The following is a 268,442-nucleotide window of genomic DNA, read 5'->3' as shown; positions in this document are numbered from 1 at the left end:
GGGTAATAAGAATTACCAAACGTGGAAAATTAAAATTGAAATGCTTCTGATCAGTGTCGACCTGTGGCATACGGCGAATGAGAAGAAACCGGAGCCAGAGACTGCGAGATGGTCGAAAGAAGATCAGAAGGCGAGGGCAATGATTATTCTTAACGTGGAAGATAATCAGTTACCGTTAGTGAAAGACGCCAAATCGGCGGTCGAAGTGTGGAAGAAACTGAAGAAGTACCACGAAAAGGCTACGGTTACGTCGCAAGTGTCGCTTCTGAAGAAGCTGTGTAGTTTTAACCTCGACCAAAACACATCAGGTGTTCTGCTTTATTCACTCTGCTTTGAAGTTGCTGGGATGGAGGAGAGAAAGTATCAAAGCCTCCCATGCAGTGTATCCGAGTTCCATTCTCATAGCGGACTTAATTTTCCTAATGTCTGAAAAGATTTTTCTAACAGCGTGTGGTAACAACACTCATTGTTAGGTTACCAAGTGATTTGCCTCGCTCAGTTGTCTCCCATTGGTGAGCGATGAAGATCTTTAAACATTGAATCAACGAACGCCAAATTTCAACGATCTAGAAAGCATCAGCGATTAGACCGCAGGAGAGCATCAAGTTGGCATGAATTTAGCCGATTTTTACTCATGATCTGATTTTTTTCAATGCCTGAGTTTGACAGATAAAACTTCGGAAGAAAGTTCGGTCCGGAAGTCTCGGCTCCGAATTCTAAGTTTGTGCTACGCCGACGATATTTTTGGTAAAAACGTGCCGCTGCGCGTAGCATTCTGAATGGGACATAAGTCAGTAAACATATTATTTTGGTGTTTGAGACTTTTTAAGACATGTGTTGAGCTTAGCAATGTCTGTTATTGAAAAGGCACTATACTGTCTGCAACCGATGCACTATCGTTTGTAACCTTGTGTATAGGACTTTAGGACCCAATTGACCTGCATTAGGACCCAATTGACCGGCGCTGGTTTTGTTAATTTTTAGGTTAGGTTCTTACACCACCACATTGAAGATGATTGCCCTGCTGTTGGCTCTCTGTGTAATGGATTAATGAAAAAGCAAAATCTGCCGCTATGAAACGAGTAGATAGCACCACCGTAGATCAGTTCCTTCAAAACCTCTCGCATGTTAACCTACATATACAGTGGCGGCTTTGTTTTGATGCGGTGAGTGCAAAATGAGTTACCTAAAACAAGGATGTTAACGATCATTCAGTAATTTGCATTCGATCATTAAGTAGTTTGTCAATAACACATTCCAGAAGCTGAATTTCAAAATATGTTGTATGGTGGACTTCTAGTGCGAAGGTTTTTCTAAAACTCTGATTAATGATTTGTTGTTTGAATTCCACTAGTAACGGAGTTATAGCTATAGTTTCAGTAACTTAGACTAAATGATAACAAAATTTTTATCAAATTTAGGTCCTAAAATAATCTATTACAACCAGGGGGAGAAGGCGGAGCATCGAATCCCTACCCCGACATGTTCTGGTTCTAAAATGTAAACAACAGTGTTAATTCTCTACCACCTTTTTGCTATGGGTCCGTTCACAAATTACATAACGCTTTAGGGGGTGGGAGGGTACCTGCCAGAGCGTTACGGCCCATACAAATTTCAGAACCCTTTCATACAAAAAACGTTACGAGGGGGTGGGTGGGGGTTGAAAATGGTAAAATTTTGCGTTATGTAATTTGTGAATGAACCCTATGGCGAGGGAATTTTTATGCACACTTTTGTTTTCGATATTTTATCAAAATTAATCACTCAATCATGTAGCAATATAACGATGTGGTATGCTTGAGATACCTGCTTGATTAAAGGGACTCGAAAAAGAATTTATTTGCAGTAACTGTTGCGAGAACAGAGAAAACTTCTAATTTTGCGGAGCAAAAAAGAAGAAGAAGACTGAGTGTCGGAAACTTCAAATGACATGCACTGTGCGAAAAGTGTTGATATTCCTTGATATCAAGAATATTCGAAAATACGTTCCGAAATGCCTTGAAAGTACCATAAAGCTTATTAAATACCAACCGAAATACAAACAAAAATATTGTGTTGTTTAAACTAATTTAGTTAAATAAAATCTTTTATTATCTTTCTTTTTTTTAGTCTTTATTAAGGTGTTTTCTTAAACTATTATCTTTCTGCAATTACCAGAGGTTTGTATCATTATTTGAATAACGTTAATAGTGTGGACAGTGTGGTATATTTTTTCCTTATGATATTATTTTCAGTGCCATTCATTGAGTTCCACGAGAACCAGCACTCGACTTGAGCCTCTAAGGATCAAGAAAATAGTCCAGCTCTAGGAAAGCGACATTATTCCCAGCATGCAACGGTGCAATAGAACAGCGCATAACAGAGCATTATCAATACTCTGAGAATCAACGAAACAAAGCTTAAGATTATCAATATGATATATGCTCCGATACGAGCTATCTAGACGACTACCGAAAACTCGTCATGGACTCACTGGCATTGGTGGTACCTATAGGTACCTTTATAAAGTGTAGAAGTACGAGCAGATATGACCTGGACATCATTTTCGAATTTGAGCTCTAAGCGTGCAACAGTAACTATCAAACCTCTCAGGACTTGCGATGCTGAAAATCTTATGATAAGACGATAATTGTTGATTCCTTTCTTAATAATATGTTCGTCAAACTTAATAAATTGAATTTACTTCTTGAAATTACTTCACCGACTTATGGAATATGCTCTGCATTCAATAAACTTCATGTGATGGATCAATGGAATAGATAATGATGGTCAATACAATCCATTTCGTAGTCGAGCAAACATCGAGTTACAAGCATAGCCATGCTGGAAGTGGTTTGGATTGGAATTTTTCCTTTTTCGATTTATAAATGAAACATTGTGAATATGGCATAGTTGTGTCAGTTGTTGTTTTGCTCCCGTGGCGCGCGGACGTTTAACCAGTTTGCTTTCGGACAGTGGTATATACTGGTACTGTAGGTACCAAACAGCATTGTTTCTCGTTTTGTTCGATCGTTCTCGTTCGCACGGTTAGGCACCTTTGCTGCGTGCGGTTGGTGCGAAATGATCGTCAACACCGTTCAGTTTCGCTTCCCATCTACCGCTCCCCGACCAACATGGGTTGAGATCGCCGGGTTTGTTCGACAATTGGATACTGATGTATCTCAATTCGAAACTGTTTATAAAACAGCGATGGATCGTTCGCTGTTTGTGAAATTCGTTTCTTTGGATGCAATGCAGGAGTCGCTAAAGAAAAACACGGATCCGAGGAAATTCCAATATTCCAACGGGAATACGGTGGAGGTGCACATGACGGTTGCCGGGAGCAATGTTCAATACGTCCGAGTTTTTGACTTGCCACCGGAGTTGCCGGACGACGAATTAAAGCAATGTCTTTTGGAATACGGGAAAGTGGATCGGGTAGTCCGGGAAAAATTTCCGCCAAACCTTGGTCTGGATCATTTGTACACCGGCGTGAGAGGCGTGTACATAGATGTCAAAAAGGAAATTCCACCATCGCTGGAAGTTTCGAATTGGAATGGGAAGGTGTTTTACCAGAGTTTGCGGAACAAATGTTTCGTGTGTCGAGCGGAAGGCCATCGGAAGGACGCGTGTCCACAATGGAAAACAGTAAACCAGCAGAAGAAACAAACGGTCGGAAAGGAAGGTACGATTAGGCAAGACGAACAACGGAAATCATACTCCGGTGTTGTTATCGGATTCGAAGCAGCTACCGGCAGGACATCAACAGAAGCAAAGAAGAAAGTACTTGAAGTGCCCGAGGAAGAAGTAGTCGAATTGGATACCGGATCAACTGAGCGAATGGAAGTATTCGAAATTCCCAACTCTATGGTAGAACGGGAAAAGCTAGCGGAGACGATGAAGTTCAAAAATAAGACAGATATGATCTGGCGGGCAGCAGGGACTATGTCCAAGGGCTTGACGATCCCTCCCCAGGCCATCTGCGAGTTGTGGGGCTTGCCTAGGATGTGGTGGGGTTTGACAGTGGGCCCTGTTAAACCTCTATAAAAAGCTGCATGTATCCGCAAGTAGGCTCCACCAAAGCGACCGTGTGCCGCTCAAAGCGCACAAGCCCAAGTCCTGGTGTTAGGTGGGACGCTAAACAGCCCTGATACGACGGCCCTCCGACGAGACAGGAGGTTTGCGCAGGCCCAATAAGCCGCCTAGAAAACCAATCATTACGAACAATATAAGAGATAATGCGACTCGATATAATCGGCAAAGACCTAGGCGACGAATACAGGATCACGATTGGAAGCTTGGAACATGGAATTGCAAGTCGCTAGGTTTCGCAGGTTGCGACAGGATGATCTACGATGAATTACATCCCCGCAACTTCGACGTCGTGGCGCTGCAGGAGATTTGCTGGACAGGACAGAAAGTGTGGAAAAGCGGGCATCGAGCGGCTACCTTCTACCAAAGCTGTGGCACCACCAACGAGCTGGGAACCGGCTTCATAGTGCTGGGTAAGATGCGCCAACGCGTGATTGGGTGGCAGCCAATCAACGCAAGGATGTGCAAGCTGAGGATTAAAGGCCGTTTCTTCAACTATAGCATCATCCGACGACCCGACGACGAGAAAGAAGCGTTCTACGCACAGCTGGAGCAGACATACGATGGATGCCCACTAAGGGATGTCAAAATCCTCATCGGTGATATGAACGCTCAGGTAGGAAGCGAGGAAATGTATAGACCGGTCATCGGACCGGATAGTCTGCATACCGTATCGAATGACAACGGCCAACGATGCATAAACTTTGCAGCCTCCCGCGAAATGGTAGTCCGAAGTCCCCGCAAAAATATCCACAAGGCCACATGGAGATCACCTAACCAAGAAACGGAAAACCAAATCGACCACGTTCTAATCGACGGTAAATTCTTCTCCGACATCACGAACGTCCGCACTTACCGCAGTGCGAATATTGAATCCGATCACTACCTCGTTGCAGTATGCCTGCGCTCAAAACTCTCGACGGTGTACAACACGCGTCGAAGTCGGACGCCGCGGCTTAACATTGGGCGGCTACAAGACGGTAGACTAGCCCAAGAATACGCGCAGCAGCTGGAAGTGGCACTTCCAACGGAAGAGCAGCTAGGCGCAGCATCTCTTGAAGATGGCTGGAGAGATATTCGATCCGCCATTGGTAGCACCGCAACCGCTGCACTTGGCACGGTGCCCCGGATCAGAGAAACGACTGGTATGACGGCGAATGTGAGCAGTTAGTGGAAGAGAAGAATGCAGCATGGGCGAGATTGCTGCAACACCGCACGAGGGCGAACGAGGCACGATATAAACAGGCGCGGAACAGACAAAACTCGATTTTCCGGAGGAAAAAGCGCCAGCAGGAAGATCGAGACCGTGAAGAAACGGAGCAACTGTACCGCGCTAATAACACACGAAAGTTCTATGAGAAGTTAAACCGATCACGTAAGGGCCACGTGCCACAGCCCGATATGTGTAAGGACATAAACGGGAACCTTCTTACGAACGAGCGTGAGGTGATCCAAAGGTGGCGGCAGCACTACGAAGAACACCTGAATGGCGACGTGGCTGACGAAGATGGCGGTATGGTGATGGACCTGGGAGAACGCGCGCAGGACATAATTCTACCGGCTCCGGATCTCCAGGAAATCCAGGAGGAGATTGGCCGGCTCAAGAACAACAAAGCCCCTGGGGTTGACCAACTACCAGGAGAGCTATTTAAACACGGTGGTGAGGCACTGGCTAGAGCGCTGCACTGGGTAATTACCAAGATTTGGGAGGAGGAAGTTTTGCCGCAGGAGTGGATGGAAGGTGTCGTGTGTCCCATCTACAAAAGGGCGATAAGCTGGATTGTAGCAACTACCGCGCAATCACATTGCTGAACGCCGCCTACAAGGTACTCTCCCAAATTTTATGCCGTCGACTAGCACCAACTGCAAGGGAGTTCGTGGGGCAGTACCAGGCGGGTTTTATGGGCGAACGCTCCACCACGGACCAGGTGTTTGCCATTCGCCAAGTACTGCAGAAATGCCGCGAATACAACGTGCCCACACATCATCTATTCATCGACTTCAAAGCCGCATATGATACAATCGATCGGGACCAGCTATGGCAGCTAATGCACGAACACGGTTTTCCGGATAAACTGACACGGTTGATCAAAGCGACGATGGATCGGGTGATGTCCGAGTCCCTTCGAAACCCGCAGAGGGTTACGGCAAGGTGATGGTCTTTCGTGTTTGCTATTCAACATCGCTTTGGAAGGTGTAATACGAAGAGCAGGGATTAACACGAGTGGTACAATTTTCAATAAGTCCGTCCAGCTATTTGGCTTCGCCGACGACATAGATATTATGGCACGTAACTTTGAGAAGATGGAGGAAGCCTCCATCAGACTGAAGAGGGAAGCCAAGCGGATCGGACTAGTCATCAACACGTCGAAGACGAAGTACATGATAGGAAGAGGTTCAAGAGAAGACAATGTGAGCCACCCACCGCGAGTTTGCATCGGTGGTGACGAAATCGAGGTGGTAGAAGAATTTGTGTACTTGGGCTCACTGGTGACTGCCGAAAATGACACCAGTAGAGAAATTCGGAGACGCATAGTGGCTGGAAATCGTACGTACTTTGGACTCCGCAAGACGCTCCGATCGAATAGAGTTCGCCGCCGTACCAAACTGACAATCTACAAAACGCTAATTAGACCGGTAGTTCTCTACGGACACGAGACCTGGACGATGCTCGTGGAGGACCAACGCGCACTTGGAGTTTTCGAAAGGAAAGTGCTGCGTACCATCTATGGTGGGGTGCAGATGGCGGACGGTACGTGGAGGAGGCGAATGAACCACGAATTGCATCAGCTGTTGGGAGAACCATCCATCGTTCACACCGCGAAAATCGGACGACTGCGATGGGCCGGGCACGTAGCCAGAATGTCGGACAGTAACCCGGTGAAAATGGTTCTCGACAACGATCCGACGGGCACAAGAAGGCGAGGTGCGCAGCGGGCAAGGTGGATCGATCAGGTGGAAGATGACTTGCGGACCCTCCGTAGACTGCGTGGTTGGCGACGTGTAGCCATGGACCGAGCCGAATGGAGAAGACTCTTATATACCGCACAGGCCACTTCGGCCTTAGTCTGAATAAATAATAATAATAATATGATCTGGTTTATTAAAAAGGGGATAATGGGTTACACCGATAACTACTTAAAATTAAAAGAGGAAGAGGAAAGAAGGCAACAAGCGCAGTCGACGAGTCAGCGGCGGGACCATTTATTGTCGGCGTAGCACCAACTTAGAATTCGGAAGTCCGGACTTCCGAACCGAACTTTCTTCCGAAGTTTTATCTGTCAAACTAATGGATGCGTTGTTTAGCGCATCTTTAGGGGAATCCAGCGCACTACTTCCGAAGTTGGGAAAGTTGCCTGTATCTGGAGAAAAATCCAACTTCGGTATAAAAAGCGGTATAAATTTATTCCGGATACACAATAGTTTCAGTAGGATCGATAGACCGATTCCCACCAAAGAAGAGCTCACGCAGGAATACTTCTGAAACTTCTTCAGAATGATTTGCACATGTTATTTTCAATGTATTCGGCTCCGTAGAGTTTTCATATAAAACAACTGAGCCTTATAAATAAACGAAATGGTAAAAAAAAAAAAAAATGGCATAGTTGTGAATGCATCTTCCAAAATTACACGTTTTTTGCTGCCATAATATTCGTTTATGGAAAGATAACAATGCGACATATTTTTTTCGAATATGCGATTTTTTAAACATTACAACAGCCGCACGGTGTATTTTTTTATCGTATTGGTAGCACAACTATGCCCGAGAAGGAAACAAGCATATCAGTAGTTATTAAACATATTTCCTCGGAATATATTTCAATATGGTTAACTAAACATGACTGTTTGCAACAGTCAACAGTGGGTTGGACCACGTCCTGTAGATGGGCAGCATCGAGCCCGAAACCGGTCGACAAAAAGGTAATTTTTTAAAAAAAATCCTTTTTTCGTTTGTAAGAACCATAAGTGTTGTGTCCAGTCTCGCGTCGCGTTTTATGTATGTGATATAGTTCTTACGTTAGCACAATCTCTAAAAAATGAGTAAATTTTTAGATTCTGGTATTTGTACCATGTTATATCATTACTTGGTATTACACCCCGCATAATTACAAACTGTACATGGATATTTTCCGGTGCGGTCGCCAACAGTATCCTTTACTGTTGACAACTGTAAATGAACAATCTCATATAAAGTTTTAACAGTTTGTGGTACGGTTATTTGACAAATAACAATATGTTGAATGGGTTGTTAAGTTATGTCACCATAAAAAATCGTCTGTTTTCGCGTGCAAAATTTTCGCTCAACAGTATGATAAAATGTTGACATATAATGCAGGAAATAAAGAACATTTTAGAGACAGCATGTTATATGTTGACATTTAGTGATGTTGTCGAGCAGTTATGGTTGAATCGATCGAAAAGTATACGATAACCGCAACGTAAACTGTGAAGCTATATCTTACATCGTAATAATGATTCTGACCATATAACATGTTGTTTTTTATTATGCGGGACAGTTCAGCTCGGCATATTTTGATTCTTTTGCCGAGATCCGCACAGCCGAGCGCTCGGTTTGTGACTTTCTGCTGATATCTCAGCTGAAAAATTAATTTGTTTACTGCGGCACTCAAGGGAGCCACTGTAAATATATGTTCATTCAGCCGATATTCCAGCAAACGAACTTAAACCGAGATTTGCACAGCCGAGATCGGTGGAAAAATTTAAGTGTGTATTTAAATCTCGATATAAATATTGCCTGATTTTCTCAAAATTGCACGCGGCGAACCCTTCATGAAAGGTACCGCCGCGCTTTCTGCACCCCGTTTACTTGATTCTTATGGGTGAATAGCATTGCGGTGTATCGTTTGGCGCGGCCGTACCTTTCGACAGTCATTCGCCGCGTGAAGTTTTTTGCAAGTACCCATTTGGGAACATTACAAACGCCGCGCAGTGTATCATATCCAGAAAATCTGACAATACTCGATTGAATAATAATTACTAACACTTCAAGTAGGTATGATACCTCATTAAGGAATTGAATATCTTTGAAGTGTTTTGTAGTTGATCTTTCTTGCTCGCTTTATTTCTTTCTTTCGATTTAGAGTAACGTGGAGTTTCATGTCAAGATACACTTTATCAAGGAATAAAGTAGCACAAAGTAGTCTAAATACCTCCTTGATAAACAATTCGTTTTATAAACGCGATTTTTTGTTTCCAATTCTTCCAACTTGTTTATTGCAGAGATTTGTGATATATTTGTCTGATAATGGAAAAGCACTAATAGCAATCTTCATATCACCAACAGTTGAGCCTAATACATACAAGTATAGCCGTAGTGGCCTTTCCTGATCATGATCCTAAAATAAAGAGGTATTGTACCCAAGTTTTAGAATTGTTACGTAGAGCATTCTGAATCTTTGCTCGTAGCATCTGGAAAATAAAACAATAAACCTTCAACTTCCTTGAAACTGATATTTTTCTTTTGTTATTTGACTTGTTCCTTTTTTTTCCTAAATACAAATTGGTACGATACTAGTTGTAATTTGGTAGTATCAATGTAGCAGCAGAAGGAACGTCGACCTTAGACCTTAGGGGACAAAACTACGTGATTATGATTGTGACGATAAATGTCCAGCCCGTCCTCTTCTCCGGATGAAATAATATTTCCGGTCTAAGGAAATACTCGACTCCGAAGTCCAGCCCTTACGGCTACTTGATGATTGCATTGATTCCACATCCGCTTGGTCGGTTCCGAATTGTACTTGGCTAATTTCTTGGCGATGTTCAGGCAGATGTAACTGTACCGTTCTTTGATCCCCTTGGTTGTCTCGAGGCTCTGTCCAGGGGAAATCCAACCTCACGCCCACGAAGTAAGTTCTGAATACAATAAAATGATGTTCCGACCAGCGATTGGAATGTACTTGATGCATGATCCTATGACGTAGCCCTCGGTCACATGAATCTCGTGCGTCGCACTGTCGTCCACAATTCCTCTACCGGACAAGATGCCCAACTGGCTGGCAGCACCAGAACCGCCGCGCTGCAATGTACAACCCCGTTACGTTGAACGTCTCGAATATAATCTTCGCGGTATTCTCTGTTCTCCGGTGTTCGGCGAGGGCTCTGCCAGCAGAAACATTTATCTTCTGGTCCGGCACGAAGGTATTTGAAAATGCACTGCTCCAGGAGTTCCATCGAATCCCAATCTTCGACCAATCCGTGGCGTACTCAACCGAATACCACATAGTTAAAGAATAATTTTGATGTTACTAAAAAAACAAAATTCACAGCCTGTCAACAAAGAGTCGTATGTGCTTTTTATTTTCATTTGACATTTTCTGTACATGCGACCAGCGATGCCAGATTGCTTCAACATCAATTCCGTAGATTCTATCAAAAGTTTTCGCTGGCCATATTTCAGCGCTCATCCACAATCCTAGACAACAAGACCACTAACCGTCAAAATTTATAGTTACTGGTCTTGTTATATCCTAGCTTTCATGAAAATCCAAAAAAGAAACAGATTCTAAGCACATTGCCCTATATAGTTTTTCACACTAGTCATAATGGCAGTTGCTGTACATATTTTTGAAAGTAACTGTTTCCAACACTGAGACTATCATTTTCGCATTTTATTTATTGAACTTTAATTGTTTCAACATGGAACCATAATTATTATTATGGACTAATTATTTTGCAGAACATTTCAAACTTGGCTGTTTAGTGCTATTTAATAGGTTTGAACATTCTTGAATATCGACTCTACATAGGAACAATCTCAAGAATTTTTTTCCAAGACGGAAATATTCCGATGACAATCATCCACTACGAAATAAGCAAGGATAGTGACCGAGCCCAACGCAATTCTTAAATTGGATTGCTTCGCAATGGGGTATAAGAGTGAGACTGTACAGATCAAAAACAAATTCTGGATCCTTTCTACTGATTGCACCTGTTGGAGAGAATCCAGTTGGGCTATGTAACTGGTATAGTTCATTTTTCTCAAATTTATGCAGATTTCTCTTCACTTTAGAAAAATGATTTCTATTTCTTTTGATTTTTTTTCAGCACTTCATTTGGATTTTTTTCCAGAAATATTAGGGCGAAACTCTAGGAATGTCCGAACGAATTACAAAAATGAATTTCCAAAAGAATGTCTAAAGGATCTTGTAAAGGAATTTTCGAAATTCTTGAATTTCTTCAATAATTGCTTTGGACATTCATCCAAGAATGCTTTCGGAATTTCCTCCAGGGATTTCATTGGAAAATCCTCAGGAAATAACATCAAAAATAAATCCAGATTTTTTTTAGGATATTCCTCCAGATATTCCTTTGACAGTCCAAAGAAGGACTTCTAATCAAGGATGTTATCGATCATTTAGTGAATCGCGTTCGATCATTTAGCAGTTTGTCAATAACTCACTCCAGAAGGTAAATTTCAAAATGTGTCGTATGTGTTCGTTGTTAGAATTCAACAAATAGCGGCGTTATAACGCTAGATGCAGTAACTTAAACTAAATGATTGGAATTTTGTTATCATTTAGTCTAAGTTACTGAAACTATAGCTATAGCTCCCTTAATAGTAGAATTCAAACAAAGAATCATTAGACAGAGTTTCTACAGCTTTGCACTAGAAGTCCCCCACGACACATTTTGAAATTCAGCTTCTGGAATGAGTTATTAACCTTTTGTCTGTGCTCTGGGGTCAATATGACCCCAGGCCACTTTGAGTGGCTGCCATTTTTTTTAGTTTTCAACCGATTCTCCTAATTTTTGTTAGTTTGGTAAAACTCGCCGAGATCTGTCTCCTAGGTGCAAATTCGGTGCAAAAATCTTGAAAATATGCGCTACAGTCGCCTTTTTTCAAAAAACTTACGTTGTCTGTGCTCTGGGGTCAAATTGACCCCAAATTGAAATTGCTATAACTATTTTAATGTTTGGCCAATTTTTGATTTTTGGGGCTGTTTCGAAAGATAATTTAATCATCTTTCAGGTCGTTACAAAAGATTGACCATAGGTGGGCGGGTACATCGCGGGGAGGGGTTTTCGTAAAAAAGGGTACAAAAACAGTGATTTTTCATGCTTATTTTATTATATCTGAAAACCCTACCCATTTTGAACTGCACCTTTTCAAAAAGGTTATGCAGGAAGGCGTGTGCTTTGACATGAGGCATTGATTAGTTTAGCGCTTGGTCACTAGGTGGCGGTATATTTGAATTCATTATTTTAGACTACTCAAGTAACTCCGATATATTGAATTTTCCTCGTTGTAAATATTCTTATCGCACAATTTTGTAATTTGTAAAGATGACGTCTGTAACCAAGTTCGTCTGGTGGGAATAGACTGTCATGTAACGAAATAAATAATAAGGAAATTTACAAATCGGCGGCGCTAGTGTACTTGCAATGTTCTTGCATATATGAAATATTGCTTTAGCTTGAGATCCCTCATACCTACACCCAAGTTGTATTCGGCAACATTGTTCAGGATATCTAGCACTACAAAGCGGTGCTCAATATAATGAGCACTTCTGCCCATTTTTAAATTTGTGCGATAAGAATATTTACACTGAGGAGAATTCTATATATCGGAATATCTTGAGTAGTCTAAAATAATGAATTCATATATACCACCACCTGGCGGCCGAGTTCTAAAATTATCAATGCATCATGCCAAAGCACATGCCTTCCTGCATAGCCTTTTAAAAAGGTGCAGTTCAAAATGGGTAGGATTTTCGGATATAAGTAAAATAATCATGAAAAATCACTGTTTTTATACTCTTGTTCACTAACACCCCTCCCCGCCATGTACCCGCCCACCAATAGTCAATCTTTGGTAACGACCTGAAAGATGATTAAATTATCTTTCGAAACAGCCCCAAAAATCCAGAATTGGCCAAACATTAAAAAAGTTATAGCAATTTCAATTTGGGGTCAATTTGACCCCAGAGCACAGACAACGTAAGTTTTTTTGAGCACAGACAGAAGGTTAAAAAACTGCTAAATGATCGAACGCGAATTTCTAAATGATCGATAACATCTTTGCTTCTAATAATTCTTTCGGAATTTCCCTTAGAACTTTCTTCAGAACTGCCTTCAGCATATTTCATTTTGGAAAATCTGGAAGAATGTTCAATGAAACTAGGAATCCGTTTTTTCATCTGTGTGTTCTATTTTTAGTTAGAATAAAATCAAGCCGATACAAATATTTAAAAAAAATGTCCCCTCTCGGATTATTTTTGCCTGACAATAATAAATTGAGGGAGCAACCATAAAATTTCCAGAATTTTTAAAGGGTATTCAAAACTTTCTTTTACCAAGGAGTTTTCAGATTTTTTTTTCAATTCAAAATTTATTATTATTATTACTATTATTCCTCCTTGACCTTTCGGAGACCATACTGGTCAGAATGCTAAAACGTTGTGTGCATTTGACCTCCACAAACGTAAAATCAGAGACTATCCCAAAGGCATGCAGGTGGCCATTACTGCTAACGAAAAACTGTATACAGTGTTCCCATTAAATGTTAATCACTGGTGATTTAACTCACAGACACTCCTATTGAAATTAAAAGTGCGCTTTAAAAAAAATCGTAGATTTCCGCAGAAATTTTCAAATTTCCGTAGTTTTTATCTACGGATCCGTAGATCCGTAGAAAGCATTCAATTCCGTAAATCTACGGAAATTTCCGTAGATCTGGCATCGCTGCATGCGACCTTTTGTTGACAGAAGGTCGAATACACGGAATAATGAATTTAGAAATTTTTTGTCGAAAAGGCTTTTTTTGACAATAGGTCGAATGATCAATTTTCGTTATTCAAGAGGATTCATCAGATACGTCGAATTGTTTTGTAATTATATTCCGTATATAGTAGAAAATCGAAAACTTGTTTTCAATAAAATGAAATATCTGCAGTTATCAGACGTCGCAACTCATTTCTGATTAGTGCGCATGGTAGTACATCCATGCGTGCATGATGCGCACTACTAATGAAATATTTCAAATTGTCGCGACTCGCCGCGCAGCGCGAGTGCTCAATCGCGCGGTCCGGTTTGGTGGCAGCCCGACAATATTTTAATGAAATAATAAAATATCAGATTCATTTTTTTTACACACTAATGAAAATCCACACATTTTTATTGGCAAAAATCTAAAGAAATTAACAAATAAATTGTATGTGTGCGTTAATAACCATCCGCCATAGGAGAATCCACATAAAGGTTATTAGTTAATAACGGTTTTGTGTGTTTCCACATATATGCTATGCAAATTCACTTAGACGTTATGTGGAAAATGCTATAGTCAAAATTTATGTGTGCCACACATAATGGATATGATTGGATTTTTGTCAGTGCACACAAGGGATCTCATTCTCTCTATCATATGATGTAATTAACTCAAAATGTCTGATTTTGTTACATACGACCTATTCAAAAAGCAATCTAGAATTTAAAATATATAGCGGCAAATATAACACTCGTTTAAAGTTACCTATTTTCTTTGATTTCAATAATCAACATTCACACCGAAAAAATCAACCAACATTATTTTCCGTGCATCATGTGATTTGACGTTTGCGGAACAGCTTTCCGACGGACCCTCGTTCGATTTTTTCTATCTTCTCGCAATAACCGAATATAAAAATGTTCGCATTAACGATTGCGCCCTAACAGTGGCTCTAAGCTTCGATGCAGAGTACACGAGCTTTGTTCGCCAGTGACAGGCGTATGAGGCCCTTGATTACAACTTAATTGGGCGGTCAATCATACTCATGTTCAAAATGTTACCCGGATAAAAGTGTACCATAGGCTCAACAGTGTAAACAATTGAATTATCATACGCTCTACGGTATACAATAGGATATATAGTTTCTTGATTGTTGTCCAAATTGTATTGTCGGCGTAGCACCAACTTAGAATTCGGAAGTCCGGACTTCCGAACCGAACTTTCTTCCGAAGTTTTATCTGTCAAACTAATGGATGCGTTGTTTAGCGCATCTTTAGGGGAATCCAGCGCACTACTTCCGAAGTTGGGAAAGTTGCCTGTATCTGGAGAAAAATCCAACTTCGGTATAAAAAGCGGTATAAATTTATTCCGGATACACAATATCAACATCGTGGATATGACGTTCTCTAATGTAACAATACTTCCAATTGTTTTTAGAACATTTAGTGCATACATTTTAATCATTGATAACTTCTGAAAATTTTGTTCAAATTGCATATAAGCAATATAATAATATTTATCCCATTGCCGCAAATATGCATTATTTTTCTTAAAATTTCATTGTTGAACGGAAAAGCCGTCATAATTAGGAAATCCAATATCGTATTGTTTTACTATAAAAATACAATTCAGTCTAATGTAATTTGAACGGTTTTCTTCGGATATTTCAACAATATATTTACGATGCACTCTATTGTTTGACTAAAAAAGTGTATGAAAAAAACTCAGATTTTGTATAGTTACGATAATTTGTTAAGTAAATTCTAATCCGAAAACTTCATTTACAATTTAATAAATGGTTCATAACATTACATTCTAATGTATTTTTATTATTTCATCTGCAATATAATCTTTGGTCAATTTATTGTGTTTTATAGTGATGTTACAATAAATTGTATTGTTTTTCCATAATATTTTTTATTCGGGTAGCTGCCTGACAGGTCTCCTTGCTCGATTGGCTGCTGTTTTTTGACGGTACGATTTACGGCATACATACTACATTTCTTCTATTATAGCCTTGAGATTTATGTTAATGTTAGGAAACATTTCTAGAGAAATTCTGAACGGTGGCTTATAACCGATGATTTGTGCCATGCCAATACATAATTTCAATGGAAAATGTCAGTGCGGGAATTTTGACTAATTAAATGTTTTGAATATCCTCATGTGCGCAGTGGTGCCATCTCAGCTTTTCACATCAATGAAACATTTCACATGACGTTTCTCTATGCAGTTTTGAAGCAAAAATTTATGCAAAAATGCACTTTGCGTTGTTGACATTGCAGGTGTTGTGCTGATGGTTGCCTTTTCGATTTCACGACGCCAAAACTGATTGGCAAATATTTTGTGGAATATTTTAACGTCTTTCAGTGCATATTGTGGTCCTTTTTATGCGTAATTATAGTGTATAAATGTGCAATTTATAATGTGAGCCTTCAGTGTAGTTTGCATTTCACTGCATCAAAAAGACTAGACAGCAGTGCATTGTCGCATTGCAAAAACTCCACCCCCTTCGACCAGGAATATGGAGCATAGCAAAAAATCCCAAGATTGGGTTCACAAATTCAGCATTACTGAAACGAGGAAACATAAAGGCTACACCATCTACAGGATTACTTCCATTGTGAGTATGAAGATTTAAGTCATTATGTTCATAATCATCCTATTTACCTTTTTGTTTAAGGTTTTTCCTCGTTATCTACCGGAAGCCCTATCCAATGTGACCCTTTGGAAGCGCTTTAGCGACATCAAAAAACTGTACAAAGATCTCGCCAGAAAGCATCGCGAACGGCACTTGATAGGTACCGTTCCTGTGCACTCAGAAAAGACCTATTTCAAGCGGTTCGATCTGCGAGTTATTGACGAACGTAAACGCTACATTTTGGAGTTGTTGGAATTCGCCGGAGCGGATCCGATCCTGTATCAATCGTATGCATTTGTTAAGTTTTTCGAACGTGGTATTTCGCCGGAGGGGTCGCCCCTGAAAGGCGGTAATATTGCGGCGATATGCGAAGATTTGGCCATACCGGTGCCCAAGGAGATTGAACTGATTGATCCGAGCAGAGGTGGTAACGATGGTAGTGGAGAGGAAAGTGAAGGAGGGCGGGAAGACGTCAATAGCAGTGCCGGAGAGTCGGTGTCAACCATGAATGGTTCAATGGGAAGCTCAATGTTTTCGCAGGAGGAATTTAGTAGGACGAATGGCAATTCTATTGACGGTGAGATAGACGAAATAGATGGATCGATGGATTACATCGTTGAAGCTGCGATGGTTTTCAGCAGAGCTGTACAGGCGGAAGCCAATGGGTACTACAAGGAGGCATTTGATAAGTACAAAGCAGGAATCGATAAATTACTGAGTGGAGCTAAAAGTAGGTTGAGCAATGACTTGTTTTACGTTTCCTTTAGTTGTTATTCATCAAGTTAAAAACAATAGAGCACAAGAAAATAAGGTTAAAGGTAAAATAACATTTTTTCATTACAGATGACAGCAATGTTACGAGAAAAAAGATTGCCAAAGAAAAAACCTGCAAATATGTTACTCGAGCAGAAGAGATCTACGAGAAGTATCTCCTGTATCAGGAGGATGACCAAGGACTTCAGTTGAGTCCGATTTCACTGGATGATCCCAGCTCACCGATTCAATTGTTGGAGAGACCCCTAAACTACCTTTCCCGTTACAAGGTAGTACGTGTCCTGGAAGGACGTGTTATGCAAGTTCAGGATGTCACTGACAAGAAGTTCTACATTATGAAAGGAATACGAAAACCCCCCGGCTTTTGCCATGCGATGTTTTTCCCGAATGACGTTCCGTACATGGTGCCTCTAGTTGCGTACTTCCAGTCTGAGTTCAGTGTCTTCCTATTACTTAAATTAATTTGTGGCGGGAAGCTGTGGGATTTCATCAATAGTTATAGAAAGAAGGACAATTTTGCATGGGGAAGTGAAGAATCTTTATCTGCTGTTGGAAACGAACCAAATGATGCTGAAACGGACATGAAATCTCAAGAACTTTCTAAAAAGCTCGACACGAATCATACTATGGCGTATGATTCCGGATTCGTTGAACTTGTTAACGATTATAATAGTAAGGGCACAAATGCTGTAGATAAGACTGAACAAAAGGTGTTAGATGAAGTGGAAGAAGCCCTAGAGGCTGACGAGGTAGACCATCCACTAGAACCGGAAGAACGGGAGAACACCCAAGAGTACATTCCATCATTCGATGTTCTTTCCAAAGACATGGACGTCGACGATTTGGTTAGTTGCAGCCAGCAGCTGTTGAGATCAGTGTCACAAACTTTGGAACAAACACAAAAGGACCCTGATCCAAAAAATATTGACACATTTATAGAAAAACCTGAAAAATCGCATTCGGAAGCCCCAAAGAGGCCTCAGATTGATGCTAGTCAATTAGAATTAAAAGCTCCAGACGACGGTATAGGGTTTGACCCTATCCCGGAAGGATGCATTAAACAGTGGATCAGCGAATTGGTCATAGCTGTGGACAATCTACACTTTAATGGAATCGTTTGCGGGTAGCTTTAAGTCAGATTAAATTTTCAAAATCAACGAAATCAAATTTTCTGTTCACAGAGATCTTTCCATGGACAACCTACTCCTGGGCTCCGAGGGTCAACTGTTGTTGACATACTTTTATCGGCGGGAAATGTTCCCGAACATCAGTGCCCTCACGACGGAATTGCGTCAGGAAACGGTTCAACGCCTGTACGTTGCCCCCGAACGTCCTCTCCAAGCCAAATCTGACTTTTGGTCCGTTGGGGTGTTACTGTTCGAGATGCTGACGCGCAAGAGTTTCCTATCCTGCCACCCGGCGGGCATACTGTGCTACCACGACATCCAATACCCGGAAGGAGCGGAAATTTCTGATGACGCCAGGGAGCTGCTTGAAGGGGTGAGTTTCATATCAATCGTCTGTAATGTGTTCTCTCTCTGTACAGGGCATCGTATTCGACAGCTGGGACGTCTTGCAACTTTTTTTTTTCCTTGTTGGATATTTTAATCGACTAAAATAAATACTTCCCCTTAATAAATAGAAGTTTTCCACAAAAAATTAGAAAATTGTCAATAAAGAAATCAGAGTATTATAAATACCTAAGTATAAAAAACAAAATTGCAATTATAAAAAAAGAATTTTCCATAAAAAAATCAAAATGTTCCACGGAAAAAATACAAAATTCCCATAAATAAATCGATTAGCAATTAGAAAATTAGCAATAAACAGTTACAAAATTTTCCACAAAATAAAAACTTTCCACGAAAAAAATTAATGAAGAGCAATAAAAAAATATGAAAATTTCCATAAAGAAATATAAAAAGCAATAGAACTGACCATTTTTCCATAGATGACCCCTTCTTTAAAACCGTTTAAAGTTTATGGAAAATTTTATCAATTTTATTGCCTTTTTGTAATTTTTAGGGAAATTTTCTATTTTTTGTTCCTTTTGATTATTTTTGGAAAATTTTGTAATTGTTTATTGCTAATATCGATTTATTTATGGGAATTTTGTATTTTTTCCGTGGAACATTTTTATTTCTTTATGGAAATTTCTGCTTTTATAATTGCAACTTTTGCTTTTAGAAGTGCTAATTTATTATTGTTTTGTGGAAAATGCTTAAGTGTTTATGGAAATTTAGCATTATTGTTGGAATTTTTATATTTATTTATTGCTCATACCCTGATTTCTTTATTGGCAATTTTCTAATTTTTTATATAATTTTTATGGCAATTTTATTTTGCTGCCATTCACTGCGACCATTTGTTAGATCTATTGTGATATATGCTCCATTTGGTATAGCTTTGTCAAGTTGACGCATTATTGCTATGTAGAGCAATCGCATCGCCTTGACTTACAGCGTTGTTCAAATTCGGTATTATGGTTCTGATGAACTTTACTACCGTATTGGGACTTGCTCTCCAAACTTCAGCCCCCCTGATGAAGAACTGTAATATGTACAATGGAGATATACTTTTTGCTACACCGAGTGAAAAAGCCAAGTTGCTTGCTGCCAGCTTTGCACAGTCCCACAACAACCAATTGGAGAACGACAGGAAAGGGAAACCATCGAAGCAGTTAAGAGATCCGTCGACGCTATTGACCAGCTTCCACTAGATGCCCAACCTTTCTGGTTAATCAAACCAAAAGAATTGCCGACTTCTGAAATCTTCTGAAACTTAAAAATCAAAAAAGTCCCTGGGCATAACTTGATAAGAATCTGTTTATTAAAACAGCTCCCAAAAAGGCTTAATTTTTCTTGCCAAAATCTTTTCTGCCTGCCTCAAACTATCATACTTTCCATGCAGTTGGAAACATGCGTTAGTGGTTCCTATACCTGTTGTAATTAGGAATTATTATTGGCAACACTGGAATACCGAAATGAGGAGAATAAAGTTGGAACCTGAAACGTTAAGTCATGTGTATTTAATTCCCAACATTTGGCGACGATTTTTGGGATTTTTTTCGATTAAATTCGCGATTTTCGACTTCCATTCGGTCGTCTGTGCTTGATTAGATTCGTGTTTAGGGTGAAAAGAACCCAGACAGCCGGAAACGTCGACTATAGACGAAACATAATATCGGCTGCAACTGGAGGCGAGTGACGTCACAGGTGAACAACGTCGAGAGCAAGGGTACCGCTATAAAAAAAATACTATACCACAGTAAAAAACAGACCGCATTTGTGAAAATCCGAAGAAATATTGAAGAAAAAGTGATTTCGCCTAAGTTGCGTAAATAAGAATTTGTTATGGAAGCCAGCAGATACGAAGGATACTTCTTCAATTGCTACGAGGTGGAAGAAATGGAAACGATCGCTAGAGCTCTTCTTGGAAGTTAATTCGGTGGCATTGGCGTCCCGCAAAAGAAGTATTTGCTTCATTATGCTGGACCAGCCGTGCAAGATATATTCTATGAGCTTGAAGGTCATGATGCCGCAGCACCAATGGGCTCCGATATCTATCGCGAGGCGATCAAATTACTGGATAACTATTTTGCACCTATGGCAAGTATTCCCTACGATCGTTTTGTATTCCGCAGCATTAGACAAAAAGAGGGTGAAACAGTTGATCAATTTGCCAGCCGCCTTCGAGAACAGGGAAGATTATGCGACTACGGCGATGCACTTGATATGAGAATTACGGAACAAATATTCGACCACTGCCGTTCCGAAGAACTACGTGAAGTCATACTGAAGAAAAAAGCTCATGACAGTGAACGATACCCTTGAGGAGGCACGGATGATAGAGACGGTGCATCGGAATAAGGAGTTAATGGCGAAGGAAAACATCGAAGCAAAGGGAGAAGCAATGAACCATGGTGTCGAGAACCTCACCGTCAATCGAATTAAAACAAACAATAAGTCAGTTTGCTTTCGATGTGGGCTAGCAGGCCATTTTGCAAACAATAAAGCATGCCCCGCGAAAATAAGTCGTGCGATAGATGCAATATCGTTGGCCATTTCAAAAAATGTGCAAAACTAAAAACTACGCTGCTACAAGAAATAAGAAGCATGACAAGATATTGATGGTGGCGGATACCAGAAGAGAGCCAGTACGAAGAAATAGCTCCGCTGATAACAGCGCCAATGAAAGCGACAGTGATGTTTGTCACATTTACGCTACGAACGAAGAGCAAGGATACGTCACCTGCACTACTGGTGGAGTAAAACTGAACTGGGTGATAGATTCCGGAGCGCACGTCAATGTCATCAGCAGGAATACCTGGGATAAGCTGAAGCGAAAGGGATGTCAGTATACTGCTGGTGAGAGCCCCCAGAAATCTCTTCGCGTATACGGTGGTGGTGAGCTAAAGGTACATAAAATCGTAAACACCGAGATCGCAACTGATTTCAGCAAAGTGAACCATAAGATATATGTGGTGGATCAGCCGGAAGGAGTGAATCTTCTGAGTAAACAGACGTCGATCGATCTGGGGATTCTAGAAACTGAGGTGAAATATCCAACGTATCGCGAAGAACGAAGCTGACGGTGGGGAAACTTAAGAATGTGCAAGTTGAAGTTAAAATCGATAAGAGCGTAGCCCTGTGCAGCAACCATGCAGACGTTTGCCTATACCACTGCAAAATCAGTTGAAGACAAGCTGCAGGAACTCTTGGATCACGATATTATCGAACCAGCCCCGCTGCGGATTACTTGGGCGTCACCACTGGTTGTAACACCGAAAATGGAGGAAAAACGTTAGAATATGCGTCGACATGCGACAAGCAAACAGGGCAATTATCCCGGACCGACACCCGTTGCCAACGTTTGAGGAGACTCATGCCGCATCTTGATGGTTGTCGGTTTTCAGCAAAATAGAATTGGTGCAAGCCTTTCATCAGATAGAGTTGTCACCAGAATCGAGAGAAATCACCACTTTTGTTACGCCGAACGCCTACTACCGCTATAAAAGATTGATGTTTGGCATGAATTGTGCCGCAGAACTATTTCAGCGGCAAATAGAACGGGTCCTACAAGGCCTACCCGGAACGAAAGTTTTCATCGATGACGTCTTAGTGTATGCCGCTACGAAGCAGGAACACAACGAACGAGTGGAAGCAGTTTTAAAACGGCTAGAGGAACATGGACTAACGGTAAACGAAGACAAGTGCGAAATCGGTAAAGAAACGGTGAATTTCATGGGACATACGCTATCGTCGCAAGGGATAAGGCCAACGAACGAAAAAGTATCAGCAGTGCAAGCTTTTCGACAACCACAGGATGCTAAAGAAATGCGAAGTTTCTTGGGATTGGTAAATTACCTGGGTAAGTTTGTACCAAACTTATCTACAATTTCAGCACCGCTTCGTGAAATGACAGTAAAAGGTACCAAATTCCATTGGTCGGAGAAGCGTAAATCAGCGTTTAAACAAGTGAAAGCAGCAATATCAAATCCTAAGTATCTTGGCTACTACAGCCCGAACAATCCGACAACTCTAGTCACGGATGCCAGTGACTGTGGTCTCGGTGCTGTACTGCTGCAAACGGTCAATAACATACCACGAGTCATCAGCTTCGCCAGTAAAACTCTTTCGCCATCTGAGAAAAATATCCTACCCTGGACAAGGAAGCCCTGGGAATCGTATGGGCTACAGAACGTTTTCAAATGTACCTACGAGGATTGCATTTTACGATATTGACGGATCATAAGCCATTGGTCAATATTTTTAGCGAAACATCTACTCCAAACCAACGACAAGAAAGATGGGTGCTACGAATGCAATCGTTTCGGTATTTGATACGTCACGTTCCTGGGGAACTAAATATCGCCGACCCTTTATCTAGATTGTCGGAGCTGCTAAATGAGAGATCGTTTGACGGAGAATCCGAGAAAGTTCTGAACGCAGTAGTGGAAGTCAATAGACCATCGGCAATAACGTTTGATGAAATCGGTCAGTATTCTCAAGAGGACCCGGAAACACAGCAGGTTAAAGGAGCTTTGCATAGTGACAATTGGAATGAAGCTACAAGAAAATATGTACCATTCAAGTCGGAGTTGTGCTTTGCTGGTGAAGTTCTATTGAGGAAGAACAAAATCGTGATCCCGAATCAACTTCGAAAAACCGTGCTAAAATCAGCACACAGGACATCCTGGACAAGAAAATGAAAAGAAGACTCAGAGTTGCTGTATGGTGGCCGGGTATAGACAGTGATGTGAAGAGATCGTGTAACGAGTGTTTTGATTGTCAGCTGGTGGCAACATTTGAAAAACCGGAGCCTCTACGAATGAGAGAACTTCCGCGTGCTCCATGGATTCATTTGGCTGGAGATTTTCTGGGACCACTCCCTAACGGTTACTATTTGTTTGTGCTGATTGACTTGTACAGTAGATACATGATAGTAGAACCAATGAAGCAAACAACTTCGAACGAGGTAATCCGTGTTTTGAAGGAGATATTTACCAGACTGGGTCTTCCACAAGTGATTACATTGGATAACGCCATGAACTTTCAAGTCAGCTGATGAAGGATTTTTGTGTTGATCGTGGGATTAAACTAACACACTACTCCTTATTGGCCAAGCGCGAATGGAAGCTGAGCGACAAAACCAGTCGCTTCTGAAGGTGTTACGGATCAGCAAGAATAAAGGAACTGACTGGAAAGATGCAATACATGAATATCTTTATATGTACTCCATTACGCCGCATTCAATAACCGGAGTCGCTCCGGCCGAGTTGATGTTCGGAAGACGGTTTCGAGATTTGATACCTCATCTGCAAGAAACAACGTTGGACGATAGTGAGTTACGCGATAGAGACTGGACTGCCAAGTATCAAGCCAAGGAAAACAGAGACAAAAGAGTGGGGGCGAAGGAATCATCAGTGGACATCGGAGATCGAGTTCTAATGAAGAACATGTTACCGCAGAATAAGTTGTCTTCAAAGTTCTTGGCGATGCCAGCTACAGTGATTGACAGGATTGGAAACAGCGTAACGCTCCAGACCGCCGAAGGCCAAATGTACAAACGTAATACATCACATGTCAAGCCATTAAATGCCAACACTTCTGCCGCTACTGATATAGCACCAAGTGTTATACCAGAAGCTACCGGCGCAACAAATCTAACGAGCGACGCGCGACCCCATCGCGAAACGAGATTCCCGAAGCGTTTCGATGACTATTTGCTATAGGATAAAATGCCCAATAGTGGACCCCCTAGTAGCAGAATTTGTCTCTTCCTGCCTTAAGGAGTAGAAATTTTCAACATATTAATTCTGCTTAATATCTAACAACAAGCTCTGTATCTCCTCTTCACGATACATGCATAAAACACTCGAATACACGACGTTATTCGTTGAAATTAACATTTTAAAGTCTAACTGAATTCGCCCTATAGTAGACCCCCTGGGGGTCCATAATAGGAAATTGCTTCCCTATAACCGACACTTCATTTGATTTTCATGTCCCGTTTCGGGACGTTCTTCTTCCCTATTATGGACCCCCCAAAATATTCCTATAGTGGACACTCTTGTGTTTATTTTCTAGAGAATTGTAAAAAATCATCTAATTTTACTTTCCATAGCATTTCCAATGCATGTAACCAAATCATAGGACTGTAAGGTAGGTTCTCCCGATGGAATTTCATAGCAAAATGTTTACATTGTGCTGTAATAATGCAAAAATGGCTGTAGGGTCCACTATTGGTTGGGGGTCCACTATTGGGCACTTTACCCTAGCCTAGTGGGCAGATGGAGTTTCATATTTGGTTGAAATAAATGACATATGTTGTGATTAGGAATTATTATTGGCAACACTGGAATACCAAATGAGGAGAATAAAGTTGTAACCTGAAACGTTAAGCCATGTGCATTTAATTCCCAAAAGGGAACAAGGATGCGACGAGGCCGGAGAACTATAGACCAATCTAGGGCTGACAATAGTTATTCTTGTCGTATGAAGAAAGCGAAAAAATTAGTCTTCGTCATAACATTGCACGACGCAACACAATAGAGGTAATAAACTATAGAGGACAATTGTCGCTGCGGTTACCTTTGTTATCGTCCCCAAACTTGTTGAGTACCTATCTGTCAAAACGTTCTGATTTTTCCATCGTTGACATTTAGTGCCATATCATAGACTAATACATAGACCGCAATGTCCGGTACAAATCATTTTAAATTCGGGCACCATGTCTTCTTCTTCATTTTGAGAAAAATACCCCTCGTGGGTGACGAATTACATTATTTATTTCACCAGCGAATTGCCGGACCCCTCCCGACCTTTTGACATTTTGCCTGTTTGTTTCGTTCTCACACTTCGGCCCAACTGTCAAATCCAAAAGCAACAACAAAACTTGATATTTCACAAGTGATTAGTCGCAGTATCCTTGTATTAAAATATCCTATTTGTGAATAATTGGCGATTAATAAAAACGATAGCTTTCGGGATAGCCTGGATGGTTCAAAACATTTCATAAGGTGAAATTAATTGTTTTGTGGTAAGTCTTCTATTTTATTAATAGTTAATTCATATTATAGATGGTGTATTTTATAGGCTGATCCCATCAACAATGACGTTAATAACCCCAAAGGTCAATCACGATGGCCGGGTGTTTATGTCGTCTCATCGGATAATAAAGTATTAGTGGAGGACGATCATTGCCATTGGGACATAATTGCCATTGGGTCCAACCGAAAATCTAGCAAACAACCGAAAAATATACTCAACCAAGGGCTGTTGAAACTAAACATCTTTTCGTACGAGATGCCCAACATCCCGGGATTCAAATATGAAAAGACCAGAATTGACGACGACGATGAGTGTTCTGGTGAAATTCAGGGGATACATTGTCGTTCTGCTACGATGGCAGCCGGAAAGTACGGTAGACAATCGGCAGTCCTAGTTTCGAAAAACGGTTAGTATTCGTGATTTATAAGATATTGTTGTTTCCACAAAAATATTACAAACAAAATGATACATTTCATCCTTTATTTACAGTGGTCTGTACAACAACCTCAGCAGCATAATTGAGATCATTCCGCATCTCAACAACAGTATTCCCAAGGAGCACCGGACACCTCATTCATGTACCAACCGACTCGTTTTGACGTTTTAGATACGAGGCTAACATGAAGCACTTGTCAAAAACGGTGTCCAACGCCGTTGTGTTAGGATGATGCTGCCCTCGATGCTGCCTTTTTCCTACAATGACCTGCAAAGTCAGAGTCGGTTCCATCTTCGAAATGATGAACTAATAGCAGCTGTCGTTGTCCACGATCTGGATGAAAAGACCACCAGCGAGTGAAACATTATGTTTATCAATTATGGTGGCGGTACTATTGATGAGTAAATCCTGTCAATGATAGCATCTTCAAAGTCTGCAGCCGATGACACCCATCTTGGCTGTAAGGACTCTGACTATCGATTGTCGTCACCGACACTGGTCAGCTTTGAAAATGAATTGTTGTTCGAGGGCACCAACGACAACCCGTGCCCGTTTCAAATAACTAAACGCCGATATGTTGCGTCTTAATGAGATCGTTGCCGAAATAAGCATATCTAAAAACTTTCACCACATACTCGGCATGCTTTAACTGGTCAGAACATCACCACCAAATCACGGTGTACTCTTTTGATATTTATGGAAACGATATTCGGAATGAAACGGCGACAAAGGTCACATTGGCATCGAGGACATCAAACGCATGATCAACAAACGAGAAATACTGCTCAGAAGAAGAGAAGCAAAAGAAAGCCATTTTTGCTAATAACGCTATGAAGACGTACTGCTTCAATATGAAGTACAATTTGACGAACTACCTGAACTATGCTCTATGTTGCTGCATTAACATGATGTGTTACTAATAAGTTATCTTGTATATTGGGTTTACCCAATGATTGCTGAAAGTCACCGTAATAAAGATAATAAAAAAAAATGAAATAATTATTCAATCAATATCAATCTATCAATCAAACAATCTCGATCAATCTCAGTCAGTCAATCAATCAGTAAATCTCAATCAATAAATCTCAATCATTCAATAAAGCTCAGTCAATTAATCAACTAATAAATCAATCAATCCTAATAAATCAATTTCAATTAATAAAATCAATTACATTCATTAATCTTTATCAAACAACCTCAATAAATCTCAATCATTCAATCAATGAATCAATCAATCAATATCAATAAATTATCAATCTGATAAACCAATCAGTCAATACTATTCAATCGATCTATCAATCAATCTCAATCCATAAATCAATCCATCTCAATCATTCAGTCAAGCTCAGTCAATCAATCAATCAATCCTAATCGATCTAAATCAGTAAAAAAATTCAATCAATCATTCTCAATCCATCAATCTCATTCAATAAAACCAATCATTCATTATTAAAAAAAAAACAATCTCGAGCATTCAATTAATCTTGATCAATCTCAATTAATCCATAAGTCAATCAATCTCACATAATCAATTAATCTCGATTAATCAATCTCAATCAAGCAATCAAACAATCCTCACCAATCAATTTATCTTTCTCAATTAATCTCAATCCATCAATCATTCAATCAAGCTCAGTTAATCAACTAAATAATCAATCAATCAATCTTAATAAATAAATTAAAAATCAATCCATCAATCTCAACCATTCAATCAATGAATCACCAATCAATCTCAATCAATCTCTCAATCAAACAATATCACTCAATCAATCAATCCTAATCAATCTCAATCGATCAAAAAATCAATCTTAATCGATCAGCCAATCAATCAATATTATAATCAATCTCAATAGATCAATCAATTAATCTTAATAATTCAATCAATCTCAATCAATGAATTAATCAATCTCAATCCAACATTATTACTCAATAAATCATAATCAATCTCAATCGATCAATTAATGAATCTCAATCAATGAGTAAAACCAATTTATCAATCTCAATCAATTAGTCAGTCTCAATGAATCGCCTGCTTTGAGCGTGCTTACAGCGGCACACCAGGAGTTAACTTTCTGAAATCAGTATGGTTCGATTTCTCAAAATTAAGCAGCTTAATCGAAAAAATATTTGGTGGGCGTAGTAGCGGACACCATCCTTCATAACCGGTACCAAATAGTTTTTCATGAAAAGTTCCTATCACAAAAAAAAAATCGTTGGTAGAAATAAAAGAAACGTTGGTAAATCAGTTAGTGATTTTCAGTAGAAAGTATAAGATTGTTAAAATAACAATTTGATAAATGTCACTTCGGTAAGAACTATGACAAGAGCCGACCTTTCAAAATAACATTTTACCTTTCAAAACAACGTTCTTTTAACTTTTCAAAATCACATTTTGTTCTTTAAATCAAAAATGTATTTTATTATAGAATTAACTGTGAAACTTTCGAAATAACAATTGTTTTGCACTTTAAATTCAAATAAAAACCAAATTATTATTACTTATATAATCTTATATTTCACGAAAGTTTTAAAAACTACTTTATCATTTCCTGTAATTTTATCACTCCATGCGCTCAAAAAGCTAGATAAAAATAATGAAACATTCTAAATTCTGAGAGTAAAATACTTTTCTTCACAATTGGCTAGCATGTTTTTGTTTCTAGTTCTAAGGAACCCATCGGAATATTACAGCTAATTATGTAACCTACAATGTTAGGTTTGCTTTCTCAAATTCTAGACGTACATATTAGTGTACTGTGAGTGAATGTGACCTTAACTTTCATCTGTATTACTATATCATTGTTAAAAGTAGAGACCCCCTGGAGACATATTTTGCGTTTTTTTTGCGCCTTTGCTAACACCGTAAAAGAACAGCGCTCCACTTATATTTAGTTTGGAAATGTTTCAGCTTCCCTAAACAAAAAGCCGGATAAATGTCTGCTTGACATGCATGACGAGCTAATCGAAGATCTGCTATCTTCAGTAGTATTCTGGCTAATATTGAGTGCAGGTTTGCAAGTTGTTTTGATGTGGTTCCAAATTTCGAATCAACGAGTAGTCTCCGCTCCGTACTATAGATTGACGAAAGATGCTTGCGAGTTGCAAGCCTAGAGAACCGGGCGACGAGATTCGTCCTAACCCGTTTCCCGCTTCCGGATGACGTCAATAACCATCATCCAGCGGTGACTATACCGTTGCAGCAAATATTAGTTGTAGATCTGGAAAATGATCAGAATGCTCAGGATGGTGCAGATGAAGCAAATCAGCACTGGCAGAATCACAATGAAACGAAGCGACTTCCACGATCCGTCGGCCAAATGTCAGAGATCCGCACCGTCGTGTTCCGGATCGAACTGGTTCACCGAGTTGGCATTTGACTCGAACAGACTGGTGCTAACCATGTCCGATTGGTGCTCCGAGCTAACTCAGGTAATTGCCTTCTGCATAGTCGATTTGGCTGCCGCGGCCGATTGTTTTGATTTCCCTCCGGAAAAGCAGAGACAACCCTTGTCGTCTGCCTAGTTTTTCTTCCCATTGTTGAGCTCGTTCATACATCGTTGGTAGTAGTCGTAGTCCTTCAGAATTCACACCGGTGGCTATCGGTGCTCTCGCAAATAATCCTGATTGTCCGGATGCAGACTCTTCAAACTTCGCGGCGAAAGCTTGCAGGTGCTGTTGTAGTTCACACAGAGATACGACATGCACAATTCCGCTAGCTGGTGAGCATCCAATGACCTCAAGCAGTGTTCAACTTCCCCACTGGATTCGTTCCGTGACATCCTCGTGAGATCCTCAATCACCTGCCGGCACTCTACCAGGTTTAGAAGCCGTTGCAAATAAAACCAATTTGATAGCTGCATGAAAAATTGTTATTATTAATATAAGTTTATTATGAATAAGTTTTTAAATTATTTACCGGATTTGCCTTGCAGCAAATATTAGTTGTAGATCTGGAAAATGATCAGAATGCTCAGGATGGTGCAGATGAAACTGGCAGAATCACAATGAAACGAAGCGACTTCCACGATCCGTAGGCCAAATGTCAGAGATCCGCACCGTCGTGTTCCGGATCGAACTGGTTCACCGAGTTGGCATTTGACTCGAACAGACTGGTGCTAACCATGTCCGATTGGTGCTCCGAGCTAACTAGGTAATTGCCGTCTGCATGGTCGATTTGGCTGCCGCGGCCGATTGTTTTGATTTCCCTCCGGAAAAGCAGAGACAACCCTTGTCGTCTGCCTAGTCTTTCTTCCCATTGTTGAGCTCGTTCATACATCGTTGGTAGTAGTCGTAGTCCTTCAGAATTCACACCGGTGGCTATCGGTGCTCTCGCAAATAATCCTGATTGTCCGGATGCAGACTCTTCAAACTTCGCGGCGAAAGCTTGCAGGTGCTGTTGTAGTTCACACAGAGATACGACATGCACAATTCCGCTAGCTGGTGAGCATCCAATGACCTCAAGCAGTGTTCAACTTTCCCACTGGTTTCGTTCCGTGACATCCTAAATCACCTGCCGGCACTCTACCAGGTTTAGAAGCCGTGGCAAATAAAACCAATTTGATAGCTGCATGCAAAATAGTTATTATTAATATAAGTTTATTATGAATAAGTTTTTAAATTATTTACCGGATTCGCCTTGCAGCAAATATTAGTTGTAGATCTGGAAAATGATCAGAATGCTCAGGATGGTGCAGATGAAACAAATCAGCACTGGCAGAATCACAATGAAACGAAGCGACTTCCACGATCCGTAGGCCAAATGTCAGAGATCCGCACCGTCGTGTTCCGGATCAAACTGGTTCACCAAGTTGGCATTTGACTCGAACAGACTGGTGCTAACCATGTCCGATTGGTGCTCCGAGCTAACTAGGTAATTGCCTTCTGCATGGTCGATTTGGCTGCCGCGGCCGATTGTTTTGATTTCCCTCCGGAAAAGCAGAGACAACCCTTGTCGTCTGCCGTGCAGTCTTTCTTCCCATTGTTGAGCTCGTTCATACATCGTTGGTAGTAGTCGTAGTCCTTCAGAATTCACACCGGTGGCTATCGGTGCTCTCGCAAATAATCCTGATTGTCCGGATGCAGACTCTTCAAACTTCGCGGCGAAAGCTTGCAGGTGCTGTTGTAGTTCACACAGAGATATGACATGCACCATTCCGCTAGCTGGTGAGCATCCTATGACCTATATTTCCATACACCAAAGGAACCAATTCAACACGATTCATTCGTTTCCACAAAAACATTTTCGAACGCGATTGAAAAATTCGATAACAAAACAAACATCGGAGAAAGAAAATAAATAAATATAAGCATAATTTTTCATAAGGACGTATGTAACAAAAGTAAACAAAACGAGGTTTTTAATACAACATGACAATCACACGCGACTTTATAAATATAATACGCATAGATTTTACTGATGTTAGATCTAAAAATTCTTTAATTTAATCTTTTTGCAAATCGACGTATGTAGAATTTTCGTTTTTTGAAGTCTCACTGTTACTTACGTCGCTTTAACATATGGGAACTAAGAGTGACCTATGTACCAAAAAAGCAAAACAAAACAAAACTGCAGTTGCGTCAATCGTGCACTATGGAAAACCGACCAATGTACAGCGACGTACACACTTAGAATATTATACCGAACTCGGTTATATTTTAACCGAGTTTTTATCTGCTGAACGCTCGGTTGGCTGCTCGGTTCAACAAAGATTAACCGATCGCTCGGTAATCATTTTGTCAAGATTGAAATGTCAAATTAACCGAATTAACTCGGTTCATACATCTTTCTTTAACTGAGTATCGGTTTCCAAATTTAACTGAAAGCTGTCAAAACAACCGAGCTTCAGTTCCGGTTCAGTAACAACGGAGCTCGGTTCTTTATGTTAGATTTATGCATCAGGAAAAAATGACTAAAATAAATCCATATTAGTATTATTATTTATATTTGATTTTATTTGCTATGCTCATTTTGTGAAGCGTACATTTAGCTATTCGGAAAACTAAATAGGCACGTACAAATCACGTAAAGACAAGGTAAATGCTGGAAAATGTGTCAGCGCAAATAAGTGGCAGACAAAATTTTCCAGCAATAATTTTCTGGAAGATAATACCTGTAAATGGAAATAATGATAATTACGTTACATATAACCAATTATCAAGATAACTTACATCTCACATATAACAATCGCTCCAGGATTTTCTTACAAAAAATGGTAAATCAGCATCCAGTGATTAAATAAAGAACAAACCCATGAAGCACACACACAGTAAGCGTTCTCTCAACTTTGATTGTATCTCTGTACGTCAAAATAAATATTTACCGACTGTTCAGTTCGTGTTACCGAACGTACTCATTTCTCGTACCGAACTTGTACATAAAAATGTATTACCGAAACGATCGGTTTATTTCTGTCATATTTATTCAGGTGAAACCGATCATACGTTTATAGTTTGAAAGCATTCGGTTAAGAACTTATTTTCAAACGAGTTGTTCGGTTCTTTACTAGGTTCTTTAGTGATAACCGATCGACTTCGGTAGAAACTGGAACCGAGTTCGGTCAAATTTTTTAAGTGTGTATGTACAACATACCGGTGTATGTATAATTTTATCGTTTTTCACAGGGAATTTAAATTAACTGAGCTATGACGTGAAGCACGCTTATTAAGTGCCATGTATTAAGGCATGCCAGCGGAAAAAAATATTGAAAAAATATTTAGTTTTTAAACAGCTTTAGAAAAAGTTTTGCCAACTTTCTGTAAAGGATTTCTCGAATCCTCATAATTGTTACATACGTCGATATGAAAAATTATGCGTGAATAAGCATAACTGACAACTGTTGTCAAACTGACGTGTTTCGAATTGAGGGGCTTCTCAACGGTCGGGTGATTTTAATAATTGTAATCGCTCACTCCCCAGGGGTACTGAGTGGTGCTCGGAAAACTGGCCAGCATTCCGTCTATGTATTCGTCAATGGCCATATCCTCGCCAGCAAAAGATGTTTCGCCAGTGACGACAGCGACAGTCTTCCTCTATGGTTTATTACCTCTATTCGCAACACATATTCGTTTTCTTCGCGCCGCATGCGTACCACGACGATAGTCGCGCAGCCAAAAGTTATGACGATTTTCTTCACATAATTGATGGCACGTCATTATAAACGGACTGGTTAAACACATAATGGCGACTCAAATAAACAAATAGTAAATATGAACTTTGATAACATAAATGTATCGATAACATTCATAACGCTTTCATACGTTGCTTCAAATTCATTATTACAAAGAATTAGTAAAAATCTTCGCATGGCAGCTGCTGCTTGAAGAATAACGGTATGAAGTCTTCGTTCTTCGATGTCGTCAGGACGATTTGGTTACACGACGAAAGCTAACGTCGTGCGCGTCATTGACGATGTGTAGAGTAGCAATGAAGACAATGCAACTCGTCGCTACTGTGGCATTTCGTGCTATGACGATGACGATTGTCAGCCCTGGACCAATCAGTCTGCTCCCAACGATCTGCCTAGTCACCTAGAAACAACTTGTATCATACCCCATGAACAGTTTGACTTTCGTAAAGGTCTTTCTACAGGTCATCAGATCGTCCGCTTGGTCAAGGAGGTAAGGCGAAATTTCGAGCTAGGAAATTCCTCAGGGTTAGTGCTTCTCGATGTCGAAAAAGCATACGACTCGGTTTGGCATGATGCTGTTCTCCACAAAATGGTGCAAGGAAGCCTTCCTAGCTACATTGTGAAAATTATTCGGGACTCTCTTGAAAATCGTACATTTCAAGTTATGGTGGATGGTTGTACGTCTGATCGTATGCCAGCCCCTTTCGGAGTTCGTCAGGGTTCTGTACTGAGCCCAACCCTGTACAACATCTTTTCCGCTGATCTCACCAAAATAGATGGTGTCCACTACTATTCTTTCGCTACGACACCGGATTCCTCACTTCACATCGCAATGATGAATTTGTCATAAGAAAACTCGAACAATCCCAAGAAAGTTTCGAAAAGTACCACAAAAGATGGAAAGTGAAAGTGAACCCACGAAAATCCCAGGCTATCTTCTTCATCCGCAAAGGAAGTCCAAGAAAGATGCCTCAAACACAAGTGAAATGTTATATATCATGGTCACCGAATCTAATGTAGGCGTTAGGTGTATTCCTATGCTGCAATAAGGCCTTCCAGAAGTCCCTACTAGAGGCCTCTAGTCCCTACCAAGATGAATACACAGCTAGGTGTTTCAATCTGTCCAATTAATGGGCGAGAAGAAGGCGGGGGTGAAAAGTTCATTTTCGGTGCAAAACATAAACAAACCGGCTGGCTCTCCCATACTAAAATCCAAGATGGCTGAATCGTGAATTTGGCAGATTGGAACACCTAGTGGTGTATTCATCTTGGTCCCTACCACTCTTCGAACAATCCCGAAACAACTGTTTCATAGTTTTTATGGGTGATTCAGACTTACCATTACCTTGAGCATGGTATGGCGCAAAGGTAACCTGACTGAACCCCCCTTGCAGTTGAAATTTTCTCCATTCTGCATTATTATTGAGGACCATTGTCCGTCGTAACCACTTCTGGTGTTCCATGTCTAGCGACGTGACCTTTGCCGATCTCAACACTCGATATCTTTTTGGCATTTAGGAGGAAACCATCTTCAATGAAATCAGAAAAAGTGTCAGCCATCATCATAAGTGCTGTCCAATGAGAGCTTGAAGTAGCTCGAAGTTTCTCCCAGTCCTGCTCATGCCCATTAGTTGACAAAAAAGAACGAGCAGGACGGAAATAACTTCAAGCTACTTCGAGCTGCTCATTGGACAGCACTATAATTTGATTTTTTGTTTTCCATCTTGCATAACCCCTCCAAGGTCAATGTTCACTCTTTGGCTACATACACACGTTATACATACTTCACAGTTTCTTATTTTATTTGTGATCTGCTCCGACATTCCTGGCCAATATAACGTGCCACCCTAAGCGTGTTATCAACATCCAAATGTGCTGTATGAAGTTTTTCGATTAATTGATTACGAAGGTTCTTCGGTACTGAAATGCGATCAGATTTGAAAATTACTCCCTGATCTTGCGCGTACGCCAAAGGGATTCGCCGTGAATTTTGCGTGCAGACAGAACAAGTTTTAAATCTTCATAGCTTAACATATTCACTTTAGCTCCCATGTCTACCGTGCTGTGCCGTTATTCCGTTCACCTAAGACAATGCACTATGTCTAAAAGCTCTAAAAAATAGCCGTTTAGTATTTTGAAGCTGCAATTTCGCTACATAGTGTCATTTTCTATATACAATTGAAAATAAAATATGTTGGGATGCATCCATAGACTTAGGCTCCACTAGTGAAAACAAAATTGACCAATTATGTGGTCCTAATTCCAATCATCTGAAATGGCATTGTTCCTAATTCTGTTCATTTGTGTTCCTAATTCCAATCACCCGAAAAACATTTGATTTCTTTTCCGATTTTGGCAACAACCTCGAAAATATTTTTTTTAATACTTTTTAGAGCTAAAACCTTTTTATTAATATGTAATAGGATAAACAATACCAAAAGTGAATGTCATTAAGGTTTATATGCGTATTATGGACTCTGTACGAATAGTGGACAATTTCACTGAAATAATGAACCACCACTCATATTACCGCTCATTGCCAAAAATTTCTATTGTAACTTATCTGCTCTTTTTATTCACGTTTTCCATGTCTCTATTCACACTACCCCAATCTAACCAGCCCACCGTAGAATGTCGTATTTTTTGGTATTCTCACTGATTTTGTCGTCGACAAGCTGACTCACACCGTTGTACATAGCTATTAAGCGAAGCTAGCTGTTGCAACCGTTTTTATCACAATGCAACCGATTTTATCATTTTCCGTCTTTCTGCTGTATTCCCGTATAGATAATATAATAAAATATATAATTTTTCCGACTGTTCGGCCACATTGAGAGTTGACGTAAAGTCAATGTCAACTTCTCTCCACGAACAGCCTAGATAGCCGTGTGGTGTCGGCAGCTGGTTATCTGGCTAAGAATAACATTACGGATTGCCTGTTCCAGTGGTAAAAGTCCACCATACAGGTGACCCCTAATTTTCGGTGTGATGCGGCTTTATGCTTAGGGTCTGTTCACAAATTACGTAACGCAAAAATTTGAGTTTTTGACCCCCTCCCTCCCCCTCGTAACAAAAAGTAACAATTTTGGTACCCCTCCCTCCCCTATATAACGCGTAACTGTGAAAATTTTAAAGGCAGGTTTTTTTTTCTTCTGAAGCGTGTGGGTTTTGGTATTTTTTAACACTGTGAGAATAGGAACGGCACATGATAAAAAAAAACCAAGGATATCAAGAATGCAGCTAGTAGAAATAAAAATAGAATTTGCGACCATGACCATTCAAATAGTTTAGCGGGACTGTTCTGTCGAGAAATACAATATTTGCTTGGTGTTTTTACGCATATCAGTCCCGCTATATGCATAATTTTGTTAATGACTAAAATGATAACGAAAGACATATCATTTTTAAATTAAACTGTTAACGTGATTGTGCTAACACAATTGCTTAGAATGAAAACTCTCTGGGTTGCCTCTATTATTTTTGGCTTGGTTTGGGAGATCTAATCATGAAATACAATACCAATAAAAGCGTCGTTCCCGAAGTCGTTCCATAAAATAATATAATCTGTAGAAATCGTAAATATTCATCGTGAGACAAAAATGCCCTGAAATTAAGCAACAATTATTCAAACAAAACTCGCTGTCTTTAAGAATTAAAAAAAAAATGCGTCAAGTAGCCTGCTCCGAGAGAAAAAGTATAAAACTACAAAGACTAACATGGGACAATTATGGGTAGTGTGGTAGCGAAGATGACAGGTTGATGCGTATTTGTCGTCTTGATCAAGACATGTCAGCAATTACTTCAATGAGTGATTAAAAAAACATTTAAAATATTTTTTTATATTCGCGTTATGCGTAACATTTGGTAGTACCCACCCCATCCCCCACCTTTTAGTGTAACAAAGAATAACGCAAGTTGGACATCCCCCACCCCCCAAAAGCGTTACGTAATTTGTGAACAGACCCTTACCGTGCCTACGAATGAATGGTTAGGGGGGTCTAATAAGAACCTAACCGCAAACGGAGCCTGTGAAGCACCAGGGCCCCCTTCACAGTATTTTAGCCCTCGCTGCGCTAACCGGAGCTATGGCGTAGTTGACTTTTTACTTCTCCGAGACAATCGGCTACTCTTATTCAACCTCATCGTGAGGTTAAATAAGAGTAGGGTTATGAATATGTGTTTTAATTAGTTTTCAACAAATTGTCACCTATGTATATGGATTCGCATTATGCGTTTTTTACAATGTGCTTTGTGTATGTTACCTATATGGATTCGCTTTATGCGTTTTTTCACAGTGTACTCTGTGTCTCGTCCTTGACGTTCGGCTTCGGCTACTCTTGTTCAATCTCAACGTGAGGTTAAATAAGAGTGGGGTTATGAATAAGTGTTTTACTTAGTTTTCAACAAATTGTCACCTATATGGATTCGCATTATGCGTTTTTCACAGTGCACTCTGTGTTTCGTCTTTGACATTCGGCTTTGGCTACTCTTGTTCAATCTCAACGTGAGTGTGGGGTTATAAATATGTGTTTTACTTAGTTTTTCAACAAACTTCCACCTATATGGATTCGCATTATGCATTTTTTTTTACAATGTACTTTGTGTTTGTCACCTATATGGATTCGCATTATGCGTTTTTTTTTACAATGTACTTTGTGTTTGTCACCTATATGGATTCGTATTATGCGTTTTTCAAAGTGTAATCTGTGTTTCGTCTTTGATGTTTGGCTTCAGCTACTCTTGTTTAATCTCAACGTGAGGTTAAATAAGAGTGGGGTTATGAATATGTGTTTTACTTAGTTTTCAACAAATTGTCACCTATATGGATTCGCATTATGCGTTTTGCCTTTCTCGTACAACTAAGTTGTACCGAAAGGCTATCATTTCACTCCGAAAACGAACTTTTTATATAAGCCTCTGAGACCCATAGTATTATATACCAATCGACTCAGCTCGACGAGCTGAGTACATGTCTGTCTGTCCGTGTGTATGTGTGTGTATGTGTGTGCGTATGTGTGTGCACAAAAGCTATAAAAAACATTAGACAACTTTTCGTATAGAAATATTTAACCGATTTTCTCGCAACAAGTTTCATTCGACAGGGGACAAAGCCTTGTTGATCACTATTGAATTTTATAACGATCGGTCATTGCGTTTAAAAGTTATGAAGAAAATGATACATCGGACCATACAAACCCCATATAAGGTTGGTGTCTTAACTAAATGCGAGAAAGGCACCACCAACGCTAGGTGGATTAATCTGGGTTTTTTTATAATGTACTTTGTGTATGTTACCTATATGGATTCGCATTATGCGTTTTTCACAGTGCACTCTGTGTTTCGTCTTTGACGTTCGTCCCTTGTTACGTCCTCTGTGTTTTTGTGACACCTCTCTTTAGTCCCTAGCTGAATGCGTGTGAGTCTACATAATTGGCTTTCCTATAAATGGTTCCATTCTCATTTCCGACTTCACTTCCTCTTCCTTTACCCTTCCTTCCTCACTTCCTTTTCTGTCAGGTAAATGATGAGAAAGGCCAGTGAAGGCGATGGCACAAATCTCCCAAATTGAGGGGACGTGCCTCCTGAGCCGACGTTCTGATACCTGATACCTGATTGTTGTTTCCAATTGACGCGAATTTGTCTAGCGATTAATATCAGAACTCTGCGCGGGGCTAGTTATGAAGTTCCTAAGATCTTTGAAATTGGACGTTCGATGATTCACCTTTTAATGATCTTCAACGCTCACCAATGGAAGCCTATTGAGTAGAGCGAATCACTTGGTAAGACAACAATGAGCGTCGTTACGATGCGCTGATAGAAGAAGCCATTCAAGCATTCTAAAAATGAAGGCATCTATGAGTCTGGAACTCTAGCACACTGAATTGGAGGCGTTGATACTTTCTCTCGACTATCTTATCACTTTGAAAGAAGAGCGAATAAAGCAGAAGGCATGATGTGGTAAGCAAAAATCGTAGCTTACATAGACACCTCACCACGGCTTGGCTTGTTAGACGGTGTTGCTCATTGTTTATCGCAGCAACGATCGCTCCTACTCGTTGTTTGGCATCCATCTGAGCGAGCCAGTTCACTCATTGGCTATAAAGAATGTGCACAGCAAAAAGTAGTCACCGAAAATTGCTCAACACAATTTTGTCAGTGCACACAAAGTTAATACCAACACGATAATATGAAGATAAATGTATGTGTTAAATGGTAAAAATGTCATTTCCAATATGCCTTTGTTTTTCTGAAAAATGGCGTCGAATCGATGACACGTGTGCGAACTCATTTTGCACAGAAGGTGGAAAATCCGGGTATACACTTTTGGCGACATTACAAAGTAGTTGAATATCGCTAAAACCGGGATAACTGTTTTATACCTCGATGCAAAGGGGAGGATTCGCAGAACATTTTAAGCAGAAAAAAATTGTCATAGTTCCAAATAAATTTCTCGTATGGGAAGCAATATGTGACTGCGGTCTCAGAAGCGACATTTCCGTCACAATCGGTATAATAAATTCACAAAATGACGTTGATGAATGTCTGAATAAACGACTCTTGCCGTTTATTCGGAAACATTAAGGTACAGCTCTGTTCTGGCCAGGTCTAGCATCTTGTGTCTACGGAAAACTGGCTCAAAACTGGTACGCTGCTGATAGCGTTAATATTGTCCCAAAGGAACCCAACCCCCCAAATTCGCCGGAGTTTCATCCGATCGCAAAGTACTGGGCCCTGGTTAAAAGGAATCTATGAGAAACAAATATTTTAACAAATGATGGGAAAAGCTTCAGACGTAACTGGCAAAAGGCTGCCAAATTAGTGGTGGATGTTACCGTGCAAAAGCTCATGAATGGTGTCAAGAGAAAAATACGGGCATTTGCATACAAATCATCAAATGCACTAAATTAATTAAGTATTACAATTATACTTTGATTCTCTATGAAATTAACATTATGTTGTTAATTTTTCTTTAAATTCCTTTCTGTCACACTATGATTCCGGTGACCACTTTTTGCTGTGCACATTCTTTAGATGCTACGATTTGAATAGATCACACTTCCAATGCCTGCTCTCGAGTGTTCTGTTTGTGATGGAGAAGTTTCAGAAGTGGAGTAATTCTAGCTGCTTCGATAGGCGAGTGATAAGTCACATGTGGTTTTATTATTATTTATTCAGCCTAAGGCCGGAGTGGCCTCTGCAGTACATAATAGTCATCTCCGTCCACTGCTGTACGTTACCAGTCACGCGGTTTACGGAGGGTCCGTAAATAGTCTTCCACCTGATCAATCCACCTTGATCGTTGTACACCTCGCCTTCTTGTGCCCGTCGGATCGTTGTAGAGAACCATTTTTACTCCATGTGCGCGTTGTTCCTCCACAAGCATTGTCCAGATCTCGAGTCCAAGGAGGACTACCGCCACCGGTTTAATGAGGGCGGTACAGCGCCGAACTCTATTCGATCGGAGTGTTTTTTGGCGTCCAAGGTACGTACGCTTTCCTGCCACGTTGAGTCTCCAAATTTGTCGGCTGATATCGTTTTCGGAGGTCAAGTGAGCCCAAGGACACCCGATTCTGTTTTTACACGGATTTTTTTTACACGGCCGTGTAAAAAAAATCCCATACAAAATTTTTGCAAAGTTGCTCTATTTTGCATGATTCGTCGAGAAAACATGAAACTTTTTTTACACGGATTTTCGAATTTTGAACTGACATATTCCTGGGTTGAGTGCTAGGAGACCGATTAGTGCAAAGGGATTTGGTTTTAGTGAGTCGCTTGAGTAATGTGCAGAATGCAGATTTCCGTTACCATTTTCTAAAGCAATGAAATGTCTTATGCCTTGCGATATTTTTTTCCCATAATGTCAGCGAAAATTGTGCACAGAACTTTATTCTTAATCACACCGACCACAAGAAAGTTTGCCTCCATCAAAATCCATTATATAAGAATTCGAAATTTGTAGCACATTTAGTCATCGTGTATCCGTTGGATCGCTATTTGATTTACATAGTGAATTATGATAAAAAAAGCTTTTTTGGTGGACTAAAATTTATATGAGATATCGGATTGAAGTCAGCACTTCAATGGACTACAATGTAAACGTTATTTTCATCACCACATTTTTTGTAAGGACGTGGACGACGCTATAGTTAATTTTAAATATTATTTATTATCAAATTTGTATTATGAAATTGGCTAATTAGGTACATCGTTTGATTACCATTCTTGGGTTTGTTTCCATTTTATTTGAACTACAATCTCTGAGTTATGAATAATATCGACTAAAATAAATACTCCCCCTAAACAATTAGAAAATTCCCATAAGAAAATAGAAAATTGCCAATAAAGAAATCAGGGTATGAGCAATAAATACACAGAAAAAACAAACGTTGTTTCATCAAATAGAATGCACTTTGTGTTTAAAAAGTGCATTTTTTTTCTTTAAAATAAAAGTAAAATATTTTACAGTGACAGTGATCTACTTGTTCTGAAAGTCATTCTCTCCGATCCAGATTGTAAATTTAAAAGTTCTTCTTTTCAATACAACAATTGTAGAACTGTCAAATCGGTGCACCAAACACTTACTTCTTTTGACATCGCAGGGACATTGGTATAATAAGTGACAAGAACCTTTTTTTTTATTAATATTTTTAGTAGCAACTATGCTGGAAATAATCTGAAGTATTAAGCATTTTGTTTCAATGAGCTTATGAAAAATTCGACAAAATAAGGCATTAATAAACATAAATAAACAAATATATATGAAAAAATCAGCAAACGGAAATGCTATTTTAAAATATTTCAGTTCGTTCAAATTACACATGTAAAGCATTTGCGTGACATATTTATTTTGAACTGTTATAACGATTTGCTTCGGCACGGCACGGCAAATGCTGGGTAAAGCGTACCATTGGTACTTCGCGTACCTGAAGGAATAAAATAGACCCCATCTCGCGGTCCTTAGCCTCTTACCCAGCAACTCCTATCCCTACCTCCCCGCGGTGCTGGCCGGGATACGAGCAACCTTAGGGAAGATCGGGTAACCAACCCCGGTGGGAACTATGGTCGTATGCTGACAGGAAGGGGGGAGTTTGCTCCTCTTCGAGGTGCAAATCTTATTGAGCGTCTGTTCTCCATGTCAGGATCGGCTCACAACAGCGTCTGTTCTCCATGTTAGGGGCGGCTGATCATCGTCCGAGTGCCAGCGAGGGACTCTAAGTGAAACTGTGCACCATGGTCCACCGGAAATAAGGAGGAATGGTCCTCCGGAAATTTGGGGGTTTGGTGTCAGGCCCTGCAAGCCAGCCTTTAAAAAATCATAAGCAACGAACAATCAACAAGAGAGTACGGACCGGAACCATCGGCGAAGACCACTGCGACGAAAAGGGACTAGCGATTGGAAACTCGGTTCGTGGAACTGCAAATCTCTCAACTTCATCGGGAGCACACGCATACTCGCCGATGTGCTCAAGGACCGTGGATTCGGCATCGTAGCGCTGCAGGAGGTTTGTTGGAAGGGATCAATGGTGCGAACGTTTAGAGGTAATCATACCATCTACCAGAGCTGCGGCAACACACACGAGCTGGGAACAGCTTTCATAGTGATGGGCGATATGCAAAGGCGCGTGATCGAGTGGTGGCCGATTAACGAGAGAATGTGCAGGTTGAGGATCAAAGGCCGGTTCTTCAACTTCAGCATAATCAACGTCCATAGCCCACACTCCGGAAGCACTGATGATGATAAAGACGCATTCTACGCGCAGCTGGAACGTGAGTACGACAGCTGCCCAAGCCACGACGTCAAAATCATCATAGGAGATTTGAACGCTCAGGTTGGCCAAGAGGAGGAGTTTAGACCGACTATTGGAAAGTTCAGCGCTCACCGGCTGACGAACGAAAACGGCCTACGACTAATTGATTTCGCCGCCTCCAAGAATATGGCCATTCGTAGCACCTACTTCCAACACAGCCTCCCGTATCGGTACACCTGGAGATCACCACTGCAGACAGAATCACAAATCGACCACGTTCTGATTGATGGACGGCACTTCTCCGACATTATCGACGTCAGGACATATCGTGGCGCTAACATCGACTCGGACCACTATCTGGTGATGGTTAAACTGCGCCCAAAACTATCCGTCATCAACAATGTTCGGTACCGACGACCGCCGCGGTACGACCTAGAGCGACTGAAGCAACCTGATGTCGCCACTGCATACGCGCAGCATCTCGAGGCAGCGTTGCCGGAAGAGGGTGAGCTCGATGGGGCCCCTCTTGAGGACTGCTGGAGTACAGTTAAAGCAGCCATTAACGACGCAGCGGAGAACAACGTCGGGTATATGGGTCGAAGTCGACGGAACGATTGGTTCGACGAAGAGTGCAGACAGATTCTGGAGGAGAAAGACGCAGCGCGGGCGGTCGCGCTGCAGCAAGGTACCCGGCAGAACGTGGAACATTATAGACGGAAGCGGGGACAGCAGACCCGCATTTTGCAGGGGAAAAACGCCCCTGGAAGAAGCGGAGTGTGAGGAGATGGAACAGCTGTGCCGTTCTCAAGATACACGCAAGTTCTATCAGAAGCTCAACGCATCCCGCAAAGGCTTCGTGCCGCGAGCCGAAATGTGCCGGGATAAGGATGGGAGCATCTTGACGGACGAACGTGTGGTGATTGAAAGGTGGAAGCAGCACTACGAGGAACATCTGAATGGCGCTGAGAGTACAGGCAGTGAAAGTCAAGGCAGCGGAGGAGATGACTACGTCAGTTCAGCGGACGATGGAAGCCAACCAGCCCCCACCTTGAGGGAAGTTAAGGATGCCATTCAACAGCTAAAGACCAGTAAAGCAGCTGGTAAGGATGGTATCGGAGCTGAGCTCATCAAGATGGGCCCGGAAAAGCTGGCCACTTGCCTGCACATACTGATAGTCAGAATCTGGGAAACCGAACAGCTACCGGAGGAGTGGAAGGAAGGGGTTATATGCCCCATCTACAAGAAAGGCGACAAACTGGAGTGTGAGAACTTTCGAGCGATCACCATCCTTAATGCCGCCTACAAAGTGATATCCCAGATCATCTTCCGTCGTCTGTCACCATTAGTGAACGAGTTCGTGGGAAGTTATCAAGCCGGCTTCGTTGACGGCCGCTCGACAACGGACCAGATCTTTACTGTACGGCAAATCCTTCAAAAATGCCGTGAATACCAGGTCCCAACGCACCATGTGTTCGTTGATTTCAAGGCGGCATACGACAGTATAGACCGCGTAGAGCTATGGAAAATTATGGACGAGAACAGCTTCCCTGGGAAGCTTACCAGACTGATCAAAGCAACGGTGGATGGTGTGCAAAACTGTGTGAAGATTTCGGGCGAACACTCCAGTTCGTTCGAATCGCGCCGGGGACTAAGACAAGGTGATGGACTTTCGTGCCTGTTGTTCAACATTGCGCTAGAAGGTGTCATGCGGAGAGCCGGGTGTAACAGCCGGGGTACGATTTTCAACAGATCCAGTCAATTTATTTGCTTCGCGGATGACATGGACATTGTCGGCCGAACATTTGCAAAGGTGGCAGAACTGTACACCCGCCTGAAACGTGAAGCAACAAAAGTTGGACTGGTGGTGAATGCGTCAAAGACAAAGTACATGCTTGTGGGTGGAACCGAGCGCGACAGGGTCCGCCTGGGAAGCAGTGTTACGATAGACGGGGATACCTTCGAGGTGGTCGAGGAATTCGTCTACCTCGGATCCTTGCTAACGGCTGACAACAACGTTAGTCGTGAAATACGAAGGCGCATCATCTGTGGAAGTCGGGCCTACTACGGGCTCCAGAAGAAACTGCGGTCGAAAAGATTCGCCACCGCACCAAATGTGTCATGTACAAGACGTTAATAAGACCGGTAGTCCTCTACGGACATGAAACATGGACAATGCTCGAGGAGGACTTGCAAGCACTCGGAGTATTCGAGAGACGGGTGCTTAGGACCATCTTTGGCGGTGTGCAAGAAGACGGTGTGTGGCGGCGAAGAATGAACCATGAGCTCGCCCAACTCTACGGCGAACCCAGTATCCAGAAGGTAGCTAAAGCCGGAAGGGTACGATGGGCAGGACATGTTGCAAGAATGCCGGACAGCAACCCTGCAAAGATGGTGTTCGCTTCCGATCCGGCAGGTACGAGACGGCGTGGAGCGCAGCGAGCGAGATGGGCAGACCAGGTGCAGAACGACTTGGCGAGCGTGGGGCGTATCCGAGGATGGAGAGATGCGGCCTCGAACCGTGCATTGTGGCGTCAAATTGTTGATTCAGTGTTATCTGTTTAGATGTTAACTAAATAAATGAATGAACGATTTGCTTCACTGGCAAAGTTAGGATTGGTCACGGCTTGACATCAATTCTACCTTGACCAACAAATCTAAAAGTTTTGGATTTAATTTTATCAATAATGGTTCATTAATTAAAATTATTAATTTTTCATTTAAATATTATTTATTTTTGATTTAGTTATTTTGGTTTTTGGTCTTTAGCACATTCCCATAGTTCGGACGGAACAGCATTTCTTTTTCTCGGCGGTTTTGTTATGATTTCGCATCCTTCGATTTGCTTCGATTGTGATAAAAGAAATCTCATCGCGATCGCGAGTGTTCAACCGTTGCTACCCGCGAAAAAAGTGGAAGCCGCTATATTGCAAATTGGTCACTAGGCCGATCGTTCCTGTGGACAAGTGTCCTTGAACCGTTTCTGGGAGCAGTACGTACAACAGGAACGAATAAATCGCTTGTTGGTCGGCGTAGATGGCATAAAAGATCAACCTTTTTCCTGTCCCAGATTGGCGCAGACGAGCTGCAAAGGACCGAGGGCCGCCATGACCAACCCGCAGGTGAAACGTTACGCATTTGAAGTGGGACTGGATACGTTCGATAAATATATGGTCTATGCGGAAAGTCCAGTGTCGATTAACAAACTCCGTAGGATGTTTTGGATGTGCCCAAATTGGCCTCTTGACGATGCGCTGGTCCTCTGGAGGAAGGGGTTTTCCGCTGTCAGTACAGCATACGAAACCTTCGGTGGATTTTAGTTTAATCGAAACAAGCGAAGATGGAAATAGAGTGATCATCCGACGTTCAAATGAAGCTCCGTAGGATGTTTTGGATGTGCTCATATTGCCCTCTTGACGATGCGCTTTAGGAACGAGCATCAGCAGCAAATGCTGTCTACTTCTAGTTGGTCTACTTCGTTCGTAGTTGTTTCCAGCATCCTTGAGCCAATTGTTTTGGCTAAATTGAACGAATGTCGCTGAATATAGGTAAGTCTTTTCATAAGAATGGATTTCAAGGAATTAAGCAGTAATGAATACTAGCTAATTCAATTAAAAGTTGTTCCATGAAAAATCCAGAAAAATTGATAGCTAGAATGAATTTCCTTTCTTTTTTATAGCTAACCGACAGGATGATTATTCTGCAATGCCAACAGATTGCTACGATGCACACCATCACCATGGCCACCGGCTGGATCCTGGGCTGAACTAGAAAAAAGGCCACCGTGCTGCTAGAGGTGCTGCTGCTTGCATCTTCGGTGTAGAAAAAATCCAAAAATAATGCAATAAAAAGTATAAGTTTATTATTGCGATTTGTTTATTTGCTTTTAAAATGGAGGGATAAAGGTGGATAAAGGGTACGAGCAAGGGTACGAGTCTTTTCTGAATGACAGTTCGACAATTTAGTTTTGAATGTTCAAACTTTTAATTTTAGAGCGACATGTCACTTTTGAACCATGGTTGTTGCAAAAGTTGACGTATACTTTTATTTTGAACCTACACGGACAGATAAATCAACCCAAACTTTGAGTTCAATATACGCACTATTGAGAATATCGCTGAAAAAATTTACCCAAATTTGGGTAGTTTTCCCTTTCTTTCCCATGATTGCTATCAAAACTAGAGCAAGATGCAAACACCTCACCGAGGTTGCTTAGCCCAATAACCCAAATTTGAGTAAATTCAATATTCTCTATTTTGGGTTTATCAAGGTTCGCTTTGGATAAATTAAACTCAGCTTTGGGTAAATTGTTTACATGGGATTGAAGGCAAACTACCTAGTGCCAGAAAAGTCATTTTACTCAAATTTGGGTTATTGGCCCAAACCACGGTTTTGAGTGCAAACAACCCACTTTTGGGTAGTTTCGGTTTTCAGTGTATGCAACTCTCTACGAAAAAGAACCAACGCAACTTTTTAAAATTACCAATGGTTTTTTTAATTTTATTAATGATTTTTCTTTCTGTGTAAATATAAAATCTCCACAAATAAAACAAAATTTCCATAAACAATTAAAAATTTTCCACAAAACAAAAATAAATAAGCACTTTCAAAAGCAAAAATTGCAATTATAAAAGAAGAATTTTCCATAAAAAAAATTAAATGTTCCACAAAAAAAAATACAAAATTTCCATAAATAAATCAATATTAGCAATAAACAATTACAAAATTTTCCACAAAATAATTTTTTTTTTTCCATAACAAAATAAAATTTTCACGAAATGATCAATAAAAGCAATAAAAAATAAGAAAACTTCCATAAAGAATTATAAAAAGCAATCAAACTGTGCTTTTTTTCCATACATGCCCCTTCTTTAAAAGCGTTTGAAGTTCATGTAAAATTTCATCGGCTTCATTGCTTTCTTGTATTTTTATGGAAATTTCCTTTTTTTATTGCTCTTTATCGATTATTTTGTGGGAAGTTTTAATTTTTTATGGAAAAAATATTTATTTTGTGTAAAATTTTGTTATTGTTCTAATATTGATTTATTTATGGAAATTTTGTATTTTTTTCGTGGAACATTTTCATTTCTTTATGGAAAATTCTTCTTTTATAATTGCTATTTTTGCTTTTAAAAGTGCTTATTTATTTTTGTTTTGTGGAAAGTTCTTAATAGTTTATGGAAATTTTGTTTTATTTGTGGAAATTTTATAATTATTTATTGCATACCCTGATTTTTTTATTGGCAATTTCCTAATTGTTTATGGAAAATTTCTAATTTTAAATTGAAATTTTATTTAGCTGCCATTATGATACACCTGCATCACTCAAATACACTTCACATACTTTGTAGTACATATTCTAAGTATTTAGCTTCAATCATTCAAACAAAAAAAAATTGAAATTTTGTATGAAATTTTTTCCCGTTTTTGGCAACATCCCCATTTTGGCAACATTAAAATCCGGTCGTGTTGCCAAAATCGGGAAGGGACTGTATTTCCTTAGTATAGCCAAGTTGACTGTTTTTTCGTTTGTTTCACTTACCATTCGAGATATATTCAACATGAACATTGGTGCTAGCTGCCCAGTTGCATTAGGTACCACAGAAAGGACAGATACAGAACCTTATCGGAGTTTTACACCTTATCCTCAACGTAGTTTTGACTAGAGCCTGGATACTAGGCCTTTAATTCTGACCTAAACCTTCCAAAACAATGTCTTTGTTTGTTTGGAATTGTTTCGTTCAATTTGAATATTCTTTAAACTTCCGGTTTTTAAAGTACCGGATAACCCTACTTCTACGAAGTATTCACGGATTTCAGTAAAACATAGTTGCAGCTCAGAGAAGGCAGTTTTTTTAAATAGAAATTCGCCAAGAATTTTCCGGATAAAGCTTTTAAACAAGAACGCCGCAATTATGGATTATGCTGTTTAAAACTGTCCGTATTCTCCGGAAACCCTTTCTTAACATTGTCCAGCATTCACTTTATATAGTCGGGCCGCCACCAAACCGGACCGCGCGATTGAGCGAGTCGCGACAATTTGAAATATTTCATTAGTAGTGCGCATCATGCACGCATGGATGTACTATCATGCGCACTAATCAGAAATGAGTTGCGACGTCTGATAACTGCAGATATTTCATTTTATTGAAAACAAATTTTCGATTTTCTACTATACACTAGAGTGGGGCGTCATGGTCATTTTTTAAAATCAATGGTTTTTCGAACTCATTCTGGGTCCTGAACAACTGTGCAGAATTAGGGACCGATTGGTTGCTTCCTCGCTTTCCGCATTGCGTTTGAAGTTTGTTTGGAAATTAGTATGGGAGAACGTATATTTATGCATTTCTTCTACTAGAGGTTTCAGTTTATCGTAAATCAAGGGGCACATTACGTTAAAGTATAACCCAAAGAATGCTGAAAAACTTTGCTGAAGAAGGCACGTTGCTGGAACGTCCACAAAAAAAGTTATAACGCTTCGAAGATTGAGTATTCACACCATATGCAAAAAATCATTTATTCTGCCAGCACTGCCGAACTACGTGGGGCAATAATTTAACTGAGTGTTATTTCAAAATTATTGATTTTATAGTACTTTGGAGCTAATGGGAGATATTCGGAATGCATTCACAAAGTAAAAATTCCGACTAGAAGGAAAATGGGTTTTGCCCTCTGACAATTACAGGTTGTCCGGTAGTGCTGGCAGAAACATTGATTTCTTGCATATGGTTAAAACAATCATTTTCGAAACGTAATAACATTTTTTGTAGACCTCCCAGCTGCGTACCTTCTTCAGCAAAGTCTTTCGGCATCTTCCAGGCTATATGCTAACGTATTGAGTCACGTGATTGATGATAAATTGAAGCCGCTAAGAGTAAAAATGTAAAAAAGTACGTTTTCCCATACTAATCTCCATGTAATTTTAAAACGCGATGCGGCATGCGAGGTCGCAACCAATCGAGCCCATATTTGGCACAGTTGATTGGGGTCCCAAAACGATTCAGAAAAACCTTGATCTCACTTGATCGGATGAAGTTTGCGTTTTCCCATACAACTGCGCCCCACTCTACTATACACAGAATAAATCATCATTAAATCATTAACTGAAAAAAACTGTATTTTCCCGGCACGAGTTGAAAAAGGTCTCGAGTAGAGTCGTTAACGGAATAACTTTTCAAAAGGACCTAAGTAACATTTTTTTCATGAATTAATTTGAATAGCGCAATCAACAGAACAACATGAAAGATTTTGATTGCAGTACTCAAATTAAATCATGAAAAAAATGTTACTTAGGTCCTTTTGAAAAGTTAAGCGAGAATTCCTTTCGGTCTGCCTGCTTGCGGGATAGAATTTCAAATGTTCACCATTCATATGGCTTCATGTACGATGTACCTTTTCTTGCTCATAGATTATATTCTCAAACACGGAATTTTCGGTATCCATCCTCTAAACCCAATGAACGGAATAAGGAACAAGGAGATTTGGATGTACCCTTATTCCGGTCAAGATATTTTTCACTTCTCAGCATTTTCTATCGGGAAAATACAGGCAACAATTTGGTAATACGCTATAATGTTACCTGTTTTGTCTTGTTATGCTGCTGTGTTTGAAATTCAGGGCAAATTTCCACTTAAAAATGCTTAAATATTATGAAAGACGTTCTTAGCAAGTGGGCTAATGAAAACAGTCAAAATGGCGCTCGTAGTGACGACAGGTGACGACCAACAAATTTTGTTTAAATTTTCACTAATAAGGCCGATACACATATTTAAAATCCATTTTGTCTCCCCCCCTCGGATTTTTTTTTTGCCAAAAAATGATATTTTGAGGGGGCAACAAAATAAAATTCGGATAATTTTGAGGATTTTCAAAACATTCTTTAACAAATCCGAGGAGTTTTTTGATTTTTTTCATTTTTATATTTATTTTTTATTATCCACCCCCTTGACCTTTCGGATACTAGTAGGACAAAAAGTCAATTAAATATTTGTAACGGCCTAATAGCTAAAAATGACGCTGGTTTTCATTTCATTTCATGCATACATAACCATAGAAAAGTACAAGGATATTTTTCTGTTGTTTTTAGACATAAACTCTTCATTATTTATCATTTTGTCTTGCGTGAACGGAATTAGGCGCTGATTGGAATAAGGGCACAGCACGGTACCCGTGTTTCCACCCGAAAATTTTGATCTCTGGTAAGGAACAGATGGGCCACCTCAACGTGTACAGCTTGAACAAGTTGAAGAAAGGTTTGGCATACGGAGTATACTTTAAAAAGTCTTTGATGGAAACATGTTTGTATTGTCCCAAAGGAAAACAGTTCCATCTATACCTTTTCCTAAGAAAAGTCGGCGAGTGAACAAAGTCCTGGAACTAGGTCACACCGACGCTTGTGGTCCCATGGAGTCATAATGAGGAAGTAGATATTACGTGTCATTTATTTATGACAAGACGCGGAGGGTATCGTCACTTTCTCGAGCAGAAGTCCGGAATCGAGTTGTTGAAAGCATTCAACCAGATCCATAGCCTCGCCGAAAGGCAGAAGGGATGCAACTTAAAACCATTCAAAGTGACAACTGTAAGTTATTTATCTGTAAAGGGCCGAATAGAAAGTAGGAAGGCCGTGGGAATTGATCAACCACAAGTAACAACGAAATACGTCAACCAGGATTACGATCCCGAGATTACGGCTCCAGTACAACGGCCACGTCTGGAGAATGGAATGCCTGTTGTTGAAACCGGTGATGAACAAATTGAGTCTAGAGCCGATGGCGAACCAATACGGAATATTTGATGCAAATTGATACCAGCGGTGTCAAAGATTCCCTGCAAGATTTAGACGAGACAGGTTACGTGAAAATCATAATGGGCTTTCCTCGCGACAACCTGCGACATTCTGCATATACCCCGTGATACGCGAGGTGTTGAGGCAGCCACTCGTAATCCCACGTAAGCATAAAGATACCTCACAGATTCATCCGAGCTTACCGCTCAGGTGGACCAACTCGGTCCTTATGCTACGTGGTAAGGCCTGAAAGTGACCATATATTTGTCCATGTGTTCCGATGATCCTAATAATTCCGATAATGACCGATCACATACTTTTTGATTCTGTTTCCAGCTTTTGCAACCCCTCCCGGAGAATCGGTTCGACTTTAAGGAGATAATTGCCAATGCATTCTTCCACACGATCGACTGGAGCGAGGTGAAACGACGGGGCCAGATCTGATCTGCTGCAATCATTTACGATGACGAACGTACTAACTGTAAGACAGGCGGAATCCAACCGACAGACTACTATGGAACAAAGTATAGTGCATTAGTGTTTAGCAAATAGTAACTTATGAGAGTTTCGAATGTTTTTGCGTTATCGGATGTAGAATAAAATGAATGTTTACAAACAAATGGCGGATTAAACTTACTTTTTATCTCACATTTTCCAATATATTTTCATCCTTCACATTGTAAATGTTACAATTAACAGCTTAGCTAGCCACCGGCTCCACGACTTCAGCAAGTTCCAGCGTTGGCTTGTTCTTGGGTTCGCTGCGTGGTGTGCTGTACATGATTTCGTCCTTGGGCTCCACCACAGACACATTGTCCGGCAGGGGCTTCTTCGGTCCGATCTTGCCATTTGGATCCCATGGCAACATGATCTTGACCTTGATTCCGAGCACTCCCTGACGCAGCAGAACGTGACGGGTGGCCGTATCGACGTACTCGTTGCACGGATCTCCGGAGTGGATCATCAGACCGTCGACGAACTTCATCGATTTGGCACGCTGACCACGCAGTTTGCCAGATACGACCACTTCGCAACCCTTGGCGCCCGATTCCATGATGAAACGGAGCACACCGTAGCAGGCACGACGGACGGCCAACCCTCCAATCAGCTTGTAACGGAGGGATTCAGCCTGGGCGATGGCGCACAGACCACGGGTGGCGACCTTCTCGGCGTACAGCTCGACCGTTCCCGGGGCGAATCCGAATCTGGAAACGAACAATAATTGAAACTATTTATTAACGTTATCATAAATTTAAAAATTCTGAGCTCACCTCTTCTGGACCACAGCGGTCAGCTCACGGATGCGACGTCCCTTCTCTCCCAGCACGTTCTGGGTGCGGGTGGCCATGATGATGATTTCGGTACGGGTCGGAGTTACGCGTACCTCCACGCCGGAGTAGCCATCTTCGGCCAGTTCACGAGTCAGGAACTCGTTCAGTTCAGCGCGGAACATGCCATTGGCAACGAACTGTTTAGAAGAGAACATTTATTTTAGTTCGTTATTTAGTCTTTATGTTTGTGTTGATCATGTACATGGACAAATCGCTGGTTGGATCCCCTCCCCCATGCCTTCACTGACTACCCACTTCTGCGCCCGATGACAAAATATTGTTCATCCAGACGAAAAACCCAACGTTGTTACAGTACTATCAAATCATAAAGCGCGAGCCAACTGAGAAAACTTGATTGAGTGATGTTCCCGCGATGGTTCGCATAGCAATATTACCTAACATATGATTACAGTTTATAAACCAACAAGATTCTCTTGTAAATTATTCGACTTCGGCCGTCGCGTTTACTCTGGCTTTGCCCTTATAGTGTCTTATATGAACTATTTGTACCAAAGTGGCTACCAAGTCCTTTGCTTGGCACCCTTAACTTTCATTCGCAGTATTCTGCTTTGGTTTTCAGGCCGATCACTTAAAGTCGAGTCAAGTACGAGTCACTGAAGACGACCTTACTGTTGAGGTCGAAATACGTATCTGTCAAGGAACAATCAAGTGATGGAATTAAATGGGAAGGTACAAACTCGTCTTATGACAAGTGAAGACATTCCACTAAACAGCTCAAAATAATTTTCTTTACATAAATCTATATTTTATAGTCGATTTGGCGTTTCAAGAAAAAGAAGCAGAATGTCGCGCATTCGAAAAAATAGTACGGGAAAGGATAGGAAGACAATTTTAAAACACTTCTTAAAAATTCTACAAGTAATTTTATTAAAAACAATTATCAGCGCAAGTTTAGAATTCTTTTGCACTGCGTGATAGACGTATAGTTTAGATGTAAAAATTTAAGTTTTGATGTTTTGTTTTATTCACAGTATTAAAAATTTCCATCCCCGTACTAAATTAACTTCTAACTAAATTACTTCTAGAATTTTTGAGAAGTCTTTTAAAATTTTCTTCTCATCGTTTGCTGTGCTAATTTTTCGAATGCGCAATGTTCAGCTTCTTCTTTTTTTGCAACGCAAATCGCCAATCCGATTCTAATTTAAGTAAAAATCAATTGCAGTGGTGTACTAAATAAACGCCATATCCTAATTCCTGTAGGAAATCCTTCTCTGAATCAAAACAAAATTATGCTACAACTTATGGTCCCTCCAGACCACTGTGTAGTTGGTTTAGCATCGAGTCCTGTTCAAGGTTAGGTTTTTCCTGTAAACACTGTTTAGCTTTTCGAAACATTAGCCCTGGAATTTAGGTAATTCTCAATTACGCCAGTGCTTATTCCACAAACACGGTTCACATTTCTAGTCTTGAATGCTCTCAACCCGTAGAACGATATCCACATCAAGCAGCTTTCTCAGCGACACCCGCCCACCCTTTCAAACATCCATCGTCTTCGTTTATTATAGCCACAGAATCTGTTCGTAATTATTCACAAAATTTCTCCAAATTCCCGAGCCGAATTACACTAAATTATTACTAGAATCACACCGGCGGGTCCCTACACTGTCCAGCACCAACCAAAACACCAAAAAGTTATCATTACCCGGCGTTTTTTCGACACAGAGTTGTACATTTTGTACAGACCACAACTTTAGCAAAACGTGGTAGAAGCAGAAAAGAAAGATGTCAGGCCGAACAAGAACCGATCGCGAACAAAAAGAGCAAAAAAACGAACAAGAAACTTTGCGATTCGTAAAAACGCAGCAACTGACAGCAGACAGCTGTCAAAGTGACCGCACACAACGCATGTCAACCTCAACTGCAGGAAAAACGGGACCCACCAACAAGTCCGACAAACTAATGTTGCAAAAGTTAACTAAATGTTCAAAAGACAAAATTGACAGAGACATTCACGTCAATAAATCTGCATGTCGTTGCCACCTGAACATTTAATAACTGTTACATTTTAATTGAACACGTACTTCCAACACTTATTTAAGTAAAACTTGTGTGCCCGGTGGATTTCACCTGAAAAGTCACGTTGAACTTAAGGGATGTTCACGGGAGAATCTATAGGAATTCGCAGAGCAGAAATAAAAACGCGTCCGTTTGTTGTGGTTTGTTTGATACGAATGAAAATACACGTTTATTTATATTTAGGCAACTACAAGTTAATTTGAATTCATCAGTTACACTGAACAACACTCCCCCTTAACTGAGAATTTAAGAAATCCCAAAAACTGGCATTAGTTGTCCAGCGACCGGCTTGGTCAGCGCATCTGCCTTCTGGTCACCCGACATAATGTACTTCACCTCTATGGTGCGGTTCTCCAACTGTTCTCTGACGAAATGATGACGCACATCAATGTGTTTACTTCTCGGTGAATAACCAATCTCCTTTTCTGCAAGACATATCGCACTACGGTTATCACAGTGGATAGTTATCGGTTCCTTTCTGCCAAGCAACGCTGAACGAAAACCGCGCCACCATAGTGCCTCCTGTGATGCTGCTGACAAAGCCATGTACTCGGCCTCCATAGTAGAGAGCGCAACAGTCGGCTGCTTTCGGCTACTCCACGAAACCGATCCATCCCCGAACTGAAATAGATATCCTGTGACCGAGCGTCTCGAATCTTGATCATTCCCCCAGTCCGCATCACTGAATCCTTCGAACGATGCATTGTCCTTCTTCCGAAACACCAATCCTTTTGATTTAGTACCTTGAAGATATCTTAGAATACGCTTGGCTGCTGTCCAGTGCGTTTCACCCGGATTACTGCAAAAACTGCTCACTGCGTTCACTGAGTATGCGATGTCCGGACGAGTACACTGAGCTAAGAACTGCAACCCCCCTACTAGCTCTCGGTAAGGTACATTTTGCATCCTTTCCTTCTCCTGTTCTGTTTTTGGACTCATTGCTTTCGTAAGCCGTAGGTTCACTTCGGCAGGCGTCGATGTTGGGTTGCAGTCCACCATATTGAACCTCTGAAGTAGCTCCTCAGTATACCGCTGTTGATCCAATCCGATAGCGCCACCCTTTCTAGTGATCCTCATTCCAAGAACTTGCCGAGCTTCACCCAAATCCTTCATACGGAACTTCGTTGAAAGTTCATATTTCACATTTTCGAGGTAATCCAGATCGTTTGAGAACAACAGCATGTCGTCCACGTAAACTGCAATTATGATGATTCGTTTACCGTCCGTTTTGAAATAAACACAAGGATCATAACTAGATCGCTTCATCCCGATCCGTTTCAGTTGCGTGTCCAATTTGACGTTCCATACACGACTGGCTTGCTTTAAGCCATACAGCGCCTTTCTCAGTCGACAAACTTTCTCCGGACCACTCTGTACAAACCCCTCAGGCTGTTCCATAAAAATTTCTTCGTCAGACAGGTCTCCTTGCAAAAAGGCGGTGACTGCATCCATCTGATGGATCTGCAAACCTAGCTGAGCTGCCATAGCCACCAGATACCGGATACTAGAATATCTTACTACAGGAGAATACGTCTCATTGTAATCTACTCCCTTCACTTGAGAAAAACCTTTTATTACAAGGCGAGCTTTGTGCCTGTCCAATGATCCGTCAGAGTTCATTTTCTTTTTCAGCACCCACTTGCATTTCAAAGCCTTGCGTCCCTGCGGTAGGGTGGTCAACTCCCAGGTGTTGTTCGACATCAGCGCCTCGAATTCAGATTCCATAGCACGCTTCCACAGCTGTCTCTCCTCGGACATCATCGCTTCATGAAAAGACTGTGACTCGCTAGCACAAACATCCACCGCTGTTCCCTGAGACACGGGTGATCTTTTAGGAATAATACTGTACGTTAAGTCATAATCGTGATACTTGCCTGAATTCTGCGCTCCTGTTCACTGCGCTTGATCTCGAGTGGATCTACAGATTGTGAAGGAGCGCGACGGTCTCTGCTGAAGTTGATTCTAGCGATTCGGTTGCGCTAACGTACAACGGTTCGTTACCATCGTCGTTGTCGGCCTCTGCAACATCGTCTGATTCACTGCTATCCCCATCGCTATCTTCGGAAATATCTGCAGCAACTGCTTCCTGTCTTTCAACCTCCTCTTCGTTTGGTCCGTCACTAGTCAGTATCGGATCTATCATTCTTTGGCTTTCTGGAAACACCTCCTTTAGATTTTGCTCGCAATAATGCTTTTCTTCGCTGAGGAAAACTACATCTCGAACAACTTTCACCAATTTCGTTCTCGGTAAGTACACTCGATATCCTTTTGACTGATAGGCCACGCCAACGAAGATTCCTGGTTCGGACTTGGCATCCCATTTTCGTCTACGTTGCTTAGGGATGTGGCACATTACCTTCGTGCCAAACACTTTCAGCCCCTGAAAGATCTGGTCGCTTCCCAGTGTAGTCCTCCTCTGGTGTCATCGGAACGACTTTTGTTGGTGAACGGTTTATCAAAACACTGCCATTGCTGTAGCCTCCGCCCAGAAACTCTTATCCAAAATTGCATCCGAAAGTAAACAACGTGCTTTTCTACGACGGTCCTGTTCATGCGCTCCGCCAGACCGTTCTGCTCAGGATTGTATGGAACTGTCGTTTCGTGACGAATACCGCTGCTGCGTAAGAACCGCTTCATCTCGTTGTTCACATATTCACTGCCATTATCAGTTCGAAGTGTTTTAATCCTCTTCCCGGTTTGATTCTCCATCAGCGCTTTGTACTCTTGGAAGCATTCAAGTACCTCCGTTTTCGACGTGAGAAAATACACGACCACCTTCCGACTGGCATCATCGATTAACGACAGAAAATACTTGCTTCCTCCTATCGATTCCTGCTCCATCGGGCCACACAGATCCGAGTGAACTAGCTCCAGTAACTCGGTCGCTCTTGTGCCCTCGTTGTTGAATGGCTTGCGAAAATGTTTGCCTTCCAAACATGTGACACAAGTGGGAATTGTTTCATTATCGAAATTGACACCATCTGCCAACCTTCGGAGCTTCTTCAAACTCTTCTCGTTTAAATGCCCCATTCTACGGTGCCACAGAGTGATGTCATCGTTTGATCTTGCAGCGTATGATGTTTGTTTGTTTGCCAAACACAGCTTGTACAAACCCCCTTTCTCCTGACCAACGGCTACCAGTTGTCCACTGTCAGCTCTCACCTCACAAGCAACATTTGTGAAATTTACGGTGTATCCTTTTCTACAAATTGCACTCACCGAAAGAAGGTTGATGGCAATCTCTGGAACGCACAGAACTTCGGACATCGTTAGATCGCAGGATTCTCCACCAATATCAGCTTCAAGCTCCACACTTCCGGTGGCAACGACGGACAATACAGCATCGTTGGCCACACTCACGCGCTGCGACACTTCTTCCATATCCCGGAAAACCGCCTTGCTACTGCACATGTGAGACGTAGCTCCAGAATCGAAGAACCACTCCGATTCTCTTAAGTTCACATTCTCAAAAATAGTCATCGCTGCATTCCTCTTACCTTGCTTTTCTCTCTTGTCTTTTGATTCGTTCGGACCTTTATGCTGACACTCTGAAGCAAAATGTCCAAATTGCTTACACCTGTAGCATTGGATTTTGGATTTGTAGGTCTTCTTCTTCGGGTCGGAAAACTTCTCTTGCTGTAAAAAGCTCCTGCATTGATGCTTCCCGACGGAACACCGCCTATTTTGACATCCTGGAGGATTTTCGCTTTGACTGCGTCTGCCGTGATACGGCTTCGAGACTCATAATCATTACGTTTCTGGCAATCTCATCAGTAGCAGACAGACTAACCACGTATCATCCACTGAAAAACCAACCTCCGTCAATTTGTGGCTTGTCGACATAAGCTCATTCACATATTCCTCCACCGATGTACATTCCATCAATCGAATACTGGTGAGTTTCCGCAACAATCCAATTCGACGAGTCATCCCGTCATCACGAAACGCATCTTGCAAATTCTTCCACGCTTGCTTCGCCGTTTTGGCACTTTGCACCAGGCTATAATTGACCGGTTCAATACTCAGACAGATCGTTGCTAGCGCTCGCAGCGAATGCGCATCCTCCGGATCTTGCCCCTGTCGTGTAACTGCGTCCCAAGTGCCTTCCCGAATCATCAACATCTTGGTGGCAAACGCCCACGTGGAGTAGTTTTCTCGGCCACGCAATCTATCCACTGCTGGCAGCGCAATGCTTCCTCCTGCTGCACGAACACGTCCACCCACCTGACTTCCAACTGTGCCTCCGCCAGCGCCAGTACCGTCGGCGTTATTTTGACTGGCCGGCATTTCGAAACTTTTCACTACGAAATCGCGATTACTTCGGTCAAAACTGCGCGATAAAACGTTTTGTTTTGTCTGCGGCCCATAACCTATAGGAATTCGCAGAGCAGAAATAAAAACGCGTCAGTTTGTTGTGGTTTGTTTGATACGAATGAAAATACACGTTTATTTATATTTAGGCAACTACAAGTTAATTTGAATTCATCAGTTACACTGAACAACAGAATCATCCAGGAAATCCATTAAGCACATCACGCAATAAGCTGTTTTTGTTTCCACCTGAATTTTCAGGTACATTTTACTTGCACACGAGGATCGAAGTGTGCGTGCTCGTGGATGGATGTGTTTTCGTTTCATCACGTCATTTTTTTATTATTTTGAAGGGTCAATGAAATAAATGGTGGGAGATTTGTGTCAGAATATCCATGTATAATTTTTATGTGCTTTTTGGAAATATGCATATTGCGAGATTGTGATCGGAAAGTTAGATCTGTGCTGAAGAAAGAAGACGCCTCCAGGAAGCTGTTCCAAAAAAATCAGCACTGCGTTACATTCAAAATGAAGAGAGTTCGGACGTTCGGATTTCGTTTGATAATGTCCGTCTACGGTTGAAGTCCGCTTTGACGCGTGCTTTTTTTTTATTATGGGTCCTTCCCAAGTAACCACCAAGCATTAATTATTGCATGTAATTAACTACAGATCAACACTTTAAATGCAAATTGCATTAGATCAGTTTTAACGATGTTAAGGCTGTGAAACATTCCACCGTTTAACTTTTAGGTAAAATTTGACATTCCGATGGTTATTTCGCCGTGGTTAAAAATAACCCTGCTCCGGAGCATGGTTAGATTTGACAGTTCGATAGTTAAACTTTGTCAAAACTGTCAAAACACAAATGGGTCGGCTTCAGAGTAAAACTTTAACCACGATGAGAAAATAACCATCGAAATGTCAAATTTTAACTAAAAGTTAAACGAATCGGTGGAATGGTTCACAGCCTAAGATGCGTTTATTCATTAACTGTCAAGCAACGATACACTATTGTCGATGCAGATAAAATCAAGAACATGTATGAACTTGTCTCAACTACGTCGCTCGACTGAAACGTCGCTGGTCGCTGGCGACCCTTTCCAGTAAGTGCTCCAGCGACACAGGCAAATTCAATGCGTCGCCACAGCACCAAACTGGAAAGCGCTCGCTGGTTGAGCGACGCGACGGTCCAGCGACGTTCCAGCGATGACCCGCATAGACAATAGTTCAGCATCAAGAATGCAGCGATGCATTACTTATGTTTTATTTCAACATGTCAAAGTAATGAAGCATTATTTCGATCATAAAAGGGCCTTTTTCCACTTTAAGTCAACTTTAATGGCTGTATTGTTTGCAAGCATATATTGCTCCATGGTTACTTGGGATAGGATGCCATTTGACCATTTTTTCAATTCCTGCCAATAAACAAAAGTTCTTGCGTTTTAATCGAAATTTAATGCCTTCAGTAGTCGACTAACTTACCGTCATTTTGCATTGGATCAGCGAGTTCGACAGCAGGAATAGGAAGCGACGAAAGCAGGAAGTTGTCCAACAGCAGCTGCTTTTTTTTTTACTGAGATAAGAAATCTAATTCTAGGTAAGAAATAACGTCATTGTCTGGAAACCTTAAATACTTAAAAGTCGGTAAAAACTAACGATAATTATCGCTAATTTTTACCTACATTTTTACTAAACATCCAGTACCTAATTCTAGGTAAAATAAAAACGTATTTTTAGGTAATGTTATCTAAGCGTGTGGGATTGGGAAAGAAAATGAAATTTCTTTGGACACGATACCAGCCTTTAATAGAAAATTTTATGTTCAGTTTGACAACCAAATCGATTCTATTCGCACCAGCCAGATAGATGATGATGACAAAAAGATATTTTAGTTAAGGTTGGTATCGTGTTCAAAAGAAATTTATTTTTCTATCTCAATCACATGTTAAGGTTGGTATCGTGTTCAAAAGAAATTTCTTTTTCTATCTCAATCACATGTTAAATTCCGTTTACTGAATCGGAAAAGTAAAGAATCGAAACAAAATTCTTTCAACAGTATCCACCTGACAAGAACAAAAATCAAAATTGAATTTGTAAGGTTCCCACGCAAAGTAATGGGAGCTGTCACTTTACTTTCGGAAAAATATTCTGCTCGATTATTCCGTAAGTACAAGTGACATTTTGCTCCATGCAGATCAGTTGTCAAAATTCCGCTTGGTAAAGGTTGGTATCGTGTTCAAAAGAAATTTCTTTTTCTATCTCAATCACATGTTAAATTCCGTTTACTGAATCGGAAAAGTAAAGAATCGAAACAAAATTCTTTCAACAGTATCCACCTGAGAAGAACAAAAAACAAAATTGGAATTTGTAAGGTTCCCACGCAAAGTAATGGGAGCTGTCACTTTACTTTCGGAAAAATATTCTGCTCGATTATTCCGTAAGTACAAGTGACATTTTGCTCCATGCAGATTAGTTGTCAAAATTCCGCTTGGTAATATTGAACAAAATTCCGTAACCTCTCTACTTTTTAAGTCGATACTGGCCTTAATATTGATCAAAATTCCGTAACCTCTCTACTTTTAAAGTCGATACTGGCCTTTAAATTCCGTTTACTGAATCGGAAAAGTAAAGAATCGAAACAAAATTCTTTCAGCAGTATCCACCTGACAAGAACAAAAATCAAAATTGGAATTTGTAAGGTTCCCACGCAAAGTAATGGGAGCTGTCACTTTACTTTCGGAAAAATATTCTGCTCGATTATTCCGTAAGTACAAGTGACATTTTGCTCCATGCAGTTCAGTTGTCAAAATTCCGCTTGGTAATAACCTGAGACGAGACCTGCAAAGACGGCTTCTTTTTCCTTGTTTTGACACTTGTTCTTCTTTTCATCACAGTTGATCATCGATTCTCAACTGTTTCCTTGAGTGTTTCACCTAAATCCCGGGTAGAATCTTCTGAGCGCAATAAAAGTGTTTGCAATTTACGGATTTATAATCTTATTTTTAAAGAGATTTTCCTATCGGGAATAAAACACGTATTCATAACTGTGCAATATTAGGCTGTCCGGCTATTCTAGAATACTTTTCAAAGTGAAAAAGTACTCGTAAAACAAAATCATTCGGAATACTTTTTGAGGGATACCAATACTTTCACACAAAAAGGTGCTGGTTGCATCTGACAATTCGTGACAGCGCTTGCTGGTTGCAGATGAAGTTACATTTTTTCCTCTTTGCAAGTCCTGTCCCAGGTAATAACGAACAAAATTCCGTAACCCTCTACTTTTCAAGTCGATACTGGCCTTTACAAGATAAAGATTGTCGCTGTCGTCGTTGTCCGGAACATCTTTTGCTGGCGATGATAGGGTGCTAAATGTCAATGAAGGAAAAATACATACGATTTGACAGTTATATACCACACATGTTTCGGACAGCAGAACAAAGGGAACCGAAGCGACAATCTTTATCTTGTAACCGAGCTGTAAGATGATCCCCAAAGATGTGTATCCTAATGAGTGTCTAGTATAGGAACGAAATGCGTTCATATTTTATTTATGCACTTGTTCTCGCACCGGTTGATTCTATCAAGGTTGTTGAAGTGCAATCATGCTTCGCACCGGTGGTGAATATGCGGTTGCTATTAGGCTTTCAGCGATCGTGTACGTACACGCACGTTTCACTCACACTTTTACTCGGTTTGTTTGCAACCACGAGCAGCTGTCGCGGCAAAATCAAATGGGATTGTTTGCAACCACGAACCTGCGTTCGTGTTGGTGAGGGGCCATCCACAAAGTACGTCACGCCTCTAGGGGGGAGGGGGGGTTCAGAGCAGCGTGACGATCCATACAAAAATTTTAGAGGTGTATTACAAAAAGTGTGACGAAGGGGGGAGGGGGGGTTGAAAATCGCCGATTTTTGCGTGACGTACTTTATGGATCTTCCCTGAGAAATGTCGGCGAGACCCTAATTGAGGCAAACACGGAAATAAATAAAATCAGGAAAAAATTATTATTTATTTTCAAATCTTTCAGAACGCGCTCGAACTTTTGTACTATAAATATGTGCGTAATGCATTTTGTGATTATCAGATTAGCTAGACACACATCTGCTAGGTATCGCTAGCTTAGATGTAATAATTTAGTGAGGTGGATATCTCGAGATCTATAATACTTAGAAAGATTTTGTCTTCTCCAAATTATTCGGGTAGCCATAACATTTATGATGGAGACTAGTTTAGTTTGGAATTCATATGCATTCATTTTCATTTCATTTATTTAGTTAACATCTAAACAGATAACACTGAATCAACAATTTGACGCCACAATGCACGGTTCGAGGCCGCATCTCTCCATCCTCGGATACGCCCCACGCTCGCCAAGTCGTTCTGCACCTGGTCTGCCCATCTCGCTCGCTGCGCTCCACGCCGTCTCGTACCTGCCGGATCGGAAGCGAACACCATCTTTGCAGGGTTGCTGTCCGGCATTCTTGCAACATGTCCTGCCCATCGTACCCTTCCGGCTTTAGCCACCTTCTGGATACTGGGTTCGCCGTAGAGTTGGGCGAGCTCATGGTTCATTCTTCGCCGCCACACACCGTCTTCTTGCACACCGCCAAAGATGGTCCTAAGCACCCGTCTCTCGAATACTCGAGTGCTTGCAAGTCCTCCTCGAGCATTGTCCATGTTTCATGTCCGTAGAGGACTACCGGTCTTATTAACGTCTTGTACATGATACATTTGGTGCGGTGGCGAATCTTTCGACCGCAGTTTCTTCTGGAGCCCGTAGTAGGCCCGACTTCCACAGATGATGCGCCTTCGTATTTCACGACTAACGTTGTTGTCAGCCAGGATCCGAGGTAGACGAATTCCTCGACCACCTCGAAGGTATCCCCGTCTATCGTAACACTGCTTCCCAGGCGGGCCCTGTCGCGCTCGGTTCCGCCCACAAGCATGTACTTTGTCTTTGACGCATTCACCACCAGTCCAACTTTTGTTGCTTCACGTTTCAGGCGGGTGTACAGTTCTGCCACCTTTGCAAATGTTCGGCCGACAATGTCCATGTCATCCGCGAAGCAAATAAATTGACTGGATCTGTTGAAAATCGTACCCCGGCTGTTACACCCGGCTCTCCGCATGACACCTTCTAGCGCAATGTTGAACAACAGGCACGAAAGTCCATCACCTTGTCTTAGTCCCCGGCGCGATTCGAACGAACTGGAGTGTTCGCCCGAAATCTTCACACAGTTTTGCACACCATCCACCGTTGCTTTGATCAGTCTGGTAAGCTTCCCAGGGAAGCTGTTCTCGTCCATAATTTTCCATAGCTCTACGCGGTCTATACTGTCGTATGCCGCCTTGAAATCAACGAACAGATGGTGCGTTGGGACCTGGTATTCACGGCATTTTGAAGGATTTGCCGTACAGTAAAGATCTGGTCCGTTGTCGAGCGGCCGTCAACGAAGCCGGCTTGATAACTTCCCACGAACTCGTTCACTAATGGTGACAGACGACGGAAGATGATCTGGGATATCACTTTGTAGGCGGCATTAAGGATGGTGATCGCTCGAAAGTTCTCACACTCCAGTTTGTCGCCTTTCTTGTAGATGGGCATATAACCCCTTCCTTCCACTCCTCCGGTAGCTGTTCGGTTTCCCAGATTCTGACTATCAGTTTGTGCAGGCAAGTGGCCAGCTTTTCCGGGCCCATCTTGATGAGCTCAGCTCCGATACCATCCTTACCAGCTGATTTATTGGTCTTTAGCTGTTGAATGGCATCCTTAACTTCCCTCAAGGTGGGGGCTGGTTGGCTTCCATCGTCCGCTGAACTGACGTAGTCATCTCCTCCGCTGCCTTGACTTTCACTGCCTGTACTCTCAGCGCCATTCAGATGTTCCTCGTAGTGCTGCTTCCACCTTTCGATCACCACGTTCGTCCGTCAAGATGCTCCCATCCTTATCCCGGCACATTTCGGCTCGCGGCACGAAGCCTTTGCGGGATGCGTTGAGCTTCTGATAGAACTTGCGTGTATCTTGAGAACGGCACAGCTGTTCCATCTCCTCGCACTCCGCTTCTTCCAGGCGGCGTTTCTTCTCCTGAAAAAGGCGGGTCTGCTGTCTCCGCTTCCGTCTATAACGTTCCACGTTCTGCCGGGTACCTTGCTGCAGCGCAACCGCCCGCGCTGCGTCCTTCTCCTCCAGAATCTGTCTGCACTCTTCGTCGAACCAATCGTTCCGTCGACTTCGACCCATATACCCGACGTTGTTCTCCGCTGCGTCGTTAATGGCTGCTTTAACTGTACTCCAGCAGTCCTCAAGAGGGGCCCCATCGAGCTCACCCTCTTCCGGCAACGCTGCCTCGAGATGCTGCGCGTATGCAGTGGCGACATCAGGTTGCTTCAGTCGCTCTAGGTCGTACCGCGGCGGTCGTCGGTACCGAACATTGTTGATGACGGATAGTTTTGGGCGCAGTTTAACCATCACCAGATAGTGGTCAGAGTCGATGTTAGCGCCACGATATGTCCTGACGTCGATAATGTCGGAGAAGTGCCGTCCATCAATCAGAACGTGGTCGATTTGTGATTCTGTCTGCAGTGGTGATCTCCAGGTGTACCGATACGGGAGGCTGTGTTGGAAGTAGGTGCTACGAATGGCCATATTCTTGGAGGCGGCGAAATCAATTAGTCGTAGGCCGTTTTCGTTCGTCAGCCGGTGAGCGCTGAACTTTCCAATAGTCGGTCTAAACTCCTCCTCTTGGCCAACCTGAGCGTTCAAATCTCCTATGATGATTTTGACGTCGTGTCTTGGGCAGCTGTCGTACTCACGTTCCAGCTGCGCGTAGAATGCGTCCTTATCATCATCAGTGCTTCCGGAGTGTGGGCTATGGACGTTGATTATGCTGAAGTTGAAGAACCGGCCTTTGATCCTCAACCTGCACATTCTTTCATTGATCGGCCACCACCCGATCACGCGCCTTTGCATATCGCCCATCACTATGAAAGCTGTTCCCAGCTCGTGTGTGTTGCCGCAGCTCTGGTAGATGGTATGATTACCTCTAAACGTTCGCACCATTGATCCCTTCCAACAAACCTCCTGCAGCGCTACGATGCCGAATCCACGGTCCTTGAGCACATCGGCGAGTATGCGTGTGCTCCCGATGAAGTTGAGAGATTTGCAGTTCCACGAACCGAGTTTCCAATCGCTAGTCCCTTTTCGTCGCAGTGGTCTTCGCCGATGGTTCCGGTCCGTACTCTCTTGTTGATTGTTCGTTGCTTATGATTTTTTAAAGGCTGGCTTGCAGGGCCTGACACCAAACCCCTAAATTTCCGGAGGACCATTCCTCCTTATTTCCGGTGGACCATGGTGCACAGTTTCACTTTAGAGTCCCTCGCTGGCACTCGGACGATGATCAGCCGCCCCTAACATGGAGAACAGACGCTGTTGTGAGCCGATCCTGACATGGAGAACAGACGCTCAATAAGATTTGCACCTCCGGAGAGGAGCAAACCCCCCCTTCCCTGTCAGCATACGACCATAGTTCCCACCGGGGTTGGTTACCCGATCTTCCCTAAGGTTGCTCGTATCCCGGCCAGCACCGCGGGGAGGTAGGGATAGGAGTTGCTGGGTAAGAGGCTAAGGACCGCGAGATGGGGTCTATTTTATTCCTTCAGGTTCATTCATATGCATAGCGGCGCTAGTGTTTGAGAAATAACCTGTTAGGTTAAATGTTTCTAAATCCGTTAGAGTTAGAAAGTGGCCATCTTCTACAAAGTTATCCGAATTGTCTGTTAGGTTGGTTATTATGTGAGATTTAAAAGGGTAGTCAAAACCAGAAGTTTAGTTTGAAACCGCAATACTCGTTAGCGCTCGAGTTAAGTCGAATCGAGTCAAGTACGAGACACTGAAGATGGCCTTACTGTAGAAGTCGAAATAAGTATCTGTCAAAGGTACAACCAAGTGGTGAAATTAAATGGAATTGTACAAACTCGTCTTATGGCAAGTAACTTTGTAGAATACGGCAATATTCTGAAAATTCCAGATTTTGAGATATTTAACCTATCAGTTTATTTTTTATACACTAGCGCCGCTTAGCGATTGTGTTTAAAACTAAACTTGCTTGCATCATGACGATTTTCACCACCCGAAGAACTTTGTGGAACACGGCAATATTCTAAAAATTTCAGTTTCCGAAATATCTAACCTAGCAGGTTATTTCTTATACACTAGCGCCACCAAGCGGTTATATCTTAACCTGCGTTGGTCATAATGGTCTTGACCACCCGAACAACTTTGTAGAAGGCGGCAATATTCTAAAAATTTCATATTTTGAGATACTTGACCTATCAGGTTATTTCCAATTCACTAGCGCCACCAAGTGGTTATATTTCAAATTAAACTTGTTTTCGTCATGATGGTTTTGACCATCCGAACAACTTTGTATAAGACGTCAATATTCTAAAAATTCCAGATTTCGAGATATCTAGCCTATCAGGTTATTTCATATGCACTAGCGCCACCAATCAGTTGAAATCCAAACTAAACTGACCTCCATCACAATGGTTTTGACGATGAATAACCGAACAATTTTTCAGAAGACGGCACATTTTTTATTTATGCGTTACTCTATATTTCCGTGTGATGGTTTGGCACGAGGTTTGGCAACGGTTGGAGCGGGTCGCCAAATTTTCCAACTCACTATACACCGAAGGTTGCGTTTACATTTCCCAAACCCGTTTACCAACGACCGGTGCGAGTTCGCGTCATGATAGAGGTTGCTATTTTGGCTTTATTTACGCACTGGTGGGGATCGTCTATAACTAAAATATCTTTTTGATGACATCATGACACTGCGCCAGGCAAAAATTAGGGTCTCGCTGACATTTCTCACCAACACGAACGCAGGTTCGTGGTTGCAAACAATCCCATTTGATTTTGCCGTGACAGCTGCTCGTGGTTGCAAACAAACCGAGTAAAAGTGTGAGTGAAACGTGCGTGTACGTACACGATCGCTGAAAGCCTATAATCATTATGGTCCAAAATCAAAACGTTCGGACTTTTTGCCAACCCCCCAGTAACTGCAAGAATCGGAAACGCAACTCCAAATGTCAAAGTGACACGCGTTCTGCGATGCTAGCGCCACTCAAGCACGGTGTCAACGGATCGAAGCGTAACCTCAAAGCCGAGTTCTTTTCTACGAGTGTGTTTCACTTATTTACACGTGTTTCCAAATGGCCCCAACTAAAGAAAAGGCCGCCGCGGTCCCAAAGGGCGAGAAAACAGTGAAAAAATCCGACGGAACCAAGGCCAAGAAGCCCCTGTCGGATGGTGTAACTCGTTTCATGAAGCGCAAGAAAAATGCGCATAAGAAATTGTTTTCTATAAAGAATGGGAAGGTGCGTTCTGAGAAGCCGAAGGTCGCCATTTCTGTTGTGAAGAAGATTGGTGGTGCCAAAAACGGAGGCGAGCGCACGGTGATCCTCAAGAAGAACAAGAGCTATCTGCCGACGAAGTCCATCGTTAAAAAGCGTACTGGTAAGCGGTGTTTCCGGAACCATAAGCGCAATTTGCGCAAGACTCTGAAGAAGGGTAAAATCCTGATCCTGCTGGCCGGTCGTCAGAAGGGAAAGCGCGTCGTCCTGCTGAAGGCTCTGAAGTCCGGACTGCTCCTGGTTACCGGACCGTTTGCTGTCAACAGCTGTCCTCTCCGTCGTATCTCCCAGAACTATGTCATCGCCACCAAAACCCGCGTCAATCTGAAGAGCTACAAGGTACCGAAGCACATCAACGATACCTACTTCCGCCGTCAGCCGAAAAAGAAGAACTCGCGGGCCGAGCGGGACATCTTCGCGGAGAAGGTGGAAAAATACGTTCCATCTGAGCAGCGCAAGACCGACCAGAAGAAAATCGACGAAGCCGTGCTGAAGGCAATCCAGAAGCACAAGGAATCGAAGATTGTTCTGCGCTACCTGAAGTCGATGTTTTCGTTGCGGACGAACCAGTTCCCGCATCGTATGCAGTTCTAAGGAAGGTGCGTATCACTGGGGTAGAATGAGGGGACACCGGTAGGATCCAGGGTATCTCGGTTCCCATCCCTAAGCAGGGGAGGATTGTTTTTAAGGTTTAATTATAAATATAATTTGTCAACAACAAGAGCACTGGATTGTTTACTGGTACGGAGAAATACATTTGAAGATCGATGTCTTTGAAAGTGAAACAAGTGAGGTCGAGATTTTTTGTTTTAGAAGAAAAGAAACTTCCTAAATGATGTGTGAAAATGCTCTGTAGTTTTTCTGTAATGCTTTTTTTTTGTTTTCTTTCAAAGTTTGAGTTGGAAGTGAATACAAATCAATTTAGTAAATTACTGGTGTATATTTGGGAGTCATAAATATGAAACGAGTTCATAGGGGTGTTATTTTTGGTACCTTAACTTTCTCCTTCAGCTGGAAGCACCTACATATCTTGTTCTTTTTGTATGCCGGTGATTGTAATTCCACAAATACAGTAATTGAAATTGTTCTTTTTTTTGCAGTGTTATACCAGGGCTGTTACAATAGTCGCGATTTTCACGTTTTTTTGCCATTTTCGCGGATTTGTATTTACACACTCTCGAAAATTCAAAATATTAATGTTTTATATGAAGGTATGAGGAGTAAGCAATACTTTGAGATCCTAACACATTATATCCTAATAATATTTTAGTTATCGTATGAATGTTGGTTGATATCCACGCGATATTTGATAGACCTTCTGTTGACCTGACAAATTGATCATATTGTAATTCTGGATTGCCGGGACGCCGAATTGTATTTAAAAGTTAGTTTTTGTTACTAATACTTTTGAAGTGGTTCCCATGTTGTTACTTATATCGTGGTATATTATTCGAATTTGGGGAAGGACACTTCGACTATTTAGCTCTGAAAGGGTGTTTGTGTGAGTGACCGGATTGAACGCATTGAAATTCGCACCTGGAACCGCTGGAATTGAACTTAAGCATGCAGGTTGTCGTACGTAATTATGCTGGTTGCCAGTGTTGGTAAAAACTCAAAATCTCAAAACTCATGGATGATTCAAATCAAGCGTGAGTTGAAACGCACCCAACTCAGCACCTAAAAACTCATGGATGAGTTGAATCATCGTCGGTTTTCTTTTGTTCTTCTTCGTTAAAAACAGTGAATGGACATTTGTCGCATAAAATATAAGACACTCTTTTATGTATAAGCAATACATTGCCCCAAATTGATTTCAAATGCGTTTTTAAACTAAAATGATTTTTTGGCAAATGAGTGAAATGATGCGTTTTAGCATGAAAAATTCAAGCGTGATGCATTCCTATAAAATCGCAAACGATTTCGTTCGCACGGAAGCGCTCGTTGATTGAGATTTATGAGTGATTTTATTAACACTGCTGGTTGCTATCAACTCTTTCCACTTGGTTGAGCGATAGAGAGACGCTCCATATTTCCGACTTCTGCATCATCCAGTGCTGCTTCATAGTGACTCCCAGTACTCCAGGCTGCTTATTCTAATTATTTGCCATCTAGTCGTTTGTACTGTCATAGCTCAATTGAACTTTTTCGTCAAAAATCGTATCTCATTTTATATACTCTCAGTCAATTCTTTGACTCGTTTGAGATTAACTTTTATAAAGAACCCATTTTTTTGAATTCAAAAACAAAAACTGAAAAAGTGCTGCACATGGAATTTACATTTAAAAATGTAAAAATGTTTAAAACCTGCTTGGATTCGCCTTATTTTGATTTAATTGTATGTCATTTGACTAATTTGTCCAAAACTTTTTTTAGAAGTAGGTAGTCTGGTAAATCTGGTAGCAATATGATCTTTTTCTTCACGAATGGAATTTGTTAAAATGCTGGCTAGCCTCGAGTATAGAGTACAGAATTGAGAAGTATTGGAACCAGAACCACGGATGTAAAGGGTTACCGCCGCCGGGGGTGACAATGGGTCAAATGGTGGTGAGAATGGGTCACTGTTCCACTGTCACTAAATAGAAAAGATTTAATATATCTGAGGACAAGAACCTGAATTATAAGAGACCTTTTTGAACGATTTTGTTATCTGACCTCCGCACTGTCGGTAAGAGCGCCGACCGCCCAGACCGATTGTCACCCCCGACGACGGTATTAGGAATAAAGCGATTGATTTGCACTCCGTATATATTGACTCCATTTGATATTACAAAACATTATCCGGGGACTTTAATATTATCCGATGAATAACTTATATAGTCGAAGTAAATAAGCAAATTATATCTTTTCGGAAAATTTAGTAAGTAATAATCAAAGAATGAAGATTGAATGAACATAAGAAATATCATATACACATCACAGAGCAGAATTTACTCTTGAACATTAGCGAAGCCAGAGGTGCCACCACTCGTTGCAAGCACGCTGTAGTTTACAAAGGCAGCGTTCCTGCGCCAAGGGGTTCCTATCAAATAACAATATCTAACCCCGCCAGTAGTAAAGGGTTGTTAAATCCGTTTATGATAGTTAAATTCGCAATTAAGAATAATTAGGGGAACGGTTCGGCACTTCGTCTCATAGCTCCTATTTTCATCCCATCAAAAACACAGCAATGAAAAGGTATTTGATTTGTTATTTATTTTGCGATTTTTTTTTATCGGCTGTGAACACGCATATTAGCAAAAAGAAACGGCAAGATTGGTGCTGTGAGATGTGAGATGGAAAATGGAACAGTTCCCTTATATTCAAAAGTTTTTTTAATTCGATATCATTTGACCACCCACTTTTTAATAACTTTAATACTAAAGTCTGTCATTTAGAATTTTTTTTCTCTTCTTTATTAAAGAGGCTTTCAGCTCTTGGCTGGTTCACCTCTGGATTTAGAAATTATAGTTAATTAAAATTTATGGATTTCTAATAAGAGACCATGGTTTTATTAGATTTTAAGCCACGCCGTGTCCAAAATCTCAAAAACTTAATTTAAATTTGTTATTAAATCATAGTTTCATATTTTTTAAATTTCCTAATTATTTTAATTACTTCATATTTTTTAAACAAATAGTCCCATCAAAGATTTATAAGCTTTGTGAGTGCAAATAACTCACCGTCTAGGAATCAATTATTTTATATCATTATTTGGCTGTTATACAGAAAACTTCAAGCTCATATTAGACAACAATAATGTTGTTGAAATTATCAACATAATTTTGTAACTCACTACGCGTTCCCGTGACGCCGGGTAGATACCTTCTCGTGGTGTGTAACTTAATATGTGGTACCAATTGTCATATTCTTAGCTTTTGGCTGATCCAACGAATACCATCCCCAATATCCAACTCCGTGGCTTTTATGAGAGTGTCACTGGTCTCTTGCTTGTTTTTGTCTTTTCTTAATTTCTGATAGCATTTTAGATTTAGTATTTAAAAAATAAAACACTAGTTTGCAATCTACGAATTATACCGTAACAAGGCTAATGCAACTTGTAGTTCTAAACCCGATTTAAAACTTTATACAAAAGTCACTATTTGGTCACTTTTTCTGCAATTGAAAGTCACTATTTGGATACTTTTTCGTCATCGTTGGTCACCAAAGTCACTATTTTGAATGGCATTCATCGCTACCCCTGTAGTTTGAATCGGAATGGTAATACTCCGGTTTCCGCGCAGGCTGCAAGGGCTGGAGTTGATGGGAGAAGCCCAGAGATGGTCCGGATGGTCGCGTTATAGGTCGGGGAGAGTTTTTGCACCATTTCGTCGAATGCCCTGCTCGTGATCTCCGATCCATACATTAGGCGGCTATTGAAAATAGCGTCCGCCACACGCCTCCGTATGTCTCGGTCACACCTAGTTCGTTTATTGGTGATTGCCCGTAGTAAATTAATCCGAGTCCTGCATGCCTCCCTAATCCTCTCGAAGTGAGGTCGGAATGTTAGGTACCGGTCGAGTGTCACTCCGGGAACTTTTAAGGTCTTCTTAGTAGGGATCGGGTTGCCTGCGATTTTGATGGGCTCACGCGGTGATGTATGCCTCAAGTCGCAGATGTGAAGCCTGGCACATTTACCTGCTGCAATGTCAAAACCTACATCTTGGGCCCAACTGGCGACTGCTGGCACTGCTGCTTGTAGTTTCCTCCTAATGCTCCTGGGGTGCTTACTGGTGACGATCAGGAGAATATCATACTAGAATAAACACCCCTTTTGGAAGCATCAAGAAGACGCCGCTCATCGCCACAAGGAACAACGTAACTGCAATCACCGATCTTTGCGGGACTCCGGTTTCTTCTTGTACCACTTTGGACTTGTGGTTTCCCACCAGTACCTGGTTCGTTCGTCCATCTAGGAAGTTCCGCAGAGAAGCCAGCATATTTCCAGTAATGCCCCATTTCTTGAGTTTCTCCACGCCCGATTGTAGGCTTTCGCCAGATCAAGGGATGCGAGTTCAACATGCTCGTCATTCTTCAAGCAGTCGTCCAAGCTCTGGCCAAGGGAAGCCAGGTACGTCCCAGTGCCAAGGCCAGGCCGGAAAGCATGCTGTCTGAAGTCCAGTCGTTTGTGTTGTACAAGGTGGTCCATTAGTCTGCGGCTCACCATCCTCTCCATCACCTTCGCCATACAACTGGTCAAAGCGATTGGACGGTAGTTGCCGACTTCGTTGACGGAACCGGTGCCTTTAGGGATGGAGATCACGTAACTGTGTTTCCAGCCTTCAGGAAGTGTTGCCTGCAGCCACTCTTTGTTCATCCCTTGCAGGAGTGCTGCTTTCCCGCTGGGAGGGAGCCTTTTAAGCATTGGGTAACCCAGCTCATCTGGTCCTGTTGATTTCCCTTTCGCGTTCTGTAGGGCGAATTCCAGCTCCTCCATGGAGAAGGGACGGTTGAAAACCTTCGTAGGGTCGTGAGGCACTACGAAATTCTTGATTGTCTGTTCTGGTGCAGGGTGCCGGCTCAAGAAACGAGCGGGATAGCGTCTGAAGGATGAGAAATCTTGAAAATGGTCAGCTAGCGCGTCGGCAATGATGGCTTGGTCCCTACGGGTAACGCCGTTTATTTTTAGGGCCATACCATTCATGCGCCTTTTGCCCTGTATGCAGTTTATTCTCCTCCAGAGCTCTGAAGACGAGAGGTTGGGATTCAGCTCGTCCAGAAATTCCGTCCAGCCACTGGCCTTAGCCTCCTCCGGCATGCGTTGCGAGCTGCTCGGTAGGATTCTAGAAATTGTGTCCTCTGGGTGATCTTCTGGCATTTTCCTTTTGGCCCTTTTGTTGGCTCTCAGCGCTTTCCTAAGAGCTTTTACCACTTGCCTGGTTTTTTCACTCCACCAGTACAGGGCTCGACGACCCGCATTGGGAGATGTCTTCGGGATTGTATCCGACGCAGCGTTTTGAATCCTTATGGAGAGGTTCTCGATCGAGATGGATGGCTGGCGGTCAAGTTCCTCCTCAAGTACTATCTGGAATTCCGGCCAGTTGGCTTCGGCGAAGCGCCAGCGCCTGGTAGTTTTTGGAGTGATGGTATTGGTCAGTTCTAATCGAATAGGGAGGTGATCGCTTCCCATGGGATCGTCTTCCACGGACCACAGAAATCGGCTTGTCACAGAGGCGGTGCAAAGCGAGACGTCAATAGCGGTGTCGACTTGGCCTCGAGAGAAAGTGGATGAACCGTCGTTCATGATCGTCAGGTCCCTCTCGCTGGCAATGCTGGTGATGGTGGTACCTCTAGCGTTGGGGCGTCGGCTACCCCAAGCTTTGTGGTGTCCGTTTACGTCACCAAGGACTAGCATTGGCTGGGGGATTTGATCCAACACTGTTTCAATCCGGTTTCGGAAGTTGTCCGACTTTCCTTTGGGTAAGTACCATGATCCTACCGAGAGCGGAAATGGCCATGAGATTCGGACAGCGATGACCGGAATGTCCGATTTAATGCTGATTGGCTGAGCTGGAGGCTCCGCGGCAATTCTAATGGCAGCGAACTGGAAAATGTTCGCTCCGGTGATGGTGTGCCATCGGTACTTGCGACCCATGGTGTTATTCATGGCGGATGGTGTGGCCCTATGTGTCTCTTGAAGGGCGAGTACCGCTGGCTGATATCTCTAGTACAAGCCTTGGAGTTGCCAGGCTTGATCACTGCTGTTGGTCCGTAGCGAGTTTTGTGTAGGACATCGTAGACGTTCGCGTCCGTTGCCTCTTCGTGTGAAAGAGGGGCAAAGGGAGGCGCTGAGGGCGCCGGTGTCAAAAGATTGCGACAGTTTCGGTATGGATTCCTCCTCACGTGCGGTCTGGGAATGTTGTGGATAGTCCCTTCGGAGCTCGGGGTAGGGGGATTTATGTCGGGATCCGAACAAGGCAGAGCTTCCCTCGTGACAGGTAACAGCGTGTCACCTGCAAAAGACGATGCCCGGACGGAGCTATTATGGGCAGTTAGCTTGCCGTTATTGATGTCAGACGTGACAAAGAATGGCGCTACGGTGTTGGGCGTGCGGAGATTCGATGATTGGTCTTGCGAAAACCCATGCTTGATCCTAGCGGCGTCCTTCGGGGGATTGAGCGTCCCGAGCTTCACCCAGTGCTGGGCCGATCTTGCAAATCCTGTTTCTTGAAGTTCATCGGGGGATAGGGAGTGAAACCCTTTATGCGTCCCGCTTCCAACATGCCCCCAGCGCCAAGGGGTGTTCCCCAGTTCCGGTGAGGCAATGACTTCCGCACTGAGGGGGCCAAGGCTACTGGGGGGGTTTGTTGGGATCTTCGGCTGTTTGCCATCTTCGTCCAGCAGGCGTCGAAGTCGACCCGGCCGATCCAGTTGGGCAAAGACGTCTGCTCGGCCGGCGCCTCGGCTACCTGCGGCACTTTCTTCGTCAGGGTTTGACATGGTGGTTGGACATCTGGGTGTAGATGTGGCTTGCTCAGTAATTTCCTGTACCATTGGCGTGGTGAACTTCTCTGGAGGGGTGAAGAGAAGAGTAAAATGGGTTCACTTGCTTGAACCACTTAGATTTTTAGGGCGACTGAGCAGCGATTGGTTCGAATCTAAACGGTGAGATCCATCGACTCCGCGGAGCTATTGGCCTTCGCCTTCGCAGTTTCTTCACTGTGGTTGAAAGTTCAGCAATCTGCCTAACCAACTCCTCGATTGTTCCGTGCTCCTTTACTTTGTCCATTCAGTCGCCGACGCTTTTGTGGTGAAGTGCCTTCTCCATTTCCGCAATCATTTTGTCCTTGGCCTTGGAATCGGCAAGGAGCTGTGCGACCTTGGCTTTCAGTTCTCCGATTTCGGTGTCCTTGCTGTTGGCGACTACATTGTCGTACGCATTTGGATTCCGGTTGGTGGCTCCGATTTGAATTTCGTGTTCCCGGCGGGCTTGTGGGTACGAGATGCCGAGATCCACACGGAGATGTTGGATAGCAACCTCCTTTTCGTATACCGGGCACTTACGGCTTGATACTGCGTGTTCATCGGTCTTGCATAATTTGCAGTAGGTTTGTGCAGGGCGGTCGAACTTGGTACCTGTGCGACAGTTGCGGGGGAAGAGGCCTGGTCGGTAGATGGGTTTTGTTCTGGGACCAATTCACGGTCCTCTTCGTGCACTTGACTGCATTTTCCGCACACTCTGGATGGATGTGTGCATCTCTTGCCAGTGTGACCGTACTCCCAGCTTGGGAAGCACAGCATCGTGGACGGATAATACTTGCGGGTTCTGCATCTTGTGTAACCAAAGTCGATATGTGGGGGGATAACTGTTCCAGCGATCGTAAGGATAATCGTAGCCGTGTTCTCGAAATTACCGCCAGGCATGCGACGTTGGATGCGCCGAACCTCCATAATGCCTTGAGGCGCCAGCTGCTTCTGGAGATAATCGTCCTTTAAGCCGACAGAATCGAAGTTTGTCACTACGCATTGCCTTTTATTTAGTTGGGGGTATCCAGAAACATGGATGGCTGTGCCTTGCTGCGAATTTTTAGGACGTAACTCATGCCACGATTCTCCTTGAAGGCTCCGTCGATGGGGGTTCCCAGGTATTTTTCGACGGAAAACCTTAACAAGAAGGGGTCTTTTTTCCATTGGTTGCCTCCATCCTGAGGTACTGTAGGGGGCCTGCGGTACCATCGGGGTCCATAAACGCCGGTAGGCATGGTCCAGTGAAATCTCCGTTGATCCAGTTGTTGCTACCACCGGGATCCCAGGGTCACCCGGGCGGATGTGTTGGCCGCTCGCCAGCGTCATGCTGGCAGAACGGGACGGATATCGTTCACAACAGTATTCGCACCTAATGCACGTATGTTTTTACGTCGGTATTTCAGTTGGTGTCCACAAAATTGTGTTCCACACTGTGCTCAGACACTTGCGGGACACACTGTAGCACGCCTTTATGCGTCAGTGTTGACTACTTGACGTTTTTTCGCATTTTCGAAAACTTTTCACCACTTTTTTTTATATAGTTTCCTTCTGGCACACCGCACCCACACTGCCAAGAGAGTGAACGAAAGAACATCACCCGGGCAGCCGGACAACTTTTGTTTCTCGAGGTACGTGGAGCACAGAATAAACTCGCGTTTTCGAATGTGTTTGCACCGAATTTCGTTAAACCCTCACTGTGGATCACTTCTGCGGTACTTTATGATCTAGCACAGAGCGGTTACGACCGCCGCGATCGCGAAAAATCGGAAAATTCGCCTAGATTTTCTCGAGCGCGCGCGCAATAAGAACCGAGTTAACGACCATCAAAACATGAACTGACGTGCGTTTTAGCGCTTCTGCTAATGGAGGCCATTTTTTGACATTTTTCGATTTTACCGATTTTGTTTTTCTTCATATTCCCGTTATCAACGCTAATTTATTGCATTATTATCTGCCCATGACAACAATAAATTCCCAACTTTTTGATGACATGTAAGTAAATATAATAATAACAGTAGAGAAAAGTTTAAATAATGTTTTAGTGTCAAAGTGGGCAGAATTCCGCGCAGAATAAGGCACGCCCACGGAATACTTAGCGTACAAGAACGGTAAAACGTTGTAACCGCGAGTAGACGTAGGACTAACTTTTGGATCTATAGAATTTTATTATAGGTATTGATATTGAAAACAACAACTCCCATGCTGTGTAGAATTATTAGCAATTTGTTTATTCGAGACTTCTGGAAATAGAACTAATAATTAAATACATAATTAGAATTGCTTTGTTTCTAACTATTAAGCTCTTATTTACTCAAGCAAATGTGGGGCATTTATAGATTTCTTATTGATGATAGTATTTTAAGTTTAAAAATTTTAATTATAAAATTTTCAGACTTGGGTAAAATGTGCTATTTTAGGGGAACTGTCCCGTTTTCCAAACATAGAAATACAGCACCAATTTCGTTGCTTCTTTTTGTTAGCATGTGCTTACTGCTGAAAAAATCACAACAATAAGAAACAAGTCAAGAAGCAGTAACCCTACTAAAATAGAGAAGGTACTGCTAATACGTCAACGAAAAATTATTTATTAAATTCCAAACTCCGAGTCTACGTGAAGTTTAATAATATAATTTCTCTGAAAATGAAAAACAAAAAATAAAATAATGTTTATTTAAATTTTCTTCTGGAATTTTTTTTTTGCTGGCTTTTTTAAAACATTAACATGTAATACAGCGAAATTTTCTAATCTAAATGGATAATAGATATTAACACTATTGCTGATTGTGCATCTTTAATTGCTAATGCCTTCTGCGACAAAATGAAAGTAATTATTTAATCATTTTTGTTTTATTTTCATCAGTGTAGTTGCATCAGAACTGTTATAGTATGTATAACCATGTTTTAATGTACGTGTCGTTTAGTACCACGCACAACTTAACATATGGTCAGTAATAAGCCATGACTCGTACCCATCCCGGGTTCATGTGGATTTGGAAATCAATCACTTTTCGTGGATGAGCAGACCAAATCACTCTAGTTTTATTCTTCTTCGTCCACCACCGCTGCCCTCGCTGCCTCAGCCATCATCGGCCTCTAGCCGTGAACTCCGAGCGATGCCAATGACGATTGTATCTGATTGTATCCATAGCAACCGACACCATTGCATCCGACCATCGTCAAGCACAGGATGACAAAAAATGCGCCCACTTCTTTCATGCATATACGCAGACCCACCGGTAGTAGGTTAACACAGCGAACGAACGAAACGAAAAATGTGCGAGCAAAAAGCACGTCAGTACGCGCTGCTGTCACCAATTGTAATTCGCGAAGTCGAAGCAAAATTCTTCACACAAACAATGACTGTATGGGTTTTTATAGTAGAGCAACAGAGAGGAGGAGATGGCGGCCATGTTTCACTCAAACTCTGACAGATAGCAATGGGATTTCCCATAGGAGGGAAGAGCAGAATTTGCTTCGACTTCGCGAATGACTCGCACACGGCAGGCACTGCTTCTTTTATACACAAAGAAAACCTTGCGGTGGACCCGAAGGCCCGTTACATACCGCATTCTGATGTCCGTGTTAGGAATGCACGGGATTGGTTACATATGAAATTTTTGCTGGCTTTGACAAGAATTGAAATTTTCAATAGCTTAATAATAATCTCAAGCTTCAATGAAATAGGCAAATTGCTGTGTCCAAGTCGATTGATATATAAATCTTCAAAATCCATCGAAAGATGAAGGCGCTAGCAACGTTCGAAATCTTTCCTTTCAGCGTAACGCTCTCGATTTCCAAAAATCTGAATGACACCGAGTATAGTAAAGAAATATGTAAGTCCTACGTAAAAAAATACTCAAACTGAGTGTTTATTATTGTGCTCAGAATTAGGAACATTGTGCGCCGAATATGGAACATTTCAAAACATGTGCGCAGAATTAAGAACCATATGGCAATTAACAAAGCGATACATAATATATATTCTTAATCAATTTAATCAAAATGACAGAACTGATAGTATGTGCTGATAGCCTGTTGTTAATTTTGCACCTCTCGTCGGTAGCACGATAGAGAGGTTTTATTATTCCCCAATCATTTTTTTTCTTTATTAAGGTTTTTTTAAATTCTAGATTAAAGATTAAGTTCAACACCGGTATGGAAAGGAGCTTGAGGAGCTCCCTTCGTGGTCCAACCAAGGGTTCCGCCACGATGCATGATTGTGTTGTTGAAAAAGGGAAGGGTGGGCCGCCGCCGGGCGTTTTCTTGATGCAGCCGCAGTAACCTTTCTTGTAGCCGACGCGATTGCATGTTTTGCGGCGATGGTCGAAAAATGGACAGTCACGGACGTTGTGAACTTGATCACATTGCCAGCATGTTGTAGATGGTAGTTGCTTACCTTTTGCTTTCGATGGACGTTGCTACTGATGCTCCTTTTTCTCCGAGATTTTTTTAACCTTCCAATACCTTTTCCGAACTAAATCTATCACATGTTGTGCATATGCATAATCGAGCTTCAGACATAGTAATTTCTCCGAGATCGAGTGGACCACGTGCTTCGAAACCAATGGTTTTCGATTAGCGTCGTGTCCGCCTTGAGGTTGACTAGTCGCTGGAACTCGTCGATGAGTGTCTGGAGAGTCACCGGTGCATTAGCTGTCTTGCCCTCCATGCGGGAAAGAAGACGTGCCCGAACGTCCGCGTAGCTTGATGCCTTAAGACACACGAATACCAAGAACTTGAAGTGATCGATATTCATGAATTTGAAACTCCTTGCATGCATGGTTCACTTTTCCCCCGTAACTGATGATGTTCTCGGCTTCGCTTTTTACCAGCTGCAAGAATTGAAAGCGTTTATTGAAAACGAATGTTGACGTGCCGAAAATTGTCTTCAGCGTGGACACCGTGTCAATGAACTGGAAGTCCTTCGGAAGCCTGGGCAGGATGTAGTTTCGCATAGCGGCGGCTGTGTGAAGCATGATCCAGCTTCCGCAGGAAAAGATGTACCTTGGCCGCGTCATCGAGATTCCGGGCGTCGTTGTCGAAAAGGTCGGAATAACGTGCAAACCACTTTTCAAACGTGATGCCATTGTCGGGGTCGAACACAAATTCAATCATGTTTGTGGAAAGGGACTCTAGGACTGTCTCCTGGTTGATCGGCGTCGGTGTGGCCCACCGTTAGAGCAAGTCAGCCATTTGCAAGATCGCTTGCTTGATCTCCTCTCCGTGTGCGTGAACTGAATATGTCGCCATTTTCGCACTGCGCCGAATTGGAATTTGTTGTGTAAGGAACAATCTTATTTACTTTCAAATGACAAAAAGGCACTCACTTTTGTTTGCCTTTCTAGAGAAAATACATCGTGATAAAAAAGTAAAATGAAAATTTCGGATAACTACTTAAATGAACTAAATACATCGAAATGTATTCGATAAAAATACTTCAAACAATTTATTTCATTAGTTTTATTACATTTTCCTTATGAGCATAATACAGAATGTGAACCCACAACACAATAACTTCTAACACAAATGCATGCACTTTGCTACTTTAATATTGAGTACTTATTCATAAAAAAACTGGTAGCTAACCACAGTTAGTTGTTACGTCTTACCATACGGAATTATACTTACACTTCATTAGCTTATTAATTATGTCTGACTTGTTGGGAGCATTGTCCATTTCTTCTGGAGAATTGCTATCAAATCGCCACCCGCAGCCACAACACGTGGCAAACACCCGTTAACTACATCCTACGATCGGCTGGCGGCGGAGGCATCACCATCCCCAGCACCTTGATGCCGATGAGTTTGCTGAAGTGTAGAACACTCTGCAGCAATTGCAACGCCACGGTCAGCAGCAGTCGGACCAGCTGGAAAAGGTTTCCCGGTGGGGCGAGCACCCGAGACGCCAAATCGGCTGGCCATGAAAGCCAATTCTACAACTTGGCTTCCGTGACGGCCCCCTGGAAGGTAAGGTACTCGAACGGCAGGAGATCGCAGTACGATCGGAGGGTGTCGTTCAGCGACCGGATACGGATTAGATCTGCCGTGAAGATGGTAGAACCGTTTCTGTTGGCAGAAAAAAGCGATTTTTGTTTAATTTGAGATTGTAGGACTAGTTTTCTGAAAACGGATTCAAAATGGCCAAATCATGAATTGTTTTATTGTCTGTGTAAATAATCAAACATTTCAGGTGGGTCGAATTTTAAATTAGGGGGAAAGACGGCTTCGGCAGGTTTTGTTATATTATTGGCAGGGGGGTTTTTGGCGACAAAATTTTATGAAATTTGGCCACAATATTCTTTGATATGCAAAGAATGTTCAGGCCAAATTTGAGCCTAGTCAGTCATAAAAACCCCCTGCCAATAATAGAACAAAACTTGCCAAAGCCGTCATTCCCCCTATAATAAAAAATACGAAAACCATTACAATCATTTAGAAATTATGTAAAATGTTTGAAAACTCTTCATGTATATGCATAACATGTGAAATCTTTCGAAGAATGTACCGTGATGTGCCCTAATTTCGCGCGCGCCCTAACTTCGCGCATTATAAAATCATTTATTTTTTTTCAATTTTTAGGTAGGGGTGATCGGGGCAATATGGGCCACCTAAGGAAATCGTTCCGAAAAGCGCTGAAAAGCTCAAAAAAACATCGTTCAAATGTAGTTGACTTATACTAGAGAATGTTACCTTTCATATAACGTCGATGAATGACGAAAAATGCGTTTGGAAATTGTTGGAATGCACTTTTGAAAATGTATTGATTTCAATGTGTGTTCCCGACTATAGGGCACTGCACGGAAACATCTCTTTCTTTTTCGTTCCTCATAAATTTTGACGTTTACTGGCCTTGTTGTTTTCTAATTTCTTTGCAGTGAGAAAGAGACAAAGCAGTCCGTGCAGTGCCCTATACGGGGCAATATGAGCCACCATTTGGGGCAGTATGGGCCACCCATCCAAAACGTTTATTTAGGCGAAAAAAGTATCGTAATATAGAAGAATATGATATTCCTACAACAGTTGTGAGTATTCCATACCAAATAAAATTAAAAAAACCGCACAACAGCGGACTGAACCGATTTGCCACTCTTCACCGTTTGAACAGCCACATTTCAATTGGCCAATGGTCATTTTTTCTGTTTCAATCGCAGTAATGCGCTGTTGTAATTTTTCCGTAATGAATCTTACATATATGATAATATTCTTGTATTTGACTATTGAAATTTAAACTTGTTCGTATTTTAATGCCTGATATCTTGCTCTGTGCAGGTATGCCCATATTGCCCCATAGAGACTGGTTTTGGGGAAAAAAAGTTTTATGATAAATTCAGATTTGTATCAATACAAACATGTGTGTACAATACTCAATTTTAATATATCTTTTAATTGTGGTGTATTTTTGACCTGTATTTTAATCAATTTTGTGTCAAAACCTTATTCGGGACTGATTTGCGATTTGGGCGTAACTTATTTTGTAAACAAACATTGTTTCACGGATTCCGGAGAATGCAAACGCTTTTATCCCAAACTAATTTTCTTATCTGGTAGAGGAAACCATAATCTGTCGGATCCATACCTTGATCTTCTCATGAAATGCTTACTTTAGCAGGAATTCACCTTTCAATGTTTATTTACAAAATAAGATACGCCCAAATCGCAAATCGGTCCCGATTTATAAACTTCAAATCTTATAATAATTTTGCCTATACAGTGTATTTTCATGTTTGAATTGAATTTTAATGCGGTTTTCACGTTGATGCATATGTGTAGCATCCTTTTAAAGATCATATAACTTTTACATGATAAAACTTGTCAATAAGCTCAAAATGAGGGTGACTCATATTGCCCCGTATGTTCATATTGCCCCTACTACCCCTACCAGTCAAAATTGAAAAATCTGGAGGATTACAAAATATCATTGTTGTTGAATGTTTTCACGAAAGAACTTGAAAAACAAACTTGGTTTAGTACACCAAATAAAATTATTTCAATTCGGTCCTCCCCGGGTCTACTACGAAAGGCCGAATCACGAATGGCCGAATCACAAAAGGCCGAAAGCAAAAAAAGGCCGAATCACAAAAGGCCGAAACCACAAAAGGCCGAATCACAAAAGGCCGAACAAAATCGGCAGACCAACAAAGTGGACCGGAGCGCGCGCGCTTTGTTGGTCTGCCGATTTTATTCAGACTTTTTTTTTATTCAAATACTTAATATAATTTAGAATACAGTCCCATCCCGATTTTGGCAACACCCGTTTTTGTCTACCCCCGATTTTGGCAACACCCGTTTTTGGCAACATTTTCTTCCCGATTTTGGCAACAATCTCGAAAATATTTTTTTATTACTTTTTAGAGCTAAAACCTTTTAATACATATGTAGTAGGATAAACAAAACCAAAAGTGAATACCATTAAGGTTTATATGAGTATTATGGGCTCTGTACGAATAGTGGGCATTTTCACTGAAATAATGAATCACCACTCGTATCACCGCTCATTGCAAACAATTTCTATTGAAACTTTTCTGCTCATTTTATCCACGTTTTCCATGTCCCTATTCACACTACCCTAATATAACCAGCCCACCCTAGAATGTCGTATTTTTTGCATTCTCACTGATTTTGTCATCGACAAGCTGACTCACACCGCTGTACATAGTACTACATCTATTAGGCGAAGCCCGCTGTTTACATCACATTGCAACCGATACTGCATGAGTGATCCAGGAGCAAGCAAACCACAGTAGGTTTAATTGCTAGTGATTAGCAAATTCGATTTTCTAAATGCGCTATATAGCCATCAAGCCGTTTTGCTCATTATGCGCCTCTTTTCTGATATCAGTCGAGAAACTGTCATTTTATCATTTTATACGTTGTTTTGCTGCATTTCCGTACAGATTATAAGCAACAATTTATTTTAAAGAGTCTTATTGTTTAAAATTCACGCAAATTTGTCTAGCTATGATTCCGGCATGTTTGGCAACAGTTCAACAGTAATGGTAAGAGTTTGGTAACATGTAAGGCGTAAGGCTCTCGAGCAGGCATTGGAAAAAAAATCAGATCAAGAAAAAAAAATCGGGGTAATCTAAGCCAACTTGATGCACTGCCGTGGGGCAAGTTATGAGCTTCCTAAAATCTTTGAAATTGGACGTTCGATTATTCACCGTTTATTGATCTTCAACGCTCACCAATGCAAGTCTATTAAGTGAAGCTTGGTAATACAACAATGAGCGTTGTTACGGTGCGCTATTAGAAGAAGTCATTCAAGAAAGCGGGGTACTAATGCAAAAATCGTTGCTTACATGGATACCTCACCATGGCTTGGCTTGTTAGACGGTGTTGCTCGTTGTTTATCACAGCAACAATTGCTCCTACTCGTTGTTTGGCATCCATTTGAGCAAGACAGTTCACTCATTGGCTATAAATGCCACGATTGCAATAGATCAATGCTCACTCACACTTCCAATGCCTGCTATCGAGTGTTCTGTTTGTGATGGCGAAGTATCAGAAGTGGAGTACCTCCTGTGAAGTTTCCATGAGATCGCTAATGTAATCCTAGCTGCTTCGATAGGTGAGTGATGCGTCACATGTTGTTTTATTATTATTTATTCAGCCTGAGGCCGGAGTGGCCTCTGCGGTACATAACAGTCATCTCTGTCCACTGCTGTACGTTACCAGTCAGGCAGTCTACGGAGGGTCCGTAAATCGTCTTCCACCTGATCGATCCACCTTGATCGGTGCACACCTCGCCCTATTGTGCCTGTCGGATCGTTGTAGAGAACCATTTTTACTCCAAGTGCGCGTTGGTCCTCCACAAGCATTGTCCGGATATCGTGTCCACGGAGGACTACCGTCACCGGTTTAATAGGGAGTCTGGTTGGAACGGCGGCGAACTCTATTCGTTCGGAGTGTTTTTTGGAGTCCAAAATACGTACGCTTTCCTGCCACGTTGGGTCTCCGAATTTGTCTGCTGGTAACGTTATCGGAGGTCAAGTGAGCCCAAGTACACGAATTCTTCAACAACCTTGATTTTGTCGCCATTGAAACAAGCTCGTGATGAATGGCCGTTGTCTTCTCTTTCGCTTACTTCGTCTTCAACGTGTTTATGACTAATCCGATCTGCTTTGCTTTCCTCTTCAATGTGCAGAATGCAGATTTTCGTTAGGGGTCGTACACATATTATGTAAGCACTTATGGGGGGAGGGGCGGTCTGTCGTTTTCTTACGCACTATATAATTAAAAATCATTTGTATGAAAAAAATCTTACATGGGGGGAGGGGGGCCAACAATCCCATAAAAATTGCTTACGTAATTAGTGTACGACCCCTTACCATTTTTTAAAACAATGACATGTCTTATGCCTTGCGTTCATTTTTTCCATAATGTCATAGAAAATTGTGCACAGAACTTTACTCTTAATCACACCGACCACAAGAAAATTTGCATACAATAGAAACGATTTTTTATCACCACAATTTTTTGTAAGGACGTGGCCGACGCTATTGCTAATTTCAAATATTATTTATTATTCAGTTTGTAATATGAAATTGGCTAATTAGTTATTAGTCGTTTGATTACCATTCTTACCATTCTTGAGTTTGTTTCAATTTTGTTTGAACTACAATCTCCGAGTCATGAATAATATCACAAAAATGTCAATTATGATGCACGTACATCACTTAAACACACTCCACATACTTTGTTGTACATTTTCTAAGTATTTAACTTCAATCATGCAAACAAAAAAAAAATGAAATTTTGTATGAAATTTTTTTCCCGTTTTTGGCAACATCCCCATTTTGGCAACATTAAAATCCGGTCGTGTTGCCAAAATCGAGAAGGGACTGTATTCGAATTATTTTGTGATTTCTCAGTGAAGTCTTGTGAAGTAAGTTTCTCTTAAATTGGGAGAAAATGATATGCATTGAGGAACACCGCGTTACCGCAAGCTATACAGCTTTTGGTCAAAAGCATAATAATTGAAAAAGGCTATTTCGTTTAGCTTCTGATGTCGCAATTAGATCATGAGTAGTGCGCATCATTAGCACAATGCACAACCAAGCATCATGAAGCGCAGAACTCCTACATTGATGCAAATCGGCTCTTGGATTACTCCGTTACTTTAAGGTGAAGGTGGGTTGAGTACCAAAACAAAGATTTGAAAGTATTGGTACAATAAAAACTGTCATATACTGTAGTAGTATTGGTGTCGTATTTATAAAATCAAATAATATTAGTAGGGTGGTTCGAAAAACGACCCAGCTCCACCACGCTCACTCGATTCCGTCCCATGCTCCGAGTGTCCTCCAAAAACCGATTTGAACAAAAACTGGTTGAACACTAGCCGGTTCAAGTTTGTATGAAAACTAGTATGAGAAACTAAACTTTTCATTACACTGGCTACAGCGCCTTCCCTCCAAACGCGTGCGAAAAGAGAATCAACATAGCTTAAAGCAACATTTCGGAGACTTCACTGAACGAAACCCGCACCGCAGGTAAGATCCATTGATTATGTATCGCAAAAAATACGCCTAATTATTGCGCATAAGCCCCAAAATTTTATTCCCACCTTTGGGTTTCCGCGCCGAGCACTCTGCGCCTGACTCGGCGACAAGGAGATAGTGGTCAAGTTGGTACTCCTGATTTTTTGACAACTGATCTCGATTGGTTGTGTGAGTGCATCGGTGTCAAAAAATAGAGCTTTTAGCTGAAAATTTAATTGTCAAATGCACATTTTGACAGCAATATAGATGTATGAGTGAATAAAATGTGCAAATGCTCTATCGCGGAAGCAGTCGCTGAAGACAAGTGTCAATGGTTTCAGTGACGAAACGAAAAGTTTCAATGCAAAAAGCAATATCATGCTAAAGATTCGCAACCTCAATTAAAATCAACTCCCAACCATTGAAGCCACCAGCCTATGGAATTAAAGCTCTTGAATATTTCATCCAGTCATATGGTCTCCCCCCTCGCCAGCGCCCAATGACAGAGTGCCACAATCAAAATAATGTAAAATTCAACCTCGCCATATACACTGTCATACAAACCTGAAATGACCTGTGCACGGTAAGCCTCTATTCAAACCAACCCAAACCATCGGATGACACCCAAATAATGAATCATAATCGACCGAGCGCGGCGGAGCAAAATCATTTTTTGAACCACCCTATGTATTAGTTTGCTGCTGCCGCTGCCGGTGTTTACATTCGCTCCGCGGTCAGTTTTTAATCGTTTTTTCGGGCAAAAATAGCAGTTTATATTAGGTTTTCGGTTCAAACGAGTGACTTATATCAAAAAGTGATGTTTTATTTGCATTCTATCAACATTTCGGGCTGCTTATGTGCGGAGAAGTGAGTAAAAACTTGATTTGTTATGCCCTTTGAGAAGAAGTGAAGTGCAGTGATAAGCCCACCGAATCGCGAACGGCTATTAAATTGGCACGAAACTGCTGATTTACGATAAAATTCGAGCCGAAATTCATAGGACTCTTTGAAGAAACATGTTCATTATCACGGGAAGTGAATAAATATGCTGTAAACAGGTTAGTAATTTAAATATTATACTTTTGTTCGATGCTGTTCGATGCATTCGAATGTTGGTGGGAGAGGAGTGCGGGAGGTGTGGGGTTGACCCGTGGAAGGTCCGGTGCCATATTGACTGCCATCGTGGTACTCCTCCAACTATGTCCTTAAAGTGATAATATTTATACGTGTGTTCATGCTTTCATTTCTGCAATGAAGATTGATCTATTATGCAATATATAAGGAATCAAATTGACTCTGTAAACACCTTCATGCAACTTCTTACAATTAAAAAATAGAGCTTCGATGTTGAACTGACGTTAAATACCTCAACTGAATAAGATTGATTAGATCGCTGCTAGTAGTTGCAAAACACGTGGACAAGTTTTTCTTAATGGGGCAGCATAATAAAAGTAAACGTAAATTTGTGAATATTCCAAGTTCTCTTAATTGAAAGATTGAAACTTTTGTAATGATTCGGCTTTTTGTGTTATTCGGCCTTTTGAGATTCGGCCTTTTGTGGTTCGGCCTTCTGGGTTTTCGGCCTTTTGTGGTATGCTAGAACATTTTCGGCCTTTTGTGATTCGGCCTTCTGTGGTTCGGTCTTTTGTGATTCGGCCTTTTGTACTGATCCCCATCGACCGCCATATTTGCTTGTGTTTAGCACAGAGACGAAGAACATGACCCAAGTAAACAAATGATTTTACTGTACAAAACTGGCTACTTTTTGGAAATATTTGTATCCATTATGTTCTGTTGGATATGTTTATTCGTCATTACTATTGAAAATTGTGAACCTGTATGTATTTTGTGTTTATTTAGACTTTCGCTTTGTGTGTTTATTGTTGTTGCGTAGTTTCATTTGCAACATTCTAATGAAACAAAAGCGATATAATGCACAGGACAGTTTTCACTGAATAGAACCCGAGGAGTTCATTACCATACGCTTTTTATCTAATTTTCAGGCGGATAACCACCGACATCGACTAATGTTGAGATGAAAAATCTTATAGATTAGTGCTTGCAATAGCTATCAAATCCGATGAGTAAAATGATGCTGAACTTAAATAAGTCGAGGATAAAACTACAGCAGCTTTTTCGATAATGTATATAATATTGAAGATGTCTTATATGAAACACATATTTGAACACGGTTAGAAAAAAGTACCTAATTTTAGGTACTTTTTTTCTCTTGCATCTCCCTCCCTCTTCCCTTTGTTGTCATAAACTGAAGAGTAAAACCACTCAACAAGGGCATTAAAGTGTGGGAACCCAACGTTGAGTAATCTCATGTTTACAAAAGTTGAGTGAAATTTACCTAACTTTTGGTTAGCTTCTATTTAAAATTAAGTTTATTTTACTTAATATTAAGTGAATTTTACTTAATTTCAAGAAAAAATTACTTAATTTTGGGTTCCCACGCTAAACCCCCGATTTGAGTGAAAAGTACCTAATATTAGGTACTTTTTTCTAACCGTGAAGATTGTCTAAGTAAGAGATAGCTGAATTAAAAACTTTCATACATGATGTCTCGAAAATTAATTTTTTTAACTCACATTGCTTAATAAAAATTGCTTATACAATGTCTTATTTCCTAAAATACGATTTATATTTCAGAAGAAAACGATATATTGGGAATTATGACTTGTGTCAACTAAAATTCATGAAGTAAAATCTAAGCAAAGTTCCAGAGAGTCGAAATATAGGGGCATACCATTTCGACTAAAGAATGGGTCACTAACGGCTGTCTGATACCGTTATCTGTATATTTTGAACAATGGATGCATGCTTCTATTGGTCAATTGATTATATTTCATCAAACCAATAACGATATTCCATTTCAAACATGAGCGAAGTTAGGAACACTTTTGCGCGAAATTAGGAACTATCCTATTTTCATGCGCGAAATAAGGAGCATACAACGGTCCCAAATTCATACCGCAATCTTTTTTAAATAGCAGCAAATTTGCAAGTAACATTTTTTTTTTGAGAACCTAGAATCATACTACGTGATTCAGTAGCAAATGTTCCCAAATGGCCACTACATGTTTTTCAATAAACGTTTTAACTTTGTCAGATCTTAAGTGCGCGAAATTAGGGTACTTCACGGTATTATAGAGGTAACAAGGTGCTTTCCCTACTAAGCTATCAAAGATATCCGTCGCCCTATTTAATGATAATAACAGAATTATAAAAGTTATCGACGATCGATCTAAATTCTAAATCAATACAAAATGGTCATCATTATTTGGTACAAAATAGCTAAATTTAATTTAATCAAATACTTACACTTTTGATTTGCTGATGGCACCCAGGCTGACTAGAGAATGAAGCGCTAGATTAATACTGTCCAACGATAAGCAGTACGGGTGAACGTTCCGCCCTTGCTGAAGAAGAAGCTGTTCCACAAACTCTTGCACTCGAGTCAGATAATCCTTTTCCTTGAAAGACTGAGTAGAGAACTGAAAAAAAGTTGGAATTTTTAAAATTTGATTCTCAGATTAGGGTGAAGTGAAATTCTATTCAACCAACCCTATTTATGAGCACGTTGGTAACTTGTAAATAGCAACATATAAAGGGTCCGACCAGGCTGAGATAAACATTTTCGTTCCCCTCATTACCAACACATCGAACGGTCGATTCATTCGCCGCATGCTCCAGAAGACCAAACTCAACAAGGTGCCTGAAGGCCTGTTCAAAATCCTGCATCTCTCGCCTTGAGTGGAAGACGAATTCCCCAGCGAATAGATTCCTCAGATCTCCCACGGCGCGCTGCAAGCTACTCACCCTCACCAAGCCACTACGGGACAGGTGTTTGACTACGAGCAGTACTAATGCCGGTTGGGCCAACCAATGAAGACACGGATTGCAGTACAACTGAAGCGTGAAAATTGGCACCGATAGTTTCATGACAACATCCGACAAATTGTGGCCTTTAAGTTTCCGTTTGTCGACCTGACTAAAATCGTGATGCGATTTGGCTATTGTCAGAACCTCATTACGAGTCAGCTGGAGAATGTTCCGATGTACCGCCAGAGCTTCCCTCACACTCGTTCGTATCAGGTGGTGATCCAGTTCTGGATTGCCGGTCTTCTGGATGGTCGTTATAGCGCCAAGATCTTTGAATATGTCAAGTAAGTTGCTCAGACCTTCAACAAGTTCCGGGAGAGTGATTGATTGTCCGAGATACTTCTTATAGTTGTAATAGATCGATATCAGGTGGAATGTGGTTAGGACGATTTTCTGCTGTTGGAGATGCACAACATCAAAAGCGAGATTCTGGATCATACCAAGTTCAGATTTGGTTAAGGTCTGTATGTGGCTTGGATTTATCGCATGTTGGAAACGATCCAGTTCTTGTCCAAAGTAATCTTTGACTGAAATCGGTTCTCCAAATTCAAAATAAATAGATCCATAGTTTTCCTTCAAAATACTCATGGCCTTCAGCAATCCTTTAGTCGATTCTTTAGGTTTTGGTATTCCGATCAGCTCATACACGAATAGTTGTTCTTCTAGTGGTCGGTCGTAGGATACACTGACCGGCACAACTAGGACGTCCGGTATTTCACCCATGAATAGTGGCTCCAGAGCCATTGAGAGAAGTCCAATCTTAGGAACCAGCGCCTTATTACTTCGACTTCGAGTTCCCTCGATGAAAAATTCGACCCCGTTGTCGAACACTCGTACCAGCTGTCGCATGTATTCCTTGAAAACGGCCCAGTAGACTTCGTCGTTTCCAAAGGTACGCCGCATGTAGAACGCTCCCGTACTGCGCAGTACGCTACCCATGAAGGCCATTGCATGAAAGTCCATCCCAGCAGCAATACCCGGGATGGCGATGTTGTAGCAGAACGATACGTATGACATCAGTATGAAATCACCATAGCTTCGATGAGAAGGCAGGTATAACACTGGTTGTTTTCCGTATTTTGATTTAAGCTAAAAACAATTTTAATTCTATTATAATATCTGTCTACAAGTAATGCAACATTTTTGATGTAACAAACATCTAAATCCATCTAAGAGAACACTCTTTCTCTGAATGTAAAAATGAAAATGAATGTGTTTGTTATACATCCATCAACTTACGTGTTCTAGTTTGGTCTCATTAACGTGCAACCCACTCAGTATCCGACCGAAAATGAAATTCAGAATCGTTCCCAGTGTACGAATAATCGGTAGACTTTCATCCAATCCGATCTCATCCAGAATCGCTTTAATACTGTTAACAACCTCTGTTCTCTTAGTCACATCCCCCTGAGATTCCTGTAACGAAACCATACATGTTACATATCACAAGCTAAGTAATGCTACTATGCACACCGTTACCTTCTCAATAATAGTTTGTATCCGTTCGCTGGCCATCACCAGCTTTTTCAGTTCGGCCGGCGTCACATGGCTGTCCTTTGGGTATGGAAAGGCCGGTCCGTAACTTTTGGTCATATCGGTCAAATCGCTCGTACCGGGTCCAAGAAGGTTCCTGAAGTTGTTCAAATAGTTCCCGTCAGAAGCGGGCTGGCTTTCCGGCTGAGATGGTGGAGCCATGCTGGTAACCGCTGGGCCCGTTTGTCTGTGACGATTAAATGTACTCAATATTAAATTCATGGCGATTCACATATTAGACATTTCTTTTTGATACCATCAAAATCACATTTGATAACAGAAATCAGTTTACAATTTAAGTAAATTTGATAATATACGTTACTCAACAGATTCAGCGCTTAGTAAATCATAATAATTGTAAGTTGTACAAAAGAATTTTAGTATTTATGTTGTTTATTTTTTTATTGTTTCAAAAGGGATGCTCACTTTGCCCCATATGAGATAAATTATACAAATTAGAGATGTGCGCCGTTCTGATATTAAGCAGCGCCGGTGTTCAGAATTTTGGTCGGCGGTGGCATGAATCGGCGTGGCGATTATTTTTATATACGTTTCTCAAGGATTTTGTGTGTGTGATAAAGTATATGTAGGTCAAACAAAAAGATTGTTAGATGTAAGATTCAAAGAACATATTGCAGAAGTAAGGCTAAGAGGGATGATAAGGGATTAAATTATAAGTTTAGGTCTTTTTTTTTTTACAACGGAGAATGCATTTACACACTAACCCAGTACCAGTAACCCAGTGTCGGACTCGACCATACCGGTAATACCGACTAAACTCCCTTGGGCTCCACCATCGTTTCCCCCAGGAACTACCTCCCAGTACTACTTCTGGGGGTGGCAGTACTAAACGTACTCGCTCATTTATACCTAAGCATTAAACGCAACAAGCGAGTAGAAGGGGCTGCAAAATGGTGGGTTGACATCAAGGAAAGAGCGCCCAACAGAGCTCTGGTCCCCACAAGTTCCTATCTCACGCTTCCACGGGTCGTCCGATGACAAAAGACCGCCAGCTAAGGGTTGTGTACTTAGCTGTTAGTGCAGCCTGGGCACTGTTGTCCTTCTGACATCAGCTATAGTGAGAAGGTACGCCTCGAGCGTCTGTTCACCAGGAGGTGCGGCTCAAAAAGCGTCTGCCTGGTACCCAGCGGCTGATTAACGAAATGCTGTATCGCGTCAGCTATACCTAAGGTGACAGCCCCATCATCGCGATAGGTAACGCAACCTCGGTAAGGTAGCTTACTGAAGCCTCTCAAATACCACGAAAAATGGAGATAGAAGAAAAAGAGAACGTTGTTTTTGGCAACCGACTCAGCAACGAAATAAGGACTATGATTGGAAATTCGGTACCTGGAATGTCAGGGCCCTAAATGAACCTGGACGAGTGCGCCTTCTGGCTCGCGAACTGCAAAAGTTTGGTTGGAGTGAACGTGGTCGCTATTCAAGAAGTCCGATGGCCCAGATGCGGAGAACGTGAATTCCGAGCCGTGGACCACACGACCAACACTGCCTTCAAGTACAACATCTATCAAAGCGGCGGCGAAAAAGCAGAGCATGGAGTTGGTTTCGTAGTGATGGGCAAGCAGATGAAGCGAGTGATGCGGTGGAAACCCATTAGCGAACGAATCTGTGGGTTGAGGATACGGGGCAAATTCTTCAATTACAGCCTAATCAACGTTTACGCACCGACAAACGATAAATCCGACGACGTGAAGGACACGTTTTATGAATGTCTTGGTAAAGCCTATGGAGAGTGCCCAAAGCATGACGTGAAAATTGTTATCGGAGATGCTAACACTCAGGTCGGTAGAGAGGACTTTTTCCGTCCCATAATCGGTAGGGAGAGCCTTCACTCCGCTACCAATGACAACGGCCTACGGCTAGTAAATTCCGCTGCTGCCAGAAGGATGACCATTAGTAGCACCTACTTTTCACGAAAGAACATCCGAAAGCACACCTGGAGGCACCCAAATGGTGAAACTTGCAACCAAATAGACCATGTTCTGGTGGATGGACGCCATTTCTCGGACGTTATCGATGTGCGGACATTCAGAGGTCCGAACATTGACTCTGATCACTTCCTCGTTGTCAGTAAAATTCGGTCACGGTTGTCAACTGTATCGAACGAAAGATCACAGCGAACGATGCGTTACAATATCCAGCGATTGTCGGCGGAAGGAGTATCGGCTGAGTACCGCCAGGAGCTCGACGAACGGATAAGTGCAATCAACGTTAGCGACAACATCAACGATCTATGGGAGTCGATCCATGGAACGGTGAGCACAACAGCACGAGAAGTTGTAGGCACTGCACAGAGGCGACCCAGGACGGGTTGGTTCGATGTGGAGTGTCAAAGAGTGACAGACGAGAAGAACGTTGCCAGAAGCCGGATATTGGTGTCAGGTACCCGATCGGATAGAGATCGGTACAAGGAAGCAAGAGCAGCCGAAAAACGAACCCACCACAGGAAGAAGAAAGAGTACGAAGAACAAGTTATTAGTGAGGCGCAGAAAAAAATTGAGCTGAACGATATGCGGAGGTTTTATGAGTCTGTCAATGGCGTGCGGAGAAAGACAGCGCCGTCTCCCGTCATGTGCAACGACCAACAAGGGAATTTGCTGACAGATAAAACCGAAGTGACTGCCAGACTTCGAGACTTTGTTGAATAGTGGAAGTGACGGTGCATCGGTGAACAGACTAAATATTAGCGATGATGGACAAGCTGTGGAGTCACCTACACTAGATGAGGTTAAAAAAGCTGTTAAAAAGCTGAAAAACAATAAGGCTGCGGGGAAGGACCAGCTCCCGGCTAAACTTCTCAAACACGACAGTGAGCAACTTTATGAAGTTTTGCACCATATTATGTTGAAAATATGGGTAGACGAGGAAATGCCTGCTAGCTGGTTGGACGGCCTCATTTACCCTCTCTTTAAGAAAGGGCACAGACTGGAGTGCGCCAATTACCGAGGAATAACCCTCCTTAATTTGGCGTACAAAATTATGTCTCGTATTCTGTTCAACAGATTGAGACCGCTTGAAGCGTCCTTCGTCGGCGAATACCAAGCAGATTTTCGGGAGAGGGCCGATCAACGACGGATCAAATGTTTACCCTGAGACAAATCCTTGATAAATTCCGGGAGTACAACTTGCAGACACATCATCTGTTTATTGATTTCAAGGCGGCGTACGATTCTGTGAAACGGAATGAATTATGGCAAATTATGCTTAAACATGGTTTTCCGGCGAAACTGATACGGCTGATTCGTATAACGTTGGACGGATCGAAATCAAGTGTAAGGGTTGCGGATGAAATATCGACGTCATTCGTTACCTTAGCTTAGATGGATTAAAGCAGGGTGATGCACTCTCGAATCTACTGTTCAATATAGCGCTCGAGGGAGCGACTAGGAGAGCTGATGTGCAAAGAAGCGGTACCATTATCACAAGATCGCATATGCTCCTGGGATTTGTGGACGATATCGATATTATCGGGATTGATCGCCGTGCCGTGGAAGAGGCTTTTGTGCCTTTTAAGAGGGAGACAGCGAGGGTTCATTAGAAGTGGAAGAGGCTTTTGTGCCTTTTAAGAGGGAGACAGCGAGGGTTCAACGTGGGTTCATTAGTGGTGGTGGTAGCGAAATGGTGAAAAATTTGAAGTGGTAGAAGAGTTTGTGTATCTTGGAACATTAGTGACGTGCGATAATGGTGTTATCCGCGAGGTGAAAAGGCGTATTGCAGCTGCAAATAGGGCTTATTACGGACTTCGTAACCAGCTTAAGTCCCGTAGTCTGCAAACAAAAACAAAACTCGCGCTGTATACTATTCTGATTCTTCCGGTGGCTTTTTTATACGATCATGAAACATGGACGTTAAAGGAGGCTGATCGGAGAGCTTTCGGAGTGTTTGAGCGTAAGGTGCTGCGGACAATACTCGGCGGTAAACAGGAGAACGGTATCTGGTATGCCGGAAGAACGTCAAGCGAAGATAATATTTAGTAGAGAACCCGGAAGAGGCCGCAGACTTCGTGGAAGGCCGCGTACACACGCTCAATGTTCAGGGCGACTGGAAGCGATTGGCCCAGGATCGAGTCCATTGGAGAAGGATACTCCATTCGTCGTAGGTTCATCGAAGAGCTGTAGCCCATCAAGTATCAAGTAAGTAAGTACGAGACACTGAAGACGACCTTACTGTTGAGGTCGAAATACGTATTTGTTAAGGTACAATCAAGTGGTGGAATTAAATGGGATGGTACAAACTCGTCTCATGACAAGTGAAAGACATTCCATTAAAAAGCATAAAATAATTTTCTTGGCAAAGCTGTCTAGGGTAACGGTACCAATAGTGAAGGTATTAGTAGATCCACAAAAGAAAATATTTTTCAAAAATTGATAATTATGGGAAATTTACTGCTTTTATATCTTAGTCAATAGATAAACTAATAAATTTGCTAACAACAATGAGATAGATGTCATTTAACATCAACAATTACCGAATATTGCTTGCACCACTATGGGTACACTGTTCCTTTAGTGGCGGTAAAAATTAATTTTGGTTCCTATAGTGGTGCTATCCATTGGTTTCTTATGAGACTCGCCACTATTGGTACAGTTGCACCACTATAGGTGCAAGGGAGTCAATTTTGTTAAGGAAAACCATTGTTTTCAATAGTTTTTCAAGCTAAATCTTAAGATAAGTTGCATTTAACATGATTTTTAAAGCACGACACATCAACTGAAACCATCGCAAACTGTATAAATATGATAAATCTCATTTAAACCCCACTACCTCCACTATTGGTGCAACCTCCACTAAGGGTACGGTTACCCTATGATCATTTACTATAGGGAAATATTTTTTCGATGTGGTTTGGATTTCCCTGGGATCCCAATTTCTCTTGCAACGCATAATTTAACGTAAACCACTCGCATATCATCAGTGCAGTCATATACTGATTTTTAGCGTTCTGAGATAGAAGCCATTGAAGTCGCATCTTCCATATAAAACATTTTAAAATGATTCCGGAGACGAGCCAGCCTAGGGCTGAAAGTGTCCTTAACAAAGACAAAAAAAAAACATTTTAAAATCTAATAAATTCAAACATTATCGGATGTTGTTGAAATTTTGCTGAGTTGTTCATCAATCGATATATTATCGTAAAACGATTTAGTAGGATTGATCAAACATCGGTTAGTTTTGTACAATCAGGGTCATGTAATTTCTCAACAGGAATGTTTTTTTTTTTTTTTTTTTTTTTTCGAGAGTTGACCAGTTGTAGTCTTAATAGACTGGTATCTCGGCTGGGCTCTCCATGTGATACACAATACTAGCAGACGACTCAAGCTATGTTGCTCACTAGGTCACTGCGGCCTGGGTTTGTATTGTGATCATACCGGATACATTATTCTTTCTATCTACAGTCTGTCAATTATAAACCGAACAAATAATGGAAGCTCAACATGTAGGGTTACTGCTCCTGGACTTCATCTCATAGCTCCGATATTGGTCCTACGAAAAACAAAGCAATGAAAAGGTGTTTGATTTGTTTATTATTTTTGTGATTTTTTTCAGCAGTGAGCATGCATGTTAGCAAAAAGAAGCGACGAAATTGGTGCCGTATTTTTTTGTTTCGCGATGAGATGAATATATGTACAGTGAGATTGAAAACGGAACAGTTCCCCTACATAGATGTTTTCTGAATAAGTAGTTAACATGTAAATTTAATTATTAAATACTTGGAGCCGACATTCAATACCTAATAGTAGTCTATGTTGACAACGCGTGGTACTGTTGCCATTTCCAAGTAACAATTTCGAATAAAGATGTAATGATATCATTCTGGTAGGGTAGTTTCAAAATAGATTAATTTAAGTACTATTGTAATAAATGGACACATTGAAGAGCTTCCCTTATTTTAACACGGTTGAGTATCGGATGTTTGTCAATACGTCGTCGAGTTAATTGTATCCTATCAGTCACAGTAATGTCATATGTTAAAGTTTCAGTAGTCTAATAGTGATCATTATACAAAATTTCTGTCCAGTTGTTCCGTAATTGCTTTTTTTGGTCAAGTTCTATTCCCTTTTCTAATATTCAAACCTTTATTATTTATTAAAATAGTGAGGTCTAAAATTCAGTTATTCAGATTCAGGGTATACAATATTCAATATAATAGTGGATGAACGCATCATATGGTCTATCCTCATTTCCGTAAGTGGTCAAGTTATTAGTCTTGTAGCAATAATAGTGGTACTAGTTATTCTTTATCTTGTGAGTGCAATGGTCTCAATTAACTATTCTAACTCTGTCTCTTGTCTTTCTGTCCACCGATGGTCATGTATTTATTTTCGTTTTTTATTATTTATTTGATATCATTAAATTTCAGTCATTTATTTTACTATCGGTCATTTATTTTATTATAAGGTAAAGGTCAGCGAATTTGTCTTAATACGAGAAACACTAAGTCATGTCCCCTATATATTCGCTAATTTTTCTTTTGCGTTGATCCATGCAGCTAGAGAGACTAAAATAAAAAGATTATCGAGAAGATATAATAGATACATTCACTATCTCCAATGCCAAATTAGTAAATCTACAAATTCTACTTTTCACTACTAAAATTCTACTACGGGTACAAAATGAATTATTGTTAGCTACTACTACAAGTATAAATAGATGTATGCTATTTGGATAAGCGTTTGTTTCAGGGTCTTGTTAGTATTAGAGTTATGTTAGTTAGACCCCTACTGAGCCCTGCCGGCACCTCCAAATTTACCAATATGCAGTTGTTGTTAGATCGTGCGACACTAACCATTAGTTAACTTGGAGGCATGGTACCTCAAGTGTTTGGTATAACTGTTGACCTTATTTAAGTAAGATGTGATAAAAATTTCTCTACGGAGCTTATTTTCAAACCATTACCTATAAAATAACGATATTCTTGTGAAAGAGATATAAAAAATGGAAAAATATCTTAATTTTTTTAATTTAGTGTTGAACTTAACCTTTGTTTGAAAAAAGCACTCTATTAAACAACAAAAATAAAAATAAAATAAAAATCTTTTTAAGACACTTGAAATATCAACGTCAAGCCCCTTATCCATGGACAGGGAATTTCTCAACAGGAATGTTATGCGGGTACTTTCAATATAGACCGCCGCACAGGTATTTTCTCACGGTTGGATACATACCTGCAGTAAATATTATACTCCTGGCACTGTACTGTTAGGCAAGATTTTATAAATTAAACATCCAAAATGAATTATTAGTTAAAATGACTAAATGATAATGTTCGCTCCCTTTAACTTGATTATGACATGATAGAATCAAAAAAAAAGACACGATGCCACGACTGATATCAGGAGTCTTATAAATGGATATATCCTTTCATCATTGAATTATTACACGCTTCGTGGTTAGCCTTCGTCACTTCCCAAGTCAAGTTAATGCGTTGTGCACTAACCGTCGATAGTAAACAGCACTGGAATTAGTATTAGTTTGGTTGACACCAGTCTCTAAGTTAAAGGTAGATCACTATTGACAAACCGGTTAGTTGTATAGAAGGAACATAATCTGAGGTAGCAACCTATTATAAAGACATGAGACGAGTTTTTTACCATACCTATACGCTTGTTCTTCAAACGTGTTGTTATTTACGTGAGACACAAGTCCAAAAATCCATAAGAAGTATATATTTTGCGCATATTTTGTTCAAGGGTTGCTGAGATGGTCTCTAACTTCAAGGTTATCCAATACGTTCATCAAAGTCTCATTAGGTAATGCTAGGGTAATGCAAAAAAGAAGCTTAGAACCTAAAGCATACTGCGCTCGTCGTTCTTGCTTCACCAATAGCGTTCTTGTATGCAGGCGATGCTAGAATGCATGTCGTGCGGTATGTCAAACGTGCCCCCTCTCCAGGTCATACATTTTATATAGCACAACAAATGTCGGATGATGCGCGGATCGATATTTGAATTTTATCCTTGTTCACGTTGAAGTTTTCTTCATTGAACATCACTGGTTTGTTTGATCAAATTTACACATATTTCGCGACACTGTCATCGAAAGTGAATAGATATGATTTTGGATAATTTAAGAATGCACATTAATTACCAATTGTTCACACAGCGTAGCCGGTCGATATGTAAATACATATGGGCAAATGCATGTGACGTCCTACGCCGGTCGGACAATGATAGACCTTATAGCAAACACACTAAACAATATTTATCAAGCCATTCACAGTATCCATTGAAATCCGAGGAAAAAACTCAAGTGGTTCCCGATGGATTAGGAACTCGATGTAGTCATTCATTGGAAACACACCTTATCGCGTGATGTATGCCCGTGGGGTAGATATGGGATACGGCTTCCCTCACAGCCACCAGTCGCTTTCTAAGCAATTCTTCACACACCACACCAATAGGGAAGATCACAGCCTTCCGCAGCTTATCACTTATAGGATGGCTACTATTTTTACACTGCCCGAATTTCACTTAATATCTGCGCTGTTATCCTACCTACAATTATCACTGGACAAATAGCAAGAGATTACTGTCTCGCACAAGCGGGGAAGAACGCGCTACTATCGATCATCGCGATTTAGATAGTCCGAGGTGACTGGTTTGGTTTCAGCTAAGGCTAGAATGCATTCGACGGTCGGCCTTGTGGCACACAACACACTGTTTCGGAAGTTTTCTCTCCCTCTCGTAAAAGGGGTCTTGTGCGTTAAATGATACATATCCAAAAGAGAGCCAGAATAGCAAATATGCGATGACGATTATTGGGGCAGAGGTTCTCAATTTGAAACACGGCGTGTTTGGTCGAACAATATTATCACCAAAAAACAGCATCGTTAAAATTTCAACTACGTGAAAATATGGCTTCTTATCTTTCATTTCCTGGGTATTTAAAAAAATCCCGAACAACTTTTTTTTCTTTTCCAAATGGAACCTGCATTCTAATCTAATACCAGCAACCAGTCACAACCAATCCCAAGTTGAGTCTTCCATTCATTTCAGGCCTGGTAGCGAGTCACTTTTTAGTGACTTGGTCACTATTTTGAGTCTAGTCACTAAAAAGTCACTATTTGCATTCAAAAGTCACTAAAGTCACTATTTTTCGAAAAATGGTCACTAAAGTCACTATTTTTGCTTGCCTATTGTAAAAAAGTTCAAAATAAAAATCATTTGTACCTACTTATTATCAACCAAATCAAATGTGAATCTGTTAGCAATATATAAAATTTTGGAAATATGCACCAAAGAGGCTATTTCCGATTTATTTCGACTATGATCTTTTTCTTCACGAATGGAATCTGTTAAAATGCGAAAGGTCGACCTCCAGTATAGAATACAGAATTGAGGAGTAATGGAACTAGAACAGACAGACAGAAAGTAGGTACATTTTGGTTGTTAAATCCGCCTTGGAGATAGGTCTAAAAAAAGAAATTATAGAGCAAGTTATGTCAGAATTAATTCTGGCATAAGCCCTAGTTTGGGCCAGGCTAGATGGTGTTTTGACCGCTTTTTGAAAATGAGTTGCGGATCATATGCAGCAAGTTGTGATAGAAATATTGCTTGATAAATGGCTTCTCCAAAAAGAAAAACAAAATGACATGACGCTGCTCATTTTTGCTAACGAGGTTAAGAATAGATACCCAAAAACTAGTGTGGAGGTGAATGAATTGGTCGGATTTTTAAAGTCTAAAATAAAATAGAAAATGAATTTAAACTAGAATTTCTGGATTTCTAATAAAAGACCATGGTTTTATTGGATTTTCAAAATTTTCCTCTGAATCGAGTCGAGTCGAGTTCAAAATCTCAAAAACTTCATTTAAATTTGTTATTAAGTCATAGCTTAAGAACAGGTAAAATTGTATTTTTAAAATTTCTTTATTAGGCGGGAATACATTTTAATATCTTCTACTGCCACCACCCCTCTCCAAATTTATTTATTTGAGGGGGGATTTCAAAATTTTACCGAAAAAATAATAAAATTTAGAACTTGTATAAAAAAATCTTTGAGAACACTGATGATTGCCTTTATTTTTTTAATTTCCCACCCCTTCACCACCCCATCGATAGGTCAGCGGGACAAATAGTTCACCGCCTGGGAATCAATTAGATCATTTTTTTCCTTCGAGTCCATATTAACACACACACTTTTTTTTATCAACATAATTTTGTGTAACAACTTGTATTTCACTACCCGTTTCTGTGACGCCAGGTAGATACCTTCTCGTGGTGTGTTACTTAATATCTGGGTGATGCGAATAGAATCAATTTGGTTGTAAAACTGTTTGTGTTTAAGTTCTTTTCAGATCCTATATTTAGAAGTATTGTTATTATCTGGGGAAAAATTAAAAATAAACTAAGTTTGAGTTTTGTATTCTTTGTAATAAATGGTCGAGGTTCAGCCAAACCAAAATGACTTGTGATATTTTGTTCGTACAAGGACAACGGAAATAGTTTCATATCAATTTAAGCAAACATTTGCAGTAGGATATCCTCAGTTATGGGGTTGAGGGATATTCGATGCGATTTGCGATCAATTTAATCTGCTAAACGAAAGTTTGAGCAGAAAAATCGGTAATTTTTCGATGGCGCTTGGTGTGATTTGGCTGAACCCCGACCAAATATTTTCACATTGCATTTCGAGTGGAAAATTAGTAGGAATGCAACTGAAAAGCACTCGCTACGAAATTTCACGAGATTCAGCGGCTGATTGGAGCAAGAATGTAAGGTAAAGTCATGTAGAGTCTCGCGCATTTGTGCGCCCTCGTGGAGCATGAAAAGAGAAATTCGAAGAGCGGGAAATGTTTAACAGTCATGTAACTGCAAAATAATTTTGCTTATGGGAGTGATTTCAAAATATCCCTCTACTCGCTTGAGAGCAGAAAAGCAGCTCTATCCGCAGCACCCAGCTTAATATGATGCCTAAATATGATAGCAGGTCACCCTGCTAGCTTCTGGCTGATCCGACTAACACTATCATCAATATTCAACTCTGTGGTACTTATGAGAGTGTCGCAGTCACTGGCCTTTTGCTTCCATCCTTTTCCTCCTTACGGTAAAGATGGGCGTGGCCAGCAGTAATATTCATGCTTTTGTTGTTTTCGTCTTTTCTTGATTTCTGATAGCATTCTAGATAAGGAATTCAGAAATAAAACACTAGTTTGAAATCTACGAATGTTAATGCAACTTGTAGCTCTATCCCCGGTTTAAAACTTCAAACAAAAGTCACTATTTGGTCACTTTTTCTGCAATTAAAAGTCACTATTTAGTCACTTTTTCGACATCATTGGTCACTAAAGTCACTATTTTAAACGGCATTCATCGCTACCAGCCCTGTCATTTTTTAACCATTCTTCATGAATCAAACGCAATAAATGAATATTATTTTATTTAAACCTAATTTTAAAGGCTCAGGTGTGGACAAGCATAACGCAGCTGAAATTATTAAATTCAACATTTCGCTGGCAAACATTACCGCTCGGCAATGGTTAAACTCGTATGCAATCTCTCCCTGATCTTTTGATTTGTTACACTTAAATGTAAATGTAAATTAGAAAAAAATCTTAGAGATTTATCCAGCTATATCCAGCAGAATTTCGAAAACCTAACGATTTTTTATTCTATCACATTACCAAGGATGATATTATCAAACCATTTTTACCTACCTGTGAGATGAGCATGCCAAGACCACGCTACAGGAGGCTGAGCTGTATCCCCGGTTCGGTCTAGGAAATTTTTAGGTTAGTTATTTTCTCGGGATTCCTATATGGGATGATTTTTTGGTTTTGATCAGACATCATGCTCGCGTACAAAAAAGTATGATATTGAGCAACGACTGCTACGCGCACATAAAATTTAGCGCACGCGAGTCTCACGAAGCTTGTGTACCTCACATTAACATTGGTGAGTCGGATTGAGACATCTCAATGCGATCAGCTCATGCGCGAGTCTCACGAGACGTACCGTACATTGAGACACGCTCACGCTCACTCAGTTATTTAATGCGCCCACTTCTGTCGACGCACTGAATCGGTGCTATGTGAGCTTTTGTAGTTCATGGAATAGTCTCATCTATGCATACACGAGAACTAAGAGATTCTGGTTTTGATAGTCAGGAACACATTTGTTTCATTAAGTTTTAACTAATATTAGTGGGGTCTAATCATTGGTAAAGCTTTCTGAAATTACGGTTCATGGCATTGTTCATCAAGATTCTTCCCTTCAGATAGATGAATGAAAGTGAAGCTCATCGATCACTGCAAAGTCTATTAGTTGTACCAAGAATTATGAAAATAAGTGTCGTTTAGAAGAATATGCATTTAGAGTATGATTTTCGTTTATTGGTTAACTATTCCAAACTGTGGGACAATTTTGTTTTCATAAGATTCATCCTTTTAGCATGATTTTCTAAAAATCCAAAACTTTTGAAACTCCTTCACAAAACAACCCTGATTCTGATCGTGCGGATTTTGTTTGCGTTTTCTGTTGGTGGTATTTGGCTTGACCCTGGGCTTCACCAAATAATTAAATCAAGCTCTATCTGGTACAAGGGCGAATGTCGCAAGGGAGAATTCTCTTCGTCGACTTTGCCTCATTTGAATAAAAGTGACAAGCAGAGGATTTCTTTGCAGTCTCTCATCTCAGAATGCAAGTTCGCATTGTTTTCTATCGTTCTGAGGTGATAAACCACTAAGAAATCAGCTGCTTGTCACTTTTATTTAAAAGAGGAGAAGTCGGCTAAGAGAATCCTCTCTTGTGACATTCGCCCTTATTCCAGATAGAGCTTGAAATGTTATTGGAAGTGATTGCCAATAGCAGTAATGCGACTATACAGGGTGTTCAATAAGTTCGAATACAAATGTTTGATCATTGTGTTTGTAAGCCCAATGTACATATTCTGTATAAGTATTGGTGTCAGCTTTAGCGGTATATATACGTTAACGGATGTGTGTGGTGTTGACATTCTGTCACTTGTTGTTTCACCTGTCATAAGACGAGTTTATACAATCCCATTGAATTCCACCACTTAATTGTATCTTGACAGATACGTATTTCGACCTCAACAGTAAGGCCGTCTTCAGTGTCTCGTACTTGACTCGACTAGTCGACTAGTACTCGACTAGTCGAGTCAAGTACGAGACACTGAAGACGGCCTTACTGTTGAGGTCGAAATACGTATCTGTCAAGATACAATTAAGTGGTGGAATTCAATGGGATTGTATAAACTCGTCTTATGACAGGTGAAAACATTCCACTAAAAAGCTCAAAATAATTTTCTTATCAACTTGTTGTTTGTTTATTACGCGCGGTGAAAATGGATTGGGGCATTGTAAACAGCATTTTTTGAAGGTCAAAATCATTGCGGTGTACTAAAACTGACATTTTGAGATTTATACACGAAAAATGTGATTTAAGCCTTATATGGGGACAATTTCATCGACTTTTTGGACAAAACTTTGTGACCTCCCAGCTTCCCGGATTTGAACCCTCTTAACTTTCTTGTTTGGTCCTTTATTATGTTAAAGCTGTACGAATACAAGGTCAGTAACTTGGACCAGTTCAAGACGTAATTCTCAAAATCTGGAACGAAATGCCCATGCAGACCGTGCGTGCCGCTTGCGATGGATTTCAGAAACGTTTGAAGCTCGTGAAGAAGTACAAAATAAAGGTCATTCCAGAAGAAATGTTACAAACAATACTTTCAATGACATGTAACCGGGAAAAGAAATAATTTAATTACAATTTTTTAATTACATTTTTTGAAAGTGTATTCGAACTTATTGAACACCCTGTAAAATGAAAACTGAACTAAATTTTGAATTGGTTATGAATTTCTGGTGAAGATAATCGTTTCTAATGAGAATTTTTTCAAACTTACGCATTGCTTTATCATAGAAAACTGACGTGTTAAAAATGGGGTGAAAACTAAGCTGCTGCTTGAAAGAGTCATCATTTGTAATGAAATGAATTTTCTTTTTGATTGAATCACTCGTCCTCATTACCTACGCAACGCAGCGATATGATTTCTTAAACAAAATACAGCATTTTTTTTAGATTTTGTACGCTTTTTATTTTAGTTCTATTTCCAACCACCTTCAGCATGGTGTTGCTTTGAAGACGCGTATATTACCGCATAGTCTGGCAACACTGCCGTTCGATTAATATGTTTACGGTCTCTCGTCATTCGTGATAACGTTTTTATTCCATTTGCCATTGACGTTAATTCGCGATTTTCCTTTGTCCCAACCCGTTTTGTGCCGTGCTTCGTGTAATGATAATTTTTCGCAACGTATTGACGAAATAAATTTGGATGATACCACGGAAGATCATGTGAACCGCTCTAGGTCGTGCGATGACACTTCCTTCTTCGAAGTCCTGGATGAAGTGAACACTCCCATCGCCAATATTCCGGATAAGTTTGTTGTTGGGACCAATAAGCGTGTGCAGATAATCGAGAAACCATCAACCAGTTCTGGATTCAGCAGAAATACAGCCCATACAACAGTTTCTACTCCAGCCGCTCCAACTGAAAAGAAAGGACCAATAAGTAAAGTACCACCTGCTGCTAGTAGCATAAATCGTTCCGTTCCCATTGACGCCACTAAGGAAAACGGTTTTCGCGGCGGTTCATGCAGTATTCCGCTAAAAGTGGCTAACAAAGATCAAGCCCCGAGTGATATCGAATCCTTCTACGTAACTCCGTTTGCTCCTGACCAGGAAGTTGAGGAAGTAAAAAAGTATGTCATTGAGATTTCCAACGTCGATGCTTCTCTAGTCACCGTTACAAAGCTTGTCCCTCGCGGCAAGAACATAGACGATCTCTCTTTCGTTTCGTTTAAAGTATCGGTCTGCAAATCGGTCACAAGTGTGATCGGTGATGCCTGGTATTGGCCCGATGGCATCAGTGTCCGACCTTTTGCACCTAATCAAAAAAACGGATCAGCCACTCGCCTGCCGAATCTACAATAAGAATTACAGCATCACCCATCCATCGTTGGAAACTGGGACGCACGACTGCCCAAAGTCTAATGGAAGCCTCGGACCCCCCCATCACAGTCGAGCCATTCCAGTCAACGACCAGCAGCCGTCCCGGTCCTGTGTTTGGGGTCGGTGAAGAGGTCTTCCAAAATCCTAACACGGGCAAGTACTTTTCTTATTCGAACTTTTCGTGTCCTGAAATATCTACGACTTCCAGCCAAACCATCCATAACCAAATAGTCGTCCAGCCACCGTTTCATTCCACCTCAATAAACCATCTTTGGAAACTGGGACGCACGACTGCCCGAAGCCTATTGGAAGCCTTGGACCCCCCATCACAGTCGAGCCGTTCCAGCCGACGACCAGCAGCCGTCCCAGTCCTGTGTTTGGGGTCGGTGAAGAGGACTTCCAAAATCCAAATTCGGGCAAGTACAATTCTTTCTCGAACACTTCGTGTTTTGAAATATCTACGACTTCCAGTCAACCGGACGAATCTAACCGTACTGTATGCATCGAGTCACCGGGACGCACACTTGCCGCAAGCTCTATGGAAGCCTCTAAGCCACCCATCGCAGTCGAGCCCTTTCCGTCAACGACCTGCAGCCGTCCTGGTCCTGCGTATGGTGTCGGTGAGGAGGTCTTCCAAAATCCTCGCGCAGGCAAGTACCCCAATGTTTCGCATTATTCCCGCATTGATTCGTCCGCCGCTTGCAGTTCCACACATCCGATCCAGAAGCCACATGAACGACTGCTGCTTTACTACCAAAATGTGGGCGGCTTTAATTCCATGGTCGAGGATTACCGCCTTGCAGCATCTGATCAGTGCTTCGATATCATAGGGGTCGTTCAAAAATGATGTCACAGGTTTTAGGGGGGGGAGGGGGTCTAAGATTTTGTGACAGTGCATGTACTAGGTATACAAAAAAGCGTGACAGAGGGGGGGGGAGGGGGTCTAGAAATCCCAAAAAGTAGTGGACGTCATATTTGAATCGTCCCAGTTCTCGTTGAGACTTGGCTGAATGATGACACGCTTTCCAGCCAGATATTTGGTCCTGCTTACGAGGTTTTTCGATGCGATCGAAATTCCAATAACAGTCGTAAAACAATAGGTGGCGGTGTACTGATTGCCGTGAATTCTAGTCTTAAAGCAAAAGCTGTCGAAAAATCATCGTGGGACTGCCTCGAGCAGGTTTGGATAACGATCGAACTTAGTGACCGTAAACTGTTTTTGTGTGCGCTATATATCCCACCTGACCGAGTCCGGGATACAGAATATGTTGAAGCTCACTGTAGTGCGCTTTGGAAGATTCTAGAAATAGCAACTGCGCTTGATGAAATCATAATTTTGGGGGATTTTAATCTACCGAGCATAACGTGGATAACTTCACCCAACGGCTATCTCTATCCAGACACAGATCATTCTTCTCTACACACCGGAGCGGTAAAGCTTCTCGATAGTTATAGTTCAGCAGCATTAGTTCAAGTTAGTTCCATCGCCAACGAGAATAATCGTCACCTTGATCTCTGCTTCATCAGTGATCATAGCACAGCTACATCTTCACTGATTGCACCTGCACCGCTAGTAAAATCAGTGGCACACCATCCGCCGCTGCTCGTCGTGATCAACCTCGGATTGACGCATGATTTCAATACCTCTTATGAATCCGTATCTTTCGATTTCCGCAAAGCCGACCATCATAACATCACTGAGCTACTGTCTTCCATCGATTGGCGTAACATCCTGGACCTAGAAGATGTGAATATCGGAGCGCAAACTTTTTGCAATGTCTTGGCGTACGTCATTGATCAACACGTTCCAAAGAAAGTTTGTCGTAAGATAGTTAGTCCTCCATGGTACTCCAGCTCGCTGCGACGGTTGAAAACTACTAAAAAAGCTGCTTTACGGCGCAACCATTATGTTAGGCTCAATTATGAGTACAAGCGAGCCAGTAAGGAGTGTTACTCTCGATATCAGCTTAATATTCAACGCAACCTCAAATCGCATCCTAAACGCTTCTGGCAATATGTCAACGAGCAACGCAAGGAATCTGGATTACCTTCCTCCATGACGCTCAATGACAACACTGCATCTACGACCCAGGACATTTGTTCGCTCTTTTCCGAGAAGTTTTCGAGCGTGTTCTCAAACGAGGTACTAACAGCCGTGGAAATTGAGAACGCTGCGATTACTGCTCCGACCGTCAACCAAACTCTTGGCGCCTTCGACATTGATGCAACGATGGTTATCAGTGCTTCTTCTCGGCTTAAATGTAGCTTCTCTCCGGGACCCGACGGTTTTCCCTCGGTTCTACTGAAAAGACATTTGGACGTTCTGGTGACCCCTGATACTTCTTCTCTTCCAAGCATCAATCAATAGTGGTATTTTTCCTGCTTGCTGGAAAACTGCAAACATGTTTCCGGTTCACAAGAAGGGCAACAAACGCGATATCAATAACTACCGCGGGATCACTTCGTTAAACGCTGTTTCCAAATTATTCGAGCTGGTTATTTTGGAGCCACTTGAGGCCCATTGCAAACCGTTTCTCAGTAACGACCAACATGGCTTCACGTCTGGGCGATCGACAGCTACTAATTTGCTCTGCCTGACTTCCTTTATAACAAATAGTATGGTACAACGTGCGCAAACCGATGTGATTTACACGGACCTGGCCGCTGCTTTCGATAAAGTGAATCACGACATTGCGATTGCAAAATGAACAAGTTCGGCATTAACGGTAGCTTCCTACATTGGTTCCGTTCATACCTCACAGACCGCAAGACCGCGGTTATCATTGGAGATAACCAGGCTCCCAGCTTTATTTCAACATCAGGGATACCTCAAGGTAGCCACTTGGGTCCATTCCTTTTCTATTGTACTTCAATGACGTGCATCTAGCTTTGAAGGCACCACGATTGTCATTCGCTGACGACCTCAAGATGTTTTGTCTAATTCGCTCAACAGAAGATTGTTGCTTTCTCCAACAGCAGCTTGAATTGTTCGCTGATTGGTGCAGACTCAACCGTATGATGGTACACCCGAAGAAATGTTCAGTAATTTCCTTTTCGCGGAAAAAAATCCGATTCACTTCAGCTACCGTTTGTTGAACGCAGATATCGTACGCGTGGACAATATTAAGGGTCTGGGAGTTATCTTGGATTCCCAACTCACATTTAAACAGCATGTATCGTATGTTGTAGCTAAAGCTGCTCGATCTCTCGGATGCATCTTCAGAATCGCCAAAACTTCAGCGACATCTACTGCCTGAAAGCGTTATACTGCTCTTTATCGCGCTCCATCTTAGAATACTGTTCTGAAGTCTGGAGCCCAAACTACAACAATGGCGTTGAGAGAATCGAGTCGGTACAACGCAGGTTTTGCGCTACGCACTACGCAAATTACCATGGAGAAACCCTGTTCATCTGCCGAGTTACCACGATCGTTGCCAACTAATACATCTGGAGCCCCTGTACGTGCGTAGGAATACGGCGAGGGCTTTGTTCATCGCCGACGCTCTTCAAAGTCGCTTAGACTGTCCAACGATTCTTGGGCATGTGAACATTAACGTTGCCCCTCGGTCTTTAAGAAATAACCTCATGCTCCGTTTACCTTTCCAACGCACCAACTACAGCATGCACGGTGCGATAACTGGATTGCAAAGGATCTTCAACAGAGTGGCTTCAGTGTTCGACTTTAGTGTTAGTCGCTCTAATCTTAGACGAAGGTTTTCCAATGTGTTTGCTCTTCGTACATAGTTCTACTTTTCGTTTATTTTGTAACTTGTTGAACCATTAAGAGCCTGTACGCTTTAGTATTAGTTTGAATAGCATTATATAAAATCATTTGGGCTGTAAGATGCCTGTTGATAAACACATTAAATAAATAAATAAATAAATAAATAAATAAATGGCTATGGAGGGCCCTTATATTACCATGGTAAATTATTTTTTAACATGATCAATCGTTTTGAATTATCCTGTGACACCAATTAAACTTAATAATTCACATAACAAATTTTCTTTTTTGGTTGGGAAACAATTGAGTGTATGCATAAGATTACAATTCAGTGCGTAACCTCCATCCACGCCTTTCTTAGCTGTTTTCGGAAGATAACATACATTTATGGAGTTCGGCTACGTTATGCTTCTTCAGTGTCTCGTATCAACAATTACCGATACTTTTGTTTACGTTTAAATGCTCTTGCGAACGAAAGTTGATGTGCGTGTTTACGCTAACAAAATAAATTTGGAAAATGATTCAAACGAATAGCGAATTTGGCGAATGTCTTAGACTGCCAAGAATAGGTATTTTCCCCTATTCATTTGAAAGTATCGTTCGTTCGTAAACAAGAATGACTAAAATAAAAACTTCCCCTTAAAAATTAGAAATATTCCATGAAAAATTTGACAATCGCCCATAGTAGCAATAAATAAACATAACATTTCCCTAAATAATGCAAAATTTCCCAAGAAACAATAATATATAAATTGCAAAATTTAGTATATATAAAAAAATCCGTAAATAAATTAATGTTAGTAATAAATAATTGCAAAATTTACCACAGAACAAATATTTTTTTAACAAGAAATTAAAAACTTTGCACAAAATAAATCAATAAAGCACAATAAAAAATAAGGATTTTTTTGAAAAATGTTAAAAAAGAATAAAACTGTACATTTATTCCATAGATGACCCCTTCTTTACAAGAGTGTATTATTCATGAAAAATTCTATCAATGCTTTTTAATATTTTTATATGGAAGTTTACTCAATTTTTATTGCTTTCTGTAATTTTTTTTTGTGAAATATTACTTGTCATAAGACGAGTTTGTACAATCCCATTGAATTCCACCACTTAATTGTATCTTGACAGATACGTATTTCGACCTCAACAGTAAGGCCGTCTTCAGTGTCTCGTACTTGACTCGACTGAAGACACTGAAGACGGCCCTACTGTTGAGGTCGAAATACGTATCTGTCAAGATACAATTAAGTGGTGGAATTCAATGGGATTGTACAAACTCGTCTTATGACAAGTGAACACATTCCACTAAAAAGCTCAAAATAATTTTCTTAGTGAAATATTATTTTGTAGAAAATTTTGTAATTGTTTATTGCTAATATTAATTTATTCATAGACGTTTTGTATTTTTTCCAATGGATTTTTTTTAAAATGTAAAATTATTTTTTAAATATTTGCAATTTTCACTTTTAAAAGTGCTAATATATTTTTGTTTGTCAGAGTTTTTTTTATTGTTTTTCGAAATTTTGCATTATTTTGGGAAATTTTATTTTTATTTATTGCTTCTACTTGCATTTCTTTATGGACAATTTCGTATTTTATATAGAAAGTTTCTAATTCTTTATTAAAATTTTATTTTGCTGCCAACAAAAATATGGTTGAATGTTCTAATAGATCTTGTAACGAAGGAATAAGAGACAATTCATTACTCGTTCTAATATTGTCGGAGTAGCACCAACTTAGAATTCGGAAGTCGGGACTTCCGAACCGAACTTCCTTCCGAAGTTTTATCTGTCAAACTAATTGATGCGTTGTTTAGCGCATCTTCAGGTGAATCCAGCGCACTACTTCCGAAGTTGGGAAAGTTGCCTGTATCTGGAGAAAAATCCAACTTCGGTATAAAAAGTGTTCTAACTTTGTTCCGGATAAACAATATTTGGGAACATCTGGACACAGACCACACTGAAATGTGGACATTGCGCAAACACGAATACGAAACCACAAGAGAAATATACGACGCTGCTCTCAGAGAAGTAAGCACCCTTTTTTAGTGTTCGAAAATACAGAACAGTATTATTAGGCCTGATGCCCACGTACCGCTTCTTTAACGCCACAAAGAGAATATCGAGCATAATGAAATGATGCACACGACCACGTGTGGATCGTAGTAGTTGCGTAGTCGACGCACTATCGTGTGATTCGGCCATTAGTCTAGCAACAAATGCGATTTAAGCAGTATGCACCACAATGAATTAACATTTGGATCTACGTTAGCTAAAAAATTCGCGGAATTGTTTTTTTCTCTCATAATTAAATGGTAATAAAATTCCGTTTATGATAAGCTAACATGTGACGTAATGAGAAAAAGCCGGTTGTATATTTGCATACTGGTTTGCGGTTACGTCAGAACGACTAATAGGCTGAGTTAGAAGTGTGCGCTGCCGCCATGCCGCCAACAGTTTTTTGCACGAAAACCGCCTCCGATATTTTTGCATCGGCGCGGTGCTGTTAAAAAAAACTGTCTCGTCGCTGATGATCTTTAATTCTTATACACTTTATCAAGACATTTTTATTTTTTACTATCGCGTTACTACAACTTTGTATATCACCAATTTTGCATCTGTGATACTCGTGTCAATTTGAAATTTATGGTGGAAATGCGAAATCGATATTAAAAGAATTTCTTGTGATAGTTTCTAAGGAAAATCCCGGAAAAATCTTGTAAATATTGAGTATTTTCTCATGTTAATTTAGTAAAATTTCTTATGGAAATGTCGAAGAATTTTTTTTCGTAAATAATTTCCAGTAAAAATTCTGTAACATTTTCCGTAGAATTGTTCGAAAAATGCCGAATAATCCCGGTGGAATCTCCAAAGAATTTTCGTGAAAAATCAGCAGAATTTCAGAATAATTTCCTCATTTCAGAAAATTTTCAGATGGATATTCAAAAGATAGTGTGAAAATTTAAATAAAAAATGAAATTCCGGTAATTTTTTCATGGGAATGTAGAAGAAAAACCATATTAAATGAGATATTTTTGTAAAAATTGAGATTTTTGTGAAAGTTTCGAAGATTTTCCCTTTGTTTTCTAAATTTCACTTGAAAGTTGGGAAGAATTTTACGTGGCAGTTTAGAAAAAAACGGAGAAATTCAGGAGAATTTTCCGGTAAAATTGGAAAGTTTTTTCTAGATCAGTTCATGAGACTTACCACGAAAATTCCATTTAAAAACACGTGGATGTTTGACAATTTTCGGACTGGCGCACACCTCTAGGTGAAGTCAATTTAACTATGACACATTATCTAAAAGAGCGGTGAATATATGCGCTGATATAGCAAAATGTCTAAATCAAATTGGGTCTGTTCTACGAGTAGAGTGAGGTGAAATGAGTTGTATTTTGACGACAATCGTCAATTCAGTTTAAACGGTAACATTCGATTATCCTTATGCCGTTTAAAAATGCAGTATGGCGTTCCATAAATACATCAGGTATGAATCACATACGATTTGAAAAATTTTCTAAAAAAAGGAATTAAGCTGGTATAAGCTGTGACCTCGGCCTACTTTCCGGGTGATGTTTCCTGAGGTGCCTCGCCTGTAGGAATATCAACACTAGAGGTGAATACTTACTGAATTCTACTCTCATCCAATAATATTGATATTTGCAATAGGGGAAATGAACCAACATTTTCTAATGCAATTAGACTAGAAGTCTTAGGTATGACACTGTGCAACGTTGCGATTTATGAAAGAATTGAAAATCGGCATGTCCCTGAAGAAACATCATTATCAGATCATAGACATATAGTGTTTGAATGGAGTTGGGGTAAACGATCATAAACTTCATTTAGAAACTCGTGTTCGATTTTCGGTCCGGTCTAGGATGTCGCTGTCACACTGTATATAGATTTCACCCGTATGCATATATGTCTGTCAATTATACATATGTGGAGTCCCTAGCACAATATCTGAAATGGTGAATCGAATGAACTCTGACATTCAGAGTATATTGCTTTGGTGCGACCAGAACGGCCTGATTCTTAACGGAGGAAAAACTCAAACGATTATTTTTCACATAAAACGTGCTGTTTTGGCGAATGTACCATCAAGTAGGAAGCTAATAAAATAGGCAGAGCTATGCGTTAACACGTCTTTATTTGAACGGAAGATTAGAGGTAGAAATAACAGAAATGAAAATTTTATTAAGCATGGTATATTGCGTTTCTAACAATCAAGTTGCTATTAGAAACATGTTGATCGGTTGCCAACTCAACACCTCCGCTCAACCAAATAGTCCCAGTTTGTTCCGCAGATGTTCGAACGGTCCTTTCGCTTTGCCCTTTGTGAAAAAATCAGCCACTTGCTCAGATGTTGGCTTGTTGAGTATTCTGAATAAACCATCATGAATTTAATCTCGTATAAAGTTGTATCGAATGTCGATATGCTTCATTCGTTTGTGATCCCTTGATTCTTTAGCTATCCGGATGCAAGCTTGATTGTCCCCGAACAGTGGTATTGGATGATTGAAACAGGTTTGAGCATTTCAACCCCCGAACAACTTGGCATTTAGCCTTAGTTTCGCGTACCCACTTGGAAATCGCAGATGGCGCTTCGAAAAATAAACAATGGGTCCATCCTACGCCACCGTCACACTTTTTCTCCATGGAAGTCATGTTTTTTTATTTCGTCATTTGTTGTCTCCAAATAACAGACAGGATCGTCATTTGAATAGGGCAGATTTTTAATTGCAAAGTAAATATAAGAAAATAAAATAAACAAATAATGTTTCTATTATTTGTTCGTGTAAAACTGATTGAAAAAACCCAGATTAAACCACCTAGCGGTGATGGCGCCTTTCTCGTGCATTTAAAAATAGTTTTTTGGCCATAACTCCCATAGTCCAATCTACCCTATTTTCAATAGGAAATAATGGGACAGGATTTTGCGCTGAATGCAACTTGATGCGAGCAAATCGGCTAAGGATAAGTGCCTAAAAATGAGTGAGAATTTTTCATGTAAAAAAATGTATTTTGACCAGAACTTTTAAGCCCATAAAAAAAACTCGCGTTTTAGGTTAAATATAACCTAACAATAAGCTGAATTAATAACTATCCTATGCTTGCTATGCATGCTTTGAGAAGTCATAAATATACACGATCTGAAGTTCATTTGATTAAATCATCAACTACCATGGCTCTGGGTCCCCCCCAATTCCTATTGGGTATTAGCTGCTCAAAGGCAGGGGTGTCGTAGCGACCAGGCTACTCTTTGTAGCCCAGTTTAGGCTAGAAACCTTGTTCTCATCACATCTGTTTCAACCATTTCAGTTTCCTTTTTAAACGATTTAGCTAACAAGGATATTTCTTTTATCAATGTTCAGGATTTTTTATAACAATAGTCGAAGTTTCTCTTTTTCAGAAGATTTAGCTAATATGGACATCATCTCCATATTCAGCCTCTTCCGTTTCGTTTCTTTTATCAATGTTCAGGCTCTTTTATAACAATAGTCGAAGTTTTTCTTTTTCAGAAGATTTAGCTAATATGGACATCATCTCCATATTCAGCCTCTTCCGTTTCGGTTCGTTCTAACCATATTCAGCCCCTTCTGTGCCCTTTTAGAAGATTTAGCTAACATGGGTGTTGATTTCACCAAAGTTCAGCCTCTTCCATTTGCAGAAGGTTTAGCTAATATGGCCATTAAACTTTTGCAGTCGGTTTCAGTCTCTCAGTATATCGTTGAGGTTATAAATGTCGTAGCAATGGAAGTTATGTGGTGTATTCACATCCTGTGGAAGAAGAATATTAAAATGCGCATCTTCTCTACCTGGGTTTATCAAATGCATTACAATGGGATTAAAAGAGATATCAAGAGTCAACGGTATTATTTTAAGAAAAACGGAAGCTCCAGTACTGTTCTCTTGCATAATGTAAATTATTCTTTGGAACGCCATGCTGAGGGCAAATAAAGTATCGAGATTACCATATTCTCTATCTGTGCAGCATATCTGAAGAAGCTCAACAACTGTGTTGGATTCTAATCCAATTTTGTATCTAATTTTCTCAAAAACAAATAAGTTCTCCATTATAGTTTGGAAGGCTATTGCTCTAAGATCATAACTAAAATCTTCATTTCCTACTAATGCGTATGAAATAGCATTGAATTGGCAATTTCCGTCTCCTGTTATTGGAATTTCTATGAACCTATCTAACAATTGGTTTGACAGATGTACATCTCGACTACTATTGTAACAGTTATCTGGAAAAGTTCTCAAATAGTTTGCAATGTAATCAATGTGACTTTTATGACGCATGATATTGTTATTTGTAGTTAAGATTTTTTCTGGATTAGCAAATGTATCATAGTTATCAAAAAAAATATGCTGTAGATTTTCAAAGAGATTTCTTCTTTCAGTGTTGTATGAATTATTGGGCTTATTGTATTCGTTAACCCACCAATCGCAAATGTATGTATCCTTCTCTAATTCAATGTCACTACATTGGATCGATGAACTAGTAATATTTCTAATATTATCCCTGATGGTACTGTTTGTAGATGCTAGCTCTAGATTAGAGATTGTCAAGGATTCTACGTCAGGAGCTGTGATAATTGTTTTTCTAACAGCATTGTCACCGTTCTGTTCATTAGGAATGCTACTTTCATGTTCATTGGAAATGATACAAAATATTGGTTTATGGTCAGAAAAGTAACACTCGTATACACCAGTATATATATTTTTGAAATTAGCAAAGAAAACGTCAAGTCTTGAACCTAAAATAGTCGTAGCTTCTTGTGGGGATTGAATTTGTTCCATTGAGAGATCGTGCATAAATGAATTCAATTCACATACTTGAACATTTAAAGTATCATTCAGATTGAAATTGAAATCACCCATTATAACTGTTGGACAAGTTTTATCGAAATGAAATTGTAAAATTGCATCTTTGAAATCACGAATGCTAGCTTTCGGAGATTTATATCCGCTAATAATTAAATTGTTGTTAACTCTGATTCCTACCAAATCTACATGAGACTGATACTTTCCCTTCTGATCTGCTTTATATTCAACGTACGATTTAGCAACATTTGTAATTAAATTATTTTTAGCAAAACAAATAATCCCTTTTGCAATATTCTTTTTAACATAGTCTGGATATTTTTCCGTATCAGAACGATAAATCAAAGTAAACCCTGGGAAGTAAACCATTTCATTTTCATACAAACAAGTTTCCGAGAAAATCAATATATCGCACCGAGAATACCATTGATCAGCATCAATGTGCTTTTTATTCGCGCGTAATGATCGAATATTTAAATAAGCTATCTTCAATCCTTCGTGATTAACTAAGTTGTCAAAAGCTAGAGGCAATGATCGTTCACTTTTCAATCTACGCATTTCATTCAAACAAGCATCAATGGTGTTATTACTCTTCATGTTTCCAGGAAAACTGCCTAAAATGTACAATCCGGAAAGTTTTGTTACACGACTAAGTGCAACGTAAACCAATTGGCGAGTAAGATTACCGGATTTTCTGAAGTCGATGCATACATTTACATATGTTTGGCCTTGACTTTTATGAATAGTCAACGCTTCACAAGGTACTACAGGAAACTGGTCTCGAATCATCTGGTAGTCTTTCTGAAAATGAGTTGTCAGGTTGTATAATTTTCTTGGGATCGGCGTCCATTTTAGGTTTATGTTGTTGTTTTCCATAAAGTTTCGATACTGTTGTCGTATCTTTTTTCCAACATTACAGGAATCAAAGTTTAAGAACACGAGTATTGGCTTATCAGTTCCTGGATTGCAAAACACATACTCCATTACACCAGTTGCTCCGTTAACCAGCCCGTCTGACACATCTAGATTGGCTGTTACCATGTATTTGATTCCTTGTTTAAATCGAATTTTGTAAGGATAACCACCGCAATCTTTCGTTGGTCGTTCTTTCCACATCTTCATTTTAGCGTTCTTCTGTTTCTGTTTCAACTTCCCTGTTATTGTATCAACTGCAATACATTCTATTTCAGATGAAAGTGATTGCGAAATCTTTTTGTTGTTGAAATTATCCACATCCACATTTGTATAATAAAGCCTTATTGATTCATCAGGTACTTGGTGTTCCTCCACTTCACGGGATTTTATTAGTCTGATGTCTTCAGCAGTCATTTCTCCTCGCGCAAAATTGTTGAGGGCGTTGACAAAGTGCAGATCATCTTTCTGCCGCATAACTTCTGTGAGTTCATACAACCAGAATTCATCCCATAGTGGCGAGTAGTTTGTCTTTATCAAACTATGCTTAGGGGAATAGAAAATAGCGGAATCTTTTACAGGAGGCAACTGAAGAAAATCACCAACCGTTATAAGCGACAGTCCACCGAAGCTTTCGCTGATTCCAGTGATTTGACGTAATCGTGTATCAATCCGAGAGAAAATGGTACTACCAACCATTGAAATTTCATCAATTATGATTAATCTGCAGTCCAAGAGTTGCTGTCTCAAGTTGTTCGCAACATCCATGGGTAAATCAGACATTTTTGCGTTTTCTTGTAGAGGGAGAGCAAAGGCAGAGTGTAAGGTATTTCCTCCTATTAAGAAAGCAGCCTTTCCAGAAAATGCACATAATAAAACTTTAATAGACTCTGTTTTAGCGTCTCTTAACACCTTTGTTGAGTACTCCAAATGACGTGTGATTAAATGGAAAATAGTTGAAATAACCATACTTTTCCCTACTCCAGCAGATCCTGAAATGAAAATTCGTAAAGGGAGCCTTGATATGGCAAAAGACTTGTAGATGTGCATAACAATTTCTCTCTGTCTTGCGTTAAATTTACATAACATATCGTACAGATTATCTTTTTCTGTTTTAGGCGGAGCAGTGTAAATAAAAGGTACATTATTTTTCGGCCGATCTACACCCACTTGCACAAGAATATCAATTTCTTGCTCTTTAGGGATTTGATTTCCTTCAAAATCCTCAATTTCGTCTTCCTCAAGTATTTCTCTATGATGCTCAGCCGCCAATATAGCATCGTCCAGTCGATCTCCTGACCACATAAATATTTTATCACGGTTGCACGCGATCACCTCCTTGTATGTGTCAAACTTGGCGCTCCAATTCACCGACTCAATTTCCTTCTCTTCGTTTCTCCATGGCAAAAAAAGCAGCAGCTGCTCTCGACAAAAATTATCAGGATCTTGCTCATATTTATACCGAACGTGCCGAATTATCCTACCTTTTTTACGTCGTTTGAACTCTGAATCCAAATCTTCTTCATCTACGTCAAACTGTTCTTCATCCGAATCCAAATTCTTATCACGTCTCTTTTTCTGTGCAGTTTGGAAATAGTAAGCGGCATATTCAGCCAAACAAACATTATCCAATCCTTTGCGTTCAGAATAATGTGTAAGCACATCTTTTCCTGCAATGTCAGTTGAATCAGCCTCCAAGGCTTGTAATTGCTTAGTCGATTTAAGAAAAACAACTCGTTCTTCGCTGCGTGCCGTATTTATGAATATTGAAGATCTGCTGAATTCTGTTATAGGTGTTCCCAAACAATGGTATACTGCTTCTGACGTCGATATTACGTGTCCATTCAGAAATTTGTTCATGATGCATCTCAAGCGATCTTGCAAATTTCTATCTCCTTTGTCCAGTTCTGTTTGGAGGTCCTTGAGTCCTTTAGATAATCCTGCTTCTCCTTTAGCTACATAATCCACGATGTATGAGGCAACGCCATACTCATCCAGAACAAATTGCAGGTCAACATTGGATTCCATTAGATTAAGAATATCACGATTGTATGTGTTAATATCTACTTCACAGCTTCTGCGCTTATAGAATATAGTTAGCTTGTTTATAGAGCTCCGTATTGCTATTAAGTACGTGTCAAGAGACATTCCAAGCTCATTCAAAATTTCGTCGAAGCTTTTGTTGACTCTTTCATTACTGGTATAAAACTGTTCCATCATTTGTTTTATTTGTTCTAAATTATTCTTTACCTCAACTGTTCTTTCTTCTTTAGAAAGTGGTTCAAGAATCATTGTACATGGCATCACAAACTTTGGGAAATTGAATCTACATATTTTCTTGTTTTTCTTCCCTTTACTGCATGTTGGTGTATGTTTGTGTCGTAAATATTTACAAAATGGGTTGTTTTCGTCATACTCGCATGTTATAAACTTGTCCACAAACTTTATAACTAGCTCGAACGTACTGGGATCATCTGGGTTTATTCTTGGGGCATTCTCTAGCCACAGCAAAATATGGTCATGTGGAGATCCTCGTTGCTGAAATTCCCTTCTGCGAAAAAAATCCGAAACAATATACGTATCGAATACTCCTCCTACAGCTCTGGTAATTATTTTCATTAGATTCTTAATTTTGTTATCGTAGTACATCGCTGTATAAACCGGGTTTTCGTTTACCAATTTTGCTCTGTCCTCATATGGTAGATTCAATGCTTCAGTTATAGAGATTTTTTCACCCGTGCTAAATTCCTTCAATCCCTGTATCAATTCCGGCCAGTTTGTTTCTACTGGAGATACTGTCAAGAAAAATGCAGGAGATCCTATTTGCCGTACAAGTGCGAACAACACTTTTTTCTTCTGTGCCATATATGCTGGAGCACAACGTATTTGTTCCATGAATCTTAGTCCATTGTCAAATGACAGCAAACCACTAATGAAGTCTGCTTGCAGTGCCTGATGAGCTGTCACATTTTTAGAATTCTTTTTCTTACGGATAGCTGTTTTTATAGAATTATAAGATTCATTCAACAACTTGGTTTTAGATAGATGGAGAATTCGCCTCGGTTCTACTTGATTTTTGTAGTATCGAACTTCCCATTTTATTGTATCATTTACTGTTATGTTCTTGTCCGTAAGCTTTCGTGTTTCTCCGCCGAAAATCTTCGGAAAACAAAGGTATTCTATGTCCGGATTGCTGTAAGGTGATACCGGTTTTTGATTTTGTCCTGGTGCCATTACGATAACTGTATTTCTAGCGGCGATTTCATTTAAATCAACCAACATACATTCGTCATCTCCTTCATTCATACAATTTATAAAATCGTCTTCAACGTCTATTTCCACGTCTCGAATGGCGTTGTGCTCTTCACTGGGTTGCGCATCTGCTTCAATGTTATCCATGACCGAAAAATCAATAGCGTTTTCAGTGAACTTAATTCCATATTTCTTGTACAGTTCTGTATTCTGCAAGTAGCTTCCAGCTGCATCAAGTTCTGATTTTCGAACAAATCCTTTCAGATAACTGCTAGCATGTCCCATATTTCTCTTGAAATCCACAGGAATGGCTAACATATTTATATTGTCAATATTCCTTGGAAGAGATTTTTCCATAACGTTCACGTCAGTTGGAACATATACTACACTTCCTTTGGCACCTATTTGTGGATTGGATGCACGATGATTTAGTATTTGAATTTTCATGTATGGCACATAAGGTGATAGTAGTCGCTCCTCTATGTCATTCAAAACTGTTAAGCACTCCGGAATTGGAGGCAATTTTAAGCCATTATTGCTCGACAGCTTCGGTATTTTACCTAAGCCTACATACTTATAGCATGTATGGCAAAGATAATTCTGTCTATTTTCCTCATAGTTGTTCAAAATATGATGATCAATACAAATATCAATATGAGATTCATTTGCCTAAAATTTTGAAGACATAAGCGAAGACACCTTTTCGCGGGTAATTTTCTTTAGTCCGTTCTCAAAAAACATCCGTTCACAGCATGAGCAAAAGAATGATGGTACTTCTTTTCTGCTCTCAATAAATGTAAGTAGCGCTTTCGCATTCGGGTCCATTTCATGCCGCTTCAGGTTAGTGTACACCATATCACGATGGCTGATTATTTCAAGTGTTCTACGTTCGCGTCTCGCTAGACGATCTCTTGATTTTTCAGCTACTCTGAATGATTCATCCTTCCTTATTAACTGCATGCGTTGCATGTTCTTCTCGCGCTCGACTTGAGAATACTCAGAATCAGCTCTCATATTTTTCAATCGTAATAGATTTTTGATGTTTTCAGCCATGCGATTTTCTTCCTTTGACCTTCTCTCTGCCATTCTTTGTAAATTTCTCTCTCTTTCTTGTTCATTATACTCATTTTCTGCTCGTATAATAGTCATTCGTTCTCTATTTTTGTCCCTTTCCTGATGTTTGTATTTATCCTTCGCTCGTGTTTGTGTCATCCTTCCTCGATTTTTATCCCTTTCTTGATGTTTGTATTTATCCTTCGCCCGTGTTTGTGTCATCCTTCCTCGATTTTTATCCCTTTCTTGATGTTTGTATTCATCCTTCGCTCGTGTTTGTGCCATCCTTCCTCGATTTTTATCCCTTTCCTGATGTTTGTATTTATCCTTCGCCCGTGTTTGTGTCATCCTTCCTCGATTTTTATCCCTTTCCTGATGTTTGTATTTATCCTTCGCTCGTGTTTGTGCCATCCTTCCTCGATTTTTATCCCTTTCCTGGGAAGAAAATCCATCTCTAGTATTCCGCATGTTCGTAATCCTCATTAAATTGGACTCCTTCTCCTGTTGTTTGTATTCCTCATTTGATCTTGTTTGTGTCATTCTTTGTTGATTTTTCTTTCTTTCTCGCTCTCGATATTCTGTTATATTTCTACGTTTTTCCGCCATCCTCTTTCGATTCTTAGCCCTACCAATTCTTAGGGATTCTTTCGATCTTGTTCGTTGCTTTCTGATTTTATTTTTTATCCTTTCCATTTCGGCATAATGTAGATTTTCAGCACGCTTCCGTTTCATTCTAAAGCGATGTCTGTCCTTCCGATCCACTGGAACTTCATCTCCCGCGATTTGATGGGCTCCCAGAGATTCTTCTGTGCTCTTCAAGCCTCCGTCCATTATCACATTGACCAGCTGGGATTCGCCTTTTATACTGTGCGTCTGTATCATTGTGTCACTATGCAGTATTCTAGTTATATTATTCATCTCCTCAGTTTCCGCATTATCTCGAAATTCAGCGCGCTTCCTCTTCATCGGGAGTGAATGTTTGTTATTCCTATCAACTGTATCCTTGCCTTCTGCCTGTTGATATTGTTCTGGGTGATTTCCTGTTATGCTACTCACTTCTTCATCCGTCAACACTTTGACCTGCTGTAACTCACTTTCTTCGCTGTGTTTGTCTGCCACTTTCCTTATTTCATCGTATGTTTTTTTCGCTTTTACTTTTTGTAAATGCGATTTTTTTTTGTCCTCGGCATTTTGTTGCAAATTCTATTAGAAAAAGTATTAACATGAAAAAATTAATACTGTTTCAGTTCAAGTTGAAATAGCAATATATTATAAGAATAAAAAACAATTTTCGTGCAAATATGAAAATGTTTCCATCTAAGGGTTCTCCAAAAGTGGTCAACATAGCCGATATTCGATTTCAAGCTAATAACCATCTATTTGATGGAAAACATAAAAAAGCCGGTATTTGAATGAAAACGTCCCCTTCTAATTGTTCTTCGGGGGCACTTCATAGGTTCCAAGAGTGGTCAACATGGTCGATATTCGATTTTAAGCGTGTAACCATCTACTCGATAGAAAATCATGAAAAAAGAGTTGACGTATGGCATATTTTGGTATAAAAGTATCCAGTTTTCCGCGAGCGGTAATGGCCCATATATTTTCTGTCAAATTTGCCGTTTCCGTCGCCGTTCCGTCGTATTGCGTTTGGGGCTTTAGTCTCTGATTTGACGTTTCTGGAGGTCAACTGCACCCATCATTCGAGCAATGTGGTATATAAGAAGGGTTGAATTCACTGAATCAGCACCTTCTTATATGCCACATTGGTCAGAATGCTCGGAGCAGTGGGTGCAGTTGACCTCCAAAAACGTCAAATCAGAGACTGACCCGCAGGCAAGCTGGCGGCCATTACCGCTCGCGGAAAACTGGATATATCCCCTTATAGGGTAACTGTCCTATTTTGGACCCCTAGAGAAAGTCCATCCCAAAATATGCTTATATCTATTGACATATAGGTTCGATATGGGCGGAAATGACACCATTTAAAAGTTGAAAGTCTTATTTATGAAATAGAAATTCGAAATGGGCTTCAGTTATTGATAAATCACTGAAATTTGCAATTTTTCTGAAATGAAAATATTCTTCGTTTTGGACAGTGCAACATATTTTGGACCCCCAAATGTACACATTTTGGACACCCCCAATTTAGTCTCTTCAAAGTCGTTTTTCTAATTTACCCTGGTCTATTGAGCCGAAGCCAAGTCTTATCTTTCTATTGGCATGCATCAATGAGAAGATTCTTGCATTTTAAATTCACAATTTCGACAAAAACTTATTGTGTACGTTCTGAGATTTTCAGTGATGTATACTTTTAAGCGTAACGCTTTGTAACGCTCGCCTTCTTGAACAATCTAATTTCCTCGAAATTTCATCTAAATATCGTTTTTTTTGCACGGGAAACCAGTGGAAGAGATGCTGAACAATAGTAATTTCCTGAAGCCAATGGGGGAATTAGCAGCGGCATTGTTCTTAGTTCAAGAATCAGAAAACTGTCGCCAGGAGGGTCCAAGATGTGTAGGGGTCCAAATCAAGTTGGTTACCCTACTGGTTACCCGGAGGCATCTCGTAGGTTCCAGGAATAGCCACTTTGCTTGGAAACTTTATTATGAACCATAAATTCCCGTTTAATGTTGGCCATCGAATGATATATATGGGGGGATTTTTGTACTACGAGTTTTACTGTAATGTGATCGAAAACAAATAGTTTGGTTTCTATTTCGTTGACCAGCTCTTTTCTGATGTTATGTGATGATAAGCATGAGAACCGGTTGCCAGAAAAGAATTATTTCAACTGTCGGAAGTAAGAAATGCTGCCTGTTTTACAGCGCTGATTATTCGGATTTGTGCTGAATGCATAATAATATCTAACACCTATGTTTGCTTTAAAAATTTCACTTGTTGAAACAACTTTAAACGCATATTTGATTTAAAATAATTTATTATAACCATATGCTTGTTTTCGTATCGTATTTATTTCAGTTGCTTGAAGTAATTTTACTCTCATAAAATCGCTTCAAATTATTTTTAACAATGATTAAATGCTTACCTTGTATCTCAGGACATTAGTCGTGATTCATGGGCACGTTGCGAAATATCATTGACACTCATGTTCACACATAAACATTCACATTTCCACCCATTGACACTCACGAAATTTCACTGTTACTTATTGTCACTCATGATAACTTTTGCAGGCTCAATGAAAGATTCTTCCCATGTACTCATTGGCACTAACAACAACACATTGGCACCCAATGGCGCTCATTTCCAGTCTTGGAGCTCATTTGTACTCATGGAAACTCGATCTTAATCTGTATCACTACGGAAAGTCACAGGAACTTATTCCACTTACCGGAACTCACCACAGCATTAACATTCATTGCCATGGGCACCAGTAAGCCCTCACAATCACTCAGTGATATCAACAGGCCCACGTTACCTGATAGGCACTCACAAAATCTCACAAGCGCTCATAGGCAGTTGTGGAAACTCCTTCGTACTTTCAAAAATATATGAGCAAACAGGTACACAGCCATACGGACTCTCACTGGAATAATTTTTAACATATAAGTGATATAACACAAGTTAATCCCAGCCGGAAAATCCCCGAAAAGATCCAATATTTTGCTAAAAAGACGGTAAAGTGTCCAATAGTGGACCTCCAACCAATAGTGGACCCTCCAGCCATTTTTGCAACTATAGGGCATTTTTTGCTACTATAGGGCGAATTCAATCAGACTTTAAAATGTTAATTTCAACGAATAACGTCGCGTAATCTCCAGATAGACTTCGGAGCAGCTTCAATCGGAAAATTATAAAACCAGTTGGCCAATGGGGTCATTGTGTTTTCTTGTTGATACATTCGATGAAAAGCGCAAAAAAAAGGTCAAAGAGTTACAAATTAAATTCCGTTTTCTTTCTACGAACGAAATATCACTATAGAAGTGCTTGGTGCGGCTTGGATCAGTTGTCGTTTCTAACATCCGTAATACCGGTTATACCTAACGTACTTACGCATAACCACGCGCACCATACCCATCCCCAGACCTCTCTCTTCTCCAATAACTATCCCACTTATTTTATAATCATCTGCTTATGGTAGAGAATTTGTCTCCTAATAATTGTGGAGGAAATCCCAAGTGATGCGCAATCTTACGAACACCAACTTTATTTTAATATCGAAGATAGATATAGAATAAAATTAATATTTCCACGTTAAATCCCAAATATGTTCAATCTATTAGTTCTGTAACTGTAAGTTTTGCGTATAGCAAATAAAGAACAATTACAATGAGGAAAAGGTTATTTTAGAAAAAACAATTTTAAAGTAATTCACGTTATATAATTGTGGGATGAGTGTAGAAATCACAAATCACATTTTTTTGTCAAGTTTAACACTTTTGAAAATATTATGTACTTAATTTGCAACAAAAAACTAACAGTAATAATTTAATTTCATACAATAACAATTTCTCTAATGTTCTACTTACGTTTGAGAATGTTCGATAAAGCACTTTTGATTTTAAGTTCACTATTTTTAAAAAAACTGTGAGCACAAAATAAATGCGTCTAACTTTTTCAAATCCTCGAGCCCGAGGGCATCTTTGACTCATGCACATCAACGCACATTAACAGTTTTGACGTTTTCGGTGTATTTTATTTATTTCTATCAAACATTTCTCAGAAACACTCGTTTTGTCAAATGTCAAAAAATGCGGAAATCGTGTTTCTCGTGAATTTTTTTTATTTACTTGTAAAACGTGTAAAAATCTTCGGTAATTATAGAGCTTTTTCGCCCGATGAAGAGGCTGCATGCTAAGCTCCTTTACACGGAAAACTAAACGTACTCGGAAGAGATATGAAGTTAAATACTTTTTTTAATTTTGAAAAACAAGTTGATTATTATTCATTCGAAAGAAATTTTTTTCTAAGGCAACATCCATAAATTACGTAACGCTTGGAGGGGGAGGGGGGTTGCCCGAAGTGTGACGACCCATACAAAATTTTTAGATGCTCCATACAAAAAGTGTGACATAGGGGGGAGGAGGGCTTTGAAAATGCTCAATTTTTGCGTTACGAAATGAATGGATCCCCGTATAAAAATGTACCATAGAGCTTATCGAACAAACAATACATGTTCCATTTATTCTATGGTAAACAATAAATTCAATGGTATGCGTATTGTTTTGAAATTTAATATCAAAATTGTATTACTGTTTTACAGTGAGTTTATAGTACAATATATGGTAACAATTTATACTAATGTATTTCTAATGTATTGTAACAGATTTGCTTAGTATCTAATTTTGATGTTTTTAATTTAGTCTGATGTGTTACTAAAGAAAACTAGATCCAATATGTATTCCCGGTGAAGGCCGTTTAGTATATAATCCAAGCACAGATCCTCGCACAGATTCCCGCACAGAATAGTAATGAGATCAATATTATTACCATGTTTAAGTTATTCAAAAACTTTGGAAAATCTTTCTGTCGAATTTTGGTGTATTTTAAATAAGAGATTTTCATAACCATCCTTCCTCCCTCCCCGCGCATTGAAAGTTCATAGGAATATTTTCAGTATCTTAACATGTAAGCGCATACTCGTTTTGGCTAATATGTGCTTTAGAAAATTTCACACAGTTGTTATCTCTTTTTGAAATAATAATATCATCCGAAGCTATCATCGGAAAATGATATTTAAAGTAAGCTATTATCCCACCCAACTCATAGTTATTTTACAAGATCCAAAGTAATAGCGTGAATATTATCATGTTATTATTGTACCTAACATTTGTAAAAACGACATGTATTCCCTTCAGGCTCTTCAAATCCTTCTACAGAACATTATTGATTAGCTTTGTGCAAGCGCAATGATGAAGTTTTCTTCGAAATAGCATTGCAATAATTGGTTTTATGCCGAGAATAAGAGTCCCTGCCGGGAATTGCCAATCGTTATCATTCGGTAGTGGTACCTATTCTCAAAGTATTATATGATGGAATAACTATGTCGTTATCTTTGCCGTCATCCTTGGAGTTTTTACTCATAATACAGATAATAAAAAAACACACCTTTACAGTAGAATTTTCGGAATCGTAAATCCACCTGACGGTTCTTCATCATTTGGCCATCAGGGAAATAGTGATGGAATTAACATCCTACAATCGATTAAACATAATTTAATATTTTTATCTCTGACGCTAGATTGGGCAAGTGAATTGAACAAGTTATTTGACTGGTACGTGAATTTAACATCTGAAAAACTCTATAATTCACTTCAATTGAACCAATATTAAAAACGTTCAACTTGGCTACTCAATTGAATTCAACAGAACTATTCAAATCACTTGCCCATTCTAAAACATTACATACCTGAAAAACATCTTCGCTGCCAACTCAATCCCCTCTAACGATCTCTCATGGACCAGTGAGGAAAGACACAGGGACACACACAACACTACAAACCATCATTGGTTCGAAACGCAAAATTTAAATAGATGCAAAAAAATAAAGAATGTAAACATGTCAAAATATTATTTTTGGCGGAATCAACTTTTAGTTCTGCTTTACCGACCTCGCATCCAACACTGGAAGAAAAATGTGAAATATGTCACACATTTTTTTCCAGCTTGTAATATTTCATACAATAGAAAAACATTATAGTCTATAGTTTTTCAAATAAAAATGTATGGAAAAATGCTAAATTTTGTATTGTTACGATGCTTAACCACCCGTATATTCTATTACGAAAACTTCGATTACGATTCATTGAATGGTTCATTACAATAAATCGTATTGTGATTCTACAGTTATGCCAACATTAAAATTTAATGGAAACCTATTGTTTTCAATAGTAATGTTACATTACGTTATATAGTTTTTGTATTATATTTTTTATTCGGGTCTTCCCTAAGCAACAACATATTTTTTCACTCTCATAGGAAAATTGACATATTGACATCACTAGATGACAGTTCGGACCATAGAAAAATTAGGTTAGAAATGCTCCATACTCAAAATTATTAGGTTTTCAAAATAATTAGATTAGGTGTTCTCGAGCTCCAAAGTTGTTCTTAAAATCTCGGGTACTTATTCAAAAGGACGTATGTGATTTTGTAAACAAAGATTCAAACGTCGATTTGTCCAATCTGATAGCACTCCCACGCAAACCATCACCACAGACAGGTAGTGGAAGCCTTCGGCTATCTGTTGGTGTTGTTGGTTTGCGTGGGAGTGCCATCAGATTGGACGAATCGACGTTTGAATCTTTGTTTACAAAATCACATACGTCCTTTTGAATAAGTACCCGAGAAATTTAGAATTTAGGCCGGTCGCAATGCTGCTGCTGTGTTCATTCGGAGCATTGGACCATTGAATGAACTCAATTTGACATTTATCGGTGGTAGGTTCATGTGGGGCCCTCCTTAGCCGTGCGGTAAGACGCGCGGCTACAAAGCAAGACCATGCTGAGGGTGGTTGGGTTCGATTCCCGGTGCCGGTCTAGGCAATTTTCGGATTGGAAATTGTCTCGACTTCCCTGGGCATAAAAGTATCATCGTGTTAGCCTCATGATATACGAATACAAAAATGGTAACCTGGCTTAGAAACCTCGCAGTTAATAACTGTGGAAGTGCTTAATGAACACTAAGCTGCGAGGCGGCTCTGTCCCAGTGTGGGGATGTAATGCCAATGAGAAGAAGAAGAAGGTTCATGTGGAATGAACCTTTGTTTATATACAAACCACCGGTACCTGTCAAATATGGAAGGAATTCGAGGAATTCATCAGAACGCAGCCGTGGCTTCATACGTGTGACGTCACGTTGTGAAACCAAATTAGGAACTTTCATCACAAACTATAGACTAACGCAAAATGAACTCCCCCAAGAAATTATGACGTTTTAGCGGGTCGCATAATGAACGCAAAATGAACATTTGTTCGAGAAAACGACCCGCTCAAATGTCAAATCCGTCGGGTGAGTGAATTCGATGAACTCCTGCATAAGTCTATTTGGTACCTGGGTGGTGCGGATAGAATCGATTTGGTTGTCAAACTGAAGCCAAAATTTTCTATTGTGCCGGAGCCAAACATTGAAGATTGTGGTTATGTTCGTTTCTGATCTAATATTGAGGAGTATTGTTATTATTTTGGGAAAAAATAAAAATAAACTTTGTTTGAGTTTTTTATTCTTTGTAACAAATATTCTCACATTATGTTTCGAGTGAAAATTGGTAGGAATGCAACTAAAAAGCACTCGTTACGAAATTTCACGAGATTCAGCAGCTGATTGGAGCATGAATGTATGTAAACAATCGTAAAGTCATGTAGAGTCTAGCGCATTTGTGTGCCCTCATGCAGCGTGGAAAGAGAAATTCGAAGAGCGGGAAATGTTTGACAGCCAAGTAACTGCAAAATAATTTTGTTCATAGGAGTGATTTCAAAATATCCTGCTGCTCGCTTGAGCGCAGAAAAGCGGCTCTATCCGCAGCACCCAGTTTGGTACCAGTTGTGTATAGGGATCCTATATTAAGAGATGTGCGAATACTTTTCCAGACGATTTAGCAAAGCTGTTACTTTTGTAAACAAACGCTACCAGCACTTGCCGTGGCGCAAAATGTTGGAGCTCGAACATGACTTTGCGCATAATGGCATTTTCAGATTTCGTTATCTAACGTCCAACAGTGCATTATCACTAAAATAAAAGTGCAATACAAACGAACAAAGTACCATGCATAAACTTGACTACTTTAACTTGCCAATGTAAAACAAATTGATTATTCGACAAAACTTTTCGTAAAATCTTTTTCATTACAATCGCAGTACCTTTCAATCCGCAGCAATAATAACGTTCATTTGGCTCAGATTGTGACAGCTCTCAATGCTCGATTGGCTCAAGATGGCCGCTTTCGCATATCTCTGAATGTAGGATCCCTAGTTGTGTAGGTGTCCGCTACTATGCCTACCAAATATTTTTTCAATGAAGGTGCTTAATTTTGAGAAATCGAACCTTATGGCCCGTTTACATATGAGCTAGTTCTAGCGGATAATGCACTATCCGACAATACTAGCGCGATATTAGCACAATGTAAACAGGAATTGTCCTCGCTATTAAGCGTTTACATTATGCTAATTTCACAGACAAACAGACATAACACATTGAACATTCACTAATCAAATTCATCGTCGTACAAACACTAACGACATCTGCTGTTTTCACTAAGTTAGGCAAATCACGAACCAGATGGCGTTAGTGAACAAACGTCAAATTCGAGCAAATCCGATGAGCGCGCCACTAGTGACCGATTGGCCAACTAATGATTATTTAAATTAACCAGTAAATCAGTGAACGATGAGAATTTTAAGAGTGTTATGTCTGTTTGTCTGTGCTAATTTCGTGCTAGTATTGTCGGGTAGTGCATTGTCCGCTAGAACTAGCGTACAGTAAACGTTCGCTCATTTAAACACATTATGCAGTCAATTTTCAAATTTGTGCTGTGATTTTGTTTTGGTTCGTTTGTATGGATTTGACAGTCGGATTAACGAGAGAAACCCCGATAGTCCGGCCATACATTTGTCGGATCAGCGGGGGTATACTGTAAACAATTTACCCAAAGCTGAGTTTAATTTATCCAAAGCGGACCTTGATCAACTCAAAATTGAGAATATTGAATTTACTCAAATTTGGGTTATTGGGCTGAGCAATCCCGGTGAGGTGCTTGCATCTTTCTTTAGTTTTGAAAACAATCATGGGAAAAAAAAAGGGAAAACTACCCGCATTTTGGTAATTTTTTTCTGCCATATTCTCAACAGTGCGTATATTGAACTCAAATTTTGGGTTGATTTATCTGTCCGTGTAAGCTCCAAAGTACGCATCCACTTTTCGCTCTTCATGATAGTAAGAATGTATGTGTGTGAGAATGATAAACGATGACTTTTGTGGTTTGTTTTGTTATCATTTCCATAACATTGCAAATCATTGCGTTTATTCGGATTTCGCGGAAAGTATTTTTTTAAAGTCCATTTAAAATAAGTAAAAGTAGCTTTATTTGCGTTTTGTTTTGATTGGAGCACATTGCTGTTGTGTTCCGCAACTGGTGGGATGACCACTGGTATACTCCGCTGCGCTATTCCCGGATTCTGGACCAGCGATTCCGAAGCGGAATCACATCTGACGGATGATCTGCAGGCGAATCGGCAATGCAGAATCTTTCAGGCGCAATGTTTGCATCGTTGCTCCACAGGACATCGGATCGACAAAAAGTTCCGACAAGGACAAGTTGCAGATAAAACTGATCGTTCAGCATTTCGGAGCCGATCTAAGTCTCGGTGGAACTATCAGGAAGCAACATCGAAGAAAAGCAGGACGACTACGGAAAGATCTTGCGGCACTTCATTAGGAGTCACAATATCCCACCGAGAAATGCAATCAAATAAAGCCGTCAGACGGAAATTTAACCATTTTGGCACCGATGAAGGCAATTATGAGCTGGTACCTCATTCCATCGATCGATACCGATTGTCCAGACCGGCGAGGTGATGAAGAAGAATATCAGTTAGCTGATAAGTGGAACGAAGTGTTAACAGTTTTATTTTATGTTATTAACGTTTTTGAAATAAAACAATTTATTATAATGTAAGAAGAAAACATAAGTTGGAAGCTTTTCGTGCGATACAGTATGGCAATTCCTTGGAAAATCTTGCTAGTATTTAAATACATACCCATATAGACTGCAGATAGCAGACATTTTTGAAAACACGATATTTATTTATACTGAAGGATTCACAAAAATTTTGGAGTTTTCGTTTTACAAGTTTTCTTAAAATTATGTACCTAGATATGTAAAATATTCTGAGGGAGAAATTGTCGAAATTCTTCGAATTCTAGGGGCATTGGAGTGATGGAGAAGATACCCTTCCCGTAGAAGTTCTTTCGGAAATCCTGGAGAAATGCTTTTGGATTTTCTGGAGAATTTTTTAACGATTCATTTTTGAATTCTAAAGCAACGTACACACCAGTCAAGCAGTTCGACGAACATTGACTCCGCCCCCAAGAAAACGCTTCGGTTGCTGCTTTGTTTGAACGTGTGTGAAGTTGTTCGAACAACCATTTGACAGTTGGCGGCTCGGTTGGAAAAAATTAAAACGTTTTGATTTTAGTTTGAGTTGTCGGGGGTGGAGTCAAGGTTCGCCGAACATGTTTGAGCATTTGTAGTGAAGTTGCACAAACCCCCATATATTTTTTTGATTTTTTGGTTGGTGCTCAAGTTGGCGCTTCGGTCGTTCGTGTGTGATATTGTTGGTCGAATAAATTGATTGTTCGTGCCGCTGTTGGTAAAACTTGATGGATGTTTGAATAAACGAGAGGTGGAGTCAATGTTGGTCAAACTGCTTGGCTGTGTGTACGTTCCATAAAACTGGTCTCCGCCTTGCGAACAAAGGTGTACATAGTATTGCTAATCCAGAGATGGCGAGTTCGATTTTCGGTCCGGCCTAGAATGTTTTCGAATGGTTCCCCCAGAACTCCATATGAAATCCTTTCTGAACACTGGGGGTATTTTCTAGTAATTCTACATTTTTTTCCAGAATCCTCGGAGTGGAAACAATACTCACTCAGAATACCTGACGGAATACTTGGAGGAATCTATCTGGAATTCCTGAAGAAATCACTCCAGAAATCATGAATAATTCAATAGTAATTCTGGTGCAGCTCTTATAATCATGGAGAATTCTTTACGGAATTAAGGGATGAGTCCTTCACAGGGAATGTAAAATAACAACATTGCCAATGACAACATTATCCTTTCTTGTAAATGTTGGGACAAACTCATCTCGCAATAAGCGTTTGTCCTAAACTGCAACAGAATAGGACAATGATCGCCTGCCGCGCATTTTGAGAAGCAGTCGGTTTCCGATGATGTTTTTGGTTGAATAAGTATCAGTTATCATTGTTTAGACATAAACTTAACCATCTGTTCTGTTGACATGATTTGTGTTTTACTTCTTAAATATACAAGTTATCACAGTTTGAAAAGTTCACAAAAATTACCTCTCCATGTTTGTTGCAAATAAAATGGAACGCAACAATGTCTTTATCCTCTGCAGATGAAGACAAAGAGCTATTGCTATTCTCGCTTGTTTTTTGCATTTTTGTCGCTTGTTTTTTGCATTTTTCAGCGACAATTACATTCCTTGGCCTTCAGCAATTTTTGAAAGATTCCTCTAGGAATTATTGAAGGATTTTCTCAGGAATTCTGTAAAGAACCCTCCAAAAATTCCGGAAGAATTCATCCAGGAGTTTTGAGAGAAATCCTCGAGGAGGGTCAGAATAAATTCGAAATCCTTCAGAAGTTTAGAGAGAATACCTTCTGGAATCCCGAGATATCTCCAGGAGATCCAAAAGCAGTCTTCTATGAAATATGTCTGGTGGGATTCCTCCAAGAAATTCGTAAGATTTCCTCCACAAACTCCTGAAGGAATTCTGGAACAAACCCTCCAGGAATTCCGGAAAAAGTACTCCATGAATTCCGAATGAAATTCTTCAGGAGTTCCACTAGGAATCCTTCCAAAAGTTTAACCACGAATTCATCAAGGGGTTCCACCAGTAGCGCCTCCCTGAATTACTCCTGATATTCTTCCAGAAATTGCTCCAGGAGTTCCACCAGGAATCCTACCAGAAAATCCTAAAGAAGTTCCACCAGTAATTCTCCAGAAAGGAATTTCTTTGGGAGTTCCACTAAAAGTTCCCAAAACATTTTACCAGCAATTGATTACGGCATTTCACCAGGAATTCCTCCTAAAATTCCACCAAGAATTGATCATAAAATTCAACCAGCAGCATCGAAAATGTCTCCAGTAATCTTTCAGGAGTTCCACCAGGAATTTCTCCATGGGTTTAACCAGGATTTCTATTAGCATTCCATCAAGAATTTCTCTAGATGTTCCCTCATGGATCCTCCAGGAGCTCCACCAGGAACTCTTACTCGAATTCGCATCAGTAGTTACTCCAAGAATTCCCACTGAAAATCTCCCATAAATGGCTACAGGAATGCCACCGGATTGCCAGGAGTTCCACCTGAAGTTCCATCAGAAATTCATCTGAAACTTCATCCAGGCAATCCTTCTGGAGTTCTCAAAAAATTTAACCAGGAAATCATCAAGGCACTTCGCAAGCAGTTCCTTCAGGAATTCCTTCTGAAATTACCAGCACAGAGAAACAGACGTCTCACTTAGAACAAAATGCAATCAAAATCATCGTCACGAAAACATTATCCCCCAATGCTAAAATCACTGTGTGTGGTCAAGCGGCAACCAGATGGCGGTAGTGCGTAAACGTCAAACACAAGCAAAATCTATGGAAGCGCCATCGGTGGCCGATTGACCACCTACATAAAATTAAATTAACCGTTAAAAAGGTGAACGATGGAACATGTGCTGAGTGAGACGTCTGTTTCTCTGTGTTACCAGTTTACCAGTTCCACTAGGAGTTTTCCAAAAATTAAAACTGGAATCCATCAAGTCACTTCAACAGAAATTTCTACAGAAGTTGCACTAGAAATTCCTTTAGAAGTTCCACCAGGAATTCCTTCAGTAGTTCCACCAGGAATTGATCCAAAAGCTCTTTCTTCATAGAATTCCTTTAGGTGTTCATAAGTAATGAACCTGTAATATTATAACAAAATCACAATATCAAAGAAAAACCCAGGAGTTCATCCTGAAAAGTTTTCCTGAAAACCCTTCAGAACTGATACGCCTCCTAAAATTCTTCCTATACTTGCGCCAAGAAAGCTTATTACATATAACTTTGTCAGAAATGCTTTTTGGAACTCCTCCAGAAATGCTTTCTGAATCTTCGCTAGAAATGCTACCCGAGCAACACAAGTCAGACAAAAATGGTTACAGCAACTTTATTGTGACTGAATCTGGTCGCATATCAGTTGCAGAAACCAATAGTGCTGTCCAATAAGCAGCTCGAAGTAGCTCGAAGTTGTTCTCGTCCTGCTCGTTTTTTTTTGTCAACAAATGGGCATGAGCAGGACAGGGAAAAACTTCGAGCTTCTTCAAGCTCTCATTGGACAGCACTAATGAGAAACATGTGTGCTGCTAGGGTATCTGGAACTATTTTAAATATGCCTCCTAGAGATTATCCAGGAAGAATTACCCAGAATGAGTGATACTGTTTTTACGCTGGTTTTGTATAAAAAAGGCAAAAAGGCAAATATGTATTTTAGCCATAACTTCCGATCCTATAGTCCAATCTGGCCAATTTTCAATAAGAAACAATGAGAAACGATTCTGCGTCGAATGCGATTATTCTGTAAAAAAAGTATTTTGGCCATAACTTCCGGTCACATAGTCCGATCTGGCCAATTTTCAATAGGAAATAATGGGACACTATTCTACGTCGAATGCAACTTGTTGCGAGCAAATCGATCAAGGATAAGTGCCCGAAAAATGAGTGACACTTTTTTACGCGCTTATTCCTTAAAAAAAGTATTTTGGCCATAACTTCCGATCCCATAGTTCGATCTGGCCAATTTTCAATAGGAAACAATGGGACACAATTCTGCGTTGAATGCAACTTGTTGCGAGGAAATCGGTTGAGGATAAGTGCCCGAAAAATGAGTGACACTTTTTTACGCGATTATTCCGTAAAAAAAAGTATTTTGGCCATAATTTCCGATCCCATAGTCCGATCTGGTCAATTTTCAATAGGAAACAATGAGACACAATTCAGCGTCGAATGCAACTTGTTGCGAGGGAATCGGTTGAGGATAAGTGCCCGAAAAATGAGTGACACTTTTTTACGCGATTATTTCGTAAAAAAAGTATTTTGGCCATAATTTCCGATCCCATAGTCCGATCTGGTCAATTTTCAATAGGAAACAATGAGACACTTTTCTGCGTCGAATGCAACTTGTTGCGAGGAAATCGGTTGAGGATAAGTGCCCGAAAAATGAGTGACACTTTTTTACGCGATTATTTCGTAAAAAAAGTATTTTGGCCATAATTTCCGATCCCATAGTTCGATCTGGCCAATTTTCAATAGGAAACAATGAGACACAATTCTGCGTTGAATGCAACTTGTTGCGAGGAAATCGGTTGAGGATAAGTGCCGAAAAATGAGTGACACTTTTTTACGCGATTATTTCGTAAAAAAAGTATTTTGGCCATAACTTCCGATCCCATAGTCCGATCTGGCCAATTTTCAATAGGAAACAATGAGACACAATTCTGCGTTGAATGCAACTTGTTGCGAGGAAATCGGTTGAGGATAAGTGCCGAAAAATGAGTGACACTTTTTTACGCGATTATTTCGTAAAAAAAGTATTTTGGCCATAACTTCCGATCGTATAGTCCGATCTGGCCAATTTTCAATAGGAAACAATAAGACACAATTCTGGGTCGACTGCATCTTCTTGCGAGGAAATCGGTTGAGGAAAAGTGCCCGAAAAATGAGTGACACTTTTTTACGCGATTATTTCGTAAAAAAAGTATTTTGGCCATAATTTCCGATCCCATAGTTCGATCTGGCCAATTTTCAATAGGAAACAATGAGACACTTTTCTGCGTCGAATGCAACTTGTTGCGAGTAAATCGGTTGAGGATAAGTGCCCGAAAAATGAGTGACACTTTTGCTACATTTTGGTACGTGGGTGCGCACAGACGCACACACATACACACACACACACACACACACACACACACACACACACATACACACAGACATCACCTCATTTCGTCGAACTGAGTCGATCGGTATATAACACTATGGGTCTCCGGGTCTCCTATAAAAAGTTTGTTTTTGGAGTGATCATATAGCCTTTACCGTATACTTAGTATACGAGAAAGGCAAAAAGTATTTTGGCCATAACTTCCGATCCCATAGTCTGATCTGGCCAATTTTCAATAGGAAACAATGAGACACAATTCTGCGTTGAATGCAACTTGTTGCGAGGAAATCGGTTGAGGATAAGTGCCGGAAAATGAGGGACACTTGTTTACGCGCGTATTTCGTAAAAACGATATTTTGGCCATAACTTCCGATCGCATAGTCCGATCTGGCCAATTTTCAATAGGAAACAATGAGACACAATTCTGCGTTGAATGCAACTTGTTGCGAGGAAATCGGTTGAGGATAAGTGCCCGAAAAATGAGTGACACTTTTTTACGCGATTATTTCGTAAAAAAAGTATTTTGGCCATAATTTCCGATCCCATAGTCCGATCTGGCCAATTTTCAATAGGAAACAATGAGACACTTTTCTGCGTCGAATGCAACTTGTTGCGAGTAAATCGGTTGAGGATAAGTGCCCGAAAAATGAGTGACACTTTTGCTACATTTTGGTACGTGGGTGCGCACAGACGCACACACATACACACACACACACACACACACACACACACACACATACACACAGACATCACCTCATTTCGTCGAACTGAGTCGATCGGTATATAACACTATGGGTCTCCGGGTCTCCTATAAAAAGTTTGTTTTTGGAGTGATCATATAGCCTTTACCGTATACTTAGTATACGAGAAAGGCAAAAAGTATTTTGGCCATAATTTCCGATCCCATAGTTCGATCTGGCCAATTTTCAATAGGAAACAATGAGACACAATTCTGCGTTGAATGCAACTTGTTGCGAGGAAATCGGTTGAGGATAAGTGCCGAAAAATGAGTGACACTTTTTTACGCGATTATTTCGTTAAAAAAGTATTTTGGCCATAACTTCCGATCCCATAGTCTGATCTGGCCAATTTTCAATAGGAAACAATGAGACACAATTCTGCGTTGAATGCAACTTGTTGCGAGGAAATCGGTTGAGGATAAGTGCCGAAAAATGAGTGACACTTTTTTACGCGATTATTTCGTAAAAAAAGTATTTTGGCCATAACTTCCGATCCCATAGTCCGATCTGGCCAATTTTCAATAGGAAACAATGAGACACAATTCTGCGTTGAATGCAACTTGTTGCGAGGAAATCGGTTGAGGATAAGTGCCCGAAAAATGAGTGACACTTTTTTACGCGATTATTTCGTAAAAAAAGTATTTTGGCCATAATTTCCGATCCCATAGTCCGATCTGGCCAATTTTCAATAGGAAACAATGAGACACTTTTCTGCGTCGAATGCAACTTGTTGCGAGTAAATCGGTTGAGGATAAGTGCCCGAAAAATGAGTGACACTTTTGCTACATTTTGGTACGTGGGTGCGCACAGACGCACACACATACACACACACACACACACACACATACACACATACACACAGACATCACCTCATTTCGTCGAACTGAGTCGATCGGTATATAACACTATGGGTCTCCGGGTCTCCTATAAAAAGTTTGTTTTTGGAGTGATCATATAGCCTTTACCGTATACTTAGTATACGAGAAAGGCAAAAATCGAAATTTCTTTATGATAAGGCATTTTCATTTTAATTCACAAAATAACGCATAATGTTTCTCATTTGGGAGAATCTGTCTTTTGCGCTAGAATTCCGCTTGTATTACTTTCTAAAGCTACATATTTCGTGTCCAACTTTCCTAATTTTGTCTTCGGGGTGGCAAATGGTCAAATGGGGGTGAGAATGGGCCACTGTTTCAACTACATGGAATGCTTGTAGAATAGATTTGATGTATCCGAGGACAAGAAAACTGAATTATAAGAGACCTTTTTGAACTATTTTAGTATTCGCACTCCTGACTGTCGGTGAAGGGGCTGACCCATTCCCACCCTTCAGACCCATTGTCACCCCCGACGACGGTACTCCATATTAAAATGTCTGTATTCCAAACCTAATATAAAATTGTCTGCCTCCAAAATTTGAATAAATTTTCAAATTATGCGACATTCCCGCTGAACGATAAACCGTTATCCGAGAAAATTAACCCACCAGAATTGTTTTGGTAATCGACCCTAACGACATTAAGGCGACCTTACTACTCAGCTACGGAAGCCCCATTCTCATTTGATTAATTCAAGTTTAGATTGATTTTCATTTACCTTTTTTTCTGCATTGCACATTAATTCCATTTTCGCTCTATTCGTGAGATAATTCGATTAATCTCGAGTTTGACAGGACCAAAAATTCGGGGTACAGTGACATTGTACTACATATGTCAAGTTGCTCCCGGGTTGGAGCATTTGTAGTGAAGTTGCACAAACCCCCAAATTTTTATTGATGGTTGGTGCTCAAATTGGCGCTTCGGTCGTTCGTGTGTGATATTGTTGGTCGAATAAATTGATTGTTCGTGCCGCTGTTGGTAAAACTTGATGGATGCTTGAATAAACGAGAGGTGGAGTCAATGTTGCTCAAACTGCTTGACCGTGTGTACGTTCCATTATGTAGCGTACACACACTGAGGAAAATGGACGTACGATTTTCAATAAAACGCCTTATGGAAATTTGCCACAAGGAATCGGTATGAATTTCAATATGTTGCCTTATGAATGATGATTTTCATTTAAAAAAAAGTGAAGGGCGACAGACTGGATTCGAACCATGGACGTCGGGGTCGGGAGGCCGGTATGTAGACCACACGCCCATCGACGCTTGGGTATTCGAAGAGGCAACTGCGTATAAGAAGCACTAATGGTGGAGTAATCAGTCGAATATTCATAAGGCGCCAGTTATGAATTTCGATAGTCCAGTTCACTGAGTGCATGCTCGAACACGTTGGACCAACATTGACTCCGCCCCCAAGAAAATTCTTCGGTTGCTGCTTTGTTTGATCGTGTGTGAAGTAGTTCGAACAACCATTTTACAGTTGGTGGCTCGCTTGGAAAACAATCAAATCGGGTTGATTTTAGTTTGATGTCGGTTATTGCTGGGTCGAATCTAGTTCTGCCCCGGATCCGCTCTAACAGCTGTCAAAACGTTCGGTTATTCGTTCAGGTTGGATCGCGATCCGCACCAGATCCGACCCAAAACGAACGAGGTTCGCTCTGCCGATTTATCGAGATCGAACCTAGGTTCACCAATACATTCGAACACAAACTGTCAAACAGGTGTTTATGTTTACGCTAAAGGAAAATGAAAACATGAAAGACACGGAAGGGTGCGGATGGGTATTTGACTTTTAATCGTTTTTGTTTCATTTGTTGAATTTATCAATTTTGTTGCTGTCTTGCACGTAAAAATGGATTATTTTAATTGTGTGTTGTCTTCAAGTTTCTCTGATGGTGAAATGGATTCAGATACCGACATATTTTTTGCTGATTACTTCAGACGGTAGCTCCGTTATAAACAAAATGATGGTTAAACATTTTGATGAAAATGTGATTGATAAATGCAATGACGAGGGAAAGGTAGCTGTGGCTGCTATTTATTCACTATTACGTTGTGTATTCGATTATATGCTTTGGGTATAATTGCTCTCTCAATGGGAAAATAGCGTACTGGAGTATTGGATTATTATTTATACTAAAATGTTCATACCATTATTTTATTCGTTATTGCAGCTCTGTGAATAATTTGTTTAAGGTTACGGATTTGAAGAATATAAACATAATGTATTAACCCTGATAACTATATTGCCATCAACAAATGATACGTTTTTCTGATTATTTACAATAGTTTTATTAATTATTCACCTTGCAGAGGGTATATTTGCTACATAGTAACACTCCAGATGATACTTGGCCAGAAAATAAATTCAAATGTAAATTTAGGAACAGTTTTATACGAATTGAGCATAATTTTAGGATCGAAGAAGGATTTTTAGTTGTAATTCGTTAAAAAACCGACAAAGACATATTTTACCCCGTTGATATTTATTATGTTGAATCTCCTGTTATGTAGTGGAAAATTATGTAGAGAAAAAATATTTGCCTTTCTTGTATACTTGGTTGTTGCAGTTTTGGCGAAATCGCGGTTTATCCCAAAGGATCCCCTCTTGGGAGGAAAATACAAAAATGTTAGTCAACTCTTGAGCGATTTGATTCTTTGTTTTAAAATAAAAGGCCCCAAATCTCAATAATTTTTCTATTGGATTTTTTACAAAGTGTTTCCATATTTTCTTGTTCTATTACATTTGAATGGCATAATTGATAATTCAAATGTAACACAATCACTGTTATCCAGAACGCCACTTAGAACCAGTATAACAGTTTATCGGGAAACACGGATTGGCATAATTACCGGAAATGTTCCAGAGCGCCAAAATTCCTTCACGGCAATCAACATTGCCGTCGCCATTCATCACAAGCTTGTAATCACATAAATTTATTGATGGATTAACTGTCATTTTTAAAATAAACAATTAACAGAAGAAAAATCTGACTTCCCCATTCAATTTATATAATAAGAAACAAAATAACACTAATAACAAAATTCAAAAGATAAAATCTGTATAAAATCTGATAAAATATTTTTATTTCTGCCTATCAGCTGGCAGTGCGAACTGAAAACAAAACAGATAATAGGGCTTGAGATCTCACTAACACCATCATACTGACTCGATCCCGATTCGTTTTTCGTTCGGTTATTCAGAGTCGGGGTCGGACCTGACCCAGGTCTAAAACCGAAAACGACATGAGTTGTCGGGGGCGGAGTCAAGATTCGAAGAACATGTTTGAGCGTTTATAGTGAACATGTTTTCATGGTTGGTGTTTCAGTTGGCGCTTCGGTCGTTCGTGTGTGATATTGTTGGTCGAATAAATTGAGTGTTCGCGCCGCTGTTGGTAGAACATGGTGGATGCTTGACTAAACGAGAGGTGGAGTCAATGTTGGTCAAACTGCTTGACCAGTGTGTACGCTACATTACACGCACTTGTATTATCGAGACGCTTTACTCCCAACAAAAGATATTTTAGTTACTAGATAAAGATTGTCGCTGTCGTCGCTGTCCGGAACATCTTTTGCTGGCGAGGATAGGGGAGCTAAATGTCAAAGAAGGAAAATCCATACGATTTGACAGGTATGTACCACACATGTTTCGGACAGCAGAACAAAGGGAACAGTAGCGACAATCTTTATCTAGTAACTAAAATATCTTTTCTCCCAACATATCCGGATTTAGCTGGTCAGGTCTCTTTTGTGGAACGTACACACGGTGAAGCAGTTTGACCAACATTGACTCCACCTCTCGTTTATTCAAACATCCATTGAGTTTTACCAACAGCGGTACGAACAATCAATTTATTCGACCAACAATATCACACACGAACGACCGAAGCGCAAACTTGAGCACCAACCATCAAAAAATATATGGGGGTTTGTGCAACTTCACTACAAATGCTCAAACATGTTAAAACTCAAACAATGCTAAAAACAACAGAAAAATATCCTTGTACTTTACTATGGTTATGTATGCATGAAATGAAATGAAAACCAGCGTCATTTTTAGCGATTAATAGTGAAAATTAAAAAAAAATTGTTGGTCGTTACTACGAGCGTCATTTTGACTGTTTTCATTAACCCACTTGCTAAGAACGTCTGTCATCATATTTAAGCATTTTTAAGTGAAAATTTGCCCTGGATTTCAAACACAGCAGCATAACAAGACAAAACAGGTAACACTATAGCGTATTACCAAATTGTTGCCTGTATTTTCCCGATAGAAAATGCTGAAAAGTAAAAAATATCTTGACCGGAATAAGGGTACATCTAAATCTACACGTTCCTTATTCCGTTCATTGGGTTTGGAGGATGGATTCCGAAAATTCCGTGTTTGAGAATATAATCTATGAGCAAGAAAAGGTACATCGTACATGAAGCCATATGAATAGTGAACATTTGAAATTCTATTCCGCAAGCAGGCAGACCGAAAGGAATTCCGTTATAGACTCTACTCGAGACATTTTTCAACTCGTGCCGGGAAAATCCAGTACACGGTATACAGAAAACAAGGTAGGCTCGTTAGAAAAATGACACTTCGAATGCTGATGCTCTCTAGATCGTTGAAAATTGGCGTTCGTTGATTCAATGTTTAAAGATCTTCATCGCTCGCCAATGGGAGACAACTGAGCGAGGCAAATCACTTGGTAACCTAACAATGAGTGTTGTTACCACACGCTGTTAGAAAAATCTTTTCAGACATTTGGAAAATTAAGTGCGCTATGAGAATGGAACTCTGATACACTGCATGGAAGGCTTTGATACTTTCTCTCCTCCATCCCAGCAACTTGAAAACAGAGTGAATAAAGCAGAACATCTGATTTGTTTTGGTTTTATTCTAATGAAACAAGCATCAACGCAAATGATCCAGTCGTAGCTTCCCTGGATACCATACCAAGTATGGCTTGGCGAACTCTGTTGCTCGTTGTTTACGTAGCAACGATCGCTCATAATCGTTGTTTGGTATCCATCTGAGCAAGACTGTTCACTTACTGGAATAGGATGCTATGATTGAATTAGATCAATGCTCGTCCGCTTCACTCACGCTTTCAATGCCTGGTTCCGCGACCCCACTTTTGGCACTTACGGCACTGAGTGGGGTTTTGGAAATGTTCCCATGTAACACGGACATGGGACATAATACAGGCCTTTTCCAAACTTTTCATATTATTTAGTTCCCTTTCCTAAATACCCTTCTGGGAAGTACCAAAGCGAGATTTATTTTTATCTTAATTACTTGGACTGGTGAAAATCCAAGTAATTCAGAAATTTCAATTTTAATCTCATCCAGTGATTTGTCGTCACTAGGGAGATCTTTCAAAATGACTTTGAATAATCGCTCAGTTTTGTCGTCGTATGTGAAGAATTTATGCCGCTTCTCAGTTAAATACTGAAGAAGACGTTTGCGATCGTCAAAGAATCCCGGCAAAACGCGGCAGTCACCCTTCCTAGCAATCTGAAATGAAACCTTGATCCCCTGAAGGTTACTCAAAATATCATTCCTAAAGCCAGAAAACTCGGCAACAGATACCACAATTGGCGGAATCCTTTGCTTTTTCGCATGAATCGAATCACCTGGGCTAGAGGTAGATTCGATTTGCTCCATTTCATCATTAATCAAATCGAACTGATTGCTCAGTTTGATAGGAGAAGAATTATTTCCGATATTAGAGTTAGAAGGAATATCTGAATTCTCCAGCTTCCTTCTATTTTTTTCCGCGCTTTGGCAGGACGGTTTTGAAACCTTGTTTCTTAGAAGGAAGTGGAGAATTCAAAGACTCCCCCTTCCTCTTGTTTTTATTAATACTCATTGCTGAGCGTGGAGACGTGACCTTCTAAGAGGTTTTTTCCCAGAACGGTGTCCTTGCAGGATTACCACCGCTTGTCGGAATTTTACTTCCGCAAACGGGTCCAACGTAAAACGAAGGCACGGGTTCTTGCAAAGATCGTAACGGGATCAGTGGGTACAAATAGCGCTGAGAAGCACTGTTGAAATTAAAATAGCTTCGGGTAGTATTAAAAACTTCCTTCCGCAAAGAGAGAAAATAGAACCGCACAGCACGAAAGCTCGATGCGGTCTGACCCCGGATACCCTTATCCAGAGGAAGTGTCGAGCTGTGGAGAAGTGGAACGCCGTTTCGAATGCAACCACGCGTAAGGGTTGAGCACCCAAGTTAGACTCACATGGTATGTTAGTGGTGAGCATCCAAGTAAGACTCATATGGTGGGTCAGAAAGAGTGTCAGGGTGTTTCAAAGGGTATGTTAGAGAGAGCACCCAAGTAAGCTTCATACGGGATGAGTGCCTATGTGAGCGTGAGAAGTAATGCTGGGAGGCAGTTCCTGGGGAAACCAGGGTATTAGCAGAGAGGGTAACTCAAGTAACCTTCCGCTACTTGGGTGGGTATAGTGGGTCGGCCATCTGTCAACTCCAATCTCTGAGTGATAATTTGAGGTATCTGTTTGCAGATTTGCCTTCATCCCTCTATAAAAAAAACTTCTTCCCAAAAACGTCGCTCAAGCTTGACTACATCTCGTTCGCACTGCCTTTGTCCCGGACGACTTCCAGAACCTCATCCGCCAGGAATCCAACGATCAGACTTTTCGCTTTCCGATCTTCATCGCCGAACTTCACCTTGACCGCTTTCGCTGCTGGCAAATCTTCCGTCAAGGACCCCAGCACGCCAGCCGAATCCAGGAACATCTTCACGCGAATACTGGAGAATTCCGTGTGCAGTTCTTTCGGGGTACCCGGATTATTTTGTGTTTCACACGTTTTCAGATCATTTACGAGCTAGGTATTTGAAATGATAGTTTATAAATAGTATCTCATTTTATTTTCATTTCATTTCTTATTGTCATTTATCACGTCAAATATCTCGTAATCTGAATAAGCTAATGATGAAATTTGCAACCTGATAAACCTTGCTTTGATAGATGGGCTGCATTTTTCAGATATTTATCGATGTGAGGACATTCAGAGCTTCGAAATCTGATGACTACTATACCTTGTTAGTGAAATGCGTTATGCTACGTACACACCAGTCAAGCAGTTCGACGAACATTGACTCCACCCCCAAGAAAACGCTTCGGTTGCTGCTTTGTTGGAACGTGTGTGAAGTTGTTCGAACAACCATTTGACAGTTGGCGGCTCGGTTGGAAAAAATTAAAACGGTTTGATTTTGGGGTTAGTTGTTGGGGTGGTGGATTCAAGGTTCGCCGAACATGTTTGAGCATTTGTAGTGAAGTTGCACAAACCCCCATATATTTTTTGATGGTTGGTGCTCGAGTTGGTGCTTCGGTCGTTCGTGTGTGATATTGTTGGTCGAATAAATTGATTGTTCGTGTCGGTGTTGATATAAATTGATGAATGTTTGAATAAACGGGAGGTGGAGTCAATGTTGGTCGAACTGCTTGACCGTGTGTACGTTCCATTACAATATCCAGCGCTTTGTGCGAACAATAGAGTAGAGTGGGGCAAGAGTACGCACTTAGTTTTCAATCGATCATGTGGCTCTTATGAAGCAAGCTTCTGCATATCAAATCAGTGTCGATGATTCATATACTCTTCCTTTATGTTACCCAGTGGAAAAAATATTGAAATTATTGAGATTCCTTTTAGTAGAACCCTTATTGCAAGACAAGTGAAAAACGCACTCTTACCCCACCGGTGGGGTAAAAGTGCGCATCGGGTGGGGTAAGAGTACGCATTTATCCAATCATGTGTTTTAAGTATATATTAACACAATTGATGTTTAATGGGCATATATTAGGGAATGTTTAAAGATTACGTAACTTTCAAAGGGGGAGGGGGTCCTAAAAATGTGCACTTTCATTCGATCAACCATTGTTTTTTTTAAATACACAAAAAACTACAGAGGTAAAACTATTTATCAGGTTTCGCGTAGCGTATACAAAGGCATTTTCCTTAAAGAAAGTCCACCAATCACGTAACGTAAAATTTAGCTATTTCATCACCCCCCCCCCCCGCCCCTATCTTACACTATTTATATGAATCCTCTAAAAATTATATGGATCGTCACATATCTCGCAACCCCTCCCAGCTAAACGTTGCGTAATTTATGAATGTTTCTTTTGATTAAATGAAATTATCATTTAGATGAAATTGTGTTTTCGTACTATGTTTAGGTGTACAACAAGTCCTAATACAATTTCACTATTTCGCTTCAGTGCTTTGTTCGCTAATTCCTTTCTAACACCGAATTACTTCAACTTATCCTAAAAGCTTGTGATATATTCGAATTCTGTCCCTTTTTTCTTAGTTGTGGATCTTTACGCTTTGGAAGAAGTCATATTTCGGCCGGAGATACGGGTTTGACATCATAACTTGAAGATTCATATGCGTACTCTTGCCCCACCGGTTCCTGCGTACTTTTACCCCACAGTCCCAAAAATTATTCAAGTAATGGTTTTGACTTCTTGGAAAACTAACCGGATTGGTGTTCTGTACCATAAAGTACTCTATACAATAGGTTATTGAAATGGTATAATGTTCACTTGATTGAACGTATATATGGTAATGAAATACTAGTTGCGGAAATCAAATTATTTTTACCAAAATGACCAAAAAGTTATCTAACTTCAAATCTCCCTTGTTGTTTATTCAAAACGTTTACAATTACACATGATAATAGTTGGCCAGAATACCTATCAAACTGATGCAGTGCTGCTAGTTTATCTTTTTTTATTACTTCAAAAAATCGAAAACGTACTCTTACCCCACGCGCACTCTTGCCCCACTCTACTCTAATTTTCGACAATTTAATTGTCGACTAGCGTAGGGAGGCAGGTGAAACAACAGTTTATCGAAAACATATTAGGTAGTTCTCATTGCTATTCCAACTGGTGGCATCCTTTGGGCAGTTACTTTTGACGTAAACTACGTCTAAGGGGAAGACTCAGATACAGGGTGTAAAACCGAAATTTCCAAATTCGAGACCGTCACGAAATTAGGATAGATTTCAAACGCTAATAGCGTCTTTATCTTTCGATGGATTTTCGAAATTTGCTTATCAATCGATTCAGAAACTCTCCAGCAATTTGTCAATTCTATTGATACTATTGATTATCAACGTTAAACTATTGAAAATGTTGTTTCTTTCCAAACCAGGTGAAAAATTCAATTCCGTTCATAAATCCCCAACACGGACATCAGATTGCAGTAAGGTACGGGCCTTTTGATCCACTGCTTCGTTTTCCCTGTGTATAAAAAGCCCCGTGTTTCGCGTGCGCGCGTCATTTTCATTCTGGATGTCACGGCGAGCGGACCAGGGCGTCCAGAAACGGTCCCAGTGACAACGGCTGTCTCAGCGGTGTGGTGGTGCGGATGAAATTTTTTCGGTCGGTGGTGGTGGCGGTCGTGGAAGCAGCAGCACATCATTTTCATCCATGTCCCATCGTCGGCGGATCTGGCAATCGACGGCGTTCGTTGAGCCGAAGCATCGGATGGCGGTCGCGCAGCCCAGTGGCTGCTGATAAGGCACATAAGTGGCAATTAATCGGTTCTTTTCAGGACCATCATTATATTTGGGAGGAAGGTTAAGTTGGAATAATTTTCCTAAAGTGCAACCGTTAGGAACTGGAAAATTCTTCGGTGATATTTTCTAGCGTAATTCGGAGTTGTATGATTTTAGTGATTGAGAATGTTGATATTAGACGAACTTTCTTCATAGAACAAAGCATAATTGTTTGGTATCGGTAGCGGAATCATAGCATAAGTGCCGGTCCGAGCATAGGCTGTCATCGGAAGATTGCTTAAGCAAATTAATTAACTAACGTGGCGTTTGCAACGATTTGGATGTTGGCGGCACAACGTGAAATTTTCCCGCGAGACTAATTTTGTATTTTTCCTGTTGATTGAAAAAGAAATCGGTTCCGAGATGAACTTTATTCAAAGCGCAACGCTAACGTCGGTAGTTGAATCCCAAGCAAGTATCGGAAGGAGACCATGCAAACAATTGATTCGCATTATGACTGAAAACAATTGTATGGCGTCAGTATTGATGTTTGCTACAGATTTTTTGACGTAAACTTCGTCTAAGGGGAAGACTCAGATACAGGGTTTTAAACGGAAATTATCAAATTCGAGACTGTCACAAAAATTAGGATAGATTTCAAACGCTTATAGCGTCTTTATCTTATTTTCGACATTTGCTTATCAATCGATTCGGAAACGGTAACGGTAACGCAAAAATGGATCATTTTCAACCCCCCCCCCTATGTCACACTTTTTGTATGAAGCATCTAAAAATTATGTATGGGTCGTCAAACTTCGCCCACACCCCCCTCCCCCCTTTAAGCGTTACGTAATTTGTGGACGCTCCCAAGAGCCACTTTCATTGATGGTAGCCGATCATTAGTACTTCATAACAAATATCATATCATATCATAACATATCAAAGAATATTGTGGCCAAATTTCATAAAATTTGGTCAACAAAAACCCCCCTGGCAATAATAGAACAAAACCTGCCAAAGCCGTCATTCCTCCTACATCATACAAGAAAATTTAAACTGCGCGCTGCTAATGTTAATGATGACGACCGCGCGACCCACACCATCGCCGGGAATAAAATTTCCGGTAGGAGCTCCGCCGATGCCGAAGGTGGTACCACGGTCTGCTCTCCGGGACATCTCGAACGAAATGGCTCGCGCGCGCGGAAGAGCTGCTTTCTTGTAATCAATTAAGTTGAACCTGTAGCCACGCCCCTTTGGTGAGTGTGTGACGGTTACACAATATTTGCAGTCATACCGGACAACAAAGAGGCGGGACTAATGAGCCATCTTTATTGATTATAAGAAAAATGCTCTCCCGCGCGCGCGTGGCCCATTCCAGTTCGAGACAGCAGCACGTACGGACGTGTTTTTTGTTCGCGCATGTTGACGTTAACTACGTCTAAGGGGAAGCCTCGGATACAGGGTACAAAATGAAAATTTCCAAATTGGGGACCGTCACGAAATCATGTAAGATTTCAAACGGTAACGGCGACTTTATCTTTCGACGGATTTTCGAAATTTTGTTATTAATAGATTCGGAAACTTTCCACCAATTTGCTAATTGTATTAAAACTATTCATTATCAACGGCAAACTATTGAAAATGTTATTTCTTTCCAAACCGGGTGAAAAATTCAAAAATAATCAATCCCGTTCATAAATCCCCAACACGGACATCAGATTGCAGTAAGGTACGGGCCTTTTGATCCACTGCTTCGTTTTTCCTGTGTATAAAAAGCCCCGTGTTTCGCGTGCGCGCGAAATTCATTCTGGATTTCATGGAAAGCGGACCAATGCGTCCAGATGCGGTCCTAGCGACAACGGCTGTGGTGGTGCGGATGAAAATTTTTCTTTCGATAGTGGTGGCGGTCGTGGCAACAGCAGTACAACTTTACATCCGTGTTACAAGCAGTCCAGTAGTTGTTGTTGGTGAGGCACATAATTGGGAATGAATCGGATCTTTTCAGAACCACCATTATGTTTGGGAGGAAGGTTAAGTTGAAATAATTTGTCTATAGTGCAAACGCTAGGAACTAGAAAAATGTTCAGTGAAATATTCTAGCGTGATTCTGAGCTCAATTATATGATGTTTGTCTAGCACTTAACTACTCTTCTTGCTGTGGATTTAATTTTGATCAATGATTCAGTGATTGATAAGTGATTGAGAAAGTTGATATAAGACGAACTTTTTTCATAGAACAAAGCATAATTGTTTGGTATCGGTAGCGGAATCATAGCATTACTGCCGGTCCGAGCGCGCGTTAGAAGGAGAAGCTGCAAATATGTATTCGCATGGATGGAAATAAAACCTTAAGCAAGTAGCAGGCTACCTACTAGAATTATAATCTTGAGGGGAAATTTCACTTGACTGTTACTGCTATCCACGCGAATAATTATCAGCAGCGTCTTTTTATAACGCGCGCTTGTGATTCTGCTACCGATGGAAAACAATCTGCCATCACCAAGCAATTAAGTTTTACTTTGAACAAAATTCATCTCGCCTCAAGTTGTGACTTAAGAGCTACTTTCTCTGATGGTAGCCAATCATTAGTACTTCAGACAAGAATATTTAATCTGAGCGCGAACGACCGCATGAACCACACCATCGATGAGAATGAAATTTCCGGTAGCAGCTCCGCCGAAGCCGATGGTGGGACTACGATCTGCTTTTCGCGACATCTCGAACGAAATGGCTCGCGCGCGCGGAAGAGCTGCTTTCTTGTAATCAATAAAGTTAAACCTGTAGCCACGCCCCTTTAGTAAGTGTGTGACGGGTACACAATATTTGCAGTCATACCGGACAACAAAGAGGCGGGACTAATGGGCCATCTTTATTGATTATAAGAAAACTGCTTTCCCCGCGCGTGGCATTTCATTTGAAATGTCGCGGAGAGCGGTTCCAGCATCGGTAGAGATGTCGCAAATTAATCGATTACTTCGATTAATCAATTATTTGTTGTGATAATCGATTAATTTTCAAATCGATTACTTCCCAACGATTAATCGATTCAATAATCGACAAGAATCGAGAGTAATCGATTAATCGGGATTTTACGACAACTATTAGATTTTGATTACTTCAATTAATCGATTCATCGTTATGATAATCGATTAATTTTGATTCGATTACTACTCAACGATGAATCGATTCAATAATCGTCAAGAATCGAAAGTAATCGATTAGTTACTAATCGATTAATAGAGATTTTACGACATCTCTAAGCATCGGCGGAGTTGCTGAGCAAATTTTATTCCAACTACATATGGGATATTGGAAAAATCGATTCTTCTCAGGGCTTCCATTCTATACAAAGGAAGATTGAGGCGAGGCGAACTTTTTTCAAAGTGCAAATTAACCGCTTGGAGACGCCATAAAGTTGCCTGGCGTCCGTAGCAGAATCACGAGCGCGAGTCGGAGGGAGATGCTACAAATATGTATTCGCATGGATGGCTTCAGTGGCAGTCAAGTTTAATTCTTTCAAGATTATTATTTGGTTTTGTTATTCCAGCCTATGGCGTGGGTCGTGTGGTCGTTAGTGATTCGAAATATGCATTACTTGGAATTAATCGATTCTTCTCAAGGACACCATTTTTAACATAGGAAGATTGAGGCGAGACGAATTTGTTCAAAGTACGACGTCGTAGCAGAATTACGTTGCCGTTGGTAGCAGAATAACGAGTGCGTATTGTAGAGAGCTGCTGCAAATATGTATTCTTGCACTGGCACTAGATTCTTCATTTCACCAAACTGTTTTACGTAGTTTACGTCGGGCGGTCGTGTCTTGTACACAACCCTTATGATTTTTTCACGAAATTTCATGAATGTACACGAGCGACCTGCTGAAAGCTGTGAATAACTTGTGACTTTTTGCAATCGAGGCACACTTTGTTTGTCATAGAATTGTAGAAAAAACTTATTGCACCAAAAGTCCACCATTTTGAAATTCAGCCTCAAAATTAAGTTATTGACAAATCACTAAAAATCGGAACCATCCACGATAGAAATAGACGGAATAGTCGCCGATGCCTTGCAACTTTCATGATTCACATCGCATCGCAAAGGAGTTTCGGATGAAGTCACGTGGTCGTTTGTGCTACTTGTTTTTTCAACATTGCATACTTTTATTGAGATTTCTTCTTACGAATTTGTTGATATATGCTGCATCATTGTTGCTGAGAGAAATTTGGGTAACTTGATTGGTTGGATCGATTATGGCTGGGTCTTTGTTTTTTGTTTATTGTTTTATGTACTTGCGTTATCCGATATTTGTTATGCTTATTTTTGTTGTACGATCAAAGAGAGTTAGTGTATTGTGTACTTGTGTGACGGTTCTATTTTTATAATTTATTCAGTTTTACTGTGTGTCACTTTCTGCTCAAGGAGATGCATTCAATAATTTGTTCTCCTTCCATGTTTTGAGAGAAAAAAAATCAGTCATTTCACGCACGAAGAGGATTGTATCTTCTGCTATCTCATATTTAACATTCTCGCAACACATAATTCTTCTCCTATTAACTTGTTTTTGGTGGTTAGCTTACCGAATCTATTAACTTTATCTCACACCATTTTATCAAATCTTTTTGATTTGGGTGTGTCCTGACTCTAAGACTTCACCGACACCATATAACGTAGCACTGTCTACGCAAATTATGAGTAAATAATTAATTTTTTTAGAATAACTAAAAAGCATATTATCATGCAGACTAAATTACATATAGATAAATAGGGGGTTGACTAGGGACTCTTGTTCTGCCAACAGATAGGGTTTAACTGGTAAAAATATTAGATGTTGGTTGTAGATCCGTTTTTTTTTTTTCAATTTTGCACCATGTTACTCTAAGTTATTTTCCAGTAGACTGCAAAAGCAGTTGCATTTGCGCAAATATTTTGTGATTTTTACTTGCTTCTAAGTATGTATTGAGATTACATATTGTTTTTACTTCAGTTTATTCAATTTATATAACATTTTACTGTCCAGTTTGGTATCGTTTGTATGAGATGATAGATTAATATCTTGTATCAAAGCAGTATTCAAAGCGCACACATCAAATGAAGTGAAAATGCTATAATGTATGCATAGTGTTTTGCGTGTAGGTAGTACAAGTATCAGTAGATTATACGATAAAACTGTCAACAAAAGAGCAAAACAATCAAGATAAGATATCGTTTTGATGGCTAATAATATGAAATAGAAATCAAACAAGCAATTATGCAGTCTAGTTAACTGAAATATCACAATCAGATTTTAATGATGACGGTTCCCTCATCATTTACTTTTTTTACGTTATCATTTAACAATCAGATATTAATATTACCATCATCATTTAAAAAAAAATGGAAATATTTAGAGATTCAAAAAATGAAGTCAAACTATGTCGAGATTTTTTAATCATTAACACTATTGCGCATAAGCCCCAAAATTTTATTCCCACCTTTGGGTTTCCGCGCCGAGCACTCTGCGCCTGACTCGGCGACAAGGAGATAGTGGTCAAGTTGGTACTCCTGATTTTTTGACAACTGATCTCGATTGGTTGTGTGAGTGCATCGGTGTCAAAAAATAGAGCTTTTAGCTGAAAATTTAATTGTCAAATGCACATTTTGACAGCAATATAGATGTATGAGTGAATAAAATGTGCAAATGCTCTATCGCGGAAGCAGTCGCTGAAGACAAGTGTCAATGGTTTCAGTGACGAAACGAAAAGTTTCAATGCAAAAAGCAATAACACATCATGATATTGGAATTGAATAATTTCTGAAAAATAAATCATTTTTTTGTATGTAATCAACTAAGGCAATACAATCTCAGAACATAAGATGACACATCATAAATTTCAGGGGGGCAAATTGTTTCGAGTTTATTGAAAATCAAAGACAAGATGGTACAATTATGTCTTAAAGACCTTAAAGAACAAGGTTGATGCTGCTAAAACTGCTTAGCATTTAGTTTAAAATAATGTTAAAAAACTGGAACGAAGGTAATGAGACAATTAAATCATTTTCGAACAGATGTTTTGTATGAACACGTCCAGAAAAATTCGGATTGATTTTACAAGCTAAAGTGTTTGACTCGTATTCAGATTCCTTCTGATGAGCACATTGGGCGAATATATTAGTGATCACCAGGGATTAACTTAACATTTCATTATCATCTAGTACAACAGGATTCTGTTTTTACATGATTTTTTTTGCTCGTTTTTTCGTGTGAATTTACCATCAGAACCTTCGCAACATGTTTCAAAAAATCTTGATTAAATTAAAGAAAAATCACATGATAATTAATATGCGTTTAACATTTAGGATGAGAAGAGAATTGAGAAAATGTAAATTGATTAAAAACAGAATCCAATGTATTCAACCAATAACTCATTCCAGAGGCGGAATTCCGAAAAGTTTTGTATGGCGGACTTCTAGCGCTGTTTTTCCTTTACAACAGCGGTTCTCAACCTTTTTCTTGAGAGGTGCCCCTTCGAACATTTGCATTAATTGAGGTGCCCCCTATGATTTTTTTGCTGTAAATGAAAATAATCGTAACTCTTCGAGTATATGAAAAATGGACCTGAAAACTTACGGAATATATGGCTCTCCATAAACTTTTCTGAAATTTTAATTTTTGTAAACTTCCCAATAAAAATTAAGTTCTTACATCGAGGGACTGACTGTAGGGACTGTTTTGACTATTGAAGGCTTCCAAGCATGTTGAAAGGAGGCTTCCGAGCCTTTTGGAAGTAGGATTCTGCGCCTCTTCCGAGAGGAAGATCTTGAAAGGAAGCCTCTGAGCTGCTTGAAAAAAGAATTACGAGCCCCTTGAGGAAGCCTCTGAGCTGCTTGAAAAAAGAATTACGAGCCCCTTGAGAATTCCGAGCTACTCGAAAGAAGCCTTCTAAACCCCATTAAGGGTGGCTTCCGAGCGTCTTGAAAGTAGGCTTTCGAGCCTCTTGAAAGGAGGCTTTCGTGCCTTTTAAAAGGAGGCTTCCGAGCCTCTTGAAAGGAGGCTTCAGAGCTTGTTGAGCGGAGGCTTCCGAGCCTCTTGAAAAAGGCTTCCGAGCTTCTTAAAAGAAGGCTTCCGAGGAGGAGGCTTCCGAGCTTCTTTAAAGACCTTACGAGCCATTTTATGGAAGGCTTCCGAGTTACTCGAAAGGAGGGTTCTGAATACCTTGAAAGGACGCATCTGAGCCTCTGGAAAATACGCATCTGAGCCGCTTGAAAATACGCATCCAAGCTTCTTAAAAAAAGAATTCCGAGCATCTTGATGGGACGTTTTCGAGTTCTTGAAAGGAGGCTTCCAAGCCTCTTGGAAAGAGTCTTCCGAGCCTATTGAATGGCGGCTTTTGAGCCCCCTGAAAGGAGGCTTCGGAGTATTTTGAATAAACACTTTTCAGTCTTCCGAGCCTCTTGAATGGTGGCTTCTGAGCCTTCTGAAAGGAGCTTCCGAGCCTTTTTAAAAGAGTCGTCCGAGCCTTTTAAAAGAAGGCTTTTCAGCCTGTTGAAAGAAGGCTTTTAAGCCTGTTGAAAGGAGGCTTTTAAGCCTCTTGAAAGGATACTTTCGAGCTTTTTTAAAAAGTCACGAGTAGCACACTTGTCATACACGAGTTTCTATAACTCATATAGTACCAAATCGAGTCACATAAGTGCTGTGGCAACCAAAGCAGTAATATTTGTGCAACTAGGTATTCTTCCGGGCCTTAAAAAAGGCGGAAGTATCTTGAATGGGCGCTTCCAAGCCTCTTGAGAAAAGAATTCCGAGCATTTCAAAGGAAGGCTTCGAGCCTTTTGAAAGAAGGTATCGAGCCTTTTGAAAGAAAAAGCAGAAAAAAAGTTTATAGAAAAAAGCTTGGCTTCCGGGCCTCTTAAAAGAAAGTCTTCGAACCTCTTAAAATGAGGCTTCCGGGTCACTTGAAAGGAGGCTTCCGAGAAGCGTAGAAGGATGCATCCAATTCTCTTGCAACGAAGCAACTGAGAATTTTTTCAAAATTTGTTCATTCGAGGTTTTGCCCTTTTGATGTTTTGTCTCACAGCCCTTCATCCATTGTACTGGTTTTGGAGGTCAGAATTCAATATGCCATGATTTACTGATTACCATGCATATTATGTAGGTTTCGAAATAAAAAAAATTGTCAAAACTTTATCAATAAGTTTAAAATTGTAATTCATCCGCCATTAAGCATTTCGTTCGAGGTACCCCCAGGGGAACATGTACCCCAGGTTGAGAACCGCTGCTCTACAACTTTGTCTAGGGGAACGTTGCTCTATGTTTAATGTTTACAGCGTGAAACGCTTTTATATTTTATTTTCCAATGTCCATCGGATCCTTAAGTCTACATGGACAACTCCTCATAAAAATACATTTGATCTTCTTAATCTATCGAAAAAACCACTGGATGGCTCATTGAACTCGAAGAGGTCTTCCACTAAAGTGAACGTTCTTATGCAAGCGTCTATCGGTTCGTTATATCCGAATTAAAACCTGTGGAAACTGGGCACAAGTGATGTAGAATGCCGTAAATTTCTACTCGGTATACGAAAGCTTAGCATCGATCGGAGTCCTGGGGCATCGATCTCACCGTTTATCAGCTTAGCAATGAGCAACGCCTGTTGAATTTTCCTCCGGCGTTGTAATGTGTCGATTTCCAGTAGTCGACATCTGTCCGGATAAGGTGGCTAATTTACTGGATCTCGCCAAGGTAAATCTCGCAGCGCCTGGCGAATGAATCGCTTCTGAACACGTTCAATTCGAAGGCACCACGAAACTTGATGCGGTAGCCAAACAACTGAAGCATTCTCAAGGATCGGGCGGACGAGTGAGCAGTATAATGCTTTCAAACAGTGCTGGTCATTAAAATCTTTGGATATTTTGATTATGATTCCTAGTCTTCTAGTGGCTTGTGACACGATCGTTGTACGCTGTAAATCAACCCTTCGAGAAAGTTACGCAAATACAACACTTTTCGGAATTCCGGCTCTGGAATGAGTCATTGGCTGAATACTAAATGATCATGAAATTATAATTACAATCCCTGGTGATCACCAATGATTCGTGAATTTTCAAAAATTTCTGACGTCAGATTGTGTAATGCACTTATGAACTACAGTACATAGTCGTATATCTGTCGAAATTTCATTGTATGTATGTTGTGAGAATAAATAGAATAATTCAATACCAAATTTTCAAAACGAATAGACTGTTTTTGTAAACAATCGTCGAATTGACGAATCTGATAGCACTCCCACGCAATCCATCACCACCAACAGGTAGTTCAAACCTTCACCTGCCTATTGATGGTGTTGGTTTGCGTAGGAGTGCAATCAGATTCGCCAAATCGACGTTCAAATCTTTGTTAACCAAAGCAGATGAGACGTTTTGTAAATTAGGTACCGTGCTGTGCCCTTATTCCAATCAGCGCCTAATTCCGTTCACGCAAGACAAAATAATAAATAATGAAGAATTTTTGTATAAAAATAACAGAAACATATTTTTATACTTTTCTTCGGTTATATATGCATGAAATGAAATGAAAAGCAGCGTCATTTTTTGCGATATTTAGTGAAAATTTCAACAAAATTTGTTGATCGTCACTACAGGCGCCATTTTGACTGTTTTCATTAACCCACTTGCTAAGAACATCTGTCATAATATTCAAGCATTTTTAGGTGAAAATTTGCCCTTAATTTGAAACCAAACTGCATAACAAGATATAACAGGTAACATTGCAGTGTATTACTTAATCGTTGTCTGTATTTTGCCGATATAAAATGCTGAAAAGTGAAAAATATCTTGACCGGAATAAGGGTACATGTAAATCAACTCGTTCCTTATTCCGTTCTATGGGTCTGGAGGATGGATTCCGAAAATTCCATTCGTGAGAAAATAATCTATGAGTTAGGAAAGGTACATCGTACATTAATGAACCCATGAAGAATGATGAACTTTAGAAATTCTATCCTGCAAGCAATCAGACCGAAAGGAACTCCGTTCATAACTCTACGCAAAATGGTTATGGGAACGTTTTTCAATTCATGCCTGAAAACGCAGTTTTTTTTTCAGTTGTTGGTGAACGGCGAATTGTCAAGTGGTTGCGTGGACAATATTAGAAAAAGGCTTCCGAGGAGCAAAGAAATATTCAATTTGAACGAAACATCTATACGAACAATTCCAAACAAACAGACATTGTTTTGGAAGATTAATGTCAAAATTAAAGGCCTAGTATCCAGACTCAAGTCAAAATTACGTTGAGGATAAAGTGGGAAACTCCGATAGTGAATCGTATCTCCCTTTATCTGTGGTACCTAATGCTACTGGGCTGGTAAGCTAACATTAATGTTCATGTTGACCTCGTATGGTAAGTGAAACAAACGAAAAAACATCCAACTAAGGAAATATCATTCATTGTATTTTAAATTTGGAAGAAAATAACATTTTAATTTTTTTATTTGCAATAATAACGAATGAAAAGATGCATTTGTGAGAAAATGTATGTCTGATATTAACATCTACAAGACATCAAATGTTTTTCGAGTGATTGGAATTAGGAACACGAATGAACGGATTTAGGAACAATGTCATTTGAGATGATTGGAATTAGGACCACACAATTGCTTTATTTCAACTATTTGGAACCTAAGTCTATGAATGCATCCCAACATATTTTATTTTCAATTGTATATAGAAAATTACACTATGTAGCGAAATTGCAGCTTCAAAATACTTAACGGCTGTTTTTTAGAGTTTTTAGACATAGCGCATTGTCTTAGGTGAACGGAATAAGGGCACAGCACGGTATTGAATTTGAACTCGTTTCTTAGAATCTGTAGCTGCATACTTTTTAAATTTTGTTAGGTTTTTTTTTAATATAAATTTGTAATGACTGCATTAAAAGCATAACAAAAAGTTCTAATGAGCAGGTAATAAGATGAAATCCGAATTTAATTATAAATAAATAAACAAAAGTTCAAACATTGGCAAATTATAGCGCATAAATGTCATGGATGCCATGTAGGTATATAAGTGATGACTAAATGATGCACTTTGCTTCTGAATGGGTTGGATAAATTGAAATGAAATCCGCCAAAAATATAGACTCTTAAACAGGCGTACGGTAAAAAGCTCTCAATGTTTTTTTTATCTCTATTATAAAACATTGAGTAAATATTTTTATATAAAGCGTAAGCATTGTTTTACATTTGTTTAATGTTTGTGTATATATAGCTTCAGTTTTATTTATTTGAAAATGTGTGTTATTTATAATACTTTCAATTTATAATAATTTTGATTAGATACATTAAATTGTAAACCTTCCTAATAATATATTGTCTATATGCATTTTTTGACATACCTAGTTCTGTTCAATTGAAATAAATTTAGTAACGAATAAATATGTGTGTACAACATTTCGAAAAAAAAAACAATTGGAGCGCCAGATATTTACCATCAAATACTGAGAGAATAATTCCAAAATTTAGTAATCGTCTAATACAAATTCAAAACAAACCAATTCTGTACCGAATCGGTTTTACGCATTCTTAGCTTTGGAACCAGCCCAAATCATAAAACAAATCTAAAAAAGCGATCAATAGTAATAATTTATACACCATCATTGTGTAGCGTATCCAACCAAACGATGGAACTAAACGAAAAACATTTACATACCGGTTTGTCCTTAGTTAGCTTAACCTTACTGTGGATATCCGAGAGCTGCAGAAAGGAGTGGCTCCCAGGATCGATTAATCTCGACAAACAGTTTCGAACAGTGTTGGTACAGTTCGTCCTCGCTGGTTACGATCGAAGCCGGAAAAGGTTCGTCCTGTGGAAAGTTGTGCAAGAAATTCTAATGAGAAAATTGCCGTAATAATTGGTACATGTAAATATGGACGAATTCGAATTATCGGACATTTTATAAATTGTAATTAATCAATCATACTACTATAAAGTCCAGAAACGAAGACGAAGCAAACTGGGCCACGACAACCGCCGAAGAAGACGAACGGCGCGAAACCTCCGATCGTCAAACCGGTCGAACAACGCTCCGTCGCTCCACCACACCACCAGCTTCGCTGGAGGCCTTTCCCAAGTCAAGCTACCGAAGCCGGTGAGTCAGACCGAACCGTTTGGCTCAAAAAACTAACTAGCAGTCCAGCTGGATGTGAGCACCGCGCGAACGGTGTCCCCAGCCCGTTGTTGCAAGCACCACAAGAGCGCAGCTAATCGTCGTCGTCGACGGGAAAGAACCCACATTGCGCTGAAGTGGCCTTGGTGGATGTTTTTAGAATACCTATTAGCGCAATTCGCAAAGCCGCAAAGCCAAACAGCCGGCAACGAGACGGATGACTCGTCAACATCTACGAGGAGTAGCCGAAGCCGAGGTCGCCTGCTCGGCAAAAAGCAACGATACGACGACGGTAACGATGAGCGGGAAGAAAACTAGAATCCATAAATGGCCCTTACGTCCTATAACCTCGCGTCAATGGAAGGAACCATCACCAACCCCACGAAACTGAACGCGCTTCGAAATTTTATCAGCAGCCAATGTCGGAAGTCGAAAACGAAAGCGCTTACGGTCAGAATATGTCTCCATCCACTGCAACATGAGCTGAAACGCGGTTTCTGGGCCCTTCGACCGCATCTCCTTATCGATGAAAACGTTGCCGAGTTCCGGTATAAGTTACAATACTGGACTCGACAACGTAGAAACTCACATTGGTGGCTGTCGCACGCTAAGCCTAAAATCAAGTCGTTTTTCAAGTGGAAATCTCAATCTACTACCAGCAGCCACAATGAATCACCTGCTTTGAGCGTGCTTACAGCGGCACACTAGGAGTTAACTTTCTGAAATCAGTATGGCGAAAGTCATCTAAGATTCGATTTCTCAAAATTGAGCACCTTCATCGAAAAAATATTTGGTAGGCGTAGTAGCGGACACCTTCCTGCATAACCGGTACCAAATAGTTTTTCATGAACAGTTTCTAAATTTGAGGAAACCCGCGTTAGATGTCTTTCGCCATACAAATTTCTGGCGGTTAACTCATGCTGGCTATTTTGCGCATATACTATAGCGCCTGGATGTGACAGCAGCGGGTCGAAAATCAGCCACTGCCAATAATTCATTGATAACCACCATTAATCGGCTGAAAGGAGAAATCTCGGGTACTTATTCAAAAGGACGTATGTGATTTTGTAAACAAAGATTCAAACGTCGATTTGTCCAATCTGATAGCATTCCCACGCAAACCATCATCACAGACAGGTAGGGGAAGTCTTCGGCTACCTGTTGGTGGTACTCCAACGTAATTCCAGAACGCAATATTTTTCAAGCCATTCTCACTCTCAAAGACCGGGTTGCCAGCCTCCGCCACCACCGTCGCACCGGTAAGCTCATCAGTTTTAATCTGGAGAACATCTTCGATCGAGTGCGTCATTCGTTCGACTGTTCGGCACCATGCGTTCGCTCGGGTTAATCGAGGAACTCATCACTCTTCTCGCGCGCCTAGCCAGTCGGTCCACATCCAGGCTGCTCTGGCTCTCACGATCGTTCGAGATTGCACCTCTCACGACCGTTCGAAATCGTTCGGTCGGTGCGGCAAGGGAATCCGTGTTACGGTTTAAGGCATTTTTCATAGACCTGCGATAAAGCACCAAGGTGCCTTATCTGCGCTAGTAGGAAGCAAGCCCGTAACCATGTTATGGGTGGACCTACTTGTCCCTTCGGTGGTGGCAATAAGAAATCGCCGTGCGGGTAGCACAGCTGAATCTTAACCATTGTGCTACTGCCCAGCAGCTGCTGTGGCAGTCGGTCTCTGAGTCAGAGACCGACGTCGCTATTCTTGCAGATCCGTACCGTGTCCCTGTCAATAATGGAAACTGGGTCGCGGACGACTCCAAGATGGCGGCGATCTGCACAACGGGCCGGTTTCCGGTCCAAGAGGTCGTACACATACCTGTCGAAGGTGTCGCCATAGCTAAGATCAACGGGGTGTTCTATTGTAGCTGCTATGCCCCACCACGGTGGCCAATAGAGCAATTCACCCGGATGGTCGATAGGCTATCGTCCGACCTTGTTGGTCGGAAGCCGGTTGTCATAGCGGGGGACTTCAACGCTTAGGCGGTGGAGTGGGGAAGCCGCTGCACCAACCAGAGAGGTCAAGCTAGAGGCTCTAGCAAAGTTGGAGGTCGTGTTAGCTAATGACGGCTCAACCAGCACGTTCCGTAGGACGTTACGTTCTGTAGCCCCGGCCTAGCCGGGGGACTGAACTGGAGGGTCGACGAAGGCTACACCCACAGCGACCACCTAGCCATCCGCTACGTGATCAGCTGTGGTGTGCAGCAGTCGAGGTTGAGAAATCTCCGTCAGGTCCGTGGGTGGAAGGCCCAAAGCTTCGACAGCGAAGTTTTCACCGCGGCGCTGGGACTGGAGGGTAACACCGACAGTCTTACAGGGGACGCACTGACAGCTGTCTTGTCACGTGCATGCGATGCCAGTATGCAGAGGAGGGCACCACCGAGGAACGGTAGACCTCCAGCATACTGGTGGAGTGCAGCAATCGCAGACCTTCGGTCAACCTGCCTTAGGGCTAGGCGAAGGATGCAGAGAGCTCGCTCTGAGCAGTTGAGGGATGAACGCCGCTTGACGTTCAAAGCTGCAAAGTTGGCCCTTAACAAGGCCATCAGTAGCAGTAAGAGGAAGTGTTTTGACAACCTATGCCTGAACGCCAATGCTAATCCTTGGGGCGATGCCTACAGGATAGTAATGGCGAAGACCAGAGGGGGGCTGGCGCCTCCCGAACGGTCGCCGGAAAGGTTGAATCGCATTATCGAGGTTCTCTTCCCGCAGAACGCGAGTGCTGAAGTGGCTGAAGTGGCAGCGGTGACGAACGAAGAGTTGCTTGCGGTGGCCCGAAACCTTGACACGAACAAAGCTCCGGGGCCCGACGGAGTTCCAAACCTCGCTCTGAAGGCAGCGATCATGGCTAACCCGGACATGTTCAGGACAGCCATGCAGAGATGCCTGGATGAGCGCAGTTTCCCCGATAGGTGGAAGAGACAGAAGCTGGTGCTGTTGCCGAAGCCCGGGAAACCACCAGGTGACCCATCGGCGTACAGACCAATCTGCCTACTGGACACCACAGGGAAGTTGCTTGAGAGGATTATCCTCAACAGGCTTACCCCGTACACCGAAGGTACGAACGGCCTGTCAAGCAATCAGTTTGGGTTTCGTAAGGGTAGGTCCACGGTGGATGCTATCAACTCGGTTGTGAAAACTGTCACGGTTGTGAAAACTGTGACGTCAAGAACGCATTCAACAGCGCAAGCTGGGATGCCATCGCGCTCTCGTTACTCCGGTTGGGCATTCCGGTGGGCCTGTACAACATTTTGGAAAGCTATTTCCAGAATCGCGTACTCTTATACGAGACCGATGTAGGGGAGGGTAGTGCTTCTATCACCGCAGGAGTCCCTCAGGGATCTATCCTGGGCCCGGTGCTATGGAACACTATGTACGATAGTGTTTTAAGACTGAAGTTCCCCCCAGGTGTTAAGATCGTTGGCTTCGCCGACGACATAACGCTGGAGGTTTACGAAGAGTCGATTGAGGAAGTGGAACTTACGGCGGCCCACGCGATGGCTATAGTAGAGGAATGGATGAGCTCAAGGCAGCTGGGGCTAGCTCATCACAAAACAGAGTTGGTTGTTGTTAACAACCGTAAGTCGGTACAGGAGGCAGTGGTTCGCGTGGGCGACTGTGAGATCATTTTCAAGCGGGAGGTGAAGCTCCTCGGGGTGCTGATCGACGATAGACTGAACTTCGGCAGTCACGTAGATTACGCCTGCAGGAGAGCTTCGACAGCTATTGCGGCATTATCCAGGATAATGTCCAATAGCTCGGGAGTGCGCTCCAGCAGACGCAGGTTATTAGCTAGGGTTGCAGTATCTATCCTCAGATACGGCGGTCCAGCTTGGGCCTCGGCGCTTAGCGTCGAACGTAACCTGCAGAAGCTGGAGAGTGTACACAGGCTAGCGTGTCTCAGAGTGATAAGTGCCTACCGCACGGTATCACGGGATGCCGCTTGTGTGATTGCGTGTATGTTACCCATTGGACTAGTCATACGCAGGGAATCAATATTCGAGCAACGCCTTGTAACTAATGGGGCGATCCCTGCCCAGCACTAATGAGACCCCCCTTATTCAATAGCCTCAGGGTCGGCGTACGCGCTTGATTATCGCGGCCAAGAAAATATAGGAAACTTCCACTTGAACACCAAAACCGGATTCTTCAATTTACACACAGGTACCTTTATTACTCCTTCGTATTCCCACTTCCTTAATCTACCTCCTACCTCACTTTTCTAACTCTTCGGTGGGGGCCCCCTTCACGTTCCGCTACTCCAACCGCTTCCTCTAACGTCGCTACCGGGTAGCTCCAATTGTAGCCCGTATTGGACTGTCTCGGGGGGGGACACTACCTCGAGGTTTCGATGCTGGCTTGTCTCCTCGAACCCAGTCACGGAGTGCCTGCAGCGTTGGTGATATCCACAAAATGGCGGTGTCTGGACAGTTGTGCCACGGACGTGCTAGAATGGCAAATCTGGCCCAGAGCGTGTAGGGTCGAGCTTCGGACGCAAGCGGTCCACCGCTGCTTGGTTAATGGCTCCAAGAACACTCCACGGCCGAGTTCACGTAGACTGATGTGGGTGCACTAAGGTCTAGCCCAAAAAGGGGTCCTATTGGAGGGGGTGTTGGGGTTATTTATGGCGGTTAGTGATGAGGAACGATCGATGGTCAGGTTTAAACCATACCTGGATATTTCCTCCTATGTCGCGCAATTCACTCTTTCACAGATCTTCGACTTTAACTTCTTGGTTTCAATTTTCCGGATAGCTAATCGACTCACGTCTTTCTCTAGCAAAAGTTGCAAGCTAATTGCCATTTAGCGATGGTGGTCGTTCGCGCGAAAAGGCTTGGCCTTGGGCTTGACCGTTACCTTTTTCCCTCATCACATTTTCGCCCTATTGCTGTCCCCATTACACCACCCACCATGGCCTCCCATGTCCTTGCGTACACCTGGTGTTGAGTAGCGGAACTATCCTATGCTGCTGATGTCGGCACAGTGGGTGTTGATTGGGTCAAGTTTCAATGGATCAATAACTTTCAAGGCATATACAACAAAAAACCGAATACAAAAACCACGAAAATCTCAACAATCTTGGACAGATCAACACACCACTGGTTACACTCTCCCCCCGCTCGGGTAAAAAAAAAATCGGTGAAGCCGTATTTTTTTTTTTGTTTAATACACAGGAACAACAACTTTGTGACGCGTACCTCTGAACCAAAATTTTCACTAACAAAACAAAACTTACTAACACACTCTTTTTTTAACACACATTGACTCCTGAAAATCTCAAATCTATTCAAAAATACCGAATCAAAGCTGTAATCTAGGGAAAGAGTAGCATTTTTAGTATCAGACGGATTATGGGTCGGGGTCATAAGTTTTCATCATTGGTATTCCAACTCCACTCTATTTCAAGGTTTGAACCTTCTACTGACCATCAACATCTTACGATTCCGGTCTCCTGCGATCCCATTCGACTGTACACATATAATAAACCAACATTGAAGCAAAACGAAATAAAATATATACAAATTAAACTACATAAAACAAATTAAAAATTTAAAACATGCAAATCAACAATTTTACATGCAAAATAAAATAATCTACAAAAGTAGCATATAAGAAAGAATTCCGGAATTATATTTACAATATGTACAAAGTTACTCTAGAGTACGGTATGATTTATTTCACTAAAGTTTTCGCTATGTCGGAGTATAGCCATTTCCAATCGTAATCAACTGTGGCTATGATAACGTTATCGGCTCTTATCAGTGTGCGCGTATAGATGACTGCGAATAACCAAACTGTTTAATGCCTATTATGTCTACAGAAAGTGTTTAATGTGGTATGGCGTGGACTGTGAAACGATGAATTTGTGGCTGAAATCATGGAGAACAATCACAGTTTTTGAGGAATTTAATATCATTTTGACGACTAGTCGAAGTATTCTTTGGCCAATTGATCATTATGGTGTTATTTCTACTCTAAAATGTGTTGTCCTGATTTCACCTACAAGTTCATCATCGTCTGCATTGTATGATAACCATACAACGGTAAGTATAGGAATTAAGCTATTTAATGGTGATTAATTTTATTGTGTAGCGACAACTAACATCGAAGAATAGAATCCTATTGCGAATAGACCGTATTTATGAGATTTATTTTGAAGCATTTGTAGTACGGGTCATCATAAAGCTATAGCCATTCCTTCCTTGTCCACACACACTCACTTTGTACTCTATACACAGTCTTATTAACTGCTGATGCTGCAGCCTCAAAAACTTTTAACGAAGTTGCATGCAAGTCAGAAAACTGCATAATGTGCATAATGAAGCAGATAAGCTCGGCATAACAATGATTGAACATACAGCGAAACAAATAATTTAATCAATTTAAAAATGATCACGAAACAATAATTACAAATTAAAATACACGATTGACTAGTTGAATGCATTCATTTATGGGGTACTTGTTGCATTAAGCAACCTCCCGTTTAGCTGCAAGTGGTTCCATCCTCGATACGAGAATTACGCAATAGGATTCAGTAAACCTCTCCAAATAGGGTTTTAACGGATCAGTTTCTCTCCTCACTATTGGCCTTCCCTCACTCAAGAACCAAAGCATTTACTGGTACCACGGATTATAATAAATATTTTCCTTTTAGGCCTTCAAATCTGCTGCGGAAAATATTCCCAGCGACTTGCCGTTCATATCGGCTACTTCGTAGGAGCTGTTGCCCTTTCTCGCAACCACGACACACGGCTTATACTGCGGACCTAATTTGGCGTTGAAGTTTTTGCCGGCCTCCGACAGCGCGAAACTCCTCTTGAAAATTCGTTGTCCGACAGAGAACGTGGGTGAGTAGCGTTTGTGGCGTAAATCGTATTGATGTTTTGTACTCTCATATGCTCTTTTCAGGTTTTCTCGGACAATGTCGTAATTTTTCTTACTGATACCTTTCAGTTTCTCGGCTCGGTCGTTCTCTAAGAGCTCACCATCTTGCTCTCTACGGTGGTCAGATCCTCGTGTGACCATCTCATGGCCGAAAATGACACGATGCGGCGTGAACTTCGTGGATCCATGCAGCGTGTTGTTCAAAACAAACTCAATCTCTGATATTTTAGTATCCCAGAGCTTTTGGTCGGTGCGGACGTATGTTCGAATCATCGAGTTTATCGTCCTGTTCAAACGCTCAGCAGGATTAGCTTGACTACGGTGTCGTGCATTGGCCCAGTGTTGTATTTCGTACTTCTTTAACAATTCCTGGAATTCCTTTGATAGGAATGTTGTCGCATTATCCGTAATCACGTATTGCGGAACGGACAGCCTACGAAACCATCGCTCTTCCAAAATGGTGCAAAGACTACCTGAAGCAATCTTCTTCACCGGAGCAAGCAAGCAGTACTTAGAAAAAATGTCTAATACGACTAACAAGTGGGCATTGCCTTGCTTGCTTCGAGGAAGTGATTGTATGTAGTCCATACACACAATTTGGAATGGTCTGGTCGCAATTCGCTGCTTCCCCATTTCTGGAGCCGTTGATAATGTGGAGTGTTTGTTCTCCTTACAAGTCTCACACAATGCGATGTACTTTTTGATGTCAGCATTCATTCTGGGCCAATAGTACTTGCGTTTGACTTTCTCAATGCACTTTTCGAACCCAATGTGCATCATTTCGTCATGCTCTTGTTGAATGACACGTTGGCGTTTGGACTCAGGCACGCATTCCTTCCACTCAAACCTGTAGTCTAGAACGTCAGACTGTGCAGCAACGAATTTAAACAATTTTCCGTCCTCGATCCGGAAGTCGACGTACTTCTCGGGATCGGTTTCTACTGCCTCGAACAGAGCTCGGTACCATTTGTCCGTCTCATCCACTTCTAGGGCTTCAATCGATCGGGATAAAGCATCCGGAACAATATTTTCCTTCCCTTTCCTATGCTTTATCTCCATATCGAAGTGCTGCAGTGTTATGCTCCATCGGCTCAAGCGGGATGACGATCTCCATTTGGCTCTCATTATAAACGAAAGCGCCGATGAATCCGTGATGAGCGTGAAATGTGTTCCCTCGATATAGCATCGGAACTTTTCAATGCAGCGAAGGGCCGCCAAGCCTTCTTTCTCCGCTGCATGATAGTTGAGTTCGGCACCTTTCAGCTTTTCAGAGTGATACGCTATCACTCGCTCAATGCCATTATGCACCTGAGTGAGTACACCTGCTAGAGCCGTATCGCTGGCGTCCGTTTGTACGCAAAACGGTACGCTGAAGTCAGGGTTGGCCATCACTGGGGCAGTTATCAGCTTCTCCTTGATGGCTCTGAACGCGTTTTCTGCTGCCTCATTCCACCGCACTTTTTTCGGCTTGTTTTTCAACAAGTCTGTCAACGGTGCGGTGAGTTCACTGAATTTATCGATAAACCTGCGGTAGTAGTTCACCATACCGAGGAATCTTCTCAATGACCTTATGGATTTTGGTGCCTCAAAGCCCAGGATCGCTTGGACTCGATCCGGGTTAGGCCGTAATCCTTTTTCGGAAAGGATATATCCGAGGTAAGGCAGTTCGTGGCAACAAAACTTGGATTTTCCAGGTTAATGAAAAGGTTGGCCTCCTTCAATCTCCGAGCTGATTCGCGTCACTTCGGGACATGCGCCGCGAAAGTATGACTCGCCACTACTATATCGTCTAAGTAAACGAATATAGCCGGCTCGAGCTCGCCATGTCCGAGTACTCTATCCATCAGTTTACTGAGCGTTGCCGGACTCATTGACTAGCCCGAAGGGCAATCTCGTAAACTGGAAAAGTCCCTTCCCGGAACCGAGAAAGCGGTGAATCTCCTCGATGCACGGTTCAAAGGAACTTGCAGGAAGGCCTGCGAAAGGTCGATTGTAGTCAAAAATCGAAAAGGACCTAGCTGACTAAGAATCCGATTCTGATGTGGAAGAGGATATGCATCCTTTTGTTCGCTCATTGAGCTTTCGTGCGTCGAGACAAAGTCTTATCTCTTCGCTGTCTCGCTTTTTAACAGGGACGACAGGCAACGCCCAATCCGAGTCGGAAGGTTCGACCACTCCGTCCTTAATCATGTTGTCCAGTGCACGGTGGATTTTCTCCTGGATTACTGGACTCCACGGGTACGGATTTTTCCGAACGGGATCGGCGTTGGCGAATTCGTCTCTCAGCTCGATCTTATGCTCAATGAGACTTGTTTTTCCCAAATGACCAGGACTTGCTGGTAGAAACAAACTTTTTGCTTCTTCAAGTTGTCGTTTTTGATTATCGTTGAATTCACTAATCTCTTCTAACGGTTCTGTTTCAGCATCATCAATTGCATCAATGGGCTGAGATATCGTGGGGCGAATCCCGAAGGCTTGCCAGAAATCGTAGCCCAGAATACAACGACGACTCAGACTTGGAGCTACCAGAACTGGTAAGAGTTTGGTTTCTCCGTTGAAGGTTATTGGAACCTCTGTTGTCCCTATCACGTCTAAAATCTGTCCTCCGGCTGTTTTGAGATCTATTCTCGTGGGTCTTAATTGCAACTTGAGGGTACTAATCAGCTTTTTACTACCTATGCCCAATACTGTTTTAGCTGCTCCACTATCTAAAAGTCCAATAATAGAAATTCCCAGCATTTCCACTCTCACGAATGGCCTGGAATCGTCGCTGAGAGTCACGAGCATGGTTGTCAACTCTGCCTCTTCAGCTATGTCTCCACTGACCCGCGAGTAACCGAGCTGTTCGAGAGAATCTGGAACTTCTGGTTCTGTTTGAGGTCTTGTGGAATGACTTGCAAGACTGTCTTGCCTCATTAGGCAGTCTTGTACAAGTTTTTTGATTGGCAGTATGGGCAATCTTTTGTTTTGAAACCAGGGAACCCACAGCGTAGACAAAATAGCTTACGTTCCCTTGTACACACCTCGAAATCGTGTCCACCTTCATGGCAATTAAAGCAAACGCTCTTGCCTGGAGGAATGTATGCGTTTACGATTCTCTGGAGGGCGCTTGTTCCGCTAGTGCTCGGAACTGGATTATTTTGCCGCTGTGCAGTTTCAGGATTTGGATTTGGTTTGCATACTTCTTTTTGAAACTTGTCGGTTTTCTGGACACTGAGCTGCTGTTGCTTCCAAGGTCGTTTTTGAAATTGTTGATTGTCTTGTCTGAACTGCTGCTTTCCATTTGAGCTTCCCCGATCCTGGTTCCTATTCGGAAACCTATCCTGGTTTGCTCGGTATGGTTGCTGAGTTCTGACCTCATCAATCTGCACTACCTCTTTTCGCGAAAACCTACTCTCTCTGTTGATACATATGCCAGTTTATCGAATCGAATCTTTTACCAAAATCTTTCATTTTAGGTATGGAACTCACATTCGCTGCCAGCATTGCAATTCTGCAATCTTCCCTAGTATTACGGAAGAGGACGTCAAACTTTCGTTTTTCGTCCCACGGGCTCGACATACTGTGGAAGATCCGGACCATGTCCAAGTAAAAGTCCTGGAACTTCTCTCTGGGACCCTGCTTCCGATTGTTAGCCTGCCGTTCATAGACGTAATCTATATCGACTGGTAAGAACTCTTTTTTCAGTTCAGTCACTAATTCTTTCCATATCCCTATATCGCTACTAACCTCCATAAACCAGGATCTCGCCTTCTGAGTGAACAGATGGTGAGCTCCCTGCAACAGCTCTGCCTCAGAAAATCCTTCTGACCTGGCGTTGAAATCGACTTCTTTTAAGAATTCGTTCAACCGTCTGTCTGCCATTATCCATTCCGTCGTATTTCACCGACCACTTATGGATCGGGAACCTACTTCCGCTATTCAATGGTCTACTGTTATCCTTCCTTACCTCCTTCTTCTCATTGCTACTGTTTTCTACCACCTTCTCTTCTTCTGAATTTTTGAGTGTGTCCAACGACTCATTTCTTTGTTTTAACCAGCCTAAGAAATCTACCGATTTCGTCTGAACCTCCTCTACTTCTTTTTCCTCCGTCAAACGCTCTTCGATCTGAGTACTGTTTGATGTACCTGTATGAAGTTCCTGTTGCTGAACAACGGGCTGGACAGACTCGAGCACAGTGATGCGTTGTAGCAATTGGGTCATAATCGCTTTCAATTGTTTTATTTCGTCTGCGAATCCCTGTCTCTCGCTATCTACAACTTTAACAGACTTATTGTCCCTAGCACTAACTCTGTCAACCGTATTGTTATCTTTAGGATCGGTTTCCTTGCTATTCACAGACCTCTCACTCGTTTGTTCATTCACGTTGTTTTCTTGCTCTACCTCATCGGTTTGGTTTTCTCCCCTAAGGGTGTTCAAGCTCTCGTTTATGATAGCTAATTCTGCCTCTCGCACCTCTAACAGATGGGAGGTGGCCGAATAGTATACATTGAGTAACTTGACACACTCCCCAGCTACCACTGCAAGGCTGTTCAATTAGTCGTCCTTCTTAGTGTTAGTTCTCAAACGCTGCATTCGGAAGAGAATGTGAATTAACCTAGTTTTAAACAATTGATCTGGAGCCTTTTTCATCGCACGCTTTTCCAAATGATTTTTGATTCCATTCAACTTATCGTCGCAAACCTCTAATTCATGAACTACCGATTCACCAACAAACAATGTTCTCAAGTCTGATTTTCCTTTTTCCTCTTTCAGGCGGCTACGCAGATTTCGTTCGGCAACGCTACGTGTGCCTTCTACCGGCATGCTACGGATCTTCAACTCGTACTCTAGCTCATCTATTGTCAGATGGCTAGGATTCATCGCGTGGTACCACGATACGAAATGGGACATAGCCATCTCTTCAACAGGCATTCAACTAAGAAAATCGAATATTGAATTAAAAAAAAGAAACTACGGAATCCTTTCAAGTGGATTACCACCTAAAAAAATTGAAAATCCTAGAGAAAAGAAATACTTCTGTTCAAAGAAGCTGTAAATTAAAAAATCCTAAAATTTGTTCACGCTCCCTAATGAAGCAAATAATTTGAAAATCCTAGTTTTAGTTCGTCTATCTTTGATAAACTTTAGTTTTTATTTGGTGTTTTACTCAACAGTCTGAAAGAATACAACACTGATCAAATTCCGGAATTCAACGCGAATCTCTCCGACTAATTCATATGCTTTTAGTAAGTTTTGCTCAATGATGGGTAGCTATTCAGACCGTTCGCTTACATCCAAGACCCTCTTAATGAAAAAAATTATATTGACCCTCATTCATCAATTGGTTACCTGTTTTGTGTGCTTTGGTCAAGTTCGTTAGCGAAGTCTGGACGTTTTCCCAGAGACTTCTGCAAAGACACGCAATTGGCATTCAAGTGTACCCGGGCACTGATAATCTACGCAAATTTCAGTTGGGCGCTAAGTGTAACTAATGGGGCGATCCCTGCCCAGCACTAATGAGACCCCCCTTATTCAATAGCCTCAGGGTCGGCGTACGCGCTTGATTATCGCGGCCAAGAAAATATAGGAAACTTCCACTTGAACACCAAAACCGGATTCTTCAATTTACACACAGGTACCTTTATTACTCCTTCGTATTCCCACTTCCTTAATCTACCTCCTACCTCACTTTTCTAACTCTTCGGTGGGGGCCCCTTCACGTTCCGCTACTCCAACCGCTTCCTCTAACGTCGCTACCGGGTAGCTCCAATTGTAGCCCGTATTGGACTGTCTCGGGGGGGACACTACCTCGAGGTTTCGATGCTGGCTTGTCTCCTCGAACCCAGTCACGGAGTGCCTGCAGCGTTGGTGATATCCACAAAATGGCGGTGTCTGGACAGTTTTGCCACGGACGTGCTAGAATGGCAAATCTGGCCCAGAGCGTGTAGGGTCGAGCTTCGGACGCAAGCGGTCCACCGCTGCTTGGTTAATGGCTTCAAGAACACTCCACGGCCGAGTTCACGTAGACTGATGTGGGTGCACTAAGGTCTAGCCCAAAAAAGGGGTCCTATTGGAGGGGTGTTGGGGTTATTTATGGCGGTTAGTGATGAGGAACGATCGATGGTCAGGTTTAAACCATACCTGGATATTTCCTCCTATGTCGCGCAATTCACTCTTTCACAGATCTTCGACTTTAACTTCTTGGTTTCAATTTTCCGGATAGCTAATCGACTCACGTCTTTCTCTAGCAAAAGTTGCAAGCTAATTGCCATTTAGCGATGGTGGTCGTTCGCGCGAAAAGGCTTGGCCTTGGGCTTGACCGTTACCTTTTTCCCTCATCACATTTTCGCCCTATTGCTGTCCCCATTACACCACCCACCATGGCCTCCCATGTCCTTGCGTACACCTGGTGTTGAGTAGCGGAACTATCCTATGCTGCTGATGTCGGCACAGTGGGTGTTGATTGGGTCAAGTTTCAATGGATCAATAACTTTCAAGGCATATACAACAAAAAACCGAATACAAAAACCACGAAAATCTCAACAATCTTGGACAGATCAACACACCACTGGTTACAGCCTAACAATATACTCTTTGTCATCAACAGAGTTTGTTACTGACAAACGCACCTAGCGACAAACCTTTATCAGAACCCGAACACAATATGACAAGAATCCTTTGCATTGCATGCTCTGATATCTCCGAAAATACGCTGCTAATTTTGTAATCATTGTTCGATTCTCGAATATTTCCATAAAAGAAGAAACTATGATAGCATAAAACCGAAATTTTCACTAGAAATAATGCAAAATAACGGGATGAAAAGTTAACAACAGGATTGTCTTCTTTTTTGTTGCTGACAAAATTTTTCGGATCTTTGTCATTATTATCTCCGACAAAAACAAAGCTTTGTCGTTGGTTCTCTTTTGTCGCTTGTTTCGCAAGCGCATTCCAAAAAAATTGATTCCCTGGTCATACGGGAAGACGAGGAGAGTTTCGACATGCGCGGAACCAGAGGAGCCCGTAAAGCCATTAGAGTCACTTCGACTATCAAGTGGCAACGGGACTGGGATAACTCTTCTAAGGGTAGGTGGACCCATCGGCTGATACCCAGCGTATCAAGATGGGTTAATAGGAGGCATGGGGAAGTTCACCTCCATCTGACACAGTTCCTGTCAGGCCATGGCTGCTTTAGGTGATACCTACATAGGTTTGGGCATACGGACTCTTCCGTCTGCCCGGACTGCCCAGGGGTCGACGAAACTGCCGAGCACGTACTATTCGTATGTCCTCGTTTCGTCGATGTTAGAAGCGGAATGCTAGAGGTGTGCGGGAGGGACACTACTCCGGATAATCTTATCCAGAGGATGTGTCAAGAGGTTGATAAGTGGAACGCAGTCTCGACCGCTACCACTCAGATTGCCAGCATCTTGCAGCGCAATTGGCGCGCCGAGCAGCAGTCGGATAGCGCCGACTAGTGGGTAGCTAGTCTCGAGGGTGAGGTACCAGCGGGTAGTTGGTTAAGTAGTAGTGGAACTAGTGGGTAGCTAGTTATGAGGTAGAGGAACTAGTGGGTAGCTAGTTGTGATTTGAAGCTAGTAGGTAGCTAGTATGTGGGCGTGCGTAGTAGCACGGACCCCTCCCAGAAGTAATGCCAAAAAGACTGTTCCGGAGAGACTCAGGGTCTGTGAACAGGGTGGTTTTAGCGGGTCGGCAATAGCTAAACCCCGTTCGCCGGTAGCCCACCGGTGTCTGGATGCAGATTCCCACCCTACTGGAAAAAAAATACGGTCGCTCGGGTTAAACGAGGAACTCATCACTCTTCTTGCGCGCATAACCAGTCGGTCCGCATCCAGCCTGCTCTGGCTCTCACGATCGTTCGAGATTGCACCTCTCACGACCGTTCGAAATCGTTCGGTCGGTGCGGCAAGGGAATCCGTGTTACGGTTTAAGGCATTTTTCATAGATCTCGGAATCGATCCATGAAAAATTCTGTGCCTTGGTGGAAGTTGTGTTACGGTTGGTTTTATTTTGTTCGAGTAATTTAATATTCGATTGAATCGGTGTCATTTGTGTTAGATTGCGTCAACTTTGTTTGTTGATTCTGTGTCTGGATCCACGAAGAAAGCCTGAAAGCAGGCAATAAAAGGATTAATAAAGTTAGATCCAGACACAGACATCGCATCGTTAATGCCAAATAGCATGATTTTTTATTTATGACGCAATCTAAAACACATCCCGAATAGCACACATGTTGCACTAAGATCACAGTAATTTATATGTGACCAGATTTAGTCACAATTAGGTTACTGTAACCAGTTTCCCTTGACTTGTATTGCTTAGAATGACACAGAAGCATTCGAATATTAATAATTTTTCAAACAAAATAAAACTAACCGTAACATCCATTGTCAATGCATTTCTTTGTACTGTATCTCCATCCACTGATATGCAGACTAGAGCAAGCGTGTGGAGATGATCTGCTTGTGGCATATGCGAACGACATCAGCGTCATCGTCAAAACAGAGGCACGGATATGAATGATCCGTGAAATATTCAACCGTTTCTGTGCAGCAGCCGGCGTAAAATTAAATCTACGCAAAACAGTTTCGATTAATGTTGGCTATTGCGAAGGTAATATCATCGATATTCAGTGGCTGCAAACGGCAAATGTCGTCAAAATTCTCGGTATCACCGATACTCACTCGAACTCGATACGATTGATGACGACGTTGAATTGGAATGTGATGGTGGGGAAGTTCTTCCAACAAATATGGCTGCATCAATATTGACTCCACCCCCAAGAAAATGCTTCGGGTGCTACTTTGTTTGACCGTGTGTGAAGTTGTTCGAACAACCATTTGACAGTTGGTGGCTCGGTTGGAAAAAATCAAAGCGGTGTGATTTTGGTTTGGCGTTTAAATCTCTTGTTAGATTTGTTGAAAACCTCAAAGTAGCTCCAAGCTCCAAACTCAAATATATTTGAACAACCTTAAAATGTCATCCCAATTAGCTGGTACCTAATCTTAAAAAAACTAACGTTGGCACATGAATTGTAATTCTGGGTTGACCGGTTGAAATACTAATAGGTACTTCTTGAAGATATTAAGAAGTCCAATGTGTATCAAATGTGGCCTTTCTCGCAAGCCTCACTGAAGAGTGAAGACCCAACAACTAGAACTACTAGAACTCTTACCTTCTTGGTTAACCAGATTGATTCTAACATAGTGAGGAACCGTTCTTGTTCTGAACTGGTGCTGAAGAACACCACCAAATCGTCTGACGTCTCACGCACCTCCTGGCACTCGAATTCCTGATTCAAAATTAGATTAAAATCAGTTAAACTTGTCCCTTCAAAATAAATCGGTCCAGTATTCACCAGAATGCACCACCAATTGGACGACACCGCTGGGATCTTGACGGCGGTCATCTCATCGATGCTGGCACAGGTCAACACCTCCACGCCAGAGTTCTTTCCGTAAAAACTACTCATATTGGTGTGGCTTCGATCATCACCACCTCCCAGGGGTACGCCTTCGATCGATGACTGCCGGCGACAGCTACGCGATGGGGAGTTTGTACTTACCCCTCCCTCCCTTAGCATACCGTGCTTCGTGGGGGTGCTGGTGGTTGAGTTGGAAAGTCGGTCACTGCTGCAAATTATGGAGCTGTTGAACCGTGTTGGGGTACTTCCCGTCGAACGGATGGAACTTATCTGTGGGCGATGATTGAACAATGGGATGTCTTCTTGATCTAACAGCAAATTATTTTATTTACCTCACTGGATGTATCCAACATGTTGGAATTGCTTAGCTTTCGCTGTTGACTAGACTGATTCGGTTGTTGAGCATTAGGGTTAACATTCTCCTTGGCCGGAGACACGATGATGCTGGAATTGGCGCTGGATGATACGTTATTTCGCCGCAGTGGGGCATTGAAGTCTTCGCGAAGGGTTAGCAAGTGATTGGAAGTCATAATCAGCGTGCAACCCAACGTCTTCCGTCGTTCTTGAAGTTCGAAGAGCTGCTTCCGAAATCAAAGGTAAATAGAATTTAAATTGGAGCATTCGAGAGGAAACAGAATATTTAAAATATATTACCCCACTTGCAGCCTGTACAAGAGCCTGCAGCCAGTCGGATGCAACGTATTCATCCGGTGCTGCTAGCTGTAAGGCTCCGGTTCTCAGTAACAGTTCGAAACAGTATGGTCGGCCAGAGTTGAGTGACCGTCGAGCACCTTGGCACTCGGCCAAGGTGACGGCCCAAGTCGGTAACTTCTGAGTGGCATCCGCAAATAGATACAGAACTCCAGCTCTGCAAATAAAGATTGTTAGAGAAGCATTCTCTTCGCGGACGCTAAGTGTTGTACGGCACAACTCAGTAAACTATTTTGCGGTTGAGGAATACCATCTTAATCGGGGTAGATTTTATTTCGTATTTTTTTAGTGTGATCTTTCAATCAAATGTTCAACTTCCTTCGTTATTCCTTTTCTAGAGATTAGATCAATTGATCTACTAGATCAACTGGGCTCGATACGAATCTGACAGGAGCCAGACATGTCCATACAACTCTCTAAAGTCCCCACGTATATTTTACAACTCAGTTATACCCAAACCAGATGTTCTAGGTTCTTTAAACTGTTCTAGACTTTGGATTAATTGGTCTACTAGATCAAATACGCCTGAACACAAAGCCGACAACAACCAGTCATGTCCACACAAATCCCAAGATCCCACGCGTATTATGTTCTGCTTAGTCATACCCAAACCAGATATTCTGGGTTCTCCAAACTGTTCTGGAGTTTGGATCAATTGGTCTACCAGGTCAACTGAGCTCGATACAAATATGACAACAACTAGTCCAGTCCATACAACTCCCTTAGGCCTTTTCGTATGTTTTGAAACTCAGTTATACCCAAGCCAAATGGTCTTTTTCATCTTCTTATTGGCACTAAATCCCCCACGGGGACATTGTCGTCTCGCAGCACAGTTTTCTCTTAGCACTTCCACAGTTATTAACTGCGAGTATTCTAAGCCAATTACCATTTTTGCATACGTATATCATAAGATACTTTATGCCCAAGATAGTCGATACAGTTTCGAAACCGAAAATTGCCTAGACTGGCCCCGGGAATCGAACTCAGACACCCACAGCATGTCCTTGCTTTGTAGCCCCGCATCTTACCGCTAGGCTAAGGAGGACCAAATGTTCTAGATTTTGGATCAATTGGCGTATTATGTTCTGCTTAGTCATACCCAAACCAGGCATTCTGGGTTCTCCAAACTGTTCTGGAGTTTGGATCAATTGGTCTACCAGGTCAACTTAAGCTCGATACAAATCCAACAGCAACTAGTTCTATCCATACAGCTCCCTTGGACCTTCGCGTATATCTTGCTGACAAATAGAGAAAAAATCGAAACCGTAATAACGCCTGCTAGAGCTGTCACTTTTCCTTACGGAACAATATTCAGTACCATTATTCCGCAAGTAACATTTTACCCATACTGAATAGAAATAGAAAGTATATAAATATAATAAATAATCTTTCATCTACAAACAGGCGTCAATGCAAAATAAAATTGCTCTTTGTGGTACATGGAATAAATTCCGAGTGAAAATAGTCACGTAAATAACGACCCAAGTCAGGGACGTTGTACGCGTCGGACAGGAAAGCGACATCGGTCCTCGACTTCGAGACCGACTGCCACAGCAGCTGCTGAACAGATGCACAGTGGTTAAGATTCAACTGTGTTGCTTGCGTGGCTTCTTCTTGTTTTCCTCTCCGATGGGACACGGAGGTCCACCCATAACGAGATTACATGCTTGCTTTTTGCTGGCACAGATGGACACTTTGGTAACTTATTGCATTCCTGCGCCTTGTGCCCTTCTCAACCACAATGACGACGCAGGTTGCTGCGGTCTGGGCCCTTAAAGTTGTTGGACTTATGTCCCGACTCTAAGCACCAATATTACCAGTCCAGTTTGCTTATTGGGCTTACTGACCAGCCGATTTCAGCATCCCTCGCTCCATTAACTAGGGTAGGCTAGCTGCGTGCCAAATAGACGACCTTTGTACCGCACTGCTCTCCGACGGCAGAGACGACGTCGTTCGCGTTTGTGCCCTCGTCCAGTTGCTTGCACTGGAAGGTCACTTCCGTCCCCAACGACCTCACCTCGGCGCCGTCACCCAAGATCTCTTCCCGAGCAGCACAAGTCAGACAAAAATGGTTGCAACAACTTGATTGTGACTAAATCTGGTCACATATGAGTTGCAGCAATCTATGTAAACATGTGTGCTGCTAGGGTTGGGCCAGTCGTCCCGCTAGCTCCACGATTCAGCACCAAGATCATTTCACCAGTCTTGGTGCGTCTGACGCTTCGTGCGTCCTGTTCCAGCGCCGAAAGCTTTTCGGTCGCCTGCATCGACGTCGGCGTACTTTTGAGCAGCAAGGCCTCTACTCTGTCCTTAACATTCTTTGCGGGTCGAGTTGCGCTCGACTTCCGCTTTGAGCTACTGACCAGCTGCCAGGGATTTTCGGTCCCTTGTGCCGATGGCACTGGCCGGCAGGTACCCTCTTGCGGTCCGGCGACTTGCGTTTGGTTGGTGCCTTTTGCTTTTGTGGGCCGAGAAGTCACCTTCTCGGGTCAACGCCCTTCGGGCATCACTACATCCTGATCTGCTCCGTCAAAACGACGTTTGGCCTACTGTCGCATACTGCTTGGCTTTGCTCTGAGCACCTTCGCCGGTTTGCAGCCTGAGCCGTTTTTGGTTAGGCGCAATATTTTCCTCGTTGGCCGTCAGGGCGAAATCAATCGCCTCTTCTGCCATAGTCGATGTTCCAAGGAAGGAGAAGGCCTCAGTTGTGGCACCTTTGTCGGCCTTCACGCTTCTCCCGGGTGGCTGATAAAAGCGTTCTGTTCTTGTCTTACGACTCGAACACCAGCAGGTTCTGTTTCAGTTCATTAATTCTCGCTTAACTTTTCAAAAGGACCTAAGTAACATTTTTTTCATGAATTAATTTGAATAGCGCAATGAACAGAATAACATGAAAGCTATTGATTGCAGTATTCAAATTAATTCATGAAAAAAATGTTACTTAGGTCCTTTTGAAAAGTTAAGCGAGAATTATGTTCTGCCTTTCGCTTGCGAACTCAATAATATTATCGAGTTACTCGACGACCACCCACATTCCGGGTAGTGGTCTGTATATTGTACCCAAATCGGAAAGTCTAGATTATAGACACTGTAGGTTCTATAGGCGAGCTGAGGCAAAGACGAGGGTAGCCAAACGAACTCTCAACTAGTGTAGCTAAACGAGCATGACGCCACGATTGCAATCCAAGCAATGAAACGTATGACGTCAAATTCGCGTGGTACACTTCTCCCTTCTCACATCTCCCATCTTTATCTCAATTTTTCACATTTTGCATCTCACTTCTCACTTTTAATTTCTCGCCTCTCACTTCTCGATTCTCCCTTCTCACTTCTTAACTTTTTGCTTCTCATCTCTCACATCACACATCACACACCTCACTTCTCCCTTCGAACATCTCTCTTGTCCCTTCTCACATCTTACAAATTCCTTTTTATTCTCACTCTTCACAACTCACTTCTCTCCATTCATTTCTCGGCTTCCACTTATCACTTCTCGTTTCTCACCTCTCACATCTTACATCTCACTTCTCGTATCAAATGTCTCTCTTCTCACATCTAAATCTCACTTCTCACTTGTAGCTTCTCATTTCTCGGTTCTCACTTATCACTTCTCGTTTCTCACTTCTCATTTTTCAAATCTCACATATTTATCTCATTTCTCACTTCACACTATTCACTTCTCACCTCTCGCTTCTGACTTCCCGCGTCTTACTTTTCTCTTCTCACTTCTCACTTCTCGCTCCACACTTCTTACTTCTCACTTCTTACTTCTCACTTCTAATTTCTCATTTCTGCCTTCCCACTTCCCCCTTCTTGTTTCTCACTTCTGCCTTCCCACTTCTCCCTTCTTGTTTCTCACTTCTTACATCTTACATATTACTTCTCACTTCTCCTTTCTCACTTCTGATTTCCCACATCACACTTCTCACTTTTCACTTTTCAAAAATCACTTTCCATTGCTCACCTTTTACTTCTCACAATTCGCATATCATTCCTTACTTCACACTTGCCAAATCTCACATTTCACTTCTCGCTACCGTTTTCTTTCTTATAATTTCTCCCTTCCTATTTCTCACTTCGCACATCTCACTTCTCATCCACTTTTTACTTCTTCCTTCTCACTTCTCACTTTACACTACTTACTTCACATTTCTCATTTTTCACTACGTACTTCCTACTTCTCTCTTCTCGCTTCTCACTTTTTCTATTTTAAATGTCACTTATCGTATGTAATCTCTCATTTTTCACTTCTCACTTATCACTTCTCACTTTCCTCTTTTTACTTACCGCTTCTCGCTTCTCAGTTTTCCCTTCTCACATCTCACATGTTTATCTCATTACTCCCTTCTCACTATTCACTTCTCGGCTCTCACTTTTCACTATTCACTTCTCGGCTCTCACTTGTCACTTCTCATTTCTTCCTTCTTATTTCTCACTTCTCGCTCTCTCACTTCACTCTCCTCACTTCTCCCTTCTTGCTTCTCACTTCTCACAAATTATTTCTCATTTCTCACTAATCACTTCTGACATCTCACACATTATGTCTCTCTTCTCATTTCTCACATATCACTTCTCAATTCTCACTTGTAACCTCTCACATCTTACTTCTCACTATTCACTTCTCGCCTCTCACTTATTACTTCTCACTTCTCACTTCCTTACTTCTCGCTTCTCACTTCTTGCTTCTTACTTCTTACCTCTCCCTTCTTGCTACTCACTTCTCACATCTCACACATTACACATTTTTTCTCATTTCTCACGTCTCCCTTCTCACTTCTCATTCGGCCTAACGGCTGTGGCCAAATGACCTTCGGGACTGACGGCCTTCGCTCTAATGACCCAGCTAGAGGTGTGCGCCGGTCCAAAAATCGTCGGCGGCGGCGGCATGAATCGGCGTGGCAATTTTTTATTACAATCTTTTTTTTTCTTTTTTGCATTTTTTTAAACATATTTTTTAGACATTAAGACAATAACGGAAGAATGTTTAGAATTCTACGGGAAAAGTCTGAAGTACTTCCCCACAAAAAGTTTTTCCAAAATATTCATTTTCGAATTTTTCAAGGGAACTACTATGAAGTTTCGAGAATTCTTTAGAATTTTCAAGGAAAGCTCTTTAGAACCCACAAGGAAAATTATTAGTTAAAAAATCTTCGCGGTAACTGTTCGGAAACTTCATAGGAAATTTAATGGAATTTGCATGTTTTTTTTAATTGCTACAAGGAGAAAAATGTGTTAGAATCAACGATACGGATTCTGCAACAATAAAAATCATTCTGCGGGAAAGAAAAAAAGACCTGATGAGGGATAACTATTTGTCCCTCACTGTTCGACTATCGATAAGTTGATTTGCTTGTTTTCTCAATTCTTTTATCTTTTTCGTGCGTTCACCAGTTCAAACAAGGGTAGCCTTCATGGAACAAATACCTATCCCAACAAGCAGTCAACGTAGAAGTATGGCTAAAGTGAGCGCAACCCAGTGCTATTTTTGTTGGTGTTCTAGGTTCGACCCCCATTGCGGCTTTAATTTTTTCATAAGCGCTCACTGAAAATTATCGTGAATAACGAATGAGGCGTAAGAATGACGAAATGAAAAAAAAAATTCATCAAGTCAATCAACATTTTCGTTTATTTTAAAGTGAGTGAAATTTTTCTCGCCACAGACTGCCAAAAAAGATTCTCCTTCGACCCAAAATCGCTTCTTTTTGGCTCACCGGAACGAAAAGTACGAACCCTGCATAGGCTGACTTGCTGCCGGACAGTCCCGTTTTTCAGACCTTATCAGGCTGTCCCGTCGTAATCTAAAAAAATCTCAATTTGTCCCGTTTTTTCATCGATTTGCCCAAAGAGCACCAATATATTATTCAAACGAATTCAATATTGCCTAAAATCTAAAACCAAAACTCAAAAAAGTTTGAGATGTTATTAGTGTTGCTTTCAAAAGAATCCTATCTATGTCGTTTTGGATTTTGTATGGATCGACTTTTCCTTTTTTTTATTTGCTTTAGGGGAAGAGGCCCCAAAACGCCCCCCGAGACAAAACGCCTTTTGTGGTTTTCCTAATATTTACCGTCATTAAGATGGCTGTAACAAAACTAGATCTAAAATTATGTAGGTTAGGCGCAAAAGTTACAAAATAGTGTATGGAAAGGTCGCAAAAACTGAAAATTTCCACATTTTGAAGAAACATCTAACATTTTGGCGAGGCAAAACGCCCTAGTGGCACTAACCTACAATGTACTTGCGTCTCCACGCACTATCCATACCAGAACGCTGATTCGCCGACGCGTGGTGCTTTGTTCCCTAGGAGCTGCCAGCTAAAAGGCGTTTTGCCTCATGAGTTTTCCGGCAATATAATATCACCACTTTTTTTAAATGTGGATATTATCAATATGATTGAGATTTTTGACAATTTTTGAATGGCATCAACTCACTATCTTGTTTAACTGTTGCCTAATGTAAAAATACCCATGAATAGCATTACAAATAAGACAATAAAGCAGTGTTTGCTTATCTAGAGCATATCCCCCAACCCTTCCCCTTTCACATATTTTTCAATCGTTTCAATCATTCGAAATGAATCGAAACATTAAGAATCATTCAAACTTTTTTTTGAATAATTCTGAATATTTCGAAATTATCCACTGTAAAGGAACGACGACATTAAAAAATTAGTTTATAAATCAGATGATTAAAATCGAGTTTAAGGCAAACCGAGGGAAAATTTGTTCGAATATCGGTCCTCACGTACTTTAAGGCTACAAGGCACTACAAATCAGGAGCTAATCGGAAATTTTATCTTCTATATGTGTCCACGGGATCTATTTGATTCCGATGTAGAAAATAGAATTTCTGTCTGATTTAAAATATAATGCGGTGGAAATCTTCGAGAGTCCGAGCTGTGAACCAGCCTACAAATTAGCCAGCATTTATTTTGTTGTATGAGTTCCGTCTTTTCGGAAACAATGGACAACGCCAACCATATTTATGAAAACAATTAAAATTACATTTTAATTATGTTCTTTCCTTGTTGAGATTCTCGTTATTCTTTTGCGCAGATTTTCCCTCACTTATATTCATTAAAAAGTGTTTAAGCACGGAAAATCAATAATCTCACTATTGTTTTTTTTTTTAATTTGTTTTTTGACATATTTTTCTTCTTATTTTTTATCTCTCTAATGCCCAAGCCGGCTTTAGAGAGTGCTTTGACAATTTTTTTTTTGTTATTTTCAATTGTTCAGGGTTGGAAAAGTCTCTTATATTGGTCAGTACAAGACAAAATTTTCAAAACGACTTATCTGCTTTTGTAAACAAAGATTCAAGCGACGATTTGACGAATCTGATAGCTCTCCCACGCAAACTAACACCATCAATAGGTAGGTGAAGGTTTCCGCTACCTGTTGATGGTGTTGGTTTGCGTGGGAGAGCTATCAGATTCGTCAAATCGTCGTTTGAATCTTTGTTTACAAAAGCAGATAAGTCGTTTTGAAAATTTTGTCTTGAATAATAAAGTCCTCAATGCATGTTTAAGAGTAAATTAAAATAAAATAACAAAATTCCACAATTTTTTTAAAATATTTTGAAAAATGCGTAATTATTTCTTGCTACCACAAAAATTTCATTTTTAAAATTTCCACAGCTTTTGAATTTTGTCAAAAGGTTTTTATGACATGTCCCGTTTTGCAAGCAAGTGTGTCCCGTTTTTTCATCGAAGTGATCTGGTCAGCCTAACCCTGAAAATAAAACATCAGAACAACAATATTCATGGTTGTTTTTACTTACGAAATTTCTGCGAAACTACTTTATCGAAAATATGGTGGGCTTCGTGGCTGTTAGCGGTTAGCGACGTCAATCGTCTAGACGCATGTGCTATGCAGTGTGGGTTTGATTTCCGCCTCGGTAAAAAGGAAACTTTTCGTGATCGAAAAATTCTCCACTGGTCCACTGGGTGTTACGTGTCCGTTGTCTAATGCTAGGTGTTAAGTGTTCAGTCTGTACGAGTCATAAAACGGTCATACATGGTGAACGGTTTGACCAAAAATTTCATTTGGCCAAAGCGACAATCGGTTGAAAAAAACGTTGTCTCTAATAGGTTGTTGGCCGAAATTGTCGTTTGGCCGAATGAGTCAACAGGCCGAAAATGCCGTTTGGCCGTAATGGTCGTTTGACAGAAAGGGCCATTTGGCCGAATGGATCATACTACTAAATGGCCTAAATGGCCAAATGACCTTTTCGGCAAACGCTATTTTCGGTCGTATATCCATTGCTTTAAATGACATTTTCGGCCAGATGGGTCTAATGATTTATTTGGACAGAAACTTTTCGGCCAAAAGTCAAAAAATAGTTTGACCGAAAATGTAATTTGACCAACAAAGATGTTCGACCTAGCAACTCTGTAGACTGAAACTGTTATTTGGTCGAAATAATAGTTTAGCCGAAAATGTCGTTTTGCCAAATAGATCATTTAGCCGAATTGACCTTTCTGCAAAACACTCCGACACTTTAGGCAAGATTTTCATTTCGGCCAAATAATTAATCTTTCTATCAAACGACCATTTCGGCCAATTGTGCTATTCGGTCAACTGATTTTTTCAGCCGAAGGAACTGTACGGCTGAACGACATTTTCGACAGTATGTACCTTTCGATCAAACGACATTTTCGGCGAAATAAGTTTAGGCTAGATGGGTTTTGGCTAAATGGTTTGTTCGGTCAAATGCCATCCATTAGGCCAAACAACATTTGGCTTTCGGCCACATGTCTTTCTGTCAAAAACCCTTCTTCTCTAACTCTATTTCAACGAGAATTTCTTCGGATTTCAACGGAAATCTTAAAACACGGTAAAAAAGTTTGAAAAACGAGTAATCCTTCAGAATTTGCATTCAAAGTTCTTCTAAGTTTTTCCAAGTAAATCATTGGTATTTTCACGAAAATTTCAGTGGAGTTTCAACGTGATGAGTCGGAGATATCTAACGGAAAATTCTGCGGACTTCTTCGAATTTCAGTCGGCGTGGAAAATCATAGTTCAGCGGCGTGATAAATTTTAAACGGCGGCGCGCCGATGCAAAATTGTCGGCGGCGGCGGCGTGCCAAAAACTGTCGGCGGCGGCGCACACCTCTAGCACCCAGCATCGTACCTCCATTAAATATTCTAAGTGTTTTCCCTTGAAAAGAACTCTGAATATTTTTTTTGAAAACCGCGTAAAATCCGAAATCCGCGTAAAAAACGACTTTTGAAAAAGTCGATAAAAATCAACTTTTTACAATTTTCACGTGATTTCAAGACTTTTTCGAAAAATCGCATAAAAATTTAAAACCGCGTAAATCCCAAAATCCACGTAAAATCGCGTAAAAAGCGACCCGCGTAAAAAGAGACCAGAGACCAGAGACCAGGCTGAGTGTGGTGCCGGTCTAGGCAATTTTCGGATTGGAAATTGTCTCGACTTCTCTGGGCATAAAAGTATCATCGTGTTAGCCTCATGATATACAAATGCAAAAATGGTAACTTGGCTTAGAAATCTCGCAGTTAATAACTGTGGAAGTGCTCAATGGACACTAAGCTGCGATGCGGCTCTGTCCCAGTGTGGGGATGTAATACCAATAATAAGAAGAAGAAATGAAAACTGGCAAGAGTTTTTTTTTACCATCATCCCCCGGTCTTTCATTATCATTGCTTTCTCTGCGACACGTTGTGCGGTGTTGTGAGTTATTAGTAGAAAAGTAGGCGCTTGTTGAAATAAGTAACCATAATAATTAAGGAAAGTTTGACATAGGGTAACCGGCGGTAATGTTGGCCCTGGATGTAACATTGGCTCATCACGCAAAATAATCAATATTTCAGCGATAATCCGTCGATTTGTAGGGAGATATTAACCACTGCTTCTTTAGAAAAGTGTATCAAACATATATCTGCTTCATAACTCTAGATTTAAACACTTCTTAAACTATTAAAAGAAATTATCTTGCGTGAAAAATCACTTTGACTCGGTTTTTTAGCAGCCATGTTTCGTTGACTTATGCAGGCTGGCTGTGCTAGAGTTTTTCTTTTGCCCAATAATAGAGTTTTCTGAATGAACATGCCTGCTTTCGCACATCAGATGAATGGATAAAACCACACTTGTCAGCTATCATTTTTATTTCACAATTTCCATTGGTATAGCGACATAATTAACCAAAACTTTTTTGGACAATACTGGGGGTACCCGTAGCCAAATGGTGGCATGCGCTTTCGATTTGTAGCACAACGTTAGTATAGGTGAAACTCTAAAATCAGAACATTCTCACCAATAACCCGTACTGGAGAAAATAATCGAAAGCTGCAGATAGAATATCCGATGCTTGCGATTAGGTTGCTTTTTTTTGTAAAAACAGGTTAATCCACTAAGCGGTTAAGTTTCATTCGCAAATTACATAACGCTAAACTTGACCATTGTCAACGCACACCAAGCCTCTAGTAATGCTTCATGTATGGTAGGATTCTGAAATTTATAAAGTCCTTTACGCTCAGACAAGTAACTTCCCACAACTTAAAACGTCATGTAGTTTGTAAATGGGCCCTCACGATGCTTTTCTCGAATCACGATATAATCGCTTTCATTCGCAGAACATACCAAAAATAATTGCCTACCTTACGACTTCCATAATTGTGATTCCAATTATGATTCCAAACACGATTCAAGCAAAAGCGATTCAAGCATCAACCTTTCGTGGTTCGATACACCATTTTCTTCATAATTTCGCAAATAAATGATTCAATTAGTGTATGAATATTTAGTTTTATCATCTTTCGCACGAATCCTACAAACATTCTCATTTAATAATGGAAAGATACAATGGATCGTATGTTTCATTAGATAAACTTTCAACGTCATTTCATGTGAATAACTTCAAGTCAAATTACTTGACAAATACTTCATCATAATTTAGATATATTATTGATTGCAAAAAGCATTTTGATCTGTAAAATGATACCGAAAAAGTATTCTTTTAACTCGGGAACTTGAAACACGTGAGAGTTTTGAGAGGATTCGCAACAGCTGATCGATATAGAGAGGAGTGGAATCAAACGCACGTACCAATCATGAAACTTGAATGCAGGCAGAGTTAAAAACAAGCATCCAATAATTGTATTTATGAATAATTGTATAATAATATCAGGTAGTTGGCACAGTTATAACTGATAAACAATACTACAAACAGCACAGTATAAAGCAAGGAATTGCCTAGAATAAGTTTTACAATTGGCTTTCTTCAGTAGTGCGTTATGCATCATCCCCACCTAAAGCATTGTTTACGTTTTGGAAAAGTTTCTTTGAGAGTATCGCGAGAGCGAGAGCAACACAACTGCCATGGTTTCAACTAGCAGTAAATCTCAAAATTATGCGGCAGCCAATAATTAACGTATGCAATTTGTTTGAAGGCACAACAGGGCTAAAACATGTAGCCTTAATGCAATTGCAGTTTTTAATACAGTTTTCATTTTTCTAAACTTCTTCACTTGCATATGTGATAAATATTTGGTAAATAAATGATTCATATAATAATATTTTCGTTAGCATGTCCTTGGTAAGCGTGCTATTGGGGGAATCTGAAACGCACTCTCACAATCAGTGTGGTAGTATTTTACATGCAACCAATTAGAATTCACGCTCAATAAGATGATTTGATTTTCTCTATTTGTTTGCATGCTGCCTTTATTCAACGCAAGCAAAATGAGTGGTACCATAAACAGCAACCCATATTTATCTCTCGTATGTTCGAAATCAACCAAGTGGGCTGATTATCCATTATCCATCTGATAGGGACTAGTATGCCGACATTTTGTCCATTTCTCTCGAGACTTTCGCTGGTTTTGATGAGATATTGCGGACATTCATCGTCGTTTTTTGCTATTTGGCGTCAAAACCAAATGTAAGCAAGCCGGCTGGTGGAATAATTCTGGTTGGAAATGCAATATATGAAGATTTATAACGATAAATGTGCTCAACTGTAGCATAATGGGCCAAGGTTTGAGCCGTTACCCCTAATAAAGATTTTTTCATTCTGCTCTCAACACCCAAACGAACAAGTTGATTCTTATGATTGATCGATCTACGGCTAAATACAATATTTTTCGTCTCACTGTCTCGCTGTGTTATCACTCGCTTGTTAGAGCAGAATAATGAAACAGTCGTTACTGTACCTACCGTCATCACTCCATACGTTTGGATAGATGGGTTCAATTAGCAATAAAAGATTTAGTATATCTGGGAATAGCACTTTAGTTTGATAATGAGATATGCAAACACACTTCACAACTATTCCAATTATTGCTCATATAGGGGAACGGTTCAGCACTTCATCTCATAGCTCCCATTTCCATCCCATCAAAAACAAAGCAATGGAAAGGGGTGTCAGGCCGAAGGTCATTAGGCCGAATGGCCATTATGCCGAATTAGCAAAAAGAAGCAAAAAGTGAAAAATGAAAAGTTCTTTCTTCACCTTACCCCTTCTTCCTTCTTCTATCTTTCTTCTTCCTGCTTCCTTCTTCCTTCTTCCATATTTCTTCTTCCTTTTTCCTTTTTCCTTCTTTCATATTCCTTCTTCCTTCTTTCTTCTTCCTTCTTTCCTTCTTCCTTCATTCTTTTTCCTTCTTCCTTCTTTCTTCTTTCTTCTTTTTTTTCTTCCTTCTTCCTTTTTCATTCTTCATTCTTCATTCTTCATTTTTCATTCTTCATTTTTCCTTATTCCTTCTTCTTCCTTCCTTATTCCTTATTCTTCCTTCCTTCTTCCTACTTTCTTCTTCCTCTTTCCTTCTTCAGTTTTCCTTTTTGCTTCTTCCTTTTTACTTTTTCCTTCTTCCTTCTTCTTCTTTCTTCTTACTTTCTTCTTCCTTCTTCCCTCTTCCTTCTTCATTCTTCATTTTACCTTCTTCTTTCTTCTTTCTTCCTTCTTCCTTTTCCTTTTCCTTCTTCCTGCTTCCTTCTTCCTTCTTCCTATTTCCTTTTTTTCTTCCTTTTTCCTTCTTCCTTCTTCTGTCTTACTTTTCCTTCTTCCTTCTTCTTTATTCCTTCTTTCTTCTTCCTTCTTCATTCTTCTTTTTCCATTTTCTTCCTTCTTTCTCCCTTTTTCCTTCTTCCTTCTTTCTTTTTCCTTCTTCCGTCTACATTCTACCTTCTTCCTTCTGCCTTTTCCTTCTTCCTTCTTCTCTATTGCTTATTTCTTCTTCCTTCTTCATTCTTCTTTTTTCATTTTCTACCTTCTTTCTCCCGTCTTCCTTTATTCTTCCTTCTTCCTTCTTTCTTCTTAATTTTTTCGCCTTTTTTCTTATTTCTTCTTCCGTTCTACTTCTTCCTCACTTCGCACTACTCACTTCTCACTTCCCAGTTCTCATACGGCCTAATGGTTATTCGGCCTTATGACCGTTCGGCCTAACGGCCTTCGGCTTAATGACCCAGCATCATGGAAAGGTATTTGATTTGTTATTTATTTTTGTGATTTTTTTCAGCAGTGAGCACGCATGTTAGCAGATTGTTGCTGTATTTCTCTGCGATGAGATGAATATATGTTCAGTGAGATGGAAAACGGAACAGTGTGGTCATAGATGAACCAATAATTATCCATCACAGTGCATAACTTGCATGCAAGACGGACTGATTTTGTTTCGAACACTATCACTTGTTTCCTCTCTAATAAGTGCACTTCACCGGGAGTTCTAACAATAATTATTAAGATAAAATTTGCAGTTCTTCGCCTGCTTGCACTGTGTACGCGATCATTGTCAATAATAATCGGCAAAGTTGCCAGTTTTTTTTGTGGCATACTCTCTAGGCAATTCTATTCTTATCAACTTTATGCAACCATTATCGCTTTGCCTTTTTAAACTATTTATCCTCATTGTTTCAGTAGTTATTCATACTTTTTATCCTTTCTTGTTTTGGGTTCATTTTTCATTTTTCAATGCGTTGGCTATTATTGTTTATAAAAATTAAAATCGGTATCCACAAAACAGTTTACTGGGAAATGCCACACAAACACCGAAATTTTCAACGTACTTTAGCAAAAAGTATCCAGCAGACCACTGGTCCACGAAACCGGCATGCGACATTCTCCGATGCATCAGCGGCCCCTTAATGTGTGGGCCCAGTGGCTCTTCCTCGCTTCCCAAAGACCCGGCTGGGACATTCACCACTGCATAATACTTCCATTTGTCATCTCTACTGACATTCGAGTTGTCCCTCACAAACGCTTGCAGTGGGGCTAAATGGTCCAACGTTAGCTGCCCAACCGCTGGCAACACCGAGCCGCCTCTTCTGGCGCAAAGTTCCAAACTTGCGACCAATCCATCCGCTGGATATGGACCACCGGCGAGCAGAACCTGCTGCATATCCCGCGCCGAATTACTCAGCAGCACTGTATTCCCGTACGGTCCCACCAATATCACATCCAATTCCGAATAAGGAAGCACGAACTTATTACATAACCTATTCCTAACCTGGTCCGTGACGTACAGAGTCTTATCGGTTAAAAAGACCAACACCGGCGTCATGTAACCCTCCCGACTGTATCCATTGTAAAGCTTGAAAACCTTCATCAACGCTTCGTTTTCGTTCCTGAAAATGTGCAATCGATTACCGTTGAAAATATCCACCGGAATTTCCCCAACTCCAACGCCACCTCCGTCGAATTTGATTTCCCCCAGCGCTAGTCCGTATCCGCCTTCGCCCACGTGAGAATCGTTCAACTGGATCCGATCCAGCTGGCAAGCGGATGAGCTGAGTTCGATTTCCATCGCAATTTCTGCATTGAGATCTTCGATCAACTCTCGGTTCAACAATTTCACCCCCTTCGGCACCAGATTATCGAAAAGTTTCTTCTCCGTGCAGAGCTTAGATTGGAAAAAGCTGTTCTGTTTGATGGTGGCCTCCAAAATTTTCTTCTGTGTGACATTCCGAAGAAATCTGTTGATCAGGGAACTTTTCGAAGTGGACGTTGAGCTGGCCGAAGTGGTCATCGGGTTGTGTCGCCTGATGAGAGGCGGCACGAAGGGAACCTTTTCCGGTGTCAGTAATTCGACATCCGACGGTTGCGGAGTCGGGGTGCTGCTGGTCGAGGGATAATCCAATATAACGATATCATTGCTATCCTTGTCGGTGTCGTTGGGGGTCGTAGTGGTCACGGTGAGAATATCGTCGAACTCGTCAACCATAAGCTGACGCTCAATGTTCAGATGTCGAGCAGATGGAACCCCGCCAAGATTGAACAGGTCTGGGCTCATGCGCGCCCGGGGTTCTAGGCGAGAGGTCAAAGATTTCTTCCGTAGCGGAGACGAAAGATGACGGTTCTTGCTGATAGAACCCCGCGGAGAGCTTAAATTATTGCAGACCTGATCGCGAGTGTTGGCTGGAAAAGCATAGGATGTTGGAGAAACTTGAAAAACGTTTAAAAAAATCACGATTTAGGAGTAAACTTGTACTAATATTGCCTGTTCTATACCTTTATATATAAAAAAAAGCCAAATCGTTACCTTTGCTCTCCGACTGCGAACTGTGATCGCTTCCGCAGGAAGATATCGTGCTACTCTCCATCCGGTTCGGTTGACTCTTTCCAGCTGTCTTCTTGCTCATTTCTACAGCACTGGCAGGGCCCAAAGAACCGTCCAACTCATCGCGGGATTGTTTACGCAAAGTCAGTGTCTGACAACTGTCTTGATCCCTAGCTATCCATTCCAATCCATCACCGCCGCTGCGAGGAGCCGGAGCTAACAACGGGGGTGGCGCTGCTGCAGCTGTTACCGAGGCCGATACTGGCGTTGTCGCATTCGAGCCGATAACGGTCATCTTCTGGAAGATATTCGACAGCTTCTTCTTGATCTGGGTTTTCCCAATAAACGATCCGCTGGTCGTTTCTCCCATAGGAAGTTCTTTTGGAGTGCCTCCGTCATCTTCTCCATCGATCAATGGGTTTTCTCCGGTATCCTCATAGCAGTAGGACACTCCCGTATGCTCGAAAACGGTACTTTCTCCGTTGATAATGTACTTGTTCCGATAAGGAGCTTTAGTCGGCAGCTGTTCTGTGTCGTCCAGTTGCAGCTGTTGTGGTTTCTTACAGATTGCTTCTTCTTCTTCTTCTTTTTGCTTTTGCTCTTCTTCCTCCTCTACGCTATTCTTCCGGCTTGGTGCGTACAAATCTTCATCATTCTTTCGGCGCAGCTGTTCGTCTACGTTGTGAACGTACTTCTTTTGCTGACCATTCAATTTGTTACCGCCGAAACCTCCGTCCAAACTTTTGGATAGAAAGTTTTTAGGTTTCTGAACAACTGTGAAGTCATCGATCATTGATTCGGTCGTTTCTGGAATGCATTCTTTGACCGCGGAGAGATCTTCCGAGCCTTCCGGTACTCCCCGTTCCGGTAGCGATATTCCGAAGATGTTTTTGAGTGAGCCAAAGATCATCTTGCTGTTGTCGATCACGGAAAGGTGGTGGACATTGAACTTTTTTACCTTCTTGTTAAGATCGTACTCCGGAACAACAACGTTTGTGTACATCATATTGCGTTTGGTCTTCTTCAAGCAGCTGCTCTTTGGTTTCTTCTCTTTACTCCAGACAGACTTGGCCACCCGCTCGACCCCACCAACGCTATTTCCATTGAATTCGTCCAAATGTTCTATGTTTGGCTCGCTGTAGTAGCAATTGTCCGAGATGATATTGTTGTTATTGTTACTCAGTCCGATGCATTCGCAGCTGTTTGATTTTCCCTGGTTTTTGTAGTTGGAGGCTCCTTCGTTACTGCTTCCCGAGTCCAAACTGGAATTGGAGTCTGAGCAGCTGCATTTATAAAATGTTTTACCATCTAGAGCCGCGTGTTTCGAAAATGGACGCTTTTCTGGAGGTCCGTACTCGAAAACACCGGAATTGTCGTATTTTACATAGTTTTTCTCGTCTTCAATATTCTCGAAAACATCTGAAAAACAAAATCGTTGAAATTAAATTCTGTTATCGATTGTGTGTAGTGCTAGACCTAACATATCAAAATTCACGTTTATAAATAATAATAAAATGAACTTTTTCTAACAACTTATGTAACAAATTATTTTGTTGGTTTATTTTAAGCGGTAAGTGTTTCTAGGTGTCTCAAAAGCTAATCATAAATGTAGTGAGCATAACATCTAGAATTAATTGGATTTTCGATAACACTCACCTGTTTTTCCATAATCTAAGACATCCGAACATGCGTTCCTATAAACGTACTGCCGATTATCGCCAGCCTCTTCATCTCCATAATCCAACCCATCATCATCGTACTCCGAGCACCAAGAGTACCTTCCTTTTGTTCCAATCTGCGGCTTATTCTTGTTGGCCCCACCTTTGTACGTTATAAAACCATGTTCAATATGAATGTTATCCGTTTTTGTGTTTTTCAAAATATCTTCGTGAAAGGAAACCCTCTTTTTCGGGGTTTTGTTCACCGTTGGGGCTGTCTTCTTCGTCCTCCGTCTATATACAATATTCTCGGTGTCGAACGTCGAGCAGGTGCTCGAAATCATTTCGTCAGGAATCTGGCTACTGGTCATGGCCTGCTCTATTTCTTCCCCACGTACACAACTTCCGTCTATTTTCTGCACATCAATCTCGACAAACTTTCCCAGCTCTTCCTCGACCGGGCTGTCCAGGACAGTTGCCTTGCCGTTATTATTATTTTGCGTATTTGTGACTTCGAAATCGAAACCACCAGCACTTGAGATCATCGACTCATTCAGTCCACTTGACTCCGAATCCAGCAGCTGGACTCCGGAATCACTTGGCGTTGTATCATCGAGAATGCTTGCTATACTGCTGGTCATGGTTGTAGCCATTGCTCCGTCCAGTAACTTTTCATCCACCTTGTCGCCACTTCCCGCAAAATTGTTATTATTTTCAACACCTTTCAGTACCTCCGGATTCTCTGAAATAGAAATATCTTTTTATTATTGATAATGCAGTTTGTGTGGCCAATGAGAGTCAAAACCGGGAATCTAACGAAAGGCGGAAACACGGAAGGCAGAATTACAAAAGGTAGATCTTATGCAACAAAAGGCGGAATATACCATAAGTCATAATAACAAAAAGCGGAAATACGAAAGGAAAATTATCTACAGGCAGAATTTTGTCATTTCTTAATTTTACACAGGCGTCTGCTTGAGGTAAGGGAGGACATATTTTATTCTTTGAAGGCTCGCATCTGCCCGGTTTAAGTTGAAGGGAGATATGATTCCTTCTTTAAAAGCACGTCCCTCCGTATATTTGTCTACTTTCTATCTAATGGAATCTAAATAATCTCATAACTGAAACACTAGCAGCCTTTGGGCTTAGTATCCATTAAGTTATTAGGTGTGCGAAAAGGCGAGAAAATGTCCTACCCAACAACTTCGCAGACCGTATAGAGATCGATATAAGTCAACTTCAGCATGGTACGCTTCGTACAGAGCCATATGCCTTATCGTTGAGCTACGGAAGGTCTTCTCGCCACTAAACAAGGTAGCATGCATCTGGCCGATCAAATACCTATAATATCTTATTATAGAGACAGGAGAATCACGAAAGGCAGAATTGCATTGGACAGTTTGAACCTAAGTTCAAACAGTCCTTCGCAATTCTGACCTTCGTGTATCTGCTTTTTGTATTCTGCCTTTCATAGGACACCCGTGACTGAGAAAATAATAATCAATAAAACGCTTGCCAATAAATAAAACTATGTTCAATGCACAATTTGTGGCCAATGCGAGTCAAAACCAATTTTTCACTTACCAGGATTCAACACAATCACCTCCATTATCGCAAACCAGGAAATTCAATAAGTCGCAAAATCCGCTTTACAGGAAAACTTTTGCCTTATTCTTCCACAGCAGAGCCTGTCTATCGATTTTTCCTTTGTCGCTGATGAAGCAGCAGCAGCCCCAGCTGCTGCTGAAGGACTCCCTTTTTGAATTTTATCTCCTCTCCAGATATTGATCCTGGGCCACTAGTCGACATTCGAAACACATTCTTCACACTTTTGGCCCTAAGCTGCGAGCACTGTGGAATTATCTACTTTGCGACTTTGCACAATGTTACCAAAAAAGACGGACAACAACCAATTCAGCAAGGACGACAGGCCATTTTTGTTTCGATTTTTCTCCAACAGCAGGAAAAAAATGATGCAAATTTTTTGACAGTACCTTGTTTTGATCTGTAGGGATGTATTTTACCACACGCTCGTCCGGCTGAACTCAAATTTGGGTCGATATAACTCAAAATAATATCTTCCTTCGAGACGTCAAACGCTGAGTAACCGAGACTTGTGAATTTGAGTGACTGTTACTCAAATACATATAAATAAGTGGAAAACTCAAAATTGAGGTCATCGAGAAAATTTCTAAAAAATGGCGAAGTCCGGTTGCTGGTAAAAAGCAAAATCAAACTCAATTATAAAACGTGAGTTACAATTTGATAAAAAGCTGTATTTCATTTCTGATTATTTCATTATTCAATTTGCAGATATGTTTAAAACATTATGGTTTTTGCAGATTTTAAAAAAACATTCTGAAAAGTGTTTTTTTTTTCGGTAAGTTTAATACTTAGTATTACACATGTTACACTATGTTTTGATTGCGATCAATTATAGACAATTTGATTTTAAGATTCGAATATATCTTTTTCTTGCAGCTTCTTCTTCTTCTTATTGGCATTAGTGTTCATTCAGCACTCCCACAGTTATTAACTGCGAGGTTTTTAAGCCAAGTTACCATTTCTGCATTCATATATCATGAGGCTAACACGATGATACTTCCATGCCCAGGGAAGTCGAGACAATTTCCAAACCGAAAATTGCCTAGACCGGCATCGGGAATCGAACCCAGCCACCCTCAGCATGGTCTTGCCTTTTAGCTGGGCATCGTACCGTTAGGCAAAGGAGGGCCCCTGCAGCTGCTCACATCGGATTTCTGCATCAGCCTGAATATTAGGCTCTGAGGGCTTCAAATACAGATACTGGATACTGCTTCTGGGGATTGGGACACGTTTCGTAGCGCCAAACATCATGCTCCAGAAATTAATGCCAGGCTATGATATTCTATGCTTCAATCGAATTCTTGCATTCTATTTATAACTTGATGTATAAACTTCATAACATTGTAACAATGTAACATAGTGTAATAAATAAAATGTTTCTAAACTGCCATTAGAATTATCATTAATACAATTGAAAAATAATGAAAACAATTTTTTTCTGGAATGACAAACTCAAATTCATAAATATCCGATTTTATGAAATTGAGTTAACGTAACTCAAAATAAAATATCTTCCAAGGTGACTCAAAATTGAGTTACAGGGCATTAACTCAATTTTGTCTTGAGCCAGTTTTTCCGATTTTGAGTTAAACTGACCCAAATTTGAGTTCAGCTGGACGAGCGTGCATATTTTTAGTACATTTTCTTTCACTGAGTTAAGGGGCACACTGTAAACCCGGCATTACTCATTAAAGAGTATAATGGACCCATTTTTTGACGATATATGAAACTGTCAAAATAATGGGTATTTTAAAAATTTGGATAGTGGGTAATTTGTGTCCACTTTCAAGTTCAATAATTCTACCCATTAATGGGTGAAAAAATAGTTGTTTGCGACAAATCGACATAAGACTGCCGACATGAAAAGTTGACTAAAGTTAAAAGTGAGAATTATTTTAGTTTTATTTGGTTTGTATGTTTTAATATAACATAGTTTTCTATCTATTGCAGCAAATGGATTTTTTTCAATCTTCGCGGACAACTGATTGTCGGAAAAGCATAAGGTTGGAGGAAAAATGTCGATGGATGAGTTCGATTGAAAATAATTGCTGGCCCGCTAAATCCCCGTGAAAAATATGTGATGGTTCCGAGAAATGCCGGAAGCATTGAAAGAGGAGGGTTATTTTTATTAACGAAATGTGCCAGCTGAATTTGTGAAGAAAGAATGCTCTCGTGGTGTATGATACTGTCATATAAAGATGTGGATTATTTATTATTGGTGAAATAAAATGATTTTATTTAATGCAAATATTCGGCAAATGTTTAATTGATTGAATTACAAATGAATTTAATTTTATTATTAGCAATTTTTAAAATGATAAAGAGTGAATTTTACCCATTGTCAACAAAAAACTTTCTCTAATAATGGGTGAAATTTACTCGTTTTTTGACGTACAAGTTGTTTACTCATTAATGAGTAAACGTTGTTTACTCTTTTAGAGCACCTCCACGGGAGTCCCCATCTGGGGCCCTATCGCTATTTCCGGGCCCTGTATAGGGACCCACTTCTACACCGGAGGTATCTAAACGGGAATGTAAAATAAGAACGCAACTCAAAATTAGCCGTGAGTTTCCAAATTTAGCGCCCCATACTGCGGGTTGCTAAATTTCCATACAGGGTTGCTATTTTGTGAAACGTCACTTTGGTATCGATCAAAATTGCAGAAAATCTGTTTTCCTGTTTTCAGAACAATTTCGATGGAATTAAATAGTTATTAAATAGCAAGGGAAATATCCATTTTTTATCTAGTGCCCCAGTTCAACTCCGCGAAGAAGTAATTAAAGTAATAGAGCTATAATAAGGAGCGATGCGCACCGGCTCCCGCTAGAGCCCGAAATATTCATGGATTGTTCGCTAAAGGAAATTCTACTGTTTTTATTTTGCAAGGTCTTCCAGGAATCTCTCAGCATGTTCCTTTAGTAATTATTTAGTATGATCTTCAACTAGTTCCTCCAGAAAATCTTCCGCAAGTTTCTCTTTTTTTGTCGTTTATTCAATTATGACTTGTTTTTGAAATTCATGTAGGATCCCTGGCAGATTTCTTCGGGAGTTCCCCAGCAGTTCTCCCAGAATAGTTTTAGGATTTCTTCCAGAATCTTTCGGGATATTTTTATTGGAATTGCCCAATAATAATATCTTTGATAATTTCAATTGGAAAGCTAGTTTTTTTAGGGGAATTCTTTACTTTCGGATGTTGTCACAATTTTTTTCCGGGACATCCTTCAGAGAAAAAACTGTGGAGCCATTCCTGCAGTTGTGTAGTTGTCACACAAAATACATACTCTTGCAATGACGGGCACGAAAATCTTTCAATTAATAACTGAGGAAATGCTTATAGAACTAAGTTAAGCAGCTGGCCTAATTCCAGTTGGAATGTAGAGCCATTGAAGAAGATGACTACTTTTAGCAACGCCCGATGAGAACTCAATATGTTTACAAAGTCGCTATTCCTAAAACAGAAACCACCGGTGGGAAGATGGGGTGCTATCCTAAAATAGCACTCGGAATGGAGCGCTATAATAAGAATAGCGATGAGGACTCCCGTGGAGGTGCTCTTAATGAGTTGAACTATTTAACTTCATAATGGGTACTTTTTTACCCATTAAAGAGTACTTTGGCGGCACAGTGCACTGTAAGCCTGGACAATACTCTTTAAAGAGTAAAAATCACCCCTTATTTGGCAAGGTATGAACCTGTCAAAATAATGGGTAATTTATTTTTTCATATAATGCGTATTTTATGCCCATTTATATGCTCCGAGTTATTACTCATTAATGAGTGAAAAAAAAGTTGAACTTTTGAACAGACGATTGTTGCTCCTGTCGTCGTCGGCAGTCGGTGTCAAAAAGCAAAGCAAAATATTGTTGCTCCCGGTACCGCGCATCAGCAGACTTCGAGAACCAGCCTTTATCGGGACGATCCAATATAACAATCTATCATTCCAGCAACAGCATCATCAAAACTCCGAAATCTACGAATTCCTTCGGAAGCTGGGAAAACGTTTGGCAGCTGATCGATATGGTACGGTGAGGATATTCTGCTAATGGAATGACAATCTGTTTTGTTCTCGTTGTTCCGGTAGTTTCGAACTACCTATTTCGGTGATTAACGTTTGGTTTTTGTTGCAGAAACGGTACTAAAAGGTGTGACACAGCTGGTGACCAACACACCGAATTTCATTCCCAGTAGCGGGCGGAAAATGGTTATGAGAGCTCGATCGTGGATCGGATTGATAGTAACTAACAAATAAAAGCTTAGGTGAGTTGCAACCATGGTTATATTTTCCTCGAATGTCCAATACAGTGATCGTTCGCTAATTGGGGCACGACCTCACCCCAACTAGCGAATGCCGTTCGCTAATTGGGGCGATTTGACAAGCGTCAATGTTGTTTACTTTTTGCGTTGAACAAAGGAAAATTTTACGCGCCAGAAAATATCGATCCCGCTAAACACGGAAACAAAACGTCAACGCGTTTTTGACATCACATTCTGACGTTTGACTGCTTTTTAATTGGGTTTCGCCCCAATTAGCGAACCCCCAACTAAAAAGCACCCCAACTAGAAAAACCCCAATTAGCGAACGTTCACTGTAACAGCATATTCTCGTTTCAAATCAATATATAGGGAGCTCCAAACTACAGGGTCTTCAACATAGAAGTTAGCTAAATGATTCGAGGAACAACGATGAACTGGATTGGTATTCAAGTGTCCAAAAGGATCGAGCCGTGCTCCGGCAATCGACGATGTGAAATTGGCAAATCCTCGATGGAAGGTGAACTTCTGTGAGATTCAACGGATGGGGATCGTCTGTCTTTCCTATCACGCCAACTAGCGACGAAGCCGGAGACGGTTGAAGGTTTCCTATTACGGCAACAGGAACGTACACACTTAACTCATTTCACCGTATTCGGTAAATTTTACCGAAATCTCAACAGCAGAACTGTTCGGTAATTTATTTTACAGATTTTTTGTAATTTTTTCCATTGCTCAACTGTCAAAATCACCGAAAATCAGTTAAATTATTTACCGAACAGTTCTGCTGTTGAGATTTCGGTAAAATTTTACCGAATTCGGCGATTTATTTTAAGTGTGTAGTCAGAGACGGTTTTAGAGGCAGCCGCTTTTGAAGTTCCTTCTGTTGGGCCTTGGAGACAACAGAGAACGCGAAACGTGGTCGAAACCAGCGGAAAAGGAATGAATAATCCGAGTAATACGCGAGACTTGAAGAAAACAAAAAAGCACGTTTTAATTATTTCGAGTTCAAGTTACATTTGACATTAATTACATACAGTGTTACCAGAATATATTATTCAGTGTCATTATAGTAGTATTGGGGGATTCATGTAGCACATCCAACATTCCTACACTCCTCCTGGATGAGTGCTGAATCCACCTATGGCTCCAATCCAACACGTCTTACGAACTGCTTCATTATAGTTGGCCTGACGAGGCTTAGTCAAAGCGTCGGCAACCATTTGATTAGTCGGACAGTATACAATTCTTACAACGTTCTGCTCACATAGCTCACGGACGAAGTGTCGTTTGGTGTCAATGTGTTTAACGCGACCACTTGCCCTCTCCGCCTTAACGAAACTAATACACCCCTGATTGTCTTCATGAACTGTAGTTGGCTCTGTTTGGGGATATCCTAGCTCCATCAGCAGACGCCTCAACCATATCGCTTCTTGACTTGCCGACGTGAGCGCATTGTATTCCGCCTCTAGAGATGAGAGTGCGACCGAACCTTGAGCCTTGCTCATCCAGCTAACCGCACCGTCGCCATAAAAGAACATAAAACCTGTCGTTGAACGCCTTGTCTGCCTGTCGCCAGCCCAATCAGAGTCAGTATATCCAACTAGTTTCCAGTTATCTTGCGATACATACCGTAGTCCCCAGTCCTTCGTTGAGTTGAGATACTGAAGAATACGCTTTGCTGCTGACCAGTCCATGTTATTTGGCTGGCTTACTTTTCTTCCTAAGAGACCTACACTCAATGACAAGTCTGGTCTAGCATTGACGGCTAGATACAGTAATGCCCCAACCAAGCTTCGATATAGCGTAGGATCTTTGAACGGCTTGCTGTCCGGATTATCAAAGTGTATCCTGTTTCCATCGGTGTTTGTACTGGTCGCGAATCTTCCATTTTATACTTCCGGAGCAAACTTTCGATGTACGGGGTCAATCTCAACGTGTAACATCCATCTTCCTTTAATATTTCGTAACCCAGGAAGTGCCGGACGGCACCAAGTGACGTCATTCCGAACTTTTGACGCAAGCAATTGAACACTATATCGATTTCTTCATTATTTACGCTTCCGATGATCAAATCATCGACATACACCAGTAGATAAACTACAATGTCACCGCGGCGTATGTACAAACACGGATCCGAGTCACAAGGTTCGAATTTCAATTCCAGTAGTGCTGCATGTAGAACTTTATGCCAACACCTCGCCGACTGATGTAATCCATAGATGCTTTTTCGGAGTCTGCACATGAAGTTTTCCTTCCCTTTCTTGACGAATCCTGGAGGCTGTTTCATGTACAGCTCCTCCTCGATTGTACCGTTGAGATAAGCTGTTTTCACGTCGAATTGCTTCAACTCTAACTGCCCCTGCCCAGCAATGGCCAGTAGCACGCGCAAAGTTGTTTGCCGTGTCACTGGGGCGAACACTTCCGTATAATCCACTCCGGGAAGTTGCGTATAGCCTTGGGCTACTATGCGAGCTTTGTGCTTGACTACTCTACCAGCATCATCACGTTTCAGTTTATACACCCACTTCGCACCTATAGGTTTCTTTCCGGCAGGTAGCCGCACAAGCTCCCATGTGTTGTTCACTGCATGAGCCTCCAATTCTTCGATCATGGCGCATTTCCACTCTGGAATCACTAGCGCCTCTCGAAAATCACATGGTTCTTCATCGATTGACACTTGTCCCACCACAAAGTCATCGTATCGTCTCGGCAATACTCCGCGACCGTGACGTTCAGCTCTGTCCAAAACTTGATCTCCAATTGGATCGTCGCCGAAACCATAAAAGTCACTTTCAATCGACTCATTCGCATCATCATATATTGATTGCTGTTCTTCTTCGCGCACTACCTTCTTATCACTCTCACTCTGAATTAGCACCTCCGTTTCTTCTTCTCTTGTAGGCAGCGTTACTGCTCCTCCTGGATCCATTGTGGAATCTTCCATATACTCGGAGCCGTTGTCGAGTTCTAAGAACTTCGCGTCGCGGCTGATGATAACACGATTTGTGACCGGATCGAGAAATCGGTAGCCCTTGTGGTTACCCGAATAACCGATGAATATTAACTTTGTGGCTTTGGGATCGAATTTCTTTCGTTTGGCATCAGGGATGTAGACGTATGCCTCGCATCCGAATATCTTCAGGTCAGTCATATCCGGAACTGTACCCGTCCACAGCTCATACGGGGTTTTATCGACGGACCTCGATGGCAACCTATTCTGAACGTAGTTCGCTGTAAGGATGGCTTCACCCCAATAGCGCTTGGGGAGCTTTGCATCTAACAACATACAGTTAGCCATTTCCTGTAACGTTCTGTTTTTGCGCTCCGCTACTCCGTTTTGTTGAGGGGAGTAGGGAGTGGAAAACTGAGATTCGATGCCCTCAACACGGTAGAAATTTTGCAGACTCTCTCCTATAAATTCGCCGCCACCGTCGGATCTAATTACCTTTGGCTTTCTCCCAAACAGGTTCTCAGTCCATCGAACATACTCCCTGATCTTTTGTTCCGCTTCATTTTTCGTTTTGAGGAGAAATACTGCGCAAAAACGTGTGAAATCGTCGATTAGGGTAATGAAATACCTATTACCACTGGGAGTCAGGTTCTCCATAGGCCCGCAAAGATCTGTATGGATGAGATCCATGGCCTGTTTCGATTTACGTTCTAAGACAGAGGGAAATGGTTTACGAGACAATTTACCTTTAATGCAACACTCGCAAACGATGCGCTCTCCACAATCGGCCACCTTCAAACCGGTTACCAGCTCCTTGCGCTGCATGTTGTTGATCACATTCATGTCTCGATGGCCGAGACGCCGGTGCCAGGTGTGCTGGCAATGATCCGTATGGTTTTTCTCCGCTATTGCTAAGCACTTTTCCGCTTGTGTTAGCTTATATTGACCACCGATCAACTCGCCAACCGCAACAACACTATCTCCAACGCTTATTTCACAGCTCTTCTCATTGAATAGCACTGTAAAACCTTTTACAGCCAATTTTCGTACGGAAATCAAGCCTCCCTCCAACGCGGGCACATACAACACATTCTCCAGCGTAATCGCCATACGCTGCCCATCGCCATTTACTCCCATGACAATTCCAGTTCCGCTACCAGAAGACTTTGTTTTTGATCCATTCGCCAAGGTCACATCAACCACAACACCGCTTTTGTACTCCGTGAAAAACTCGCGATCATTCGTCATGTGGCACGTACATCCGCTGTCTATCATCCACGCTCCGGAGATAGAGCCACCAGCAACGAAACACACGGCACCGCATACGGTATCGTCAGCTACGACCCGCTTAGCTTTCACTTTCTTCGCTTGTTGTCCCGAAGCCGGTTTCTTATTCAATTCGGTTGAGTTTTCACTATTCTTCATCGCCAGATACTTGCGACAATTTCTTCTAAAATGTCCCGGCCGTTGGCAGAAGAAACAATTTTTCTGTTCATCTTTTGATTTTGCTTCAGCCTTGTGCACTTTTTCTTCTTTTCTGCCACTGCCGCAATCCGTACTGCGTTTTTGACACTCGTCGCGCAATCTTGCAACCACCAAATCCATGGTGAGATCCTCTGGAGGACGATTCTCCAGCGATGTAACAAAGCTGCTGAACGAGGAAGGCAAACTGCGTAGCACCATAATAACCCGCAGTTGCTCACTCAGCTCGACACCCGCATTATCAAGTCGTTCCACCAAATTTTCAACATCTTCAAGATGCTTTTCGACGGCACCCCCTTCACACAGATTGATCGCGCATAATTTCTGTAAAAGCATAGCTTGCGTACCGATGGATGCCTTTTCATGAAAGCTTTTTAGATTTTTGCCATATGTCACTCGCGGTTTCCGCTTTCTTAACAAAACGAAGTTGACTGTCATCGATAAACAAAGCGATGGTCGCTCGAGCTTTAGTGTCACTCTTCTTCCACTCTTCATAATCGTCATCGGCATCATCCGGCTTCACTGTGTTAATAACCTCCCAAAGCTCTTCGCGTTCGAGCAACGATTTCATCCGAAACTTCCACGATGCATAATTGCCACTCGTGAGTTTGGGGAACACCACTTTAAATGCATCCGCCATTTTGTTTTCTCCGGAACGAAACTACCGGCACTTTCCCGACCTTGCACCTCCCGGGACAGTTATTCTCGATTCTCGAACTTGGACACTATTCCACTTCCGGCACCCTGGGCCTATAACCTGTTGGGCCTTGGAGACAACAGAGAACGCGAAACGTGGTCGAAACCAGCGGAAAAGGAATGAATAATCCGAGTAATACGCGAGACTTGAAGAAAACAAAAAAGCACGTTTTAATTATTTCGAGTTCAAGTTACATTTGACATTAATTACATACAGTGTTACCAGAATATATTATTCAGTGTCATTATAGTAGTATTGGGGGATTCATGTAGCACATCCAACATTCCTACACCTTCTTGTGTACCTGTTGAGCCCATACATCCATTTTGATAACGATGTGATACGAAGCGAAGCTTGTAAATTATTTGTTTTGAAATATGAAAAAATAAAGAACAATTCTGTTTATTCGTTATTTCATTGATTCCTCGTAATTATGTCATTTGTTTGTATATCATACTAAACTTCAAATGGCTTCCTAAACATAAAGAAGAGTAAAAAATACCCATTACGGCAAAAACATTTTTTTCAATAATGGGTAAAAAATACCCCGGAATTTGACGTAGAGGCCTTTTACTCATTAATGAGTAAACGCTGTTTACTCTTTTAATGAGTTGAACTATTTAACTTCATAATGGGTACTTTTTTACCCATTAAAGAGTACTTTGCTGGCACAGTGGGTGTTTAAATATTACGTACACTAATAAAAATCCACACATTTTTATTTACCTAATTAGCAAAAATCTAAAAAAATTTACAAATAAACTTTATGTGGTGCGTTAATAAACACCCGCTAGGAGAACCCACATAAAGGAGGGGGTATAGACTTTTTGTTAGGTGTGATCGTAGCACACCATGCTAAATTTAAACTTTAAATTGGTTAAATTAGTTAATCTTACACAGCAAAAAAAGTTGTTGAATATTACATCGAAATCGCTGCAACCAGCTAAATCCGTCGGTTGTTGAAAATTACACTGCACGATGTACTCGAGAGCTGGCTGTGTAATAAACAGAAACGATGTAATTTCTGTCGATGTAATAAATAAAGCTACGTAATCGAAGCGATGTAAATCAATGTGATGTAAAATCGTCCGATGCATGTAGGTTCTCGACGTTGGTCTTTTCGGTTTATTAATCATTTCTAACTTTATTTTTATTGATATTACACATACAATATTTATTTGTTCTTATTTTTTTCTATAAACTATAGAATATAGACTGTATACAGAAGTTGAATGAAGAAAATTAATTTTATGCCAATAGATCAGGTTGTTTCCGCGGTTTCAGCGGTATTGTGTCATTCATTTGAAACATTTTTACTGTCGCTGACCATCATTCACAATCAACTGACATTATTCGTACTGGAAGTCTAATAGCCTATTCAGATTACGCCATTTAAGATAATAAATATGATGATGAAGAGTAACTTGATACCAATCCCCATACCCCTATATTCAATTTTCTTTCCAATATTTAACTCGATAACTTATATGGTATTTAAATGGCGTAACCTAAATAGGCTATAAGCAGTGGTTGTTATTACACAGAAAAAACAAACATTGTTCTAATAATTATTTTGCCTTTTTGATTTAAAAAGCGTTTGATTTTGTTTGAAATAAAAGTAGGATTGATTAACGCAAAAATTATGCTTTAGCATTGAAAGTGTTTCGAAACAAATCATTTTGCATAAATAAAAGTTTTTCCTTTTAACGCAAACATTGTAAAACTGTTGAACCATCCATTTAGAATTACTCTTCTTTTTTTTGCCGGTGTCAGTTATTGTGCGTGATTTCTTGGTGACGGATTGAGCCGACCTTTCGTCAACCGTAAATAAATTGGACTTCTGGAATAAAGTTTGCCTGCTGACTCCGCCAATTTCAACAACTAGGTAATTTATTAGCTCATTATAAATACTGCATCTTGATTTATTTGCGACTTTGCCGATATAATATACATATGCAACGAACGTTTTCTTTTCTAGGTTCTACCTCACGGTTCTACGATCACCGATCATCGGATTTAAAATGCTTCATAAAAGAGTGCGTTTTAATTGGAAACAGTAAATAAATACTTTTGCCGGTAAAGAGATATCGCATGTTTTAGGGTTAGTTCCCAAGAGAAAATTCCTTCCTGGGACAGCCCAGCTCCCTTCATTTATGCTGAAAAATTCGTCGACTGCCATCACACGGATTGACGCCAGGTAGGTCATATATATTTTAAACAGCGTATAAAAAATAACAATTCCTACGACCAAATTAAACAGTAGACCGGTGTGCTACTTTCCACAAAACGGTTCCCTGAATTACGTGGATCTAAGTGGCACCTTAGTTGATTTAAATTAGGACACACCTTGGTTCAATTCATGAAATTTAAATAAGTTTTTTATTTGTATTTACAGATAAACTGCATGATTTAATGTACCTGACCAGCAATAATCCATGCCACAATGTCAAGATGACGACGATATGCACCCTTGTGGGCGTTGCTGCACCAGTAGCTCGCCGGATTTTAGCCAAATCTCGCCAAAGATTGTAGTGTGACATCTCCGTGACCCATTGTTAAATAAAAGAAATATAATGTTTAAGTAACAAAATAAAAACTGAACTATACAATTGATTGAATTAGAAAGGAAAAGATGAGTAGATGCTAAAGGAAGGGGTTTCTATTTCGGGGAATTCGAAGTTTCATTTCTGGATGAAAATATTCTATACTCTAGTTTTCCATAATGTGACTTTTTTGATTTGACAGATGTAAAGTTTCATTTTGAATGTCCAAACTTTTGATTTCAGGGCAGCATGCGATTTTTGAAGCATGGGTGTAATAAAAGTTTTCATACTTTTATTTTGAACAGAAGCAACTCTCTACGAAAAAGAACCAACGCAACTTTTTATTTTAACCAACGATTTTCTTAATTTTATTATTGATTTTTCTTTCTGTGTAGGAGTAACCCGTATGATTGTTGTCCTCATCGGTTATCCGCATCAATTAACCGTAAAGGCGTGGGGCAAGAGTAATCGTGAACACGATCGTTGTCCCAAGTTGGCCTGTGAAATGGCGTGGCAAAAGCTAAGCAGCTTCTTACTCGAAACAAGCAAGCCACACACAACTTAACGACATAAGTGGCACGGAAGTCGGTGGTCTATTCAGACGCTGAAATAATAAAAAAGTTTAGAATTCATAAGTAAATCACAGGAAATCTTTATTGGATTGATTAACGTAATCCGTCTGGGATCCCGAAGGAAATCCTTTTGAAAGTTTATAGGTAATTTATTAGAGTCTAGAGTCCAAGGTGGATTCTGGAGCAATGGAATCCTTTGGGATACTTAGGGAATCCTTCTTAGAAGTTCATGCTGGGATTCCCTGATTAAAAAATTTTGTGGATATTCCGAAGGCAGTTCTAAAAATCCCAAAAAGTCTAGGACTTCAAAAACAATTCTTCAGGATTCCAAAGGGAATCCTTTCGGGACTCCAAAGGGAATCCTTTCGGGATTCCAAAGGCAATCCTTTCGGGATTCCAAAGGGAATCCTTTCGGGATTCCAAAGGGAATCCTTTCGGGATTCCAAAGGGAATCCTTTCGGGATTCCAAAGGGAATCCTTTCGGGATTCCAAAGGGAATCCTTTCGGGATTCCAAAGGGAATCCTTTCGGGATTCCAAAGGGAAACTTTTCGGGATTCCAAAGGGAATCCTTTCGGGATTCCAAAGGGAAACTTTTCGGGATTCCAAAGGGAATCCTTTCGGAACTCCAGAGGGAATCCTTTCGGGATTCCAAAGGGAATACTTTCGGGATTCCAAAGGGAATCCTTTCGGGATTTCAAAGGGAATCTTTTCGGGATTCCAAAGGGAAACTTTTCGGGATTGCAAAGGGAATACTTTCGGGATTCCAAAGGGAATCCTTTCGGAATTCCAAAGGGAATCCTTTCGGGATTCCAAAGGGAATCCTTTCGGGATTCCAAAGGGAATCCTTTCGGGATTCCAAAGGGAATCCTTTCGGGATTCCAAAGGGAAACTATTCGGAATTCCAAAGGGAATCCTTTCGGGATTCCAAAGGGAAACTTTTCGGGATTCCAAAGGGAATCCTTTCGGAACTCCAGAAGGAATCCTTCCGGGATTCCAAAGGGAATCCTTTCGGGATTTCAAAAGGAATCTTTTCGGGATTCCAAAGGGAAACTTTTCGGAATTGCAAAGGGAATACTTTCGGGATTCCAAAGGGAATCCTTTCGGGATTTCAAAGGAAAACTTTCCGGTATTCCAAAGGGAATCCTTTCGGGATTTCAAAGGAAATCCTTTCGGGATTCCAAAGATAATTCTTTCGGTATTCCAAAAGGAATCCTTTCGGGATTCCAAAAGGAATCCTTTCGAGATTCCAAAGGGAATCCTTTCGGAACTCCAAAGGGAATCCTTTCGGGATTCCAAAGGGAATCCTTTCGGAATTCCAAAGGGAATCCTTTCGGGATTCCAAAGGGAAATTTTCGGGATTCCAAAGGGAAACTTTTCGGGATTCCAAAGGGAAACTTTTCGGGATTCCAAAGGGAATCCTTCAGGGATTCCAAAGGGAATCCTTCCGGGATTCCAACGGGAATCCTTCCGGGATTCCAACGGGAATCCTTCCGGGATTCCAAAGGGAATCCTTCTGGGATTCCAAAGGGAATCCTTCCGGGATTCCAAAGGAAATCCTTCCGGGATTCCAACGGGAATCTTTCCGGGATTCCAACGGGAATCCTTCCGGGATTCCAAAGGGAATCCTTCCGGGATTCCAAAGGGAATCCTTCCGGGATTCCAAAGGGAATCTATCCGGGATTCCAAAGGGAATCGTTCCGTGATTCCTAAGGGAATCGTTCCGTGATTCCTAAGGGAATCGTTCCGTGATTCCTTCTGATATTCCAAAGGAAATACTCCCAATATTCAAAGGAAATACTTCCGGTATTCCAAGGGGAATCCTTCCGGGATTCCAAAGTAAATCTCTTCAAAATTCCGAAAGGATTCTCTGCAGAAACACGAAAGGATTCTCTTCAGAATCCCGAAAGGATTCTCTCTAGAATCCTAAAATTCCCTTGGGGATACCGAAAGGATTCCCATCGGAATTCCGAAAGAATTGCCGTAGGAATTTCGAAAGGATTGCCGTAGGAATCCCGTCTGAATTTCGAAAAGATTCCCGTTGGAATCGCGAAAGGAATCCCGCCGGAATCGCTACATAATTCTCTTGGGAATGAAAATGAAGTGATGAAGATGTGAAGTATAAAATACAACTTTGGCTATCGTGCCAAAAACACATTCAATTCAACGAAATATGCCAATTCAATTCTACAGACCTATGGTTGCTAGCTGAATAATAACTATATGAAAAAATAGTTCTTACATACCTATAGTGCTCTTCAGATCCACTGGAAAACCGCCAGTTCAGTGCCATGCCGATAGCGGAAAGTGCTTGTCCTTCTTCTGTTCTGCGATGTGAAGCGGTTTGTTTGAACTACGCCTGCCTAGCACACGGCTGAATATCGAAACATCCGGAAGCTAAAATTGAAGAAATAACCCAAGCAACCAGAAGTTCAGATTTTACTTAAATTTACTCTTAACCGAACTAATTGGTTCACTATGGTTCACATCAAGTTCCAAGCATCCTTAACGAAACTTTAAAGTTCACTTAAAGTTCCGTTACATACAAAAAATTACTTAAAATGAGAGCTGATTAAGCCAAAATAGCCCTTCTTATCCGAACTTCTGGTTGCTTGGGAATATAAATACATCAAACTGCAACTACTTCAATAGCCTATATTCAGATTCGAAGCTTAATGACATTATAGAGTTTCTTGATATCAAGATTCATTCATATTACTTTCATTTCATATGATATTACGTAAAATACATCGTATTTTCTAGTAATCTGAATAGGCAACAATGCGATTCATCAGAAACACAAAAACATGAATAAAAAAATATAGTATCTGGTTTACCTTCGTTCAATCCTGAATCCTTGTCTGGAGGCTTTTGCGTAAGCTGCAACTGTTGCTGTCTCTTCATGTTCCGTTTTCCCTGCGAATGTCAGATGATCGCCAATGATCATGCAGTATGACCTTGATCCTCTCATTTTGTAGCAGAAGGACGCTAGCGATGCCATTAGATACAGGTGACGCATCTTCTAGAATCGACTGTATTACCGGCCATGGATAGTGTCGGTGGTGGTATGCCTGTTGAGAAGCACTGATGGTGTAGTCGCGTGAGTCGCTGCTGTCCGCCAGGGCCGGTGTTCAGTATGAGGAGTCTTAACGCAAGCAACATTTCCTTAAGCTTATTACCGCCTTGGTTAAGTTTAGTTGTCGGCACTTCTACCGTTTCCGTAGTTGGAGCGACGCTGGACTTGGATTTTTTGATATTAAGGGGAAGGGGCCCGAAGGCATTTTTCTGGCATTTTCAACTTCTGTCGGAACTTTTTGTTCCTTCACTATCGTTGTCTGCCACAATCACGTCGTTTTCAACTGATTGATGGTTTATTACTTTTATATGGCACGTCGGAAGCTGGTTCCGGTGATGTTTCTGTGGCCACTCGCGTTACCTCACTGACGGATTGTCGGATCACTTGTTTGCAGTTAATTCCTATTTTTCGGGTGGAATAGTTGATGTACACCACTTTCCCTTGTTTCCGCTACAATGTTGTCCGGAATTTGTCCGGCCAGCTACATAGCCGAATATGTTTACTTAACCGAAGTAATGTGCTTCCTGCGGCGAGAGCACCCTTTACGATGCGAAAAAATCGGAATGGAGTATTTACGATCCGGACTTCTATGGCACCACCGTCGACGAAAACCGGGTCTAACGTGTCGCATAGAATCTAAAGGAAGAAACAGAGAAGTTAGTATTGCCTAAATACACAATTTACAATGTACTTACACATTTTGAGAACTTGTTTTGAATTGCTGCCATTAATTTTAATAATAAAACAATTTTCGTTTGCTATCAAACAAAATGGTTCCTTTCCAGACAGCACCGACAAGACCGACAACGATATGCGCAAACGGAAAGTCAAAAGTGTTGCTAGATTGAGAATTATATAAATGCTGTCCAATGAGAGCTTGAAGTAGCTCGAAGTTTCTCCCTGTCCTGCTCATGCCCATTTGTTTACAAGAAAGAACGAGCAGGACGGGAACAACTCAAGACTAAATTTTCAAAAGGTCGTATGTAACATTGTAAACAAAAATGAGATTTTGCCACAGTATGATGCCTTCCATGCTCCTTAATGCGTGCCAATGAAAAAAATCTGATATATTTATTAAGGCTGCTCTAGATTTTGAAACGAAAAAATGACTGAATCAGCAAACTGTTAAAAATTGAACAATCGTTACATTAGTCGTTTTGTCAATGAAGGACTGATGTAACACTCATAACGCTTTACGGTTTCGTCAAAAGTGAACACAACGTCGTAAGTCGCAAAATTTGACGAAACTTGATAAAGGTTTGTTAAGTCGAACGAAGTGTACATCAGTATCGCTAGCAACTTGCAAATATTAATGTTCAAAGAACGCAAACAACGCTACAAACCCAGCAGCTTTTTACAATATGGAAAATACAAATATGTTCGTAAAGCAAGGTAAATTTAATAATCCATTATAATATATTGTAGTCCATCTATTTCATTTACATTATCGTAGTATCTGCATCTGGATCGTTCGGATCCCAGTTCAGGGAATTTGTGGCGAGCAAACAGGTCAATACCCAGCAAACATCCCATGCGCTGTACGGCAATGCTTCCAGTTCACATTATCGAGCGTCATATTTATTTGCACCCGATACACCACAACGTCCTATCACAGAGAAGAACGGTAGTTTAGAGCCACACAAATTAAGTTAAATTGTTATATTAAATCGAATTTGACTATTTTGCAACAGATTCCGTAACCGAGCCACAGTGTGCCACGGACGTCAAACTTAAACGACAAAAAACATTTCACCGATCACAAGGGGTTTCGAACGTTGCACATAAATTTTCATCTATTATCCCCGGATACAATCCACGTAAATTCCGCGCACAACACACCGATGCATCTAATGCAAATAAGCACTCTTTTACAGAAAGCAGTGGTAAGTTTTAATTCACTTTCGAACGAAAAAAAACGATTAATTTAATATTTTGTTACAGATTTTGCATCTGGCTCGTTTGGGTCACAGTTCAGACAATTTGTTTCGAACACACAAATCACACACACATCCCGTGCGCCACGAACATGTTCACCTTATGCCCATAAACATCCGACTGTCACAATTCCTTCATCAGAATCTCACAAGTCAAAACTCGTTAATTTCTCTTCACCAATTCAGTCCAGTCTAAGCGAAACGTCTCACTCGATTAATGAAGAGGTGCTCCATATGGAAGAGCATCCTCCAGAGGCACATGAGCATTCTTGTAGTACAGGAAATAATGGTAAGTCTTTGCTAGATTCAACAAGACTAAATAATCGTATTATCGGTTATTTCAGTGCTTGCGTCACAATTACAAAATTACTCGGCAATACAGCACAATTCAATTCTAGAATTTCACACGCTACAAACCGATGCATCCGATGGGTTATCCGATGAGTTACTCCGAGCTACTTCGAGCTGTTCATTGGACAGCACTATAATCATCAAACATAATATTACGTCCGATTTGTGTAATATGACACAAATTAAATAGAACCAAAGGGTTGCATCTGATTCTGTGTGATATTCACCGTTTCAACAATTGAATATTACACAGCTGCAATGTAGTGAAATTTGGTGAATCTGATTTCTGTGTAATATCCAGGTGATGTAATATCACATCGAAATGGATGATAATATGCATACAAATTCCGACGTTACATCGATTTTTCAGTACATTGCTTTGATTACGTTGAAGGATATTACATTATTTTTTGCTGTGATAAGCAACCTGCGTGTTGCTTGAGGGGCATGCCAGAGTAAACGCGACGAGCGATGCGAAGCGACGCGACTCACGTAAAAGAATAACAATCATTATCAACAGGCTGTCAAATTGCACTGTCGCGTCGCGTCGCATCGCACGTCGCGTTAACTCTGGCTTGCCCCTGAGCCTTCTTTTTGCATTCAGCCGTGGTCTAGTGAAGACGAAATAAAATTAGTTATTGCGAGAAGATACAAAAATTCGAACGAGGGTCCGACGGTCGACCGTCGGAAAGTTGTTCCGCAAACGTCAAATCACTTGATGCACGGAAAATAATGTTGGTTGTTTTTTTTCGGTGTGAATGTTGATTATGGAAATCACAGAAAATATGTAACTTTTAACGAGTGTTACATGCCGCTATATGTTTTAAATAAGCTTTATGGTTTTTTCAAGGCATTTTGGAACTTATTTATGTGTTTTGAAACATTCTAGACTTCTTGAATATTCTTGATATCAAGGAATATCAACACTTTTCGCACACACGCACAGCTGAAAGTATGCTCTTTTGGGCAGAAATACACTCTTTTGTGGGAGATTGGCACTACGCACAAAAGGAGTAAAATTTAGGAGTAGGAGTAAGGAGTAAAAAGGTTAAGTTTTACACACTTTTCGTGTTTTTATGCATAAATGTTAATCATTTGTAAAAATAATACCAGCTATTATGGGCATGTAATTATGATCCTAAAACATCTTTCTGCACATCATTTATTTCATTTCAATTTCACTATTGAATATTGTTCGATTTGCAATGCCGGACCATTTCAACTGTGATGCAATAACCAAGGTAACCATTAAGCACTGTTTTAAACTTAATAGGAACTAGAGGCCTGAATAAGAGAAACGCGGATAGGTATGTGCCGCCAATCGAACCGTCAAAAAACAGCAGCCAATCGAGCAGGAGACCTGTCAAGCAGCCAAAATGTTGGCTCAAATACTGAAAACGGCCAAATTCGATTTTATGCCATTTTTTCAATAAACAAAATTGAATGTATTTTACATTAGTTTGCCATAATATATGCAAGTCAATTATAGATTATGAAATGAAATTCCATAGTTTATTGGATTCTATTGTTATGTGATGTGGACACATAAAATAGCGGATTGTGAGATTTTATCTACATAAACCATTTCTTCCTTTTCATGTGTTGTTCTTTGATGAAGAAGATTGAATGCAGTGTTGGCAGTATCGTATTTTCTATCCGCGTTTCTCTTATTCAGGCCTCTAATAGGAACCATATATTAGCATTTGAATGCCTATAAGCTGTTAATAACTTTTGCTAATGCCTACACTGATAATAATCCTGTAGTAAATACATCAACAGAAACCTGTTTAACTTTACTATGCCAGAATATAGTCGAGGTGAACTCAAAAGATCATCAATATAAACATATTTCAGTTATGACTACTATGTAATGAAAGCGAACCAACTATCATGAACCATAGTTATCACAACTACGAATTTTGTAAACAAAATTATTATTTTACCATGCTACCATGACTATTCATTGTTAAAGCCACTGCAATCCTGTTTAATATCATCCCATAGTTCATTTCACCCGGAACAAGTCACTGCCGTAAACACATCTGCTTTGTTATTTATTAATTTTTGTTTGCGATTAGGATAAATTCGGATCAAAATTTGTCTGGTAAGCTATATTTTATCAAGGGTTTAATCAATATGAAGTATTAATGCGATGTTCATTTGAAAATTTGTAGATTGCGAGTGCAGAATGCGCAGAAACTTTCAACTTGTTCATTCCAAGAAAACGAACGGCAAACATGGCGAATGGATATGAATTTCGCACGACACTGGTGATCTGGCTGGTGATAGGTTCAACGCAGTGCTGGCCGGCAATGTCGCCAGTTCCAGCAGGATTGTTTTGCTCCCCCACGAAAAGGAAAATATATATTTAATGAGATTTGTTGCTGATATTAGTGATTACAGTTAAAATGTGCACATTGGTATGACAAAATAATTTCTGTTGTCGTGCGATATCCATGTTTATGATTTATGCAGTTCACCTTCTATTTGAATGCATTTCTACCCTGCACTGGCATCTTTTTCTACACTTCTAATATGTGAACCACCGCTTCATAATGTCTAGCGTATAATAAAATACATATAGTTGTTATATAGTTAAAATCTGTATGTCATGTTTTATTCATTATTGAGAAAGAAGAAAACCCCCATTACTATGAGAACTATTTTTCCCAGTTGATTTTACCATGCTCATATTATATCGTGCATAGTAAAGGTAGCCTCACACCTTGGCAATTTGGTTCGCGGATTTTTTCCCCATGTGTTTTCACATATGCGATGTTTTCGGGATTTGGGCACGGAAAATCAAAATCCCGGCCTCATTTAAAATGCACGGGGACCAATATCCGGCGGAAAATTTTCCCGAGGTGTAAGGTAGCCTTAACAGCGACAACGGAATTGGTCAACCATGCTATGATCCAAAAGATATTTTAGTTACTAGATAAAGATTGTCGCTACTGTTCCCTTTGTTCTGCTGTCCGAAACATGTGTGGTACATACCTGTCAAATCGTATGGATTTTCCTTCTTTGACATTTAGCTCCCCTATCCTCGCCAGCAAAAGATGTTCCGGACAGCGACGACAGCGACAATCTTTATCTAGTAACTAAAATATCTTTTTATGATCCTCTACCGAGAAACGCATGGTCAGTTTTACAGCAAACATAGTATTTTCCATCGCGATTCGCGTTCTACCGAGATTTACTGGTAAAATGTTTTTATTTTCACCCTCAGTATGGTATGCGTTACTATGATATTCTTTTCAGTGTAGTCATAACTGAAATATGTTTATATTGATGATCTTTTGAATTCACCTCGACTATATTCTGGCATAGTACAGTTAAACAGGTTTCTGTTCATGGGCGTAGCCAGGATTTCGAGAAGGGGGAGGGCAACTTTTTTGGTTTTCTAAATCGTAGTAGTTTTATAAAAACACATGAATATTAACATATGAAACCAAATCCAAACCAAATCGAAACAATAATGGATTTAAAAATGCGTGATTTATTGCTCATCAGATATTTTTAAAAAAAGTGAGAAAAATATTAACAAACTTAGAATTCAGAAAGAATATAAAATCGGCTATAACAATTCTAGAGTGCTTTGAGAATAGGTCGTATGTGCAAAAGAGAGTCTCTCTTTGGATCTATTCTCTTTCGATTATTACAAAACTATACAAAAGTTTACTTTGATTTTTTTGGCAGATAACCAAAGACGATAGCTTTGTCTATCATGCTGAAGTGGAAATGTAGCAAAAAATGCAAAACTAGCCGATATATTAGCGAAAGAGAGCGCGATCAAAGAGAATCTCTCTTTCGCACATACGACCTATTCTCAAAGCAATCTAGAATTATTATAAAAATCCTGCATTCTTCCATAAGTTTAAGAAAACTAGAACCTAGAATAGAATATTTATTATAAAATTGGCAGAAAAATCAATATGCAAGCTTTCTCCAGGAATTCCTTCGACAATTGCTCCTGGCATTCTATCCGAAATTCTATCAGGGATTCTTTAGGAATGCCTCCAGCAACTTCTTCGGCAGTGTCTTCATGAATTCCACCATAAATTTTATCGGGAATTGATCCGATAATTCCACCATTATTTACTCCAAGAAAATCTTCACGAACTTTTTTATAAGTTCTGCAGAATTCCCTGCAATAATTCAAATAATTTCGTGCTGTTTCCCATAATTTTTAAGAATAAGAATATTCAGTGAAAATTCCGCAAAATTGCCAGTAAACATTCCTGAGAATTTCACGAAAAATCTTCGAATTTCTTGTGTAAATTCCATAAAATTTTCCGTGAATTGTTTCGAATAATTTCTTGTGAAAATTTCAAAGAATTTCTCCAGGAAATCCACCAGAAATTTATACAGAAATTATACCGAAAATGAAATCAACAATGGAATTTTCGGAGGAATTCCTAGATTAATTCGCAATGAAACCCTGAAAGAATTCCGGTGGAAACTTCAAGATTTCCACTGGGAGATCCTCCAGGAGTTTCTCCGAAAATTCCTCCTGCAATTCTTCCAGGAGTTCCACCGGAATTTCCACCAAGAATTTCTCTAGGATTTCCTTCGAGAATTATTCCGGTAGTTCTATCGGCAGTTCCTCTAAAAATTCTTCCGGGAATTTCGGCAGAATTGGAATTTATTTAGGCTTCTTCAGAAATTTATATAGATTTTCCACTAGAAGCTCCTCCGAGAATTTCTCTGCGAGCTCCTCAGGGAATTCTCCGGGAGGTCCTCTGATGATGATGATGGTCCAGCTACAAACCCCAACAAAGGTTTCAGCTAGACGAGATTTGTCTATAAGACGAATTCTCTTGTTTCCGAGAATGCTTCTGGTAGATTCCCCGGGGTTCCCTTGCAAATTCTCCCGGGAGTTTCTTCAGAAATTCTTCCAGAAAATTCCTTCGAAAGTTCCTCCGGGAATTCCACCAGCAATTCATCCGGGAGTTTCTCCGGAAATTCCTCCGGGAGTTCCACCAGAAGCTATTCCAGGAAATTATTCAGGCTTTTCCAGGAAATCATTTAGGCTTTCTTCAGAAATTAAGCTGGAAATTCCTCCCGAAGTTCTTCCGATAGTTTCTCTGGGAGCTCATCCGGGAGGTCCTCTAGGAATTCTTCTAGGAGTTCCTCCTGAGATTCCTCCGGGAGTTCTTACGGGAGATCTTACGGGAGCTCCTCCGGCAGTTCCTTCGGGAATTCCTCCGGGAGATCCACCAGCAGTTTCTACGAGAATCCCTCCGGGAGTTTCGCTGACCGTTTTTCCGGGTGGTTTTCTGAAATGGAACTCCTGGAGGAACTCCCAGAGTAATTTCCGGAGGAACTCCCGGGGGATTTTCTATAGAAATTTCCGGAGAAATTATCAGAGGAATTCGCGGAGGAACTTTTGGAGGAACCAGGTAGACTCGAAACGAACGGATACGGAATGGATTCTTGGAACCAGGAAATAAAAGCCGACTATAACGCGGAGCTTGTATCGAACACGTCTCTTTATTAGAACTGTACTTATTGAGAGAAAGTTACAGAGTAGGGTTGGGGGATATGAAAAATCAAAAAATACACTGTTAAGTAATTTTAACAACAAAAGAGTTTAATTATGTTTCTAATGTGATGTGGCCGTGTTGCCAGTACATCTACACTCCTCCTCAACATCGGCATTTTAGTCCTCCAATCCACTTAGTCGTCGAAGTTGACCAATACGAATACGAGCCACCGGCTTGGTGAGCAGATCGGCTACCATTATCTCCGTTGGGCAGTACAAATACTTGATCGCTTTAAGGCCAGTATCGACTTAAAAAGTAGAGAGGTTACGGAATTTTGTTCAATATTACCAAGAGGAATTTTGACAACTGATCTGCATGGAACAAATTGTCACTTTTACTTACGGAACAATCGAGCAGAATATTTTTCCGAAAGTAAAGTGACAGCTCCCATTACTTTGCGTGGGAACCTTACAAAAGCCAATTTTGTTTTTTGTTCTTTTCATGTGGATACTGCTGTAAGAATTTTGTTTCGATTCTTTACTTTTCCGATTCAGTGAACGGAATTTAACATGTGATTGAGATAGAAAAAGAAATTTCTTTTGAACACGATACCAACCTTTAGATTGACATAAATCCTTAATAAAATTGTATCTCGTATCGATGTGTTTGGTTCTGTTGCTAAACTTTTCAGACTGCAACATTTTCAAACAAGACTGGTTGTCTTCGAACAGCTGAACAGTTTGGATATCCTCACCTAAATCGCGTAGAAGTCGCTGAAGCCAGATCGCTTCTTGAGATGCCTCTGACAAGGCGACGAACTCGGCCTCCGCAGTTGATAAGGACACACAGCTCTGCTTGCGACATGTCCATGATATGGTGCCGCCACAGAATTTGAACAGGAATCCACTGTTAGATTTACGATCCGTCCGACATTCCGCCCAATCTGCATCAGCGTGACCCACTAAACCAGATTCATCACCACGACAGCTTAATCTTAGCTTAAGGTTTATTGAACCCTTCAAGTAGCGCACAATTCTTCGTAATTCGTTCCAGTCACGTTGCGTCGGATTCGAAAGTTTTCGGCTCAGAATCGAAATAGGTGCTGCAATATCAGGCCGACTATTAACAGCAACGAATAACAATTTTCCGACCAGCTTTCGATACTCCGACTTATCTTGCAAAGTTCATCCTCGGTATCCAACTTGTAGTAACCAACATCAATGGGAATCGCAGATGATTTGGCATCCTGTAATCCTGTTGATTTCACAATATCCGCGATGTAATTGCGTTGCGAGATGTGAAAATCACCGTCACTATCACGATCTACTTCGATGCCAACATAATTACGAACTTCCCCCAAACTGACGATCTCAAAGTTACGAGCTAGTGTGCTTTCAACCGATGTGATGATTGCTTCTTCTTCGCTAGCGATGATCAAATCATCAACGTACACAAGAATATAGCAGCGTTTTCCGTTCACTACCTTGCTATACAGACACGGATCTGCTTCGCTCCTCTTAAAACCATCACCTTCCAGTACATGATGAAGCTTGATGTTCCATGAACGAGCGCTTTGTTTCAAACCATACAGACTACGCTTTAAACGGCAGACCTTGCCTTCGGCACCCTTGACAGCGCACCCTGGAGGCTGGCGCATGAACAACTCCTCCTCAAGGTCGCCATTCAAAAATGCCGTCTTAATGTCATACTGACGTACAACCATCCTTCTTTTTGCCGCAACAGACATGAGAGTCCTGAAGGTGGTCTGACGAACAACGGGGGCAAAGACCTCGTCATATTCGCTCCCATACTGCTGGTTGTAGCCTTGCGCTACGAGTCGGGCCTTGAAACGAACGATCTTCTCATCAGCAGTGCGCTTGAGTTTAAAAATCCACTTGCATCCTAGCACACGCTTGTTAGGTGGGGCATCGACCAACTCCCAGGCATCATTGCTCTTGATCGATTCCAGTTCATCCAGCATTGCTTTCTTCCAGTTATTGCTATCTGGTCCTGACAGCGCCTCCTTCACGGATCTGGGCTCCTCCTGAATCACAGCTTCCGCAGAGCAAGCATGTCGGGCCAGCAGTTGACCCTTTGTAGACCTGGTTGACCTTCTCAGCATATCGTCTTCGGCAGCCAGCGTAGCATCCTCCCAGATTTCATCCTCCTCTGGATCCACTGGAGCAGCATCGCATGGCTCTAAAGCCACCGGATTGTTGGCCATCCTTTCATTTGTTATGGAAACTGTCACTTCGCTACACGTTGATTGACTTATTTCGCTAGGCACAGAATCGAAACTTCGCAAGAATTTTACGTCTCGACTAATTGTTATCCTGCCAGTATTAACATCAATCAAACGATATGCCTTTGATACTTCGCTATAACCCATAAACTTAAGTTTTCTGGCCTTCTCATCTAGCTTGCCCCGCTTTACTCCTGGTATATGACAGTACACATCAACGCCAAATGGGTGAAAATGACCGAGGTTTGGTTTTACTCCATTCCAACGTTCATAAGGCGTCACTGGGATTGCACGGGAAGAGAGGCGATTTTGAAGATAATTCGCCGTTACGATGGCTTCACCCCAGAACCGGTCATCAAGCTTCGCCTGGATCAACATACAGCGAGCCATTTCAACTAAATACCGATTCTTACGCTCCGCAGTGCCGTTTTGTTGCGGCGAATACGGCGCGGTGAACTGACCAACAATACCATTTTGTTTCAAAAAACGCTTAAAATCTTTCCCAGTGTACTCACCGCCGTTATCCGATCGTAGTATCTTTGGCTTCTTTCCAAACTTGGTTGTTACCATTTCCACATACTCACGTAGCTTGTCAAGCGTCTCCGACTTCTGCTTCAGGATATAGACAACTGTATATTTGCTGAAGTCATCTATGAAAGTTAGGAAGTAACGCCGCCCGCTCAACGTTGCTGTCCGCATCGGACCGCAAATATCCGTGTGGATTAGGTCCATGACGCACAACGACTTGCTGATCGACGCCTTCGGGAACGGTACACGATGCATTTTTCCACGAATACACACTTCACATTCATTAGAACAACTACACTCGTTAATCTTCATCCCAGATACCACTAACGGAAGCTTCTTCACTGCATCAGTGTCCCTGTGCCCCAGTTTATTATGCCATTCATGAACGCACTCAGTGGTCTGAGCCACCAACGACACACTTTCATTCAGCAGTTTCAGTACAAACAAATTGTTCAACAGCTCAGCCATAACACCAACAGTTCCGTTTCGACTGATAGTCGCACCTTTCGCATCAAAGTTCACTTCGTACCCCTTGCTAACCAATCGCTTTACTGATAGCAAGTTTGCTTTCATTTCTGGCACCAGCAAAACATCATCAACTGTGATCACACGACGGTTATTCGCATTGTCAACGGTTATCAACTTTCCAGATCCTTTTCCGACGGATCTCACTTTCGTCCCGTTCGCGACACTCACATCTTCGCGGACACTGTCATCAAATGATTCGAAAAAATCACGACTGTTCGCAATGTGGCACGTCGCACCGGAATCCAAAATCCATAAGCCCGAAACTAGTTCACAGGCCGTGAACGCCCAATCATTCGATTTGATTTCGTTTTGCACCACACTGTTCGCCTTATTGCCAGATTTGTCTTCCTTTGCCATATTCTTCTTCTTATTCTCCTTCCATTTTTTCCACTTTTCACAGCTTGCTTTCTTGTGGCCCGGCTTTTTACAAAAGTAACACATAACCTCTTCTCTGCCGGCCGCAGCATGCAAAGCTGACTCAATACCTCTGTCACTGTCCGCGCGATTAGATTTCTTCAACCACTCGTCAATTAATTTTCCTTTCACAAGGTCGAAGGTCAAATCCGCATCTGGCCTTGCTTCCAAAGCCGTCACTAACACTTCATAATCTTCAGGCAAACTACTAAACAAGATTGCCACCAGCCACTGATCATCCAAAACAGCATCCTTTTGCAACGCATTCAATTTTTCCACCAAATCTGACAACGTCGCAATGTGTGCCTCCATGTCACCGTTATGCTCCAGCCGGAGACGGCAAATCTTCCGCATAAGAGACACTTTCGTGCTGAGAGACTTTTTCACATGAACTTTTTCCAAGTTCTCCCACGCTTCCCTGGCGGTTTTGGCCTTCCGGATGTGAATCAGCTGACTATCCTCAACCGCTAATCCGACATTTGCCATGGCCAGTTGATTTTTCGCTGTCCACGCTGAAGTAACGGGTTCCGGCTCCGCTTTGTCGATGGCCTCCCAACAATTATCCTTGATCATCAGCAGCTTCATTTTGAAGCTCCAATTCTCATAGTTGGAAGCATTCAACTTTGCGAACGACACCACTTTTTCACTCATTTTTAAGCTTGGCAAAAAAATCAGCCGCGGAAAAAAAAACACCGACCGAAAAACTCAACACTTTCCAAACAAACACACGCGATTCCGCCGCGCTGGGACCATAACCTTTTGGAGGAACCAGGTAGACTCGAAACGAACGGATACGGAATGGATTCTTGGAACCAGGAAATAAAAGCCGACTATAACGCGGAGCTTGTATCGAACACGTCTCTTTATTAGAACTGTACTTATTGAGAGAAAGTTACAGAGTAGGGTTGGGGGATATGAAAAATCAAAAAATACACTGTTAAGTAATTTTAACAACAAAAGAGTTTAATTATGTTTCTAATGTGATGTGGCCGTGTTGCCAGTACATCTACAGGAACTTCTTGTGGAACTTCTGGAGGAATTTATTGAAGAACTACAGGAAGAATTTCCAGAGGAAATTCTGGAGGAACTCTCGTAAGAATTCTAGGATGAACTCCCAAAGAAACTTCCGTAAGAATATTAGGAGGAACTCCTGGAAGAATTCTTAAAAGAACCTCCCGGAGGAATTCCCGTAAGAACTCCCAGAGAAATTCTTCGAGTAACTTCTGGAGGAATTTGTAGATAAATGGCTAAAGAAATGCTAAATGAATTCCTGGAAGAAAGCCTGATTGAATACCCGAAGGAACAACTGGTGAAACTCCAGAGGAACATCCGGTGGAAAACCCTAGAGGAAGATAAAAAATATTTCTGAAGGAACTTCAGAAATCCCATTTCCCGTGAAATTCCTGCCAAATATCGTCCAGGAATTCCCTGTGAAGTTCCTGTAGGTTTTACCGGAGAATTTCTTGGAAAAACTCCTGGAAGAACTCCCGGAGGAACACCCACAAGCACTTCCGTAGGAATTCCCACATGGAAGTTCTGAAACAATTCTTAGAGAAGTTCCTAAAGGAATTTTCGAAAAAATGTCTGAAGGAATTCTCAGAAAAATACCAGGAGGAATTAATGCAGCAATGCCCAGATGAAATACTGAAAGTATTTCCAGATGAATTGCTGAAGAAAATCCCTGCGGATTGTTCCGAAGAAATTTCTGGAAGAACTCTTGGCAGATATCCGAGTAAATTCCGGGTGAAGTCCGGAAGGAATTCTAGTACACTTCCGCGGAAAATCTCCCGGAGAAATTCCTGAAGGAATTCCTGGAGAAGTACCAGAAGAAACTCCCGAAAAAATACCTGTAAGAATTTCTGGGGAAATACTTGGACGAATTCCAGGAGAAATTCATGAAGATATTTCTAGAGGATTTCTTGAAGGATATTCTGAAGTAATTGCGAAAAGAATTCCAGATTGGAATGCTAGATGATTTCGCTATTGAATGTTTGAAGGTATTCCCGGAAAATTTCCTGGAAGTAATCCCGGAGGAATTAAAGGAAGAGTTCCGAGAGGAATGCCCGTAAAAGTTCCTAGAAGAATTAACGAAGGAATTTCTTATAGATTTACAAGTGGATTTACAATTTACAAATTATGGAGCTAAATCGGAGGATTTCCGTCATAAATTTTTGAAGAAAATTCTGGTAGAATTTTGGGAAGAAATTCCGTATGTATTCTTGACGGAACTCTCGAATGCATGTCTGAAGGAAATGCCGGATTCTTCCTGTAGAGAGAATAGCCGAAGAAATATCTAGAAGTAAATCTTGGAGAGAAGAAAAGAAATCGTCAAGGAATTTCCTCGTGAATTTCCTAAAAAAATTTAGTGGGGGGTTTCTAGATAAGGAGGAATTACAATTACATGAGAAAGATTTTCGAACGATTTTCAGAGGAATTTGTGGATAACTTTCCGGACGAATTCAGAAGTTCCCAGGGGAGCTTGTAGATGGATTTCAAGGAGAATTCTTGAGCCCGAAATGTTTCGAGTTGTTTTAAACTTCCATATATTATGGATCCTGGATGCCCTAATAAGTTTTGGGAATCTTTTGAATTTTAACCACCTATTTCTGTATATGATTGGATCGTAAAGTGCACATGTTTGAGGGAATTCATTTCAGTACCAGTTCAATCTATCCAAAATTTAGGGGGGGGCGACGGCCCCCCCTGCCCCCCCCTTGGCTACGCCCATGTTTCTGTTGATGTTTTTTCTACAGGATAAGGGCCTGTTCAAATATTACGTAACGCGAAAAATGTTGTTTTCAAGAACCCCCCACCCCCTCGTAACAATCTGTAACACTTTTCAGAAGTACCCCCACCCCTATGCGTAACGCGTAACAATTAATGCTGTTTTTTGGGAAAAATCTAAATTCTGGTACAACTTGAAGCACGATACAATAATTAAAAAAATATATATACTTCATGCTATTTTAAAGATAATAAAATATTTTTCAAAAAAAAATTAATAATTTCCTCTATTGTTACGCGTAACAAAACTTCGAGAGACCCCCACCCCCCATATTTGGCGTAACAAATCGTAACAAAAAATAAATAACCCCCCACCCCCTATTGCGTTACGTAATATTTGAACAGACCCTAATTATCAATGCTGTTGAAAACGGGGTTGCTTACAATTTGCGACATACGCTCCCAGCAAGGAAGGTTACTCTAACTTGAGCATAATGTGCGTCTATCCTGTTAGATAGTTACACTAACATTCTCACTAACGGTTAGGGTAAAGTGAGGCTAAAGTTACGCTAGAATGACACACTTTTGTTAGGTATGTTTATGATTGGTGCATAATTTCCTCTAACCTGTTACACTCACGTTACATCAACGTTAGATATGTTTTGCTTTGGGCGGTTAGGTAGTTGTTAGGGTAGTTTCGGGTGGGATTTCATGCTGGTTTATTTACATCTAGCTGTCATCCGAGCAAAAGTGCATGTATTGGCGCGAAATAAATCTAACCAACACAAGTGCATTTCTGCTCCGAATGACAGCTAGATACAAATAAAACTGAATAATTAGAAGAATAATTTAATTTATGTTGAAATCGTGTATTCAAAGTTCAATTTTAATTTTCATTGTGCTCCTTAATTAATTAATTTGTTTGCTAAAGTGCGTGCGCGAAAACGTGATGAGAAAAGAAAGAGATGCACCAAAATGTCGATCGCAACGATCCGTATCCGCCGGTTCATGACCAAGCATCTGCTGAGTCGTAATCATATGATCTCCGACATCCTGCATCCGGATATGGCTTGGGTCCCGAAGAAGGAAATCCGTGACAAGTTGGCAGCCATGCATAAAACCACTCCCGATGTAGTGTTCGTGTTCGGATTCCAGCTTTGTGATAGTGAGTCGACCGGCTTTGTGCTGATCTGCTACATACCAAGAAGTTCGAACCCAAGCACCGATCGGGCCGCCGAGAAGAAGATGATCCGCAATGAACGCAAGAACCGTATGAAGGTGTGCTATATCAAGAAGGCCAAGGTCGGATAAGCAGTATAGAAGTAAGCGAGTTGCTTGGAGTTGTGTTTACACTCCGTCGAATTGGAAAAAATGGAAATATAACACTCTTAATCTAAATTAAATTTATGATTCTATTTTTATCAAGAAATTGTTACAGGGAACCTTCCTTGAATTCTCCTGGGACTACATCGTGTCTTCCTGTAGGGATGCTTCTATGATTCGGGAATCAATTTAGAAATCTCTTCGTAGGTTTGTATAAAGATTTCATCGTGAAATTCTACGAGATTCTCTCGGTAATTCTTCTGCAAATCACTTTATAAAATCCCTTATCAATTCCATTGTTTTCTCTTCAAGAACTTCTTGCATGATTTAAACAGAAATACCTCTGGTAGTTCCTTCAAGCAAAGATCCCACAATTCGGTTGTACTCTAAAAATCCTAGACCTTAGCTCGAGTGTTAAGAAATTCCTTTGGGAATTCTTTTAGGAGTTCCACCAGAAGTACCTTTGGGAATTCCTCGAAAATTCACCTGGAAATTCCTCCAGAAGTTCCTCTGCGAATTCTTCTAGGAGTTCCTCTGTAAATTCATCTAGGAGTATGTTAATTTCTCCAGGGGACCCACTGCTCCTGCAGCTCATCTATGAATTCTCCCAGAAACACATTTGAGAAGTTCCTCATGAAATTCCTCCAGGAGCTCTTCTGGGAATTCTTCCAGGAGTTCTTCTGATAATTAATCCTCCTGAAAATTGCTCCAGAAGCTTATTTGGAAATTCCTCCATGAGTTACTCTAAGGATTGTTCCGAAAATTCAGCTGGGAATTCCTCCAGAAGTTCCTCTGCAATTTCTTCCAGGAGTTCCTCTGTAAATTCATCTAGGAATTAATAAGTTAATTTCTTCAGGGACCCACTGCGCCAGCAACTCATCTAGAAATTCTCCTAGTTTGGGAAACAAAGTCAGAAACTAGTTTGGAATTCTAGGAGTACCTCTAGAAATTTATCTGGGGTTTCCTTTAGATATTAATGGAAGAATTCCACCAGGAGCTCCTATGGGCATTCCTTCAGGCAGAATTCTTCCCGAAGTTTCCTTAATTATTCCTCCAGGAGTTTTGGTGGGAATTCTTACAGGAGTTCCTCTGGAAATTCATTCGGAAGTTTTTCTGGGAATTCCTCCAGGAGGTTCTCTGGGTATTCTTCCAGAACTTTTTTCTGAGAATTCCTCCAGGAGTTCCACTTTGAATTCCCCTAGGAGTTTCTCTGTGAATTCCACCAGGAGTTCAGCTGGAAATTTCCCTAGGAGTTCCTCTTGAAATTCTTTCGGAAATTTCTCTGGGAGTTCCTCAGGAAATTTTTCCAGAAGTTTCTCTGATTATTCTTCCAGGAGTTCCCCTGGAAATACTTTCAAAAATTTCTATAAGAATTCCTCCAGGAGTATCACTGGGAATTCTTCGAGGAACTCCACTGGGAATTCTTCCAGAAGTTCCTCTAAGATTTTCTCCACCAGATGCTTTGGGAATTTCGCCAGGAGGTCCTAAGGGAATTCTTCCAGGTGATATTTTGAGAGATTTATCGGAAGTTTCTTACAGGAGTTCCTTTGGGAATTTCTCCAGGAGGTTCTCTGATTATTCCTCCAAGTGTTCCGCTGGGAATTCCCAGAGGAGTTCCTCTGGAAATTCGTTCGGAAGTTTCTCTGGGAACTCTGGGAACTTGGAATTCCCCCAAGAGTTCTTCTGGGAGTTCTTCCTGAAGTATCTTTGATTCTTCCTCCAGGAGTTCTGCTGGGAACTTCCACAAGAGTTCCTCTGGAAATTCTTTCGGAAGTTTCTCTGGGAATTCCTTCAGGGGTTCCTCTGGGTATTCCTCCAAGAGCTTCTCTGATTATTCCTCCAGAAGATCCGCTGGGAATTCCCCCAGGAGTTCTTCTGGGAATTCTTCCAGAAGTTATTCTGAGAACTCCTCCAGGAGTTCCACTTAGAATTCCCCCAGGAGTTTCCCTGGAAATTCCAGGGAATTTCACTGAGAATTATTCGAAGAGTTCCACTGTGAATTCCTCTAGGAATTCCACCAGTGACTCCTCTGGAATTTCCTCCATCACATGCTTTGGAAATCCCGCCAGGAGATCCGCAAAGAGATCTTCCAGGAGATCTTCTGAAAATTCTTTCGGAAGTTTCGCAGGTAATACCTCCATGAGTTTCACTGAGAATTCCTCCAGAAGGAACTTCCGGAGAAATTTTCTAGTGAAACTACCGGACGAATTACCTGGAGGAACTTCCGGGCAAATAAACTGGAGGATCTTCCGGAGGAATTCCTGGAGGAGCTTCCGGACGGATTCTTGGAGGAACTTCCGGAGGGATTCCTGGAGGAACTTCCGGAGGGATTCCTGGAGGAACTTCCGGAGGAATTTCTAGAAGAACTTCCGAAGCAATTCCTGGAGGAACTTCCGGAGGAATTCCTGGAGGAACTTCCGGAGGAATTCCTGGAGGAACTTCCGGAGGAATTCCTGGAGGAACTTCCGGAGGAATTCCTGGAGGAACTTCCGGAGGAATTCCTGGAGGAACTTCCGGAGGAATTCAGGGAGGAACTTCCGGAGGAATTCCTGGAGGAGCTTCCGAAGGAATTTCTAGAGGAACTTCCGAAGGAATTCCTAAAGGAACTTCCGAAAGAATTCCTAGAGGAAATTCCTAAAGAATTCCTAACGGAAATTCCGAGGGAATTCACAGAGGAAATTCGAGGAATTCACAGAGGAATTTCGGAGGAATTTCTGGAGGAACTTGTGAAGGAATTCCTAGAGGAACTTGTGAAGGAATTCCTAGAGGAACTTCCGGAGGAATTACTAGAGAAACTTCCGAAGGAGGAACTGGAGGAACTTCCGAAAGAAGGAATTCTTGGAGGAACCTCCGAAGGATTTCCTAGAGGAACTTCGAAGGAATTCCTGGAGGAACTTCCGAAAGAAAAAATCCTAGAAGAACCTCCGGAAGAATTCCTAGAGGTACTTCCCAAGGAATTCCTAGAGGAACTTTCGAAGGAATTTCTAGAGAAACTTCGAAGAAATTCCTAGAGAAACTTCCGGAGGAATTCCTGGAAAAACTTCCGAAAGAAGGAATTCTATCGGAACCTCCGAAGGATTTCCGAGAGTAACTTCCGAAGGAATTCCTAGAGGAACTTTCGAAGGAATTCTTAGAGGAACTTCGGAAGGAATTCCTACACTAATAAAATTCCACACATTTTATTGGTAAAAATCTAAAGAAAATTACAAATAAATTTTATGTGTGCGTTAATAACCACCAGCTATAGGAGAATCCACATAAAGGTTATTAGTTAATGAGAGTTATGTGTATTTCCACATATATGCTATGCGAACTCACATAGCCATTATGTGGGAAATGCTGTAGTCAAAATTTATGTGTGCCACACATAATGGATATGATTGGATTTTTGTCAGTGTAGAGGAACTTCCGAAGGAATTCCTAGAGGAACTTCGAAGGAGTTCTAGAGGAAATTCGAAGGAATTCCTAGAGGCAATTCGAAGGAATTCCTAGAGGAAATTCGAGGAATTCCTAGAGGAACTTCCGAAGAAATTCCTGGAGGAACTTTCGAAGGAATTCCAGGAGGATCTTCCGAAGGAATTCCTAGAGAAACTTCCGGAAGAATTCCTAGAGGAACTTCCAAAAGAATTCCTAGAGGAACTTCTGAAAGAATTCCTAGAGGAACTTCTGAAAGAATTCCTAGAGGAACTTCTGAAAGAATTCCTAGAGGAACTTCTGAAGGAATTCCTACAGGAACTTGTGAAGGAATTCCTAGATGAATTTTCGAAGGAATTCCTAGAGGAACTTCCGGTGGAATTGCTAGAGGACCTTCCGAAGGAATTCCTAGTGGAACTTTCGGAGGAACCATTGGAGGAACAGCCCTTGATTCCCTGGAGGAACTTCCGGAGGAATTCTTTGAGCAATTTTCGGAGGAATGCCTGGAGAAACTTGCGAAGGAATTTCTGGAGAAACTTCTGGATGAATTCCTGGGGAAACTTCCGAAGGAATTCTGGAAAAACATATGGAAAAAATCCATTGAAGAACTTCCATAATTCCTGGAGGAACTTTCGGAGGCATTCCTGAAGGAACTCTAGGATGAATCCCTTAAGGAAGGAAAATATCGGAGGAATTCCTGGAGAAACGGTGAATTTTTAGTGCATGAAATGAATGTACGTGAACCCATACCGCTACCGCATAAATCGCAGATTTCTGTGAAATTTCACCGAAATCTCAACAGCAGAACTGTTTGTGAAATGAAATTAAAATTAAATTAAAATTAAATTAAAATTAAATTAAAATTAAATTAAAATTAAATTAAAATTAAATTAAAATTAAATTAAAATTAAATTAAAATTAAATTAAAATTAAATTAAAATTAAATTAAAATTAAATTAAAATTAAATTAAAATTAAATTAAAATTAAATTAAAATTAAATTAAAATTAAATTAAAATTAAATTAAAATTAAATTAAAATTAAATTAAAATTAAATTAAAATTAAATTAAAATTAAATTAAAATTAAATTAAAATTAAATTAAAATTAAATTAAAATTAAATTAAAATTAAATTAAAATTAAATTAAAATTAAATTAAAATTAAATTAAAATTAAATTAAAATTAAATTAAAATTAAATTAAAATTAAATGAATTATTGGCAGTGGCTGATTTTTTACCCGCCGCAGCCACATCCAGGCGCTATATAAAGAAATCGAACCTTAGATGCCTTTCGCCATACTGATTTCAGAAAGTTAACTCCTAGTGTGCCGCTGTAAGCACGCTCAAAGCAGTCGATTAATTAAAATTAAATTAAAATTAAATTAAAATTAAATTAAAATTAAATTAAAATTAAATTAAAATTAAATTAAAATTAAATTAAAATTAAATTAAAATTAAATTAAAATTAAATTAAAATTAAATTAAAATTAAATTAAAATTAAATTAAAATTAAATTAAAATTAAATTAAAATTAAATTAAAATTAAATTAAAATTAAATTAAAATTAAAATCAAATTAAATTAAAATTAAATTAAAATTAAATTAAAATTAAATTAAAATTAAATTAAAATTAAATTAAAATTAAATTAAAATTAAATTAAAATTAAATTAAAATTAAATTAAAATTAAATTAAAATTAAATTAAAATTAAATTAAAATTAAATTAAAATTAAATTAAAATTAAATTAAAATTAAATTAAAATTAAATTAAAATTAAATTAAAATTAAATTAAAATTAAATTAAAATTAAATTAAAATTAAATTAAAATTAAATTAAAAATAAATAAAAATTAAATTAAAATTAAATTAAAATTAAATTAAAATTAAATTAAAATTAAATTAAAATTAAATTAAAATTAAATTAAAATTAAATTAAAATTAAATTAAAATTAAATTAAAATTAAATTAAAATTAAATTAAAATTAAATTAAATTAAAATTAAATTAAAATTAAAATTAAATTAAATTAAAATTAAATTAAAATTAAATTAAAATTAAATTAAAATTAAATTAAAATTAAATTAAAATTAAATTAAAATTAAATTAAAATTAAATTAAAATTAAATTAAAATTAAATTAAAATTAAATTAAAAATTAAATTAAAATTAAATTAAAATTAAATTAAAATTAAATTAAAATTAAATTAAAATTAAATTAAAATTAAATTAAAATTAAATTAAAATTAAATTAAAATTAAATTAAAATTAAATTAAAATTAAATTAAAATTAAATTAAAATTAAATTAAAATTAAATTAAAAATTAAATTAAAATTAAATTAAAATTAAATTAAAATTAAATTAAAATTAAATTAAAATTAAATTAAAATTAAATTAAAATTAAATTAAAATTAAATTAAATTAAAATTAAATTAAAAATTAAATTAAAATTAAATTAAAATTAAATTAAAATTAAATTAAAATTAAATTAAAATTAAATTAAAATTAAATTAAAATTAAATTAAAATTAAATTAAAATTAAATTAAAATTAAATTAAAATTAAATTAAAATTAAATTAAAATTAAATTAAAATTAAATTAAAATTAAATTAAAATTAAATTAAAATTAAATTAAAATTAAATTAAAATTAAATTAAAATTAAATTAAAATTAAATTAAAATTAAATTAAAATTAAATTAAAATTAAATTAAATTAAAATTAAATTAAAATTAAATTAAAATTAAATTAAAATTAAATTAAAATTAAATTAAAGTTATACCTACTGAATTGAATTAAAACTAAATAAACATCTAAGGCACAAGATGCTTCAAGTCATCTTCAGCCAGTGCAAAATCCTTGCTTTGGTACCGTTAAGAACTGTTTTGTGCAACTGAAATTGTGCCAATGTGTGGTTGCAACACACATTGCATTTTAAGACGTATAGAATGGCGCTCTGTCCAACGACCTGAGATCCTTCCCATCCAACAACAAAACTGCTAACTAAACTAAAACTTTCCTGCGTATCTAGGGTGTATCCAACTTCCGGTACTGTTTTTTCGTCAGTCAGCTCGTCGCCAGAATCGTGGTTTCTCAGGTTCCAAACAGCGTAACCTAGAAAATAAAAAAGAATTCCAGCTTGAGACAACATACCATGTAATTACACACAAAAAATCACAGGAATGAATCTTGGAAATCATGGAGTAAATCACAGAGGAATTCCTAAGTGTTGCCTGTAATTGCATATCTGTCCCATATAAATAGGAAACTCAGCAAACATGGGACAGATATGCGATTACAGGCAGTGTAGATAAGGTTAATGCATGATCTCAATCCACTTCAATCAATTCACACAAAGCCACCACTTACCGGAATGGATTTGTATTCTTTTCCAACTTTTCCACTTCGGTGCACTGACGCTGTTCGTCGCATTGCTTTTGCTCCTGTCCTCCGAACATGACCGAAGCATGGTGCGGTCCGGCGAGGATGCAGTGCGATACACGGGACCACTGTGGCCGTATAACATCGGACTCGTTTCCGCCTTGCGATCATCCAGCTTCCGTATCAGCACATCGTCGGCATCGCGATCGATTTCCTTCAAGATGTCCGCTGTTTTCATCTCTCGCAACTTGATATGCGACAGAGACCACACTTTGATGGATGAATCGGAAAAGCCTATGGCAATAAGACTGGAGTCTTCGCATATCTCTGCGCTGTTGAGATAAAAAAAGTTTTATCAACCGATTCAGAATTGTACTTCAATAAGTAGTACTGACAGTAAAAGCACAATGCATCAAATTGGGGGCCAGCTGCGAAAATGGCGAGTCTTTTCAATGTTTTAAATGCATATGATTAACAATTTATCATTTCTATTTTCTTTTCTTTAATTTGTTAATAATTTCAGAACCGAAAAGGACAAATAGCTTATTGATTAAAATCTAACAATTAAAATGTTACATTTTCATCAATCAAACTTACCAAGTAACTGTATAATTCGCGTTAAGCAGCGTGTACATGCAGATGGGCGGCAAACAGTCTGGTCCCAGATTGACCCTCTTGGAAGCCTCCCTCAGGGCCTTAATCTTTTCCACCTTGTCTACGTCCTTCAACTTGGGCAAAGGAATTTGATCCTGCGGCGGTGCATTGGGATCGGAGTTCGATTTTTTCGAAAACAGATGATCCTTTTGGCCTCTCCTTTTTAGGCTTATCTGGAGCATTCGGATCCATGTCGTCATCTTCTTCAGGGGGAGTTTGAACTAGGGTCTGAACATCCGGTTCCTTCAACAAGCCATATTAAACCTTCACTTTGTTGTCGAGTGTTTTGGCCTCGCCGATCATCACACCGGAAGTGGCATCACACTGGGCCTACGAGCAACTCCATCGTACAGGTCGGAGAACAGATGTTTGTTTGTACAGATGAGTGCCATGTACGAATTTTCGTAAATATCCGGATCACTTTCACGAGTTACTGAAAATGCTGAAAATAAATCACCAACAAACATTCTCGCTCGGCTTCTTCACCGTATGTTCGCTTCCGCCTCTTGCAGGGCTAAAACAATTCCAGAAGTTAGCACACTTTCCCTAGCTATTCGGACCAAATCTTACCACTTTATTGATGATGGTGGCCTTGCTGAGTGTTTAATAATTCTGTTGAGATGATCGGGAACGGGAACCGCGAGAAACAAACACTTGAAAACTGTTTTTTTTAACGCTCGTGTAGTCAGATGCCGGCCGGCAGAGAAAATTGAAAAGAACTGTCAAAGTAGAATAGAAAATTAGAATCAGCATAAAATCATAAAAATGGTTATGTTTTTGAGCCGTAGCATAAATAACATACCCTAACCAGTGTCTAACATCTCACAGATTGGTTGCTGGGCTGTTTTGAAAAAGTACGAGAATTATTTTTTATGACCAGCCCTGAATGTACTAAAACAACACTCAGAAATATAATTAATCCAAAAAAGATTTTAAATTAAGCTTATTTGTCATTTCTGAGAATTAAACTAGCTTAGGTTAACAATGTATACTATCACTCATTATAATTTAAACCAAGCGGGATTAACGTGGAAATATACGTTTCTTTGCATTCTGTCTTTTGCAGAATTTCATTTTTCCTTCTAACGCATGGTGATGGTGAACCTCATTAGTACGATTATATTATTTAGTTATTTCACTCAACAGCATCTGAGGAGGACAAAGAGGTAAGAGACTGAGCATTACTGTAAAATATGTGGATATTCTTTTGAATTGTCTTTTTGTTCTAGATCGGCTTTAAAAATATCAAATAAATGTCAAAGCTCGCTTCTAAAGGATGTTTCACAGCTGCTTCTCATCCACGACCACGATGCTCGACTCTGCTGTGTGGCATCAGCCTGGATGCCGATTTCTACCGGAACAAAATAACCTCCTTACTCGATCCCACGATTGTCCCAACTCCCAAAACTGTACCAAACAAAGCATCTTCTTCGGCCACCTAGTTGTAAGGAGCGAGTGTCAAATCGAGTCTCCGAGTGGGGCACTTGTGCTACGTCATGGGTACTTAAGCGATCCGAAATCGTTAACTCAAAGCACAAAATAGGCGAAAGTGTCATATGGTTTCATCAATCGCAACCGGCATAATACCAGTCAAAAACCTGGGTAGCAGTCAAAGTCAGACGCAAAACGACGACGCATATTCCGAGATCATGAATACGGATAGTTGGGGGACGGACGACTGTGGGTATTGCATAGTGGTAATGTTCAAGATCGCAGGCAATTTATCACGGAAGACACAAAGACAATCTTTAAAAAATGCTGTATGCAGAGAATGCCGTAAACCACAAATGATTTGTTATATTACCTGATTTTTTTTAAAATAAAATATCAATTGTGTATCTCTTGTTTTAATTTATAATTTGTAAACATAAACATTCAAAACAATCCAACCTAAAATACATTTTTCCCAGGAAATACTATTAGCGATAAAGTAAATCTATACTATATACCGTATTCATCAAAGTTATACTAATCGAGAATAAACTGCACTTAAACTAACACGGGGTCAACCAGGCGAATAGCCAGTTAGCATGACTTTTAATCTATTTAGCATAGATTTTTTCCAGAGTGAAACGCGTGCGCAAAAAGAGAATAAAGTTGCCAACTCAATGGAAAATTTTATAAAAAAATATTAAATATATTATTTTTCTATATAATTCTTATTTAATTCTTATATTTGTGAATTGTGAATATTTTCTACTAAGTTGTAAACTGTTAACCTGTTGCTTACTGTTTTTTTTTCAAACTAGGACTTTGGTCCGATTCGCGAATTAATGCTACGTTTTGACATGGCAAGTGAGTTGAACAACTCAGTTGAATTCAATTGACTTGCCAAAAGTTGAACATGTTCAACTTTCTTTTCGTTCAAGTGAATTGAATTAAGGTGTTTACACGTTCAGTTCGCGTTCGATTCAAGCGACTTGCTCAATTCACTTTCCTTGTCTAAACGTAGCATAAAATCAAATCAAACTTAAAAGTTATATATATATATATATATATATATATATATATATATATATAAGTTATATATATATGTATACAGTTTGGAAATCCCCCGGTCATAAGAATGGCTGGTGCCACCCATCAAGACCAACATCTATCAAAAATGATTCAACTTCTGTAAAGTAAACTTGTTCTGCGAGCAGGGTTATTTAAAAATTATTGAACTGTTGATTTTAATTCGCGAATCGGACCAAAGTCTATAGGTATTACAATTATCATATATATAATAGCCCTGTTTGTCTGTCCGGTGACTAGCCAACCAGACGCAGCACGCGGGGAAATTCTCACAAAAAATAAAATATTTGACACTTCAATTATTTTTTACTATCATGCTACGTTTAGACAAGGCAAGTGAATTGAACAAGTCGCTTGAATCCAACGCGAACTGAACGTGTAAACACCTTAATTCAATTCACTTGAACGAAAAGAAAGTTGAACATGTTCAACTTTTGGCAAGTCAATTGAATTCAACTGAGTTGTTCATTTCACTTGCCCTGTCAAAACGTAGCATCAGATGCAGAAAACAAAACCAGTGACAATCTTAGACAACCAGACACAGCATTTGTTGAAAAAAATCACAGACAACAGACGTTGAAAATTTCGATTTTTTTAAATGCAGGAAAGAATCTATCACTCTTAAAAATTGAAAGAAAAAAAAAACACTTGCCGCGGGCGCTATTGCGTCCACAAATAAACTAGTGTATATATAAATGTTAATTGTTGCATCGCAATCGTTCGAGTTCCCTATAGGGGTCGCGGTAGCGACCCCTACAATCATAATTACACGGTTTTGACGCGGGGATCCAAAAAACCACGATAAAAACGACTTCAACGAAAAAAAAACTCGAAAAATCGTGTTGTTTCCGAAATTCGCGTAAGCGACATGTAAAAAATAGTATATGGAAAACGTCCGCGCAAAAAAGTGTAAAAAAGCGGTTATTAATTTATTTTATTTATTTTTTATTTAATTATTAATATTTTTTTATTTAATATAGTTTTTAATTTTATTCGCAACACTTCTTGCGTGAGGGACGAAAAAAAGGGAATAATAGATCGATATGGCTGCCTCTGACACAATGCAAATTTAAAAACGTAAATAAAAACAAACCTTGTGACAAAAGCTCCTCCCATAATTAAAAAATAATTTGTTTCAAAAACTTGTGTTATCTGGGCCTATGAATGCATAAAAAATAATGCAGTGTCTACCACAATGAGCGAGAACAATCCCGGACGTGGTAACATCAACGGTAACGGATCCAGTTTCAAGCGACCCCGATTGTTGTCGTTCCAAGGACCTTCGTCCGAATCGGTCGCTCTGAATCACGGTGGTCGCCCTCCGATGGCAGCTGGGCCTTCGTCAAGTTCGCTGGAAGAAATTAACGTGCGTCAGCCTGCGCTAGTGGATATGCGACCGGGAATGGCAGCCGATTTGGCTAGCTGGCAGGAGGCCCAGATCACGGCTTGCATAGAGGACAACACGATCAACATGGTTCTGGAGCAGTATTTGAACTTTTTCGAAACGCGCCACTACGGCGTAGATGTGCCCGGGGTGGTTCCTGATCCGGTGGATGAGGCCGAGATGGAACAGGAACCGGAAGTGGAATTGTTGGAAGATCGTGCAATAATGGCCGCCATCAGTGAACGGGGTCTGCAGCCCGCACAATCCAGTGATATCGAAGATGCGCTGGAGGAACAAGGAGATGGTACCAGTATGGCTGCCGCTGGGGTCGAGCGTAGGGTGAATTCGGACCACCAGCAGGGTATGGATCTGCTGGAGACAGCTGTTGTGGTGGCGATACAGGAAAAAGGGCTGGTAACCAGTGCTGGTGGCAACCAGCTCGGGCACATGGACGAAGAAGATGGGAGCTAGTGGAATCGCTCGGAGATGTAACTGCTGATCATATTTTGTAAGTTTCACAAAACTAATACAGATGTAGGGTCCGCTTTTCAGGCGGACAGTCATGAATTACTGATATCGTTTGAGGAACTAACTTTGTGCGTAGGGACATTTGTTTTGCGAACGATTAACTTGCATATGATATCTATAATATAAACACTTTAGAGATAGGAAAAATAAATGTCGTACTGTAATAAGAGCTCGGTACATTGCAATAATCCGAATTCATTGTTTTCTCTGCATCTGCAGTGATTTGTGAAGATTTTTATTTGTCTTGATGATTGAAATTTAACGAAACAGCTAAAAATTTTATAAACTAGCTTGAGTGGAGGTGAGCAGGAATGAAAAGTCTCATACATTATTTGTGTATTTAAAATAACAAGTTGCTTGAAAAATCTTCAGTTCCTTATTTTCTATTAAAGTTCATTTAGCACTTCCACAGTTATTTACTCCGAGGTTTCTACTTCCACAGTTATTAACTGCGAGGTTTTTAATCCAAGCTATCATTTTTGCATTCGTATATCATGAGGCTGCTAATCCGATGATACCCAGGGAAGTCGAGAAAATTTCCAATCTAAAAATTGCCTAAACCGGCACCGGGAATCGAACCCAGCCACCCCTTCAGCATGGTCTTGCCGCGCGTAGTACCGCACGGCTAAAGAGAGCCCTTTTGTTCGATGGCGATGGAACCTGAAACATGCATGACACCAAAAAGACATTTGTCCAAAATTGCTGGATGTCTTTTGTAGTCAAATGTTGCTCTGCATGTTTGCTTGAAAATTATTGAACTGTATCTTTTTAGTTTAATTCGCCAATCAGAACGAAGCCTCAATAGCAACATAATTATTTTGTCGATTGAAAGTAAAATAAACACAATTAAAGTACTGTTGGAGAAATCTGCTTCCTTGTTTTTTGCCTTTCTCGTACAACAAAGTTGTACCGAAAGGCTATATGATCACTCCTAAAACGAACTTTTGATAGGAGCCTTGGTGTACGAGAAAGGCAAAAAAAAACGTTTCTTTGGGAAAGATTTTCGAATGCTTGCCCAAAGGCTTGAATGCCTTTGTTATATCTTAACATGATAAAAGTGCTAAGGTAACAAACTTTTTATAGGCAAGTTGAAGTCTGTAATCCTTCCCGTATGCCGATTGTAATCCCAATCGCTGATGTTCAAAAACAAAACTTTGGTTAAGGAGAAAGAAACATCCTTGAAAGTTGAATTTGGGAAGACACGTTCCTCAGCATTAATCTCAGTCATCTTAAAATCCTATCCAATACTCTGGATCTAACGTATACTGATAAATTTCGTTCCATCAATGAACAAAAGGCTGTATCATACGTTCCCGTATTTTAGCATTTTTTTTTTCCTGTTCGGGTGTTCCACTGCGACCAGTTATTAGATCTATTGTAGCGTTACCCGTATCCTTAGTGTTTAAGTGCATGTCGAATTACTCCATTACTATTGATAAGCAATGCAGTATCGGTTTCGATACAGTTGTTGTTTTGTTTTCTCAAGTGCACCATGACAAGGTCCCGCTATTTAGACCCTTCACAGAGAGCAATCCCATTGAAGGCGCGCCCCTTATCAATAGGAAATCAATCCTGTCTTGAGAAAACAGAACAGTAATACTGTTTTGGCCATGCATCGGAGCCCTAGCCACATCCTTGTCTTGCTTCTAGAATATCACCAGTAAAGCTACAAACCTGGATTTAGCTCTGTCTACAAGACCATTTCAAGCAAGAGAATTTGTTCAGTAATAAGAACTTCCGTGTGTTCCTCTCACTACCATTGTTCACCAGTTCAAGAAGAGTTAGTACGTATTTAAACCCCTAACTCGATTTTTCCAGCAGTCAGTTCAGCCTAGGGACGGGTACCGAGGTTTTTAACTAATTGCTTGAAAAGTTAGTTTCCGCTGCATACAGTTTAGCCTCAAACGAGAGGAATTCGAGTCTTTCCACTGTATGCAAGGTAACATTAATTATGTTTTATTTCTGAGACTGCTGTTGGTAGCGGGGACTAAATACGATGAATCCTTAATTACCACAACTCATTGCCCTAGCTAGAAAATGGATTAAGCTAGGGCTCTGTTTGGTAGATCTTACACCGCAACACACTACGTCAAAGTGATCTACCGTGTTACGGGGTATTTTAGCATTAATACCAAGGGAACGAATCGACGGTGTTGAGCTTCGCCTACAGTTCCGTGAATTGTGAACACTTGAGCAAATTGTTGTGGAGTAGTTGAGAATGTTCCGTCAATTATCCAAATCTTGGCTTGTGCTTACAACACTGAATGATGTGTTTAAGAAAATAGCAAGATCGTCCCATCATTACCATGGATAGTCGATCACAAGAAAGGTTCTGCATCCCATGTTGTCATATGGCATCTGTCGATATGTACATATATATCGTCACATTCTGATGGTTATAAGAGTTCATCACGTCGTCACCGGCGTTACATTATACGACGTGGCTCGTTTTTGCTTATCTTTAAAACGAATTTTGCTTGAACCTTAAATAATACTTAGGGAAGAAATCATGTCTTCAATACATTTAGTAAGAACAATGTATGTATGAAGAAAAGAAGGGTGAATTCCTATTTGCGCCTCTTATTTTTGACGATTGGTTTAAATAAATACCCTTGCAACGTTATTTTTCGCTACCGCTCTAATTATTTCGTCAGGTTTTGATTCATTTCAGGATGTTTGTGGACCGGTATAAGTGACAAGCATACATAAAACATATTTTAATATCTGATTCTCTCAATATTCCTCAAATTCCCGAGGTGTGAAGCTACCTTAAAGGACATTATGCATACGTATATAAAGAATTCAAGTCTTTATTTGAATATTATGAAAAAGAAAGTACATACTTCGTTATTTTTCTTATTATTTCACACATCGTCTTCTTATTAGCATTACATCCCCACACTGGGACAGAGCCGTCTCGCAGCCTAGTGTTCATTAAGCACTTCCACAGTTATTGACTGCGAGGTTTCTAAGCCAAGGTACCATTTATGCATTCGTATATCATGAGGCTAACACGATGATACTTTTATGCCCTGGCATGGCAAGTCGAGACAATTTCCAATCCAAAAATTGCATAGACCGGCACCGGGAATCGAACCCAGCCACCCTCAGCATGGTCTTGCTTTGTAGCCGCGCGTCTTACCACACAGCTAAGGAGGGCCCATACATAAACGAAACGAACATTTAGATACATGTGAGAGACGTGTGCAACAAAATATGAGATAAGCAGGAAATCAAATAGGGGAACTGTTCCGTTTTCCATCTGTACATATATTCATCTCATAGCGAAACAAAGAAATTCCGCACCAATTTCGTCGCTTCTTTTTGCTAACATGCATGCTCACTGCTGAAAAAAATCACAAAAATAATAAACAAACAAAATACCTTTTCATTGCTTTGTTTTTCGTGAGACCAATATCGGAGCTATGAGATGAAGTCCAGGAGCAGTAACCCTATACTATTTCTTTTTATTGGTCACAAAAAATCTTTTCATCAAGTATATCCAGTTTTCCGCGAGCGGTAATGGCCGCCAGCTTGCCTGCGGGTTAGTCTCTGATTTGACATTTCTGGAGGTCAACTGCACCCACCATTCGAGCATTTTGATCAATGTGGTATATAAGAAGGCTTGAATCGAAGACGGCCAATAACAAGACACACAGCTGTCAAAGTCTTGCATATACAGTGTAAACATCATGTACACTTGCGCCCCCGAACGACTCCCAGTAACATTATCATGATTGTGTGCGTGATAAACCCAAGCTACATCGTATGTGTTCGTTTCCGTTTGATACAAGAAGAAACGTCAAATCCATTTCTTTTTGCATTGAACATTCCGAACCACGAGCGGTTTCTTTCCGGAAAAATATCTTTTGCATGGATGGTAGCAAACGGTATTTGCGATGAGCTGGTGCAACGATAAATCGACGAAATTGAATGGCTGAAACCGACACAACAATTTGGATGTGAACTTTATTAATTAGGTGAGGTACACCGTACGGTATCGTAAAGTAAATTCAGAAAGGAACCTAGAAAAAAATGCAAAGCACTATTAACCAACAAATTTTGTCCCTATTTGATTTGCGTTCAATTATTTTCCGCTATTTACAAAAGAGGATAATGTCGATTACCTTCAAGTGCACGAGCTTCTTTTATGAGGATAAATGAGGGGGGGGGGGTCGGGGGGTGCTAAGAATAATTTGTCTTATTTGAATTTCTTATCCACTGGCAGCAGATCTCGCAACAGCTAGGAATCCGAACGTGCACATTATTTTCACTAATAATAGTGCTAGTTGTCGTCTGATTGTTTTTCAATTTCAAGCAGGAAACGTTTCCCGATGAAAACAAATCCTATCCTGCTTGAAAGAGAAAGATGATTAGCCGTTAGCAAGCTCTCTAGTCCTCGCGCTGTCGAACCAAATTCACACACACAAACACTTCATCGTAGTGTTTCCGTGACCCGATGAGGGCGCTTCAAAAGTGTAAACTGAAAAAGTGAGGGAGCTGTGTGTCTTGTTATTAGCCGTCTTCGCTTGAATTCACTGAATCAGCACCTTCTTATATGCTACATTGGTCAGAATGCTCGGAGCGGTGGGTGCATTTGACCTCCAGACACGTCAAATCAGAGACTGAACCGCAAGCAAGCTGGCGGCCATTACCGCTCGCGGAAAACTGGATAGTCTATTTGGGCATATAGTCTATTTGGGCGAATGGTCTATTCGAGCGAATGCTCATTTCGGGCGTTTGATCTTTTCGGCCGTTTGGTCTATTCGGGCGAATGGAATTCGAGCGTTTGTCATTCGGGCGAATGGAATTCGGGCGAGTGTCATTCGGGCGTTTGTGATAGAACCCGGAGGAAGCGGTGCGAAATTTACTGCATCATTTCGTTCGGAAGCTCCTTCAAGAATTCGACCTGAAGTTCTTTAAGGAATTCCTCCGGAAGCTCTTTTGAGAAATTTCTCCGAAAGTTCTTTCAGAAATTCTTCCGAAAGTTCTTTCGGAAGTACCTTCAGAAATTCCTCCTGAAGGTCCTTCAGGAATTCCTCTGCAAGTTCCATCAGCATTTCCTCCAGAAATTCCTGCAGCAACTCCTGCGGAAGTTCCTTCAGGAATTCCTCCGGAAAACCCTTCAGTAATTCCTCTGGAAGCTCCTTCAGAAATTCCTCCGGAAGTTTCTCCAGGAATTCGTCCAGAAGTTTCTTCAGGAATTCATTCGGAACTTCCTTCAGGAATACCTCCAAAAATTCCTCCAGCAATTGCTCCAAAAATACCTTCAAGAACTCCTCCGGAAGTTCCTTTAGTATTTCTTTCGAAAGTTTTTTTTCAAGAATACCTCAAACAGTTCCATCTAAATACCACCGGAAGTTCCTCCAGGAATTCATCCGAAAGTTCCACCAGCAGTTCCTTCAACTACTTACCCGGAAGTTCCTTCAGCAATTCTTCGGAGAGTTCCTTCAAAAATTCCTCCGGAAGTTCATTCAAGAATATCTCCGGACGTTCCTTTAAAAATACTTCCGGAATTTCCTTCTGGAACTTCCTTCAGAAATTCCTCTAGAAGTTAATTTAGGAATTCCTCTAGAAGTTCCCTCAGGAATTCCTCTGGAAGTTCCTTCAAGAATATCTCCCGGACGTTACTTCAAAATTTTATCTGAAAGTTCCTTCAGAAAATCATCCGAAAGTTCATTCAGCAAATCCTCCGGAAGTTCCTTAAGCAATTTTTACGGAAGTTCCTGCAGCAGTTACTCCGGTACTTCCTGAAGGAAATTCTGGAAAGAACCTCCGAGAAAATTCTTGAGGGAACTTCCGGAGAAATTGCTGAAGGAACTTCAGGAGGAATTGCTCGGAGATTTTCCGGAGGAATTCCTGAAAGAACTTCCGGAGGCATTCCTGAAAGAACTTCCGGAAGAATTCCTGAAGGAACTTCTGGGAGAATTTCAGAAGGATCTTCCGAAGTAAACCCTGAAGGAATGCTTGAAGAAAGTGCCGATAGAATTCCTGAAGGAATTTCCTAAGGAATTCCTGATAAAACTTCTTAAGGAATTCCTGATTAAACTTCATAAGGAATTCCTTGAGGAACTCCTAAAGAAACTTCCGGGGGAATTGCTGAAGGAACTTCCGAGTGAATTTATGAAGGAACTTCCGAAGAAATTCCTAAAACAACTTCCGGAAGAATTCCTGAAGTAAGTTCCAGAGAAATTTCTTAACGAACATCCGGGGGAATTCCTGAAAGATCTTTTGGAGGAATTGCTGAAGGAACTTCCAGTGGAATTCCTGGACGAACTTCCGGAAGAATTACTGGACGAACTTCCGGAGGAATTCCTGGAGCAACTTCCGGAGGAATTCCTGGAGCAACTTCCGGAGGAATTCTTGGAGGAACTTCCGGAGGAATTCCTGGAGGAACTTCCGGAGGAATTCCTGGAAGAACTTCCGGAGGAATTCCTGGAGGAACTTCCGGAGGAATTCCTGGAGGAACTTCCGGAGGAATTCCTGGAGGAACTTCCAGTGGAATTCCTGGACGAACTTCCGGAGGAATTCTTGGAGGAACTTCCGGAGGAATTCCTGGAGGAACTTCCGGAGGAATTCCTGGAGGAACTTCCGGAGGAATTCCTGGAAGAACTTCCGGAGGAATTCCTGGAGGAACTTCCGGAGGAACTTCCGGAGGAATTCCTGGAGGAACTTCCGGAGGAATTCCTGGAAGTTCAGGAATTCTTCCGGAAGTTCCTTCCGCAATTCTTGCGGAAGTTACTTCATGAATTCCTCTGGAAGTTATTTTAGGAATTTCTTCGGAAGTTCCTTCAAGAATTCCTTCGGAAGTTCCTTCAGCAATTCCTCCGGAAGTTCCTTCAGGAGTTCCTTAAGGAATTCCATAGGAAGTTTATTCAGGATTCCCTTAGGAAGTTTCTTCAGGAATTTCTTAGGAAGTTCCTTCAGGAATTCTTTCGGAACTTCCTGCAAGAATTCTTTCGGAATTTTCTTCAGGGTTTCCTTCGGAAGATCCTTCTGAAATTTTCCCAGAAGTTCCCTTAGGATCTCCTCCGGAAGTTCTTTCAGGAATACCTCCGGAAGTTCTTTCAGGAATTCCTCCAAAAGTTCTTTCAGGAATTTCTCCGGAAAATCCACGAGCAATTCCTCCTGAAGTTCCTTCAGCAATTTCTTCGGAAGTTCCTTCAAGATCTTTTCCGGAGGTTCTTTCCAGAATTTCTCCGGAAGGTTCCTTCAGGAGTTCTTCTGGCAGATCCTTCAGGAATTCCTTCGAAAGTTCATCCAGGAATTCCTCCGGAAGTTCGTCCAGTAATTCCTGAGGAACTTCCGGAATTTCTGAGGGAACTTCCGGAGGAATTCCTAAATTACCTTCCAGATTCCAGAGGAATTTCTGAAAGAAGTCCTGACAGAACATCCGGAGGAATTCCTGAAGGAAATTCCGGAGGTATTTTTGAAGGAACGTCCGGAGGTATTCTTGAAGGAACTTCCGGAGATAATCTTGAAGGAACTTGCCGAAGAATTCCTGGAGGAACTTCCGGAGGAGTTGCTGAAGGAACTTCTGGAGGAATTGCTGAAGAAACTTGCAGATGAATTGCTGAAGGAACTTCTGGAGGAATTGCTGAAGGATCTTCTGGAGGAATTCCTGAAGGAGCTTCAAGAGGAATTTTTGAAGGAACTTCCGGAGAAATTCCTGAAAGAACTTTCGGAGGAATTTCTGATAGAACTTCCGGAGGAATTCCTAAAAGAACTTCGAGTGGAATTCTTAAAGGAACTTCCGAACGAAATGATGCAGTAAATTCTGCATCGCTTCCTCCGATCACCAATGATCGGCACGCCGCTACCGCTTACTCAAAATTATTCATCACGTCGCCGCCAATTAAATTGCAATCAGCGCACAGGTCTATCCCGGAACTGGTTCCGGGTGCCTGAAACATGACCAATAAGGTTCAAAATTATATTAGAGGCAAACCTATGATTGTTTTTCTTCTTGATCTGGTTTCGAAAAGTCGTAATGTGCGTACAACTAACAGCTTTGGTAACGAACTTCAACTTATGAAACAAACTTCAAAACCGCTTCCTGCGACTTCCGGATTTTCCCGGAAGTGGCCAGAAGTAGAATCGAGATCTAAAAAATGTTATCCATCATTTTTTTCATGGTGAATCATGAAGTTTGATATGACTCATGGTACATTTCGAAGTATTCTGATATGTATATGTCCCCAGTTAGAACCCCGGAACCGGTTCCCGTGTGGCCATTATACATCCAAATTTGTTCAGAAGCATCGCAAATAAGTTTTCTTCACGATACGGGTATAAAAAGACTGACTGGTGTCTTAAATGGCCACACGACAGACCCCACTGTATAAATCCGGACCCGGTGGACCGACATGTCCAATCGATCGATCCTCAGAATCTATGATAATGTCTGGTTCATGTCTGAAAAATTCAAACAAATCGGTCAAAAATTGATTGAATTAGAGCAGAGGTTCCCAAACTTTTGGGTATGCGACCCAACTAGCAAAATTCTATATGTCTCGCGACCCACCTAAGAAAAAAATGCACTTTACCATGTAGTATTAAGCATTAATTGAATCAGAATGTCATCTGTTTCGGCAAGGTTTACAAAAATATTCACGTTACCTTCATGTACAAATGCAAAAAATGACAAACATGCAAACATTGTTTGTCAAAATGTTTTTATTTTACTTCATTCATTTTAGGATAGCACCCCATCTTCCCACCGGTGGTTTCTGTTTAAGGAATAGCGACTTTGTAAACATATTGAGTTCTCACCGTGCGTTGCTAAAAGTAGTCATCTTCTTCAATGGCTCTACATTCCAACTGGAACTTGGCTAGCTGCTTAACTTAGTTCTATTAGCATTTCCTCAGTTATTAATTGAAAGATTTTCCGTGCCGGCCATTGCAAGAGTATGTCTTTTGTGTGACAACTATGCCCAAAGATTGTGTTTTTGTCGTCAATCGGTGTGGACGTATTTTTATTTTACTCCCGGTCACGCGTTTCAATTTTAATTTGTTTTGCTCACGTTTACAGTTTATTTTGATTGGTGCGATGAACTGCGAAATTTGCTCACTCGATTCTACCGACGACGCGGTAATGTGGACCTGTGTTGGGTGTACCCGTACCTTCCATGCAGCATGCGTAGGAATAACTGTTCAGCGCAGTTCTCTAAGGATAAAGGATAAGAGGATTGATCCTAATTCATACATTATACCTTGTTGCAATTCATGCCAAACGTTAATAACATTGAATTTTGAGATCAAAGCGCTGACCGAACAGCAGACCAAATTAGCGGAAATAATCAACAGTAACACGGAAATTATCCACCGCTCAGCGCAACAGGTGAACCCCAATGCAGTTCACGATGCGTTCGAAGGTATGGAGATTTTGCTAACGAGCATAAAAAATGAGCTATCTACCATAAACAAAAATAGCAGTTTAGTTGGCAGCGTAAGTACAATTAAAAATGACATCACCACGATGTTTGATATAGCGATGAAGGCTGCTAAGGAAAATATGGGAGCAACTATGAAATCGATGTCAGCAGTTTTATCAACTGACCTGCGCAACATAAATAATGATATAAATCAGCTCAATCAGCTGTCCATTGACACAGCAGCAAGTTTCACAATGAACTCCAATCCAATGCTGGGACTGGATATACTTGATGAATTAAAGTCTTCAGCAGAGAACATTATTTCTAACCAACATGCCGCAACAGAATCAATAACTAGTGCAATTAGTTCATTGGACAGCCGTTTAAGTGATGTTCATATTTCATCAGAGCCACCGTCGGATCCTAGCTCAAATTCTGAGCCATTAATTAACATTGAGAACCTTAAACCACCGTCCGATCCCAACACTAATTCAGAAGCAGTGAACCATAACTCAACCTTAACCTGCCGTATCACTATGGGGGATCCCCATACAAGCGAGCGGTCAAAAATAAAATTGGACTTTTAAAGTGATTTTCCACTTAGTTTTAGCTGTGTATGGTCGAAATAGCATGAATATACAATTTCCAACCCCCCCCCCCTTTGGGGATCGTCTATGAATTACGTAATTATTTTTTTCATAGGTTCGATTAACGTGACAAAGCAAACCTATTTGGGAAGTTGAAATTTCGTGCGTTTTCTTAAGGAGAAGGAAGGGGGCTGTACAAAAACTAAGTTCAGCAATTTATGGACATTATGGCGGCGATCATGTTAAATGACATTAATTTCATGACATTCCGTGATATTTTTTTGTTCTCACTCTCATGCCTCACAATTTGTATTTAGAACAATTTGTTTGACAAAGTACTAGGATCTGAAGGATCATAAAGCATTAAATGTTAATCAAATAATCAGAATTGAAAATAACTTTTGAAAAGGGTAATAGCAAATTAGAAATCGCAATCCCATGACATTTTTACGTGTACAAGTTATTCAAAAATGAGATTAATATATTCTCAAAAAATGTGGACATTCATTGTGGAATGTAAGAATGCTCCATTCTTCCGAAAAGCAAAATTCTTTTAATTTAAATAACAACACTATTTGAATTACTTTTGATTTGTTTTCATGATTTCTACAAGTTATATTCAGCATCATTCTTTTTCTGTGTCAAGGTTTAAGTCTTCAATGATATTTTCTTCAATTCCATCAACGATGGAAGATGAGATAAATTCATCTAAAGTATTAGAAGATAAAGAACTTTTGAAAATCTTCAAATATTACAAAATTACGCATGGCATAAGAATAACTAAGTGAAAAATTTTTTTCCAACGTCTCCTCGTTATCCAAATCGAGCTTAAAATGGATCTGATTCATGTAAGGCACGAAGGAAAATGTCAACATTTGCCTCTCTTGATCATTTTCTTGCATTATGAGTTCTAAATTTCTTCAACTGTTTATATTGACTTTCCGCTGGTTGTTCAGCCAGTGAACCTCAAAGTGTAGATGAGTGAATAAATATTTCCCTACCATTAGCCAGACATTCATGAACACTAGCAGGAATTTCATACGCTCCGTTCTAACTAAGATATTGTTCGTCTTTACTTTTGCAATAAACATGTCGGGAATTATTGATTCCAGGAGATTTATAAATATTTACATATTATGAAATCTCATATTTAGTTCTCCATCAGTAGCTAATGAATAGCTCAGAAAATTAGGTTTAGAGAATGACTCAAACCACTCAAGCCCCAAACGCATTTCAGCGGAATGGCGACGGAAACGGTAAAATTTGACAGGAAATATATGAGCGAACTGTTAAATCCTTCCGTTACCGTTGTGCTGCATTGCATTGGGGGTTTTATTCATTTACTCCTTTGAAAAGTTAATTAAATGAGCTCAAATGGTTATAAATAAAGTCGAAGTTATTACCAATAAATGTATTTTGACCATACCCTTTGAGCGCATAGTTCAGTCTGACCCATTTTCAATAGGAAACGATGGGACTAGATTTCCTGTCGAATGAAACTTGTTGCGAGAAAATCGGACACAAATAAGTGTCTAAATGGCGATTGCGTTCTTTGCGCACATACATACAGACGCGCATGCACACACATACAGACATCACCTCAATTCTTCGCGCTGAGTTAGTTGATATATACCACTAGGGGTCTCCGGGCCTTCTATCAAACATTCGTTTTTGGAATGAGCATTAACCTTGGAGTACGAGAGAGGCAAAACACGGTAAAAAACAAATGAAAAAAATCAGAGTGACTTAACTCTGTTAATTGCAAATACTGGCAAGAAATTCTTTCGGGACATTTTAGTCGAAGCTTTGTCCTTGATGTGTATCATAAAAGAACCTGGGGATTCCTGAGGAAAAAAGTTCTTCACTATCAAAGTTGAAAATAGCGTCGTTTTGGAAAAAATATTGCTTCCGCATTTTTTCAATTTTTTTCACAGTGTAACCATTAGTTTTTGCACACCATTTAAAAGCTTATACAATAACCTTTGTAATGATGTATTAACATTGAAGAAAAACATTTAAAAAATATTTCAATAAATAGTTGAAAATAAAATATTTTTTCAGAAAATTTGCTAACTTTTTTACCCATTTCTGACTTTGCCACCTTATATCTTTGGAACTAGTGCACCTAGAGACTTCAAATTCAGAATTTCTCTTAATTAGAGTATTGACAATGGAGAGAAAATATTTTAAAATAATTCGGAAGACATGACATTTTCGATTAATGACCGCCCGAAATCCTATAGTGCGTATGTTAGGATCAAAAAAAGTTTGGCGAGCAGATTGGACGGAGTACGATCTACGCGAATATCGCCGCACTCAGCAAATAAAAGCGAGAGACAAAGCTATTAAGCGGAAAAAGCAACTGAAAAAACAGCGCAACAGATACAACATTCAAAATAACCGACGAGTCGAAAAATGCCATGAAGTGAAATCCAACAACAACATCTATCCGTTCCCGAGAAATTCGACGGAGCGCAATGTGTTCATTAACCAGGGAGATATTTATGACAAGAGGAATCATACAGCGAGCCTCCCTTTGGACAGAGAGTTATTAGCTGCAGCCAAACTTCAATTTTCGGGACCACCGCTATCAACGAATGGATCGTATGGACCTCATGGGCCATACATTAATTTTCAGAGAGGTGAAGTATTGAGCCCTACCCTACTGATGAACGGCCAACATATTTAAACCGAACAAGTGCAACTGAAAGACGCCGATCCTGCCAGTGTTTTTGCCGGAACTGACGCACTCCATAGAGGAAGCAGATAGGACTAATTTTATATGTGATTGTATTATTATTAATGACGATGGCGAAAATCACACTAATAATGTAATAAATGAAAACAGTGCTACAAATAGCAATATTCAGGAGATATCGGTATATTGTCAAAATTTCAATAGGATGAGAAGCGCTGCTAAAATGACTGAAATCCAAAATAATGTTTTAAGTACATCTTTCAAAGTGATTTTAGCGACTGAAACAAGTTGGGACGATAGTGTTAAAAATGAAGAAGTTTTTGGTAATAGTTACAACGTTTACAAAGATGACCGAGACTACGAACGGTCTGGAAAAAAAATCAAGAGGAGGTGTTTTGGTTGCAGTATCCACAATTTTCAATTCAGAAATAATTAAAACGGATAAATTCAATGATTTTGAACAAGTGTGGGCCAAGGTACAAATTTCAGGTGAAACTCATGTTTTTGCTTCAGTTTATATTCCTCCAAATAATGCTCGCAGAGATATTTATGATAAATTTTTTGGTATCGCCGAGAATGTTTTATCTGGCTTGCCTCCTGAAGTAAAAGTGCATATATATGGTGATTTTAACCAAAGAAATGTAGATTTCATACCGGACTGTGACAATGAGAGCATTTTACTTCCAGTCATAGGGGAAAATGAGCTATTGCATTTTGTCGAAGACGGCTAATAACAAGACACACAGCTCCCTCACTTTTTCAGTTTACACTTTTGAAGCGCCCTCATCGGGTCACGGAAACACTACGATGAAGTGTTTGTGTGTGTGAATTTGGTTCGACAGCGCGAGGACTAGAGAGCTTGCTAACGGCTAATCATCTTTCTCTTTCCAGCAGGATAGGATTTGTTTTCATCGGGAAACGTTTCCTTCTTGAAATTGAAAAACAACTAGCACTATTATTAGTGAAAATAATGTGCACGTTCGGATTCCTAGCTGTTGCGAGATCTGTTGCCAGTGGATAATAAATTCAAATAAGACAAATTATTCTTAGCACCCCCCCGACCCCCCCTAATTTATCCTCATAAAAGAAGCTCGTGCACTTGAAGGTAATCGACATTATCCTCTTTTGTAAATAGCGGAAAATAATTGAACGCAAATCAAATAGGGACAAAATTTGTTGGTTAATAGTGCTTTGCATTTTTTTCTAGGTTCCTTTCTGAATTTACTTTACGATACCGTACGGTGTACCTCACCTAATTAATAAAGTTCACATCCAAATTGTTGTGTCGGTTTCAGCCATTCAATTTCGTCGATTTATCGTTGCACCAGCTCATCGCAAATACCGTTTGCTACCATCCATGCAAAAGATATTTTTCCGGAAAGAAACCGCTCGTGGTTCGGAATGTTCAATGCAAAAAGAAATGGATTTGACGTTTCTTCTTGTATCAAACGGAAACGAACACATACGATGTAACTTGGGTTTATCACGCACACAATCATGATAATGTTACTGGGAGTCGTTCGGGGGCGCAAGTGTACATGATGTTTACACTGTATATGCAAGACTTTGACAGCTGTGTGTCTTGTTATTGGCCGTCTTCGATTTTGTATTCGATAAAATTGCTAACTTAGGATTAAATCAAATCAAGAATATCCAAAAGTGTTATCTAGATCTACTGCTGACTAACTGTTATGAAGATTTTTGTGTAAATGAATCACTAGCTCCTCTTTGGCGAAATGAAGTATTCCACACAGCAATTGAATTCTCTTTGTTTGTACACATTAATGATATACCAATCGAATGTGAGTTTGAAGAAATCTTCGATTATCAATCAGCCAACTACGGAAATATAAAGGATAAACTGAAGAATATAGATTGGCAAACAGCTATAAGGAACGAACAAAATGTTGATAAAGCGACAGAAAAGTTTTATAACACATTGCACAATATAATAATGGAAGAAGTGCCGGTTAAAAGACGGAGAAGTCATGCTGTATCGAAAAATCCAATTTGGGTGACAAGTAATATTAGAAATCTTAAAAATCGCAAGCAGAAAGCACATAAAAACTACAAGAAGCATAATCTTCAACATTATTTAGAGGAGTATCTTAATATTTGTGATCAACTGAACTGTGCTATAAATATCGCATACAATGAATATAATTTAAAAACTGAACGTGAAATCAAGACAAGTCCAAAACATTTTTTCAGCTATGTGAACACTAAATTAAAATCAGCCAATTTTCCATCGAAACTTTATTTAGATGGTAGAACAGGTAATGGTCCAGAGGAAATATGTAATTTGTTTGCCGATTTCTTTAAAGAAGTATACACTACCCACTCAGAAGATGATCGAGATCGCGACTTTTTCGATTTTTATCCTGAGTTTTCAAATGACGTTTGCGTCAACCATCTGAATGTACACGAAATTTGTGATGCCCTGAAACATCTAGATGGGTCTAAGAGCTCCGAACCCGATGGAATACCTCCAGTGTTTATTAAGACTCTAGCAATTGAACTTACTGCTCCATTATTCTGGATTTTCAACATGTCACTGGAATCAGGATGTTTTCCGTTAATATGGAAAAAATCATTTTTAGTTCCAATTTTTAAATCTGGTATAAAATCCAATGTTCGTAACTATCGTGGTATTGCTCTTATATCTTGCACACCGAAATTGTTCGAAGCAATTGTTAATGAAAAAATATTTGTTCAAATTAAAAATCGAATCACATCTAAGCAACACGGTTTCTTTAAAGGTCGTTCGACAACCACAAATCTAACAGAATTCGTTAATTATTCTTTGGATGCAATGGATAGTGGTCACCATGTAGAAGCCTTGTACACAGATTTTAGCAAAGCTTTTGATCGCGTTGATTTACCCATGCTTTTGTTCAAACTGCAGAAGATGGGAATTCAACCAAAACTTCATTGGCTTGAATCGTATCTAACAAGTCGGGTTCAAACTGTAAGATTCAAAGGAAAATTATCAACCCCAATACAAGCCTCTTCTGGAGTTCCTCAAGGATCTCATTTAGGTCCGTTACTTTTTATTTTATTTGTAAATGACCTCCCTCTTGTGCTTCATAAATTGAATGTCTTAATTTATGCAGATGACATGAAACTTTTCCTAAAAATCAAAACTGTCGAGGATATCGATACATCCAAAGATGAAATATTGGTATTCCATACATGGTGTAAAAAAAGTCTACTACAGTTGAATATAAAAAAATGCAACTCAATAACCTTCAGCAGAAAACGAAACATACTCAGCGCAAATATTAGTTTTGATGATCAGAACGTAGTAAAAAGCAATAGAGTAAGAGATTTGGGAGTAATATTGGATTCAAAACTAACTTTCATCGATCATTATAACTTGATTGTAAGCAATTCCAACAACATGTTAGGTTTTATAAAACGATTCTGTTACAATTTCCAGGACCCATACACAATAAAAACACTATATACAGCTTATGTAAGGCCAATCTTAGAATATTGCAGCATAGTTTGGTCCCCATTTTCAGCTATTCATGCCAACAGAATTGAGTCAGTTCAAAAACAATTTTTATTATATGCACTACGAAAGTTAGGGTGGACCGAATTTCCATTGCCACCATATGTAGCTCGTTGTAAGCTCATCAATATTCATTCACTGAAAATGCGTCGAGATTTAGCAATGGTAACTTTTATAAACAATATTGTTTCAAACAGAATTGTCTCAACGGAGCTATTATCAAAACTTAATTTTTATGTTCCATTACGATCTTTACGACATCGTCAAATATTCTCCGTAAATTATCATCGAACAAACTATGCAAAAAATGGCCCAATGAATCAAATAATGATCACTTAAAATAAACATTGTGACACTATCTTCAGATCTTCTCTCGTATTATAAGCTAATGACACTTTACAATAAGTTTAAACAGTATCAACATCATTTAATGTTATTTAGAATAGTTAAGAATACAAATGTAAATAGGTCTACAATTATGATTGACGACAATAAATAAATAAATAAATAAATAAAAGAGTAATGTGACCAGACGTCCCGTTTCGCGGGACGCTGCATTTTTCAAGTTCGTTTTACAAACTTATTATTATATATTATATTTTTCTAATTTTTTTTTGGGCCAAAATCTATGCGAAATACACTTTTGGAGGAACCACTTTCAAGCCAGTAACCCAATTCAGACAGGCGTCCCGCGTTTCGCAGGACGCTTGCTGGTCACATTACCAAAGAGCCCACTCGAAAACATCCTTGACCGAATCGGGAATAGAACTCGCCATCTCCGGAGGGCAATTCTACGCTTTTGCTCGCAAGGGTAGCTGGAGATCCGTCGTAGTTAATGTGGGGTTTGAGTAAGTTACCATCAGCGTGTGATCATACATTAACACCTCAGCGTGTCGATTAGTGCGCAGCAAGCCATGACTCGGCCTCTTCTGGTCAGAGCTGCTGTCATAACAATTCGCTACGGCCATTTGTGGCCACACATTTTGGCGATCCTGCCAGGTTATTTGTTGGATCCTGACGCTGATTTCAAAAGGTGAGTTGAATTAAATTGTTAATGTCCTAATGTGTTAAAATATTTGATGATTTTTTAAAAACACAAAGCGCGTCTAGAAGAACGCTGCAAATTGGATTGTGGTTTGGAAAATCACAAAGCGTGTCTGCAAGACCGCTGGAAAATGAATTGTGATTTGGAAAATTACAAAGCGCGTCTTGAAGACCGCTGGAAAATGGATTGTGGTTTGAAAAATCACAAAGCGCGTCTGAAAGACCGCTGGAAAATGGATTGTGGTTTGGAAAATCACAAAGCGCGTCTGGAAGACCGCTGGAAAATGGATTGTGGTTTGGAAAATCACAAAGCGCGTCTGGAAGACCGCTGGAAAATGGATTGTGGTTTGGAAAATCACAAAGCGCGTTTGGAAGACCGCTGGAAAATGGATTGTGGTTTGAAAAATCACAAAGCGTGTCTGGAAGACCGCTGGAAAATGGATTGTGGTTTGGAAAATCAGAAATTCACTACATAGATCCAAATCTGATGGCTGTGATAGATCTGTGGGACAAAATAGGGACAAAAGTATAATTAGGATTCTTCTTTCGCAATCCATCATTGATCAGTCCACGACCTCCCTGGGAGTCGTGGCCCACAGTTTGGGAACACATGTTCTAAGCGGTTGTTAGCAAGTTCAACATCGATATGTTGAAGGTCAGCTTGCTGGTATTACTTGCATTTGCATTTCGTTGTTCTGCTAATTGGTTCACTATGGTTCACAACAAGTTCCAAGCATCCTTAACGGAACTTTAAAGTTCACTTAAAGTTCCGTTCACGCAGAAAAAACTATGTTAAAAACAAACATATTCTAGGTAAATCCAAACATATATTCAGTTTGTTCTGGCATCAAAGATATGTTTGGATCAAACATATTGTTGCATTTGAAGCGAACGAAAACTTTTTATTGAATCAAATGTGCGTTTCAAGTTGTTTCAACCAGCTAAATGTTTGAAGCAAACATGGATATTATTGTTTTGGTTCGACCACTCATATTTTCTTATCAATTCTTCCAATTTTCATATTCTGGTAGCATATGACAACCAGATTTCACAATTCCAAACGTTCTTATTTCATGTACTTACCTTTCTGTACCTGAAAAATATCCTTATCATCAATTTGGAAGCAAGAAATCATGATTCCATTCTTGCTCTTGCTCCTCTGCTGACTTCTGGTCGGATCCGATCCGAACTCGAGTTTTTGTTTACTTTTGTAAGAGCGAGTGAGGGGCTGCCCACTAGTGTATGTATAAAACAAACAGGTTTTCAAACACATTACAATTTTGGAAATAAACATGTATATTTTTGAAGCAAATGGATGAAATTTGTATCCGTGTTACATACAAAAAAATACTTTAAATGAGAGCTGATTAAGCCAAAATAGCCCTTCTTATCCGAACTTCTGGTTGCTTGGGAAGTTTATTTTGGAGTTCAGTTTTCAAAGGAAATTATCGGTTTCTCAAAAGCAATATGTTCATCTTTGTCTCGCGTAAATAGCGTAAAAAATCATTGCAGTCTATGCTAGAGGATCTTTTTGTTGCCTTCTTATGAGAGCAGAAGGAAAATGTGGGGTTTGAGTAAGTTATCATTAGCGTGTGATTATGCATAAACACCTCAGCGTGACAGTCGGTGAGTAGCAAGCCATGACTCGACCTCTTCTGGTCAGAACAGGTCAGAGCTGCTGTCATAACAATTCGCTCCGGCCATTTGGGGCCACACAGTTAATTTTTTAACCGTTATACCTTCTGGGCTTCCTCTCCAGGAATTTTTTTTCGGGCATTTATACTTGCAGTCAAAATAAATCCTCCTGAAATTCCTACCAGTTTTCCTACAGGAATCTCTTGACAAAATCCTGCAGGATTTTTTTCTGAAGGATGTGCCGGAAAAAAAATGTGACAAACATCCTTGAAAAAACTAGGCTTTCAATTGAAATTATCAAAGATATTATTGGGCAATTCCAATGAAAATATCCCGAAAGATTCTGGAAGAAATCCTAAAACTATTCTGGGAGAACTGCTAAACATTCTTAAAAGAACACAAAGATTGCTGGGGAACTCCCGAAGAAATCTGCCAGGGATCCTACATGAATTTCCAAAACAAGTCATAATTGAATGAACGACAGAAAAGATGAACTTGCGGAAGATTTTCTGGAAGAACTAGTTGAAGAACATACTGAATAATTACTAAATGAACATTCTGAGAGATTCCTGGAAGACCTTGCAAAATAAAAACAGTAGAATTTCCTTTCGCAAAAAATCCATGAATATTTCGGGCTCTAGCGGGAGCCGGTGCGCATCGCTCCTTATTATAGCTCTATTACTTTAATTACTTCTTCGCGGAGTTGAACTGGGGCACTAGATAAAAAAATGGATATTTCCCTTGCTATTTAATAACTCAAGACAAAATTTTCAAAACGACTTATCTGCTTTTGTAAACAAAGATTCAAATGACGATTTGACGAATCTGATCGCTCTCCCACACAAACCAACACCACCAATAGGTAGGTGAAGGTTTCCGCTACCTGCTGATGGTGTTAGTTTACGTGGGAGAGCCATCAGATTCGTCAAATCGTCGTTTGAATCTTTGTTTACAAAAGCAGATAAGTCGTTTTGAAAATTTTGTCTTGAACTATTTAATTCCATCGAAATTGTTCTGAAAACAGAAAAACCACAGATAACAGATATTGAGGCTGGCATCCGATACGTGTGTAAACATCCGCAACCGTTAATTCAAATGTATTTTAAATTGGGCGTTTCGCAGGACGCTTGCTGGTCACATTACCAAAGAGCCCACTCGAAAACATCCTTGACCGAATCGGGAATAGAACTCGCCATCTCCGGAGGGCAATTCTACGCTTTTGCTCGCAAGGGTAGCTGGAGATCCGTCGTAGTTAATGTGGGGTTTGAGTAAGTTACCATCAGCGTGTGATCATACATTAACACCTCAGCGTGTCGATTAGTGCGCAGCAAGCCATGACTCGGCCTCTTCTGGTCAGAGCTGCTGTCATAACAATTCGCTACGGCCATTTGTGGCCACACATTTTGGCGATCCTGCCAGGTTATTTGTTGGATCCTGACGCTGATTTCAAAAGGTGAGTTGAATTAAATTGTTAATGTCCTAATGTGTTAAAATATTTGATGATTTTTTAAAAACACAAAGCGCGTCTAGAAGAACGCTGCAAATTGGATTGTGGTTTGGAAAATCACAAAGCGTGTCTGCAAGACCGCTGGAAAATGAATTGTGATTTGGAAAATTACAAAGCGCGTCTTGAAGACCGCTGGAAAATGGATTGTGGTTTAGAAAATCACAAAGCGCGTCTGAAAGACCGCTGGAAAATGGATTGTGGTTTGGAAAATCACAAAGCGCGTCTGGAAGACCGCTGGAAAATGGATTGTGGTTTGGAAAATCACAAAGCGCGTCTGGAAGACCGCTGGAAAATGGATTGTGGTTTGGAAAATCACAAAGCGCGTTTGGAAGACCGCTGGAAAATGGATTGTGGTTTGAAAAATCACAAAGCGTGTCTGGAAGACCGCTGGAAAATGGATTGTGGTTTGGAAAATCAGAAATTCACTACATAGATCCAAATCTGATGGCTGTGATAGATCTGTGGGACAAAATAGGGACAAAAGTATAATTAGGATTCTTCTTTCGCAATCCATCATTGATCAGTCCACGACCTCCCTGGGAGTCGTGGCCCACAGTTTGGGAACACATGTTCTAAGCGGTTGTTAGCAAGTTCAACATCGATATGTTGAAGGTCAGCTTGCTGGTATTACTTGCATTTGCATTTCGTTGTTCTGCTAATTGGTTCACTATGGTTCACAACAAGTTCCAAGCATCCTTAACGGAACTTTAAAGTTCACTTAAAGTTCCGTTCACGCAGAAAAAACTATGTTAAAAACAAACATATTCTAGGTAAATCCAAACATAAATTCAGTTTGTTCTGGCATCAAAAAGAAATATGTTTGGATCAAACATATTGTTGCATTTGAAGCGAACGAAAACTTTTTATTGAATCAAATGTGCGTTTCAAGTTGTTTCACCCAGCTAAATGTTTGAAGCAAACATGGATATTATTGTTTTGGTTCGACCACTCATATTTTCTTATCAATTCTTCCAATTTTCATATTCTGGTAGCATATGACAACCAGATTTCACAATTCCAAACGTTCTTATTTCATGTACTTACCTTTCTGTACCTGAAAAATATCCTTATCATCAATTTGGAAGCAAGAAATCATGATTCCATTCTTGCTCTTGCTCCTCTGCTGACTTCTGGTCGGATCCGATCCGAACTCGAGTTTTGTTTACTTTGTAAGAGCGAGTGAGGGCTGCCCACTAGTGTATGTATAAAACAAACAGGTTTTCAAACACATTACAATTTTGGAAATAAACATGTATATTTTTGAAGCAAATGGATGAAATTTGTATCCGTGTTACATACAAAAAAATACTTAAAATGAGAGCTGATTAAGCCAAAATAGCCCTTCTTATCCGAACTTCTGGTTGCTTGGGAAGTTTATTTTGGAGTTCAGTTTTCAAAGGAAATTATCGGTTTCTCAAAAGCAATATGTTCATCTTTGTCTCGCGTAAATAGCGTAAAAAATCATTGCAGTCTATGCTAGAGGATCTTTTTTTTGCCTTTTTTTAATGAGAGAAGAAGGGAAATGTGGGGTTTGAGTAAGTTATCATCAGCGTGTGATCATACATTAACACCTCAGCGTGTCGATCAGTGCGCAGCAAGCCATGACTCGGCCTCTTCTGGTCAGAGCTGCTGTCATAACAATTCGCTACGGCCATTTGGGGCCACACAGTTAATTTTTTAACCGTTATACCTTCTGGGCTTCCTCTCCAGGAATTTTTTTTCGGGCATTTATACTTGCAGTCAAAATAAATCCTCCTGAAATTCCTACCAGTTTTCCTACAGGAATCTCTTGACAAAATCCTGCAGGATTTTTTTCTGAAGGATGTGCCGGAAAAAAAATGTGACAAACATCCTTGAAAAAACTAGGCTTTCAATTGAAATTATCAAAGATATTATTGGGCAATTCCAATGAAAATATCCCGAAAGATTCTGGAAGAAATCCTAAAACTATTCTGGGAGAACTGCTAAACATTCTTAAAAGAACACAAAGATTGCTGGGGAACTCCCGAAGAAATCTGCCAGGGATCCTACATGAATTTCCAAAACAAGTCATAATTGAATGAACGACAGAAAAGATGAACTTGCGGAAGATTTTCTGGAAGAACTAGTTGAAGAACATACTGAATAATTACTAAATGAACATTCTGAGAGATTCCTGGAAGACCTTGCAAAATAAAAACAGTAGAATTTCCTTTCGCAAAAAATCCATGAATATTTCGGGCTCTAGCGGGAGCCGGTGCGCATCGCTCCTTATTATAGCTCTATTACTTTAATTACTTCTTCGCGGAGTTGAACTGGGGCACTAGATAAAAAAAATGGATATTTCCCTTGCTATTTAATAACTCAAGACAAAATTTTCAAAACGACTTATCTGCTTTTGTAAACAAAGATTCAAATGACGATTTGACGAATCTGATCGCTCTCCCACACAAACCAACACCACCAATAGGTAGGTGAAGGTTTCCGCTACCTGCTGATGGTGTTAGTTTACGTGGGAGAGCCATCAGATTCGTCAAATCGTCGTTTGAATCTTTGTTTACAAAAGCAGATAAGTCGTTTTGAAAATTTTGTCTTGAACTATTTAATTCCATCGAAATTGTTCTGAAAACAGAAAAACCACAGATAACAGATATTGAGGCTGGCATCCGATACGTGTGTAAACATCCGCAACCGTTAATTCAAATGTATTTTAAATTGGGACCGCGTTTGGCAATCGATTGGAGATGGCGCAAGGATCATAGACCTGTGCAGGAGTTCATCAAATTCACTCACCCGATGGATTTTGACATTTGAGCGGGTCGTCTTCTCGAACAAAAGTTCATTTTGTGTTCATTATGCGACCCGCTCAAACGTCATAATTTCTTGGGGGAGTTCATTTTGCGTTAGTCTATAAGGTTTTACATCAAATAAACATAACCTCAAAAATTCAATCGAATGAACTCAATTTGACATTTATCGGTGGTAGGTTCATGAGGTTCATCCTATCTCCCGCAGCAAGCGGATGAACCTTTGTTTATATACAAACCACCGATACCTGTCAAATATGGAAGAAATTCACCAGGACGCAGCCGTGGCTACATACGTGTGACGTCACACTGTGAAACCATATTGTTATTGAAAACGCAGCCCGAATGCAGCTGTCAAATACATTGGCTGCGTTCGACGGTTGTTAATCCGCTGCGTTCGTATGTACTGCCGCAATCAGTTGAGTAGATGGCAGTAGTGGGCCAACGTATATCAATTCAAAAGTTTACACAAGATTTTCGATAAAATTTGTTCTAGCCTAAATATCTGTTATCTGTGGAAAAACATATTTTCTGCAATTTTGATCAATACCAAAGTGACGTTTCACAAAATAGCAACCAGGATAGCAACCCTGTATGGAAATTTAGCAACCCGCAGTATGGGGCGCTAAATTTGGAAACTCACGGCTAATTTTGAGTTGCGTTCTTATTTTACATTCCCGTTTAGATACCTCCGGTGTAGAAGTGGGTCCCTATAAAGGGCCCGGAAATAGCGATAGAGCACCAGATGGGGACTCCCGTGGAGGTGCTCTAACAGCTTTCACATACAAGACAGAATCGCGATTGGATGTGTGATGAACTAGTTATGCTTCGACGCAGGTAAATGGTATTTTTTATGGCACCAGAGAATTTTCTCAGAACGATAACAATCAGCTGTGCGCTATAAACAAATCTATGATTGGGCTATAATTAAGTGTTTTGCATACTATTCGTTTGCTTCACACGCATACCATGTGAACAGATCTACTAATTTTCACCATTTGAGAACTCCGGAGAGTGTCTACGTTTTGCAATGCGCATACTCCCACTCGAAAACAGATATCTGTTGAATACATTGCGATGTTTTTCATCTTACCAATAGATGTACTTTCAACGACAAGTTAGTGGAAATGTTTGGTCGAGTGTTAGATTCTACAAGTTCCTACGCGGAGGTACGAGATTTTTTACAGCTCAAAAAAACAGGAGCCAATTTGAGCTGAAAGCTCAATGCTTCTTATTCCCGAATTAATCTAGAAAAAAAAATGGAATAAATAAAATGAGTTATAGGGAGAACTATTGGCATAGTTTTGAAAGTGTTTAGAGAAATTTTTAATTTTTGTTAAAAAGAGGAAAACATATTACAACATTTGTGTAACCTACTACAAATAACACAAATGGTTTGCTTTACATTTGCTCAGATCGTTGAAATAAGTCGATTGGTATACATATAACACTTTGAGTCTCTGAGCCTTCTATAAAAAGTTTCTTATTAAATTGAAAAAAAAAAAAAAATTGGGCAAAAAAGATTAAAAAAAAGTTATTCTTCCGGTACGTCTTAACTCCTTCCGTCCGTCTGTTCAATAATAAATAATTGAAGGGCGCTTTGTAGTCCATTTAGCTTTATTCAGGCTGCACCGCGAGGAGGCGGACTACACTGCAGCCCGGTTTTGAAATTGGGTCTTATATAAATGACACACTGGTAGTATAAGTACCATGGTACAAGAATCTTGAAATGAGTGCCATACCAATTATTATTTTTATCAAAGATAGTCTTGGAATAATTTTCTTGTTCTCTTGTACCATGGTACAAGTACCACAGGTGTGTCCTTAGTATTACAGAATAAAATCCTCAATTCTCATAGACCCTTCACGATAAAATACAAAAAAGAACTGTGTGTCGCCAGAAAACAGTAAGCATTATTGCTTACCTACATATGCTAGTACTAGTTGAGTGTACAACAGGTTGTCGTGAGTGTACAAAAATTGCGTTTTCCGAAACATCGTGCGTGAGAACCCAGACATGTGTCTTGTGCGGTAAAAATGAACCGAGATGGGCGTACTGTGGGTGGTAGGCTCTGGGCTGGGCAAATGGAGACGCTCAATGTTTCAGGTGAGAGAAAATATGTGCCCTGACCTCTGAGGTTAATGTGCGGAAAAGAGCATTGTGATATTGCAGTGCAGTTCGCGGAGCAGATCATTTGAAAGAAATTAATCGTTGGATAAAAGAGCGTTTAATAGCTTTAATCGTTTACTGTAATCAAATCCGGAAATTTTACTATTTATGCATAACAGTGATTCTCGACCTTTTTGTTGTGTAGCACCCCTTCATTTGTTGGTATTGTTTGTGGTATCCCCCCAGGGAAACACCAAAGACTTTGGTGTTTTCGCTGGGACCGGGACTCTAGTTATTAAACCTTTCAGATCTCCTATAGATCCATGTTGACAATGTTGAAGTTTACTGTGTTCATTTTTCAGTCGTATTAGGAAATTTAATTAATAAGCTAAAATATATGATTATTTAGAAATAGCCTTAGATCCCTTCCGTGGGATTTCTGCCAATCACCAAACATGTTTCTTATGACCCTGACAAATGAGATTTTCTGCAGCTAACCGGTATCCTGGTGTTCGCAGAAATAAATTCTTTTTTCTATTACAATTCCTGGTAAAATCTCGTGAAAAATGGATCCTCGTGAACTGTTATCACGTTATCACTTACGTAGCCGCAGGATGACCGTATGATCTGAAACCGGATAGACGAATCCAAGTAAAAATAAGAAGAAGACACACGACGGTGTTAACTTTGACAGATCCTACAGCGCAGCATAGGAAGATCATTTTAAAATGCTTATAATAAATTCTAGACAAATTGTAATTAAAATCTGATTGATGTACGATACGGAAAAAGTTCTCAGGTACTTATTTGGAAGCTTATCTCATTTTTTTTGTATATTTTCCAAAAATGTATCTATCATAAACTTCGGAACTTTTTCCGTATCATACATCAATCAGATTTTAATTACAATTTGTCTAGAATTTATTATAAGCATTTTAAAATGATCTTCCTATGCTGCGCTGTAGGATCTGTCAAAGTTAACACCGTCGTGTGTCTTCTTCTTATTTTTACTTGGATTCGTCTATTGAAAACTTGGAAATCAAAATCAACGGGAATGCACTCAGCGAGTACTCCAATTGATAAAAATAGATCTCTAACGCTTCACCTGTTTTTTCGCAAACCTTCCGGTTTACTGTAAACATTTCACACCACTCTGCAATGAAAGACTTTTTCCAAAGTGCCGGGAAAATAGAACAAAATAAACCGGGGTTCCGTAGAACCACAAAAACAACAGAATAAACTTTTTTTTGACAGAATTTAAAATTTTCCTTAGAAAATCAAACATTAGCCAAGTTTCCATAAAAACCAATGACCACCTAGCAATAATTTCATGTAATCCACAGGACCATGGTCCAAGTGTAT

General features: G+C 40.3%; 9 protein-coding genes and 5 long non-coding RNA genes across 20 annotated transcripts; 8 read left to right on the top strand and 6 right to left on the bottom strand.

The window, feature by feature from the left end:
* Positions 1 to 16,064: 16,064 nt before the first annotated feature.
* On the top strand, positions 16,065 to 52,482 carry LOC134223566 (ribosomal protein S6 kinase delta-1). The gene is made up of 5 exons (XM_062702747.1): positions 16,065 to 16,421; positions 16,482 to 17,169; positions 17,283 to 18,336; positions 18,395 to 18,713; positions 52,199 to 52,482. The coding sequence occupies exons 1-5, from the start codon at positions 16,323 to 16,325 to the stop codon at positions 52,304 to 52,306; spliced, it is 2,268 nt and encodes a 755-aa protein (XP_062558731.1). The 5' UTR covers positions 16,065 to 16,322; the 3' UTR covers positions 52,307 to 52,482.
* On the top strand, positions 25,648 to 26,855 carry LOC134223793 (uncharacterized). Its single transcript, XR_009982721.1, has 3 exons — positions 25,648 to 25,754; positions 25,811 to 26,171; positions 26,255 to 26,855. It is a non-coding gene; the product is annotated as an uncharacterized LOC134223793 (long non-coding RNA).
* Positions 29,655 to 31,364, bottom strand: LOC134220256 (uncharacterized). Its single transcript, XR_009981818.1, has 3 exons — positions 30,828 to 31,364; positions 30,118 to 30,765; positions 29,655 to 30,055 (listed from the first exon to the last, which is right to left on the bottom strand). It is a non-coding gene; the product is annotated as an uncharacterized LOC134220256 (long non-coding RNA).
* On the top strand, positions 45,596 to 46,945 carry LOC134220263 (uncharacterized). Its single transcript, XR_009981824.1, has 2 exons — positions 45,596 to 46,622; positions 46,754 to 46,945. It is a non-coding gene; the product is annotated as an uncharacterized LOC134220263 (long non-coding RNA).
* Positions 52,483 to 55,003, bottom strand: LOC134223567 (small ribosomal subunit protein uS3-like). Its single transcript, XM_062702748.1, has 3 exons — positions 54,857 to 55,003; positions 53,134 to 53,330; positions 52,483 to 53,067 (listed from the first exon to the last, which is right to left on the bottom strand). The coding sequence occupies exons 1-3, from the start codon at positions 54,884 to 54,886 to the stop codon at positions 52,563 to 52,565; spliced, it is 732 nt and encodes a 243-aa protein (XP_062558732.1). The 5' UTR covers positions 54,887 to 55,003; the 3' UTR covers positions 52,483 to 52,562.
* A 13,670-nt stretch (positions 55,004 to 68,673) lies between these two features.
* LOC134226906 (large ribosomal subunit protein eL6) lies at positions 68,674 to 69,746 on the top strand. Its single transcript, XM_062708014.1, has one exon. The coding sequence runs from the start codon at positions 68,758 to 68,760 to the stop codon at positions 69,550 to 69,552; it is 795 nt and encodes a 264-aa protein (XP_062563998.1). The 5' UTR covers positions 68,674 to 68,757; the 3' UTR covers positions 69,553 to 69,746.
* A 12,075-nt stretch (positions 69,747 to 81,821) lies between these two features.
* LOC134226364 (dihydroxyacetone phosphate acyltransferase) lies at positions 81,822 to 162,715 on the bottom strand. Of its 5 annotated transcripts, none has more exons than XM_062707102.1 (6): positions 162,580 to 162,715; positions 93,249 to 93,489; positions 93,009 to 93,185; positions 91,452 to 92,858; positions 91,209 to 91,381; positions 81,822 to 82,467 (listed from the first exon to the last, which is right to left on the bottom strand). In XM_062707102.1, exons 2-6 carry the CDS (start codon positions 93,462 to 93,464, stop codon positions 82,335 to 82,337), a joined length of 2,106 nt encoding a protein of 701 aa, XP_062563086.1. In that variant the 5' UTR covers positions 93,465 to 93,489; positions 162,580 to 162,715; the 3' UTR covers positions 81,822 to 82,334. The 5 variants fall into 5 exon arrangements, with proteins under 5 accessions (XP_062563086.1, XP_062563087.1, XP_062563083.1 ...); XM_062707103.1 differs by lacking the exon at positions 162,580 to 162,715 and adding an exon at positions 128,575 to 128,708; XM_062707099.1 differs by lacking the exon at positions 162,580 to 162,715 and adding an exon at positions 101,625 to 101,978.
* Positions 155,033 to 199,223, bottom strand: LOC134226363 (uncharacterized). Of its 2 annotated transcripts, none has more exons than XM_062707097.1 (9): positions 198,830 to 199,223; positions 197,244 to 197,987; positions 195,570 to 197,006; positions 194,098 to 195,445; positions 180,013 to 180,226; positions 179,691 to 179,939; positions 179,293 to 179,628; positions 179,110 to 179,226; positions 155,033 to 162,733 (listed from the first exon to the last, which is right to left on the bottom strand). In XM_062707097.1, the coding sequence occupies exons 1-9, from the start codon at positions 198,852 to 198,854 to the stop codon at positions 162,605 to 162,607; spliced, it is 4,599 nt and encodes a 1,532-aa protein (XP_062563081.1). In that variant the 5' UTR covers positions 198,855 to 199,223; the 3' UTR covers positions 155,033 to 162,604. The 2 variants fall into 2 exon arrangements, with proteins under 2 accessions (XP_062563081.1, XP_062563082.1); XM_062707098.1 differs by having other exon boundaries at positions 179,691 to 179,936.
* LOC134226366 (uncharacterized) lies at positions 168,869 to 175,036 on the top strand. Its single transcript, XR_009983460.1, has 5 exons — positions 168,869 to 169,089; positions 169,701 to 169,893; positions 172,354 to 172,464; positions 173,389 to 173,598; positions 174,687 to 175,036. It is a non-coding gene; the product is annotated as an uncharacterized LOC134226366 (long non-coding RNA).
* A 15,896-nt stretch (positions 199,224 to 215,119) lies between the features above and the next one.
* LOC134224603 (uncharacterized) lies at positions 215,120 to 219,817 on the top strand. 2 transcript variants are annotated; one of them, XM_062704017.1, is made up of 6 exons: positions 215,120 to 215,815; positions 215,877 to 216,047; positions 216,115 to 216,306; positions 216,365 to 216,646; positions 216,756 to 218,812; positions 218,883 to 219,817. In XM_062704017.1, exons 1-5 carry the CDS (start codon positions 215,785 to 215,787, stop codon positions 216,896 to 216,898), a joined length of 819 nt encoding a protein of 272 aa, XP_062560001.1. In that variant the 5' UTR covers positions 215,120 to 215,784; the 3' UTR covers positions 216,899 to 218,812; positions 218,883 to 219,817. The 2 variants fall into 2 exon arrangements, with proteins under 2 accessions (XP_062560001.1, XP_062560000.1); XM_062704016.1 differs by having other exon boundaries at positions 216,365 to 219,817.
* A 9,241-nt stretch (positions 219,818 to 229,058) lies between these two features.
* LOC134220877 (small ribosomal subunit protein eS24-like) lies at positions 229,059 to 230,317 on the top strand. The gene has a single exon (XM_062700039.1). It carries the CDS (start codon positions 229,606 to 229,608, stop codon positions 229,939 to 229,941), a length of 336 nt encoding a protein of 111 aa, XP_062556023.1. The 5' UTR covers positions 229,059 to 229,605; the 3' UTR covers positions 229,942 to 230,317.
* Positions 230,318 to 236,191: 5,874 nt separating this feature from the next.
* LOC134221579 (transcription initiation factor TFIID subunit 5-like) lies at positions 236,192 to 237,377 on the bottom strand. Its single transcript, XM_062700767.1, has 3 exons — positions 237,340 to 237,377; positions 236,731 to 237,074; positions 236,192 to 236,475 (listed from the first exon to the last, which is right to left on the bottom strand). The coding sequence occupies exons 1-3, from the start codon at positions 237,375 to 237,377 to the stop codon at positions 236,192 to 236,194; spliced, it is 666 nt and encodes a 221-aa protein (XP_062556751.1).
* A 193-nt stretch (positions 237,378 to 237,570) lies between these two features.
* LOC134220029 (uncharacterized) lies at positions 237,571 to 238,237 on the bottom strand. Its single transcript, XR_009981747.1, has 3 exons — positions 238,199 to 238,237; positions 237,967 to 238,115; positions 237,571 to 237,910 (listed from the first exon to the last, which is right to left on the bottom strand). It is a non-coding gene; the product is annotated as an uncharacterized LOC134220029 (long non-coding RNA).
* A 2,695-nt stretch (positions 238,238 to 240,932) lies between these two features.
* On the top strand, positions 240,933 to 241,994 carry LOC134226472 (uncharacterized). Its single transcript, XM_062707274.1, has one exon. It carries the CDS (start codon positions 241,109 to 241,111, stop codon positions 241,766 to 241,768), a length of 660 nt encoding a protein of 219 aa, XP_062563258.1. The 5' UTR covers positions 240,933 to 241,108; the 3' UTR covers positions 241,769 to 241,994.
* Positions 241,995 to 268,442: the final 26,448 nt, after the last annotated feature.

This window comes from Armigeres subalbatus, chromosome 3 (assembly GCF_024139115.2).
Source record: "Armigeres subalbatus isolate Guangzhou_Male chromosome 3, GZ_Asu_2, whole genome shotgun sequence".
Taxonomy (NCBI): Eukaryota; Metazoa; Arthropoda; class Insecta; order Diptera; family Culicidae; genus Armigeres; species Armigeres subalbatus.
The sequence above is the reverse complement of the archived record's forward strand: the minus strand, read 5'-3'. Positions and strand labels throughout refer to the sequence as shown.

Bases quoted from the DNA above. Each gene is read 5' to 3' on its own strand.
- LOC134226906 (XM_062708014.1), top strand. From the start codon at position 68,758: ATGGCCCCAACTAAAGAAAAGGCCGCCGCGGTCCCAAAGGGCGAGAAA.
- LOC134223566 (XM_062702747.1), top strand. From the start codon at position 16,323: ATGGAGCATAGCAAAAAATCCCAAGATTGGGTTCACAAATTCAGCATT. The intron at 17,170-17,282 runs GTAGGTTGAGCA...TTTTCATTACAG, and splicing joins ATTACTGAGTGGAGCTAAAA to ATGACAGCAATGTTACGAGA. The intron at 18,337-18,394 runs GTAGCTTTAAGT...TTCTGTTCACAG, and splicing joins TTTAATGGAATCGTTTGCGG to AGATCTTTCCATGGACAACC.
- LOC134226363 (XM_062707097.1), bottom strand. From the start codon at position 198,854: ATGGAGGTGATTGTGTTGAATCCTG. The intron at 197,988-198,829 runs GTAAGTGAAAAA...TTTCTATTTCAG, and splicing joins GGTGATTGTGTTGAATCCTG to AGAATCCGGAGGTACTGAAA. The intron at 179,629-179,690 runs GTAAATAAAATA...CATCGCCCACAG, and splicing joins TGTTGGATACATCCAGTGAG to ATAAGTTCCATCCGTTCGAC.
- LOC134224603 (XM_062704016.1), top strand. From the start codon at position 215,785: ATGGAAAATACAAATATGTTCGTAAAGCAAG. The intron at 216,048-216,114 runs GTAGTTTAGAGC...ATTTTGCAACAG, and splicing joins TCCTATCACAGAGAAGAACG to ATTCCGTAACCGAGCCACAG. The intron at 216,307-216,364 runs GTAAGTTTTAAT...ATTTTGTTACAG, and splicing joins CTCTTTTACAGAAAGCAGTG to ATTTTGCATCTGGCTCGTTT.
- LOC134221579 (XM_062700767.1), bottom strand. From the start codon at position 237,377: ATGTACACGCTGCTTAACGCGAATTATACAGTTACTTG. The intron at 237,075-237,339 runs GTAAGTTTGATT...TTATCTCAACAG, and splicing joins GCGAATTATACAGTTACTTG to CGCAGAGATATGCGAAGACT. The intron at 236,476-236,730 runs GTAAGTGGTGGC...TTTATTTTCTAG, and splicing joins AAGAATACAAATCCATTCCG to GTTACGCTGTTTGGAACCTG.
- LOC134223567 (XM_062702748.1), bottom strand. From the start codon at position 54,886: ATGTACAACTCTGTGTCGAAAAAACGCCGG. The intron at 53,331-54,856 runs GTAATGATAACT...TCTTCTAAACAG, and splicing joins CTGTGTCGAAAAAACGCCGG to TTCGTTGCCAATGGCATGTT. The intron at 53,068-53,133 runs GTGAGCTCAGAA...GTTCGTTTCCAG, and splicing joins ACCGCTGTGGTCCAGAAGAG to ATTCGGATTCGCCCCGGGAA.
- LOC134226472 (XM_062707274.1), top strand. From the start codon at position 241,109: ATGAGCGAGAACAATCCCGGACGTGGTAACATCAACGGTAACGGATCC.
- LOC134226364 (XM_062707102.1), bottom strand. From the start codon at position 93,464: ATGGCTCCACCATCTCAGCCGGAAAGCCAGCCCGCTTCTGACGGGAAC. The intron at 93,186-93,248 runs GTAACGGTGTGC...GTTTCGTTACAG, and splicing joins TACAAACTATTATTGAGAAG to GAATCTCAGGGGGATGTGAC. The intron at 82,468-91,208 runs GTAAGTATTTGA...TTCTGCCAACAG, and splicing joins GCCATCAGCAAATCAAAAGT to AAACGGTTCTACCATCTTCA.
- LOC134220877 (XM_062700039.1), top strand. From the start codon at position 229,606: ATGTCGATCGCAACGATCCGTATCCGCCGGTTCATGACCAAGCATCTG.